The sequence below is a fragment of the Podarcis melisellensis genome, assembly GCF_964234715.1.
Source record: "Podarcis melisellensis genome assembly, chromosome: 9".
Classification (NCBI taxonomy): Eukaryota; Metazoa; Chordata; class Lepidosauria; order Squamata; family Lacertidae; genus Podarcis; species Podarcis melisellensis.
The window spans coordinates 73,013,693-73,248,278 of record NC_138541.1 but is presented as its reverse complement, the minus strand read 5'-3'; the positions used below and the strand labels follow the sequence as shown (position 1 = coordinate 73,248,278).

The 234,586-nt window shown below is 46.8% G+C and overlaps 2 protein-coding genes and 1 pseudogene across 5 annotated transcripts; 2 read left to right on the top strand and 1 right to left on the bottom strand.

Annotated features, from left to right (window-relative positions):
* Positions 1–34,278: 34,278 nt before the first annotated feature.
* CYP11A1 (cytochrome P450 family 11 subfamily A member 1) lies at positions 34,279–51,402 on the top strand. Its single transcript, XM_081925648.1, has 9 exons — positions 34,279–34,676; positions 40,072–40,227; positions 41,684–41,883; positions 44,152–44,355; positions 46,927–47,087; positions 47,931–48,097; positions 48,742–48,820; positions 49,391–49,582; positions 50,648–51,402. The coding sequence occupies exons 1-9, from the start codon at positions 34,387–34,389 to the stop codon at positions 50,768–50,770; spliced, it is 1,572 nt and encodes a 523-aa protein (XP_081781774.1). The 5' UTR covers positions 34,279–34,386; the 3' UTR covers positions 50,771–51,402.
* A 1,153-nt stretch (positions 51,403–52,555) lies between these two features.
* CCDC33 (coiled-coil domain containing 33) lies at positions 52,556–205,819 on the bottom strand. 3 transcript variants are annotated; one of them, XM_081925556.1, is made up of 24 exons: positions 205,543–205,819; positions 203,723–203,791; positions 191,618–191,775; positions 162,306–162,439; positions 152,621–152,730; positions 147,148–147,249; positions 145,048–145,139; positions 143,758–143,878; positions 135,514–135,637; positions 133,372–133,505; positions 131,926–131,997; positions 116,595–116,714; positions 83,870–83,920; positions 74,895–74,959; positions 73,094–73,121; positions 62,586–62,781; positions 61,047–61,135; positions 59,890–60,021; positions 58,947–59,037; positions 57,767–57,894; positions 56,551–56,637; positions 56,302–56,421; positions 54,367–54,426; positions 52,556–52,765 (listed from the first exon to the last, which is right to left on the bottom strand). In XM_081925556.1, exons 1-24 carry the CDS (start codon positions 205,591–205,593, stop codon positions 52,748–52,750), a joined length of 2,352 nt encoding a protein of 783 aa, XP_081781682.1. In that variant the 5' UTR covers positions 205,594–205,819; the 3' UTR covers positions 52,556–52,747. The 3 variants fall into 3 exon arrangements, with proteins under 3 accessions (XP_081781682.1, XP_081781683.1, XP_081781684.1); XM_081925557.1 differs by lacking the exon at positions 203,723–203,791; XM_081925558.1 differs by lacking the exon at positions 52,556–52,765 and having other exon boundaries at positions 54,334–54,426.
* An 8,491-nt stretch (positions 205,820–214,310) lies between these two features.
* LOC309378017 (10 kDa heat shock protein, mitochondrial pseudogene) lies at positions 214,311–214,757 on the top strand (annotated as a pseudogene). Its single transcript has one exon. The product of its transcript is annotated as a 10 kDa heat shock protein, mitochondrial pseudogene (transcript).
* Positions 214,758–234,586: the final 19,829 nt, after the last annotated feature.

The window sequence follows — 234,586 nt, the reverse complement described above, 5'->3', positions numbered from 1 at the left end:
CTTGGGCTCAAATCCTGCTTGGGGAAGCGACTTCTGGTTGGCTACTGTAAGAATAGGATGATGGACTAGAGGATCCATCCAGGGGCGTACAAAGTGGGGGGCGGAGGGAGTGGGCCGCCCCGGGTGCCACTCTGGGGTGGTGGTGATAAGATGGCCCCTGCCTCCCCCCCCCCCCAGCTATAGAGCGGCTGAGGGATCCATATGGGATGCCACTTGTACGGCAGTCCATATGGTTGCTGTGCACATGCACATGCACACTTTGTATGGATGTTGTGTGTGTGTGTCACCGAGTGGTTTGCCCCACCCCGCCCCTCCCTGGATGCTGGAGAGGGTTCCTCCGCCACTGGGGCCACCTTTGGTCTGTTCCAGCAGGCTGTTACGTTCTTGTGTTCCCCAAAAAGAAAGTGATGGGAGCAATGCGCTAGAAACTGGGGAAACACTTGCTCTGACACAATGGTCAATATCCATGCCATACGTTTGAAGCACTCAGAAACCACTTTAACGCTCATGGTCCTTCTCTCCTGCAAGAATCCTGGCCAGCTCCACCAGGCACCACCCAGCCCTATTGCGGGGGTTTCCACATACAGAGGAAGCAGAATTCTGTTGCACAGGTCATTGGACTTCCCACCCCTGGGGAGTGCAGAACATGGGTATTGTTGGAGAACAATACATTTCTGTTAAGTCTTGGGGAGTTTCCATCAGAGTGAGATGGAGGGATTTTCTCTATCCTCCTCCGGTTTCTCAAGACTGCCATCCTTTAGATTTCCTGCCTTCCTTTCTTTAAAAGCCCAAAGCTAATTCCATAGGGACTAGAAGCTTGGGAGCTGCTGCTTTGGATTTGGGTTCATTCTTGGCTGTGGGCTTGGACCACTCATTTCTCTTTGGTTAATTTTTCTTTCTCTCTGTTTCAAAGGTATTCTCTCTCTCTCTCTCTCTCTTTCTTTCTTTCTTTCTTTCTTTCTTTCTTTCTTTCTTTCTTTCTTTCTTTCTTTCTTTCTTTCTTTCTTCTTTCTTTCTTTCTTTCTTTCATCACACTTCATCTGAGAAACACAGGGCAGTTTACACTATAAAAACAGAAAAATACACAAGATAATAACAGCCAAAACAATAACCCTCCCCTGCCAGAGGGAGGCTATAGATTGTTTATTTAGCCAAAGGCCTGGTTGGAGAGAGACATTTTAACTTGGCGCCTGAATAAATGTAAGGAAGCAGCCAGGTGGGCCTCACTGGGGAGAGCATGCCAAAGGGGAGCCACTGCAGAAAAGGCCAGTTCTCATGTCGCCGCCGCCCTCCCCCCTAGACCCCTTGAAAAAGGGCCTTGGATGATGTTGTCTTGTATCATTCCCCCCGCGAAGCTTATTTTGCTCCAAGCAAATCCATGCAGATTCCCCCCAGAAGGATTAGGGCATGAAAGAGCTCCAGTGACCTCATCTTACTTCAAGGTGGAGTTTAAATGCCGATAAACGGTTTTGTGGTGGGCTTTCCCTGCATGGAAATTATCTGAAACTGTTGGGATGGAAAATGCCCCACACTTCATGTGTGCCAGACGGATGATCCCTGTCCTAATTTTCCTGGGCTCCATGTTCCAACACACAAATATATCAAGCTGCCTTGAACTCAGTCAGACCACTGAGCTGCATGGCCGGGATTGCCTCCTACTTTGACTAGCAAGCAGCTATGCATATGAAGTCTGGGCTGTGCCCCTGAGCAACAGCCATCTCCTCCCCAAATCCAGGATTCTCAGCAGCTTGGCTGGCATTCCGTCTTGCACCCTAAGCAAGAGTTGTACCCCTAACATTGACAGCAGGCGACTTGCCCTTTTGTATGTCATTTTCACTAAAATACTCATTTTTATGGACATGTTTCCCCAGTATAGGCATTTTTTAAAATGTTGACTGCCTGGAGAAACGTGGCTTTTGAAGAACTGCTGTGTTGCAGTCATCATACCTATTTGGAAGGTGCAAATTTGATAAATCAATCAATCAATATCAATCAATCAATCAATCAATCGTTACAAAGCAATGCACAATTCAGACAGCCTACATCCAGGTTAAACAAGCATTTTGTTCAGACTTAAAGATAGGGGTCATTGGTTCTTGCAACCACCGATAAAAACTTTGCCACTGCTAATATTCTAGCGTTTGTCCGGTCTTCCAATAGGAACCTGACATAGTGAGCCTCTGATTTTCCCGGGAAAGGTACCAGCAAGGATAATATCAGTTCAGCCCTGGCTTGCTCATATTTCGCACAGTGCAGCAAAATATTTTTTATGGCATCGATGTCTTGAGCACCCGAGCAAAGTCTGTCCTGGTAGGGGACTTCTCTCAAACTGCCATCCAACACTGCAGAAGGAAAGACATTTAGTCTGGCTTTGGTGAATAACCTTCGATAATTTGGTACTGTCAGGTTTTAAATGTAAGATGGTAACTTAAAGACAAGCCCATATTGTACTCCTACTGCCAGCAGACTACAGACTGCATGTGATCGAGATCGCAAGTCACTGTGTGCATTATCCCATAATCTTTGTATGTCTTTAGGGCGCCTTAAGCACCTTAAGCAAGAGTTGTACCTCTAACAATGACAGCAGGTGGGTTGTCCTTTTGTATGTCATTTTCACTAAAATACTCATTTTTATGCACATGTTTCCTCAGTATAGGCATTTTTTAAAATGTTGACTGCCTGGAGAAAGGTGGCTTTTGAAGAATTGCTGTGTTGCAGTCATCATACCTATTTAGAAGGTGCAAATTTGATAACTTTTGCTGTTAAATGTGAACTGTATTTCCCCCCCTTCCTGGAGGAAGGCTGTGTTCTGGGGAGAGTCTCATGGGTCAGTCAGAGAGGGGGTTCCCGACCACCAGATGTATCCCCTGTACCAGTGGTGCCCAAAGTGGACACTAGTGGCCCTTGGGGGGGAGCAGTGGGAATATTTTTTTTTTGGGGGGGAGCTCTAAGAGGCAAGGGGCGGCAGCAGGAGGTGCTGGAGGTAGAAATGGCTTTGAAAAGCCACTATCCCTGGATCAGATTAGTTTTGCTGGATTAATTAAACTAGATAGTTTTTTAATGGATTTTGAAGAAATATGTGATTAAATGTTGCTGTTTTGAATTGTTATCTTAGTGCAAGCTGCTTTTCTGAATAATGCTTTCTTTAAGGGAGGGGGCACTGGGGAGGAGTCTATGGAACCAAGGGGGAAGTGGCCCCCAAAGGTCCTTTGACTGTAACTCTCCAGGGATGCAGGCCGCATCCTGCCCTCAGCTCACAGCCCGCCCCCATCAGACGTGCAGGTTCCACGGGGAAATGTGCCCCAGGCTTTAAGCTCTCTGACCGTAGTTGTCAACCTTCCCCTTTTTTGCAGGGAATTCCCTTATTCCAGCGCCGTTTCCCGCTGCTTCCCGCTGCTATCCCGGATTGTTAGATATCCCGTAGACTGTATCCAGGACAGGTGAGGCTGCTGATCCCTTGTTTTCAAATCCGAAAGTTGACAGCTATGTCTCTGACTCACTTTGGGCCGTGTCCAAGGTGAGCAAGGGCATGGAAACGTGAGCTATGACACAAAGCCAGAGAGCTGCCACGCTGGAGCCGCCCAACCAGTTGGCAGGAAAAGTCATCAGACAATGAGGCCCGTGGCTGAGTGACGGAGACCAGCAAGATTCCCCGGTGACTCATTGCCAGAAGCACCTGTTGCTAATGGAGCTGCCTCACGCTGGGCTTGGCAGGGAAGCCGCTCCTCAGGCAAGTGCCACAAAGTGTTTTGCTCATCCAGTAGTTTTCTCAAGGCTAAAGTGAGTAAGAAGAGTCCCGCAGGATTGAACCACCTCATCTAGCATCCTGTTTCTCGCAGAGCCAAATAAGGGGATTGTGGGAAATCTACAGCCAAGACTGGCAGAGTGAGGCCAGTTTCAGCTCTGGACTTAGTGGCCATAAACATGCTTTTGAGCTTCCTTCAAAATGTGGAAAGCCACCACTGCCAGATTTGGGGCCCCTTTTATGATGCTGCATCCGTCATCCCTGAACAAGATGCTCTTCAGATGTTGCAGCAGTCCAGGACTGGGGCTTCTGGGCTAGATGACCCTTCGGATCCCTCCAACTCTGAGGGGTTCAGCACCCCCCATGACTGATGCCCTTTGTGCTCTGAGTCACTGGGTGCAGCTCTATAGCTTGGATGTTTCACTTTCAACTTCTGTTGGGGAAGAATTTTCATTTGAGGTGGGAGCGGGTTCCTTACTTGGAAAGAATAAACCTTCCCCAAACTATTGTTCCACAACTGGCATCTGTTGATATTGTGTTGCGGTTCCTGTTATGATAAGCGACTAAAATGGGAACTGGCAAAAATAGCCCCAGCATTGTTTGGAAAGGCTTCCTTTTTGCCCAAACACAGTAAGGAGCAAAACATGTCTCTGTCGACCCGTGGCGAGGAACGTGCTCCGGTTCAAGGGCTGTCCTTCCTCAGGGGCCGTGTGCAGGGTGGGAGTGGGAGGCAAAAGTGGGACTTCTCTTGTGCTTGACCCAGAAGCTGTAGTTGGAATTGTCTGCTGCAGCACAATTGCTGACAGGACTGAGGCCATGTCAGCACATAAGACCTCTGCTGCTCCTTTGCTACCAGGTCAAGTTCAAGGTGTTACGTAAAGGTAAAGGGACCCCTGACCTTTAGGTCCAGTCGTGGACGACTCTGGGGTTGTGGCGCTCATCTCGCTTTATTGGCCGAGGGAGCCGGCATACAGCTTCTGGGTCATGTGGCCAGCATGACTAAGCCGCTTCTGGCGAACCAGAGCAGCGCACGGAAATGCCGTTTACCTTACCACCAGAGCGGTACCTATTTATCTACTTGCACTTTGACGTGCTTTCGAGCTGCTAGGTTGGCAGGAGCAGGGACCGAGCAACGGGAGCTCACCCCGTCACGGGGATTCGAACCACCGACCTTCTGATCGGCAAGTCCTAGGCTCTGTGGTTTAACCCACAGCGCCACCAGCGTCCCCAAGGTGTTACTACTAGCATGTAAATCAGAGGTGGGCAAGGCTTACCTTGCCTGGGCTGGTTCACTGCCATGGAGCCCCCTCCGTGGGCCGGATCACAGGCGTGTGTGAGTACACGTGCCCACGATTTCCGGCATCTGCGCATGAGCAGACGCAATTTCTAGCGCTGCTCGGCGAGTCCCTGCACTGTCATGCGCCAGTTTAGTGCAGTGCGCAGGGACTCGCCGAACAGGTGGCTCAGTTTGGGGTGGCTCAGGGCCGGTAAAATGGCCCCTGTGGTCTGCTTGTTGCCCATGGTTCTTAGGTTGCTGACCCCTGATGTAAATCCCTTAACAACTTGGGACCAGTTTACCCACGAGATGACCTCACCCAACATGCACCCACTCAGCTGGTGGAACTGGCACACCTACAGATGCCACCTACGCTCTGGAACTCCCTGCCTATTGATACCAAGTGGGTGCCTTCCCTGCATTATTTTCGGCACCTGCTAATATCATTCTTGTTTAGACAAGCCCACCCAAGTTTTTAGAAAGCTGATGTGCATTTGAACCTTTTAGTATTTTAACTTTTAGTATTTTTTAAACTACTGTCATTTTTACATTATAATTTTCTTGAATCATAAAATTCTAGAGTTGGAAGGGGCCACAAGAGTAATCCAGTCTAACTGACTGCGATGCAGGAATCTTTTGCTCTACCAACTGAGCTATCCCAGTTTTCTATTTCTGTAAACTGCTTTCAGGTTTGTTTCTCACAATCAAGCAGTGTATAAATTTTATGAAATAAATAAAAATAAATAAAAGTAGATGGAGTAAAAGTTGTGTGCAGTGCAGTGGTACCTCGGGTTAAGTACTTAATTCGTTCCGGAGGTCCGTACTTAACCTGAAACTGTTCTTAACCTGAAGCACCACTTTAGCTAATGGGGCCTCCCGCTGCTGCCGTGTCATCGCCTTGCGATTTCTGTTCTCATCCTGAAGCAAAGTTCTTTTTTTTAATAATATTTATTAAAGTTTTTCAATATGCATACTGTCAGGGAACTGCCATCTAAAGCGCCGGGGGCGCAAAGGCTCACTGAGGTTGAGAGAGGAGTAGCAGCGGAAGAGGGAACCAGTAGAGGGCGAGCAAGAACTCCAAGGGAAAGTGAGTCGGAGGGATGGCTCAGAGACGCTTCCAGCGAAAACAGTGGGGAGGTCTCAGGACCTCCTATAGGGACACCCACTCCTCGCCGGAAACTGTCACGCCGAGAGGCCAGACGACGTGTTTCCGTTAAAGAGCTTTTATGTTGGAAACGATTCCGAAAGCAGCCACTTTCGGATTCTACTAGTGATTGACGCAGCCATGCTGGAGGGGCTCCGTCACAGGCAGAGGTTTGAAAACCTGATCAAACTCTGAGGGACTTGCATTTTACGCACAAGCAGCTCATCGTCCCATCACAGCAATCCGAAAGTCACCGAAAGCCAGCTTGTGCAGGGAGAAGCATCATGAGCAACCCAGCCGGAACCGGAGGAGCAGGAGCAGCTGGAGGGGGTCCAAGCCTGGAAGAAAGGTACAGGGCGTTGGAGATCCAGTTGGCGCTGCAAACGGCGAGGCTTGAGGAGAGGAGGGCTCAGGATGCAGAAAAGGGAAAGGAGAAAACCACCCCGCTCGCCAGAAAGGTGCCAGGATTGGTGCAGAAATTCGGGGGGGATCCCAGGAACTATCATGCCTTTAGAACAGAGATGCAATACGCTCTAAACTTGCAGTTTGATGACTTCCCCGACGAGGAATCGCGAGTGGCTTTTGTGATTGGCCATCTCGAATCCGGGGCGAAGGATTGGGTTAGACCCCTGATGGCAGCGAATAATGAGATCCTAAAGGACACGAGGAAGTTTTTTCGTGCCATGGACCTGATGTTTTCCAGCGATATTGAGCAGGGGGTGGTGCGAAGGCAGTTAATGGCTTGCCAGCAAGGAAGCAGATCTGTCCGTGAGTACTGGACTGAGTTTACTATGCTGATTCATAAATTGGGGTGGGACCTATCGGCGGAGCCCATCCAAATGCTTTTCGAAGAGGGGCTTTCTTCAACCGTCAAAGATGAGCTTTCCCGGGGGCCCAGGGCGGAGTCTATGGATCAGTTAACCAAATCTGCGCTGTGCATAGGAGCGCGCCAGGAGGCGAGGGCTTTGGAAAAGCGGGAAGGGAAAGGAGACCCTTGGAGGGAGTTCCGCATTCCAGACATTCCAGAGCCACCTTTCCCGCCGGCAGAGCCGATGGAAGTTGGAACAGCGCGGGCGCGCGCAGTTTCAAATCCCAGTGAAGGGCGGAAGAAGGAGGGAAGGAGCGCCAAGAGATGTTATCTCTGCCAACAGCCAGGGCACTTTGCCAGAGTCTGCCCACAAAGGAAGGAATGGCAAGGGATGGCAGGAGCTGTTGGGGGAAAGGAAGAGGAAGGCAAGGAGCAAGTAAAAGCCAACGCCTGGCTGCCACCGTCGGGGCACAGCAGCCAGGCCAAAGAGCAGTGAAAGTGCCCATGCCGGAACCTCCCAGACCCGCTTTGGTGATAGAGGTGTTACTAGAACTGCCAAACGGACACCCACTAAAGATCAAGGCGCTTTTGGATTCAGGCAGCTCCTGTAATTTCATGAGTAAGGAGTTTGCAGCTGAGCACCAGATACAGACCATCCCTTTAAGTAACCCCTTGCAGGTGACTACGATTGACGGCAGAGAGCTGTTGGGGGGAGAAGTTAGCCAACAGACTGTCCCGATGATAATGAGGGTGGCAAGGCACACCGAACAGATAGCGTTTAATGTGGCCATCCTGGGAGGAGCGCCCATCATTTTGGGGATGAGCTGGCTGGCGCTACACGATCCGCTAGTGGGCTGGCATCAGAGGGTGGTCTCCTTTGGGTCAGCGCATTGCCTAGAACACTGCAAGGAGGGGAAGGTTTCGGGAGGAGACAGAGTCACCCTAGCCGGGATGGAAGTAATGGACAAAGGGAAGGTGCCCCCGCAATACGCAGATCTGAGCAACGTATTCAGCGAAAGGGAAGCAGACAAACTGCCACCGCATAGACCCTTTGACTGTCAAATCAACCTACTCCCTGGGGCCCAACTCCCAGTAGGCAAGCTGTACGCCATGTCAGACAGGGAGATGCAGGAGCTGAGGGAGTTCATTGACAAAAACCTGAAGCGAGGTTTCATCAGAGAGTCCCGAGCGGTGGGGGGCAGCCCAGTGTTTTTTGTGGACAAAAAGAACACAGACAAACCGAGACTGGTGTGTGACTTTAGGGCCCTCAATGCAGTGTCGGAGCCCCTGGCTTTCCCTATGCCCCGAATTGATGACATTTTGACCAGAGTAAGGAAGGGAAAGATTTTTACAAAGCTGGACCTGCGGGGGGCGTACAATCTGATACGCATAAGGAAGGGAGATGAATGGAAGACCACCATGTTTACCCCTTTGGGAGCCTTTGAATACCTCGTTATGCCCTTCGGTCTACAAGGGGGCTCCGCGTGTTTTCAAGCTTTTATAAACCACGTTCTGGGACCTTTGCTCTACAAGAATTGTGTGGCCTTTTTAGACGACGTGTTGGTGTATTCGGAAGATGAGGAACAGCATGTGAGGGACGTTCGAGAAGTGTTGGGCAGGCTGCAAGCCAACCAGCTGTGGGTGAAACTGGAGAAGTGCCAGTTTCATACCAAGGAGGTGGAATTCCTGGGGTACCGCTTGTCAGACAAGGGATTGGCCATGGATCCAGGCAAGGTCCAAGCGGTACTGGAATGGAAGACACCGAAGACCAAGAAGGACGTGCAAAGATTCTTGGGGTTTGGGAACTTTTATCGGAAGTTCATCAAGAACTTTGCCCACTTGACGGCGCCCATCACCGACTGCCTCAGCAGCAAGAAGAAATTTGTTTGGACGGTAGAGGCGGATCGAGCCTTTGAAGAACTGAAAAGGGCTTTCGCCTCGGAAGAACAACTTCTGCATGTGGATTTACGAAAACCCATGAGAGTGGAAACCGATGCATCCGACCGGGCGGTAGGGGCGGTCCTTCTTCAACCGGGGAGGAGTGCGTCGGAGTGGAGACCGTGTGCCTTCTTCTCGCGGAAGCTGAATAAATCCGAGAGGAATTACACGGTGTATGACAGGGAACTACTTGCCATTCACGAAGCATTCCGGAGGTGGAGACATTTATTAATTGGGGCACAACACAAGGTGCAAGTGTGCACCGACCACAAGAATTTAGAGTATTGGAGAACAGCTCGAGTGCTCAACCAACGACAAGTGAGATGGGCACAGGAATTCTCCAAATTCAACTTTGAAATTTGTTATGTGCCAGGCCCAGAAAACGTCAGGGCGGACGCGCTCTCACGCAAACCAGAGTATTGGGAAGGGGAGGGGGTGATCGAAGAGAGACATGTCATCCCTGAGGACCGCTGGGTGTGTGGGGCGGCGCTGGTGGGGCAACGAGAACTGGTAGAGGAAACGGAAAATGATGAATATGCCCAGGATAAGCTCAGAGGTCTCAGGGGGGAGGGCGAGAGCCCCGGAGGTTTTGAGGAAAGAAATGGGGCATTGTATTACAAAGGGGCACTGTATATACCCGAAGGTGAATTGAGGGGGAGAGTACTCAAGCAGTTGCATGATAGCCCCACGGCGGGACATTTTGGACAACACAAGACCATGTGGTTGGTTACCAGGGAATTTTGGTGGCCTAAGGTGAGGGAAGATGTAAGGGAGTATGTAAGAGGGTGTGACCAATGTCAGCGAGCCAAAGGGGAAAGAAGGGCGCCGGCAGGGTTATTAGAACCATTACCCACACCAGAACGGCCTTGGGAAGCGATATCAATAGATTTTATGACGGATCTGCCAAAGTCCAAGGGGAAAACAGCCATCATGGTAGTAGTAGACCTGTTAACTAAGATGTGCCACTTTGTAGCATGCTCACATGCAGTCACAGCGGAAGAAACAGCGAAGTTGTTTGTAGAACACATCTTTAGGTTGCACGGGGCTCCCTTGAGGGTGATCTCAGATCGCGGCAAACAATTTACTTCCAGGTTCTGGAGGAAGCTCATGAGCTTGCTGCACGTGGAAGTCAATTTTTCAACTGCCCGGCACCCTGAAACCAACGGGCAGGCGGAAAGAGCAAATGGCATTCTTCAACAATATCTGAGGTGTTATGTCAATGACAGAGAGAACGATTGGGTCGAAAAGTTGGCGTTGGCAGAATTTGCCTACAATAATGCGGAGAATGTGTCCACAGGGATGAGTCCCTTTTTGGCTAATTACGGGTGTCACCCCAGGGCATTTCCAGGGGAAGGAGGGGAGAGATGGAGCGTCCCAGCGGCTGAACATTTTGTAGAAGAGATGGAAGCGATCCATCATCAGCTCCAGCTCAACTTAGAAAGGGCTAAGGCACAATATAAGAAGCAGGCAGACAAGAACAGAAGGGAAGGTGAAACCATAAGGGTGGGGGATCAAGTGTGGTTGTCAACCCAAGGGTTGCCGTTCAAAGGGGGTTGTAAGAAATTGAGGCCCAGAAGATTGGGACCCTTTGAGGTCATTCAGCAGGTCAACCCGGTAGCTTTCAAACTCCGATTACCCAACCACATGAAATTGCACCCAGTGTTCCACAGGTCGTTACTGTCACCATACAGGGGGGGACGTGAAGGGGAGTACGTCAGGGGACCAGCCTTGGAAGAGAGGGAACGCTGCAACCATGTAGCGGAAATCCTCGATTCCAGGTGGAAGGGAAATCAGGTGGAGTATTTGGTGGCGTGGGAAGGGGAACCGGAGTCAGAAAACACCTGGGTGAATGCAGAGGAAGTCAATGACGAGGTTTTAACAGAAACGTTCCACCAAAGGTTCCCGAGGAAACCTCAGCCGATAGCAAGGTTTAGGAGGGAGTATTTCGGCACCACCGATGAGGAAGAGGAAATGGAAGGGTTCGCGGAGTCGGAGTTGGAAGAGGGAGTGGACTCCGATGACAAAGATTACCGAGAGAGTAGGAACAGCAACAAGTGGAGGGAAGTGTTCGCGACGTCGGAAGACGAAGGAGGTTCTTTCAGGGGTTTTACCTCCTCACCGCCAGTAGGGGAGGAGACGGGAGGGGGTGAAGGGGGCCCTGGAGGGGAGGTGGATGTCAGGGAACTGCCATCTAAAGCGCCGGGGGCGCAAAGGCTCACTGAGGTTGAGAGAGGAGTAGCAGCGGACTTCCTCTCATCTCCCGCTCCCATTTTCATCATAAGAAAAGAAATTTTCCAGCAAATTATCCTCTTATTCACATAAGAAATCTTGAGTTTTCCAATGCTTCGCTAGGAGTATCCTTGCTGCTGTTGTTGCATACATAAAAAAGGTTTGGTCCTTCTTTACCACCCCTTGGCCGACAATGCCCAGGAGAAAGGCCTCTGGTTTCTCATCCTGAAGCAAAGTTCTTAACCGGAGGTACTATTTCTGGGTTAACAGAGTCTGTAACCTGAAAAGTCTGTAACCCGAGGTACCACTGTAGTCACACCTGAGCCACACAGAAGTCAGTGGTTTTCTATCCCACTCCCAGCTCTCTCTCTCTCTCTCTCTCTCTCTCTCTCTCTCTCTCTCTCTCTCTCTCTCTCTCTCTCTCTCTCTCTCTCTCATAAAACCTCAAAGGAAGGAGAGTCCTCAACCTACCGAGGGAGACTGGTCCACTGAGTCTCCTCTAGTCTTTTCCAGACTAAACATACCCAGCTCCTTCAACAATTCCTCATAAGGCTCAATTTCCAGACCCTTGATCATCTTGGCTGCCCTCCTCTGCACATGTTCCAGCTTGTCAACATCCTTCTTAAATTGTGGTGCCCAGAACTGGACACAGTATTCCAGGTGTGGTCTGACCAAGGCAGAATAGAGTGGGACCATTACCTCCCTTGATCTGGACACTATACTTCTGTGGATGCAGCCTAGAATAGCATTAGCTTTTTTTGCTGCTGCATCACACTGTTGGCTCATGTTAAGCTTGTGGTCCACCAAAACCCCTAGATCCTTTTCACATGTACGGCTAGTAAGCCAATTGTCCACCATCTTATATTTATGCATCTGGTTCTTCCTGCCTAAGTGCAGAACCTTTACATTTGTCCCTGCTGAAATTCATTTTGCTAGCTTGCGCCCAGTTCTCCAGTCTGTTAGGGTCAATGTAATCTGTTAATGTAAGTTTGTTACAGTTCATTTATTTTTGTTGGTATTTGACCTGCCTAAGGAACATGTCCCCAAAATGCATTCACTATGCATAAAAAATGAATATCATAGCGAGAATGAAAGTCTGAAGATGGATTCTCTTCGGGAAATGGCTCACAAAAGATTTGGCTGTGTTGCATGCAAAGGTTTGTATCAGGAGAAACCCACGCTGAAGTGCGGGTGATTTTTTAAAAAGAAAAACCACAAGCTGATATGGAACAGTGAAGCCCCCAATGTAAGACAGGGAAAAGCAAAAAAGAGAAATTGAAATTGATTCACCCACCGTTCTGTGGGACTTTGTTCTTGCAGTGCAGCTATAAAGCTGGAGATGTTGATGGCCCCTGACTCACTTAGTGATCTGGATGAATCAGCAAAGAGGTCTGGTTTCCCTAAGCAATGGCTTCCTTCTCCTTCCACAGGCCGCCTCCACACACTGAAACTCTGTGGGTGTGAGACAATGAGAATTGCAATCTGTGCAGAAGTGCTCCTTGTTCTTCACGGGATGCTCTTTGAAGTCTATCATCCTGCTATCAAGCAGAACATCATGCTGCCTCTGTCCTCCTTTTAATAGAACGAGGAGCTCAACAAACATTCAGAGTGCACCTACTTCATGAGTCTGGTGTGTCTCTGAGGGCTGGCTGGCTCCAGGCCTCAGTGGGCAATGAAGAAGAAGAAGAAGAAGAAGAAGAAGAAGAGAAGAAGAGTTTGGATTTGATACCCCGCTTTATCACTACCCGAAGTAGGCTGAGAGACTTCAAAGAAGTGTGACTAGCCCAAGGTCACTCAGCAGCTGCATGTGGAGGAGCGGGGACGCGAACCCGGTTCCCCAGATTACGAGTCCACCGCTCTTAACCACTACACCACACTGGCTCCCAAGCGCTGGTGCCAGGTTTTGGAGGCCCTTGGCTGATGGTATTGGGCCTCATCTCAGCATTGCCCCCCAACTCTACTTACAATGATCACAACAAAAAAAATTCCTTCCAGTAGCACCTTAAAGACCAACTAAGTTAGTTCTTGGTATGAGCTTTCGTGTGCATGCACACTTCTTCAGATACAATGATCACAGTGGAAGTAGAGATCTATAGAACTGTAGGGTTGGAAAGGATCCTGGGGCCATCTACTCTAACCCCTGCAATGCAGGAATCACAGTTTAATAATCCCCAACAGGGGCTCATCCAACCTCTGCTTAAAAACTCCTCCACCTTCCGATGGAGTTATTGACTGGGAGCTGCCTGTTTGTTGTTTTACGGAAGAACAATGAGTTTGAATGCCTTGATAATCTCTCTTCAAGGCATCTGATGAAGTAGACTCATCCGTGACCATTGGCCATTGATCACTGAGGGTCTGGCAACACTCTGGGGGGCACTCCATTTGCCCCCTCTGCCCCCTTACCTATTCCAATGAAAGTGCCTGTCTTTTCTCTTTGCCAAACACTGAAGTCTCTAGTGGCAAGAGAAATCAAAGACAGGTGACCTGAACACAGGGTTTCGATTACTTAACTGGGACATGAAATCCAATGACAATCTGGCATGCTAAATGCGACTCGGACCAAGCCAGGTAATGCTGATGTCTCTCGCACCGTGGTCTGCTTCCGCTTGACTGGCAGCATACAGGAAAGAAAATGCCATAATTTTTCGCCCACTCGTTCCCCATTTGCCTTTCAGTTTCACGAAAAACTCTGGCAGCTTTTGGACATTCAGGAAATGTCCCTTTTGTGGCACGTAGAGTGAGTTTCTATTTCAGGGTCTGAGGCAAGCAGGCCTCGCCCTCTGTCAACAGGAAGCGTGCAGGAATGCAAAGCAGAGGTTACCTGGGACATCCTGAAACAGGACAGCAGAAGAATGGGCTTGTACGTAATTGTACCAAGTCAGAGGTGAGTCTCCCTTTCAGGCTACAGGATCTATGACTGCGTGTGCCACACTGCAGCGTGACTTGCCAACTGTCTGACTGAGTCCATGCTCATATTTTGCCCATTGTTCTCCCTCAAAGGTCCTCATCAGGTGCAAGGATGGGCTTTATTTCATTTTGGCTATACAAACTTCACTCCAGTCCAGAAGTATGTAACCCATAACAAAGAAACAAGAGCATCAGTCTATTGGTTTATCAGTCTTGGTTTCTGTTCCTTTCTCAAGGTTTCCAATCTTAAAGTCAATTCCCAAAGAGTTTATTTGCATAGAAGTGTGGGAATTGCAGCTCTGTTGGGGACCAAGGAGTCTTCTAACAGCTCTCAGTAACGTTAACAAACTACAGTTCCCAGGATTCTTTGGGGGAAGCCATGACTGTTTAATGTGTAAAATGCAGATGGAAACTTAAAGGTAAAGGGACCCTGGACCATTAGGTCCATTCATGACCAACTCTCTGGCAAACCAGAGCAGTGCATGGAAATGCCGTTTACCTTCCTGCTGAAGTGGTACCTATTTATCTACTTGCACTTAGATGTGCTTTCAAACTGCTAGGTTGGCAGGAGCAGGGACCGAGCAACAGGGAGCTCACCTCGTCGCGGGGATTTGAACCACCGACCTTCTGATCGGCAAGTCCTAAACTCTGTGGTTTAACCCACAACGCCACCCGTGTCCCAGATGGAGACTTACTCTCCCTTTATTAATCTCTTGATTACCATATATACTGAGGGCTACAACAAAGAGACGGGGAGTCATCATTTTGTGACTCTCTAAAGCAGGAGTAGGGAATCATTTTCAGTGAGAGGGATGCATGCCCAGTTGTGGGCGGGGACCAAAAAAGGGCAGAGTTATGAATATGCAGTAGACTAGTTTCTGCGCTCTCTCTCTCTCTCTCTCTCTCTCTCTCTCTCTCTCTCTCTCTCACACACACACACACACACACACCCCTTTGTTCTCCACCCAAGTAAGGAAGAATCCCCATCAGAATTCAAACTCAAGGAGGGTGTGAAGCACAGCCAGTGGGGCCTGAGGACAGTCCCGAGGGCCACATCGAGAGGCATTCGGCCCCCCAGGCCCGACGACCCCCCATCCCTGCTGCAAAGTTCTTTGTGTATCAGTAACACTTCATGAACTCTAAAAGTTATGCACAGTAATGCATACAGTGATACCTCGAGTTACAAACGCCTCAGGTTACAAACGCTTCAGGTTACAAATTCCGGTAACCTGGAAGAGTTACCTCAAGTTGAGAACTTTGTCCAGAATGAGAACGGAAATTGTGCACCGGGGGCATAGCAGCAGGAAGAGGCCCCTTTAGCAAAAGCACACCTGTAGTTAAGAACAGTTTCAGGTTAAGAACAGACCTCCGGAACGAATTAAGTTCGTAACTAGAGGTACCACTGTATAGAATTATTTATCTCTTTGGCCACAAAAAATTGACGACCTCTGGTCTTTTGCCTGCATAGGAAATCGGCTGTTCTTGGTCTTGCACCAGAAATGCAGGAAGCTTTGTGTGGGTGGATACTTCTTGCAGTGGGTCGTCTTTGGGATAATTGGGGCAACTTGCAAAGTATGGAGGGGACTTGACCCAACTGGCCCCCATTCTTTGCCATGTTTTGCATCATTTGCATCAGGCTTTGCATCGAGTTCAAGGTGTTACTATTGGCATATGTAAAGCCTTGGGACCAGTTTACCTATGAAATTGCCTTGCCCCACTGGTGCCCACCCAATCACTTGCGCCAGTTTCCAGGGCCCACACAATCTCCGCTCCACAGTCGTTTAGTGTGGCAGCTGCACCCTTCTTTTCAGATCAAGCAGGCCCCTTACCAGTATTCTTTCCAGCAGCTCCTAAAAACATCCTTGTTTAGACAAGCCTACCCAGAAATTTAGAAAGCTGCTGTGAATTTTAACCTGTTTTAGTATTTTAACTTTCTGTATTTGTTAAAGTCTTGTAGGTTTTTCCTTGTTTTATTGTTCTAGCTTTTGAGGTTTTTCCTTCTTTATTTCAACCAGGCAGTGCATACATTTCATTTTTTTAAAAAAAGTAATATTTATTAAGAGTTTAAAAATTACAGAAAGAAAAAAGAAAAAATTAAACAAAACAAAACAATACATTACAATACATAAAAAAACAAAAAACACTACTTATCTTAACAAAACAGAAACAAAAACAGAAAAAAATAAAAACACATCCAATATTTCCATATCTTATCTTTCATTTACTTGTTTCATCGACCTCCTCACACCTCCCTTTTTTGTATTCTAGTTCAGTTAGCTATTTCAGCAAATCCTTTCCATCGTTCTCAGTTTTTGTCCTATAATTTATCTTAACACAATCTAACCTTACTTTTTCCCCCTTTGACCCATTAACAATCTATTTTTACTTAATTCTTTATAACATTTCTGCTAAAGCCATATAACTTCATTCCAGCATCCTTCTAGCATTCATTAATTTTACAATGTTTCTGTAGATAGTCTTTAAATTTTTTCCAATCTTCTTCCACCGACTCTTCTCCCTGGTCTCGGATTCTGCCAGTCATTTCCGCCAGTTCCATGTAGTCCATCAACTTCATCTGCCATTCTTCCCGGGTGGGTAAATCTTGTGTCTTCCAATGCTTTGCGATAAGTATTCTTGCTGCTGTTGTAGCATACATAAAAAAAGTTCTATCGGCACCAATTGGCCGACCATGCCCAGGAGAAAGGCCTCTGGTTTCTTCAGGAAGGTATATTTAAATATCTTTTTCATTTCATTATAGATCATCTCCCAGAAAGTCTTAATCCTTGGGCATGTCCACCAAAGGTGAAAGAATGTACCTTCATTCTCATTACATTTCCAACATTTATTATCTGGCAAATGGTAAATTTTTGCAAGCTTCACTGGTGTCATGTACCATACATTTCATGACATACATAAATACAGTGGTACCTCGAGTTACAAACCCCTCAGGTTACAAACGCTTCGGGTTACAAACTCTGCTGACCTGAAAGAGTTACCTCGAGTTGAGAACTTTGCCCCAGGGTGAGAATGGAAATTGTGTGCCGGCGGCATAGCAGCAGGAAGAGGCCCCATTAGCGAAAGCACTCCTCTAGTTAAGAATAGTTTCAGGTTCAGAATGGACCTCTGGAACGAATGAAGTTTGTAACTAGAGGTACCACTGTAGATAAACTGGAAGAGAAGGCTATTCCAGCATCTGTCCACCTCTCCACAAAACCTATTTGGCTCTTCTGCTTTCCTCTTCATCAGTCAATGATGCTCATCATTCAACATGGTTCGCTCAAGACAAAAGGTACTCACAGGCATAGCAAATGAGCGAACCATGTTGAGTGATTAGTATAATGGACTGATGAAGCTTGCTGCGAAACCTGAATAATATCCGGAGAACAGGTCTCATCTATTTGGCTTCAATTGATCATTTGGCTTTGTGCTTCTAGCTAACGACCACTTGAAGATGCTTTCAGGCAGCCGCTCCTACGTTTATTGCTTTGTGCTTCCAGTGAATGACTATTTGTTCCAGCTTTGTTGCGATATATTAATCACATACCTAACAAGTACAGCAACGAGAGAGACACTGGTACATTCTATGTTCATGAGTATCTCTGGTATTGGTTAGGCACAATGCACTTTAGTTTGTCACATGAAAGATTGTTTTTTCCTGCTCTGGAAGGTAGGACTTGAACCAGTGGCTTCAAATTACAATGGTACCTTGGGTTACAAACGCTTCAGGTTACAAATGCTTCAGGTTACAGACTCCGATAACCCAGAAATAGTACCTCGGGTTAAGAACTTTGCTTCAGGATGAGAACAGAAATTGCGCAGTGGCAGCGGAAGGCCCCATTAGCTAAAGTGGTACCTCAGGTTAAGAACGGACCTCCAGAGCGAATTAAGTTCTTAACCCAAGGTACCACTGTACTCATTGTCTAGTTGGTTTATGAGGGTATATATTTATTCCATTAAAATTGTTCTTTATATTCATAAGCCAGTTCTGGTGTTGTTAGTTTGTTGTTCAATTATTGTTATAACACCTGATACTTTTTGTGTATACTTCCTGTAACAATTTCGTGGTGAGTATCAGCACTGTTTTTTCATTTTTTAGGAAAAGCACCGGTCAGAAGCAAAGTCCCCACTTCTCATTTATTGGTTTCTTCTTCACTCCAGACAAACCAATTCAGACTCGAGTGTCTCCTTCCTGATTGAGATCACGGGGCTAAAAATAATTAAAGAAATAATCCCCGCCCCCAAAGCCCTTGGAGATACAATGCCACATTCTTTCAATTGCTTCCTCCTTTTCCCGGGGATGACGAAGGTCACTTCCCATTAGCGGAAACACATGGAAGCTTATTTACCTATTCATTTTATTCATGGTATTTATAGTCTCCTTTCATGTACCAAAAATCAAAATACAAAATCATATAAAAAAGGACCAATAAATGTCTATATTCTGGCTCCATCTGCACTACACACTAAAAACAGGATCATACCACTTTAAACAGTCATAAACTCCCCCAAAGACTCCTGGGAAATGTATCTTGTAAGGGGGCTGAGAGCTCACAAAGCTACAGTTCCCAAAGGGGTTTAACAATCAATCAACCAACCTTCCCAGGGAACTCTGGGAATTTTTGGCAGCATGGCAGCCAACTCCAGGAGGCCGTGGCTGCTTAAAGGGACTACTGACCATTAGGTCCAGTCGTGGCCGACTCTGGGGTTGCGGTGCTCATCTTGCTTTATTGGCCGAGAGAGCCGGCGTACAGCTTCCAGGTCATGTGGCCAGCATGACTAAGCCGCTTCTGGCGAACCAGAGTAGCGCACGGAAATGCAGTTTACATTCCCGCCGGAGCGGAACCTATTTATCTACTTGCACTTTGACGTGCTTTCGAACTGCTAGGTTGGCAGGAGCAGGGACCGAGCAACGGGATCTCACCCTGTCGTGGGGATTCGAACCGCTGACCTTCTGATCGGCAAGTCCTAGGACTCTGTGGACAGCTCCACCCGCATCCCTCGTGCCTGCTTAGGCACCCACAACAACATAATGATGAGGGCTGGGCACCCACAAACTCAATGAGAAAAGCCAGCAGGGGGCAGCAGTGCTCTTTTTGACAGAGAAGCAGTCAATATTCTTCTTAAATTGTGGAGTTAAAAACTGCATACTGTACTTCAGGTGTGGTCTGACCAAGAATAGAGTGGCACAATGACTTCCTTTGATTTGGACACGATATTTCTCTTGATGCACCATTAGCACTCTCTCTCTCTCTCTCTCTCTCTCTCTCTCTCTCTCTCTCTCTCTCTCTCTCTCTCTCTCTCTCTCTCTGCTGTATAACACTGTTGACTCATGTTAAGCTTGAGGTCCACTAAGACCCTCAAGATCTTTTCACATGTACTAATAGTAAGGTAGGTGTCGCCCATCCTATACTGGTGCGTCTGGTTCTTCCTGTCTAAGTGAAGAATCTTACATTTGTCTCTATAGAATTTCATTCTGTTAGTTTAGGCCCAATTCTCCAATCTGTTCAGGTCATCTTGAATCCCAATTCTGTCTTCGGCGGCAATGGCTACCCCTCCCAGTTTAGTGTCATCTGCAAATTGGATGAGCATCCCCTCAATTCCTTCACCCAAGTCATTTATAAAGACACGGAACAATGAGGAACCATTAGTGAACACTCTTTGGGTTTGGTCCGTCAGCCAGCTACTAATCCATCTCACAGTTACCTCACCGAGTCCACATTTTACCAGCTTCTCTACGAGAATACCATGGGGGACTTTGCCAAAGCCTTGGTAAAATCAAGATACATTATGTCCACAGCATTTCCCATATCTACCAAGCTCTGTCAAAAAAAGAAATTATCTGGCATTACTTGTTTTTTGGGAAGCCCATGCTGGGTCATGGTAATCACAGGGTCCTTTTCTAAGTGCTCACAGACCAACTGTTGAATTATTTGTTCCAGGATCTTCCCTGGTATCAGTGTCAAGGTCACTGGTCAGTAGCTACCTGGGTCTTCTTTCCTCCCCTTTTTGAAGATGGGGACAATATTTGCCCACTTCCAGTCTGCAGGGACCTCACCTGTTCTCCAAGAATTCTCAAAGATTATCATCAGAGGCTCTGAGATTACATCCACAAGCTCTTTCAGTACCCTTGGGTGCAGCTCACCAGGCCCTGGAGATATGAATTCATTTAAAGTAGCCGGGTGTTCCCTTACCACTCTTTTCCTATCTTGGCTCCCTCCTAACATCATTTATTCTGTCATCACCAGGTAGGGCATTGTTTTCCTTTTGGGTGAAGACAGAGACAAAGTAGGTGATGGGATACTCCCCCCAGAGAGGTTCACCTGGCGCCTTCATTGCACACCTTTAGGCTCCAGGCAAAACCATTCCTCTTTAACCAGGCCTTTGGTTCACTGACATTCAACGCCCTTTTAAAATGTCTTTTGGGGGGTGTTAAGGGTTGTTTTTATTTTATACATTTTGTGTTTTTTAATTGTGATTTTATCCTGTGAACTGCCCTGAGACCTGTGGGTATAGGGTATACAATTTAATAATAATAATAATAATAATAATAATAATAATAATAATAATAATAATGCAGTTCTGCCTTCTCTCTGTTCCCTAATAGCATTTCCCCGTCTTCTCCATGCAGAGGACCTACAACTTGCTTGTTCTTCCTCTTTTTTCAAACATACCCGAATAAACATTTTTTAAAATTTATTGTTGACCTCTCTTGCAAGCCTGAGCTGATTCTTAGTTTTAGCCCGCCTGACATTCACCCTGCAACTGTTGGCTATTTGTGTAGACTCCTCCATTGTGATTTCCACTTTCTTCCATTTCTTATACACGCCATTCTTAAATTTCAGCTCATCTGTAAGCTCCTTATGTAGCCACAACGGTTTCTTTAGATGTCTCCTACTTTTCTTTCTTGTTGAAACTGTCTGCATTTGTGCCTCCAATATTTCACCTTTAAGAAACTCCAGTCTAACTTGGATTCCTTTTTCTTTGAGTATTTCATACCATGGGATCTCAGCTCCTGAAGCTTTTTGAAGCTGGCCTTCCTAAAGTCTAGAGTGCATGTCTGACCACACTTAGCTTTCCCTTGCCATTACTTCCTCCCAAGTTTCCCATTACTTCATCAACCAGTTCCTCCCTGTTGGTGAGGACCAAGTCAAAGACAGATGATCCCTATGTTGCTTCTTCAAACTTCTGGGAAAATGAAATTGTCAGTGAGGCAACCGGTTACAAATCCACCTCACCGTTACCTCATCCAACCCACATTTTATCAGCTTCTCCACAAAAATACCATGGGGGACTTTGTCAAAAGTCTTACTGAAATCAATATACACTATGTCCATAGCATCAAACACTATCAAAAAAAGAAATGAGTTTGGCATGTGTATTATTTTCAAGGAGGGGGTAGTACCTCTGGTTGTGCTCCTTATGGGGTAATTGTCCAGCTTTGGTCCCCACCCTGCACTCAGCTCTCCCCTGCGGCTCCTAGAATAATAATAATAATAATAATAATAATAATAATAATAATAATAATAATAATAATAATATCTTTATTGTCATTGCCCCCTCTCAGGGATAACGAAATTACTTGGCTGCTCCATCCACCTAGATAGGGCACTCCACTCAAAATCAGAACAACTATAAAAACACTAATTAAAACAATATAATATAATACAGCAAGGAAGATTAGATGACTTTCAAAGTCCAGGTTTCCCATTCAGGGCCGAGATCGCTCTGGAGAAGAAGCTGTTCTTGAGACGGCTCGTTCTTGTCATCATCGTCCTGTATCTCCGTCCCGATGGCAGGAGCTCAAAGAGACAGTGACCAGGATGCGATGGATCTTTTACTATGTCCAGTGCCTTCCTATGGCACCTTGTGGCATAAATCTGCTAGAAGTTGTTAGCAGGCGACAGTGGCCACATACCAGGGAACAACTTCGACTGGCCAGCTAAACCAGGTGAGGGCCGCCAATGGGTCTCAAACCTTCAGTGAGTTAGGGACCTGCCCTGCATGTGAAGGCAGACTCTGGCGGACTGAGCAGATGAGACCAAGAGTGGGTCCAACGGTCAAGAAGGCAGTTTCTGCATGTGCTGTAGAGGAAAGTGGGGACCAGATGGGGCTCATCAACCTGGGAAGGTGGTCCATCTAGGAGAAGGAAAATTCTGGTGCTGAAATTGCGCTGCCTTGCAGAATATCTTCAGGAAAAGAAAAGGCTCAGGAGTAAACCCTACACAAATCTGGAGTGGAGTCCCTAATACGATTGGATGCCGCCTTGTAAACCTCCTTTCAGCAACTCCTGCAGCCAAGCTGGTGCCAAACATATTGGTCTGTTTCCTTTGGACCACATCAGTGAGGCCAAGAGGGAGGTCCCATCATCTGGGCAGTCCAGAACCTCTATACACACTGACCAGGCTTGCTCACTGGGGAGGTCACTTTGTTGCTGCTCACACACTGGTTTGACTTCACTTACCGTATTTTTCGCCCTATAGGGCACACCGGCCCATAGGGGGCGCACCTAGGTTTTTTTGGGGGGGGGAATAAATATTTTTTTTTTATTCCCCCCCCAGGCGTGGGGCGGGGGCAGCCCGAGCTTCCCCCGACCCCAGCCCCCAGAACAGGCTGCTATCCGCAAGCCTTGGGACCCCGGCGGGAACTCCAGGAGCCCAGCGGGTACTTAGGTGCACTCCAACGTCTATTGAGATAGACAGATGTCAACAACTCTGCTCAGCATTTACACTGGATGCAGCCCTTAGGCAGGTTTGCACTAAAATGGAAACTCAGCAAATTTCTCCTTTGTCCCTGACACTTGCCAATAATCTTTTGCCTAGGGTTGGGGCAGGAGTCAGAGCCGTCTTTCCCATAGGGCTTAGTGGTGCGTTGCGCCAGGGCGCTGGCCTCTCAGGGGCGCCCCAGGGAGTGGGAGAGCTGCATGGCTTTGCCGGCGGCCTCCCCTTTTCCTGCACACCCGCCAGCTGCGCCCCGTCAACCATATGGTTGGTGGGCATGCAGCTTCCCTCCCAAGCCTCTGTGGGGATTGCTCTCCTGCAGCGGCATGTGGAAAGTCCCCCCCTATGGCTGGCAGTGCGCAGCTTCATGCTCCCCACTATCTGTGGTAATTTGGGGGCGCTGGGCAGATATTTGCACCCCGGCGCCACATCTGCTAAAGACGGCCCTGGCAGGAGTTATGGGCTCAGCTTGAGTCCAGTGTATGATTGGGGACACAATGCCATTGCCCTCCATCACAGATCTGAATTTCAGATGGAAAGAGTGATTTGTGCAGCACGTATGATAAGGAACCCTGTGGTTCTATATTGTGTCAAGGCAGTTGCTAGATATTCCTGACTTGGTCTCCGTGGATTAAATGCACTGCTGGCGGTTTCTTATGCTGTGGGTGGAGTCTGCCATCTAGTGGTAAATTTATTTGATTTGATTTGTAGGATTTCTTCCTTGTCCTTCACCAGAAATTCTCAGGGCGGGTTACAGCAATAAAATTTAGCTGTAAAAGTAATAAAAACAGTACATTTGTGAAAACAAGTAAAAGTCTTCCAAATGTAGCAAAAAAGGTGGGACCCGCAAAACACCTCAAATGTTGGCGCAGTTTTGAAATCAGTGGTTATAATCAGGGCAGTTTTGAAAGGCCCAGTCCACCATCTCGATTCAAAATGGCACCTGATTGTACCCAAACACAGAGAGGAAACTTGCTCCTCCAACTTAGGAACCATCATGCAGAAATTGGTTACAATAGTGGTTCCCAATTACAGGTCTGGCGATTTTAGGGTATAGCTAAAATTATTTGCTTATTTGGGGCTACCCCACATTTTATTAAAAAAAAATGCAGAGGTTACTACGACAGAGTTATCAAAATTTTCAGAAGTAGGGGGTCTGTGGCTTGGCTTTTGAAAAATAGGGGGTCCTCTGTAATTAGCTAATTGGGAACCACTGGGTTATGATATATTTAGAGGTGTTCAGATGGTAGCGAACAAGCTGTTATCTAAAATATAAAGGTGCTCCCCTAGGTGGTTCTGAAACAAAGAGCCTTGCTGACAAAGCTGAGTATATCCATGAGGCAGAGCTGACCATTTTATCTCAGGGAAATCTGGGCTCCTTTGTGGAAGGCACTTCACTTCTCCACAGGCTTGTGAGGATGAAACTCACATGTAGGTAGAAGCTCACCTGTCAAAAGATTGCTATGTGTCAGACAACTGTGGAAAATTGCATTCTCTCCCTGTCTCTCTCTTGTCAAAGCATCTCTGGGCACAATTCAAAGGGCTGGTTATGACCTAGAAATAGTTGCTTTGCTTAGATCCAGGCCATGGGTAGGGAAACTAAGGCCCGGGGGCTGGATGCGGCCCAATTGCCTTCTAAATCCAGCCCGCAGACGGTCCGGGAATCAGCGTGTTTTTACATGAGTAGAATGTGTCCTTTTATTTAAAATGCATCTCTGGGTTATTTGTGGAACCTGCCTGGTGTTTTTACATGAGCAGAATGTGTGCTTTTATTTAAAATGCATCACTGGGTTATTTGTGGGCCATAGGATTAAGTTCATTCCCCCCCCCCAAAAAAAATATAGTCCGGCCACCCACAAGGTCTGAGGGACAGTGGACCGGCCCGCTGCTGAAAAAGCTATCTGAAGGATCATATTCTCCCAATATGAACCGGCTGTTTTTAAGGAAAGGGCTGGTGCTGTTTTTATTGTAATCATATGCATGTTTTAATCTATGTTTTAGCTGTTGCAATTTGAGTCCCTGTCAGGGGAAAAGGTGGGACATAAATAAATATAATTAATAATAATTTATATTCTACCCTTCAGCAAGAAAGTCCCTAGAGTGGCTCAAGAATCAATAAGAATAACACAGTTGCTGCCCCCACCTTGCAAAATAAAAAGGCACAACACAAAAGGAAATAGCGGTGCAGAGGGCAGAGGGAATTCTTAAACGTCACAAGCTGTTCTTATCAGTTATAAGAATTTAAGGTCTCAAATATATAAATTAAATGTTTGTGAATTTACAAGGCAAACACATACATAAGTATGTAAACCACATGTCTCAAATAGTACAGGAGAATAATCCTGAAACCATTTTGACTCTCCCAAATTGACCTCAAAGGTTTCTCTGCAAGGAGGAATGAAATGGGAAAACCTCTCCATTGTCTTTTGCTTACCTGTCTTTAAGGCATCTTTGTAAGAATAGGGTGACCTGGATTCAGGAATTAAAGTATTTACCATCCCAAAAGAATAGCCAGGCTGCCCAAGTAAGCAATCATTGGCCACTGTCAGGTACCCTGGCAGACAGGATTTCTGTTGTAGACCGCCTCCTTCTGTGATGTATGTATGATGTTTTTGGGGGTGGTCTTGGGCTACAGGGTGGGCAATTTCAAAAGTCTATATAAGGGCTTGCACACCATTGTTCTGGGTTCCTTCTCCCTCCTGCGTGGGGTGTGTGTGTGTGTGAGCACCCTGTTGCAACAATTTAATAAAGATCAGGCTTCCTAGCTACTTTTGGCCTCTGTTATTTTCTCCTACTGATAGGGAACCCACTTGAGGACTCACTACAGGTTCTGGGGTATCCCATAAGTGAAATGGAGCAGATTTTGTTTACATCATCACAAAGAGCACTTCTGAAAAGAAGCTTTGGCCATCCCAGGAGGAGGGGAGAACCCAGGCAGTGGCAGACTGGCCAGGATGTCAGCTTGCCCAATGGCAAGTGGGCCACCTTAAATATTAGACCATAAGTTTAAAAGGTTAATTACCTTTGAGCCTTCTTCATGGATCACTGCATTGTCGTGGCGAAGGGGCTTGAATAACTCAGAGAAGCTATGAGCTATGCCATGCAGGGCTACCCAAGACGGACAGGTCATAGTGGAGAGTTTGGACTAAACGTGATCCACATGGAGCAAGAACCGGCAAGTCACTCCAGTATCCCTGCCAAGAAAACTCCATGGACAAAAACAACAAGCATACACTTGAGAGTCCCATGGACTGCAAGAAGATCAAACCTATCCATTCTGAAGGAAATCAGCCCTGAGTGCCCACTGGAAGGACAGATCCTGAAGCTGAGACTCCAATACTTTGGCCACCTCATCAGAAGAGAAGACTCCCTGGAAAAGACCCTGATGTTGGGGAAGATGGAGGGCGCAAGGAGAAGGGGACGACAGAGGACGAGATGGTTGGACAGTGTTCTCAAAGCTACCAACATGAGTCTGACCAAACTGCGGGAGGCAGTGGAAGACAGGAGTGCCTGGCGTGCTCTGGTCCATGGGGTCATGAAGAGTTGGACACGACTAAACGACTAAACAACAACAACCTTTGAGCAGCTTGAAAATACAAATTCCAAGATAATACAATCAACTATGAAACAACTATTAACATGTTAATCCAAATTATTAAGATTATGATACAAGAAAGAATTAGTCATGAAGTTTCTCAAGCAGAATATTATTCTATTCAAGTTTATTCAAGACAAGATAATTCATCCATCCATCAGTTTAGCATTATTATCTGGTATGTACTTAAAGGGGTTATCTGTGAGCAACTGCTTTCAGTTGTGTCAAGTAATGATGGTACAGGACAGGGACTTTTGGATCTGTTGAAACACTTAAAATTGATCCCCAAAATGTTTGTCTGATAGTACAGAGGGAGCTGCAAGCTACCATGGCCAGTATAAAAGGTAAAGGGACCCCTGACCATTATGTCCAGTCGTGGCCGACTCTGCGGTTGCGGCGCTCATTTTGCTTTATTGGCCGAGGGAGCCAGCGTACAGCTTCCGGGTCATGTGGCCAGCATGACTAAGCCACTTCTGGCGAACCAGAGCAGTGCACAGAAACGCTGTTTACCTTCCGGCCAGAGCGGTACCTATTTATCTACTGGCACTTTGATGTGCTTTCGAACAGCTAGGTTGGCAGGAGCAGGGACTGAGCAATGGGAGCTCACCCCGTCGCGGGGATTCGAACCGCCGACCTTCTGATCGGCAAGCCCTAGGCTCTGTGGTTTAACCACAGCGCCACATAATGGTTGACAAAGTAAGATTATTGATGTGGCTGATCAACATGTTCCCATACGGTGCTATGCCCATGTATAGAATTTGCTGATAACTGAAACAGCAAAATGTTTCGTTTCTGCAGTTTCTTTTTTAATTTGCTCCAGAATTTAGCAACTTTTGGGAAAACACCATACAAGAGAATGGCTGTACAGATAGAAGTTGTTGGTAAACGTATAGGACAAGAAAAAAAATGAAATGATTAAAGCTAATTGGTGAGACAAAAAAATCAGGAAAATCCATTGCAGCAATAACTTTATTTGGATGTTTTGACGCTGCTGCTGTTAGTACTTTCGTAAATCTATTGACGTGCTCATAATCAATGACACAAGATTCAGACAAGTTTGTTGCACAAACAGAACAAGAAGCAAATGTTTTACGTCAAAGTCTTATAAAGTTTGAAAAAACATTGACAGCATTTATTTACTTGTTTATATTTGAAACTACAGCCCCTTTATCAAGTTATTTGCAGACAAGTCATTTAGATATGTTTACTGCATGGAGTTTAGTAAATTCAGCTACAACAAAGTTGAAGGAGAAGACAAGAACATTTGATAATGTTCGCAGCAAGGCATTGGAATTTGTAAATAAATGAAACAAGAAGATATCACAGTTGAATGTGGATGGAAATCAAACATTGGGAACTGACTCTTTGGAAATAGCATTGCCAATTAAGAGGCAGAGGCAGAGGACAAGAATGGCAGATGAGCTTATAGATCAGGGGTCAGCAACCTTTTTCAGCTGTGGGCCAGTCCACCATCCCTCAGACCTTGTGGGGGGCCGGACTATATTTTGAAGGGGGGAAAATGAATGAATTCCTATGCCCCACAAATAGCCCAGAGATGCCATTTTAAATAAAAGGACACATTCTACTCATGTAAAAACACCAGGCAGGCCCCACAAATAACCCAGAGATGCATTTTAAATAAAAGGACACATTCTACTCATGTAAAAACATGCAGGTTCCCGGACTGTCTGTGGGCTGGATTTAGAGGGTGATGGGGCCGCATCCGGCCCCTGGGCCTCAGTTTGCCTACCCATGGGTTATGCACTTTTCTAGGAATAAGTCCCATTGAACTCAGTGCTTACTCCCCAAAAACCAGGCGCAGAATTTGTGATCCCTGCATAGCAGGGGGTTGGACCAGATGACCCTTTGGGGTCCATTATGACTCTACAATTCTATGATTCGCTGGAGGTTTTTAAGGAGAGGTCAGAAGGCCACCTGCCAGGGATTCCTTAGCTGTGGTTCCTGCATTGCAGGGGTTCTTGCTTCAAGCGAGCTCTCCATTCAGGCTCCAGAGGTGCTTCAGTTTCCCCAATGGACCCCAAGGGAGACAAACAGGACTGCTGTTAACAATTGCGAGGAAAGCGTATCTCCTACTGTATCTGAATGGATTGAGAAAATGTGGTCCCTAGTAACTATTATTAAGTTCACTTATTACGAAAGAATATAGTGGTACCTCAGGTTAAGTACTTAATTCGTTCTGGAGGTCTGTTCTTAACTTGAAACTGTTCTTAACATGAGGTACCACTTCAGCTAATGGGGCCTCCTGTTGCCGCTGCGCCGCCGGAGCATGATTTCTGTTCTCATCCTGAAGCAAAGTTCTTAACCCGAGGTACTATTTCTGGGTTAGCGGAGTCTGTAACCTGAAGCGTCTGTAACCTGAAGTGTTCCGGAGCCCTGTTCGCATCCTGAAGCTAATGCAACCTGTGTCCGCGGGTTGTGATTCGCTGCTTTCCGCGCATGTGCGTGACATCATTTTGAGCGTCTGCACATGCGTGAGTGGCAAAACCCGGAAGTAACGCACTCCGTTACCTGAAAATGCTTAACCTGAAGCTACTTCAACCTGAGGTATGACTGTACATATAAACCAGGTTCGTGAGGGGAAGTGGTATTTTTTGGCAGTGCTTTGGAGCAACAAGTTCAGTGATAATGTCCAATTTTAGGCTGCTTTCAGCCTGTTGTCATAACAAAACATTTTTCTTCCAGTAGCACCTTAAAGACCAACTAAGTTAGTTCTTGGTATGAGCTTTCGTGTGCATGCACACCAAGAACTAACTTAGTTGGTCTTTAAGGTGCTACTGGAAGAAATTTTTTTTTTTTTGACTATGGCAGACCAACACGGCTACCTACCTGTTGTCATAGTATTTCTTCATGCCCTTAATTATTTTATTTCTATTGTTTGCTAATAAAATATACACAGGGATGTAATAAAAGAAAGTAAAAGTGTTAATCAAATAATTATGCACTCTGTAACGGCGGGTTTCGAAACCTGTTTTCAGTGGAAAAAGCTGACAGGAACACTTTGCTGCTGTGTCAGAACAGAATGTACACAGGGTCAGATTAAGACCTTCAGAGGCTTTTTAAGCACTGAAAAGATTATGGTGTCCCCGCTATACGCAATTCAAAATTAAAACAATACTAAACCACAAAACAACATTCTAAAATAAAAAGCCCATAGATTTATTTCAACACATGAGATTTCCTTGCATTCTTATATATGTTAATAGGCTCCCTCCCTTAGCTGGAGATAAGTAACAAAAAGACAGCAGGACAAAATGGAGTAAAAGTGCAAGGATGGAGCGAAAGAAGTCTAAACAAGTTCTGATTTCCTGCTACGACGACTGCTATAATGTCTTTTATTTTTTTAAATGTCAAATTCCCCCCTTTTTAAAAAACACCTTTCTCATATTTCGCCCCCGTACCCTAAGCACATGCTTAGCCTGTCCATTGGATGCGCCATCATTAATTGTACAGCTCAGGAAAATGTCCCATTAATAATAATAATAATACAGTAATTTTATTATTTCTACCCCGCCCATCTGACTGGGTTTCTCTAGCCACTCTGGGAGGCTTCCAACAAAATATTAAAACTGCAATAAAACACCAGACATTTAAAACTTCCCTAAACAGGGCTGCCTTCGGATGTCTTCTAAAAGTTGTGCAGCTCTTTATCTCCTTGACATCTGTGGGAGGGCGCCACTACTGAGAAGGCCCTCTGCCTGGTTCCCTGTAGCGGCTCACCTCTTGCAATGAGGAAACCCTTCAAATCTTATGATTTTTATAGACTTGAGTCTTATTTAGCAGAAAAAGCAATTGCTAAAATGGTTAGACCATTTTTTTGGGGGGGGGAGTGGGGGTTATTTATTTATTTATTTGTACCCCGCCCATCTGGTTGGGTCCGTCAAACAATAGTCCGTCAAACATTAAAAGCTTCCCTAAACAGGGCTGCCTTCAGATGTCTTCTAAAAGTCTGGTAGTTGTTTTTCTCTTTGACATCTGGTGGGAGGGCGTTCCACAGGGCAGGAGCCACCACCGAGAAGGCCCTCTGCCTGGTTCGCTGTAACTTGGCTTCTCGCAGCGAGGAAACCGCCAGAAGGCCCTTGGCACTGGACCTCAGTGTCCAGGCAGAACGATGGGGGTGGAGACGCTCCTTCAGGTATACATTTCATCTTATTAACTATCTGCTTTGGTATGTAAGTTTGGATCAAAGTGCTGCCTCAAAAAACAACCAGCTTTAACAACCAGCTTATCAATCAATATATCCATTTACATCCCCTCCTTTTTTTATCCCCCCCCCCCGAACTTCCCTCAGCTCATCTCTCCGGTTTCTTTACACATATTATCCTCTGCATATTGTAAAATTGTACACATCATTGCCTTATCTATCACATATTCAACTAATAAATTTGTGGATGTTTATTCAAAACCTGCCAAATCATTTTGTTGTCTTTTTAAATAATTTGTAAAAACTTCCCATTCTTCCTTGAAGTACGATTGTCCTTGTCACGCAGTTTATATGTCAACTTGGCCAGTTCTGCATAGCTTATCAGTTTTTCTTGCCTCTGTTCTTTCGTTGGGATTTCCTCGTTCTTCCATCTTTGTGCTAACAAGACTCTTGCCGCTGTTGTCATTTTTTATTTTTCTTGGCAGGTCTTGTCCTACAAACCCTAACAAAAATGCTTCTGGTTTTCCCCACAAATGTCATTTAAAACTTTTTTTCAATTCATTGTATATCATTTCCCCAAATTTTTTAACTTCTCTACATTCCCTACATTGTTTGAGTGTCAATGCTAAGAAGTTTCCATCAATATAAAGGAAATTGTTAATACAAGCAGGTACAGTTTGTCGGGCAAAGGTTTTCTTCCTGTGCTGGATGAATGACAACCTGTCTACCCTAAAAAGCTCCCAAGGGGGGGGGGGCTTGCCCTGTAGCCGCACAAAGTTTTTGTGTCGGTTCTTCAGAATATGCAATGTCCCAAATTACTTTTGTGCATTTAAACCCTCTCTTCTTTCTAGCTATCAAAATTCTTGCTGTCATAAATAAGCAATCAATTAAACATTTTCATAAAACCCCTTGGTTGTCTCTGCTGAATGCACCCAACAATGCTATTTGGGGAGGTGTTTTTTCACAGACTTTCCCAGCATTTTCATTATTTTTGCAAATATCTTGTCCCAAACTGGGAAACTTTGGCACAGTCCCACCACTCCATTTTGGTAACCATTCAATTTCATTTTTGTATGGTTTTCAAAGAATTTTCTTTAAATTTAGCTGAAGTTGTGTTATAAGGATTTTTTCCTACACAGATGCCCAATCCTATTATCGTTTTTATCATCATCATCATCAGTAGTAATTACCCTCCCTTCAGCCTAAGGTCCAAGGTCTTCATTATCCATAGCAGCTAAATTCCACACTCATTTCAGGGCCTCTTTTGCTCCCACATCAGTTTAGGTAACATGGTTTATAAGACAGATATAAACCCTTTCTCCTGGTCACTTGTATTAAGACATAATTTTTCAGATCGGGTTAAGCTTATGTTACCTTGCTGTATAAAATGGTCTGGCATATATACAGTAGTACCTTGGTTTATGAACTTAATCCGTTCCAGAAGTCCGTTCTTAAACCAAAGCATTCTTAAACCAAGGCGTGCTTTCACATAGTAACGGGGGTCTCAATTTACACTCAACAGGAAGCGGAACATGCTCTGCTTCCGAGGCAAAGTTCACAAGCCAAAACATCTACTTCTGGGTTTGCAGCATTCTTAACCAAAGTTGTTAATAAACTAAGCTGATCTTAAACCAAGGTACCACTGTACATAGGGAGGTGGGTGACGCTGTGGTCTAAACCACAGAGCCTAGGGCTTGCCGATCGGAAGGTCGGTGGTTTGAATCCCCGCAATGGGGTGAGCTCCCGTTGTTCAGTCCCAGCTCCTGCCAACCTAGCAGTTTGAAAGCATGTAAAAGTACAAGTAGATAAATAGGTACCGCTCCAGCGGGAAGGTAAATGGCATTTCCGTGCGCTGCTCTGGTTTCGCCAGAAGCAGCTTAGTCATGCTGGTCACATGACCCTGAAAAACTGTTTGCGGACAAAAGCTGGCTCCCTTGGCTAGTAAAGTTAGATGAGCGCCGCAACCCCAGAGTCGTTTTGAGTGGACTTAACTGGCAGGGGTCCTTTACCTTTATCTTTTTACTACTGTATATAAATCTTACAAGTTAATAAAATTAATTTCTTTTAATGCATTAATGCTTCTTTCCCTATCCTTCAGCTAAAAGCCTGGATGTACATGTGATGGGATTATTGGGGAAATGCCTGGAATAAAGACCTCACCTCTGTACTTCCAGACTTCCAAAATTGTTCTCTGTGTGCTATCCTGTGATTTCCAGCTATTAACAATTTCTATTCTAATAAATAGGACTCTGTTGCAAGGATGTTCCATTTGGACCATTGCTTGCCCTTTGGGGCTTTGATATATGAATGTAATATAATTTTAGTAACGGAATTACCCACCCAGCCCTCTGATTTTCTGTATCTGAAATGCTTTAAAAAAGGTTTCCAATGTTGCGTTCAGCCTGTATATATGTTTAAATAAACCTTGCAGCAACGAAAATGCCATCTGTCTCCAGTGACCTTCGTTTCAAGGAAACCATTCCTAAGGTCTAGATTTAAAATGCAGAAGGTTTCTGCTTCCTTTACGATTCATTCTCATCGTCATCGGTGAATCTGCTTGTCTTTAGAATTAAAAAGGTAAAGGTACCCCTGCCCATACGGGCCAGTCATGTCCGACTCTGGGGTTGCGCGCTCATCTCACTTAAGAGGCCGGGGGCCAGCGCTGTCCGAAGACACTTCCAGGTCACATGGCCAGCGTGACAAAGCTGCTCTGGCGAGCCAGCACCAGCGCAGCGCATGGAAACGCTGTTACCTTCCCGCTATAAAGTGGTACCTATTTATCTACTTGCACTTGGGGGTGCTTTCGAACTGCTAGGTGGGCAGGAGCTGGGACCGAACGACGGGAGCTCACCCCGCCGCAGGGATTTGAACCGCCGACCATGCGATCGGCAAGTCCTAGGCCCTGAGGTTTTACCCACAACGCCACCCGCGTCCCTCAAGAATTACTTTAGAATTATAGAATCATAGAATCCTAGAGTTGGAAGAGACCACAAGGGCCATTGAGTCCAACCCCCTGCCAAGCAGGAAACACCATCAGAGCACTCCTGACATATGGTTGTCAAGCCTCTGCTTAAAGACCTCCAAAGAAGGAGACTTTATGTCTTTAGAATTACTTACCCATTATTTGTTTTGGTTTATCTCGTGTGTACCTGCCTTTAAAGTTACACGTTATCTTAGCCCAGGGGTCTGCAACCCGCGGCTCCGGAGCCGCATGTGGCTCTTTTACACCTTTGCCACGGCTTCGGGGCGGATACTAGCGAGGGGAGGAGGCGCATTGTGTGCCCCGACACTCCACACTGTGGCAGGCGCTGTACTGGCTGTGATGTCGGATGGGGGCGGGGCGTGCGTTAGTCACGCACCGTCCCGACGTCACCTTCCCGCCCGCCACATTGTAAGGGGCATGTACGCTGGTCACTGTTTTGAAGGGGAGTGAAGAGCACACACACACAAAAAGGTAACTTGTTAATTTAACGTTTATTTCTATGAGGAGGAGTAATTCTGAGGGGTCAAACAAAGAAATAATAAAAAAATGACAAAAAAGTTATTTTTATAATGACGAGTTTTGCGGCTCCCAGTTTTTTTTTCTTCAGAAACGGGTCCAAGTGGCTCTTTTTGTCTTAAAGGTTGCAGACCCCTGTCTTAGCCAAAAGACTTTATTCCTTGTTCAAATGAATAATATCATAAAGGGGGTGGGCAAATGGGCTGGGATTTCAAGCCAAGAGCCACTGGGCGTTCGGCATCCTTGAGACGGCAGCCCAGCTGCTATAAGAGCCTGACCTTTGGAGAACTTGCATCACTTCCAAAGGATTTCTCCTCTGGCTGCTTTGTTCTCTCTTGGTTTTTTCTTTTATTCCCTACTGCTGCAATGCAAGCCAGGCATGCTTTCTGCCACCCTGGCTTGGGCATCCCCAGCAGCTTGAGGATCTTATACTGGTCTGAAACTACCCAGCCTCTGGGCCACCGCAGAGTTCACGCAGCTTCTGGAGAGTTGCACCCCTCTCCTCTACAGGAGAAAGTGGGCAGGCCATTTGACCAATTACCTGGCCACTGGAGGAACAGCTGGCTCAACCTGTACCACTTCTGGAAAGAAGACGGCTTCCACAATGTCCACAACATCATGGTAAAGAAGTTCCAGCAATTTGGACCAATCTACAGGTAAGGGGGTCTCTTTTGGCTGATATGTTCCACCCTCTCTCATTTTTAGCAGCTCCTTGGGCTTTCTGAAATGATTTGCTCATTGCTTTTCCCCCTAAAAAAATATGTTTAAGGGGTGCTTTCATTTTCACTCAAATGAATCACCATTTTATAGTTCAAATCGGGGGAAATAAATAAATGGACAGGACAGAGAAGGCTTATTCCAAAAGATGGCTTTTAATTTTAATTTTTATTTTTTAAAAAAGGAAACCCAGAGGGGAAAACACAAATTCTCAGACCAGAATTTGTGGTTCTGCAAAGAAAGAAAGAAAGAAAGAAAGAAAGAAAGAAAGAAAGAAAGAAAGAAAGAAAGAAAGAAAGAAAGAAAGAAAGAAAGAAAGAAAGAAAGAACTGATTATTAAGGACCACAGAAATTATTTTTTAAAAAATATATCCAGAAAAGAAGGGGAATTGAGGTCCTTCCAGAAGCCTTCCCGTATCCAAAAATAAATGGTAAAACAGAGGGGGACGACAAGCAGACATTGACAGATACTTTCAATTGGGGTGGGAAGAAGAGAGAGAAAATTAGTGAAATAAGAGAAGGAAGGGGAAGGGGCGCAGGGCGCACCGCCAAGGGGAGGGAGCTTTTTGGCGGGGGCGCCCAAGGCCAGAGGATCAGAGGACGGCGGAGCTCGCAGGTGGCCGCTTTCTTCCTGCCTCTCCCCTCCTGCCGCCGCCGCCTCTTCCTCCGCATCCTTCCCACGTGCATTTAGATTCACAAAACGTTTCGGGGTTCGCGTCGCCCGCGCGTCTCCCCAGAAAAAAAGCACTGGATTTGCTCATGGGACCACTTAAGACTAGGCTGCTGTTTAAAGGACATCAACCCTCCGGCTCCGATTCCTGGGAACTGTAGTTTGCGATGAGTGCTGGGCGCAGTGCTATGTGAGGGATAAGTTACAGTTCCCAGGCCACTTTGGTGGGGAAATGTGCTCCCATTGTCCTTTGGTTCACAAAGCAGGGGGTGGCAGCGGGATCGCCCGGGGGGACGCTGAGAGGCAAGGAGGGGGGGCGCATAGCTGTCAATTTTTCCCCTTTTCTTGCGAGGAATCCTATTCGGAATAAGGGAATTTCCCTTAAGAAAAGGGAACTGTTAACAGCTATGGGTGGGCGCTGGAGCTGTGAATGAGCTTCAGACTTTGGAAAGCTTGTCATCAGTTTTGGTCAGTTCAACTAAATAGTTTTAACTGGATTTTGAACAAATGTGCAATCAAATGTTGCCGTTTTGAATTGTATGGTGTTGTTGTCCTCTTCAGTGGGTCCCGCAAAAGGCCATTTCCTTCCCCCCCTGAGCTGTTAGCCTGGAATCTCACTGACAAAGTCTGGCCCAAACTGGCTGGCCCTCTGACAATTGTAATTATTGTGACAATTCCAATTACTGTATAACTGTGAGTTATGTTCAACTAACATTTACTCAGAGGAGATCTAAGAGCCATGGCTAATTTCAGCCAGTATTCTCTGGCTGAAATTCTGAACATGTCTTATTTTTGTTCTTTCTGTTTAACTAACATATCACTCGGCTGTTTTAATTGTTTAACTGATAATTGATTAAGCTACTCTGTGATTTTTTTGCATCTTAACTGACTTTATTTGCTGACTTTGGCATTGGATAAATCTCTTTCTGTGTGTATGTGTGTGTTTATAGCTGTACATATCAATTAGCAAACAGTATGCAAAACTGTCCTCTTTTCTGGCAATGCCATTAAGCAGGCACCCATTTACAGAGGGGAAATGTTTAAATCAGCTTGCTTAGTTTGTAGAGTTTGTTTTATTTGATTTTTTTCTAGTTTTGATTTTGTATATCAAGAAGCCCTCTTAGAAGACCAAAAAACCATTGCAGCTCCTTTCAATCTGCTTGCTATTATAAATATCTTTAAACATTGCCCGTCCTCATTCAGACCTGCTTCCTTATTTCCCCTTTGTTGGACATCTTAGATCTAGGGGAATATGAATATATATATATATATATATATATATATCCCACTCATCTGACTGGGTTGCCCAAAGTTCCCATTGTTTTGTGTATGTTTTCCTTAAGAGAGAGCACTTGCCTGCACAGCCCCTACTTTGCATAGAGCAGGAGTCAGCAAACTTTTTCAGCAGGGGGCCGGTCAACTGTCCCTCAGACCTTGTGGGGGGCCAGACTATATAGTGGTACCTCGGGTTACATACGCTTCAGGTTACATTCGCTTCAGGTTACAGACCCTGCTAACCCAGAAATAGTACCTCGGGTTAAGAACTTTGCTTCAGGATGAGAACAGAAATCGTGCTCCGGCGGCGCGGCAGCAGCAGGAGGTCCCATTAGCTAAAGTGGTGCTTCAGGTTAAGAACAGCTTCAGGTTAAGAACGGACCTCCGGAACAAATTAAGTACTTAACCCGAGGTATCACTGTATTTTGAAAAATATATATGTACGTATTCCTATGCCCCACAAATAACCCAGAGATGCATTTTAAATAAAAGGACACATTCTACTCATGTAAAAACATGCTGATTCATGGACCGTCTGCAGGCTGGATTTAGAAGGCGATTGGGCCTGATCCGGCTCCTGGGCCTTAGTTTGCCTACCCATGACATAGAGGAAGATATGGGTGGTGCTGTGTTCTAAACCACTGAACATCTTAGGTATGTTGATTGGAAGGTCGGTGGTTCGAATCTGCACAGCGGGGTGAGCTCCTGTTGCTCTGTCCCAGCTTCTGCCAACCTAGCAGTTTGAAAAGCACAACAGTGCAAGTCTGTGCACTCTGGTTTCTGTCACGGTGTCCTGTTGCGCCAGAAGCGGTTTAGTCCTGCTGGTCACATGACCCGGAAAGCTGTCTGTGGACAAACTCCGGCTCCCTTGGCCTGAAAGCGAGATGAGCACTGCAACCCTATAGTCGCCTTTGACTGGACTTAACCATCCAGGGGTCCTTTACCTTTACCTTTTTACTTTGCACGTCAAATCCTTGCTCTTTACTCTAACCCTGTCTTTAGAGATGGTGTGTGTCTTTCAGATAAGTTAATAAAAATATTTTTGGCCTGAGCAGAACAGGGTGTTTCAAAATGATCGTTCCATCAAATATAATTTACTGCTAGCAATTTTGGTGTGGTTTTTGTTTTTTGCTTTTTGCTTAAGAACATAAGAGCCTTCTGGATCAGGACAAGAGGAGCCCATCTTAGTTCCGCCCCCTGTTCTTCCAGTGGCCCATTATGTGAAACCTGAAACCAGGATTTGACCACAGGACCCCTTTCCCTCCCGTGATTTCCAGTCCCTGGTATTCAGAAACATTGTGCCTCCAACTGTAGAGTCAGAACATAGCAATCCCGACTAGTTGCCATCGATAGCCCTTTCCTTCTCCTCGAATGTGTCCAGTCCTCTTTTGCAGCCATCCTAGTTTGTGGCAATCACAACCTCTTGCAGGAGGGAGTTCCATAGGTTAACTGTGCGGCTTCAGGACAATTTCAGCACCAGAGAATGAAATAGCAGGTATCATGATGTTAACAGGAATTCATTTCAAAAGGCTGTGGCCAGAGGACCTGTTTGCCAGCTCAGTCGGTCTGCTGTCTACCTGCTAACTGAGTAATATCCAAGGCAACACGATGACCAAGTACAACAATGCAATATCAATATAAACACTTTATATAGTCTATACGGAACATTGAACAATATGAGAAACCAAATAAACTGAAATCTTATAAATCTCTTATATCGGAATCACTGTTCACTACACCTGTTGGTCGTCATAAAACAAAGCTTTAACGGCTTGTTTTCATCAGATAAGAATCTGACCCATTGCTTTTTTCAGAGACTTGATTGTCTACTAAGACTTTCAGAGACTTATAAGACTTACGTTTATTTGGTTCTGTTTTCAAGAGAATCCATCAAGAGTGCACATTTAGTGATTTTCAGAGATTAATAAGATTTTTGTTTATTAGGTTTCTCATATTGTTCAATGTTCTGTGTAGACTATATAAAGAGTTTATATTGATATTGCATTGTTGTACAGAGGTACCTTGGGTTAAGTACTTAATTCATTCCGGAGGTCCGTTCTTAACCTAAAGCACCACTTTAGCAAATGGGGCCTCCTGCTGCCTCCGCGCTGCTGAAGCACGATTTCTGTTCTCATCCTGAAGCAAAGTTCTTAACCCGAGGTACTATTTCTGGGTTAGCGGAGTCTGTAACCTGAAGTGTCTGTAACTTGAAGTGTATGTAACCCAAGGTACCGCTGTACTTGGTCATTGTGTTGCCTTGGATATTACTGAAAATTGTTTGCAACCCAGGGGTTTAATTGTTTGGTTACACCTGCTAACTGTGAACAGGTAACTTCAAGGCTTCTGCTGTCTCACTGCCTTGTCTCTCACTGGCCTTAAACCTTTTGAACAGAGGGTGCATTTGTGTGGGAACTTGCCCTCTTGACCAGGGGAAAGCAAACTTTTTCAGCAGGGGGCCAGTCCACTGTCCCTCAGCACCTTGTGATGGGCCGGACTATATTTTTTTGGGGGGGGGAATGATGCAAGAGCACCACGAGCCCTGGTGACTGCTTACCTGTGTCTTGGGAGCAGCAGGGACTGGCAGTGGCGGAGGAACGATGAGCACCACGCAAAAAGGCTCCGGAGAGGGGCTGCTTAAAATGGCGACTGTTCAAGCACTGCTGCTGCTGGCACCAACAAAGCCCAGCCCCCTTCCTCCTCTAGGCAGGGCGGGGAGAAGCCAGGAGGAGGGAGGGAGGAGACACCGATGCCGTGTGAGGGAAAGAACGTTGCACGCTGGCAATCCACGTGGCGATTCCAGGACCATACACGGGCCGGACCCAGAAGGCAATTGGGCCTGATCTGGCCCATGGGCCTTAGTTTGCCGACCCATGCTCTTGACAGTCTTTTAAACAGAGGACTGTCAAGTGAGACATAGAATTGTAGAGTTGGAAGGGAACTTTAGCGCAACCCCCTGCAGTGCAGGAATTATAGCATGTTCAGCCTGTTTGATGCTGGGTCTTCTGCTGCTACACTTTTGTGTTACTTATGCCTGGCATGGAGAAAGGCTTTTCTCTTTTCATGACGCTATGTTGGTGAAGGACGCAGCTGCCAACTGCTGCAAGCCGTGATGGCTGGCTGTGTTCTGCCTCCAGGGCTGAAGGCAGCAGCGCTTCTGAACACTAGCTGCTGGAAAACACAGGAGCAGAGCGTGATGCTCTTGTTCCCAGGTCCTACTTGTGGGTTCCCCACTGGCACAACTGGCTGGCCACTCCAAGAGCAGGATGACGGACTAGGTGGGCTGTTGGCCTGATCCAGCGGTCTCTCCTTACGTTCTTCCTCCAGAAAAGAGAAGGCCTGGGTGGTGAGTAGTTGCAATTCACCCATGTTCCTCGTTGTTCTTGCTGCAGGGAGAAGCTGGGCACCTACGAAAGTGTCAACATCATTGATCCTAAGGATGCGGCTTTGCTCTTTAAAGCGGAAGGCGTGTACCCAGAGAGGTTCATGGTACCACCCTGGACGGCCTATCGTGACTTCCGCAATAAGGCATACGGAGTGCTTCTCAAGTAAGGCTTGTGTGATGTGCTGGGGGCAAGAGGGCATTTTGTGACCAGGGAATCTACAGGGGTGGGGAATAACTGCAGAAAAGCATACATAGGGAATCTGCAGGAAATCTTAGGGGAGGACTGTTCATTTTATTTTTTATTTTTAAATAGATTTTTATTATTTTTCTCCTTAAACGGTATTTTAACAATACAATAACACACATATTTACTTTCAGCTTTGCCAAGCCTGTGACTTCCCTCCTCCCCTTCAGCAGGTTTTCCACTTTCAAATCCTATCTCGCACTTTAGCTCTTTAGCCTATTGTCCACGCTATAGGATTTATTTCAGTCCTGCTAGTGTCTTTAGATTTTTGCAATTATTATTCAAATATACAATAAATTTACTCCAGTCCCTTTGAGATTTTTGATCGTCCTGGTCTCAAATCCTGCAGGTTAGTTTGGCCAATTCTGCAAAGTCCATCATCTTCGCCTGTCACTCCTCAATCATTGGTACCTAATTCCTGTAACTTCCACTTTGCAGCCCATTTTAATGGTGACCGCCGGCCACTGGGAAGTATTATGTTTGAGTCCTACTCAGAGTAGATCTATTGAAGTTGATGGGCATCCAGCTCAGTGCTGCCTTCCCTAACCACTGCTTTGGATGCCAACTCCTGCCAGCCCTAACCAGCATGTCAAAGGGTTAGGAGTGAGGACCGTTCAACCCCGAAACCCAATTATTAATAACTTTCAGGGGGGATTTGAAAATATTCCTGTTTACCCAGGCATTTGGGTGAATCTGACCCCTTTTGACATTCAGATGAGGAGGTCACAGAGGTCAGGAGTCCCTCTCTATGCAGTCGCTGGACTTCCTATAAATGCTGTTGGCTAACACTTATTGGAAGTCCAGGTAATTACTATTAGTGTAAACTTGGGATCCGTTTATTCGCTGGGATCACCAGGCACTGTCCCCCAAGATGATCATGTGGGGTAGTACATGATGCCCTACCCCACTTGATCACTTCGATGGTCAGAACTGGCCTTGTTACAGGTGCCAAAGAACACCCGCTCCTCTTTCACAAGACCTCCACCTTTCAGCACCTACACTTTGGAACTCCCTGCCAATGGATACCAAGCAAATGCCTTTACTGGACTTTTTTTGGTGCTGGCTAAAATCATTCTTGTCTAGAAAAGCCTACCCAGATGCTTAGATAGTTGATGCAACCTTTAACCTGTTTTCAGTCTATTTTTATTTTAACATCTTGAAAGTCTTACACTTTTATTAATTCTCCTTATTGTGAATTTTATTGCTTTGTCTTCTTATTAAAAGAAACCTGTTTTGAGGGTTTTCTTTTTTACAGTGATAAATGTCATGAGATAAATAAGTAATATGAAATGATGTAAGGCCCTGCATACGTTTCTTCTGCATTTCCGTGGGATCCGTCCTCACTGATCCTTCTGTTTCTCTTTCACCCGCTTAGGAGCGGCGAGAGTTGGCGCCATGACCGCCTGGTCATCAACAGGGAGGCCCTGTCCCTCAAGATGACCGATCACTTTGTGCCTCTCCTGAACGAGGTGGGAGAAGATTTTGTCCAGAGAGTGCACACGCAGATCCAAAGAAGTGGGCAGGGGAAATGGACGGCTGACCTCAGCAACGAGCTGTTCCGGTTTGCTCTGGAGTGTGAGTAGGCAAGGGAGCTCAATGGGAGGGAATATATTGCAGGAAGGTGTGCTAGGTGACCCCCAGGGTCCCTTCCAACTCTGTCGTCCTATGATTCCAGGAATAAGCGGTGGCTTGAGAGAGGATACAGATGCCTCCACTGTCAGAGGCAGCATGGCTTCCAAACACGAGTTCCTGGAAGCCACTGGAGGGGAGTGTGTTGGTCTTCCACTGCTAATGGGTTTCTCCTTGAGTCATCTGGTCGGCCCCTGTGAGAACAGGATGCTGGACTAGACGGTCCATTGGCTGGATCCAGCAGACTCTTCTTATGTTGTTCTTCTTCTTTTCCTTTTTCCGCTTCCTATAAATCTTATTAGGCACGCAGGTGGCGCTGTGGGTTAAACCACAGAGCCTAGAACTTGCCAATCAGAAGGTTGGCGGTTCGAATCCGTGTGATGGGGTGAGCTCCCGTTGCTTGGTCCCTGCTCCTGCCAACCTAGCAGTTCGAAAGCACATCAAAGTGCAAGTAGATAAATAGGTACCACTCCGGCAGGAAGGTAAACGGCGTTTCCGTGCGCTGCTCTGGTTCGCCAGAAGCGGCTAAGTCATGCTGGCCACATGACCACATGACTCAGCCAGTAAAGCGAGATGAGCGCCGCAAGCCCAGAGTCGGCCATGACTGGACCTAATGGTCAGGGGTCCCTTTACCCTTTACCTTTATAAATCTTCTTCTTATTATTTTACATCCACACACAATCTTAGGTACATGTACAGCCTTAAATAATTATACCATTAAATATTGATTCAAACTTGTATTTGTACATGCTCTTTTCTTATAATTTCTAACTAAACAATAATAAACCAAAGTAAAAAATCCAATAAAATAAATTATATGAAAACATCATTTCCCGATGTAAGTTACATTTACGACATTGAATGTACTTATACTTCTTACCTCACTCTTACTATAGTCTCTAGTACTTTCTTACAACATATTGTACTGTTTTTCCTTGCTTAGTTGTATTTAATTTACACAAGGGTCATTCAAACGCTGCCATAGATGTTATGTCATTATATTTTTGTAGGTATTTCTTGAACATATCCCATTTTTGTGTGAATGATTGTTTTGTATTTCCCCTTAATATATCTGTCAATTGAGCCAATTCTGCATAGTCTAATAACGTATTTTGCCATTCCCTTACTGAGGGTACTTTTCCCCCTTTCCAGTTCGATGCAATTAATAACTGGGCAGCGGCTGTTGCACATATAAAAATTTCTCTTATATTTTTCGGGATATCACTGGCTAAAATTCCAAGTAGAAATGCTTCTGGCCTCTTTGCAAATGATAATTTAAAGATCTTTTTCATCTCATCATAGATGAGGTTCCAGAACTCTTTAATTTTTTGGCATGTCCACCACATATGGTACATATTTACACACCGCCAACATTTGTCTGAAATATTTTTATACATCTTGGAGAGTTTTGATGGTGTAAGGTACCACCTGAACTGCATTTTCATCATATTTTCTTCTATTGTGTAACATGCCGTAAAATTCATGTTTTCCAAAGAGTTTCCCATTCACTCATCCACCTTGCTATGGTGCTGCTGAGGCAAAAGACAAGATGGTGCCCTCCCACAGGGCACATGCAGAAGCCGTCCATAGGACATTGTCTTCCACTGCAGGCTAGCCTAGGGACTACAAGGCAAGCCCTAGCCTCTTCTGCTACCTCAGCTCTAGCCTCTTCTGCTACCTCAGCATCTGCTGCCTCACTCTGCCTCACTGGAGGACTGGCCCTGAGCTAAACTGTGGAACTCCCTCCCGCAGTAGGCAGCGATGGCTACCAACATGTGATGGCTTCAAAAGAGGATTAGAGAAACCCATGGAGGAGGAGAGGGTTGTCAGTGACTATGAGCCACCATGGCTCTACCTCCACAGTTGAAGGCAGCATTGCTTCCAGATACCGGTTGCTAGAAAGAGCAGGAGGGGAGACTTGCTGTTATGCTCAGACCCGGCCTTGTGGGGTTCCCACAGGCAACTGTTCAGCCACTGTGAGAAGAGGACCTGGGCCAAGGCTTTTCTTATGTTCCTTGAGATCTTAAAGTCCATTGTGCAACGACACCCAGCCATAGGAAATCATAGAATTGCAGGGATGGAAGGGACCCGTAGGGTCACCCGTGGGATGTGCGGCCAAAGTGCTACCCATTTGACTCCCACCCCCAAGTGGACAGAGTATGGGGCGTTTCTGTACAGCAGGGATTCATCTTCTCCTTCTGCCCTTTTGCCCAGCGGTGTGCAATGTCCTGTACGGTACACGCCTAGGACTCCTGCAGGATGTCATTGACCCAGAGAGCCAGCAGTTCATCGACGCCGTAACCCTGATGTTCAACACTACCTCGCCGATGCTGTATCTTCCGCCGAGCTTTCTGCGCAGGATCAACTCCAAGATCTGGCTGGACCATGTGAAGGCCTGGGACATCATCTTCAAGCATGGTGAGCATGTGTTTACATGGAGCCCCAAGGATGGGGCACTTTTCTAAGGCCAAGGGCCTTCTAGGTTACTTTCTAGGCAACCTAGAACCTGGGAGGTTACCTTCTAAGCAACCTCCCAGGGGATGGGGCAGAGCAGGAAATGCAAGTTTTACCTTTGCACAGTAGGCTAGTCCTTAAACACGCTCAGATTCCTCTCTCTCCTTCATTCAGGTCAGCAAGAAACACGTTGCTTTAGTTCCTTTCCTGCATTGTGGTGGGTTGGACTAAAAGAGCTCTGGGATCCCTTCCAACACTAGTTCTAAGATTCTGTGATTACCAGAGTTCAAGAACACATCCACTCTGAGGGAAATATCTACAACTAGAAAAGGGTTCTCGGATTTATTTTATCTGACTCTGATTTATTTTACAAAACAAAGCTGGTAAAACAAATGAAGTGTCACGAGATCAAGGTCTCTCAGGAAACAGATAACTTGTTAATAATTATACTAAATCTAGTGACTGTAGTCTGAACAAGGTAGTGAATGCACAGCTTCTTTTAAACTTCAGTGGCTTATTTCAGTCATTGCTCTTCCATTAGGTGTTACAGGTTCCTAGACGAGATGGTTGATGCTCTGCTTATTTCCAGACTCCTTTCTCTAGCAATAGGTGTTTTCCTCAGGGTGTATGTTACAATGACAGACCAGAGCCAACCTTCCTTAACTTTCCCTCCGGCTCCCTCTTAAACCATCTCCCTCTCCCTCAAAATGGCTCCTTTTATTCTGCCCCCCCTTGACTGGCTGTCTTGACAGCCAATCAGAGAGAAGGTCCAGCCCTCAGGTGGAATTCCAAGGCATGGCATCACCAGAAACTGGTCTGGCTCAGCTGTCCGTCACACCGGGCCAGAGATGTTCATTTCCCATTGATTGTGAAAAGGAGAGCAGGAGTGGGAAACTGCTGGCCCTCCAGTTTCTACTAGAGGCATGGGCAGTTTCCAGGGATGATGGGAGGAGTTGCTCAGGGACATCTGGAGGGCCACAGGTCCCCCAAACGTGAAAGAGCAACATGGCAAAGAGTAGCTCCAAGCGCCACCTGGGGGTGGAGGGGTGGGAAGGAAGGCCTTTGAGGTTCTTCAATGAATCACAGGAATGGTGTCTGAGCAGTTGAAGGAGGAGGCGAGGGGGGCAGAGCAAGGGAGACTCAGAGCCCCAGCTCGCCTTCAGCATCAAGGCTACATCTAGGAACGTGTAAACATCAAAAGCTGACATATGGTCATTTATCCGTTTCACCCTGTGCTATCCATGCAGCGTTCTCCAAGGTCACACAGTGAGGTCTTAATTTATTTGGAAATGCTTTTCGTTAACTGTAAAAGAACAGCAAGAACAGAAAAAGAGCCTCCTGGATAAGGCCAATGGCCCATCTACTGTAGTGAAGCATCCTGTTCTCACAATGGCCTATGAAATGCTGCTGCTGCTGCTGCTGCTGCTGCTGCTGCTGCTAATAATAATAATAATAATAATAATAATAATAATTTATTAAATATACCCCACCCATCTGGCTGGGTTTTCCCAGCCACTCTGGGCGGCTTCCAACAAAGTATTAAAATACAGTAGTCTATTAAACATTAGCATAATACCCTATTGAATTTACTCACAGTTTACCTTACTATAAATAATAATAATAATAATAGTAATAGTAATAATAATAATAATAATAATTTACTTATTTATAGCCATCTGGGAGGCTTCCAACAGAACACTAAAAACAGAATAAAACTTCAAACATTAAGAACTTCCCTAAACAGGGCTGCCTTCAGATGTCTTCTAAAAGTCTGGTAATTGTTCATCTCTTTGACATCTGATGGGAGGGCATTCCACAGGGCGGGTGCCACTACCAAGAAGGCCCTCTGCCTGGTTCCCTGTAACTTGGCTTCTCGCAGTGAGGGGACCGCCAGAAGGCCCTTGGTGCTGGACCTCAGTATCCGGGCAGAATGATGGGGGTGGAGACGCTCCTTCAGGTATACTGGACAGAGGCCGTTTAGGGCTTTTAAGGTTCAGCACCAACACTTTGAATTGTGCTCGGAAATGTACTGGGAGCCAGTCTTTCAAGACTGGTGTTATATGGTCTCAGCAGCCGCTCCCAGTCACCAGTCTAGCTGCCGCATTCTGGATTAGTTGTAGTTTCCAGGTCACCTTCAAAGGTAGCCCCACATAGAGCGCATTGCAGTAGTCCAAGCGAGAGATAACTAGAGCATGCACCACTCTGGCGAGACAGCCTTAGAATCTCATTTCTTGTAACTTGCATCCATTTGTTCGGGTCTTCCCCTCTGGAGTAGCAGAAAACAAGCTTGATCCATCTACCATGTGACAGCTCTTCAGGTATTTGAAGATGGCTCTCCTACCTCCTCTCAGTCTCCTCTTCTCCAGGCTAAACATCCCCAGCTCCTTTAAGTGTTCCTCCTAAGTCTTGGTTTCCAGGCCCTTGGTCATCTTAGTCACCCTCCTCTGCACCCCTTGCAGCTTGTTAACATCCTTCTTAAACTGTGGTGCCCAGAACTGGACACAGCGCCCACTTTCTTCCTCTCTGTCTCACCAGCTGACAAGTGTATCCAGAACATCTACCGAGACCTCCGCCTGAAACGGAGAAGTGACCAAGAGTACATGGGCATTTTGTCCAGCCTCTTGCTTCAGAACAAGCTGCCTCTCGAAGATACGAAAGCCAGCGTCACAGAGATGATGGCAGGAGGTGTAGACACGGTAAGAGATGCAGGCAGGGCTGTTGAAAACAAGTGTGAGTTGTAGAGATCTGGCTTTAAAGGGGTCCTGAACTGAATTTCTCAGCAGTGCCTGCCTCTAAACCAAACTGTTACAGGAGACACTTAGCACCTGTTTCACATTTGTAAGAACTCAGTTTTTTAGTGTGACACTCTGGAACTCCCTGCCTATTGAAATCGCTGTACTCTATTCAGCGACCGCTGGAAACATTCTTGTTCAGACAAGTCCACCAGATGTTTAGAACAGGGGTAGGAACCTAAGGCCTTGGGGTCGGATGCGGCCCAATCGCCTTCTCAATCTGGCCCACGAATCAGCGTGTTTTTACAAGAGTAGAATGTGTCCTTTTTTAAAAAATGCACCTCTGGGTTATTTGTGGAGCCTGTCTGGTATTTTTACATGAGTAGAATGTGTGCTTTTATTTAAAATGCATCTCTGGGTTATTTGTGCGGCATAGAATTTTTTTCATTCCCCCTCCCCCCCCAAATAGTCCGGCACACCACATGGTCCGAGGGACGGTGGACCAGCCCATGGTTGAAAAAGGTTGCTGACCCCTGGTTTAGAAAGTCAGTGTGAATGTTAATCTGTTTTTAGTCTATCGCTGATTTTTTTGACTGTATAAAATAATTGTTTTTACTGATAATTTTATGCTTTATTGCTGGAAACTGCTTTGAGAGGTCTATCTTACAACCAAGCAGTGTATAAATTTTATGAAACAAACTAATATGTTTGAAGAAGGCGTCGATCCAGTGTGTACAAATATTTGGGACAGAAGCCAGCCCTGTATCTCCTTCCTTCTCCCCTCATTGATTCCTGGTGTGCTTCCAGACTTCAATGACCCTCCAGTGGGCGATGTATGAATTGGCCCGGGCTCCTGGCTTGCAGGAGCAGCTGCGGTCGGAGATCCTTGCTGCCAGGTCGTCTTCCCAGGGGGATGTCCTGAAAATGTTGAAATCTGTGCCGCTGCTCAAAGCTGCTATCAAGGAGACACTGAGGTAGGGCAGCAAGCGATGGGGCGGTCCCTGTCTAGGGTGGAAGCATTGCCACATAGGGGGGAAGCACCCAGGCTCCAGAGGCTGCCTGCAGTCTAACTTTGGGTACGTGGCAAGGAGTGGGGAAAGAGGGTGGTGGTAGGAAGTCAGCAAGAACAAATGAGGTTGGCAGGAATGGGTCCCTTCCACTTCTGCAATTCTATGCTACTACCTCTGGGGTGGGGCATGGGTGGCGCTGTGGGTTAAACCACAGAGCCTAGGACTTGCCAATCAGAAGGTCGGCGGTTCGATTCCCATCGACGGGGTGAGCTCCCGTTGCTTGGTCCCTGCTCCTGCCAACCTAGCAGTTGGAAAGCATGTCAAAGTGCAAGTAGATAAATAGGTACCACTCCGGCAGGAAGGTAAACGGCGTTTCTGTGCGCTGCTCTGGTTCGCCAGAAGCAGCTTAGTCATGCTGGCCACATGACCCGGAAGCTGTACGCCGGCTCCCTCGGCCAATAAAGCAAGATGAGTGCCGCAACCCCAGAGTCGGTCACGACTGGACCTAATGGTCATGGGTCCCGACCTTTACCTTACCTCTGGGGTTAAGCTCTCCAGAGTGGATTAGGGCTGAGTCGATGAATGTCTCCCCCCGGTCTTTCTTGAAGGCTCCACCCGGTCGCAGTGACGTTACAGAGATACGTGGCGCAAGACATCATTCTTCAGAATTACTGTATTCCTGCCAAGGTGAGTAACCAGGATGGAAAGGCACCATTCTTTGATCTACCATTATATTTGTGATGCTGTATGTTGATAATGATGCCATGATCCAATTCAGTGATCAGCAAAGATTAAGATTTTCTTTGTTTTCCTGGGCCTTAGGGCGGCATCATTGGTATAACTGTACCATTAAACCCATTTTAAATATCTTAATGTGACTTGATGGCTGCGTTTTCATTATTATTACAACTTGGTTGTGACTCGCTTAGGGACTTTAATGGGAAGCAGAACATATATTTAATAAAGCGAGCCTAGCCTAGCCTAATCTAACCACCAAAGGGGAATTGGGAGGAGGGTCACATCAATGGCGGACCTTGGCATCTCAAATTTCAGTGGCATCCTGTGCAACTGCAAAATCTGGTGCTCATATCTGGGACATCATAGTTGTGACTACTATGACTATTGCGGTATCCCAAAAGCTCCATGCCTGGTGTTACTGAGCCGGTTGCGCTCTCCTAGACCTGCCATTGGGCCACATACATGAAAAATCTGAAAACCTAGGTATATGTTCACTAACTCTTTTCCTCCTATGCACAGACATTGGTCCAGGTGGGACTTTACGCGATGGGCCGGGATCCCAGGTTTTTCACCAAGCCTGAGCAGTTCAACCCGCACAGATGGCTGCAGGCGGACTCCACGTACTTCCGGGGGCTGGGCTTTGGCTTTGGCCCACGCCAGTGCCTTGGGCGCCGGATTGCTGAGCTAGAGATGCAGCTCTTCTTGATCCATGTGAGTCTGGCCCTGCCTCCCCCGTGACATGAATAACCAGGTGCACCAATATAGGAAGGGGGATGCCTGGATGGTAGCAAGACATGTGAGAAGGATCTTGGGGTCCTAGGAGACTGCATTCGCAACATGCAGGGAGGTTAGGCAGGCCTTGATCAGAGCCAGGGCTTTTTTGGCTGTGGCCCCGATCTGGTGGAACGCTCTGTCACAAGAGACTAGGGCCCTGCGGGACTTGACATCTTTCCTCAGGGCCTGCAAGACAGAGCTGTTCCACCAGGCCTTTGGCCAAGGCACAGTCTGACCCCCTCCTTTGGTAATCCTCATAGAACTCTAGCCCAATGGTTGCCATTAATTTGATTCTGAATTGGTTTTAGAATGAGTTGATTTTAGAATGCTGTGTTACTTTTATTGTTATCCGCTCTGAGCCCGGCTTCGGCTGGGGAGGGCGGGATATAAATAAAATTTTATTATTATTATTATGAGTCAACCGTGTGATGCAGCTGCAAAAACAGCTAATGCAATTCTAGGCTGCATCCACCGAAGACTTTTGTCCAGTTCAAGGGAAGTCATAGTACTGCTTTGCTTTGCTTTGGTTAGATACCAACTGGAGTCCCATGTCCAGTTCTGTGTACCAAAGCAATGGAAAAAGGCTCATCACACCCAATTCTTTTTTTTATTAGCTTAAATTTGTATCCCACCTTTCCACTGAAAGGTGTGGCAGGTGGCATCTTGATACAAAACAACAAGAGCATACTGCTGTATCCAACTTACTTGTTCAGAATAGCCCTGTTGAAATCAATCATGTACAGCCCTACGCTAATTGCATGGACTTGGGTTTACTGTCAGTAATACTGAGACACAATCTGTATTTTCCTTTTCAGTGATAGAAAAAGGAGCTATATATATACAGTATGAGTCTCTGAGATTTAAAACTTGCTGCCCTGGGTATGGACCTCCAAATCTGAGTCTCGGGGCTCCTGGCTATGCCCTCACAAGCCTACTTGTTCTCTTGGATCACACCCTGGTACTAAATGCTTCTCTTGACCCCTTTTCCTTCCATCTCTCTAGATGTTGGAGAGCTTCAAGATTGAGACCAAGAGGGGAGTGGACATCAACACCACTTTCAAACTCATCTTGGTTCCAGACAAGCCCATCCACTTGACCCTAGGGCCTCTGGACTCCCAGCTGTGAAAGGAGAAGGAGTTCCCATTAGCCTCTGGGGCAAGGCAAGACACATGGAGCCTCCTTCAAGGGGAATGGGGAGCTGCCTGACCGGTCCATTCATATCTGTGCATAAAGATCCCTGGGTGTCCAGTGGCCGTTTTTCCTAAATGCAAAAAAGGGAGACACTAGCATTGAGATAAATAATTTGGGGTGGGACTCCTTGACTCCCATGCAGTACAATTTAGACCAGGGCTGGTGGCTTCACCCACCACTGGAACGTGGCCCCAAAGCTGAGAAAGGTTCTCCACCCTGATTTAGACATTGGAAGAAAAAGCACGCTTGCTGCACAGGTCTTCCCATAGTCTTAGGGCCAAGCCAGAGGCAAGTCTAGAAGGCTTAAGAATGTTAGACAAACTCTGCTAGATCAGGGAGCTCATCGGTTCAGCACCCAGCTTCTTGCAGTGCTGTGGGAGGCTCCACAAACAGGCCTTAAAGGCATTAGGTCTCCTAAGCTGCTGCCCCCTCGTCCAGCAACAGTGGGGCACGACTGCCTCTGAAGACGGGTCTTCTACTGAGCCAGCAGCTGTTGAATGACTTCCATTCCAATAAAATTGTTGAATTCTCTATTAAAGGCACTGGTGGCAAATGTCACAAATCAACTGCATGTTGTGTGGAGAAATTTGTTCTCATAGAATCATAGAGTTGGAAGAGACCACAAGGGCCATCAAGTCCAACCCCCTGCCAAGCAGGAAGCACCACCAGAGCACTCCTGACATATGGTTGTCAAGCCTCTGCTTAAAGACCTCCAAAGAAGGAGACTCCACCACACTCCTTGGCAGCAAATTCCACTGTCAAACAGCTCTTACTGTCAGGAAGTTCTTCCTAATGTTGAGGTGGAATCTTCTTTCTCCATTGCTCCGTGTCCGCTTCTCTGGAGCAGCAGAAAACAACCTTTCTCCCTCCTCTATGTGACATCCTTTTATATATTTGAACATGGCTATCATATCACCCCTTAACCTCCTCTTCTCCAGGCTAAACATGCCCAGCCGTTCCTTCCCCTGTCTTTAATTCCCCGCCAATCAATTTCAGTGGGTGAAATGTTCACTTCCTAGGGACATCTGGTTCGGAATTCAGTCTTGACTGCCTTGGAACTCAGCCCAAACTAGCCCCAAATTTGTCCGGGAAACAGAATATGTCAAGCCAAGGCGATCTGATCTGAGTTTGGGGAAACTCGCTTGCTGCCATTAAGAGCGCCCATTATTCAGGCAGGCATTGGGGATGTAGAAACCAGACTTTGTTCTGTTACCACCATCCTTTTTTATATGATGAAGGGGATAGTGCCCCCACCCTCAGCGTCCTTCAACAAGCCCCCCCCCTGCAGGGAACAAAGAATGTGGCAGGACTCACAGGGGACGGAGATGAGAGGGCATGTTGAGGAAGCCCCCACCCCCAGGATCCTCTCTGGCAGATCCACCCACTCTTGTCAGAGCCAATCCCACCTGCCCCCCTGGTTATTGGTTAATGCTTCCTCTGCATCATCCTGACTCAGCCCGTTTATGACACTTACAGGGAGGGAGACTGGGTAGCTCTTGCGCACGGCAAATGGTCCAAGCAGGAGCAAAGGGTTGGCTTCTACCAGAGCATCTTTACAGTGCACCAACCTCCTCTCTCTCTCCTGGTAAGGAAGCGCTGCACCTCCACCACACCTGCAGGATGCTTCTGCCCTCCCTCCACCTGCATTTCCAGAAATTTTCTTCTTCCCAAGCAAATCAGCATCAGCTGGTGGGAGTCCATTGATCTTGAAAGTATCCATTTGGGGGGAATGCATGCCAAAACTTTAATAAAAGTTTATTAGGGAATGCCATGCTCCATTCGGTCTCTTGAGGAAGGGGTATGAAACTTGAGGGGTATATTTACAACAGATGATCTGCCCTGCCATCGAGCGTAGATCGCCACAGGCTGCACAAAGGACGAAGGCTCCCAATGCGTCTTGAGCTGAATTTGCTAATTTGGATGAGTCTTCTGAGAAGAGGGAAAGAGCAGGTGTCAGGAAGGTGTCTAGAATCTCCATGACCCAGTCGCCAGATCTCCTACCCACTCTGTCTAACATTCTGAGGGCCTGCACAATGTGGTTGCCGCAAGGGGTTCACCCCTGTAACACTGTGCAAAATTTCACTCAACGTTTTTGTGTGTGGAAAAAAGGCAATGATGTAGAGGTTTCCTTGCACATCCCCTGTCTGGGCAGAATGACCTCTAGACATGCTCCCAATCTGCCACGGAGCCTGTTTAGAAAGATCAGGCATCAGGTGTGTTGGTACAGAAAGTCACAAATACAGGTATGGTTGAATGACCCAGGGGGACCAGTGGCTGTTGGGGGTGGGTGGGCAGGAAGGAGAGGCTGGCACTGTGGGTGGGGGGAGGAGGACACTGTGAAAAGGCTGAGGCCTACCCTGACTACTAGCTGAGTCTTCGGGGAGAAGGTGGGAGCAGGGTCGTCTTAAGCATACCTGGCGCTGCGGTGCAAAGATCCCTCTGGTGCCCCATTCCCCGTTTCCCAATTGTCAACCTTTTCCCAAGCTACTGCAGGGATCACTTGGGAAAGAATCTGCACATCTGCCAGCCATATAGTTGGTGGGACACAGCTTCCATCCTAAGCCTCTACGGAGATCGCTCTCCTCCCGCGGAGGCTTGGGAGACAAGCTGCACGCCCGCCAGCCAGATGGTTGATGGGGCGCAGCTGGCAGCTGTGCAGGAGGGAAAGGGGAGGCTGCCGGCAAAGCCACGCAGCTCCCCCACTCACTGGGGCGCCCCTGAGAGGCCGGCGCCCTGGCACAAAGCGCCAGTATAACCAATGGGAAAGATGGCTCTGGGTGGGAACTCACCACTTGACTCATCCCTGCAGAGAAGCCTCTCGCAAAGGAGCTTCCCTCAGCACTGATAGGTTAGGTGGGATTAGGCCATGCTGATCCTTTGGAGCAGACATGTGGAATGGGTTCTCAGGCCACTCTCTGTTTGGATTTGGATTTGATATCCCACTTTATCACTGCCCTAAGGAGTCTCAAAGCGGCTAACATTCTCCTTTCCCTTCCTCCCCCACAACAAACACTCTGTGAGGTGAGTGGGGCTGAGAGACTTCAGAGAAGTGTGACTGGCCCAAGGTCACCCAGCAGCTGCATGTGGAGGAGCGGGGAAGCGAACCCGGTTCACCAGATTATGAGTCCACCACTCTTAACCACTACACCACACTGGCTCTCTGTAACACCTGTCCCCAATGACTCTGTGGATTGGTTTTGCATGAGGCAGAACCCCAGGTTTGTAGGGGATTTTGGCACCTGAGGTTCCAAAACCAAAACTTCATCTCTGGTTGTCAGATTCCTGGAGAAACCCAATGTCACCCTTGGTGCAACATGAGACTGGGTGAGTTGCTGGACTCTGGACCCCCATGAGCCTCAACAATCTTATCCAATGGTCAGGGATGATGATGGGAGCTGGAATTCAGCAACACAGGGCTCCCTCTCCCTGCCCTTGAGCCACTGGGTCAAGACACCTGCCCACCAAGGGGCATCCCTTACACTGACCTATAATGGAACCAACCCTTCACTGGGCTACTTTGGGGCACTTGCCTTCACTCCATATATCTTTGCGTTCTTCTGCTCTTCATCTCCTCTCCCTTCCTTCTCATCCTGTGAGTGGGTAAGGGAGCACTCTGATGAGCTAGAGGCATACTTAAACTTTCCAAGCTAAGTCTAGGCTGAACTTTGGGGGTGGGGGTGGTTGTGCACAGATGGAACCCTAACTCCCTCTACTTTCCCTTTTGAAGGGATGCAGTTCCCAAGGTCCAGAAGTCACCAGAGCTCCCTCATGGCTCTTATTGGCTAGATGTAGGGGTGCAAGGAGGCAGCAATTTTGGTCCCATCCTGGTTTTGTTGCAATCAGCATGGTTTCCATTCTGCTGCAGTTCAGCTTCTGCTAAAACTTAGTGCTTTTCATCTTACTCTCCACTATGGCTGAAGCTTATGCAATTAATTTCAGTGGAAAGATGACGTCAAAATAATGCAGGAAATAATATAATTATGTATCTAATGTTTGTGGACTGAAAAAAGATTGCAAATATAGCATACAGTGGTGCCCCGCAAGACGAATGCCTCGCAAGACGAAAAACCCGCTAGACGAAAGGGTTTTCCGTTTTTCGATGCGCTTCGCAAGACGAATTTCCCTATGGGCTTGCTTTGCAAGACGAAAACGTCTTGCGATTTTTTTCGCTTTCCCCCCCTTTTTATAAGTCGCTAAGCCGCTAATAGCCTTTTAGCCGCTAAGCTGCTAAACCGCTAATAGCGCTAATCCGCTAAGCCGCTAATAGGGTTGCTTCACAAGACGAAAAAAACCACTAGATGAAGAGACTCGCGGAACGGATTATTTCCGTCTTGCGAGGCACCACTGTATATACTTTCCTGACCTCAGGTGAACAAGCAGATTACAGGAATTTCTGCCCCTATTTCTGTTTCCAGTGGAATTCTTTGTGTGCTAGATAGTTGTGACAATTGATCAGGGAGAAAATCAATTCAGCTGGCATATGAAGCTGTATCTATAAAATTCCCTCTTTCCAAAATAAGTTGAGAACCAAGACACAGAAGCAGCTTTTGAAATTCACACTTATTCCAATTTTTCAATGCCCTTCTCCAACTGAACAGTTGTTTTTTTTTTTACAAAAATGCATCTATTAGGGGGAAGTCCCTATAAATATGAAAATATTGGTGAAAACAACATACAAAAATGCATTATATTAGAAGCAATTGCTTGCAAAAAATATGTATGTCAGTCAAAACTGCATACAAAGATGTGTTTGTTAGGAAAAATTGGCAGTAAAATTGCTGGTGCATTTTCATGAGGATTTATTTGTTTATTTATTTTGCAAATTAATGCAGAAATGTGGAGAACCAAATATAAGGATGGAAAAGTGAGAAACTAAGAGAATAGAAATTGACAGATGCTTCCATCCCAAGTTGTGATGGTCTGGATGTCAACCAATAAAGGTAAAGGTAAAGGGACCCCTGACCATTAGGCCCAGTCGTGACGACTTTGGGGTTGCGGCGTTCATCTCACTTTATTGGCCGAGGGAGCCGGCGTACAGCTTCCGGGTCATGTGGCCAGCTGGCGTACAGCTTCCGGGTCATGTGACTAAGCCGCTTCTGGCGAACCAGAGCAGCGCACGGAAACGCCGTTTACCTTCCCGCCAGAGTGGTACCTATTTATCTACTTGCACTTTGACATGCTTTCAAACTGCTAGGTTGGCAGGAGCAGAGACTGAGCAACGGGAGCTCACCCCGTCGTGGGGATTCGAACCACCGACTTTCTGATTGGCAAGTCCTAGGCTCTGTGGTTTAACCTACAGCGCCACCGGTGTCCTGTTGCAATTAGATCAGGAAAGAAAGGGATGAACTGCCCCATCCTTTGTGAAAATGGTTAGACATAGATGTCTCCCTAAGGCCCACTCAGAAAGCCATCATAACTTGCCCTGGGAAACTCTATTCCTGCCCACAGTTATGCTAGTTACTCACCAACAACGTGTCCCCTAGGAGTAGAGAGGTTGGTGACAGGTCCAATCCAAGATCGCGCTCCAGAAGTCGGGTGCTGTAGTCCTGCTTCTCTCGCCCCCATTTCCTGGAAGACTCCTCCAGCTGTGGCAGAGAGAACAGACAACCCCTGTGACAAACTTGTGCACTGTTCTGGTTGCCTTGTCTCAAAAAGGATACCGTAGAGCTGGAATTCATGCCAAGGGATGCGAAGGTTAAAAAGAGGCCCCTTACCTGGTACTCCAAGGCATTGATGCGAGCCTCTGCCCTCTCCAGTTTGGAAATCAAAGAGAGCTTTTCGTTGCTGTTGGAAAACGTATCCTGTAGGGTGGGGAGAGAAAGTTCTATAACATAAGAAGAGAGGAAGCAGCATGAAAAAGATAATACAGTGGTACCGCGGGTTAAGTACTTAACTTGTTGGAAAGACCCATGGAATCAGACTGCCTGAAACACCCACTTCTCCGCATACTCAATCTCCCTGCCTTTGAAAACTTTCTGCCCAACTGCATTATTTGCCACCTGTTATTTGTTTCCACCCAGCTCTGCTCACCTGGAGATCAGCCTAAAGAGGCCTCCCTCTTGCTATGTTCCCATCTCTTTTGCGGAGGACCATAGCTTTGTGGTGTCCTTGCATGCAGAAATTCTCATGTCCAAGCTCTGGGCAGTGGTGTAGCCTCACCTCCCATCCCATGCTACGCCACTACCTGGGATTTCTGATCAAAAGGATCAGGTGTCAGGGAAGAGACCCAGTCACAGTAGGTTAATTATGGGCTAGTGCCAAAGAAGGCAGACATCTCCCTCACTTTTGTCTTAGTCCAGGATTAGCTAATACCATGGAGGCTCAAGGAATTTGTTCTTTACACTTTCTGATAATAACTGCCCTAAGTCAGATTAGCCTCAACCAGAGCCAGAGCCTTTTCAACACTGGCCCCGGCCTGGTGGAACACTCTGTCTCCTAAGACCAGGATCTGATTTCTTTCCACAGGGCCTGTAAAACAGAGTTGTTCCGCCTGGCCTTTGGCTTGGAATCAATTTGATTCCCTCCCCTTCTTTCTTTTTTTCTTTCTCCTCCTGTGATGAGGCTACATTTTAATGGTTTAATGTTGCATTTTAACCTTGTTTTTAAGTTGTATTCATTCAACTTGTTTGTATTATTGGTTGTTAGCCACCCTGAGTCCGGTCTTGGCTGGGGAGTGTGGGGTATAAATAAAAATTATTATTATTATTATTACTACTACTACTATCATATACTGCATAGTAATGTAAAATGTGAGTAAATTCAAAAGGGTATTATGCACAGGACATCTGCCCTGATTTATTTCAACAGAGAATTATGCACAGGAGAACTGTCCTGATTTAATCCAGGACAAATGCCCTGTTTTATTTCTGCAAGGTATTTTTTCCAGGGAAAGTGCACAAGATGGATGGTTGCAGAACAGCAACAACTTACCGGTAGTGATTGCTGCTGCAATATGATGGGGGAACGATAGTAGGAAGACTTGCCCAGTTCGTCTCGCAGCCTCATGTTCTCCATCATCAAGGTGGAGTAGAGACCCTTGGACCAGCTGTCACCTGGAACTAGGGGTAAAGACAGCAGAAGATGCTCAACTCAAGGAAAGAGAAAGCTGTTGAAAAAAGGAGTAGGGAAAAGCCTCTTTACAAAGCCTCTTTGGAGGTCTTGAAGCAGAGGCTTGACAACCATATGTCAGGAGTGCTCTGATGGTGTTTCCTGCTTGGCAGGGGGTTGGACTCGATGGCCCTTGTGGTCTCTTCCAACTCTAGGATTCTATGATTCTATGACTCTACATTTTCAGGGGTGCAAGCTCAGCTGATTTCTACCTACGGGACTGACTCTCCTGGTATGCCCCACGGAGGACCTTAAGGTCCATAAATAGCAACACCCTAGAGGTCCCGGGCCCCAAGGAAGTCAGATTAGCCTCAAACAGAGCCAGGGCCTTTTCAACACTGGCTCCGGCTTGGTGGAACGCTCTGCCTCATGAGACCAGGGCCCTGCAGGATCTGATTTCTTTCCGCAGGGCCTGTAAGACAGAGATGTTCCACCTGGCCTTTGGCTTGGAGTCAATTTGATTCCCTCCCCCCTCTTTCTTTTTCCTTTCTCCTCCTGTGATGAGGCTGCATTTTAATGTTTTAATATTTTAATGTTGTATTTTAATCTTGTTTTTAAAGTTGCATTTCAATCAACTTGTTTTTTATTGGTTGTTAGCCGCCCTGAGTCCGGTCTTGGCTGGGGAGGGCGGGGTATAAATAAAATTTATTATTATTATTATTTATTACAAAAATATTTGTATACCACTATATCATAAAAATATATCAAAGCAGTTTGCAGTAATAAAACCATAAAATGAGAAATCAATTAGCCCTTGTGGACGGATGTAGTCTTAATTGCCTGGTGGAACAGAAAAGTTTTCAGCAGGTGTTTAAAAGATGGCACAGAAGGTGCCTGCTGAATCCCCAGTGGCAGAGTGTTCCCCAGGACTGAGCCAATGACACGAAAGGCTTGCTTTCTTGATGTTGTCAAAGGAGCCTTGCCAATGCAGGGAACCAACTTTGAATGGCAGCAAGTGCAGCAGAGATGCTGGAGATACACAAATGGCCAGCAGTCCACTCACCTGAGCCGAGGGGTGCTTCTGAAAACTGGGTGTCCTCTTTTGACCGTTCCTTCATCTTCCCTTCCAGCATCATCTCCATCCTCTCAATCACCTTTCAGTGAAAAGAAGCACCTGGTGAGTTTACAGGAGGGGACCCTTCACTCCACCCTAAGCTTCTGAGAGATGGTTGTGATGTGCTGGTCTCCAGTGCAATGCTCCCGCTCACTGCCGTAGAACAGCAGTCACATTTCATTGCAAAAGATGGAAATGGCAAGGAAGCAGCTCTGAGTGAACTACTGGGCAGGAGTGCCAGTTTGGCCCCATGACCATGGATTCCTGGGGCCGTGGCTGCCATGCAGCGTGCATGGCCCTGGCACCAAATTTTGTGGCTGCCCGGCCCCTTCATGGGGAATTTTGTGAGTGTTTGGGCACCCAGAGCCCCAGGGAGTTGGCACCTATGCTACTGGGAGAGGTTGCTTCATGGGTAAGATTTGGTATAACAGTAAGACAGACGTCCTTGGGAAACGGTGGTCTCTCCTTCAGTTGAGTTATCTAAGTAGAAGCTGAACAGGCTCAATCTCATAGGCCATTCTGTCAGCTGCCACATGATACCAGAGACCTTACGGTGACTTCCATGAGGTGGTGCCAGATTCTGGGCTTAATGTTTTTATGGGGTGAGTGCCCTATAGATGGCAAGGTGTCTTACTCTACTCAGGGCTCGTCCACACATCTTTCTGTGCCACAGTTCCAGGTCTGCGCTTTAAACCTCTGAGACTGTGTTTTTTTGCCCTGGTGATTTCCCCATAGAAGCCTGCTCTTGACCACTGAATCAGAGCAAACAGCAATCCACAGGAAACCCGAATTGCCATTTGTGCTCAGAGTCCCTCCTGAGCAGCCTCCCCAGATTCTGCCCCCAAGCCCCTACCCTGATGTCTTCACATTTCTCCCACTCGTCTTCCCTCACCTTTTCTTGTTTCTTCACCGCATCTTCCAGAGTTTGCATCTTGGCGATCTTGGCCTGGTATTTCCTTAGCACCATTTGCTGCTGCTGGTGAGCTCGTTGCAGCATCACGAGGTCTTTTTCTCGGTCGTTTTTCTGGTGGTGGGGAAGGACCAAGGCCCTTGAGATGGGATGGAACCAGTCCTGATTCCTTGGGGGGGGGGGGAGTGAGTGGTAGGGGCTTCTTTGTGGAGGACTCTGGACAGAACCAGACCCAGACCTAGTGGGGACTGACTGATCCTCTGCTGAACAGAGGTAGAAAACCTGTGATCTTCCAGAGGTTACTGGACTACAAATCCCATTATCCCCGATGGACAAATCTATCCAATTCCATTTCTTTCCATTTCTCATTTTCTCAATCTTAAATTCACTTCTCTCAATTTCTATGTTAGTTTGTGATTATTATTTTTAAGTGAACACGAAAAATCGCACACATGTGCATTTTACATATTAAGCGCATTTTTTAATACAAAATCTCCCCACATATCACCATTTTTTTCACACACACGCCCTTTTCCTTTTTTTAACTAAGAGAAGCACGTGTGTGCACTTTCTCCTTTGGGAATGCATTTTTTGGTTGGATAACTTCATTGCAAAATGCAGTGAAGTGGGAGTTTGGGAGGCTGGCAATGTTTCATTTCAAATCCTGGTTTAGGAATCTGGAAGGTTCCTATTAAAAAGCCTCAGCGCCTAGGACTTGCCGATCGAAAGGTCGGCGGTTCGAATCCCTGCGGCGGGGTGCGCTCCCGCTGCTCGGTCCCAGCGCCTGTCAACCTAGCAGTTCGAAAGCACCTCCGGGTGCAAGTAGATAACTAGGGACCGCTTACCAGCGGGAAGGTAAACGGTGTTTCCGTGTGCGGCTCTGGCTCGCCAGAGCAGCGATGTCACGCTGGCCACGTGACCCGGAAGTGTCTCCGGACAGCGCTGGCCCCTGGCCTCTTGAGTGAGATGGGCGCACAACCCCAGAGTCTGTCAAGACTGGCCCGTACGGGCAGGGGTACCTTTACCTTTACCTTAGGTTCCTATTAAAATATGGACCAAATAAATCACTGCCCCCATTCCTACCCACAATGCAGGGTCTCTCCAAAGCTGTGATGAATGGCAAACACAGAAGCGCTTACCCGAATCAGTTCATTCTGCAGCCTTTGAACCCGGTCCTTCATTCTGGCCATCTCCCGGGCCCCAGCACTTAGTTTCTGCTTGAGGGTTACTAAAAAGCAAATGGCAGAACCTGGAGAAAACCCCATCCAGGGAGGACCATGGCTCTCATACACCATAATGGATGCTCTGCCTTCTGTATTGCAGGGGATTGGACAAGATTACGCTTTGGGTCCCTTCTACCCTACAGTTCTATGGTCCCATGATATGAGAGGCTTCTTGCCTTATGTGTCCCAGTTCTCAACATGAGTGAGTGAGGCTATGGACATGAGAAGCAGCTTTATATAGAATGAGACCATTGGATTATCTCATCTGTCACTGCCCACTCTGACTGGCAGCACTGCTCAAGGGTCTCAACCAAAGGTGTTTCCCATATATATTTTTTATTTAAAAAACCTGATACAGCAGGGGTTGAATTTGGGACTTTGAGCAAATTGTGTGCTTTAGCTCTGAGCAATACAGAGGTTGACCAGGTAAGGCGAAGATGAGATGAGAACATAAGAAGAGAGTGCTGGATTTGGCCAATGGTCCACCAAGTCCAGCATCCCGTTCTCTTCTGCTTGGGTCAAGCTTGCAGGTTTCCCACAGACATCTGGTTGGCCACTGTGAGAACAAGATGCTGGACTAGATGGGCCATGGACCTCATCTAGCAGAGCTCTTCTCATGGGAGAGTGCTCTTGTCCTTGGGTTCTGCTTATGGGTTTCCCACAGGGCTCTGGTTGGTGTTCATACAGGGCTGTTCCAAAGCACCGATCCTCCTATGATCCTCCTTCTCAACTCAGAGCCTGGTGGAACGCTCTGTCTCATGAGACCAGGGCCCTGCAGGATCTGCTTTCTTTCCGCAGGGCCTGTAAGACAGAGTTGTTCCGCCTGGCCTTTGGCTTAGAATCAACTTGCTCCTCTTCCCCTCTTTACTTTTTTCCTTTTATGATGGAACTCCTATTTGGGGACTTCCCTGGCTTTTTTTCTGGTCCATGTAGGACCAGTTTGGATAGTTGGCCTTGGTGAAGATTTGACGTTGTTATCCCCAAAAAGTTTTTGATTTGAGTTTCCACTGAAATGAGGCTGCATTTTAATGTTGTAGTTTAATCTTGTTTTTAAGTTGTATTTTAATCAATTTTTTTATACCGTTGTTAGCCGCCCTGAGCCCGGTCTTGGCTGGGGAGGGCAGGGTATAAATAAATTTTTTGATTATTATTATTACTTTGTTAGGACCAAATTCCAGCTTGGCCCAAAGCAAGGATGGGCCAATCTGTCAACTGCCTGGCTACCTTTTCTGCATTTGTGATGACCACCATTTGGTACTTAGAGGTATACTGTCTCCAACAGATGAGGCAGCATGCATCAATCATGGCTAGTAGCCTTAGGTTTGGGGAGAACACCTGAGTGGCCACTCAGTCTAGCTGCCACCCAACAAGCTCTACATCCTTCCCCCATAGGGGACCTTCAACTGTCTCCTCCTGTGTCATACAGATTGGTAGAGAAGTAGGCAATCTCCTTACATATCCTGTCAATGATTTCGGCCTTTGTCATGACGTCAGGGTCTATGTCGTGAAACAGGATGCGGCCCACATCTTCATGCATGGCGAGGTTGCGTCGCAGGGCGCTGTTCTCAGACTCCAGATTAGTGACATGCTGGCGCAGGGACAGGATATCATCCGCCATCCTCTGCAAGGCTGCATGGTAATTGTCCATCTCCTGGCAGCCATTGGAAAAGAAGAAGAATCATGACCCAGTAAAGATAGTTAGAATCCACAAATTGCACCCTGTTAGATTTGACAGGGCCTGGTGATTATCAGCTAGTGGCAAGATGGAGGTGGGCTTTTTCCACCGGTGCCACCTGTGTTGTGGAATGTTCTCCTGCTGGAATATGAAAGACTCCCATCAGCATTGGCATCCCGCCAGCTCTCTAAGACACACTTGTTTAGACAAACGTTAGCCAGAGCCTCTTATTTTCATTGGTGCTGTTTGGATGGATGGGTTTTCTGGTACATTGGAAGGGGACATTTAGGAAAGGTATAAGTGCAATTTATTCTGTTTTTTTTTTAAAAAATTTTTTATTCATTTTTCAAACACATAATAAAAAACAAACACAACACAAAACAAAAACATACACAACATTAAACATATACCGACTTCCCCATACCTCCCTTTCGCTGCATCCTTATTCCACAATTCTTTAGCAACCCTTTAGTCAATTTATCTATTAGTTCCCTTTCATTAAATTTCCTTAAACTTATTAGTTACAGCTGTAATTCTCTACTTCTTACCCCTTGACACTCCTCAATTTTACAACAGTTTTTAAGATATGTTTTAAATTTCTTCCAGTCCTCTTCCACTGTCTCTTTCCCCTGGTCTCGGATTCTGCCGGTCATCTCTGCTAGTCCCATGAAGTCTGTCACCTTTGTCTGCCATTCTTCCAGAGTAGGTAGTTCTTGCATCTTCCAATACTTTGCCAGAAGAATTCTTGCTGCTGTAGTAGCATACATGAAAAAAGTCCTATCCTTCTTTGGCACCAGTTGGCCAACCATGCCCAGGAGAAAAGCCTCAGGTTTCTTAGGAAAAGTCCACTTAAGGACCTTCTTAATTTTATTATAGATCATTTCCCAAAAGGCTTTAATCTTTGGGCAGGTCCACCAAAGGTGGTAAAAGGTACCTTCAGTCTCATTACATTTCCAGCATTTATTATTGGGCAAATGGTAAAGTGCAATTTATTCTGAACAACAGGCGAACTTAACAGTAAACAATGTATTAACTGAAAAATGTATAATAACTAAGGGAGCGAGACAGGGATGCCCTCTGTCTCCATTATTGTTTATTTTAGTATTAGAAACATTGACAAGGAATATGACTGGATGAAAGCACAAGAGGAATTACATTAGGGAGTAAAGCCTATAAGTTAAAAGCATTTGCGGATGACCTGGTTATAACTGTGAAAGAACCCTTGGAAAATATACCAAGGGTAAAAAAGATAGATAAAATTGGACAAGTAGCAGGTTTCAAGCTTAATAAAAATAAAACAAAAGCGTTATTGAAGAATATGTCAGAACAAATGAAAAATGAATTTAAGCAAAAAACGGACTTAGTGGTAGTAAAGAAATAAAATATCTAGGGATATGGTTAACAAATAGAAACAAATATTTTTAAAGATAATTATGTAAAAGTGTGGAATGGAATTAAAAGAGTTATGGAGATATGGGGAAGGATGAATTTAATATCGTGGGGAAGGATCTCGGCGATAAAAATTGATTTTCTTACAATGTGGTTCAGGAATCCCTTGTGTATTTTTACTTTCTCATACCATAGATAAGCATGCCAACCATATCTGTTATCATGTCCTTCTAAATCCAGTATATCTGTATTCTTTAATTGTACCCATTCCCGCAACCAGCAAAGACAAGACGCTTCATAATATAATTTCAGGTCCTGCAGTGAGAATCCCCTTCTTTGTTTTTCATCCATTAATAATTTATATTTTATTCTGGGCTTCCCCCCCCTGCCAGACAAATTTAAAAATATATTTTTCCCATTGTTTGAAGTGTTCTGCTCCTCTGATTACGGGTCTGGTTCAAACAAAAGTAGCATTATTGGCAATACGTTCACACAAAAAATAAACATGGAAGAGAATGGGCCTATGTACAAAGATCTGTTAGCAGAGGTGGAAAATAAATTGAAGGTAAAAGAGTATGGAGAAATAAACCATTTGTTAACAGATTGGTTACAGTACCACCAACTAAATGACATATTCAGAAGTGTAATGGTTCTGGGGTTGCTCGTGCGTAAGTTGCCGCCACACCTGGCTAGGTTACCTGGGTGAACCCTTTCTGTCTGGATAGCCACCCATCCGTGGCTGTCTCAATCGCTGGCAGAATCCGTCAGTGGGCGTTTCTTGAACTTCTTCCAGCAAAGAAGCTCTTTGACACCAAGTCTCCTCCTACTCTCCCTGCGCGGAAGTCTTCTGCGCATGGAGGGCGTGGGCAGCGGAGGACCTGTGCTCTCCCCGCTGGTCTCCGGCAAGGAGTCCTGGAGCCTCCTCTCCGATTCCCCCATCTGCCCCCCTTCTCCACTGGTGCTACGCTGTTTTCCTTCCCCAGCAGATGGGCTGCCTCTCTCCCTACTGGGACCCTCTCCGGCATCCCTCTGGAGCCTTCCCTCCTCCTCTAGCTCCGATGGCAGTTCCCTGACAAGAAGTAATAAGGAAAAAGGCCTTGGGAAGGAATTCTCAAAGTATGAAAAAGAACTGAGAATAATGAAAAATTATTATCAAAAATGCATAAACTACTGTTGGAATGGGAGGCGAAAGATGAGGAGGTTAAAGATGTAATGATAAAATGGGCAAAGGATTTGGGATATAATATCCCACCTGAGTCATGGGGAAAGCTGTGGAAAGAGGATTTGAAATTTATGGTGTGGTAGTACATGGAAAGAATATTATATGCAAATGATGTATCGCTGGTGTTTAACTCCGGTAAAGATTGTAAAGATGTATAAAATTCCTCCAAAATATGTTGTAAATGTAAAGATAATGAAGGCACTTTTTTCACATGTGATGGATTTGCAAAAAGGCAAAAGACTTGTGGGAAATGATAGATAATGAATAAAAAAATATGTTTAAGATAACTTTTCATAAAAAACCAGAAGCCTTTTGATTGGAATAATGGGGGAAGAAATACCAAAGAATGTAAAGAGACTATTTATGTAGGCTACCACGGCTGCTAGATTGTTATTTGCCCCAAAGTGGAAAGAAGATGGCGTACTAACGAAGGAAGAATGGACAAACAAGATGATAGACTACGCCAAAATGGCAAAACGTACTGTGAAGATCAGGCATCAAGATGAGAAGATAAAATTTATAGATTATGTTAAAGAACACTGTAAATATGTTAAAACATTAGCAGGATTGGTGTAGCATTTATGAGATAATTGGATATCTTAGATTAAAAAAAAGAATTGAAAAGTAATTATATGCAAGGGGAAGAAATGTAAAAAAAAATGGGAACTGGGAGTCGGGGGAGTCAGACAAGATGAATTTGGTGTTAAGATGAATGGGAAAATGTTGTTATTTTAGAAATCTTGAAAAATATTTTTTTTATATAAAAAAGGGAAGGGGGGGGGTTTAGCGATGGCTACTAGCCACAGCTGGAGGCAGCAGTGCTTCTGAATACTAGCTGCTGGAAACTATGGGGCTCTTGTGCTCAGGTTCTGCTTCCAGGTTTCCCAGAAGAGGCATCTGTGTGACTACTGTGACAGCAGGTCTGGACTAGATGGGCCATTGGCCTGATCCAATAGGCTCTTCTTATGTCCCTATGGAATTGTTGTTGCTGTTGTTTAGTCATTTAGTTGTGTCCGACTCTTCGTGACCCCCTGGACCAGAGCACGCCAGGCACTCCTGTCTTCCACTGCCTCCTGCAGTTTGGTCAGACTCATGTTAGTAGCTTCAAGAACACTGTCCAACCATCTTGTCCTCTGTCGTCCCCTTCTCCTTGCACCCTCCATCTTTCCCAACATCAGGGTCTTTTCCAGGGAGTCTTCTCTTCTCATGAGGTGGCCAAAGTACTGGAGCCTCAGCTTCAGGATCTGTCCTTCCAGTGAGCACTCAGGGCTGATTTCCTTCAGAATGGATAGGTTTGATCTTCTTGCAGTCCATGGGACTCTCAAGAGTCTCTTCTAGCACCATAATTCAAAAGCATCAATTCTTCGGCGATCAGCCTTCTTTGTAGTCCAGCTCTCACTTCCATTCATCACTACTGGGAAAACCATAGCTTTAATTATATGGACCTTTGTTGGCAAGGTGATGTCTCTTCTGGGATTATGGATGTTTATTTAAACATTTTGATGAAATACTTTTTCATCATGTCTTTTCATTGTTCCAGTGGTGAGGAGGATCCATCTGTAGTAGCTCCTGCCATCAGTGGCTAACATGTGATGATTTCAGCCTGGGTCTGATTTCAGACACTTACGGTGGTTAGACAAATTCATGGAGGATCAAGCCATCAGTGGCTGCTGGTCAGAGTGACCACTTATTGCCTCCAGTATGGGAGGTGGTTTGGGACGTGGGTGGCGCTGTGGTCTAAACCACTGTGCCTAGGGTTTGCCGATCGGAAGGTAGGTGGTTTGAATCCCCACGACGGGGTGAGCTCCCTTTGCTCAGTCCCTGCTCCTGCCAACCTAGCAGTTCGAAAGCACATCAAAGTGAAAGCAGATAAATAGGTACCACTCCAGCGGGAAGGTAAATGGCGTTTCTGTGCACTGCTCTGGTTCACCAAAAGCGGCTTAGTCATGCTGGCCACATGACCCGAAAAAACTGTCTGTGGAGTGGATAAACGCCACAACCCGAGTCATTCACAACTGGACTTAACTGTCAGGGGTCCCTTTACCTTTTTATGGTGATATAAGTTGGTATGTCAGGATGTGGGTGGCACTGTGGTCTAAACCACTGAGTCCCTTGGGCTTGACGATCGGAAGGTTGGCAGTTCGAATCCCCATGACAGGGTGAGCTCTTGTTGCTCTGTCCCAGCTCCTGCCAACCTAGCAGTTCGAAAGCACGCCAGTGCAAGTAGATAAATAGGTACCGCTCTGGTGGGAAGGTAAATGGCGTTTCTGTGCTCTCTGGTTTCCATCACGGTGTCCCATTGCACCAGAAGCAGTTTAGTCATACTGGCCACATCACCCAGAAAGCTGTCTGTGGACAAACGCCGGCTCCGTCGGCCTTAAAGCAAGATGAGCACCGCAACCCCAGAGTCATCCTAGACTGGACTTAACAGTCAGGGGTCCCTTTACCTTTATGGGAGGTGGTATGCCTCTGAATGGCATTTGCTAGTAATCACAAGACTGGGGAGCATGGCTGTTGCATCCAGCTGGCCACTATGAGAACAAGACAAGCATTTGGCCTGATCAAGCTGTAGGGCTCGTCCTATGTTTTCATGAGGTAAGCAATCGAAAAAGGATTCTCCTCCCCAACCCCCTCTAACCTTGGCCAGATTGCACACGCCAACTTCCTCCTGTGTCAGATCAACAGCTGTTTTGGTTCAGCGAGATCCTGCCCCGCAGTACGAGAGTGACCTTGCCTGCTTGTTCCAAGCCACACTGCTCTCCCTCTTCCCTCCCTCCCGCTTGTCTCTCAGCAAAAAGGCAAGTGGTTTGCACACAAAAAGGTCAGCAGAATTGCAGCAGAGGGACCTTGTCCTCCTGCCCACACAGCGCAAGATGCTTTCCCAATCACCTGCAGCTTTTCTCCGAATGAAGATAGTGACCCGTCCGGCTATAGAAAGCATGTAGGCGCAAAAGCAGATATGAGAGAGGCAAAGTGCAAGCTTTGTGTTCTTACACAGATCCCAAATGTTGGTGCCGGAAATTGAGACCCTCCTGGAAGCATTTTTGCTAGGGATAACAGGGGATGAATTAAAAAAGGAAGACTACAAACTATTCAAGTACGCAACGAGCGCTGCTAGAATCTTAGTGGCTCAGAAATGGAAAACCCAAGAAATCCCAACTTCAATGGAGTGGCAGACAAAAATGTTTGAATACGTAGAATTGGCGAAATTGACTTAGAAGATTCGGAACCAAACAGAAGCAAAGTTCGAAAAGGATTGGAGTAAATTTGTTGAATATATATGGAGTAATTGTAAGAATTTAAAAACTGTAGCAGGATTAATGCAAATCTTGTGATGTGGATGGAGTGTAGATAAGAAACTGTAAGAAAAGATTTGAGACATAAAACCATTGAAGGGATGGAAGGAAGTCCGGGCGCAATAAGGAGCAGGGTAGATATGAAGACATACACATTTTTGAATGTAAGAGGGTTTTTTTATTTGTTGTTGTTACAAAAAAGCAATAAAAAGTATTTTTTTGGGGGGGGGAGATCCTCCTGGATTAGAATAAATTCCAAATTGGCCCTAAATAGGGACGGGCAAGTCTGTCAGTGTTCTAATTTTCCCAGCCTTAAGTTCAGATCTCCACATCACTTGGCAAACTCATCAGCAAATTTCTGCTAATATACAGATGTTTTTATGCAATTTTGCCATATACACACATTTAAGCAAATCATTTTTCCCTAACGTGACACATTTTTGAAGGTTTTCCCCTCACTTTAGTATATGCACTTTGGAACACATTTTGGCTGGAGAACTGCATTGCAAAATTGGGGAAGTGTGAATGTTGAAGTATGGTTGTGTTTTGATTCACATATTGTTTTGGAAAGTGTGAAGAAGAAGAAGAAGAAGAAGAAGAAGAAGAAGAAGAAGAAGAAGAAGAAGAAGAAGAAGAAGAAGAATTGCACTTATTTGTTGCTTTTCATTAATAAAAGGCAACCCAAAGCAACTTACAAAATAGCACAAAGATTAAAACCAGCATGAAACAAAAATAAAAACCTAAAACCACATTCATTCCTATCAAAGGTAGGTCTAGCACATTCTGGCCAGTGAAAGAGGGTGATAAAAAGGAGATGGTGAAGGTACGTGCCTCTCTGGGGGGCCAGCACTGAAAAGGCCCATTCTCATGTCTCCATCCTCTGCACTTGCCGTGGAGGGAGCACACAGACAAGGGCCTCAGATGCCAAATTCAAGGTCCAGGCTAGTTCATGTGGGGAGAGGCGGTCCTTAAAGTACCAGAGTCCTGAGCTATGTGAGGCCATATGGGTCAAAACCAGCCCTTTGAACTGAGCTGAGAAACTAACTGGCGGCAAGTGCAGCTGTACCAGAATTGCTTTAACATCCTCGGACTGCCCTGCCCTGGTCAGCACTCTGGCTACAGAATTCTGCACCAGCTGTAGTCTCTGAACTGTTTTCAAAGGCAGCCCTCTGCCCAATGCATTGCAGTAATTGATCCTGGCGGTCATCAGAGCACAGACAACCTAAGTTAGGCAACCCCTGTCCAAATAGGAGTGCAGCTGGGCCACCAGTCAAAGTTACGGCAATCTGTGCCACCGAGGCTACTTGAGCCTCAAGTGACAGGAGTGGTCCCAGAAGCCCCCCAAAATGACTGATTAAGCAGCTTTCCCTTGAAATGCAAATCCTTTCCCCATGCCTCACACTAAATAGCATCCAAATTTCCTGCCAGGCAAATGCTTCTGTTGGGAGAGATCAAGCAAATGGGAGGCAGTAATCCAAATGTGAGCAGCAGTTTCCCTTGGCAGTGGGGGTGAGAGGGCACTTGGGGACGGGGGTGGCCATGACAGAGTTGCCTCCATGCCAAACTGCTGACCTCACAGGCACCTGGCCTTGCCCCAGCTTTCAATGGGATGCCAAGAGATAAGCTTGGTTTGTTTGTTTGCAGAACAGGGAGATTGACTGCCTGGAATTCTGGAGAGGGGGATAATGCCTGTCCTTCTGACGGGTGACGAGGAAGCCTGCTGGAAATCACTGTGCACGGCAGTATCCTGATATGACTCACGGCCCAGGCGTCAGAGCTGAAGGCCTCAGCCCCCTGGCAGGGGAATGGATGGGTGCCCAGTAGGGTGCTTGCTTAAAAGGTAAACTATTAGGTGGGACGTGGGTGGTGCTGTGGGTTAATCCACAGAGCCTAGGACTTGCCGATCAGAAGGTTGGTGATTGAAATCCCCGCAACGGGGTGAGCTCCCGTTGCTTGGTCCCTGCGCCTGCCAACCTAGCAGTTTGAAAGCACATCAAAGTGCAAGTAGATAAATAGGTACCACTCCAGTGGGAAGGTAAACGGCATTTCCGTGTGTTGCTCTGGTTTGCCAGAAGCGGCTTAGTCCTGCTGGCCACATGACCCGGAAGCTGTACGTTGGCTCCCTCGGACAATAAAGCGAGATGAGCGCCGCAACCCCAGAGTCGGCCACGACTGGACCTAATGGTCAGGGGTCCCTTTCCCTTTACCTAAAGATACCCCTGACCGTTAGGGTCATGTGGCCGGCATGACTAAGCCGCTTCTGGCAAACCAGAGCAGTTCACGGAAATGCCATTTACCTTCCCACTGGAGTGGTACCTATTTATCTACTTGCACTTTGGCGTGCTTTCAAACTGCTAGGTTGGCAGGAGCAGGGACCGAGCAACGGGAGCTCACCCCGTCACGGGGATTCAAACCGCCAACCTTCCGATCAGCAAGCCCAAGGCTCAGTGGTTTAGACCACAGCGCCACCTGCGTCCCTAGGGTGCTTACTTACAGGCTGCCAAACGGAGAGGAAAGAGACGTAGGAAGAGCCTGCAGGATCAGGCCAGTGACCCATCTAGTCCAGCACCCTGTTCTCACAGTGGCCAACCAGATGCCTGTGGCAGACCCATAAGGAGGATCTGAGCACAAGAGCCTTCTCACTCCCTGTTGTTTCCAGAAGCATTTAGTGCCTCCGACTGTAGAGGCAGAGCAGAGCCATCAGTGCTAGTGGCCTTCGAAATCTCCTCCTCCATGAAATGGCACCTCTTCAGACAATGCAGAGTTCCTTTACAATTCCCAGCACCCTTAACAAACTACAGTTTCCAGGATTCCTGGAAGGGGATGCCATGTGCTCTAAATGTATGGTGTGCTTTAAATAGGTTTTTTAAAAAATGCATTGTTTTACAAGTTTGGTGTTTGGGAGAAGAAGTGGGATAGAAATTTAATACCAACCCTAATACCCATCAGTCCCTGACAGTATGGCCAAAGGACAGTGAGCTGTAGCATGGGAACATCGCGAAGGCTTATTTATTAGCTGGCTAGGGCGTTTCTGCAAATCTACTTCTTTGCTGCAGAGGGCAGCATCTTTCTTTTAATAGATTTGTTTTAAAAAGCTTCCAATAGCTTCACGTTCTCTCAAAGATTTCCATAGGGACATCGCACACAACACAGCACAACTCATCTAACACAATCTTCCCTGTATTCTTTTCAGCGCCTGCTAAAAACATTCTTGTTTAGACAAACCTACCCAGATGCTTAGAAAGTTGATGTGAATTTCAACCTGTTTTAGCATTTAAACTCAGGGTAGATTTTCAACTGTTGTTGTATTCCCCCCCCCCCCCCGGTTTTATTGTTTTATCTTTTCGTAAACCCCTCTTGGGGCTGGAGGTGGATGGGAACACACTGCCTTTCCTTGAAGGTAGTGCCAAGATGGAGCTATCTTCAAATATCTGAAGGGCTGCCACGTGGAGGGTGGGGCCGGCTTGTTTTCTGCTACTCTGTGCGGAGGATCCAAACCGACGGATTCAAATGATAAGAAAGGAGATTCTAGCTAAACATCAGGAAGAACTTTCTGGTGGTAGAGCCATTTAACAGTAGAATGAACTCCCTCAAAAGGTGGTGGACTCTCCTTCCTAGGAGGTTTTTAAGCAGAGGTTGGGTGGCCATCTGCCAGGGATGCTTTAGCTAAGATTCTGGCATTACAGGGGGTTAGACTAGAGGACTCGCCAGGTTCCTACCCCCTCTACAATTCTATGATTCTAGGAAGTGCCATAACTCTGTCCAAATGTTATCCTATTTATCCAAACAGAGTCTGCGCCTGTAAACAGTCTGTTCATAGGTTGTGAGTGATGTCATATCATCAATCCATTGATTAAAGGGTAATAATAATAATAATAATAATAATATAATATTTATACCCCACCCATCTGGCTGGTTTCCCCAGCTACTCTGGGCGGCTTCCAACAAAATATTAAAAATGCAATAAAACATCAGCTATTAAAAACTTCCCTAAACAGGGCTGCCTTCAGATGTCTTCTAAAAGTCAGATAGTTGTTTATTTCCTTGACATCTGACCGGAGGACGTTCCACAGGGCAGGCGTCACTACCCAGTTGGTCCAACGTCAGTACACCTGTTTCCACCCAACTTTTTCATATTACCATCTTTTTTGCAATTCTTAGCATGCGGTTCCCCCACAAAGTAAGGTTGGCATGTGAAAATGGGTCAAATTTGTTTTTATTGTTGAATCTAATGGGCCCCATCTGGCAAAATGGGTCATTTGTTCCAAAACAGATACACACCTGCTGCTTCACCTCAGCCTTCTGCATTCATTTACTGCACCTTCCCAACCCCACCCTTCCTAAAAGCATAAAATGAACAGGAATCCTTTAGATCTCTTACCGGATCTGGGACCTCCTCGACGATGGGCCTGTCAAAGGCAGAACAAGGTATAAGTCAGTACCGGGAATATCTTCCTTGGGCCTTCCAAGTGAAGGGATCATTTGTATGGCGGGAACTCTGTGACGGGGGCAGGCGGATTGTGGCCTTACACACACACACAGGCTAAGGAATTATCTGACTCCAGAACCCTGACATTTGGACCAGGAATGTGCATTTTGCAATGAAAAACACACCTGGGGGCTACTAACTGTCCTGGGGGTGGGGGTGGGGCACTCAGCAAGGAATCGGCCAATCTGGATGGGAAGAACATTCTAGATCAAGGGCCTGAGGCTTCCCCTCCTGCTTCAGAAATAAAACAACCAACTAAAGTCTTCTTCTTCCTATTCTTTTAAAGTGTGTTTATCAAACAGTTTGGCCCACAACTCTCAGTTGGGTCTGTGACAATGATACAACCCAGGTAAAGGTGAAGGGACCCCTGACCATTAGGTCCAGTCACGGACGACTCTGGGGTTGCAGCGCTCATCTCACTTTATTGGCCGAGGGGGCCGGTGTACAGCTTCTGGGTCATGTGGCCAGCATGACTAAGCCGCTTCTGGCGAACCAGAGCAGCGCACGGAAACGCTGTTTACCTTCCCGCTGGAGTGGTACCTATTTATCTACTTGCACTTTGACGTGCTTTTGAACTGCTAGGTGGGCAGGAGCAGGGACCGAGCAACAGGAGCTCACCCCGTCGCGGGGATTCAGACTGCCGACCTTCTGATTGGCAAGTCCAAGGCTCTGTGGTTTAACCCACAGTGCCACCCGCATCCCTAGAGATGGTAAAATACAAACGACTCTCCATTTACACGGGGGTTATGTTCTGAACCCCCCTGCACACCAGTGAAATGGGGAGTTGCCTGTATCAGCTCAGCTTTGCTGGTCCACAGAGCCGCATGAGTCGAAGGGACAGCATAGCTTGCCCAGCTGATGTGCAGGAAAGCAGCCGCAGCTGCGCTTCCCCGCATGTCAGCTGTTAGATGGGAAGGCCTCCTGCTTGCGAGAAGACCCCTCCCCAGAGCCCGAAGAGGATGCCCTCTTTGGGCTCTGGGGAGGGTCACATCATGAGCCAGGAGTGCTCCCCATTTCCGGGATCCACCTCTGGTTTCCCTGTAGCACACATGTGCATGGTCACATGGAAACAGAGTGCACGCCAATGGGGAGTTGCCTGTATGTCATTTTTTGTTTCTGTCAGTTTCTCATTTCCCTGCCTTTCCACACCAGTTCATAGCTGTCAGCTTTCAGATTTGAAAATAAGGGATCAGCAGCCTCGAAAAGAAGGCATCTGCAGCCTCACCTGTCCCGGGGACAGGCTACGGGATATCTAACAATCTGGGATAGCAGCGGGAAGCAGCGGGAAACGGCACTGGAATAAGGGAATTTCCCGCAAAAAAAGGAAAGTTTGGCAGCTATGCACCAGTTTGCATTTTAAAAAAAGGTCCTCATCAAACTGCATCAACATTTTAGTGCAAATTTACCCTAATTTTTGCAAAACCATTTTTACTGATATAATGCATTTTGTATGTCATTTCACTAATTTATGCATTTAAATTCTCAATTTGCCCCTGTTTTTGTACACATTACTGGGCTGGAGAATTGGGCTTCAAAATCTGAAGAATGTGCAGGTTTAGAAGGATGGCTGTGCTTTGGTTCTCCGATTCTTTGTGTGGTTTGAGTGAGTTTGCCTTTAAATGGAGATGGATTGGGTTGCCCCTCCCCCTTTTCCTAGAGGTTGCCCTCCTGTCAATTCATCGGGCCACCCTACCTGGAACGCTTCTCTGGGAGAATCTCCATCACAGCATCGTGGGGCGGCAACTCATCTGGGTTTATCTGCGAAACAGAAGACAGTCACTAAAGAAAACCGTCAGGTGAAGGCTGTAGCCGTCAGTGCGGTGCCTTCCTACTCCGCCCCCCCCAGCAGTTGTGCTTTATTTGTTTGTTTGTTTGTTTGTTTGTGTCTATATACCTCTATATCATTTTTAAAAAGTCAATCTGCTTTACAGCAACCAAAACATACAATACAGTGGTACCTCGGGTTACAGACGCTACAGGTTACAGACTCCGCTAACCCAGAAATAGTACCTCGGGTCAAGAACTTTGCTTCAGGATGAGAACAGAATTTTTTTTTTAAAAAAATACATTTTTATTGAAGTTATACACAAAAACAGACATATAAGAAAATACAGGGAAAAAATTACAGAGAGAGAGAAAAAAAAACACATCCGAAAAAAGAAAAACACACAATCTGAACTTCCTTCCATCCTTTTGATAAGTATCAAATATCTCCTTCCATTACGTATTTGATTTTCAATCTATAATCTTAAATTCACTCGCTGGTCGTATTGTTCTAACCCCGTCAGTTCACTTTAAACATTTATTCCAATATATTTCCAAAATTTGCTCCAATTTTTCAGAAATTTCTGTTCATCCTGATCTCTTATTTTACCTGTTAATTTATCAAGCTCAGCATAGTTTACCAAGAGTACAGTGGGTACCTCGGGTTACAGACGCTTCAGGTTACAGATTCCGCTAACCCAGAAATAGTACCTTGGGTTAAGAACTTTGCTTCAGGAAGAGAACAGAAATTGTGCGGCGGTGGCGCAGCAGTCGGAGGCCCCATTAGCTAAAGTGGTACCTCAGGTTAAGAACAGTTTCAGGTTAAGAACAGACCTCCAGAACGAATTAAGTTCTTAACCAGAGGTACCACTGTAATACCATAAAAAGCCAATAGAAAGTTCAAAACAAATATCAGTTAACCATGGCAGATAGTCCTAGTCTTAATTGCCTGCTCAGGCCTGTTTTCATCAAGCGTTTAAAAGTTGGCACAGAATGCACCTGCTGAATCTCTAGGGCAGGGGCAGCAACCTTTTTCAGTCGTGGGCCAGTCCACCGTCCCTCAGACCATGTGGTGGGCCGGACTATATTTTGAAAAAATAATAATATGTGAACGAATTCCTATGCCCCATAAATAACACAGAGATGCACACATTCTACTCATGTAGAAACACCAGGCAGACCCCACAAATAACCCAGAGATACATTTTAAATAAAAGCACACATTCCACTCATGTAAAAACACCAGGCAGGCCCCACAAATAACCCAGAGATGCATTTTAAATAAAAGCACACATTCTACTCATGTAAAAACACGCTGATTCCTGGACTGCGAGCCAGATTTAGAAGGTGATTGGGCCGCATCTGGCCCTCTGGCCTTAGGTTGCCTACCCCTGCTCTAGTGGCAGAGAGTTCCACAGGACCGGGCCGATGACACTAAAGGCTCTATTGCTCATTGTTGTCAAACAAGCCTCACGACGCTCCTGCAAGTGATCTGAGTGATCAAGCTGGGGGTATAAGGGTTTAGGCAGTCGCTGAGGTATCCTGGACCCAAGTTGTTAAGGGCTTTGTAAATTAATACAAGGACTCTGAACCTGGCTTGGCAGCAGGTGGCTGGCAGTTTTGCAGCACCTTAGTATGGTTGTGTGCTGGTGGCAGTTAGCAGATGGCTGCCACCCCATCACCAGAATCTCAGGGAATTGTTGTGTTTTCCTCTGAGGAATTTGAGGCAGCTTATATAGTTCTTTCCCCTCCCTCCTGCTCCCTCAACAGCCCTGTGAGGTAGATAAAACAGAGGGATTGTGGCTGCTGCAAGGTCACCTAGGCCCTTCTGCACAATACCACTAAAGCAGGATCCTACCACTTTATGAACAGGCATGGCTGGGAGCTGTAGTTTGAGGGTGCTGAGGGTTGTTTCCTGATTCCCTTCACAGAACTACAGTTCTCAAAGTGGTTTTACAGTACAGTAAATCGCTCTTCACAGGGAAGCTGCATGAGGCGGGTGGCGTGCAAGGGCAAATCCTTGCACCGACAGAGCCAGAGACTTAAGTGCCACTTTGGATACAAGCAAATAGTAATAACAATAATTAATAATGCCATTTCAACCCAGCCCTCGTAGAATTTATTTTTCCTTTCTATGCTCTGCTTATCCATCCATTTATCAATCCATCAATCAAATAGCATATAAATAAATATAAATATAAATATAAATAAATATTATTAAATAAACAAACAAACAATACTCAGTGTCATGCTAAATTAAACCAAATCCCCTTTGCTGTTACTGAAAATACAGCCCCTACAAGGAAGGGCATGTAACACTAATTCACACTAAACGAATGTGAAGGTAGACAGCAACAGACTTGCAGGGTAGGACAGGCTCTCACTATACGGTGGTACCTCAGGTTACATACGCTTCAGGCTACAGACGCATCAGGTTACAGACTCCGCTAACCCAGAAATAGTGCTTCAGGTTAAGAACTTTGCTGAAATTGTGCTCCGGCGGCACGGCGGCAGCAGGAGGCCCCATTAGCTAAAGTGGTGCTTCAGGTTAAGAACAGTTTCAGGTTAAGAACAGACCTCTGGAACGAATTAAGTACTTAACCCGAGGTACCACTGTATATGACAAATCAGAGGGAAGCAACTACAGAGCTCAGCCGGATTTCCTCTCATGGAAGTACATAGGATTGCAGCAGAAATGGTTTGTTCAGCCCCAGCCGCAAGAATCCCAAAGTCAAAGAAAGACTGTGAGGATTCTACTTCCTCCTCCTGCAGCCCCAAATACTCACTGTTGCAGAGAAGGGGCGGTAATACAGTGCCATCTGAGTGCTTTGGATGTGCCTCACGCCATCCCATGGGGGGCAGAAATAAAGGATCCTCTGGCAGAGATCAGATTAACAAGCCTCTCCACTGGTTGCCAGGTGCCTGTCACTCCAAACAACAACCTCCAGAGGTACGGCACAAACTCCGGAACCGCAAAGCAAACAGGTGTGCTCACCTGTCCTCCCGGAAGAGGCTCCAAAGGGCTTTGCATCACATCTGCCGGCTCCATCGCCAACAGAGTCAACTGCTAATGGGACGCAATGCCAGCTGGACCCTAAACTGCATGAGGGCAAGCCACAACTCTCCTGTGGGCAGGGCAGGTGTTGGCACCTGATTGCAGAGGTGACCTGCTGCCCAGCTCACTCCGGAAGCTGCTGTTGCTACAACACAGCTCCTTCTAGCAACCAGGGTGTCAAATCTCCTTTGCCACACACAGGGACACAAACGCAGCACCTGTTGAATGTTGGGGTTTTTTTGGATGGTTGTTAAACATGCAGGTGCCTTGGCAGACAGCAGAAAGGACTACAGAAAGCAGAAAGGATGTGGGTGGCACTGTGGGTTGAGCCTAGGGCTTGCCGATCAGAAGACTGGCAGATCGAATCCCCGTGACAGGGTGAGCTCCCGTTGCTTGGTCCCTGCTCCTGCCCACCTAGCAGTTTGAAAGCACGAAGTGCAAGTAGATAAATAGGTACCGCTCTGGCGGGAAGGTATACGGTGTTTGTGTGTGCTGCGCTGGTTCGCCAGAAGCGGCTTAGTCATGCTGGCCACATGACCTGTACCCTGGCTCCCTCGGCCAATAAAGCGAGATGAGCGCCACAACCCCAGAGTCATCCGCAACTGGACCTAATAGTCAGGGGTCCCTTTACCTTTACCTTTAAAGGAGCAGGTACCCTGGCAGAAAGCAGAAAGGACTACAAAGGTTGGACTACAACACCTGGAGGGCCCTGGGTCATCCGCACCAGGTGAAAGGATTGAGATGGACTGCAGGAAGGATGCACACACATATGAACACTTGCAAATCAGTAGCCCCTGGTCCCCAGTCCAACGGACGGGGACATTTGCTGCGATGCTCTTTCTGAGAAGCAGGGGTGCCAAGGGAGGTCACTTCTACACCATAAATTGAAAAGTGCACATCCAATGAAGCTGTTGGGAGATTTGGGACAGATAAAAGGAAGGACTTCTTTACGCAGCACATGGTTAATCGATGGAACTCCTTGCCACAGGAGTCAGAGATGGCTACCAACTTGAGTGGCTTTAAAGGGGGATCAGACACATTTGTGAAGGAGGAGAGGGCTGTTGGTGGCTCTGCTCTTCTTCCACAGTGGGAGGCAGCGATGCTTCCAGATACCAATAGCTCGAAAGGGCAGGAGGGGAGAGTTGCTCTTGGGCTCAAATCCTGCTTGCAGGTTTCCTTTTGGGGCATCTGCTTGGTGTGGGGTGTGAAACACAGAGCAGTCAAGTACAACATCCCTAGAGTGGACATAAAAAGGGGGTGTCTGGACCAGCCAGTCGGAACTTCCTGTTTCCTCCTAGGCTGGGACAGACTTCCTCTACATGTGACCAGAGGTGGGCGTGACCTCACCTATGCAGGTAACAAAATACCTCAGTGGAGGTCGCCATCTCTCTCTCTTTGACTACATTCGCCGAAGAAGCAACATCTGCTTAGCCTAAGATGCTTTCTTGGCTTCTAGCCAAGAGAAGACAAAGGAGCTGTCTCCTTATGGGATAGTTTCCAGGTATATTACTTTTGTAACTTAAGTCTGCCTTCTGGGATCCATCTGTGAACAGAGTGTGAGTGAGTAAATTATTTTATACTTTTATAGAAGACTGTGTTGTGTCTACAGTGATACCTTGGGTTACAGACGCTTCAGGTTACAGACTCTGCTAGCCCAGAAATAGTGCTTCAGGTTAAGAACTTTGCTTCAGGATGAGAACAGAAACCGTGCTCCAGCAGCGCAGCGGCAGTGGGAGGCCCCATTAGCTAAAGTGGTGCTTCAGGTTAAGAACAGTTTCAGGTTAAGAACGGACCTCCAGAACGAATTAAGTTCTTAACCTGAGATTTCTTTTATGAGGAACTAAAGGGGAAATGACCAGGTAACTTATTTTAGAGGCTTTAGGGAGCCTGAGCAAAGGCATCCGCTGTGGAAGTTTAAAAAGGGGAATGTTGCTCTGCTAAATTGTCGGACTTTTTAACACAAGTTGGAAAGGCTATTATCAGACAATATATCCTCTCCTGAATCCCTGAACATTCCCACACTTGGCTACTGTGAGAACAGGATGCTGGACTGGGTGGGCTCTTCTTATGTTCTTAAGTGCTTCTGGACAACTTTGAATAGTCATGGCTCCCCCCCCAAAGCATCCTGGGAGCTGTATTTGGTCCAGGGTGCTGAGAGTTGATTGGAGACTCCCTATTCCCTTCACAGAGTTACAATTCCCAGACTTCCCTGGTAAGAAGAAGGATTGACAGTTAAACCACTTCGGTGGTACAGCAGGGCTTTGAATATATGGTGGGGTCTGTGGCCCCTGACTGGCCTGGTCTCCATGGGAAGCAGAGCCCCACTGTGTTTCCCGACCCCTGCCAGCCAGAGCCCAGCCTTAACTCTCTTTGTCCTTCTCTCTGACACAGCACCAGGCTCCTCTAGAGATGACAGAGAGAGGTATCAGTCCCTCACTCCCTGCTGCTTAGATGCTGAGCACCAGAGCTTTTGCTGCCTCAGCACCTTTCTCTGCCATGCACTCCGCTTCTCATGTTTCAAAGGCTCAATTAGCTTCTGAGGCTTCTCAGCTTTTAAACGTCTCCCTCCGTGACCTTCCTGGGAACGCCTCAGATCTCCTTGGGCATCAGCTTGGTCTGTTTTGCTGCATCCCTCCTGGATCTGTCTATGGGGGGAGAGATTTGGCACCGTTTGCATCGTCCGCTGGGTCTTCTTTCAGCAGCCAAAATGACCTTGTGCTGGCGATCTGCTGCTTTCATTTCCCCTGTAAAGTTGCATGCGTCTACTTTGGGAAGGAATGTTGGGAGCTGCCTTTCACCGAATCAGGACATTTGTCTGTCTAGCTCAGTATTGGCCACACTGTCGGGCAGCGCAGCAAAGGCTCTCTGGGGTTTCAGTCTTGCAGGGGTCTTTCTCAGCCCAACCTGGAGATGCCATTACAGTGGTACCTCAGGTTATATACGCTTCAGGTTACATACGCTTCAGGTTACAGACTCCACTAAACCAGAAATAGTACCTCGGGTTAAGAACTTTGCTTCAGGATGAGAACAGAAATCGTGCTCCGGCGGCGTAGCGACAGCAGGAGGCCCCATAACAACCCTGTGAGGTAAGCTAGGTTGAGAGGCATTGGTTTGCCCAAAGTCACACCCAGTGCGCTTTATGGCTGTGATGGACAGCTGAGCCAGACCTGAGTCTGTAGAAGAAGAAGTAGTGTTTGGATTTGATATCCCGCTTTAACACTACCTGAAGGAGTCTCAAAGCGGCTAACGTTCTCCTTCCCCACAACAAACACTCTGTGAGGTGAGTGGGGCTGAGAGACTTCAGAGAAGTGTGACCAGCCCAAGGTCACCCAGCAGCTGCATGTGGAGGAGCGGGGAAGTGAACCCGGTTCACCAGATTACGAGTCTACTGCTCTTGACCACTACACTAATACTGGTGATGCAGCCCCTCAGAAGTCCCCCCAAGAGGGCTGGAGCCTCTCTCTGATTGGCTACCAAGAAAGCCAGCCGGAGGGGGGTGGGGCCACTGGCAGAGGGAGAGGAGTGCGGGGGGAGCGCATCGCCCCCAGCAGCGCGATCCCGGAAGGGTGCCATTGCGGCTGCCCCCCGCCTGCCTTTGGGCGCCATGCCCCTGCAGGTGGCGCACCCTGCCCCAGGGCGTGCACCATGCCCCCAGGACGCACGCCCCACTCCTGCGGGCGGCGTGCCCCACCCCAGGATGCTTACCAGCCCCACTCCTGCCTGCTCTCCACCCCCCGGTGCCGGAGCATAAAGCTCCGCCACTGGGTGCAGCCAGCACTTTCCTGCCACGCGCTTTAGACCAGGGGTCAGCAACCTTTTTCAGCCGTGAGCCGGTCCACCGTCCCTCAGACCATGTGGTGGGCCGGACTATATTTTGGGCGGCGGGGGCGGCGGCAGGGGGGGGGGAATGAACAAATTCCTATGCTCCACAAATAACCCAGAGATGCATTTTAAATAAAAGGACACATTCTACTCAGGTAAAAACACCAGGCAGGCCCCACAAATAACCCAGAGATGCATTTTAAATAAAAGCACACATTCTACTCAGGTAAAAACACGCTGATTCCTGGACCATCTGCCAGCCAGATTGAGAAGGCGATTGGGCCGCATCCGGCCCCCGGGCCTTAAATTGCCTACCCCTGCTTTAGACCCAACCAGTTATATTTCCTCTGCTATCTATTTCATTTAATTATTTATTGCATTTATATCCCACCTTTCCCTCCACGGAGCTCAAGGTGGCATACATGGTTCTCCCACCTCCTCATTGAACCCCCACAACATACCTGTGAGGTAGGACAGGCTGAAGGGCAAGAGTGACTGGCCCCCGAGGTTGCAGCCAGTGGAGCGGGGACTTGAACCCTGGTCTCTCTCAGCTCATAGTCCATCACTCTGTCCATGACGCCACCCCTGGCTCTCTGCTAGATTAAATAGGTCAAGTGGGACCAATTAAGGTCAAGGGGGCACACTGCTGGGTGTAGATTTGCAAGCCCCTTGCCCGGACCTTCAGAGACAGGGCACAGAGGAGAGAGACAGAGGCAGAGATATACTTTGCTGCTCCTCAACTCTCATCCTGTCAGCTGGCCCTGCTCCTTCACCCTGTCTGCGCATTGTAAGATTTCACAGAAATGTGCTTTAGTCTCACAAAGTATGGGAAGAGTACTTCACGCAGACAACAGGCCAGTAGTGGTGCTGTGGTTAGAGTGTCAGACTAGGCCCTGGGAGACCAGAGTTCGAATCCCCGCCCTTTCAGCCATTGAGCTCTTTGGGTGTGATATTGGGGGCCAGTCACTTGCTCTCATCCTAACCTACCTAGCGGATCTTCTGTGAGGGTACAATTAGGAGGAGAACCACGTAGGGCACCCCGAGTTGCTTGGAGGAAAAAGTGAGACATAAATGTAATATAAAAATAATTAGTAAGTACATTAAGCCTGTGCATATTCAGTTTTACATGCTTGGCAAAATAATTTTTAAAAGGGTGGGGCAGAAAGGGGTCGTGCATCTGGGGGGAAAGACTTTGGCAATCCCACCTGTCATTGAACCCAATGTGTTTTAACTATACAGCTGCAGTTTTGGCTTTAGGTATGATCCCTGGAACGTAACCCCTGTGTGAGTTGTGGGCTTATTGTAATAAGTCAGTAAATATTGACAAGCCAAAGTTATTATAATTTTTTAGAAAAGTAACTCCAAAAACACTCAAAAAAGAAGAAGCAGCAAATCCGTATCTTTGTTAAGGATATGCTTCACCTCAGCCAAACAGACAAGTGGGGATGTGGCCATAGATGTTTAATAATCCTAAATTATTAGCATCATTAGTGATCAGTGGCAAAGCAAGAGAGTGGCTTCCTCTTTGAAGCCTTGGAGCAGGGACCTGTCCGTCTATACTTCTATCGCTGGAATTGCCACTGCTACAGGGGCCACACAATACCCTTTCTGCAGCGCCTGTACTTTGGAACTCCCTGCCAATTGATATCAAGCAAGTTGCCTTTGCTGTGCTCTTTTTGGCGCCGGCTTAAAAACAGATGTATAGAATGTAGAGGTAACTTTAATCTGTTCCGTATTTTAACTTTTGTATGTTGTATGTTACAATGCACAATATTATTGATTTTCTTGTTTTGTCTTTTTGTAAGCTGCTTTGCTTTTTTTTTTAAACAACCAAGCTGTGTATAAATCTCATGAAATAATAAAATAAAATATATTGATGGTGCTGCGAAAACAGAGAGCAGCATTGATACCCTGAGAGGTGGCCTGGCCAAACAGCAGTGTAGACAGTCAAGGGGACACATCCCTCAAGAGCAAACGATGCTTTTGATCATGAAATCAGAAAACACGGTGGCTTGAGCCACACTCACCTCTTTTAGGTCAATCATGGAGCTCTTGTGTTCAGGAGCGATGAAGGAACTCTGGAAAACACAAGATAGTTTCCCCTATTATTTTCCTCCAAGGACAATCTTCACAGAAGAAAATGGTTATAAAATCAAATCCACTGAACGTGGTGTGGATATGAAGAATGCAGGACTGGGGCATCTGGGTTCTGAACAGATATTGCTCCTGGTTCTCCAAGAACGCCCTGCACCACAAAGATGTCAAGAGCTAGTCATGCAGGTTTAGAGACACTCGTTTTTATTTAATGAGATTTGCAAATGCAGTAAACAAAAGCAAGCAAACATAACATCAAGTAAAAAAAAAGAATAAAAACAGTCAAAAGAGCAATACAAAATAGCAGAATAAAAATAATAATGATCATAGGTAAAGGGACCCCTGATCGTTAGGTCCAGTCGCAAATGACTTTGGGGTTGCGGCGCTCATCTCGCTTTACTGGCCGAGGGAGCCAGCCAGCATGTGGCCAGCATGACTAAGCTGCTTCTGGCGAACCAGAGCAGCGCATGGAAACGCCATTTACCTTCCCGCCGGAGCAGTACCTATTTATCTACTTGCACTTTGACGTGCTTTCAAACTGCTAGGTGGGCAGGAGCTCACCCCGTTGCGGGGATTCGAACTGCCGACCTTCTGATCAGCAAGTCCTAGGCTCTGTGGTTTAACCCACAGTGCCACCCTCGTAGAAAGCTTTAAAAAAGAATGAGTAGCATAAAATATATTCCATGGTGGGGTACAAGGTTCATATTTATATGTAACTTATTAAATAATCACAAATGTTGCCAAATAAACTCTTTTAGTAGGAATGTGCCAACTATAAGAGTGTTTGGTCATATCAATCACAAATCACCCCAAGCAGAAGCTGGAGGGGCCCACCTCATCCCTGGCAACACATAGTTTATAAGTCAGTTTTTTGGAAATGGTAATAAGCAGGATTTCCTAAAACCCTCAATCCAGAGAGAAACAGGATGCGTCCTTCCTCCAGAGATCCCTAGATGAGCAGCAACCAGCAAGTATAGAATTATTTGTTGAGGTGTAAGGCCAGCATTGTGGGATGTGGGTGGCACTGTGGGTTAAACCACAGAGCCTAGGGCTTGCCGATCAGAAGGTTGGCAGTTCGAATCCCCGCGACGGGGTGAGCTCCCGTTGTTCAGTCCCTGCTCCTGCCAACCTAGCAGTTTTAAAGTACGTCAAAAGTGCAAGTGGATAAATAGGTACCACTCCGGCGGGAAGGTAAACGGTGTTTCTGTGTGCTGCTCTGGTTCGCCAGAAGTGGCTTAGTCATGCTGGTCACATGACCTGGAAGCTGTACGCCGGCTCCCTTGGCCAATAAAGCGAGATGAGCGCCGCAACCCCAGAGTCGTCTGCGACTGGACCTAACAGTCAGGGGTCCCTTTACCTTTATCTTTAAGGCTAGCTTCAGCTCCAATCAAGATGGATGAGAGACTCAATTTAGCATCCAAGGTGACCTGTTTGCCAACAATAATGTCAATCTCCATGGCAGAGAACTTTTGTTTCCATGAAACGGTGAAATCTGCTATGATTAAATGGGCACAAGATGTTGGACATAATATTATGATGGCTGACTGGGAACAGTTATGGACCACAGGTATGAAGTTTACGGCATGTAATGCCTTAAGAGAAAATATAATGAAAATGATCTACAGGTGGTACATGACACCAGTCAAGCTTGCAAAAATTTATCATTTGCCCGATAATAAATGTTGGAAATGCAAAGAGACTGAAGGTACATTCTTTCACCTTTGGTGGACGTGCCCAAGGATTAAGGCTTTCTGGGAGATGATCTATAATGAAATGAAAAAGGTATTTAAATATACCTTTCTGAAGAAGCCAGAGGCCTTTCTCCTGGGCATGATCGGCCAATTGGTGCCAAAGAAGGATAGAACTTTCTTTATGTATGCTACAACAGCAGCAAGAATACTTATTGCAAAGTATTGGAAGACACAAGATCTACCCACCCGGGAAGAATGGCAGATGAAGGTGATGGACTATATGGAACTGGCAGAAATGACTGGCAGAATCCGAGACCAGAGAGAAGAGTTGGTGGAGGAAGATTGGAAGAAATTTAAAGACTGTTTACAGAAACATTGCAAAACTAATGAATGTTAGAATGACGTTGGAATGAATTTATGTGATTTTAGCAGAAATGTTACAAAGATTTAGGAAAAAACAGACTGTTAATTGGTGAAAGGAGGGAAAGTAAAGTTATATTAATATCAAGATAAATTACAGGACAAAAATTCGAAAAGAGGGAAAGGATTTGCTGGAATGGATAATTGACCTAGAATACAAAAAAGGGAGGTGCGAGGAGGTCAGGGAAATAAGCTAATGAAAGATAAGTAATGGGAAGATTTGTTGTATTTTTCCTTGTTTTTTCTTTTTGCTTGATGGATTTTAATTCTCTGCTCTTTCTTTTTTATTTTTATTTTTTATTTTTTGTATTTTATCTTTTTTTGTTTAAAATGATGTTTTTTGTTTTCTCTTTTTGTACCTCTAAAAATTTTAATAAATATCTTATTAAAAAAAAGAGAACTTTTGCTTCCAGAACTTCTGAATATTCTTATATCCCCACCACATATGTGGATAAGTTCATTGCACTCTCATTTTTTTTAAAAAATAAGCGTATGACTTCTATCCAAAGCAGCACTAAGTCACTCATTCCATTAGTGCAATGGGTTCCTTTCCTCCCCACCCCTCCTGCAGCCCCCCTAAATCTGTTCTGGGGTTTCCCTGCAACCTGCCTGAGCAAACGGGAAGGCACAGAGTGCACATGGTGGGGGAATGTAGGAAAGGGGGAAATGTTCCATTGCACAAGCATAAATCATTACACTAGCAGAAGGAGTGCATTGGACAGCACCCAATATTCCTATGCAGCTTTTCCTGGGAGGCTTACAGCAGTAAAATTTTGAATTTGAATTTTAAAATAGAACAACCCAGAAGAATAAAGCCCATTCACAATAAACTCCTGCCTTGAATCAGCAAATGGAGACAAACATTACACAAGGTTCTGCAACCTGAATCACAACCCCTGTAGGGTTTAGATGTGTGACACCTGTGTGACATATACAGGGCAACCATTTGACCTTTGCCTTCCACCTTCATGAGTCATTACAAGCTAGATACTTACGCCTCAGCGGAGGTCTCCTTGGGAGGCGAGTGGTTCAACAGGTGTTTAACACCAAAGAGGTAAGGACCACAGCGGCTCCCACCTGATTTGGGAACTGCTGAGATACATCCCACACAGGATCGTATTTCCCTTCCTATAGGAGAAGCGAACGTTGGTACTTACCATGATAGGTTCCTTCTCTGTAGGGAGAAATATGAACCGGCCCTCCCAGGTACAGTCATACCTCAGGTTACAGATGCCTCAGGTTGCGTTTTTTCGGGTTACGGACCGCTGAAACCTGGAAGTACCGGAACAGCTTACTTCCGGGTTTCGGCGGTTGCACATGAGCAGATGTGCTGCTGCGGGTTGCGAATGCTGCGGGTTGCAAACATGCGTCCTGCACGGATCACGTTCGCAACCCGAGCGTCCACTGTCCTGCTGTGTACATGGGAGAGGTCATCAAACACAGAGCATGGAGGGTTGCCCAGGGGGCCAGACGTACCTCCCCACAATGTTCAGGGGCCTCCTATCTCCCCGTCCCTCTTGCTCTTTAGCACTCTTTAGCACATACTGGTGGCAGCGACATCGTCCCCCTTCTCCTCTTCACCAGTCCTATCTACACGGCAAGCTTGGGATGGGAGTCCAGGCAACAGAGAGGCATGTCCCACTGGGACTGCTGAATTTCCTGCTCCGAGCTATTTGGTTTCCTTCTTTTTTAAAAAAGATATTTATTAGAATTTTCAATATTAATACAATAAAAAGAAAAAAGAAAAAATAACAAAAATACAAAAATACAAAAATAAAAATAATTAAAAACACACAAATTTTCCATAACTTATTTTCCTTTAACTTATTTCCCAGACCTCCTCATACCTCCCTTTTTTGTATTCCAATTCAAATTGTTAGTTCAGCAAATCCTTATCAATAAGCTTTAACCTACTTCTAAACCTTTTTTCCATATTCTCTTAAAACATTACAGCTGGAAACCACTTAATTTCTATCCGACATCGTTCTAACATTCATTGATTTTGCAATATTTCTGTAAATAGTCTTTGAATTTCTTCCAATCTTCTTCCGCCGACTCTTCTCCCTGGTCTCGGATTCTGCAAGTCATTTCTGCCAATCCCATATAGTCCATCACCTTCATCTGTCATTCTTCCAGAGTGGGTAGATCCTGTGTCTTCCATATTTGGTTTCCTTCTTTTTTAGTCTGTCAGTTGTTTATTCCTGACTGTACAGTTACCTGCTTAAGCACAAATTGAACTGGAGATAAAGGGGTTGTCCCTTCCCCAGGTATACTCTGAAACCCCCCCACAAACAAACAACCAGTTACTTCCTGCCAGTGGTGAGATGGGCAGTGACAACCCACACAGGATCATACTTCTCCCTACAGAGAAGGAACTTATCACGGTAAGTACCAATGTTTGCCTCTCCCTACTATACATGCACAGGGACGCGGGTGGCGCTGTGGGTAAAAGCCTCAGCACCTAGGGCTTGCCGATCGAAAGGTCGGCGGTTCGAATCCCCACGGCGGGGTGCGCTCCCGTTGCTCGGTCCCAGCGCCTGCCAACCTAGCAGTTCGAAAGCACCCTCGGGTGCAAGTAGATAAATAGGGACCGCCTTCTAGCGGGAAGGTAAACAGCGTTTCCGTGTGCAGCTTTGGCTCGCCAGAGCAGCGATGTCACACTGGCCACGTGACCCGGAAGTGTCTTCGGACAGCGCTGGCCCCTGGCCTCTTGAGTGAGATGGGCGCACAACCCCAGAGTCTGGCAAGACTGGCCCGTACGGGCAGGGGTACCTTTACCTTTACCTTTTACTATACATGCACAATCTTGGGTTGTATTCAATGTGCCACTAAGTTCAAGTCATTGCAGTTGGCTCCCCTCCTCCTTCACTGGCCTTTCATCCTGTACTCCTTCTTCCACAGCAGGCTCCCAGGGAGTGGGTGAAGAAATCACTCAGAAGCAGATCCTCAGCTCCAGCCAGCTCACTTTTCTCCAAGGCGTCGTCTTCCCCCTTGCCTTCAGCTCCTGGATCTCTTCAGCCATCCCTTCTATCTGGTTGCCTTACAGCTGGGCTCTTGGATCACTTTAGGCCCCGTGTATCATCTCATCCTGGGATATGGGTGGCGCTGTGGGCTAAACCAGAGAGCCTAGGGCTTGCTGATCAGAAGGTCGGCGGTTCGAATCCCCACGACGGGGTGAGCTCCCGTTGCTCAGTCCCTGCTCCTGCCAACCTAGCAGTTCGAAAGCACATCAAAGTGCTAGTAGATAAATAGGTACTGCTCCGCCAGGAAGGTTTCTCTGCACTGCTCTGGTTCGCCAGAAGTGGCTTAGTCATGCTGGCCACATGACCTGGAAGCTTTTCGCCAGCTCCCTCGGCCAATAAAGCGAGATGAGTGCCGTAACCCCAGAGTCGTCCGCAACTGGACCTAATGGTCAGGGGTCCCTTTACCTTTACCTAGCATCTCATCAGGCAGGTCTCTGACTTTTTTCTCCAAGGAGGCTTCTCCCACACTCTGCTTGAGGCTGCTCCACTTTATCGAACCACTGTCTCTGTCTGCTGTTGATCCAGTTTGTCCATCAGTTGATCCGAGTGGCCTTGCTGCTCCATTTGTTCCTGGCTTTGCTGCTGGACCATCAATCTGAACTGCTCTAGAGGTATACCTGTTCCTCCCTTCACCTTGACTCAGGTACACAGGTCTTCCTCCAGGAAAAATGAACCCCACTTTTGACACCAGTGTTGCTTGCCACCACAATCTATGAGTGAAGTGAGATTCCTGGTGTTCCAGGCATTTACCCAGAGTTCAGTTTCCTTGGAATGAGGGACAGTGGAGACTGCTATGTCTTTAGGATATATGGTTTATTAACACACATATATACAGCCTGAGCCTATGATAGAGGGGCTCCCAGCATTAACCCCGCAAGAAGGTCTCGCTTCTCCCTAAGTCACAGTCTTGGATTTAAGCAGAGATCAAGCATGCATCTCCCACTCAGGCTTCTGTCTGCTTCTAGCTCTCTTTCACACACCTCTGGCCCTTTTCCTTCTCACCAACAGCCAGGTGAGGGAAGGGTGATGATGAGAAACTCCTTATTAATGACTACAAGAAAGTTAAAAGCTTCGCATTTCCTGCCAGCCTGAGGTTTATTTAGATTCTAAATATATATATTCCCACAGCTTCCTTTCCCTTTAGTAATTTTGTATGCCTTTCATATGCTAGCAAAGAGAAATTTCCCTGTATGATCTCCCTCTTTTCCTCTCTCTCATTCACCATATATATATATTTGTTCAGTGTTTTCTCCTGCACACTTATTTATTTATTTTACAAATTGCTTGGGGAGTCTTTGATGCCTGTGATGAGCTTCATATGTTGGAATCTATTAATCTTGCCATGTCTGCAAAGAAACTGTTTTGCATGATCTCATGGACTCAACTGCAAACCTTCCAGGGACGCGGACTTATAAAAAATATTGGGGGGGCCCGGGAAAGCTCATGAATAATAAATAAGCTCATGAATATGCAAATAAAGTGGCGCCGCCTCCTCGTGAGCGAATAGGGGAGAGCCTATTAATCAGCTCCAAAGGAAATTGGGTGGAGCTTTTGCTCGGGAGGGAGGGCAGGAGGCATGCAGCCCGCCCCTCCCTGTGCATTTTGGGCTGGGGGAGGGGCGGCGATGGCGCTCTGCTGGAGGGGCGCCGGAGATTATTGGGGGGGCGGAGCCCCCCAAACGAATTTTTGAGGGGGCTCGGGCCCCCTCAAGCCCCATGGAGTCGGCGCCTATGAAACCTTCCAACCCCCACCAAAAACCACCAGGGACTACCTGGTGCATTTCAAGGGGTAAATGCAGACAATGGGATTCAGGGGCCAGTTTGCCCCTTCAACATGCCCAAATTTTCTATTCCAGACAGGGCGAAAAGGAGGCACCTGTGTGTGGGAAGAGCCTTGGAAGAAAAAGCATAGAACCATAGAATTGTAGAGTTGGAAGGGATCCAAGGGCCATCTAGTCTAACCCCCTGAGATGCAAGAATCTCAACTGAAGCATCCCTGACAGATAACCATCCAGGAAAGAGAGTCTACCACCTTCTGAGGAAGCCAGTCCTACTGCTGAATGGCTCTCACCGTCAGAAAATTTTTCCTGTAAACAACAGATGAGAATCTCCCTTCTTCTAACTTGAATCTATTGGTTTGGGTCCAGCAGAAAACAAGCTTGCTCCATCTTCCATGTGACAGCCCTTTAGATGTGACAGCTGTCAACTCTCATAACTTCCCCGGGTTTTTTAAGACCCTCAGCTACTGGCTGCATTTCTTCACAGGCCCTCAACAAATGGGTTTTATGGAAGCCTGAGCCAGGAACCAGGCTCAGGACGGCTTATATAACATGTAAAAATTACATAATTACAAACATAACAAAAGCAGTCATAAACAATAAACAAAACATAAAAAGTACAGAATGAAATTGAACAATTTCCACATAAATAATAATAAAAGCAAAATACAAAAATAATAATATCAATAATAATATCAATAATAAAATAGTATCAATGATTACTATGAAGGACACTGACAAACTGGAACGTGTCCAGAGGAGGGCAACCAAAATGGTCAAAGGCCTGGAAACGATGCCTTATGAGGAACGGCTAAGGGAGCTGGGCATGTTTAGCCTGGAGAAGAGGAGGTTAAGGGGTGATATGATAGCCATGTTCAAATATATTAAAGGATGTCACATAGAGGAGGGAGAAAGGTTGTTTTCTGCTGCTCCAGAGAAGTGGACACAGAGCAATGGATCCAAACTACAAGAAAGAAGATTCCACCTAAACATTAGGAAGAACTTCCTGACAGTAAGAGCTGTTCGACAGTGGAATTTGCTGCCAAGGAGTGTGGTGGAGTCTCCTTCTTTGGAGGTCTTTAAGCAGAGGCTTGACAACCACATGTCAGGAGTGCTCTGATGGTGTTTCCTGCTTGGCAGGGGGTTGGACTCGATGGCCCTTGTGGTCTCTTCCAACTCTATGATTCTACCCAGCTATACAGCTGCAAATAAAGCGTTGTGTGTTGTAAAGTGCTTTATACAAATGCGACACTAGATGGCAATGGTGAGCTATGACAAATTCAATATATTTTCCAAAACTTTTTTTCAAAAAAACATATTCACAACATTTTTTATATGTGCCTAGATTCCACCTTGTCCTCCCAGCGGCCAACCAGATGCCCATTATGGGAATCCTGCAAGAAGGCTGGAGCACAAGAGCCATCTCCCTTCCTGTGGTTTCTAGCGATTGAAATAGTTTGTTTGCTTCAAGTTGGCCCTGGAATCAGGGTGAAAGAAAGGGCAGCTGGGTCAGTCTTAATGGCTGGCCCTCATTCCGAAGCAATTATGGTCTATGTCTCCCTGGAGAAGAGCAAAGAGTGTCAGTAACTAGAGGTCACGGAGACACAAGATTTACAGATGCTGCTCTGTAGCCCAAGGCCTTCCTGTGTAAATGATTCTACCAGGCTGTGCTCAGGCATTCCTGTTATCTGCCGCACACACTCATGGCTTGCAGGAGGGCTATTGCCGCTTGCCTTGCTGATGCTCTTGGCGTCCTACAAAAGCCCTTCTTTGTTGCCTCCTGTCCACAGAATCCCTGTCCCGGGTTCTCCAAGGCTGGGAACGTCATCAGAAACATCTTTGAAAACAAAGAGCATCGGACCCAGGAGAGCATCGCACCCTTTCTGGTGCCTGCTAAAAATGTTCTTCTTTTGGCAGGCCTATGCAGATGCTTAGAAATACTGATGTGAATTTTAATGTGTTTTAGTGTGTGTTTTTTGTTTTTTTGTATGTTTTAAAGTATTGATGTGATTTTTTTTTTCTTCTTCTCTTTTTGTAAACCTCTTTGAGGCTTGTTTTACAATCAAGAGGTGCATACATTTTACAAAATAAATAAAAATTAATAAAATGCCATAAAAAGAGAATATCAAAGCGGCTTACTGCAGTAACACATTGCTCAGAGCACCTTATGACAGCATTTAAAATACAACCCCGTATGATTAAGCTATGCAACAACTTCCACAATGTAAGAGAAGAACGGGGAACCTGCAGCACTCCATATATTGTTGAGGATGCTCAGTTCTCATCGGGCTTTTGGGGAGTTTTATTCTGCGCCCTGCCCCATTTCTCCCACGCCTTATGAAAGGCTTTTTTTGTGCTTCTGCAGAAGCCTGCTGTTACCTCCCTCTTGTGCATAGGTGATGCCAGTTTGGCAACACTCAGAATAAGCAACTTTGCTATCAATGCACAAGACACTGTGTGCTGAGCCTATCACCTTGTTTAGGTCCCACAGCCCAGGTTTTTTTTATGATATTTTATTAAGTTTTATCAAAGAAAGAAGTTACATAAAAAAACAACACAGAGCATATAAACAATCAAACATATAAACATTCAAACATAATACAGAAAAACAAACAATTAACATATAAGAAAAAAAACACGAGAGAAAGAAAGAAAAAATTAGAACACTAAAAAAAAATTCAAAAGGTTAAAAATAAAAATCCCTCTCTTTAATTTCTTACCGTTCATAAACTTATTTTCTTGACTTCCTCACACCCCCCTTTCTTGTATTCCAATTTAAAATTAAATAGCAAATTCCTTCTTATTAATTTTATCCTTAGTTATCTTTCTTCACATATTGTTTGTTCCTGATTTTTATCTAATATCTATCCCTTCTTTCATATTCTTATTTTACCTTTTTTACTAGAACCCATTCATTTCATTTCAATGTCATCAACATTCAAAAATTTTACAATGTTTTTGTAGGTAGATTTTAAATTTCTTCCAATCTTCTTCCACCAACTCTTCTCCCTGATCTCGGATTCTGCCCGTCATTTCTGCCATTTCCATGTAGTCCATTACTTGCATCTGCCATTCTTCCAAGGTGGGTAAGTCCTGTCCAATGCTTTGCGATGAGTCTTCCAATGCTTTGCGATGAGTATTCTTGCTGCTGCTGTAGCATACATAAAGAAAGTTCTATCCTTCTTTGGCACCAATTGGCCAACCATGCCCAGGAGAAAGGCCTCTGGTTTCTTCAGAAAGGTATATTTAAATACCTTTTTCATTTCATTATAGATCATCTCCCAGAAAGCCTTAATCCTCCCACAGCCCAGGTTTTAATCCATCAGCTGTTGGCAGGTCCAATTGATGCAGTCCTTGCCAGCAGATGAGCCACTGATAACCTTGCATCTGTGATGTCCCTGTCTGTTTTCTTATTTACCATAATCCATCCTCTGTCTGCATTGCTCTCCTGCATGCCATTGTTAAAGAGACTTCTTTGAGCCCATTTTCCTAATCCTGATACCTTAATTGTACTGAGGATCACTGATGTTTGCATTCCCCTGGGGCTCCTCTGTTTGGCTTTATCCCTTCTGATTTCCCACAGGATTGCCATAGATCTCTCAGCTAGTGGAGTCACTTGACTCTGAATCTCAATATGCCCCCACCCTCAAAGCAGACAGTAGGGAAGTTCCAGGCCAGATGTTCTAACACCATAGTGACAGAGAGCCAGTGGTGGTGTAATGGTCAGAGTGCCATAACACTGGGACTCAGGGACTTTCAATGAAGCGGAGTGTAGGAAAATTCAGGTCTGATCAAATAAAGTCCACAAAGAAAGGTTTGGAATTGCCCAAGAAAGATGTTAAATTATTTTTGTATACCACAACTGCTGCTCGAATATTACTAGCTAAGAAGTGGAAAACACAAGAACTACCAACTGTGGAAGAATGGCAGATGAAGATGATGGACTTTTCGGAGCTAGCAGACCTGACTGGAAGAGTCCGCAACCAGAATGAGGAGGAGTACCAGGAAGAATGGACGAAATTCAATGACTATTTAAATACATTAAGTTAATTTAATTGGAAAAAGCTCGCAATTACCAGTTAGGCTTAGGACTTAAATAAGTAATGTGAGGAATTATTATGTTTAATGCTGAATTGGTAAGAAAGACTGATGTTAAGTGATTAAGTTAAGATTTTAAGAACTTTGATTTGGAAAACCGTTAAAATGATATCCATTGAAATTCAACTAGGGGGATATGAGGAAGTCACTGAACAATGTTAAGAAGATTAGTTTTAATAAGGTTATGATTTATGTTTGTCTGTTTATTTGTTAGTGTGTTTCTTAATTTTGTGAAAATCAATAATTTTTTTTAAAAAAAAAAAAGTTCGGGCATGACTGTTGTGTGTCACATGCCTGTTTACATTCCAGCAGTCTGCTGGGAACTTCCGTTTGTATATTGCTTTTGCTTTCCTGCTGTTTTGCTGGACACGAAGGGAAGGAGACATGTTTTGCCTTTGTTCCTGAACTATGCTGAATAAATGCCTGTAAATAATGCTTACGCATGTCTCTGTCTGCCGCTTCCGTTGTGAGAACTTATTCACTCTGCTGATAAGAGCGTGCCGAGTCTCTAAACGTATCTGAGGCTCGTGTCGCTGATTGATGCTGTACCGGAGATCGCCCGGCTGCTGGCCGGTGGCTGGAGCCAGCTGGGGGCCTGCTAAATGCCCCCATCTCCCCGGCAGTATTCCGACAGTGTAATGGTCAGAGTGCCATAACACTAGGACTCATGGACTTCCAATGAAGCTGAGTGTAGGAAAATTCAGGACTGATCAAAGAAAGTCCACAACGCAAGAACTATGGAACTCCCTTCAGCAGGAGGCAGCAATGGCCACTAGCTTGGATGGCTTTAAAAAAGGACTGAAGAAATTCAGGAAGGAGCAGAGGACTTGTGATGGCTCCTAGCCGTGATGGCTGTGCCCTGCCTTCACCATTAAGCAGGGCTCTTCTCATGTTCTTATGTTTCTTCTCATGTTCTTCATGTTTCAGTGCTGGGCACCAGATCACACACCTGAGCATAGGCCTTCCACCGCACTGCTCCACTGACTTACTTTTAAAGCCTCCAAAGAATGAGAATCTACCACTTCTGAGGGAGTCTGTCCCACCATCAAACGGCCCTTCACAGTCAGAAAGTTCTTCCCAAGGTTGCGTTGGAACCTCCTTCCTTGTGAACGCTTGCATTCGAGAAGGAAGAGAGATCCCTTTTTGCGAAAACCAACTCAAATTACGGTTTCGGTGCCTCAAATCAAACAAAGATTTCATGGGTCAAATCCTGACCTGGAGGGTGGCCTTGCAATACCAGTGGGAGAAAGACAACATTGAGCATGTGAGACTCCACGGTGGCAGAGGGACACCCCCAGGGGGCCCGTCTGAAAGTTAAAATCAGCCACCCTTCTCCCCCCCCCTTTGCATTTATTTCCAACACACATTCCTTCCAAATGATCAATCTCATTTCCTGTCCTGCACCTGGGTGGCGTCACTGGGAATTAATTGCCCTTTATCTGGTTAAACTGGCGGTGAACTCAGAAGCTATTTGCCTTCATCTACTGTGAGGCAAGACGGCCTGCAGTCTTGTAATGGGAGCTGGAAGGAGGAAGGAGAGGAAAATTCATGCCAGGGATGAGAACGGTATATTATCCTCTGCATTGCTATTCAATTTGAGAGTTAATTGGATTGTATCGGAAAGCATTTGATCTCGGCTGAGGCTGGCTTAATAGAGACACAGCTTCACTCCGAGCTGCCCCATTCAAAACGGGTGGTTTTGAGGGAGGGCAAAGAGATGGTCATCGCTGCCACGCCACAGATCCAGCTGCCGAAGGCAGATAATATATCCAGCAACAGAATAAAAGCCACTGGATTACACTAGTAAACCCTCTGAAGAGACAAGCTCCATCTGACTGGGGTTGGCTTTGCTCAGCCTGTTCCTCTGAGATAAGGCAGGGGAGGCAGCCATCCATCCTGGGCGGTGTCACACAAACACTCCGATTTCCCCGCAAGCTCCCCACGTCCCTCCCCATTCCCTGTTCTCAAAGGGCTGGAACACTGGGAGAGATGAAAGTCATCAAGCAACTTCCCACGGCCTCCGACCAAACATCTTCAAAGACGCGTGTCGCAGGCTCAGACGTCAGGCTCAAAGACCGCGGCCCAAATAATGAGAGCAAAAGAGGTATAAAGCACAAGCAAAGATTAAAAAAGACCAAACCTTCAAAAGGATAGTTTGAGGCGCAAAATGCACTACCTAGTGCTTTTTTCCACACGACTTTGCATACTTTTGCCTAAGAACTTTCTTAGCATTGAAACAGGGTGTGGTGAGCCACTTTTAACAGTCATGGCTTCCATGGAAAACACTGTCTGGAATTAACACCTCATTATGTTGCAGTAACATATGGAAACCTGCATTACATGAACAGCTTACGGTAACTGGTGCATCTGTTTTTATGAAAGAAAGAAAAAGGCAACCTCTTTTGTGGAATTTTATTGAATACATAAAAAACAAAATTTATCTCTTCCACAAGTCGCTCAAAAAAATTGGAATAAATAACTTATAACTGGTTGAAAAAAGCTATGGTTGTAATATAGAGTCTTTTATTCTTGGTAGTCCTTGGGCCTCTGATGGTTTAAGTCATATGTTTCTGTATATCTTGTAAGTCATGTGCACCACACTTGCCCTCTTCATTTCTTACAATAGTTCTCTCCACTTGCCTGTTTTGTTGTTTAGTCATTTAGTTGTGTCCGACGCTTTGTGACCCCATGGAGCAGAGCACGCCAGGCACTCCAATCTTCCACTGCCTCCTGCAGTTTGGTCAAACTCATGCTGGTAGCTTCGAGAACACTGTCCCACCATCTCGTCCTCCGCCGTCCCCTTCTCCTTGCGCCCTCCATCTTTCCCAATATCAGGGTCTTTCCCAAGGAGTCTTCTCTTCTCATGAGGTGGCCAAAGTCTTGGAGTCTCAGCTTCAGGATCTGTCCTTCCAGTGAGAACTCAGGGCTGATTTCCTTCAGAATGGATAGGTTTTATCTTCTTGCAGTCCATGGGACTCTCAAGAGTCTTCTCCAGCACCATAATTCAAAAGCATCAATTCTTCGGCGATCAGCCTTCTTTATGGTCCAGCTCTCACTTCCATACATCTCATCTCAAACATCCCGATAGCCAACTTTATCATTTCTTCTTGTGAATGACCATCCCATTGCATCCTTGGTTCAGTTTTAAAGTCTCATGAAATTCTCTTTTGTTACTTGAGTTATATGGATAAATTTAATAAAATGCCTAAAAATAATAGTCTTGGCTTCCCAGAGTTCAGAAGGTGGCCATCGTATCACCTGTCTTCTCTTCTCCAGGCTAAAAATGGCCAACTCCTTCAACCGTTCCCCATAAGGCTTGGTTTCCAGACCATCCTGAAACTTGGTCACCCTCCTCTGTGCATGTCAATATCCTTCTTAGGCTGTGATGTCCAGAACAGAGCACAGGACTCCAGGTGGGGTCCAAACTAGGCAGAATATTACAGTACTATTACTTCCCTTGATTTTTGTTGATGCAGTCAAGAATCACATTGACTTTTTATTATTTTTATTATTATTAATTACCGGTATTTGCTGTTGCATTTGGTCAAGGCCAATCCATCACATGCAGCGTTTTAAGATATGGCACTCTCCGCCTTCTCCAAATCTCTCTCCCATGCCTCACCCTTTGGTTCACTTCTATAAAGCCAGGAATTTTCTCCCAAAGCTTCCTGTTGAGATGTAGGCTTTCAGCACCTTTTCCCTTAGGCAGGGGACTTTTGAGGATGGTCCGTCCTCTGAGGCTGATGGGTCCAATGGGTTTCCAGACAGTTGTGGGGGATTTTCTGGATGATATGGCTGGCATTCCTGCTGAAGCCCTGCCAGACCTCTGGAACATCCAAATTGCTTGGGCAGCTGCTACGATCGCTCCAGAGTGCCCTCTCTCACTTTGTGGAGCCCATTTGGCTCCCTGGTATATTCCAGAGCTTAGGGCAAGGAAACAAGTTTGGAGACAGCTCAAAGGCAGGTGAAGGAAAGTTCTGGTTGAATGCAACGGGACATCATCAAACCTACCTAGTGGCAGTGAAGGCAATAAAGTATACCTTATTTGCTACATTGCATTCTCATTTCGTTGACTGGTGGAGCTTTTTCTATTTTTTTTAATATGATTTTTATTAATTTTCCAATAAAGACAAATTTGTAACATCATTAAACATCAAAAACTCATCACATATCTTTTTTTCTTTTAGACTTCCATCAACATGTCTGATAATTTTCCGTAATTATCAGAAATCTTCACATTTCTTAATTTATATAGCACTATATATATCTTATCTTACCATGTTGCTTAAACAATATTTCTACCAAATCTTCTTACAGAGCTTCTTGAAAACTTACAAACGTTATATCATTATCACAAATATTTTTAATATATTCTGTAAATTTACTCCAGTCCTCAGTGAATCTTTGGTCTCGTCGGTTGCGAATCCTCCCTGTCAATCTGTCCAGTTCCGCGTAATCCATTAATTTCGATCTCCATTCTTCAATCGTAGGCACTTCTTCTTGTTTCCATTTCTGGGCCAAAAGAGTTCTGGTGGAGTTCTTCCTAGGCAGTGCTGGGTTTTTTACAGGCTGGCCCAAAGGAGGTGACCAAACAGCTGGTAGCTCACTGTGACTTGTTTGCAAAGCATTTTGAGCATAAAATCCCTTGCACCCACATAGATCTTGACTCTGCTGTTATAGCAGATTAATCTCATGGGGTGTCCAAAGCACTTTCTTGTCCTGTTGTGTTGGATGAATTTCAGTTCACCCAAGACTCAAGAATGAGGACAAGGTGCTTGGATTGGTCAGGGCACTACGGACCCTTGTCCCTCTCGGCTGATAAAAACTAGCAAGAAGGGGACAGCTGGCTGGACCAGGGAAGTGGTTTATGCCTCCTTGCGAGAGATGGCGGTCCCTGCCTGCTTGGAGGAGGCAGCGGTGAAACCACTTCTCAAGAAACCATCCCTGGACTCAGAAAAGTAGCTCCTAGTCAGTTGCTTTTCTCTCCCTGGGCAAGGTTCTTGAGTCGGTGGTCATGGACCAGATCCCGGCACTCTTGGAGGAAACTGATTTTCTAGATCCATTTCAATCAGTGTTTAGGCCCAGTTTTGGCACACAAGCTGCTTTGGTTGTCCTGAATGATGGCATTTGTCACTGAGGCACTGGGTGGGCAGTTCACTAGACTAGATGACTGGGAGGTTGCCTGCTCTTAATGGGGTTACACTCCCTCTGAAGGAGTGGGTGTGCAGCTGGATCTTCTGGATCCTTTGCCGTCACTTGAGGCTTAGGTGGCCTCAGAGTGCCTTTCATCAGCTTCGATTGGTGGCCCAGACGCCCCCCTATCTAAACGGGGTTAGCCTAACGTCTGGTGTCTATGCTCTGGTAACCGATAGGTTGGATTACTGCAATACGTTATATGTATGGCTGCCTCTGAAGAAGCTTCAGCTGGTGCAGAATTTGGCGGCCAGGTTGCTCACCGGGACAAGACGGTTTGAGTATAATGCACCAATCCTGGTCCAACTGCACTGGCTGCCAGTTAGCTTCTGGGCCCAATTCAAAGTGCTGCTTTTGACCTATAAAGCCTTAAATGGCTCAGGTCCACAATCCTTCAAGGACCGCCTCTTCCCATATAAACCAAACCGGACTCTGCAATCATCATCTAAGGCCCTTCTTTATGTGCTTTCTCAACAAGAGGTGAGGGTGGCAACTCAAAAATGGGTCTTTTCTGCAGTGGCTCTCTGTTTGTGGAATGCTCTCCCCGCAGGGCTGTTCATTATATACATTTAGGCACCAGGAAAAAACGTTCCTTTTCAACCAGGCCTTTGGTTGATTGACATCTGATGCCCTTTTCAATGTGTTATGGGATTATTGGCTTGTTGTTCTTACTTTTACTATGTATTTTGTGGTTTTTATACTGTTATTTAATGTCGTGAACCGCCCTGGCATCTGCGGATGAAGGGCGGAATACAAATTTAATCAATAATAATAATAACAACAACAATCTTTTCTCTCATCCTTGAAAGTTGTTTACTGAGCCGACATATTTTAATGACAGTGACTTTGCGGGTTTTATTTACTGGCCCAAGGTGGGCAGTACATCCATTTACTCATGGAGCATAAGGTCAGCTTGTACTACAAGGTTGGGATATGCTTCATTCAACACTGATAATGCCGATATGCCATTGGGGGTTAATGACGCATAAAGAAAATAAAGACATATCTCTCTCTCTCTCTCTCTCTCTCTCTCTCTCTCTCTCTCTCTCTCTCTCTCTCTCTCCCTCACCATTCAATATGCCAAGATATGACATTTCTCACATACACCATATTCTGCTCATATTCTGTCTGCTTCAGTTTGGCTGGCAGACCCTGCTTGGCTCAGAATTCTAATTAGCACAAAATAATTTGGGCTTGTTAGCGAGCTAGCTACAACAACGTCTAATGAGCTCCTTTCGTTTGGGCTGTTAATTAGCACTTAAAAAGGTCTGTTTGGCTTACAGAATTAGCAGTAAATCAGGCACCAATCAACTGTTCCACGACAAGTGCAACAACGAGGTTTTGCAGCGCTCTGCTGCCTAGGCAGGACTCAGCCAGTTTCTAATCCATGCTGCACAACAGCTCAGTTACATCTACCAGAAGGGGTCTGGACCCGTTCTCTCCTGCTCCCTTCAATTTCCAAGGCAGGCTCTTGAAGAATGAGAGCATATGCAACAAAGTTCATAGGAATACATGGGGAATCTGCAAAATCCAAGTCTCGTCTGGATTATTGTAACTCGCTCTACGTGGGGCTGCCCTTGAGACTGACCCAGAAACTCCAGCGGGTGCAGAATGCCACGGCGAGGCTCCTTACGGGGTCCTTGCTGCGGGATCACATTCACCCAGAGCTATACCAGCTGCACTGGCTCCTGGTGGAGTACAGGATCAGGTTAAGGTGCTGGTTTTAACCTTTAAAGCCCTATACTGCCTAGGACCCTCGTACCTACGGGACCACCTCTCCTGGTATGTCCCACAGAGAAATTTACGGTCTGCAAATAAAAACATCCTAAAGATCCCAGGCCACAGCTTTTTCAGATGTGGCCCCGACTTGGTGGAACGCTCTGTCACAAGAGACTAGGGCCCTGCGGGACCTGACATCTTTCCTCAGGGCCTGCAAGACAGAGCTGTTCCGCCAGGCCTTTGGCCAGGGCACAGCCTGACCCCCTCCTTTGGTAATCCTCACAGAACTCTAGCCCAATGGTTGCCATTAATTCAATTTGAACAATTTATAATGAATTGATTTTAGACTGCTGTATTACTTTACTGTTGTTAGCCGCCCTGAGCCCGGCTTCGGCTGGGGAGGGCAGGATATAAATATTTTTTTATTTTTTATTTTTAATCATCATCTTTGTTGCCAAATAGGTATAAAGTGCTTGAAAAGAAAAGAAAAGACATCATGCCCAAGAGCAAGCATTAGCCCCATCCTCCATGAATTTGTGAAACCTGTTTTAAAGCCATGTGAAGGAGCGTCTCCACCCCCATCATTCTGCCCGGACACTGAGGTCCAGTGCTGAGGGCCTTCTGGCAGTTCCCTCACTGTGAGAAGCCAAGTTACAGGGAACCAGGCAGAGGGCCTTCTCGGTGGTGGCTCCTGCCCTGTGGAATACCCTCCCACCAGATGTCAAAGAGAACAACTACCAGACGTTTAGAAGCCATCTGAAGGCAGCCCTGTTTAATAATAATAATAATAATAATAATAATAATAATAATAATAATAATAATAAATTTTATTTATACCCCGCCCTCCCCAGCCAAGACCGGGCTCAGGGCGGCTAACAACCAACAATAAAAACAAGTTGATTAAAATGCAGTTTAAAAAACAAGATTAAAATACAACATTAAAACATTAGGATGCAGCCTCTTCACAGGAGGAGAAAGGAAAAAGAAAGAGGGGGAGGGGATCAAGTTGATTCCAAGCCAAAGGCCAGGCGGAACAACTCTGTCTTACAGGCCCTGCGGAAAGAAATCAGATCCTGCAGGGCCCTGGTCTCATGAGACAGAGCGTTCCACCAGGCCGGAGCCAGTGTTGAGAAGGCCCTGGCTCTGGCTGAGGCTAATCTGACTTCCTTAGGGCCCAGGACCTCTAGGGTGTTGCTATTTATGGACCTTAAGGTCCTCCATGGGGCATACCGGGAGAGGCGGTCCTGTAAGTACAAGGGGAAAAAAGTTTAGGGAAGCTTTTAATGTCTGATGCATTAAGGTATTTTAATATTTTGTTGGAAGCCGCCCAGAGTGGCTGGGGAAGCCCAGCCAGATGGGCAGGGTATAAATAATAAAATAATAATAATTATTATTATTATTATTATTATTATTATTATTATTATTATTATTATTATTATTTAGTTTGTGAACATCACTGCCTCCTGTGGGAGCAAGTTCCATAGTTTAAGCATGCACTGTGTGAAGAAGGGCTTTCTTTTGTCTGCCCTGATACTTTCAATGTTCAGCTTCACTGGGTGTCCACATTGAGTTCTAGTGTTGAGAGGGAGGGAGAGGGAGGAAAAACTGTGTACAACAGCACCCCCACCTATGGGGCACCCAACACCTGGCACCCAGAAGTTTATTGTCTCCTGTTGTGCATCAAGGTTAGTAGAAATCTTGCCCTCAAAGGATAAAACTGGGTCCTCTGCTTGTCATCTCAGGATGGCGGATGAATCCAGCAAGCTTGGTTTATAAAGCAGATACTGTTGATGTCCCAGCACTACTTCTCTTTCACATTAGAACCAATGGAGGCGGTGAAGGTCCTGTGTGAGTGTCTGGAGGCGGTTGGAGGATGGATGGCTGCTAACAGATTGAGGCTGAATCCTGACAAGACAGAAGTACAGGGGCAGGCGGGTGTAGAGGAATCCCTGTTCCTGAATGGGGTAACTGTGCCCCTGAAGGACCAGGTGCACAGCCTGGGAGTCATTTTGGACTCACAGCTGTCCATGGAGTTGCAGGTCAAGTCTGTGTCCAGGGCAGCTGTCTCCCAGCTCCATCTGGTACACAGGCTGAGACCCTACCTGCCCGCATACTGTCTCACAAGAGTGGTGCATGCTATGGTTATCTTCCACTTGAACTACTGCAACGCGCTCTACGTGGGGCTACCTTTGAAGGTGACTGGAAACTACAACTAATCCAGAATGTGGCAGCTAGACTGGTGACTGGGGGCGGCCGCCGAGACCACATAACACCAGTCTTGAAAGACCTACATTGGCTCTCAGTACGTTTCCGAGCACAATTCAAAGTGTTGGTGCTGACCTTTAAATCCCTAAACGGCCTCGGTCCTGTATACCTAAAGGAGCGTCTCCACCCCCATCATTCTGCCCAGAAACTGAGGTCCAGCGCCAAGGGCCTTCTGGCAGTTCCATCGCTGCTAGAAGCCAAGTTATAGGGAACCAGGCAGAGGGCCTTCTCGGTAGTGGCACCCGCCCTGTGGAACACCCTCCCACCAGATGTCAAAGAGAAAAACAATTACCAGACTTCTAGAAGACATCTGAAGGCAGCCCTGTTTAGGGAAACTTTTAATGTTTAATAGGTTATTGTATTTTAGTGTTCTGTTGGAAGCCGCCCAGAGTGGCTGGGGAAACCCAGCCAGATGGACAGGGTATAAATAATAAATTATTATTATTATTATTATTATTATTATTATTATGCTTCTCTGGTTCAGCAGGGAAGATCCCTGCCTGAAATCCTAGACAGCAGCTGCCAGTCAGTGTGGGCAATACTGAGCTAGAAGAACCTAGAGCATAACTGGGCATGAAGCAGCTTCTGGTGCTCCTATACTTTGTATGCAGAAGGTTCCAGGTTCAATCTCTGGAATCTCTAGGAAGGGCAAATAAATACCTCTGTGTGAAACCCTAGCAAGTCACTTTGCCTGTAGACAATGTTGAGTTAGGCGATTGTGTCTTTCCATGAGAACATGTACGGCACTGTCCAATATGATGATTCATCCTCAGACACCTTCCCTATGAAGAGCAGCATGAAACAGGGCCGTGTTCTCGCTTCAACACCCATTGGTATGTTCTTCTCCCCGTTGCTCTCCTATTCGTTCAACTCAACTGAAGATGGTGTGTACTTTCCTTTGAGGAGTGATGGGGGTCTGTTCAACCTGGCATGTCTCTGTGCCAAGATAAAAGTGTGGCAGATCCGTATCCAAGAGATGTTGTTTGCAGATGACGCAGCCTTGACAGCACACTCCAAGATTCATCACTGCGGAGACTCATCAGCTGTTTTGCTAAGCCTACGGGGAGTTTGGCCTTACCATCAGCCTGACAATGGCCAACATTTTGGGTCAAGACGTCGCCAGCACTCCATGCATCAGTGCATGGTGACTACATGTTTGAGGTGGTAGACAATTCTCTCTACCTGGGTCCCAGCATAACCAGCAATCTCTCCACCATCGCTGAGTTGGACAAGCATATTGGTAAGGCAGTTTTGGCAATCACCTCTCCAAAAAGGTATGGGAAAATGTGATGCCAACAGCCAATACCAAGATGAAGGTCTACTAGGCTTACGCATTGAACACGCTGCTCTATGGGAGTGAGTCATGGGCAACGTACAACCGTCATGAGCGATGCCTCAACGCCTTCCACATGCAGTGTGTCAGGAGGATTTCGGGTATCACATGGCAGGAAAGAAGTCAAAACAAAGATGTGCTCTTCTAAACCAGGGGTAGGCAACCTAAGGCCCAGGAGCCAGATGCGGCCAAATCGCCTTCTCAATCCAGCCCGCGGACTATCCAGGAATCAGTGTGTTTTTACATGAGTAGAATGTGTCCTTTTATTGAAAATGCATCTCTGGGTTATTTGTGGGGCCTGCCTGGTGTTTTTACATGAGAAGAATGTGTGCTTTTATTTAAAATGCATCTCTGGGTTATTTGTGGGGCATAGGAATTCGTTCATTATTATTTTCTCCAAAATATAGGTTGGCCCCCCACGAGGTCTGAGGGACAGTGGACGGGCCCCCTGCTGAAAAAGGTTGCTGACCCCTGTTCTAAACCCACATTCCCAGGGTCTTTGCACTCCTGTCTCAGCGACTTCTACGCTGGCTTGGTCACGTCCACAGAATGGAAGATGGCAGGATTCCCAATAAAGTTCTCCACAGGGCAAATTGGCAGGCCAACTCTGTGCTACAAAGATGTCTGCAACCACGACATGAAGGCTGGCAACATCAACCCTGCAATGTGGGAACCCATTGCAGATGACCACAGTGCCTAGAGATAGGCAGTCATGTATCCCTAGCAGTGGCCAGAGGAGAAATGGAAGGAGCACAGAGCTCTGCAACCATGGCAGGTACTGCAAACTTCCAACAGCCTGACCTCACTCCAAAAGATGCACTCCTCTGTTGTCTCCCAAGACAAATGGAAGCCAGTCAATGGTCTGACTCAGCAAAGATGCATAGAAGCATAGATAGAAGAGCTGGAAAGAACCCTGAGGTGACCCTGCCCTGTCCAAGCCCTGCAACACAGATGTCCACAGAATGACAGCCTTAGTGACACGTACCCCTCAGTCTGAGGGGTTTGCAGCCTTCCCCCATCCCCCTTTCTCTGACTCTCCTCCCAGATCGTCTTACTCAGGCATCCCTCTTCAAAGTGCCATTTATCGAAAGCCAGCAAAAAGGGATCAGCCTCAAAATTCTACCTTGGTAATAACAAGCCTTGCGGCAGGTGGCAGCTAATCGCAGAGGATTAAGGGCTGTAGCGCAGAGAAGCTTGGAACAAGATTGGTGCAATCCAGCACCACGAAATGCATTAGCTTCCATTGTCCTCCTCGCCAAATGGGCTTTGCTCAGTTGCTCTGGCCTTGAAACAGGAGCCAATTCCAGCTCAGAGCGACAATAGGAATGATTAGAGCTGGAAGGGGGTCAAAATCCCCAGTAACAAGCCTCTTCAATCACACATAAAAGCACAGAACTGAAGCATGACAAATGCGTTTTGTCAGGAAAATACAGGGAGGATAAGAAGAGCCTGGCTGGGCTGGATCAGGTCAGTGGCTCACCTAGTCCAACCTCCTGTTCTCACAGCGGCCAACCACTGTGGGAGGCCATGGAAAGCCGGTAGACCGGAGATGAAGGCAGCAGCAACGCTCCTTGCTCCCTCCTGCACATGGCGAGCATTGCATGTCAGAACAAATGCCTGAATGGAGCAGGGAGGTGCATGCTTTTTGCTGAATGCATGTGCATTGATTCTAAATGGCACTAGATGGCACTGTAACAACTGCAGATGGATGTCAAGCAGAAAAGATCCTGCCTCCCGAATCTTGGAGCCACCCGGACTTTCACAACCTCTTGCCTGGACCGCTCTTGACAATCTCTAGTTTGGCAGAGTGGCGGCACCAGTGGCATGCAAGGCCAGCAGGAGACTTGCAGGATCTTGAAATACCGCCTTCCAAATTGGAAAAGCCCCCAGTAGGTTACTAAGGAGCATGCGAGACGAGCCAGGAATACTGATGCCTGTGAATGGTGAGTCTGCTCCAGTTGTAGAATACATGTGCGACTTGAGCAAGGAGGGAAACTCCCAAAGTGCCTAATGGCCTGCCCTGAAAGCAGGCCAAAGGCAGAAACTCAAGGCAGGAAAAGTGGGGAATGTCTCAGGAAACTGGGATAAAAGAGCTCTACACCTCCCTGCTCACCCAGGCTGGCCTGGCCATGTCACCTGTCAAATGTTTTCAGTTTCCGCCTGACAGTGCACCCGTGCAGAACAGAACCATGTGTGTGTGGCATCCAGGGACGCCGCAAAGACCGGGCACTGCGGCAACGTCCTGTTGAGGGTGAAGGCAGAGCTGTGGGGAAAGGATGGGATCCCAGCCCTAGAGCAGGACAGCTCGAGTGACTTCAACACTGCATGGAAACATGGCAAAGGTGTTCCGCCCTGCAGGGCGGGGATTGGAGAGGCCTTCTGGGCCCCCAGTAATTCCTCCGTTTGCCTTGGGGAGGCCACCTGGCACCCTGGCTGGGCAAGCCCCTTCTCCCTCGCCTGAAGAAAGCAACAAGAGGAAGGGTCAGAAGGTGCGACACCACTAGCAGGGTCCGAGAGCCCACCTGCCTCCTTCCCAATACTGCCACCCCAGAAGCTGCCACCACAGCCCCTGTCTGCTGGCCAGGGGAAATTGAGGCTGCCTAGGATCAAGTCAGGGGGCGCGGGTGGCACCGTGGGTTAAACCACAGAGCCTAGGACTTGCCGATCAGAAGGTCAGCGGTTCGAATCCCCGCAACGGGGTGAGCTCCCATTGCTCGGTCCCTGCTCCTGCCAACCTACCAGTTCCAAAGCACGAAGTGCAAGTAGATAAAGAGGTACTGCTCCGGTGGGAAGGTAAACAGTGTTTCTGTGCACTGCTCTGGTTCGCCAGAAGCGGCTTAGTCATACTGGCCACATGACCGGGAAGCTGTACGCCGGCTCCCTCGGCCAATAAAGCGAGATGAGCGCCGCAACCCCAGAGTGGGTCACGACTGGACCTAATGGTCAGGGGACCTTTACCTAAGATCAAGTCAGAAGCCATGATTTAGGAATTTTGTGACAGTCTCAGAAAAATCAGGACACTTGGAGGGTATGGATACACATCTGAATTAGGGAGAAAGCCGATTCAGTGTGTACTGAAAGGTGAATTTGCCTAATCCACACTTCCCGAAACAACATGCAAACTGAAACATAGAAACGTCCTTCTAAATTGGCCCTTCTCTGAATTTTACAGTGGATTCTTCTAGCCATGTAATGCGTACAAAAGAGCCTATGCTGTAGCTAAGTGTGAATAAAGAGGCATTATTAGTGAAGCTCACAAAGAAAAGGTAACATAGGAAAAAAGGCATTAAATTGGGGGAACCTGCTTTGCAAAACGTGTATATTAGGCAAAATGTGCCTATTAGGAGAAATTTGCATGAAAATGCTGATGAATTTTCATGAGGACTTTTTTAAAAAAGTGCAAATGGATGTGGGGAAGTGTGCGAGTGGGAAAATGAGAAATTGAGAGGAAGTGGAACTACTAGTATTCTCCCATCCCTCATCCATATGAGGAAGATGTTGAAACCCTTCAGTATGCAGACTGACAGGTTAAAATGACATAGTCTGGGAATGAGGACGTCCCACACTCTAGCCATGTTTACCCCATTGCTGCATATGTTTATGGTTTTCTCTTTCTTTCTTTCTTTCTTTCTTTCTTTCTTTCTTTCTTTCTTTCTTTCTTTCTTTCTTTCTGATAGCTTAAACATGCATTTTTGCACACATTTGATGCTAATATATGTTTCCTTTGCCATAAATCCCCCCCTTTCCAGCTGATAGTCATCATTCCGTGGCTGTTGAGTAGGCTTAGTCCTCATTGACTTTTGGGGGGAGGAATGAATTTGCTTTCCCCCCTCCTTACTTGTGGTTCTTAAGCTTCTGGGTCCCCCCAAAGAATATCGGTACCGCCTCCTCCCCCCGCTTTTTTCCCTCTATAGAGACTCCAACCCACCAGTACGCACCAGCTGAATTTGCTACTGGAAGCAGTGACGGCCATAAGAACCTCAGGCCCTGGGCCTTGGTAGCTGCTGCTGTGTGTTGAATGCATTTTATAATAAAACCTACACTGACTAAAATGCACCTTCATCAAAGGCTCATTCCACTTTCTCTCTCGCGATGCCAGCATTCACACATACAAACAGACAAGTGTGAGTGCAGCTGAAAGGTGCTTGGAGTGACATGTGTGAAAACTCTCCCCAGAGCCAGATTCGCACACCAGCTGCTTTTCTCCTTCTGCCTCTTGTCTCTTGCTCCTAACAGCAGGCAAGATCATCAACGTTTTCTATCACAAATGCAAACTGCGATCTGGGACTCTCGTGTCATTCAACTCACAAGAGGAAAGTTGGAAGAGTCAGGAAAGATTGCAGCTCATGATGAACCTCATTTGCCATGCCCAGAGTTCAAGGCCTTTCTCTAAAAAAGGAAAAAGCAATGGGCATTTGCAAAAGGTCTGTGGCTGAGGCCTTGCAAAGCATCCTACGTCTCTGCAATGTTGAGATTTGTGTCGGCTAGGACACAGCCGCCAAGAGCAGGTCTGGACCCAGTGAAAAATGTTTCAGGCCCCCCAGCAAGGACAGATCAGCTAAAAATATTTACGTGGGATACAAAATAAATGTGCAATATTGTGTTCTTGTTAATAATAAATATGGAAATATGCATACCTGTTGAAAATATTAAGATCCTAATGACCAATATGTAAAATATAAGCTGAACTAACCATACACTTTAAACATTAAAGTTGTATGTGTAATACCACACAGTGTATCACATGACGACTTTGCCTACAGAAACATACAAATGCGACTGTGCACCACCACACTGTTTGTGTGGAAGCAAACATTTGTACAGAATTGGGAATTTGTACAGAATAACCAACTGTTATTCAGAACAGTGTGTGCACTGAACAAGAAATACGTATTTTGTCTCCACCCCCATCGTTCTGCCTGGACACTGAGGTCCAGCGCTGAGGGCCTTCTGGCGGTTCCCTCACTGCGAGAAGCAAAGTTACAGGGAATCAGGCAGAGGGCCTTCTCAGTAGTGGCACCCGCCCTGTGGAACACCCTCCCACCAGATATCAAGGAGAAAAATAACTACCAAACTTTTAGAAGACATTTGAAGGCAGCCCTGTTTAGGGAAGCTTTAAATGTCTGATGAATTACCGTATTTTAGTATTTTGTTGGAAGCCGCCCAGAGTAGCTGGGGAAGCCCAGCCAGATGGGTGGGGTATAAATAATTTTATTGTTGTTGTTGTTGTTGTTATTTTATTATATGCAAGATACATGGACCTCTTTTGGACCTTTGTAGTGGTTCCCACCCCGCTCCCTGGCTGCCTGGTCCTGGGCTGGGATACCATTTACAGCCCATGATAACAATGGAGACCCAGCAATGGAGGCTTCCTCTGGAAAACCCTCACATTATTCTTTCTTTTCAGATGCCCTAAGTCAGTTCTGATGAGTTTGGCTAAAGCGGGGATGGGGAGCCTGCCGTCCTCTCAATGCTCCCGTCAGCCTCAGCCATCATGGCCAATGGGCAGGGATGGCCGTTGGAGTCCAGCACAGGCTCCCCACCCCAGACCTAAGGGATGCAGCAGGGGTGAAGGAGCTTTTCCAGACTGAGGGTGGCATTCTTAACATAAGAAGAGCCAGTGCTATTTTTCTAGAAAAAGAGGAGCCGGAACGCAACATTCTCTTGGAATGGCAATGGCGCCCACCTGAGAGGGGCCAGAACTGAGTTCCAGAGAGTTCTGGCTGAGAAAAAGCCCTGAGGTATTGGGCCAATGGCCCATCCAGTCCAGAATCCTGTTCTTGAAGGAGCTACCCAGATGCCTCAAGCACAACCTGAGGACCAGAGACCTCTCCCCTTCTGCCTTTCCCACCAACTGGTATTCAGAGGCACTGCTGCCTCCGGCATCATCAGAGATCAAGGACACAGCCAACCGCAACCCCCTGTACTGCTTTAGATGAGCATTTTCCTTCAACGAACCCTAGGGCACAAAACCATCTCTTTCACCCCGACTTTCCACTTGCTCTGAACTACTCAGAAGGCAGGGATGCGGGGGGCGCTGTAGGTTAAACCACAGAGCCTAGGGCTTGCCGATTGGAAGGTCGGCGGTTTGAATCCCCACCATGGGGTGAGCTCCTGTTGTTTGGTCCCTGCTCCTGCCCACCTAGCAGTTCGAAAGCACGTCAAAGTGTAAGTAGATAAATAGGTACCGCTCCGGCGGGAAGGTAAACGGCGTTTCCGTGTGCTGCTCTGGTTTGCCAGAAGCTGCTTAGTCATGCTGGTCACATGACCCAGAAGCTGTACACCGGCTCCCTTGGCCAGTAAAGCGAGATGAGGGCCGCAACCCCAGAGTCGGCCACGACCGGACCTAATGGTCAGGGGTCCCTTTACCTTTACCTTTTACTCAGAAGGCAGGGACGCAGGTGGCACTGTGGTCTAAACCATTGAGCCTAGAGCTTGCCGATCAGAAGGTCGGCGGTTTGAATCCCCACGATTGTTCGGTCCCAGCTCCTGCCAACCTAGCAGTTCAAAAGCACGTCAAAGTGCAAGTAGATAAATAGGTACCGCTCCGGTGGGAAGGTAAACGGTGGGAAGGTAAACGTGGGCTGCTCTGGTTTTTGCCAGAAGCGGCTTAGTCATGCTGGCCACATGACCCGGAAAACCTGTCTGTGGACAAACGCCAGCTCCCTCGGCCAGTAAAGCGAGATGAGCGCCGCAACCCCAGAGTCGTCCACAACTGGACTTAACGGTCAGGGGTCCTTTACCTTTACTCAGAAGGCTTCCTCACCCACTAGGCTGCAGGCCCCCTGCCGGAGTGCCACTCGCTCACGTAGCATTTGCTGAGCTGGTTCATGTCCAGCCGTGATGCATCGAGTCGTTTATTGTGTTTTTTTCATATTAAGCTGTGGTCAAAATTAACTGCATACAGCAATGAGTGGCAAAGCAAAAAAGTTCAGTAGATTGAGTGAGTGGGGTTTGGATATCTGTATGCTGGGGGCAGGGGGAGCAAAAAATAGCTTCTTGCATTTTATTGCCAGCTTTGTTCTGGCATGTGGAATGAGAACCCAAAGCCAGGGATGTGCTTGTTGCATGAGCTGAGAGAGAGCCAGCCGTTAGCAAGCAGGTGGCAGCATCACAATGAAGGTAGCAGGATGCACTAAACCCATACAAATTCCTCTGCAGCATTAAAAAATACGTTGCTTTGTGAAGAGGAAACAGTGCTGTTGCGGTTTTGCATTACAATAAATCCATTGCTTAAATCAACACGTTGCGGATGCAAGCATTAGTTTCTGCATTATAGAGAAACTGTGGTTTTTGGGAGGAGGGGCGGAAAGAAGAGCACACAAAACCAGATATAATGGGGGAAACCCACCGAAAGAATCTCTCTATTCACACCTACCACCCTGAAGCTTCACAGTTGCATAACTTAATGCAGATATCCAAAATTGTTCTAGAAACAAGCTCCATTGACGCACAGCTTACTAAGGAATCTTCTGCATGGTTTTATAAGATTTTAAAGTCTTCAATCAAAGCAGCGGGAGGAAAAAGTCAGTAAGTAACAGCCTCACACTGCTCCCTTAAATATGGGGAAGGGGCTCTGAAGGAGGGGTGCTTAACAACCTCTAGACCTGCTGTTAACTTTGTGGAGCCACTGGGGCAGGAGGCTCCAATTTAGCTGCATTGTTTTTCCTGATTTAAATACTGTACACACACATACACACACACACACACACACACACGTCGCTAATAGCCATTTGGGGAGGGATGCAAATAGCTGTTTGATCCCTTTATTTCTTGTGCTTGCAGGTGGCAGGGAGGCTAGCAAAAGCTTTGGAGGATAAATTTATAGTCGGAAAACCAAACCATGTGAATGCTCTCTCTCTCACACACAACCACACAACCACACCCCTGTGCATCCAATACCCATGCTATCACCATCCTTATCCTGAAGTTTTATAATGCAGAAAGACTGAAAACCTAAATACAAGCTATTGTATGAACCGTTCCTTTTCATTAGACATTATTGTTATTTTTATTCGGTGTTATTAACTTGAAATTATTGCAGCCTGCCCTGGGACCTTAGGATGAAAGGGGTGTGATAAATTAAAATAATCACCATAATAATAATATTTCATTCTCTCTCCTCACAAACACATTTATTAGGGCAACGCTTGCAGAGCTCTGTGATTACCACTCTCTGGTTCAGACAGCAACTGTAGCAAATCCAGATCTGTGGCTGCTCTGGAACATCTGGGCCAAGGATGCAAAAAATGTCAAATTCTGCTGTGTGTAAATTCTCCATTTTTAAAGTGCTTTTAAAAATGCAGCTCTTGCCATTGCACCCTTTGTTCCTCTTCCTCGGCATTTAATAACCAGATTTTAATGGCATGCTATTTTATTTTTATTTTTTAAAAATCCAGACGGATGAAGTGTGCGAGACCTTCACTTAGTGACTGAGGCACTAGTAACGATTTTATCAATCCCCCAGGTTTGATGAAGTCAGCCATATATTCACAGCCCTGAAAGATACGAGTTCTGGGGAAAGCCTGGGGTCTAAAGACTAATGCAGCTGTAATAGCAAAGAATTAGCTAAATGGATTCAGAACTGAAGCCTCTTTATTGTGCCGGAAGCCTTGAAACTCATACAGCCAGACATAGGCTGCTGTTCCTTTTTAATGGGGTCAGAGTAGAATACCTGCTACCAGTTGTCAATTCCAGGTTTTTTTTTTGGGGGGGGGACCTTGAGCAGGTCCCTCCTCCCGAGAAAGACCCCCCCTCCTCCCTCTCCCTTTGCGTTTTCCATTTGTTTGCCCGCCGCTCCCCATGAACCAAAATACACAGTTCCCCCCACCCCACCAAGGCAGATTGGCCAGCAAGTTAGATGAACCTGCTTCCTCTCCTCTCAAATTATATTATCAGGAGAGAGAAAACCAAGTCCTTCTTCATGCAGCGCAGAGTTAAACTGTGGAACTCGTCACCAACCTAGAAGGCTTTAATAAATAACAATAATAATTTTTTTTTACTTCCGGGTCAGCGCCAACGATTAATGGCGGATTCCCTCTGAGGGTTCAGAAAACCGGGGTCAGGGCGGCTAACAACAAATTTAAAACAATTGATGCAACAAAAAAACAGCATAAAATACAGTATAAAACGTGAATAGCAATAAATTCAGAATTCAAAAATCAATTTAGGTGGGAAATCCATCCAATAAACATTAGATGATCACCAGGGCTAGCTGGCTAAATAAGTCCTACTTGGGCCAGCGGGGAAGGGGAATAAAAGATCAGGCTAAGTTCGAATTGAAATCCAGGTGGAATAGCTCTGTCTCACAGGCCCCGCAGAAGGAAGTTAAATCCTGCAGGGCCTGGTCTCATGGGGCAGAGCATTCCGCCAGGTCGGAGCCATCACTGAGAAGGCCCTGGCCCTGGTGGAGGATAATCTGACTTCCTTAGGGCCCGGGACTTCTAAACTGTGATTATTCATGGACCTTAAGGTCCTCTGCAGGGCAGACCAGGAGAGGTGGTCCCATAAATACGAGGGCCCTAAGCCACAAAGGATTAGAAGAGGATTGGACAAATTCATGGAGGGGGCTGTTGAAGGTGGCAGTGGACTCTCCTTCCCTCGAGGTTTTGATGCAGTTTGGAGGGCCACCTGTCACAGAGTCTTTCCCTGTTCCCTATTTTGCGGTGGAGTTGGGCTAGGTGAGCCTTGGCAGGCGACCTTCCAGCTTTAGAGTTCTGTAATTCTGTGATTCTTGTGTTCTGTGACCAACGCCTATCAGTCACGATAGCTCTGCTGTGTCTCGTGGTCACAGGTAGCAGTGCTTCCGAATACCACTTGCTGGAAGAGAAGAAGGCTCTTGTGCTCCTGTTTTACTTGCTGGTTTCCCACAATGGGCATCTGGTTGGCCCCTGTGAGAACAAGAGGCTGGACTAGGTGGACCATGGGCCTGATCCAGCAGGGCTCTGCTTTTGCTCTTATGCTTTGAAAGGGCAGGTGAGGAAATGAGGAGGAAGAGTGCTGGGAGGTGCACAGTGTCAACAGTAGGCCCCACAGAGGAATGTGGACCTTGGCACATGCCAAGTGATTGTTAAGTTGTGGGTGAACATATCAGACGACACAGCGATTCTTCAAACAGCTCTTGTTTATACACAGGCCAGAACAGAACTGAACTGAAGGGTTCAGCCAGCCTGCTTATATAAAGCTCAACTACAAAGCTACAGTAACAACTTTCTGTAACTATCCAATCACTGAACGTCACTTTCGATCCCTTATTTGCATAACTATCTACAGTATTCCCCCTGCTGGCCCAGGGTGAGAACTTCAGTACATAACACCGATGTAGACCTGTGACTGTACTCCCAGTGCTTGGCCTGCAATGGAGATCTGAGTTTCTACAAACAAGATAGACCTTGTTTAGGCAGTTGGTGGAGGAGCATGTATGTGCTGCCCCTGCCCCTGAAAAGAGCTCTGCATTCACTCTTCATCCAACTCTTTTTTGGGGGGGTAGTGGGAACATTTGGAATTCTGAGAAAGTGCCATGGGTGTCAGTCATAAAATGGCTGCTGTGAGGTTCATGGCACGAGAGAAAATTGCCGCCAAATCCAAAGAGGCAAAGGAAAGAGGCAGGGCCACAAAACAGTGCTGGTCTTCCCACCCCACGTCCACCCATCTGACCACACACACACACACAAACACACACACACACTCACGAGGAAAAAAAGGCACCTGCATCAGTTGCCACCACGCTCAATTGCAGAAATAAGGTCTTGTCACCTCTCCTGGAATATATATTTTCCAGATGAGCCCACTGCCTCAGATATATCTACTTAATCCTCTACCTGCTGTTTGTTTGCTTCTTTTACCCCTCTTTTAGTATCTGTTTCCTTTTTTCATGTTGTATTGCAGGACTGAACACCTTAATAAATATTATTGCAAAAATAAAAAAATATAAATTGATGCAGTTCTAGCAGTCGAGCTGCTTGCTTCAGGAGTGTGCTTACTTTCCATGTGCTCTGCTTTTGTACTTGCAAATCGCCAGATGTTACAAAGGCACCGTAAGTTCCCAGTGATTTCTAACTTCAAGGGAAATACAGCTCTGTAGCCCTGCTGCTAGACCTTCCCATATCTCACGTAGCTCAAGGAAAGGGAGTCACTCACCTCTTTTCGGGGCACTATACTTGTCCAGGGCTCCTTGATGGTCCCCAGCTGCCCCACCAGTTCTGGATCCAGGACAGGAAGGTCATCTGTTGTAGATGATGTCAAAAACAGGTCTGGCCTCTGTGCAATAAGAAATGTAGAACATTACAATGCTAATTATTGCATGAGTGGTGGTTAAGGGACATGGGTAGCGCTGTGGGTTAAACCACAGAGCCTAGGACTTGCCGATCAGAAGGTTGGCGGTTCGAATCCCCGCAACAGGGTGAGCTCCTGTTGCTCGGTCCCTGCTCCTGCCAACCTAGCAGTTCGAAAGCACGTCAAAGTGCAAGTAGATAAATAGGTACCGCTCTGGCGGGAAGGTAAACAGTGTTTCCGTGCGCTGCTCTGGTTCGCCAGAAGTGGCTTAGTCATGCTGGCCACACGACCCGGAAGCTGTACACTGGCTCCCTTGGCCAGTAAAGCGAGATGAGCGGCGCAACCCCAGAGTCGGCCATGACTGGACCTAATGGTCAGGGGTCCCTTTACCTTTAATGGTTAATATTTTGTATCAATATTACAGTAGTACCTTGGTTTACAAACTTAATCCATTCCGGAAGTCCGTTCTTCAACCAAAGTGTTCTTAAACCAAGGCGTGCTTTCCCATAGCAGCGGGGGACTCAGTTTACAAATGGAACACACTCAACAGGAAGCGAAACATGTTCTTATTCCAAGGCTAAGTTCACAAACCAAAACACCTACTTCTGGGTTTGCAGCATTCTTAATCCATGTTGTTCATAAACTAAGCTGTTCTTAAACCAAGGTACCACTATATAGGACTAGTTGCATTTTTTTACGTACAGAGCCGTGAAACCCGTGTATGGATGAAGATTGCCAACTGATTTTCCTAGCTGGACTGCTGGGTCTTTAACAGTTAGCAGAAAAAGCATCAATTGGTGAACAATGGCTTGTCATACAACTATTAAAAGGTGTGCACGTCCGACTTGGGAAACTCTAGTACACATGTATGTACTTGCGCAGACCCCTTTCTTGCAAAGAATTAGGCAGGGGTCAGCAAACTTTTTCAGCAGTGGGCCACTCCACTGTCCCTCAGACCTTGTGGGGGGCCGGAGTATATTTTGAAGGAAAAAAACAAAAAAATTCCTATGCCCCACAAATAACCCAGAGATGCATTTTAAATAAAAGGACACATGCCACTCATGTAAAAATACGCTGATTCCCAGACCGTCCATGGTCCAGATTTAGAAGGCGATTGGGCCGCATCCGGCCTCCGGGCCTTAGTTTGCCTACCCATGGAATAAGCCATCACATCCTCCTATCACTGTGGGTCCCAGATCAGCGACAAGGTTGGACATCTTGCTTTTCGCTTGGGAGTGACTGCCTCTCCTCCCTTGGCAGGGACCTACAGATCAATTAGAAGCTGCTGTCTGAAGCTCATCAACGGTGCAAACAAACGACACTCGGCAGATGGTCCTTAAGCAAACAGGGGTGGCTCTCTAATTGGAGCGGATTCAGCGAGCGCAGAAACTTCAATCATTCCCGAAAGGAGCCAATCTCCACCAGCTCCCTCGGCATTCGTTGACGTGCCCAGCAAATGCGTCCGACTCATTTCCTTGTAATGCATCCCTAACTCGCCAAATTGGCCGCTGCGGGTGGCTGGCGGCAAAGTGGCCCTCGGAGCCTCCTGCCTCCGTGACTAGAGGCCGCAATGCTTCATTAGGGCTGCCTCAGACTGTAGAGGCATAGTCATTGTGGATAGTAGCCAATGATAGCCCTCTTGTCCAATAATTCGTCCAATCCTCTTTCAAAGTCTTCCAAGTTGGCGGTCCCCATGGGCGTAGCCAGATTGGGGGGGCAGCTGCCCCCCTAAATCAAGGAAATAAATAAAAACACTTAACTGACCAATTGTGTTGCAGATAGCTAGGTTCTGCCCCCCCAAATATATCCATCTCTTTCTTATTGCAATTTCCTTAAACCTTTGGGGTGTTTGTTTTTGCTCCTAACAAACTCTTCGTGGGGTATTATAACAGGAGTTGTCTGTGCTGTGTTGCGACCCCCTCTTTATTTCAAGCCAAACTCTGTGTCTAAAAAAAGCTTTTTATCTCGTCTCTCCCTTGCCGCCCACCTTCACTAGTGGGGAGTTGTTAAAGATTTTAAGTTCTCTACCGCCGTTTTTGGGAGTAAAACGTCTTGTTTTTAACAGTCTCTCTCTTTTGGGAGAGTTTGGCACTGCTTCGCCAGGTTTTGGGGTGTTTGTGTCGGAGAGGGAATTAACCCTTTTGTGCGGAGGTCCTCCCTGCTTCTTCTTGGCTATATACTTTGTTTTCTCGCTTTGGGAGAGCCCTTATCGCGCTGCCATGGGCTCTGCCCTCAGGATCCCCCCCTGAGGTCGGGTGACGTACGCCTTGTCGCCCGTTTCTGCCTCTTTCCAACACTGGGTCTGCCTCGAGACAGCAGGAGCACAGATCCCCACCCGACTGTAGGCGTGCTGCTACAGAAGTCCCTCTACATCCTTTGTGAAGAAGGGCTGCCTTTTACTTCTGCTTCTTCTCTCACTCAGATCCTCTTCCATCCCTGGAGTCTGTGCTCGCGAGAAGGATGTGTAGAGTGAGCAACTACCCAAATGGTGGTAGGGGGTGCCCTGCTGATGCCCTTGTTGACCAGCGCCTTATTAACTCCATCTTCTGGGCCTTCATATTTCATTCGGCTGGGAGGCCTTTGACCTTGGCTGAGCGCCCTTGGCATTCAAAGCAGTGGGCCCCAGTTTGTGCAGACCCTCGTGGGGAAGAAGCGCCTCATGCAAAATGCAACAGTTTACCAGGCTCCTTGCAAATGACACCAAGCGCACAGATGGCGCCCAAGGTGGGCTGGAAGGATACAGATGACTCCAGTCCCACACCCCACCCCACTTTTTGCCTGACAAAGACAGGGCAGGTTGGCTAGCAGTGCTGCACATGCTCCTAATTCAATTAGCTCTCTCCTAAACCCTCCTCTGGGAGAAGTGAGTGGGAACGGACAAATGTTCTTCCACAAAGACGTTCATTTCAATGTCTCTGTGTGTGCATGTTCTGCTCCGCTTTGCTTTGGCCCTGCTGTCTTCCACTCATTAGCTGCCTAACAAAGCGAGGCTGGCTCAGTCCGTTTCCATTCGGCAGTCATTCTATCACTCCTCTGTAATTTCTGCAGCAATCAAGATTTTCTAAGGATGCTGAGCCAAAGAGGAGGGGGATTAGGGCAGGAAGGAACCTGGCAGAGAATAATGGAGAGCCCACAACCCACCTCCATTCAGGCACTAGCCTTTCATTTCCTTCTGTAATAATCTCCCCCCTCCGCCTTACTGTAATCACAACGGCTCTTATATGTGCAAGCTAACACAGCTGCAGGATTGCTGGAGTTGCTTGCTGCTTGCTCGCTCACTCGCTTGTTTGCATGCTCACTTACTTGCTTCTAACCCCACAAATTTCTGTGCTGGTCCGTCCCCTGGCCTAGAAGCAGTGGATGGCAGGATGCTGCCTTAATTTGGGCCCATCTCACTCAGTAGCAGTGGGCAACATTCAAGTAAGCTTTCCTCAGAGTAAAAATGGGAGTGGCAGTGGGAAGACAATGAGTGGTCAGAAGGAGAGGACAAGGAAGGCGTGTCGGAAGCTTAAGAGATAACAGGGCTTAGTCAGTGGGGAGAGTCTGTGGCAGAAAGAAGTCAGGAATCGGGGGCAGGAGCTGAAGCTGAAGCTGAAGCTGAATCAGGGAGGCCAAGAGGCAGAGATGAGTCAGGCTGGTGAAGAGGCACGAGTGTCGCCCCCTCCTGCTGCAATGAGTGTTGGGATACTGCTGGGGAGACAGGGGCATCAGGCAGGCCCCCAGCTGGCTCCAGCCACTGGCCGGCAGCCGGACGATCACCGGTCTCCCTTGGAACAGCATCAGTCAGTGACACGAGCCTCAGATACATTTAGAGACCTGTGCACGCTCTATCAGCAGAGTGAATAAATCTTCTCACAGTAGAAGAGGCGGACAGAGCCTTGTGTAAGCAGTACAGTGGTAACTCGGGATGTGAACAGGATCCGTTCCAGAGCCCCGTTCGCATCCTGAAGCGAACGTAACAGGTGACAGCGCGTCTGTGCGTGCGTGAGTCGCTTTTTGCCGCTTCCGCGCATGCGCGTGATGTCATTTTGAGCGTCTGCGCATGTGTGAGTGGTGAAACCCGGAAGTAACACGCTCCGTTACGTCCGGGTTGCCGCGGAGCGCAACTCGAACACGCTCAACCCAAAGCACATTCAACCCAAAGTATGACTGTATATTACAGCATTTTATTCAGCAGCAGGAACAAAGGGAAAAACATGTCTGCTTCCCTTCATGTCCAGCAAAACAGCAGCAATGCATATACAAACGGAAGTTCCCAGCAGATCTGTGCTGGAAGTAAGCAGGCATGTGACACACAACAGTCATGGCTGTACCCTTTTAAGTTGGAACGGAACTATATCCTAACAATGAGATCCCTTCCCCCTTGATGTCCCAGAAGGGGGCAGAGGCAAGAAGAGGGCAGAGGAGAGGTTAGCTTCACAGAGGCACAGTCTCAGATTACTTGGGCGAAACCCCTGGAAAAGAGGAGACTGAAGACAGCTGTGGGGAGGCAGGGACTTTCGGTCTTAGCAACTGATCCATAGGGCAGGACCCACCAGGGATGAGCTGCTGTGCTCATTAGGCCTGACATTGTGTCATGTCTGTGCAGATCCTGGTCTTGCTAATAAAGAGTTAACTCCAACATGCACAATGTGATTTACTCACTGGCTCATCAATGTATTATGAATAAATAAATTATAACTTGGCAACAGTACCTAAGGAAACCATTTCAGCTGGACGAAGACTAAACACACACACACCTCCACTGAGGATGAAGATGTTTGTGAATAACAGCACTTGTTGAGAATGAGCGTGTGAGGTGAATGGCAGATGAAATTAATGGACTATGCAGAATTGGACAAAATGAAGGAAGGATTCGAAACCTGCGGGACCAGAGATTCACAGAAGATTGGAAGAAGTATATGAACTATTTGAAGAGCAACTGTAATCAACAAATTACGCTGGTAGGACCACAATAAGTTTTGTAAGGAGAAATATATGAAACGTCACAAAGTAGAAAAAGAATAGAGATACCAGCTATGAGACGTAAATGTAATAGGGAAAGTAAGAAATGTATACTAAGAGATCAGACTGGAAAATTTTCAGACGAGATTGATGGAAGTCAAAAAATTGTATAAGATGTAAAAGTATGTTTAATTACTGTTGAGTATGTTAAAAATTAAGGGACGCAGGTGGCGCTGTGGGTTAAAGCCTCAGTGCCTAGGACTTGCCGATCGAAAGGTCGGCGGTTCGAATCCCTGCGGCGGGGTGCGCTCCCGCTGCTCGGTCCCAGCGCCTGCCAACCTAGCAGTTCGAAAGCACCTCCGGGTGCAAGTAGATAAATAGGGACCGCTTACCAGCGGGAAGGTAAACGGCGTTTCCGTGTGCGGCTCTGGCTCGCCAGAGCAGCGATGTCACGCTGGCCACATGACCCGGAAGTGTCTCCGGACAGCGCTGGCCCCTGGCCTCTTAAGTGAGATGGGCGCACAACCCCAGAGTCTGTCAAGACTGGCCCGTACGGGCAGGGGTGCCTTTACCTTTTACCTTATGTTAAAAATTTAATAAAAAATAATATATAAAAAAAGAGAATGAGTGCGTGAGAGAAAGATCTGGTTTGCCAGGATGTAAAGAGGCGTACAAGTGGGAGCCCTGCAGTCACTCGTCAGATAAAGCCAGACGTCTGTGTCCCATCATCCCTGGGCCATGCAGGGCAGATGGGCTTGAAGAGGTCCAAGGCTCTCCATCCCTGTTGCAGCCTCTCAATCCCTAGGGAGCTCAACATAGAGAAGGGCAAACACTTCCTTGCAAGGGTGCCTCTTTGCTCTCACGTAGGCTCAGATATATTTTAGGGCTGAGCTGAAAATTCTCCAAAATATTGGCGTACCAGTGGCCTGGTCACCTGCTTTCCTGGTAACAGCAACAACAATTGGTTTGTGTAGCGTTGTTCTGATGGGAGTGGGAAGGTTCTGGGGGAAGCTACTGCCTATCAGTGCCAGACCCTATATTATGCCCCTTTGACTTCACCCCAAACCCTGAAATCTCCAAAATCTTGTAAGAGAGCTGGACAGCAGCAAAACATAAGAGGAAGCTCATATCATCCTAGCCCTCTTTTATTTCATAGAAACACAGTTATAGATTGTAAGGGGTACCCAAGGGTCATCTAGTCCAACCCCCTGCTATGCAGGAGTCACAACTAAAAAGTCCCTGACAGATGACCATCCAACCTCTGCTTAAATCCTCCAAGGAAGGAGAGTCCACAACCTCCCAAGGGAGTCCCTTCCACTGTTGAATGGCTCTTGCCACCAGAAAGGTCTTCCTAGGATATAGGCAGAATCTCACTTCTTGTCATCTATTGAATCTATCGGTCCAGGTCCTCCCATCTGTAGCAGCAAAAAAGAAGCTTGCTCCATTTTTTGCGTGACATCCTTTCAGATATTTGAAGATGACTACCATATCACCTTTCCCCCAATATTTCCCCCCTCCGCACACATTCCAGCTTTTCCATATCCTTAAATTGTGGCACCCAGAACTGGACACAGGGCTCCAAGGCAGGATAGAGCAGAACTATTTGTATTCAAAGCAAATATCGCACACAAGCCACAGGATTCCCATGCCCTTTCGTTCTGCGGAAATGAAAGCCAGGTAGCACTACCCCCGGGAATGTCCCAGTGCCTCAGTGAAGCATGGAAAACACAAAGGTAAACTAGAAAGGATGCCAGATCAGGTCCTTCCAGATGAGACAATAGTATGCTAGCAACAAGGAAACAGACAGGAGCAGTTTTCAGATGCAGTGGTACCTCAGGTTACATATGCTTCAGGTTACATACGCTTCAGGTCACAGACTCCGCTAACCCAGAAATAGTGCTTCAGGTTAAGAACTTTGCTTCAGGATGAGAACAGAAATCGTGCTCGAGCGGCGTGGCGGCAGCAGCAGGAAGCCTTATTAGCTGAAGTGGTGCTTCAGGTTAAGAACAGCTTCAGGTTAAGTATGGACCTCCGGAACGAATTAAGTACTTAACCCGAGGTACCACTGTAACTCCCTGCATTAGGTACCAGTACAAAGCCATATATGTGGGGTGTGAAACACAAAGCAGGCAAATACAACATTCCTAGAGTGGACATAAAAAGGGGATGTCTCTAGATTAGCCAGTCGGAACTTCCTGTTTCCTCCTGGGCTGGGACAAACTTCCTCTACATGTGACCAGAGGTGGGCGTGACCTCACCTGTGCAGGTAACAAAATAGCACAGGGGAGGCAGCCATCTCTCTCTTCTCCATTTTGCTTTTGTTGAAGAAGCATCAGCCTGATAGATTCCAAGTGTATATATTTTGTAACTTAAGTCTGCCTGCTGGGATCCATCTGTGAACAGGATGTGTGAGTAAACTATTTTATACTTTTATACAAGACTGTGTTGTATCTATTCTTTTTATGAGGGAATAAATGGGAATTACCAGGAAACTTATTTTAGAGGCTTATACAAGCCTGGCAAACCTATCTGCTATGAAAGTTTAAAAGGGGAATGTTACTCTGCTAAATTATAGAACTTGTGTTAACAAGTTGGGAAGGATATAATTAAACAATATATCCTCTCCTGCCTCCCTGAACATTCCCAAAATATACATGTTGTAACCAGAACACCTAAAATATTGGCTCACTTCATATTAGGAATGGGGGAGAAATTTGGTCCATTCTGCATTAAAAGATGACACTCAAAGTGACGTCACACGCATGCGTGGAAGCGGCAAAACGCGACTCATGCACACGCAGATGCGCCATTGCGTCTTACGTTCCATTCAGGATGCAAACGGGGCTCCGGAACGGATCCCGTTTGCATCCCGAGGTACCACTGTATATGAAATGGTTCTAATTCATTTTAACATAGGATATTTTTAATACACATTTTTATTGTGGGGTTTTTTTTTTTATTGCTACATGGCTTTGAGATGCTACCTGGGAAGTGATTCATAAATAAAACAAGATCAACAAATGTCCCACTCTGCAGGCAAAGTGACAAAAAAACAACAACAGTCATTGTTGTCAGAGAGTAGATGCCCAGATGCCCCGGCAAAAGACTGCTTTCCTCCACCCCAAGGGAAAGAGCGTCTCTCTTTCCATCGTCAAACATTATCAGTTTAATTTATGTTCTCTCCCCACCTTTCTACAGCCCACTGGGCACTAAGGGACTTGTCAGTAGCTGACACTTTAAAGCAAGTCACATCGCATGATGGGGTTTTTAATTCTACTGTTATCAGCCGGGATTGCCTTTTGTGTGTTTTTCTTCTTCTAAAGACCACCCGAAAACCCCAATTTGTTACTTGGTTAAAACAGTTTAAAGTGACAGCGAGCAAGGAAAAGAAATATAGGATCAAAAGTGCTGTTTCTATTAGATTTAATTAAATCCCCCCAAATGGTAGCTCATACCATGTAAATGCAGATTATGTGTCAGGTTTTTTTTGGGGGGGGGGGTCTGGTTGTGGAAATGTTGACAGTGCCTCATAGGAACATAAGGTGCTGCCGTATGACTCGTTCGGTCCATGTGTCAGCTACTCTCGAGGGTGAAAAATGTAACACAAGAAATGCCTGTTGGATCCGGCCAGTCGCCCATCTAGTCCAGCATTGTGCTCTCACAGTGGCTGGACAGTTGTCTGTGGGAAACCAGTGTGGGGTGTGAAACACAGAGCAGTCAAATACAACATTCCTAGAGTGGACATGTTTAGACATGACGAGGGATGTTTGTCCAGGCAGTAGATAAACTTCCTGTTTCCTCCTGTGCTGGGACAAACTTCTTCTACATGTAACCAGAGGTGGGCATGACCTCACCTGTGCAGGTAACAAAAGCACAGGACTTGCCACCACATCTCTTCTCTATTTTGCTTTCATAGAAGAAGCATCAGCCTGAGATGCTCTCTTGGCCAAGAGAGGACAAAGGAACTATCTCCCTATGGGATAGATTCCAGGTGTATATAATTTCTGTAACTTATGTCTGCCTTCTGGGATCCATCTGTGAACAGAATGAGTGAGTAAACTATTTTATACTTTTATACAAGACTGTGTTGTGTCTATTCTTTTTAGGTGGGAATAAAAGGGGAATTACCAGGAAACTTATTTTAGAGGCTTATACAAGCCTGGCAAACCTATCTGCTGTGTAAGTTTAAAAAGGGGAATGTTGCTCTGCTAAATTATAGAACTTGCTAGCGCAGGTTGGAAAGGATATAATTAAACAATATATCCTCTCCTGCCTCCCTGAACATTCCCAGAACCAGCAAGCAGGATTCAAACTCAAGAGCCACTCTCTCTCCTCTGGCATTCAGAAGGATTGCTCCCTCCAGCTGTGGAGGCAGAGCGTAGCCTTCATGGCTACTAACCATCAATAGCCCTCTTTTGCATGAATTTGACTAATCCTCTTTTAAAGCCATCCAAGTCTGTGGCCATCCCTGGTTTAAGGCAGGGGACATTCCCAGCCTCACCTGGAAATGCTAGACGTTGAACCCAGGACCTGTTGCATGCAAAGCAGATTCACTTACAAACTCAGCCATGGCCCTTCTGCACGAGGAAAAAGAATGAAAGGGTGATGGAGGCAGCGGGCACAGCAACTCAGGAGATTTGTGGCCTGGTACATGAGAATGTGTCTCAGTTAGGCTCAATTCCTGGCATGTCCTGGTTTTCAGGTGTAAAAATGGCTTTGGGAACGTGATGGAAAAACCAGCAGAAACAGCTCAAAAAGCTTAAAAATCACAATTTTGGAGGGAGGTTTCCTCCAGAAAGCTCAATAATAAAAGCTCACAAATTTGGCAACCCTAGTCTCAGTGGAATGGGGAGGCATGAAGAGGAGGCTGGAACCTACAGAGCTCATCTTTTTCTCATGCTTAACCAAACCAGCATGTTCCTCCTTTTTTTGGGGGGGGGGTCTGGTTGTGGAAATGTTGACAGTTGTCAACATTCTGAATTGTTGTCACTCTGAATTGCTAGGCAAACCAATGCTGCTAACATACGCAATTGCTCCCACTAGCTCCCAAGTTCGGCGAGTGAGTGCCAATCACTATGCCACCACCTACATAGCACCACCTACAAAGAAGAGGAAGGACTCTGTTTGCTTGGGGGATCGCTGGGGTATCTAGAAGTAGGGGGGAAACGCGAGGAAACCTCCTAAAAGGGGGCAACCCTCCCTCCAAATGGCTGAAACACAACTGTACGTTCACAGGCCTCTTGCCTTATTCACTCTAGCCTGTTGCCATACCAAGGCTTGGTTCTCTCTCTCTCTCTGTGTGTGTATGTATGTATGTATGAAAAACATAAGAGCAGCTGGATCATGGCCCGTCTAGGGTGGCCGACTAGATGCCTCTGGGTAGCCCATAAGCAGGACCCGTGTGCAAGGGCGCTCTCCCCAACTAAAAATCCAAGGGCGCAGAAAGGATCTACAGGTGACTCCAACTGCCTCTTGGATACCAGTGATTTTGGCACATTTTAAACCTTTCCAAAGCCTGCACTCTTTACACCGACCGCCTGCCAGGTTGCTCATAAAAAAATCTGATGGATTCTGGGAGGTTAGCGCTTAAAACGGTCCAGTTCATCGCAAAGCTGTGATTGCTTGAACCCGCGGCGCCGCTTCCCACCGCCCTCCTCCCTTTCCTTTGTGCTGCTAGCAACAAATCCATTTTTTTCTCCATTGTTGCTAGGGCCGATTTGCTGAAACAAGCTTTAAGGGCAGGATTGAGAAGCTGAGCTTGTCACCTGATATTTCCCCCCCCTCCCTCGCTTGTACATACATTAGTTGGGGAGGGGGAGAAAGAGGAGGAGGAGGAGGAGGAGAACTGGGGAAGGGGGATAAAAAAGAACACAACAGCCCTTAGATCAAAACAATAATCAGCTAAATGAATTCCGCAGCATTTTCCCGCATGACTAGGAGTGATAATTTAGTGCAGCAGCCAGCTGGAAGGAAGGGGATTAATTCTGCACTTACCAGCACCTCTGTGAATAATTCATCACACGCGGCCCCCCTCCGCTGACCCCCTGGGCCATTACTCCAAAGTAGCTCGCCAGACAGCCCTGCCCCAGCCAGGGGGCCCGGCGCTTTGTGGGGGGAGAGCAATGGAATTAACCTGCCGGCTTGAAGTTCGGTCCCAAATTAACTTTGCGGATGGGGAGAGGTGGTGGTGGGGAGAAGGCAAAGGCACAGCTGTTTTCTGCAATTGTAGCACCAGTCCCAGAATGCCCCACCCATCCCCTGTAAAAATAATGTTTCTACAATGTAGGTATACTTAGGAGGTTCAGCCCTGGGCAATGAAAGAGTCTCTACTCTGTGCATTCTGTATCTGCTGTTATTAATTGCAATACAGTGGTACCTCAGGTTACATACACTTTAGGTTACAGGCTAACCCAGAAATAGTACCTCGGGTCAAGAACTTTGCTTCAGGATGAGAACAGAAATTGTGCTCCAGCGGCACGGCAACAGCGGGAGGCCCCATTAGCTAAAATGGTGCTTCAGATTAAGAGCAGTTTCAGGTTAAGAATGGACCTCCGGAATGAATTAAGTTCTTAACCCGAGGTACCTCTGTATTACTGAAGAATTTTATACCTTATTTTTCACCAAATGTCTCAAAGCAGCTTCTGGAAAAATAAAAAAGCACTATCCAGAGGGTTGCATCCAAGGTTAGCCCTGCTCAGAGCAAACCCACTGAAATTAATGTACCTAAATGAGTCCCAGTAGGGAGTGACAGTGTGGGTAGCAGAGGCCAGGCACCCACATAAAATTTTTTATGGGTGCCCAGGCCCCCAGGACCCCCTGTATATGGTTCCATTGTCTAGCAATAGCAAGCAAACAAGCAAACAAATATTGCAGCTAATGTTCTGGAGTCCAGTAAAGCTTAGCATTTGCAATGAGTGCAGATGAGGCTGAATGCCTGACCTCCAAAGCCTATGGGAAGGCAGTGTCACCAAACGAGCCAGTTAGTAAATTACACAGTTAAAAGCTGGCGTTAACTCTTCATTTGCGGAACACAATCCTCACAGACATGGTGGGGTTTCAGGCCTAATGAACACAGCAGCTCATGCCTTCTAGGTCTTACTCCATGAAATCATTGCTGAGACTCAAAGTCCCTGCCTCCCCAGAGCCTTCTAGGTCTCCTCCTCACCAGGGCTTCTTGCAAGCAATCGGAGACTGCGCCTGCATGCAGCCTGTCCTTGCTGCGTCCATTCCATGCCTCTCCTGGTTCTAGGAGACCAGGCAGGAGGGGAGATTACTTTAGCAGGAGGGGGAGACACTCATGACTCTTCACTAGCCTGACACATCTCTGCCTCTTGACCTCCCTCCTTTCACTTATCTGCTTCAGCTTCTGCCCTGATTCTGGATTTCTTTCCGCCACAGACTCTCTCAACTCACTGAGCCTGTTACCCCTTCATCTTCTGACACCTCCTCATCCCAGTCTTCTCCCCCTGACTACTGTGATAGGAATTTTGAGGTCTTAGATATATGGTAATGTTCATAAGTGTAGCAACCAAGCACATACATAGATCAGCACAGGAAGACCGACCTGAAACCATTTTGATTCCCCAACTGACCAAATGTTTTCCCTGCAAGGAGGGAGGGGGGTCAGGGAGCCTTCCCATGGTCTCAGGAATTGAGTAATCAGCATTTTAATGGGTGAAAGACTATCAGGAAAGACAATCAGATAACCTGGCAACCAGGAAAAACAACATTCAAATTTCTGTTTTAGACCGCCTTTTCTGTGATGTAGGTGTGATGTATCTGAGGGGTGGTCTTAGGTTACACCCCTTCTGTGATGTATGTATGATGTTTCTGGGGGTGGTCTTGATCTACAGGGTGGCAATTTCAAAAGTCTTTATAAGGCCTTGTGTGCCATTGTTCTGGGTTCCTCCTCCTTTTCTGCGTGTGAGGGGAGCACTCTGTTGCAACAGATCAATAAAGATCAGGCTTACTAGCTGCTTTGCTTCTCAATATTCTTTGGTTGGCCTCTGTTATTTTCTCCTACCAATACCCCAATACTATGGATACCCCATAAGGGAAAAGGCCAGTTTTTGTTTACAACACTACTCATCATTGTCCGACCATCATTCCCTGGGATCTGAGCCTTCTTCCCTTGATGGTTCCTTCCACCATTCCTCTGTGTCCAAACAGTCCATGATGAGCAGTAACCTGAGAGAGGCCATGAACTCTGAGCACTGGGAACAGCAGGTTAGATTTGCATATGTGACTCAGTGCAACAGTCGATTCCTGTTATTTGTGGGCCAGCTGCTGGCAGACAGAAGAGAACCTCTTGGTATTTTAATCAGCCTCCCTCCCCCACATTTTCTCCCCCTTTTTCGCTGCAGAGCACAGGGGCGGGCACATTCCCTCCATCCTTTACAACCTAATTTGGACTGACAGGCTAGAGTTGGTGCTTAGCAAGGCTGAGCCTCTCGGCTTCGCTGTTATTTTAACACAGACTCCTTTGCAAGCGCTTGAGGCAGAGGAGGGAGGGCAGAGGGCTTTACAAGAGAATGCAAGCCATCATCTATATTCATGAACTGCCTCCAGGGGCACTCTCTCTTTCCAGAGGAGCTGGCTGCCCGGTTGCCTGCTGTCTGCAGTGATTTTTGCACCTCTCGGGCACAATCACATGATCACATGAGGGCTGGTGGAGGGGAGCTCCATTCAAGGCAGCAGCCCAAGAACAGGATCGCCGGCCCAGGTTCAAATAGCAGCATGGTTAGAGTCAGGAGTGTGCAGTCTGGTGCCAAACATGCAAAGGTCTGGAACATTTAGCATTCTCAAGACAAGTGTCACACCCATGCTCTACCCAGAACATTTGGAATCCGAGTGCTTTTGATGTGTTGGCATCTCCGGCTTGTTTTGATTCTGACAAAGCATCACATTTGAAGGATAGTATCCAAAGTATCACAGAGACAGGCGTTCAAAGAATTATAGAATTGCAGAATTGGGGTCCCTTGCAGTGGCATAGCGTGGGGGGGTGCAGGGGGGGGCCCGGCCGCACCGGCCGCAACATCTGGGGGGGCGTGCTCGCACTTGCAGCTCTCTGCCCCTACTAAAATCCACGGGTTAGGGGGCGCAAATTACTTGCCTTGCCCCGGGTGCTGACAACCCACGCTACGCCACTGGTCCCTTCCAACTCTACCATTCTATGCTTCTATGAAAGGAGATTCCAACTAAACATCATGAGGCACTAGTCCATGGGTAGGCAAACTAAGGCCTAGAGGCTGGATCCGGCCCAATCGCCTTCTAAATCCAGCCCACGGACGGTCCGGGAATCAGTGTGTTTTTACACAAGTAGAATGTGTCCTTTTATTTAAAATGCATCTCTGGGTTACTTGTGGGGCATAGGAATTCGTTCATTCCCCCCCCCCCCTAAATATAGTCTGGTGTGTGGGGCTGGAGTCAAAAGTGGGTGGGATCAGAGCCTGAAATGGAAGGGGCCAGACTCAACAGTGTCAGAAAAATGCTGATGTGTTAACCAAACTGAACCTGTAGACACACCAATGACAACAGGTTATCAGGTAGATGATACTGAAGAAGCCTTTTCTGACACTGCACTGTACAGAAGTGTGCTAGGCAAACTAAACTTCATTGCCAGATGTTGAAGTCCTGACACTGCAGTTAGCACGAATTTGCTAAGCAGACATGTCAACAATCCTACAGGTGGGGGCACTCATTTCTCACTCTTTCATTGCTACCTTCATATTTCCCCTCCTCTCCAGCAGGGAAGCCAGCATGCCCCCCCCCACATTGAGCGGGTGCTGTCACACGACACGTGACGCTGCCTGGGGTGCCCCAGGTGGGGCAGGATGTACAGAGGGAATTCTCCATGCCTGCTCATCCCAGCCGCTGATTGGCTTCTGGGCTGCCGGGCGGAGGCTGGGGCTGGAGAGTATGGAGGGCAGCGGCAGTGTGTGTGTGTGGGGGGGTCCTCTCAATATTGGTGGGGTGCTGCCACCTGCCAAAAAATATTGGGGGATTTGAAGCCCCTTCTGCCCCCTATACCTGACGCCACTGCTCCCCAACCACATGAATCAAGCCAAGGGCCACCTGAAACTGGGCTGAGGACTGCATGCAGCTCTCAGGGTACAGCTTGTTCACCAATGTCCTTCATGGACCATCTGAGCTGTCCAGTCCCACCCCCTTTTTTTAACGAAGGCAAGATTCTCGGGTATCTCCTATCTGGAGCTCCCCAAGCTGATCTTGCTGGCATTTCCATGTGTCTCACCTCTGAATTTATCAACTGAACACCAAGCTGGACAGTTGGGACTTCTCCACTTCTGGTGCGCAGGTTTGTATCCTGAGAAATCAACAAAGACAAACGGTTGATTAAGAATTGTCAACACACAGAGTTGTGAACTGCATGGCTGGATCAGATCACAAGTCCATCGAGCCTAGGGCCCAGTTAGCGCACAGTCAGCTATGGGTCTATTTGGAAAGCCCACCAGCAAGGGGATGTTGGGTAGCTCAGTTTGTACAAGCATGAGACTCTTAAACTTAGAAAAGAGGGAGGGATTTGCTGTATAAGCTTAATGGGAGTTAGCATGGTGGATTCCTTTTCCTTGGTGTCTGGATTGATCCTGCAATGACTGAGTGAGAGGAAACAAGAAGTAATAGGGCTCTGTCTGGAAAGACTGAATCATTCAAATTGGATGGTTCAGTCTGTAAAGCAGGCATAGGCAAACTCGGCCCTCCATATGTTTTTGGACTACAACTCCCATCATCCCTAGCTAACAGGACCAGTGGTCAGGGATGATGGGAATTGTAGTCTCAAAACATCTGGAGGGCAGAGTTTGCCTATGCCTGCTGTAGAGCATGAGACTCTTCATCTCATGGGTCATGGGTTTGAGCCCCATGCTGGGCAAAAGGTTCCTGCATTGCAGGGGGTTGGACTTGATGACCCTCATGGTCCCAACATGGTCCCAATTCTATGATTCTATATAAGGTGAAGGGACGGGCCCAGGGCTGAGTGTATCTGTAGGTTCCTCTCCATGTCTCATTTTTCCAGTCTTATGTTGAGTTCTCCATTCCACTTCGCCAAACAGAGCAGCTGTCCAGCAGTGTGTGAGGCACATTACCAAGCAGAAGAGGGAATGTCCACAGGATCCACAAGGACTAAGGGCAGGTCTGTGGAGGTTGTGGCATCAGCAACGCCCAGGTGGTCTAATTCAGGGCTGGGGAATTTGTGGCCCTCAGCGATGAGGAGTGTCTTGAGGATCAGTCATGACCAGAAACGGAGTAGGTCACCAGAGGAAGAGTGGATGGAACCCTGAACAGGAGTACCAAGGTGGTCCACAAACAAACAATTATGAAAATACAGCTACCTGTAATTAAAATGCATAGTAATACAACCATACACCCATAATTTAAATATATGACATATAAGTCCATTAAATCAGCATAACACTTGAAACAGCAATAAAAAACAGGAGACCCATGTCAGAAGCTGTGTTTTCAAGAGCCGGCAGAATGCCAGTACTGATGGGACCCCCAGTATTTCAGCAAGAAGAGAATTCCATAGCAATGAAAAAGACCGTTGATGTGTTACCACAAGTTGATAACCATTAGGCCATAGCCAAAACTAGCCAGGTCGCATTTGTTGATCTTAATGCCCTTTACAGTGGAGGGGCAAGGAGATTTTGCAGCAGGTCCTGTTGCCTATGGTCACCATTACCTGGATGGGAAGGTTTTCTACAAGAACTCCATTCCTGCTACTGTCTGCCGCAAGCTTCCGATAGACACGATTACTTAGTGGCAGCACAGAGAAGCCCAAAGACTTTGGTGGAAATTCCAGGTCTCCATCCGGATCTGGTGGGCAAGCAGGGATAAAACATCTTGATTAGTCCTCCATTGAAACATGGCAGAGGGATGCTTTCAAAATCCTCCTCGTCCAAAATTTCACCCCAGGCTCCTGAGTTGGAAACCAGCCGATCGTGTCTCAAGAGGAATTGATGTTTGGGGCTGCTGGTCAAGATGGACCTTGCAGCCCCAAACATCAGGACATAGAAAGAGCCTGCTGGATCCAGCCCATGGACCATCTAGTCCAGCATCCTGTTCTCACAGGGGCCAACCACAGTGGTCTATATGCAGTATATAGTACCAGAGTGCTACATACATTCTTAACCAAAACTGACCATCAGGCCACTTCTGACAGTCCACAATCCAAAAATGAATCAAATGCCTTACCCCAGATATAATAATAATAGTAATAATAACAATAATAACAACAATAATATTTATTTATACCCCGCCCATCTGGCTGAGTTTCCCCAGCCATTCTGGGTGGCTCCCAATTGAGTGTTGCAAACAATAACGCATTAAATATTAAAAACTTCCCTAAACAGGGCTGCCTTCAGATGTCTTTTAAAGATAGGATAGCTGCTTATTTCCTTGACATCTGATGAGAGGGCGTTCCACAGGGCGGGCGCCACTACCGAGAAGGCCCTCTGTCTGGTTTCCTGTAACCTCAGTTCTCACAGCGGGGGAACTGCCAGAAGGCCCTCGGCACTGGATCTCAGTATCCTGGCTGAACTATGGGGGTGGAGACGCTCCTTCAGGTGTACAAGACGGAGGCCATTTAGGGTTTTAAAGGTCAGCACCAACAGTTTGAATTGTGCTCGGAAACATATTGGGAGCCAATGTAGATCTCTCAGGACCAGTATTATGTGGTCTTGGCGGCCACTCCCAGTCACCAGTCTAGGTGCCGCATTCTGGATTAATTACAGTTTCCGGGTCACCTTCAAAGGTAGCCCCACGTAGAGCACATTGCAGTAGTCCAAGTGGGAGATAACTAGAGCATGCACCACTCTGGCAAGACAGGGAGGTAGGTTCTCAGCGTACGTACCATGTGGAGCTGGTAGACAGCCGCCCTGGACACAGAATTAACCTGTGCCTCCATGGACAGCTGTGAGTCCAAAATGACTGCGCACCTGGTCCTTCAGGGGCACAGTTACCCCATTCAGGACCAGGGAGTCCCCCACACCCGCCTGCCCCCTGTCCCCCCCAAAAAAGTACTTCTGTCTTGTCAGGATTCAACCTCAATCTGTTAGCCGCCATCCATCCTCCAACCACCTCCAGACACTCACACAGGACCTTCACAGCCTTCACTGGTTCTGATGTGAAAGAGAGGCAGAGCTGGGTGTCATCTGCATACTGATGTGCTGCTAAGCGCCACATCTCATCTTGACAATCCCCCACCAATCATTTCACACTCCCAAATGGTCTTATCTCACTGGGGGGCTGGTCCAGAGGGGCAGGTTAGGCACTGCCCCACCAGGTCAGTCTGCCTTCCTACTTACAGCCAAGCGGGGGGGGGGGGGGTTGCGCTGCCTCTCAGCTTGCTCCTCCTTAGCCTAGCTGCTGCTATAATAGAACTCATCAAGGGGGAGGCTGGGGTCAAAACTTTGTTAAGAACATCGCTAGAGCCTGCTGGATCAGGCGCATCTTGTCTGGCATCTTGTTTTCCCAGGGGCCAACCAGATGCCTATTATTGGAAACCTGCAAGCAGGATCTGAGCCCAAGAGCACTCTCCCCTCTTGCAATTTCTAGCATCACTGCTTCTGACTGTGGAGGCAGAATACAGCCCTCATGCTTAATAGCCCTCTCCTCCATAAATTTGTCCAATCCTCTTTTAAAGCCATCTGAGTTCGTGGCCAGCTATGCACTGTGTGAAGAAAGACTTATGAATCCTCCAGCGTTCAGTTTCATTGTGCATCTGCCAATTTTCGCGCTACAAGGGTGAGAGAAACACTCATCTTTCCAAGCCAGGCATAATTTTATCAATTTCCACCCTTGCTTCCCAGAGATAAAGACTTGCTTTTTTTGAAGTATTCAATCACCAGGGCGGTATCATCCGAGAAAGCTGTTGCTCCATCCCGTCCTTGGAACAGGTAGGACATGTTCCACGTTGGCTGCTCAGGAGGTCCAGCAGCTGGAGAAACCTGGTGATCAGTGAAAAGTAGAGGAAGCCCGGTCAGGGTATCAGAAGAGAGAACAAATGGCTTGTTCCTGTTGTGTATGCTCCATTCTATTCCCTCTCCCATCTGGTTTCCCACCTAATTTCTCCACCCTCAACAGCGGGGAGAAAAGAACCCAGTGCTCTCCTCTGAAGGGACAGCGGAAAGGAATGATCTTCAATTTTAAAATTTATTTACAGAAACAACGTAAAATTTTTGAATGTTGATGACATTGAAATGAAGTGAAGGGGTTCTAGTGATAAGGCAAAATAAGAATATGCAAGAATAGATTGGTATTAGATGAAAATTTGAAACTATAATATGTGAGGAAAAATAATTAAGGATAAACAAATAAGATATGAATTTGCTGAACCAATTTCTAAATGGAATACAAAAAAGGGAGGTGTGAGGAAGTCAGAAAATAAGTTAATGAATGGAGAGGAATTAAAAAGAGGGATTTCTATTTTTTATTCCCCCCCCCCCGTATATGTTAAATGATTGTACTTTTGTATTTTTGTGTTTTTATATTTTTCTTGTGTTTTTTATCTATTGTCTAAAAAATTTTCTTTTTGTTAAAACCTAATAAAATATTATTTTTTTAAAAAAGGAATGATCTTCAATATCCCACAAAGAGAAAAAAAGTCCCAGGCAATCTGGACCTTTGATGGAACCTGCTTCCACATTCCTCTGAAAACATTATGCAAGTGGTCAATTCCTGTCTCTGAGAGTAAAAAAGAAATCAGGACTAAAGAGGCTGAAATATTTTGCTGCCTGGGCATGTGAGGAGCCCTTTCCCAGAGGTGTTTGTGTGTGTGTGTGTCAGCAGACAGAGGGCTGGTCCTCAGCAACTGTTTCTGATACTCTACATCACCATGAGTTTGTATTGAATTATAATAAATGCTTGATGAATCTGTTTCCTTCTGTTGTGCTTTTGATAGGATTATAAAGATGGCGACGTTACAACGTGTGCAGAGGAGGGAGGCCAAGAGGACCAGCCTTGGAAAGTGGAGCAGTGGGTGCTGGGATGTGTCCAAGGGAATGGGGGGCAATTTGCAGGCCCCCAGCTGGCTCCAGCCCACTGGCTGGCAGCCGGGCAAACTTTGGTCCTTGGAACAGCATCAAAACAGCGGCACACAGCTTCAAAAGCCTTCAGAAGGTTGAGCACACCTCAGTCAGCAGAGTGAATAACACACAACAGAAGTGGCGGACAGAGGCATATGTAAAACATATTTACAAGCATTTTGTTCAGCATAGTTCGGGACAAAGAAAAACATGTCTGCTCTCTTTCATGTCCAAGAGTAAGAAGCATAAGAAAAAGCTATACACAACGGAAGTTCCCAGCAAGCTGTGCTGGAAGTAAACAGACATGTGACATACAACAACTCCACATGCCTGTTCTTAAGGTGGAACGGAATATCAATATCCTAACAGCGGGTACATGGCAAGCTATCGGCAATCTGGTGGTACACTCAACGAGTGCCTTTGCAACTCTGGGGCAGATAAAAGACAGCCCCTCTTCATGCAGCACATAGTTAATCTCACTCCTGTAAGAGGCAGGGATGGTCACCAAACTAGATGGCTTCAAAAGAGGACCAGACAAATTCATGGAGGATGAGAGGGCTATAGATGGTGACCATCGATGGTGACCTGTTGGAGACAACAGTGCTTCTGAAGACCAGTTGCTAGAGTCCAGAGGAGGGGAAGGGAGCTCTTGTGCACGGATCCTGCTTGTGGGTTTCCCATAAGCATTTGGTTTGCCACTGTGAAAAGAGGATGCTGGACTAGATAGCTCACTGACCTGATCCAGCAGTAGGCTGTTCTGGCTTCCTTACAATTCTATAACACATCATCAAGGCTGAGAGCTATTTATTTCATTTATACAAAGAAAAAAGCACACCAAGAAGTCAGTTATGGATTAGAAACCAGGACAGGGCCCTGTTTCGATGTATTCACCTTCATCAGCTAATTTTTAAAGGGTCATGTCAGTTTGAAAACTTTCAATTTCAATATTTCCAAATTGAAAATGCACAGAAAAGCTCAAGATAGACGTTGATCTACCCACACTTGTTATGCTTGAGAAACGTAGAAAATAACAGGATATATTTATCTGAAAGTCATCAAACTTAATTGACTTCTGACTTCTGCTCAGTGATTGAAACTAAGACCTCCACGACGAATCTAGACTAACGTGAACTTATCTCTACTTATCAACTCTTATCCCTAATTCTGTAATGAATAATTGTGTTATACCTATTTTTATGAGTTTGAGCTTGTAATCTCTGTTAGAGTTTGTAATCTCTATTTGTAGTCCTTGTCAGAATACATACTTTTGAATGGATTAGTTTTTGTTACTATTGATTTGCGAGTAGGGACCACTCCCACTATGGAAACTTACACTGGCCTGAGTTCTTGGTGTGCTTTTTTCTTGGTATATGTAATAACAAGAACTCCAATTAATTTTATTTAGGCAGAAGCATTCTCAGAAGGGGTTAACCTGGGCAATGGCTGCTCTCACCTCAGCACCCTGAGAGGAGAGATGCCCATGTCAGCTTGACCACAGAGTCAACAGAGTGACAGTGGGGGGGGGGGGACACCGCTGGGGTGGCAGAAGGATCGAAGCTGATTAGCCGCCACATAAGATTCGCCCGTGGAAAGCCATTAACCTCCCTAAGCAGAGCTCGGCCTTCCCTCAGAGATCCAGAGAGCTAAGTGCATCGATCAACCTTTTGTACACAGGGGAAACCATGGAAGCCTCTCTCTCTCTCTCTCTCTCTCTCTCTCTCTCTCTCTCTCTCTCTCTCTCTCTCTCTCCTCTCCCCTCCGGCTTTCAACTGGGAGCAGATCAAAGGTGGGGCAGTTATTATTGCTGTTATTTTGCCTTTCCCCCAGACAGGGGCTCAAGGCACCTTGCAGCTAAAACAGAAACAGCTAAAAACCTAGGAGGCGGGGAATCATTAAAACACAATTAAACACTAACACAAATTAAATCCATTTCACTTTTGATTTGTATACTGCTTTCCTGCATTGCTAGGCACAAGGCGGTTTACAAGATCTCCATGGCTCTTTCTCTTACCACTTGCTTCTGTTGTTCTTACAAAGCCTTGGCATACCGATAATGACAATAAAAAGCATAACAGCACCATCTCTTTCATTAAAAGCAGCCAGTTCCCAAAAGCCTGTTGGAAAAGGGATTTCACCTGCCGGCAGAAGGACAGCAAGGAGGAAGCCAAGTCTAGCTTCTCTAGGGAGGGAGTTCCAAAGTTGCCTGGGGGCAGCCCTCTCTGTGTCCCCACCAGGAGTCCCTGGGGGGGGGGGCCAAGAGCAGCCCCCCACAAAAAAGTTCTCAGAGCCCAGGCAGGTAAGTATGAGGGAATGTGGTCTTTCCAATAGCCTGGGCCTGTGCCATGTAGGGCTTTACAGGTCAAAACCAGCGCTTTGAATTGTGCCTGGAAACAGGCTGGCAGCCAGTGGAGATGTTGTAACAAGGGAGCCATCTGCTCCCTGTAACCAAATGCTAACTCTACCTATTTCACACTTTGTGAAATACTTTGTTATGACGATGATTCATTGCATTTCTATCCCACCTTTTCCTCTAAAGAGCTCAATGGTACATGGTTATTCCACTCATTTAATCCCCATTGCACCACACTGTGAGCTCCACTCTGACTGAACTTAACTACAGGGATACCTTGGTTTACAACCATAATCCGTTCCGGAGGTCCGGTTGTACAGTGGTACCTCTGGTTGCAAACGGGATCCGTTCCAGAGGCCCGTTCACAACATGAAAAGCCCACAACCTGAAGCGCTGTATCTGTGCAGGTGAGCGACGCAATTTGGTCTTGTGCGCATGTGTGAGCGGCGAAACCCGGAAGTAACCCTTTGCGGTACTTCCAGGTTGCCGCGGGAACGCAACCTGAAAAAACGTAACATGAAGCAAATGTAACATGAGGTATGACTGTAAACCAAAAGAGTTTGTAACCCAAGGCGCACTTTCGCTAATGGGGCCTCCCAAAAAAATAAAAATTGATAGTAATCCGAAAGAAGGGACATACACTTCAGGGTTTGTCGGGGATGTAATCCAAAATGGTTGCAAACCAAGGTACCACTGTATATGCAAATCTGCCCCAGTGAACATATGTCCAGGTTGGGGGGCCCCTGAATGTGCTGGAGGAGGGCACTGGGAGCACATGCAGTCTCAACCCCAAGACACCCCCCCATGCACTGAATAAAAAATGCAGAGATGGCAAAGGTGGGTTGGGCTTGCCATTAAACAGTGGCGTAGCATGGCAGGTGCAGGGGGGGCCGGCCGCACTGGGCGCAACATCTGGGGGTTAGGGTTAGGGGGCGCAAATCCACGGGTTAGGGGGCGCAAATTATTTGCCTTGCCCCAGGTGCTGACAACCCACGCTACGCCACTGCCATTAAAGAATGCAAGAGGCGTAACAACAGTCTTTAGAAATGGACTTTCAGCTCCCCTGGAGCAATGCTTAGAGTAAAACTGGCCACTATTTCCAAAACTCATGCAAGGAGTGCAATGTCTGGACAGCTAATTGTGCCCCATACTCTATTTCTAAGGGACACCACTGTATGCCCTCTAGCCATAAGCATGCTCAGCCCATGTTGTGCACCAAGGAGTTAAATGGCTTGCCAAAAAGCACATAGGGAAGGGAGGGGGGAAGAAGGGCGAGGAAATACCATGACAGTTCAATTCCCTCCGCGGATTAATTTGTAATTCAATTGCTAAATGCAACCCTGTGTGCGGCAAGCATGATTTATGGTATGTAAAGCAAACCACACTGGGTTGGGGGTGGAGGTGTTGCGTTCTTGTTTTTTGCTTCTCTAAATCCTCCTCTTGCTTCTGAGGCTAAATAAGAGATATCAGCTTTCAGAAGTTGCCCCTTAAGAAGAAAATACCCTAACCTCCCATTACGGATCAGTCAGATCCCAAGGCTAAAATGAAGACATCGCCCTGCCTGCCCTGGGAAAAGGAACAAAATCACTGGCTTTCCTGTAAGGAAAGTGTGGCTTTCAAAGGGTAGGAGGAAACCTCATACAGAGTCAGACCCTTGGTCCATTGAGCTCAGTATGGTTTACACTGCCTGGCAGCAGCTCTCCAGGGTTTCAGGCTGAGCAGAGTCGCAGCCCCACCTGGAGGTGGTGAGGATTGGAACCCAGAACCTGGCAATATCCTTCCAGCACTGTTGCACATATTCATTGCATTTTTCATTTCACATTCAGATTGTTCAGGACCTTTCTGTGTTGCTACGCATGAGACCGTTTGCGAGCTGATGCAACAACAAAAAGGTAAAGGTACCCCTGACCAGAGTTGTCCAGTCGTGGACGACTCTGGGGTTGTGGTGCTCATCTCGCTTTACTGGCCGAGGGGTCGGCGTTTGTCTGCAGACAGCTTCTGGGTCATGTGGCCAGCATGACTAAGCCACTTCTGGCGAACCAGAGCAGTGCCTGGAAACGCCGTTTACCTTCCCACGGAGCGGTACCTATTTATCTACTTGCACTTTGACATGTTTTCGAACTGCTAGGTTGGCAGGAGCAGGGACCGATCAATGGGAGCTCACCCCGTCGCGGGGATTTGAACCGCCAACCTTCTGTGGCTCTGTGGGTTAGACCACAGGGCCACCCTGACGCAACAACAAAATATACAGCAAAGACCAGGCATCTTATAACAATCCAATCCCAAAAGTCATAGCAAAAAAATATGATTGGAGGCTAAACAACCTATAAAAGTAATACTCAATGATCCATGAGAATATAATAGTACACAATAAAATTAACTCTCACAGTATCATCAAATAATAACTAAACAGAAATTCATTCTCAACAGTTACAGTAAATCATTACTAAACTATAATCAATAAAAACAACAGCAAGTCACAATGCATAAAATATCACAATACATTAAAAAAAGGTAAAAGTCTCTAATTCGGAAACAAAGTCACATAACTTATAATGTTTTTTTTAAAAAAATTCCTCTTCTCCCTTCCCAGCTGTTTCTCCTGTTCTTAAAGTCATGGCCTGGCAGAAGCTTCCATGATATGCCAACTGAATTCAAAGTATACCCCTCTGAAGATGGAGGAGCATGGTGTATAAGAATGTAGAAGGCTGACTTATACTGAGTTAAGCTCAGCATTGTCCACACTGTGTGTGTTTGGAGCACCACAGTTTAAGAAGGACATGTTGACAAGCTGGAAGTTGTGCAGAGGAGGGCGACCAAGATGATCGAGGGTCTGGAAATCAAGTCTTATGAGGAATGGTTGAAGGAACTGGGTATGTTTAGCCTAGAAAAGAGGGGCTGAGAGGAGATATGATAGTCAGATTCAAATATTTGTCACATGGAGGATGGAGCAAGCTTGTTTTCTCCTGCTCTAGAGGGTAAGACCTGACCCAATGAAGAACTGCACTCAGAGCTGTGAATTTTAAAGGATGTTTATATGTGTCCACCTGTGCATTATTTCTGAAAGGGTGGCTTAGATGAGCTTGCTTTCTAATGCAAACTGAACAGAATTTCTCCTCTATTCCCACTCAGCGACAGAGCGCACTACATGCAGAAGGGACTGAGGTGCAATCCCTGGTATCTCTGGCTTAGGCAGGAGAAGGGCTGTCTCCCAGGATAAAAAAGAAAGGTAAAGACCCCTGGATGAATAAGTCCAGTCAAAGGTGACTATGGGATGCGCCACTCATCCACAGACAGCATTCCAGGTCATGTGGCCAGCAGGACTAAACTGCTTCTGGTGCAACGAAAACCAGAGCGCACGGAAACACTGTTTACCTTCCTGCCGCAGCAGTACCTATTTATCCACTTGCACTTTTCGGCGTGCTTTTGAACTGCTAGGTTGGCAGAAGCTGGGACTGAGCAACGGGAACTCACCCCATCACGGGGATTCGAACTGCCGACCTTCTCATCAGCAAGCCCAAGGCTCTGTGGTTTAGACCACAGCACCTCCCAGGATAGCTGCTGCCAATCAGTGCAAAGGTAGCTTTTTTTAATACTACACAACAAATCTGCAAAAGAGCTGAGAAGGGAGACTGGCCAGTTCCACTGGGCCATTTAATTGAAAAGCCTTCTTTAAAACCAACATTCAACCAGGGCTTTTAAAGAAAATTAACAGGGTGTGTGACGAAAGGAATAAATTTTCTCAGCCCAGATGGCTCTACTAAATCATTTATGCCGCCAAACCTGCCTCCTTTTTGCCAGCTTTGTTTGGCACCAGGCCTCATCAAAGAGGCTGTCAGCTGAATCAGGATGAACCCCCTTTTGATGGGACTTGGCTGCAAATGTCTTCCTCTTTAGGCTAATTTCCCCCCTCCCCACTGGTTCATCCCCTGAGGGATTGTTTCTTAAGTTGTAGGAGCCAAAAGGAATCTGTTTTGGATGGCAGCTTCCTTCATCTTGGCAGGAAGGGATGCAAGAGGTAAGGTAGATGTGGTCCACGAAGAGGCTTTGGAGGAACTGAAAAGGGGGATAGGTACTGTGTGAGCAAGCCTGAAATCCTCCCTCCAATTACAAATTGGATGAAGAGCAAAACAAACAAACAAAGCAAGCAAGCACACTCAGGGCCCTCCAGCAGCATTTCTTCCTGCTGTGCCTGAGTCATGCTGGGGAGAGCAGTTCAAGCCTCTCCAATGCAACTGTGCAACCCACTAGCCATGGGCCTCAGGTAGGGGCCTCCACCTCTTTCTGTGCAGCCCTGAGCTCAGAGAGCAAGAGAGAAGGAAGGGAGGAAGGGAGGAAGGGAGGGAGGGAGGGATGGAGGATATGGACATGGATGAATGGACAGATGGGCCATGCACAGGGGTGTGTTTGGCCTTTTAAATTTCAGTGGTGCCCTGTGTGAGGCCAAAATCCAGCTCCCTCCACTTCTGGCCTTGCATTCTGTGTGATGCTCTGCCGTGTCCTCCTTTGCTCAGCGCCCAGTGAGGGGGAACTGGTTGTGCTGCCCTAAATCCACCTCTGGATACTTTGGGCTGGCCACTGTGGGAACACGATGCTGGCCTGGATTGGCCATTGGCCTGATCCAGCAGGCTCCCTATCTCTCCTTATGTCCTTCCCCAAGGCAGAAAACTTTCAAGCGACACTTGGCTAGTACCTGCGGGTGTCCTTGGTTGGTGACTTGTGGGACCTCAAAAGCCTCCGTTGGAGGATCTGGGAAGGTGATGTCCTTCTCTGGGACCGGGTGATCATAAAGCGGCCGGGCCTTCATCTCTTTCCTTCAGAGGGAGGAAGGGAGGGGGAGAATGGAATTATAGGGGTTGTTTGCAGCTACACCTTCAGAAATGTATTGCCAGATGTCTAAGAATGACAACACAACTCTAGGCCCATTTCCTCAGAAGCAAGGGTGGGAAAGTCTGTCCATTGCTCCTTCCATCTTAAATTCACTTCTCCACATTTCCACATCAATTTGCTTTTTAAAAATAGTCTTCATAAAAATTCACCAGCATTTTAGTGCTAATTTCTCCTAACACACAACTTTTTGGATGCACATCTAATATGCACATTTGGCAAAGTAATTTCCCCCAATACAATGAATTTTTGTGTGCTACAGTCACGATACGTCCATTCATATGAACACGTTATCTCTGTATATGCATTTTTGCCAATACTACTAGGCTGGAGAACTGCACTGCGATATTTGGGAGAGCGTGACTTCTGACGAATGGCTGCATTTTGGTTTGTTTTTCATTTCTGGACAGCTGCAGTTCAGAAAGTTCAAGTTAGCTAGTTGCCTACATTGACCGAGAGTGGCTCTCTTTCACTCACCAGGGATGTTTGGTAGGATCTGCACTAAGGCAGAATCTATGTCCTCTTGGGCAAAGATGCTTAGGATTATGATTAAGACATGTATAGAACTGCCCTGTCCCATCCTGTCCCCCCTCATGTGCCTTTAGCTGGAATTCCTGCATTGCAGGGGATTGGGCTAAATCAGGGGTCGGAAATTTTTTTCAGCAGGGGCCCGGTCCACTGTCCCTCAGACCTTGTGGGGGGTCAGACTATATTTTTGGGGGGGAAATGAATGAGTGATGAAGAGCGGTGCGTGAAAGGGCTCTGGAGAGGGGCTGCTTAAAATGGTGGCCACTCAAGCTGCTGCTGGCACCAACAAAGCCCAGCCTCCTTCCTTCTCTAGGCAGGGCAGGGAGAAGCCAGGAGGAGGGAGGGAGGAGGCGCCACTGTGGTGTGTGAGGGAGAGGGGAGAATGGTGCAGCCCGAATGATCAGAATCAGATCCATGTAGCGATTCCCGGACTGTCCGTGGGCTGGATCCAGAAGGCAATTGGGCCGGATTCAGCCTTAGTTTGCTAGATGACCCTTTTGGGTACCTTCCAACTTTACAGTTCTTTGATTCTATTCTTAGCAGCCTGTTGTGATTTCTCCCCACTTACATGTAAGCTTTGACGTTGTTCACTATCCGCCCAACGGCTAAGACAGTGCCGTCGGGTTGTTCCAGAGGCTCATTGATCCCCTTGAGGAATACCTGAAATCAGAGAGAACGATGATTACCAAAGACCTGGTTCTGCTCTTAACACATGTTCACAATCATCAACCCTTCCCCTCACTTCTGCCCTAAATGTTACTTCTTAGCATCTTTGACTTCTCATAACTTCTTATTTCTTCCATTTATTATGTGTTCCCTTCTTACATCTCATCTGTAAGCTCCTTATGCAGCCACTGGTTTCTTTAGATGCCTCCCACTTTTCTTTCTTGCTAGAATTGTCTGCCTTGTGCCTTCAATATTTCACCTTTAAGAAACTCCCATCCATCTTGTACTCCCATCTTTTGAGTTTTTCTAGCTATGTTCCTTAAGTTTTCCCAGCAGTTCCTTAAGCTTTTTGAAACCAGCCTTTTTCAAGTCTAGAGTGCATGTCCAACCACACTCAGCTTTCCCTTGCCTCTGGGTCATGAAACCCAAGAGGACCTGATCATCATTTCCTCCCAAGGTGTACAGTACTTCCACTTTATTAATCAGTTCTTCCCTGTAGGTAAGGACCAGGTCCAAGATAGTCAATCCCCTTGTAGCTTCTTCTGGAAAAATGAAATTGTCAGCAAGGCAAGGGAGAAATTTGTTGGACCTTATATTCTTGGCAGAGTTTAACAGATATTGGGGTAGTTGAAGTTTCCTTTAACTACTATATCTCACCTTTTTGAATGTTTGGCAATCTGCTCCAGGAAGGCATCACCCAAGTCTTCAGTCTGGCTTGGCGGTCTATAGCTGACACCACTGTAAGGTCCTTGTTGCTTCCCTCTCCTACAATTTTTACCCATATGCCCTCAATCTGTTTTCCATGGTATTCCATGCTCCAGGTCATGAATTTCATCACAAGTGTACATATTCTTTATGTATAATGCTGCTACTCCCTACCTGCTTGGTCTATTCCTTTTGAACAGGTTATACCCCTCAATTTCTACATTCCAATTATTAGTTTCATCCCACCAGGTTTCAGTAGTGCCTATTAGGGTCATATTAGCCACTTTGCATCAAGAGTTCAAATTCATCTTGCTTGTTTCCCATACTCTGAGTATTAGTATAGAGACAACCGAAACCATGAGTCATTCCCTTCCTTCTTGCAGTTTCCTGCCCTTTATCAGGTTTCTGGGGCACCTGCTCAGTTTCCTATGCATCAATCAAGCTACTATCACCAGTACCAGTATTATCCTCTGTCATCTGTAATATTGTCTCCCTCCCCGTTAAGCTCTCCTGATCAGGTGGCATCCTCCAAATATTGTTGGGGATCAGCTCCCATCAGCCCCAGCCATCATGGCCAACTGCAACTAATGGAGGAGCAGAATGGGGGGGGGGATTCATGCTGTGAGCCCCTCCATGTTATGCTCAGGTTGTATATATTTGCAAATAAAACAATCTATCCTAAAGACACCACAGTCTCCACCGACCTTCCTTCCAAGGAGACAAAAGCTAGAGTGAGTGCTGGAACCCCTGGAAATTCTCACTGCTCAGAGACTGGGGTGCTATGTAACAAAATTGTTTGGTTTTTTAAAAAAGGTACCTTAAAGGGGGGAGGAGCCCGCAATCATTCCTGATGGAGGAGAGTTTCCTCCTATTCCTTCACTTTCTCATTTCCACCAATACAACAAAATTAATGTAGACAGGATCTCTAGCAAGCAGGGATAGAAACTGGGAGAGGAAAGGAGGAAGGAAGGGAAAGGATCCATCCATTCCAGACCCTTGATCATCTCAGTCACTGTCCCCTGCACATATTCCAGCAAGTCAACACCTTTCTTAATTAATTAGTTTCCATTCATTTAAAGTCACCACATGCTGTGTGAAAATTCCCCACCTTTCTATGTTCTGAAATTGTCGCCAATCTATTTGGTCAGCAGAAATAGGATTGCAGCTGCAGGCACTTTCAGGGCATATGACCCCAAAGGTCTTGGCACTGGCCTGGTGCCACTCATCTCCTTAGAGGTCCCAAAGAACGCCAATTCCACCTCGCCCACCATTTTGGATTTGCCGGCCTGAGCCTTACCTCCAAGCCTGTGTAATTCATTCCAGGGTAGCGGGGGATGAGAGTGCCTTTACGGATTATGGTGACATGCAGCTTGGTCCCCGCTGGGTCCTTCTTCCTAGGCTGTTCGGGAAAGAACGAAATGCTTAAGGTGAAATGGGAATGGAGAGAGAGCAAGCAAATGAGGCAGCAAACCAAGAGTTTCTCAACAGTCCAGATTACTCTGCGTTGACCCTGAGCAGCCATAACAGCAGGCACTGATAATTAAAGCCCATTGTCCTCTGGAGTGCCCTGTCTAGAAAGATCAATGCCATCAATCTTTCCCCTTTGGCATTTAAACATTTCGCAGCCCAGGAAGACCTGCCACCAACCTCTGTGGGAAAAGTAAATAATGTTTGGATCAGCAGAGAAAAGAGGCGAGGGCTGAGAACATGTTATACATTTAAAACACACTGTTTCTCCCAAAGGGTCCTGGGAACTGTAGCCTGCCTCTCACAGAGCTATGATTCCCAGTGCCACTACAATTCCTAGCACCAACACCGAACTGAGGGCTGTGAGGGGCTGCCCTTTCTTCCCAAACCCATAAGCAGACTTGCCACAAAATGGTGACCCCCTACAGATTTCTTCAATGTGAGTAAAGCAGCCATGCTTGGGCCGCCAGCAGCTTTGGATGACCATTTGGGATCATGAATAAATCAGCCGGAGAAACACAAAGAACCGCATGGAAAGCTAATCTTGGGGCCACTGGAGTCTGCAAATGGACTTTGGAGCAATCACACCACAAGACAGCTAATCATTATTACCTCATCAATACAAGCACTCTCCTTAAAAATCACTGCTCAAATGAGGGGAAATGGCGTATGGAATAAAGGTCAGGTTTTTAATGCAGAGAGGGAGGAAATTAACAGGCGTTACATTCTGCCCTGCGTGAAACCTTCACAAAAATGCAGAATTCCTCTCCCCCATACCCGCCCAGGATGCAGCGGCTCCTTCTGAAGCAGAGGAAGACAAGCCCATCTTGCCCAGAGCTGATGTTTTAGGTTTGTCCCCCTCCTCCTCCCTACAAGGACAGCAATTGAGTCTGGGGGAGAGGAAGAAGCTGACAGCCACTGCTATCCCCTGGACCAGATGTACAGTAAGTAGGCAGCAGGCAGGTGGGGGCTGGCTGAGGGCAGATGGGCAAGGCAGGGCCCCATCCTCCCCAATCGAGCAGTTCCAAAGGTCCCAGGTTCAGGGGTGCTGTGAGGGAAGGACTTTGGGGCCCATATGGATTTTCATCTGGAAGCACATAAAGCGGGAAAGAGTCCTAAACTTGCACTATATTCCACAATGGTTCCAGAAGGGGCTTCACTGTGTTCCGTTCCAGTTGTTTCACCTAAAAGAGGATACTGCATTACAGAGTTGGGAGAGGTTCAGGACAGTTCCAAGAAAGAGCTTCTTCCTAGAGTACAAACACAGAACTCCCTCCCAGAGGAGGCAGCAAGGGCAACCAACCTAGATGGCTTTAAAAGAGGGTTAGACAAGTTCATGGAGGATAAAGCTATTGTTGGCTGCTGGCCAACATGGCTCTGCTCTGCCCTCCACAGAAGGAGGCAGCAACACTTCTGAGTGCCAGTTGATGGAAGCCCCAGGAGGGAAGAGGGCTGCTCTTGTGACTGGGTCCTGCTTGCTAGATTCTCATAGTGGGCATGTGGCTGGTCCCTGTGAGAAGAGGGTGCTGGACTCAATGGGCCCTTGGCCTGAACCAGCAGGCTGATATGATGTTCTTATGCTTAGTTAGGGGAAAGTCATGAAAACAGAATATGATACGAAACGATACAATAATCTTTATTGTCATTGTCCCATACAGAACAACGAAATTGAAAAAATATACATCAGACATTCAAAAACCAACAATACAATATACTCCCACAGAGACTACCTTACACTACATTTAAAACCGAAATCACATTTGGATAGAAACTGTTTCTCAGGTGGCTAGTCCCAGTCTTTATAACCCTGTACCTTCTTCCAGAAGGGGATGTGGGTGGCGCTGTGGGTTACCGTAAACCACAGATCCTAGGACTTGCCGATCAGAAGGTCGGCGGTTCGAATCCCTGCGACGGGGTGAGCTCCTGTTGCTCGGTCCCTGCTCCTGCCAACCTAGCAGTTCGAAAGCACTTCAAAGTGAAAGTAAATAAATAGGTACCACCCCACAGGAAGGTAAACGGTGTTTCCGGGTGCTGCTCTGGTTCACCAGAAGCAGCTTAGTCATGCTGGCCACATGACCTGGAAGCTGTACACCGGCTCCCTCAGCCAATAAAGCGAGATGAGCGCCACAACCCCAGAGTCGGCCACAACTGGACCTAATGGTCAGGGGTCCCTTTACCTTTACCTTCTTCCAGAAGGCATAAGCTGAAAGAGATCATTTCCAGGGTGCACACTATCCTGCACTATCTCTGCAGCTTTCTTGTGACACCTGGAAGCATAGATTTGATCCAAGGTGGGAAGAGTGCACCCAATTATTCTGTCCGCAGTCTTTACAACCCTGGAAAGCATTGTTTTTCCCCTGACTGTAAACTGCCATGTGAATGCAGCCTGGCTCAGACCAACTTGATCTATGTTGCCTGGAAATGGCTCTCCAGGGTTTCAGACAAGAGGTCTCACTCCATCCTGCCTGGAGATGTCAGAGCTCAAACCCAGGCAAAGCAGATGATGGCCCTTCCCCTCTCTTAAAGGGACCCCTGGGCTCTGGCTTACCACATTTACTCAAGCACATGCTTCTGACTTCTCAGGCTTTGAAAACCTGAAACATTTTCCCATCACGGATTATTGCCTTTGCATAAAGATTTCCTGGGCCTGACCCCAGTGAACTTCAACAAAACGCTTTTTTGTGAGTGAGGCTGCTGCAGAATGTAGTGTGTAAGCCTGGAATTAGGAGGTTGCCAACAAAGGTCCGTATAGTTAAAGCTATGGTTTTCCCAGTAGTGATGTATGGAAGTGAGAGCTGGACCATAAAGAAGGCTGATCGCCAAAGAATGGATGCTTTTGAATTATGGTGCTGGAGGAGACTCTTGAGAGTCCCATGGACTGCAAGAAGATCAAACCTATCCATTGTGAAGGAAATCAGCCCTGAGTGCTCACTGGAAGGACAGATCCTGAAGCTGAGGCTCCAATACTTTGGCCACCTCATGAGAACAGAAGACTCCCTGGAAAAGACCCTGATGTTGGGAAAGATGGAGGGCACAAGGAGAAGGGGACGACAGAGGATGAGATGGTTGGACAATGTTCTCGAAGCTACCAGCATGAGTTTGACCAAACTGCAGGAGGCAGGGGAAGACAGGAGTGCCTGGCGTGCTCTGGTCCACGACGAGTCGGGCACGACTAAACAACTAAACAACAACAACAACAGGAGGTTGGATCCCAACATGCGGGGAAAGTAAAGAGGCCTCCTCTGGAGGTGAGAAGAGGACTGTCTCGGAAGACAGATGGTGCATTCGAAATAGTCCTCTGCGTCAGAAAAATTCCCAACAAATGGGAGCACAACAAATCAAGAAAGAGGCTAGGTGAGAACTCCCTGCAGCAACATCTTCTCTTCTCCATGCAGTAGAATGAGGGCTCATCCACACGTCCCTTATCCACAGTGGTGTGTGGATCCACAAGCAAAAGTGGGTGGAGCAACATATGCTAATATTCTCACACAGCCCTCCCTGTTCTCCATCTGGGCAAGGAAGAGACACTATCAGAGCTCGAGGCCAGGCAGAAATAGTCAAGGAGGGTGCAAAGCATAGAATGATAGAATCATAGACTCATAGAATCATAGAGTTGGAAGAGACCACAAGGGCCATCGAGTCCAACCCCCTGCCAAGCAGGAAACACCACCAGAGCACTCCTGACATATGGTTGTCAAGCCTCTGCTTAAAGACCTCCAAAGAAGGAGACTCCACCACACTCCTTGGCAGCAAATTCCACTGTCGAACAGCTCTTACTGTCAGGAAGTTCTTCCTAATGTTTAGGTGGAATCTTCTTTCTTGTAGTTTGGATCCATTGCTCCGTGTCCACTTCTCTGGAGCAGCAGAAAACAACCTTTCTCCCTCCTCTATGTGACATCCTTTTATATATTTGAACATGGCTATCATATCACCCCTTAACCTCCTCTTCTCCAGGCTAAATATACCCCGCTCCTTCAACCACTCCTCATAAGGCATCATTTCCAGGCCTTTGACCATTTTGGTTGCCCTCCTCTGGACATGTTCCAGTTTGTCAGTGTCCTTCTTGAACTGTGGTGCCCAGAACTGGACACAGTACTCCAGGTGATGTCTGACCAGAGCAGAATACAGTGGCACTATTACTTCCAGGTGAGAAACAGCAGGTGAGAGGCTGGAAACTTGGAGAGAGCCCTGAGAGCCACACAGACATGCCTAAAGGTAAAGGTAAAGGACCCCGACAGTTAAGTCTAGTCGCGAATGGTTTTTCCGGGTCATGTGGCCAGCATGACTAAGCCGCTTCTGGTGAAACCAGAGCAGTGCATGGAAACGCTGTTTACCTTCTTGCCAGAGCAGCACCTATTTATCTACTTGCATTTTGACGTGCTTTCGAACTGCTAGGTTGTCAGCAGCAGGGATGAGCAACGTGAGCTCACCCCGTAGTAGGGATTCGAACTGCTGAACTTCTGATTGGCAAGCCCGAGGCTCAGACCACAGCGCCACCCGCGTCCCAGTTTCCCCCTCTGTACAGTAAAGCGCTTGTTTATTCATGACAATCCATCTTTGAAGATGGATAGCAACCTATTAGGGCACATACAGGCCAGGCCTTTAGATTGCTTGCATAGATCATCCAAGCCTGGGGTGGGGACCTTCTCCACCTTCTTCGCCACATTCCTGCCTGGGCAACTGTCTGAGGGCCACAGGCCAGTCATGGATGAGGCCACAGGCAGAAGTGGGCACTGCAACTCATGCCACATTTAACTTGGCCTGGCAGGCAACTGTGTGCACACACTCCCACTCCCCTCTCTAACCTCCATCCAAAAAAGAAGAGGCATTAGCAGACATGTTCTAAAAAACGCTCAGGGAGGGGTGTGTGTGTGTGCAAAGCACAGTAATTGAGCTTTGGCCTGGGGAGAGCTCCAAGGGTCAGATAGAGGGGCCTGAAGGGTCACATTTGAGGCTCTGCACCCCAGTCTGCCTCCCCCAACCACCAAAGCATGTGGGCAGCTTCCCAGAGGAGGAGGCAGCTCTCCGAACAGAGGTGGGGAACCTGCAGCCTTCCAGACATGGCTTAACTTCAATTCCCATTGCCTCCAGTCAGCTTGGTTAATGGTCAGAGAGAATGGAACCCAGCAAGCAAACATGTGAGCAACCATCTATGTCTTCCACAATGGTCCAGGCCTATGGTGATGGCACAACTTGCCCTTTCTGAACCTTAAGTTAGGTGTGGGCTGAGAAGCCAATAGTACATATGCCCAAGGTTGGACAGCCAGGCAGATAACGGGAGCAGATTGTAGAATATGGCTTACCAGCACTAGGGCACAGTGGTAGTGGTGAAAGGGTTGCAGGTGCTTCACAGGGAGGCTGTATTTGGCCAAGATCTCTTTGGTGTCTTTGTCGGCCACGATCAGGGAAATGCCTGGGAAAGAAAGAAAAGGAGGCAGACTCATTAGCACATGTAATTAAAATCCCTCAGGGCCAATGTGCACCAAGCAGGAGGGGATTTTCAATTATTTTTATCAGAACAGTGAAGCAGAACACTGCATTGCATTGCTTTTGCATCTCACCTTCTCTCCAAAGAGCACATGGTTCTCCTCTTCCTCATTTAATCCCTACAACAACCCTGTGAGGTAGGTTAGGCTGGGAGAGGCAGTGACTGACTCCCAAGGTCACGCATGAGCTTCATGACAGAGTGAGGATTTGAACCCTGGATTCCCAGGTCCTAACCAGACTCTTAACCATCACACTGCACTGACTCCTTATAGGTTGACTGTAGGAAAGGTAGGAGGACAATTTATGCCATATCCTCACCATGCATTTAAAACTAATGAACCCCTTGCCCCAAGACTTTATTAAAATTATCTGTGGGATGCAGCTCAGTGGTGGAGTCCTTCCTTTGCATGGAAAGGGCCCCTGCTTCCATCTCTGGAATCACCAAGGTAGACTGTGAAGAGCCTCTCTCTGAAATCATGAAGCACTGCTGTCTTCCATAGAGGAAAATGCTGTCAGACAGACCCCTGGCCTGACATGGCACCCGCCAACTTCCTATGTTCCTATACCACCAGCATCCAAATTGAAAGCGCCCACATGGGATCTTCAACTTGATTAACTAATCTAATGTACATTCATAGCTTTTATCAAGGCTGATGAGTTTCTCAAGCAGATGAGGCAAAAATCAATGTTACCAATTAAGGGCAGTAGCTCACTTGAGCATTGCTCCTAATCAGATTTGGTATAGGAATCTCCTAATCACCATCACCATCATCTCATGTGAAGAATAGAGAAGGTTTTATTATTAATTTCCATTGTTTTATAGTTCACAAAACCTGACCCTGCGAGGTTGGACGAGGCTATTCCACAAACATCCTTGCAAAGAATGGGGGTAGATCTGCATCTTCAGCATTCAGAGATCCAACATATGCTATGAAAAAAAGCCTGGAAAGTTTTCCCAGGGAGGGGCAGTCACAGTCTCATAGCCTAAACTACCTCACAGGGTTGTTCTGAGGATACAGTGGAGAGGGAGACATGTATGCCACCTTGAGTTCCTTGGAGAAAAGATAGGATATAAATATTGTTACAAAAGTTGGGCACCATCCCCACTCACTATTGAGCAGTAGCAAGATCCCAGGGTGGGGGGCTGGGATGCCAGGCACTCATATGTGGTCTGTGTTGCTCTGGAGAATTGAGATACGGTGAAGACTGCCATAGTTTTAAGGAATATGGTTTAGTCATCTATTCATACCTTCTGTCTGCATGGAGGGAGTCCGGATCTTACAGAAGGGTCATTTCCAGAGGGACTTGTTCCCCACAGCAGTGCAGCCCTGTAGTCCAAGGCCTCTCTCCTAGCCTCCCTTCAGCCAGCCTGCCCAAGATGGAGCCCAGTCTTTCTTCTCCCCTTTCTTCCTCCCAGCACACCTTGCTCTAAAGACTCTCTCTTCCTGTCACTTCTAACCCACACCCCATCACCATGGCAACCTCTTTCTGTCCAGGCCCAAGATTCCTCTTAGATGGGCCATCAACACCTTTTGTCTGGTCAGTGCCTCTATCCCAGGTGAGGCCCTGGCTTGGAAAGGAAACTGAGTCTGTATTTTTCCACTGGCCTCCAATCTGTCATGGACCAGGAGTCAGCTTCACCTGCTGAGCAGCAGCCTGAAGGAGCAGAAGGTGAAGTGACTCTACCTGCTGATGATCAGCCTTCTTGCTCCTGATGAGAACCAGCTGGCTCCAGCTTTCTTAAGCAGGATTTCCAACCTCAGTCAGTTGCTGGAAACAACATTCTTCGTCCTGAGCAGACCTTGCAGCTTCTTGCTACCTTGGACCCTCAGCTTTCTTGACCCCCGAATCGTCTGACTATGTGAACCGAGATAGTCCTGACCTTAGGACTGGACTGGACCTTGTATACAGCCTCTGCCTCCAGGCAAGTACCCCCTTGAGACTCAACTGGCTGGCTGGCTTCTCCTTCCACTAAGCTCTGCCATGGCTGGCAGCACAGAACTATGACACAATCTCCCTTTCAGTACTCCATATAATCAAAATCCTACCTTTTATTAATTTCTAGGGTTTAGTGGGAGGGGTGTCTCCCCTAATCTAAAATGAATGAATGGATGAATGTTGAACTTAGTGGTCCTTGAGGCTTCTTGCACCCAGGATGCTGCTATGACAGCTTTCTCCTAGGCATCCAAGCAGTGCAAGGGAGAAATGGGGTGGGGGAGAGAGAACTGGCTGGTGCCCCCACTCCTATTCCTGTTTCACCACCAGATGAAATTGGGAGAAGGGGGAGGTGAGAAGATTTTCACCTGAAGAAGTGTCTCCACCTCCATCGTTCCGCCCGGACACTGAGGTCTAGTGCCAAGGTTCCCTCACTACGAGAAACCAAGTTACAGGTGGCACCCACCCTGTGGAACACCCTCCCACCAGATGTCAAAGAGAAAAATAACTACCAAACTTTTAGAAGACATCTGAAGGCAGTCCTGTTTAGGGAAGCTTTTAATGTTTAATAGGTTATTTTTAATGTTCTTTTGGAAGCCACCCAGAGTGGCTGTGGAAACCCAGCCAGATGGGCGAGGTATAAATTAATTATTATTATTATTATTATTATTATTATTATTATTATTATTATTATTATTATTATTATTCTAGGTGTTCAAAGTGATGAAGGACTAAGGTGTGAGGGTGGGCAATGGGAGGCCGTTCACTTAATTCTTTTCATGAGCACACAACAAGGCTTGCTGCAAAATATGGCAAAAAGAGTGTGTAAATTGAGGCGAGTCATTTGTTTACACAACCCTGCTCTGATTTGCAACCCTCGCCTCCCACAAAATGTTGGCATTACTTTCCCACATTTCTAAACTGAAATCAACAAGCATCAAGGCAAAAGGCTCATGTGATTAAAAATAGCCCTCTTCCACTGGCATGTTATTCTTTGCGTTACTTGTGAAAATGCCCTAAAATCCCCAGGGGCACCCAGTTGTCACTGCTGCTGTCCTTGGTGCTGAACTGTAGCCTATTGCTCTTTGGCAGTGCTGTAAATGTTGGTGCCTTGCTGCTTAAGATACACATAGCTCATCAGTACAGCAAAGTGTGGCCCTATTGCAATTAGATCGACTGACCCCACCATGAAACCTTATCTGTTTTCTCCTCCATCTACCCCACAATTCACACTTTTTGTTGTTGGGGGAAGGAGGGGAACCTTGACAATGTGCTAATCTTGCTCTGCCAAAGCAGAACATGAAATCCACAAACAGAGAAGGAACCTTCTAAATAAAGGGCACATAGAATAGAAATAACCAATGCTGACCACCAAAAATAGAACAACAGGAGAATAAGCAGGCTATAGGGATCCGGGTGGCGCTGTGGGTTAAACCACAGAGCCTAGGACTTGCCAATCAGAAGGTTGGCAGTTCGAATCCCCGCAACGGGGTGCGCTCCCATTGCTCGGTCCCTGCTCCTGCCAACCTAGCAGTTCGAAAGCATGTCAAAATGCAAGTAGATAAATAAGTACCGCTCCAGCGGGAAGGTAAACGGTGCGCTCTGGTTCACCAGAAGTGGCTTAGTCATGCTGGCCACATGACCCGGAAGCTGTATGCCAGCTCCCTCAGCCAATAAAGCGAGATGAGCGCCACAACCCCAGAGTTGGCCACGACTGGACCTAATGGTCAAGAACAGAGCCAGCCTGGCTAGGAGCCATCAACAGACCTCTCCCCAGGAATGTGTCTAATCCTCTTTTAAAGTCATCCATAGGTGGCCAACCCTGCCTCCTCTGGGAGCCAGTTCCATGGTTTAAGAAAAGTTATCTCTTTTATCTGTCCTGAATTTTCCAACATACAGCCTCCTTGGCTGTCCATGAGTTCTAGAGATAGGAGAGAGGGACAACTTTTCTCTATCCACTTTCTCCATGCTCTGGATTTTAAAAAATAATAATTTTATAAACCTCTATCATGTTGCCTCTTATTCGCCTTTTCTCTGAACTAAAAAGTCCCAAACTCTGCAACCCATTTTTTTCATAGGGGAGTCACTCCATCCCCTTGGTTGCCCTATTCTGAAAGTTCTCCAATTCTGCAGTATTCTTTTTAGGTGAGGCAACCAAAACTGTACACAGTAATCCAAAATCACAGGTTATCCCAATTTTTGTGTGGTTTTTTTTGGGGGGGAGGGGCAAGAACAGGAAGTGAAATTTGGGGAGATTCTGATTTATTTATTTTTTAGGGAGGAAGAGGAGCTTGCTGCGTTGGGGCAGCAACTTCCTGTCTGTTTTAAATGACAATTTAGAAGTCACCGGCTCTGCTGTTGGTCTGAAGCTGTTGCTCTGGTGCCTCCCTCAATATGGTCTCCATGAGGCAAACATGTCTCATCCCCATCCCTCTTCATTATCTCTTGTACCTCAAGTCACTCTGCTCGCAAAAGGCTTGACAAAAGAAGATTCCAGCTGCAGGTCCTTCTTCAATAACAGCAGCTTGCTTTCGGTGTGACCCCATCAGTGAAGGGAGGGTGCGGGGGAATCACCAAAGCAACAACACCTGAATAGACCTCTGATCAGCCGCGATGAGCTGCCAACAAACCTGCCCACCACACTCTCCCCCCTCTCTTTCACATCACTCCCTCCTCTGTTCTTCTCATCTTGATGCACAGCAGACTCAAGCTGCTCCCTGACTTCAGCCACACTCCAGAAAATTGCGGGGATGTTGGCTGCCCACTATGGTTATTACACTTGTGTCAAAGGGCACGGGGCGGGGGATTATTGTGACTCTGCTGGGCCACTCATCCACTCTTTCCCTTGGCCCAGGGACAGAGCCTCTCTGTACCGCAGAATAATTCCACTTCTGCTTTGCCAAGGTCGCCTTTGCAAAAGAATACAATGAATCCCACACAGCCTGCATTGCTGTAAAGGCCCAATCAAGCAAATGAGGCAGCCACCTCAGCCTACTGATTTCAGGCATCATAAAAGGTCACCCAATGGCTTTTAAATTCATCATAATTGCTGCTGCTTTTCCAGCTACAGAGGGGGTGGGAGGTGCTTGTGGAATTTTCTGCATCAGGCGGCAAAAGTCACTTGACTAGCCTTGGATGCTGTGTGTCAGGGGTCACTAGTGCGCTCCCCAGGACCTCCCAGGGCACCTGCTGCAAATAGTCTACATAAATATCCCCCATGCACAAGAGATGTTTGCTCTTCAAGCTCTTGGTCTTGTTGGCAGAGGATCAGCCTCTCCTGTATTGAACACCCCGGCCCCACTTAAACACCCCCTGGATGCCAAGATTGCACACCCATCATCCCATCCATTCTGGACAGAGAAGAGGTGCAAAATGCTTCTTTATATGAGCAAGAAGAGAGCAGGAGCACAGCACATAGGTGCCTTCCTCCCACTGACAGGCAAGCATGCTCACACTGTTTCACAGTCCTGTCCCCCTTTCCTGTGCTTTTAGATGCTTGCAGGCATTCGGTGTAATGCTGTGTCCATGTGGCAGACATGTTTTTGACTGGTGCCCAGAGCACACTCTCAAGATTACAAATGTGGCAACTGGCCCCAAAACATTGGTGGCTCCTGGGGTGGGTGGGTGGGCTCACCATTTGCACCTCTGCCTCAGAGAGCAAAAGGCTTTCAGGTTACCCTGAAAGAGAAACAAGCCTTTGGGGAGTTTGTTTGTTTTGAGATGGCTTGGTTTAGGGCAGGCATGGCCAAACTTGGCCCTCCAGATGTTTTGGGACTACAACTCCCATCATCCCTAGCTAGCAGGACCAGTGGTCAGGGATGATGGGAATTGTACAGTGGTACCTTGGGTTACAGATGCTTCAGGTTACAGACTCCGCTAACCCAGAAATAGTACCTCGGGTTAAGAAGTTTGCTTCAGGATGAGAACAGAAATCGTGCTCTGGTGGTGCGGCGGCAGCAGGAGGCTCCATTAGCTAAAGTGGTACCTCAGGTTAAGAACAGTTTCATGTTAAGAACTGACCTCCAGAACAAATGAAGTTCTTAACCTGAGGTACCACTGTAGTCCCAAAACATCTGGAGGGCCAAGTTTGGCCATGCCTGGTTTAGGGCTAAACTGAAATCTCTCTCTCTCTCTCTCTCTCTCTCTCTCTCTCTCTCTCTCTCTCTCTCTCTCTCTCTCTCTCTCTCTCACACACACACACACACACACACACCTTCACCAGGGGCTTGCTATTTTCAGAGAAGAGGGTGAGCCACTGCTAGGATTTCCACATACACCTCAAGTAAGTCATCCCCTTTGTTACAAATACTGTACTCTCTCTTGTTAGGAAGAAATTTCTGAATGTAAAAGCAGGTAGGCTCTCCTTCCTTGGAGGTTTCTAAGTAGAGGCTGGATGGCCATCTGTCAGGGATTATTTAGCTGTGATTCCTGCATTGCATGGAGTTAGGCTAGATGACCCTCAGGGTCCCTTCCAACTCTGTAGATTCTGTGGTTCTAAGTATAAGCCTCTTGCTAAAACACTCACCAACAAGAGCAAGGTTCCAATAGTAGTGCTGTCCATATAAGCCCAGGTTACTCGCAAATCATCAGTCTAGGTCCAAAACATGATCCACCGGCAAAGTCCAGCAACAGTCCACAGCTAATAGTTCAGACAAGTTGCACCATCTTGGTCCAGAACGCCCAACAAGACTGACAGCACCATCTACAGTACTTCAATTAATGCACTCCTTCAGTTTGGTCATAGACTGACTGGTTACCTGGCTACATGATGGAGTCATCAAGTGCCCTTCATCACACAGTCAGTTCCAACCAACATTGTTTCGCCCTTTAAAAGCATCGTCTGAATCAGTGCTCAATCAATGGACTGAACTGACTTACTTATGCCAGTGGACAGATGGAGACTGAGGCTGCAAGACAAAAAGTATGCACACAGCCAGCTTCTCCCCCCCCCATCCATATGCATACATACATACATACATACATACATACATACATATATATATGGTAAAGGTACCCCTGCCCGTACGGGCCAGTCTTGACAGACTCTAGGGTTGCGTGCTCATCTCACTCTATAGGCCGGGAGCCAGCGCTGTCCGCAGACACTTCTGGGTCATGTGGCTAGCGTGACAAGCTGCATCTGGCGAGCCAGCGCAGCACACGGAACGTTGTTTACCTTCCTGCTGGTAAGCGGTCCCTATTTATCTACTTGCACCCGGGGGTGCTTTTGAACTGCTAGGTTGGCAGGCGCTGGGACCGAACGACGGGAGCGCACCCCGCCACGGGGATTTGAACCGCCAACCATGCGATTGGCAAGTCCTAGGCACTGAGGTTTTACCCACAGCGCCACCCGCGCCCTATATATATATATAAATAAAATCCGGCTTGTGTAAATGAACTGCTCATCTGAATTTGATTTGCACCATTTAAGGGTCTGACCCTGAAAGAATACAGACTCTTGTCTCTCTCAATCGTTCCAGGCTAGGTTAGGTAGAGGAGTACATCAAGCGCTGCTTTATTTCACTTAAGCAACAGCTGTAATGGAATTACGAGGAGTGGGTTGTCTGGCTGCCACTGGCTTTGTTTCGCCAGAGTCTGGCATTAATCTAATTGCGGGCGCTAATGCCATTAGCATTGCTACAATTACCCACATAACATTGCTCAGCTTGGAACGATCAAGATAAAGTCACCAGGGCACATGGCCACTGCCTTGGAAAAATGTAAAAATTATCAACAATCATTTCCCCATCAGATAGATAATTGAGCTGGGAGATGACTGTGTCTGTCTTCCTCTCTGTGTGTGAGTGTGTGTAGGTGTGTGCAATTCTGTGTCAGCTGAAGGATTCAATACTCAAAAGATCTCCACTTTCCTTTTTGAAAAAGCAGGGTTTTAGCCCTATGGGACTCCAGTACCCATCATCCATAACCACTAGTCATGGTAGCTGGGGGCCAGCGGGAGTCTGGCAATATCTGGAAGGTCACAGACTCTCCATCCCCACATGCTCATTTTTGTCAAACAAGCTCAGCTGGCTTTTAAGGTGCCACATTTTCACCCGTGCTTACAGCCAGAGTGCCTCTAGCACAATGCTCATGCCGCCATCTTTCTCCAGTGTAAAACAACAACATTTGATACCAGGGAAATCCCAGAAGCTGGTGTTAATAGGAAGTGGGGCCTGTAGAGACTGAAGGTGAGGCTTCTGCGTTCAGTGCAATTCTTACTGTAGTGTCTACAGAGAATTGAGTTTGCATTCAACAACACACTTTGAATAGAAACTGCTTCCTTCTAAGAGTGAGTGCTTTTTGCACCTGTTAATTTGTTTTGCTCTTGAGAAAGGAAGAAATGGGACACAGACACCATATTTTTTCTGGAGAGATTGCTTTCTGTCTGAACCTCTGCTTGGGTAATATTGACAATGTCATCGTACTGAATGTCTTTTCTCAGAGCCTATGGATACCCTTTTATTGTTCGCTGTTTTTATTTCAAAATTTGTAATAAGAGAGATTGCAAAAAAAGTGGAACCTTTTCTTTCTTTCCAAAGTAACTCAGAATCATAGACTCCACCCACTGCAATGCAGGCACCAGAGCTGATTTGTGCCTGGTGGTTGGGAAGTGCTGGGCAAGGGGCTTTGCAGACCCAGCCAATGTGTCGCGCCTGCAAAGCCCCTTTCAGCCCTGCCTTTGCCTGGCTTCATATACCTGGCTTGGCTGAAATGGCCTCATGGACCAAACTGGGGAGGCCTGAGGGGCTGAACAGCCTGTGGGCCAGAGGTCTGTTGCCTCTGCTCTGGTGTGTGCTGCTAGGAGCAGCAGGGTGTGTTTTGGCATGCAACAGCTTTTCTGTTAGCCATGCACAGCCCTGTGTGGTAGAATATGCATCAACGTCCACATTGATAGAAGATCAATGATGAATCAGCAGTAAAAAGTGTGGGATGTGAAACACAAGAGCAGTCAAGTACAACATTCCTAGAGTGAACATGTTTACACATGGGGAGGAATGTTTGTCCAGCCAGCAGGTAAACTTTCTGTTTTCTTCTGGGCTGGGACAGACTTCCTCTGCATGTGACTAGAGGTGGGCATGGCCTCACCTGTGCAGGTAATGACAAAAGTACAGGGCAGGGCAGCCATCTCTCTCTTTTTGACTACATGCATCAAAGAAGCAACATCTGCTTAGCCAAAGATGCCCTCTTGGCTTCCAGCCAAGAGAGGACAAAGGGACTGTCTCCTTATGAGATAGTTTCCAGGTGCATGTTACTTTTCTAAGCTAAGTCTGCCTTCTGGGATCTGATTGTGAACAGAATGATATGTGAGTAAACCTTTTTATACATTTGTAGAAGACTGTGTCGTGTCTTATCTTTTATGAGCGAATAGAGGGAAAATACCAGAACAGTTATTATAGAGGCTTTAGCAAGCCTGAGCAAACGCATCCGCTGCAAGTTTAAAAAGGGGGAATGTTACTCTGCTAAATTGTAGCAGAGGGCCTAATTGTAGCCTGGGCCTAAGGTACCACGTTAGAGGGCCTCCCACCCCCAAGAGGAGAGTGCCTCGTGGCCCTTTCCTGCACTGCACACCTTCTTCTCCTGCCTTCTCCTTGTTCATTTCCACAGTCACTGTCTCCTCCCAGATCGGTCTGTGGGTTGGCTGGGCAGCCACGTGAGTCACGCCCCGGGCTGGCTGCTTGCTGTCTTCATCCGAGGTGGTTTTTCTAGGAGAAACAGAAGAGAAGGAGTCATGACTTCAAAGCTGGGTTTGTTCACTTATTGCATTGACCACCTTTTTTCTCAAAGGAGCTTGATGTGGTGTGCATGGATCTGCCCCGCCCCACAGGCAATCCTGTGAGGTAGGTGAGATTGAGAGAAGGTAGTGGATGACTCAAGGTCACCCATTGAGCACTATTCAAAGCCTCATCTGCAAGGTCATAGTCCAAGACTCTACCCATTACACCACACTGGCCCCAACAACTGGGTGGCTGATGCTAAGCAAACCATCACAGATCAAGGTGGACTTTGGCTTTCAGAGAAAGAATGCTGTGCAGTGGCCCCAAGACTGCATTACAGATAAGTATACAGTGGTACCTCAGGTTATATATGCTTCAGGTTACAGACTCTGCTAACCCAGAAATAGTGCTTCAGGTTACAAACTTTGCTTCAGGATGAGAACAGAAATCGTGCTCCGGCGGCACAGTGGCAGCAGGAGGTCCCATTAGCTAAAGTGGTGCTTCAGGTTAAGAACAGTTTCAGGTTAAGAACAGACCTCCGGAACGAATTAAGTACTTAACCCGAGGTACCACTGTATTCCCAGGTTCAGACCTTCACTCTGAGCTGCAGGCCTCCATCTGCAAAGTGCTCTGTTGTCAGGACTGAAAGCGGGGCTGCCTTTGGTTCACGCATTTCAAGCTGTAAGACTAGCATTGACTACAACTTTATATGCTTTCAAACACCTTCCACTAGTCATGGCACAAATCTAGGTACCACACTGGATCTTATACAACCCATTGCAAAGCGGCAACATAATCCTTTTAATCACAAATACCAGGCCACTAAATCTGGGGGGCCTTGGAACAGCAAACAGAGGCTCTTTTCTGACTCAGGACGCATAAGCCTTCTTAATGAAATCAGAACTGAAAGGGTGTTTGAAAGTCTGCTTTATTCGCTTCCTCCTGCCATGCACTCTCCGGAGGGCCTGGCTTGATAATCCATTTCGTTGCTACGTGACCAAACTGGCCAGCCTGGGAACTGGGACAAGGTCTTAAAGGTCATATATGCCAAGAGGGTCACCTCTCAACCATAGATTCCTTCCAGCCATCCAGACAAATTCACCCTCACCTTCGTAATGACACCAACGTACCCTCCCACATTTCTCTGATGAAAATAGGGATGGCCCAATCCATAATGATAATTTTACTATTTATACATCTTACTGGGGTTGCCCCAGCTACTCTGAGCGGCTTCCAGCATATATAAAAACATAATAAAACATTAAACATTTTTTTAAAAAACTTTCGTATACAGGATTGCCTTCAGATGGCTCAGGGGTTGGATAACTCCATACCCTCCAATGTTTCTCCAATGAAAATAGGGACATCCTAAGGAAAAGTGGGACACTCCAGGATCAAATCAGATCGGCTTCTCTAAATTAGGCTTCTCTAAATTAGGGACACCCCTGGAAAATAGGGACACTGGGAGGGTCTGCACCAAACTGGAAGGGGTAGCTAATGTCACAGAAGACAGAATCGAGATTCAATATGATCTTAACAGACTGGAGAACTGGGCCCAATGTAACAACATGAATTTCAACAGGGACAAATTTCAGGTTCTACACTTATGCAGGAAAAGCAAGTTACACCAGTGTAAGATGGAGGACACCTGGCTTGTCAGCAGTGGCGTAGCGTGGGGGTTCAGGGGGGGCCAGCCGTACCGGGTGCAACATCGGGGGGGGGGCGCTCGCACTCGCAGCTCTCTGGCCCTACTAAAATCCATGGGTTAGGGGGCGCAAATTACTTGCCTTGCCCCGGGTGCTGACAACCCACGCTATGCCACTGCTTGTCAGTAGTACATGTGCAGAGGATCTAGAGTCAGTGTGATGCAGCAAAGGTTCGATGGCCATCTGTCATGGATTCTTTAGTTGAGATTCTTCCTTTGCAGGATGTTGGACTAGATGATTCCATGATTCTATGCCTATTGGCTTCCTCCTCTTAGTCTCAGTGCTTAGAGCTCAGCAAGGAGGGAGAGGAGGGGGACTAAACTAGGCTGAGTTTGCTCTGTCCATGTACTGTTGGCCTCCTTGCCTTGCTCCCTAGCACTCCCACTTAGTACCAGCCACCTCTGCTCATGGTTCAACTCTGGCTTCCCACAAACAGCTAAGTAGCAGGCGGCTCTGGGGTTTCCAGGGAAACCAGATTGAAACTGGAGAGCAGCCACATTTTCAAGTGTCAAGGCTAAAGACTTGCCTGGTGCATGGAAGCTGCTCTAAACTTGAAGAAAAGGCCAAATGAGAATGAGAGAAAGAGGAAATGTGACTTATTTAAGCTGTGTGTGTGTGTGTGTGTGTGTGTGTGTGTGATATTTTTTAAAGGGAAAACTACCTTCTCACAAAAGCTACCTGCCATCCTGAACACAGTTATAAGTAGCAAGCCCAATTCAATATGACGGGGCTTCTTTCTGAAAAAAACATGTAAAACTGGAAACAGGAAAACTGGCCGGAACAGTTGGAGAATTTGACACACACAAACATGAGAGAGAGAGAGAGAGAGAGAGAGAGAGAGAGAGAGAGAGAGAGAGAGAGAGAGAGAGAGAGAGAGAGAACATAGCAAAATGACCCCTCCCCAAGTAAGCTTCAAAGCATTTTACAAAAGCCATTTCTGCCACATTGTCGAAATGCACAAATAATTATAAATACACCTTAGTTAAAACCACCACCAAGAAAACAATCCTGTTCTATGACGTGGCATGTTCCTTCTCTATCTTACAATGCCATCACTGCTAGTATGTTCATAATGGGGAATCTATCACTCTGTCCCTTCTGGGAAACAGACATGTTTTACCTGCTTTCAGAGGCTTCCCGTGACCGCGTTTTAATTTTGGGCTTGTATTGATCCAGCTAATCAACACCATTATTTACACTTCCCTCTTGCCGCAGTGTTCCTTGGAAACAGCCGTCATTACCAAGGTCTTTGCTATCTATTTATATGAGCACCTATTATCACACACCAAAGAACTAATTCCCTGAAGGAATGATGAAGAGGGGAAGAAGGTACTTGGGGAGAGAGAGGCGGGGAAGGGAGAGGAAGGGTTAAGAACCCCCATCAAGGAGCATTCACAGACGGCACCATGAGCAGGAACCAGAGTGCTAATTAGCAAGTTCTCAGCATTTATATAGCGTTCCATAATTATCCGTTTATGCTGTTTATTCTGTGCAAAATCTAAGGCAATCTCTTTCTTCTTCTTTTTTAAAAAGTGGCAAATACTGCCAGAGCAGATGAGAAATTATAAGAACATAGGAAGAGCCCTGCTGGATCAGGCCGATGGCCCAGCTAGTTCGGCATCCTGTTGCGCGGCGAGTCCCGTCCCCCTGCCCCCCGTGGAAATAAAGATACATAACACAATTATTAAGGTTAATGGGCTAAATAAGGCCACAACTTTATTGGTTACAGGTGATGAGCGGTATTGGCTTAGGCATTGGTCCTAACCGACTATATCCAGTTCAGCCTGTCCGCTTGAAGTCCGGGAAGGGTTAACCACCAGTAGGGGGAGTCCTGCTGATGCACATCAACTAGGAACTCCCCCGGGGTCACCAATAGGGGGCATGCCTTAGGCCCTCACCTCCCTAGGCTTCGGACAGGGCCATGCCCCCCAGAATCCTTTACGGACTACCCTTCAATATGTGGGGCAGGTGATGGCGCTTCCTCCCCTCTTCCATCTACAAAACAATACCAATACCAGTGTCTAATCGCCAATACCAAGAAAGTTGTGACGATTTGCTACGAGGTAGGCGAAAACCAAGTGGCTGGTGCCAATTTGCCAAGTGGGAAAACTTCCGACCAGGCCCCTTAACAGCGACCAACCAAGGTCAAAGACGAAAACCTTAAAGGGCAGGAGTGTGGGAAGCAGGAACAGCTGGTAGGCAGGAAAAGAGGGAGATCCCCGGCCACGCCTGCATTAAATAGGGCAGGCCACGCCCCCAGAGCCAGCCGATTGGCTGGCCAGGGGGAGACGCAGCTGGGGATTCCCCCAATCGCATGGGGGCGTGAAGCCCGCAACCCCTCCTCCTCTGCAGGGTGGAAGTGGCTTTCTCACAGTGGCCAGCCAGCTGGACCAAAAGGAAGTCAGCAAGCAGGATCTGAGCACAAGAGCAAAATTCCTTTCCTGTGGTTCCCAGCAGCTGGGATTCAGAAACATGACTGCCTCCAGCTGGGGAGAGAGAGCAGAGCCACCATGGCCAGCAGCCATTGATAGCCCTTGGCTGCATGAAATTATATATCCATGAATTTTAGCTTTCCTTGAAGCAGTGCAGAGAAAGAAGTCCAATACAGAAAGGTCATGCTGTACCCCACCCACCACAAGCACGGAATGAACCAGACTCCCATAATTCCTAGGGGTGTGTCTGATTGGTTTTGCACTGAACTGCTAAATTAGTGGGGTGCGCACCTGGGAATATATTGAACCTGCCCTGCATAGGGTGTGGCTCCGGTCCTGCCTCCTGAGCCTGAGAGCCTGAGTCTAGGAACCAGGGAAGAATTGGTACAGTTCACTGTTTTAATGCCAACGTACTTAATTTTCATTTCCCAAACCAACAGCTGAATTGAAATGCAGCCGATTGGTTGGACTTAAATTCATGTGTTTTCTATCTGCTGATCAAATGAAGGCCTTGGCATTTTCACCCCCTTCTGAATCTCAAGCAAAGACCACAGTGGATGTAACCATTTCTTCTTCTTTTTTCAAAAATTTTTATTCATTTTATAACACAAATAAAAACAAACAAACAGAAAAGGCAAACAATACAAACAAATTCCTGTCATATCCTTATTTTTCTAAACATTGGTAAGTGGGCTTCCCAAAGTCCCACCTATCTGATTTTCATTTTACTTCATCTTTAGCAGTTTACATATACCATAATTTCTAACCATCTCCCCCCCTTACTTTAACCATAAAAAACTTCATATTTTATCACTTATAAAATACACTATCTTCTACTTCTAACCCTACCACCTATATCCACTTCCAAAGCTATTCTAAGATTTAAATATTAACATATTTTTTCAAATATTCCTTAAACTTCTTCCAATCTTCTTCTATCATCTTCTCTCTGGTCTCGGAGTCTCCCGGTCAGTTCGGCAAGTTCCATATAGTCCATCATCTTCATCTGCCATTCTTCGATAGTTGGTAAATCTTGTTTCTTCCAATTCTTCGCTAGCAATATTCTCGCAGCTGTTGTGGCATAAAGGTAACCATTTCTTGAAAGGGTTGCAAGACGGCAAACACACACACACACACACACACACACACACACAGACACAACCCCAACCCCTTCAGAGTCAGAAGCTCTTTCTGAGCCCCTCCAGACAAAGCGAGAAGGACTCATCTGGCAGCCTTGGAGCTGGGCTGCCTTCGACACCAGATGGATGAGTGGCTTTGCCCCTTGTCCCTGGGATGTTCCTGTGCATCTCCCCAGCTGTTGCTCTGGGCTACTCTGCCTTTAAAATCCCCCCCCCCACCAAGCTCCCCTCTCCTCCAAGCAATGAAAAATTAATGACCATTTCTTCACAAGCCATTTGATATCGCCCATCGCTGGGGAGGCCATCTTAATGGAGTCACAGTCCCCCACAATGTGTTAATGGGATGCCTGCTTTAGGGGGGAAATGCTGCCCTGCAACCACCCTGGGTCCCCCCCCTCCTCCTCCTCGTTTTTTTCCCAACCGCTTTCGCCTCTTAAGTGTAGCTGCTGGCATTTCATCCAGTAATTGGTCCTCTCTTAGCTTAGGCGGATATCTGGGCCTCTAGGAAAATTGCACGCTGCCTGATCACATGACCCTTTTAATCTCGCTCCCCTCCCCTCCCACTCTCCATCCCCAAAAGATCTGGTTGGACCACCAAGGCATCAATAATGGATGAAAGGATGCACTTCCCCCCTCCGCTTTTCATGGCAAGGGGGGGGGGCAGGTAGAGACAGCTCAGCAGACAGACAGACAGACAGAGCTCTCACTGTAGAGATCCTAGAAGCCAAACAGCACACAGAAATCTTTACACACCCACACACCCCACCTTGGGTGAGCTGGAGGCAAAGATCAATAGGGGCTGCTCAGAAATTCTGCTCTCTGCATACTCACACCCAAATCAAAGGAGCAGTCTTGATGCGAAGACCCAGAAGGAGCCAAAGGCTTCGGGCACATTGACTTGGCTTTTCTGATCACTGGCCTCGCCATGCAGGGAAGAAACTTGTCTTTTTGTTTTTAATCAGCTGCTCAGGAGAGCACTACATTTGGCCACAGATGCCGGCAGACCCACAAAGCCAAATCATGGTCTGCCTGACCCATTGGCTCACAGAGAACCATTGGCGTGTGTGTTGGGGGGGAGAGATGCCATTGCAAGGGGGCAGAGCGCAGCACTTCAAGGTTGGGGGACGTTTTTCAGCCTGAGGGCCCCCTTCCCTTCTGTGGTCACGTGCCACTGATGGGCGGAGCAACACACACATCTGTGAAATAAGCTAGGGGCTGTTCGCGTACTCACACCTTCTCCATCCTCTGCCCAGGAAGGTCCTGATCCCTAGCCTTGGTCCCTTGGTCCCTCTTTCAGACTCTACCGTCTCACACGATCAATGCATCAAATGAGCAAGTCTGCTTTAGCAAAGTTCACAGCATTGGTTCAAAAATCCCCAAGAAGGATTTCCATAATTGGCAGGTGAACTGAACGTGAATTAAGTTCGTTTGGTGACAGAACTTCCTGCAATTTCTACTTCATCTTCAAGTTCGTTCTCTTACGTTTTAAAAAAACTCTTCAGATTCTTTGGGCCTTTAAGCTTAAAAAACATAATTGCTAGGGAAACAAACTACAGTGGTACCTCAGGTTAAGAACTTAATTCGTTCTGGAGGTCCATTCTTAACCTGAAACTGTTCTTAACCTGAAGCACCACTTTAGCTAATGGGGCCTCTCGAGGTACTATTTCTGGGTTAGCGGAGTCTGTAACCTGAAGCGTATGTAACCCGAGGTACCACTATAACCATGTCACATCCCACTGATTTGATGTTTTCTTTGCCTCCACTTGGTTATTTTATACTTTGGCACAGCAGCTTGTAACATTCTGAATCCTTAAAACAAAACTTTTTTTTTTACTGAGGATCATTTGGATTACCTTGAAGTGAACTGTGGGCACTGGACATGAACCGAACTAGTTTGGTTTGGAAAGGGACAACTGTGAACTGGAAACTGTCCTTTTGGGAGCATCTTGAACTCAAATTTATTCCTTTTTAAAAATGAACTTTCCAGCTCTGCACAGTCCCAAGCTGGAAGGGAAAAGAAGAGGGGAAACCCACAGCTGGGAAACGGTAGTTGACGTTATCCAGGAAGAGGCGAGCATTAAGCTCGTGGCATTCCAACGCAACTAGCGGAGGGAATCCAGCCTCTGGTAATGAGCTCCACAGGGGCTTTCTGCGCTGATCATAACGTGCTTAGAGTCCCAATTAAGACTGAAGGGGAACGTGGTGTGTGTTCCTGGGCAAATGGGGAGGAGAGACTGAGGTGGGTGCTCAGTCCCACAGACCCACAACAGGCCAACCTAAGAAACAATGGAACTGGCGGAAGGATGGAGGTATTGATGGCTACTAGCCTTGATGGCTATGCTCTGCCTCTATGGCTGGAAGCTGTAATGTTTCTGACTATGACAAGGCTATATATTGTCTCCCTGCTTACTTAACTTATATGCAGAATTCATCATGCGAAAGGCTGGGCTGGATGAATCCCAAGCCGGAATTAAGATTGACGGAAGAAATATCAACAACCTCAGATATGCAGATGACACAACCTTGATGGCAGAAAGTGAGGAGGAATTAAAGAACCTTTTAATGAGGGTGAAAGAGGAGAGTGCAAAATATGGTCTGAAGCTCAGCATCAAAAAAAGGAAGATCATGGCCACTGGGCCCAGCACCTCCTGGCAAATAGAAGGGAAAGAAATGGAGGCAGTGAGAGATTTTACTTTCTTGGCCTCCATGATCACTGCAGATGGTGACAGCAGTCACGAAATTAAAAGACGCCTGGGAGAAAGGTGATGGCAAACCTAGACAGTATCTTAAAAAGCAGAGACATCATCTTGCCAACAAAGGTCCGTATAGTTAAAGCTATGGTTTTCCCAGTAGTGATGTATGGAAGTGAGAGCTGGACCATAAAGAAGGCTAATCACCGAAGAATGGATGCTTTTGAATTATGGTGCTGGAGGAGACTCTGGAGAGTCCCATGGACTGCAAGAAGATCAAACCTCTCCATTCTGAAGGAAATCAGCCCTGAGTGCTCACTGGAAGGACAGATCGTGAAGCTGAGGCTCCAATACTTTGGCCACCTCATGAGAAGAGAAGATTCCCTGGAAAAGACCCTGATGTTGGGAAAGATGGAGGGCACAAGGAGAAGGGGATGACAGAGGACGAGATGGTGGGACAGTGTTCTTGAAGCTACCAGCATGAGTTTGACCAAACTGCAGGAGGAAGTGGAAGACAGGAGTGCCTGGCTGGTCTGGTCCAGGGGGTCACGAAGAGTCGGACACGACTAAACGACTAAACAACAACCACAACAACCAGTTGCTAGGAACGGCAGGAGGGCAGAGTTTCTCTGGCAAGCTATTGGGAAAGCAGGATGCTGGACTAGGTGGGCCCCCTGTGACCTGATCCAGCAGTCTCCCCTGCTCTTTATATGGGAGAGTGCTCTTTGTGGCTGGGTCCTGCTTGCAGGTTTCCCGTTGAGGTATCTGCCTGGCCACAGGGAGAACAGGATGCCGAACTAGATGTCCCCACTGGTGACTGAAATAATACAGTGTCTGTGACTTCTAGAGAGGTGAAGCTAGCATCAAACTCAGCTCCTGCAACTGCAACCAGAGCTAGGTACAGAAGGGTATGGATAGTGTTGTAAACAAAAATCTGCCCTTTTCCCCTTATGGGGTATCCAAGAGCCCATATAGAGTCCTTACATAGGTTCCCTATTGGTAGTAGAAAATAACAGAGGCCAACCAGAGAATATTGAGAAGCAAAGCAGCTAGTAAGCTTCATCTTTATTGATCTGTTGCAACAGGGTCCCCACTCACCACACGCAGGAGGGAGGAGGAGCCAAGAACAATGGCGCGAAAGGCCTTATATAGATAGACATTTTAAATTCCCTGCCCTCGAGCTCAAGACCACCCCTCCATACATCATACCTACATCACAGAAGGGGTGTAACCTAAGACCACCTCCCAGATACATCATACCTACATCACAGAAAAGGCGGTCTACTAACAGGTTACCTGTTTAATGGTCACTTGATTGGATTGCCTGGGGAGCCTGGCCAGTCTTTTGTAATGATAAATACTTAGTTCCGGAGCCAAGTCACAGGCTCACACCCTATTCTTAAATGTGCTCTTAAGACAGGATTTGTGAAGGAAAAGGCAATGGGGAGGCTTTTCCATTTTCCTTTGACCTTGTAGAGAAAACATTTGCTCAGTTCGGGAATCAAAATGGTTTCAGGTCGGTCTTCCTGTGCTGATCTATGTACGTGCTTGGTTGGTACACTTATGAACATTTAACATATATCTAAGACCTCAAAATTCCTATCACAATAGGTAGAAGTGGGCAGTGCCCACCCAGGGGCAGCTGTGGGCAGGAGTCCTGCATTGCAGAGAGTGAACTAGATGACCCTTGGCTGTCCCTTCTAACTCTACAATTCCACAATTCCATGAAGACATGCACTTCCTCATCCTTCCCATTTTTACTCTGCACATCATTTGGCATGGGTCAGTACTGAACCAAAGAGATCTCCTTCGGTTCTGCATTGCTTCCAAGGCAAATGCAAATCCCTTCCAAAGCCACATATTCTTCCTGAACTGGTCTAGTCCATTTGGCCACTCAGCAGTCTCTTGCCTCGTTCTGCTGTGCGGGTCAAGTGAGGCACAGAGGAAAAAGAAGAAGAAGAGTTTGGATTTGATATCCCACCCTAAGGAGTCTCAAAGCGGCTAACATTCTCCTTTCCCTTCCTTCCCCACAACAAACACTCTGTGAGGTGAGTGGGGCTGAGAGACTTCAGAGAAGTGTGACTGGCCCTAGGTCACCCAGCAGCTGCATGTGGAGGAGCGGAGACGCGAACCCGGTTCACCAGATTACGAGTCCACTGCTCTTAACCACTACACCACACTGGCTACCCCACTCTCTGCAGGAGCCCAGCATATTAAGCTGAGAAATTGGCATGCCAAGTTTGTTGTTGTTATTTGTGATATTTATTCACCCCCTTTTCCAAAAAGGTGAACTCAGAGAAACTTGCAAAAGCAAGTGTGAAAATAAGAGAAATCACAAAGAGGGCTGCTCCTTGATGGAAGTCGAACAGAGCCTGTACTTGCTACAAGTCTTTTAAAGAAAAAGCTTCAATGCATTTTAGTGCTGTTGATTTAACCATAATGCAGTTACTGGGTGATGTACAAATGGATATGATGAGTGAGCAGATTATCCTTAAAAGGTTCTTAATGGTTGAGGCAAAGGCACTGACATGGGAAAAAGGACGGAAAGCTAGAGCAGGCTGCCAGAGTCTGACCTGGTCCAGGCTTAGGTTGAATTCAGAGGGATGAAGCAAAGTGGATATGATCCGCCTGCAAGATACCAAGATTATCCATGTCTTTCTGCAGACGGGCGGGGGTGGGGGTGGAGAGAGAGCTTATGAATTTTATTGAGCAATAAATGTTTAATAGCTGTGTGATTTGCATGACAGGATAAGTAGAAAGTATGGATGAGAAATCCAATCTATTGGTGTCGTTTAAGCACATCATTACTCCACCAGTATGAGCAGTTTCTGCTTGTATTAACACACACTTCAGCACTGAGTAATAATGTTCACAGTGGGTGACAGATGCTGTGGAATGACAATACCCAGGGCTCCTGGATCAAGTGGGTTGAAACTCTTGGGAGGGATTGATGTCCAAGCAACATCATTGGGAATAGGAGGAGAGGAATACCGGTTGAAAACTAGGTGCTGGAAAAGGCAGGAAGGGAGTGTCCTGTTTGCTGGTTTCCCACGAGCATCTTGTTGGCCATTGTAAGAAGAGGGTGCTGGACTATAGGGGCCATTGGCCGGATCCAACAGGCTCTTCTTGTGGGATGTAAGAATCAGGTGCAGTCAAACACAACATGGCTAGAGTAGACATGAAGGTTATCTCAGTCCTCCAGCCAGAAATTCCTGCTTTCTAGGACTGAGACGAAACTTCCTATAGGCAACTTGAGATGGACATGGCCTCTCAAGAAGTAGAAAGAACCAAGAACCACAGGCTGGCGACCATCTTGTCTCTATTGATGCCATCTTAACAACAGCACTACTAAGATGCACCCTTGGCTCCGGGCCGAGAGAAGAGAAGGGGGGGCTTCTCCCATAAGGAGATAGTCACTACATTTAAACTATGTTCTAACCTTTTAAGTCTGCCTTCTGGGAACCTTGGTGTGAACAGATGATTACTTGTGAGTAAACGTTTTATACTTTACAGAAGACTGCGTAGAGTCTCATTTTAGGAGGGATGAAAATACCAGGAAATATTTACAGAGACTCTAACGAGTCTGAGCAAGCTATCTGCTGTGCATGTGTTTAAAAGGGGAATGTTAACTCTGCTGATTTTGTTGAACTTGTACAGACAAGTTGGGATAGGATATCTTGGACAATATACTCCCCCCCCCCCCGCATCCCTAAACATCCCCACATTTCTTAGGTTCTTAATACTGTTATAAGACATCCCAATCTCTGAGCGGTGTGAGATTCCAGGAGGTTCCAGTCACTTATCCTTGGAATGAGGGGCTGTGGAGACTGTGTTGTCTATATGTGTAAATAAATCATATGTCCTGAACAAACTGAGTCTAAGATGGAGGGGTTCACACCTCCAAAAGGTGGTATTGGGCATAGGGAGGGGGAAAGAGTGATTTTCTCAGTGGGGAAGGGACAGGATAATTTCCAAGTCTGACTGCAAATGAAGCCCATGGAGTGGAAGTCAGGAGCTCTTAATTTGCTGAAAACACTAAGCGCAGCGACATGGCTGCAGTAGCTCTTCACAGACTGGAAGCAAGCAGACTTTGACCCAAACAAGAAACTCACTTCAGTCTCTTAGCAGAACCCAGATGCACATGGCAGCAAATCACCTGTGGGTCACTGAGCTAGACAAGTGCTTTCTCCTGGCAGCCACAACAAGTCCAAACCTCTCTAGCTCTCCTGCCACAGTGACCTACTTTTGCCTGCCACTTCGCGGCTGGATATTGAACGGCGCATTTTGACGTCACGCAGCTACACATGCATGACTGAGCAAGGAGTAGCATTCGGTTAGCATCAAACTGCACTCCAGAGAGATACTGAGACAGACAGACAAACAGCAAGTATGTTTTCTGTGTCTCAAGACTTGAAATCTTCTTGTGGTGGAAGGAAAAAGTAAAATGATGCATTTTGCTTTTTATTTTATTTTTAAAGCAAAAATAAAAACCCAAGTGATTTAATCCATACTTGAAACTGTGGCTCCGTGGTTAGAGCACCTGCTTTGCATGCTGAATATCCCAAATTCAATTTCCAGTATCTCCAGGTCGGGCTGGGAGCCTGTCTCATTTGGAACCCTGGATAATTGTTGCCAGTCAGTGTAGAAAATACTGAACTAGATGGACCAATGGTTTGGCTCAGTGCCAAGCAGTTTCCTGTGCTGAAGACTTCTGACAGGATAATAAATCTTTTGAGGAAATGAAGGTGGGGTTAGACGCATCACTACAGTGGTACCTCGGGTTAAGAACTTAATTCGTTTTGGAGGTCTGTTCTTAACCTGAAGCACCACTTTAGCTAATGGGGCTTCCTGCTGCCGCTGCTGCGCGAATTCTGTTCTCATCCTGAAGCAAAGTTCTTAAACTGAGGTACTATTTCTGGGTTAGCAGAGTCTGTAATCTGAAGTGTCTGTAACCCAAGGTACCACTGTGCTGGGTGCCTCATCAGAACTTTCTGACATTCGTTTGACAGAGTTGTTTGACAGTGGAACGGATACCCTTGGAAGTTGGAGGTTTTTAAGCAGAGATGGCCACCGTCAGAGATGCTTTAGCTGTGATTTGTGCATTGCAGGAGATGGACTAGATGATCCTAGTATTGCAGAACTCTACAATTCTATGATTCATCAAGCACGCCAAGGTTGAAGCCATCAAAAGAAGGCTGCCTTTGTGTGAATAATGAATGCCTTCCGAGACCAGCAGAACCTCTGAGCAGAAAAGCAACCCAGCTGCTGCGTAAATTTGAACCCTATTCTTCTGCAGCAGATTTTGAGACGCTCCTGGCGTTTCAAAAGCTCATTGTTCCCCAGATGCCCCAATTCCTCACAAACTCTGCTCCTCACTTCCAGGAGCACAACGGATGGCCATGACAAATGGGAGATTTCATGGCAATCTGGCTCCTCAAGGAGAGAGAGGAAAACAATCATTAAGGGGTCCTTGAATTTCTTTCATCTGCTCTGAAGTGGCTGAACTAAAGTATTAGAACAAGGTCTGGAGGGGGACCTTTCATTTGCCCCTCCCCACCTCGGTCTTGCATGCCTCACCTCCAGGAGGAAGCAAGGGGGGTCTTGCTATTCCATTCTCACTGATCAGTTGCACTGACATCAACATTTCTCCATGTCCTTGCAACATGCACAAGCAGCATTCGATGGCTGCATATCTAAGCAATAGAAATCGTTCGTATGGAAATCAAGATGTGTAAGATGGTGTAAAAAAAAACGGGAAACGCACTCAGGGTGGTACATTTTGAGATGACAAAGGCTCTCTCAGCTGCAAGCTTTGTTAGAAAGGATGTCAGGGAATTTAGGAGTAGAAATTGCCGACACGCTCTTATTCATCTCACGTCTGGAGTGGAAATCAATTCAGCGAATACGATTGGTATTTACTGTTGTTGTGGTTGTCAGTCTGCAAATGGCAAACAATGGATTATGGCCACGTCCCCTACATTGGCATCCCATTTCCTTTGCACTGTAATGAAAGGGGTAGGATAAAATAATGGCAACATCATAATTACTTAAACAAGTTGCATAGTTTTGCCCCAACGGACAGCAAGATGAATAAAGTACTTTTCGGCGGACGATGAATGGCATTGGAACAAAAACAGGGCTGCAGTGCAGAATGGAAAGCAATGATAGAGAGCAATGCCTCCTTACACCCCTAATTGTTTTGACCAGTGACCAGAGAGCAGGACCTTTGAAGTGGAGCTCTTGGAGTGGGCACAGCAGACAACAAGAGGCTGCCCTTTAGATAACTTTAGTCCCAAGCCATTAAGGGCTTTAAAGATCAGTACCAGCATTTTCGCAAGGGACGCGGGTGGCGCTGTGGGTAAAACCTCAGTGCCTAGGACTTGCCGATCGTATGGTCGGCGGTTCGAATCCCCGCGGCGGGGTGAGCTCCTGTTGCTCGGTCCCAGCTCCTGCCCACCTAGCAGTTCGAAAGCACATCAAAGTGCAAGTAGATAAATAGGGACCGCTTTATAGCGGGAAGGTAAACGGCGTTTCCGTGTGCTGCGCTGGTGCAGGCTCGCCAGAGCAGCTTCGTCATGCTGGCCACATGACCCGGAAGTGTCTTCGGACGGCGCCGGCTCCCGGCCTCTTAAGCGAGATGAGCGCACAACCCTAGAGTTGGTCACGACTGGCCCGTACAGGCAGGGGTACCTTTACCTTTACCTTTACCAGCATTTTCAGCTGGGCCCAGAAGCCAATATAAATGGTGTAGAATTGGTGTTACATGTCCTGATTCCTCCCCCCCATTTTGTAAACCACTTTGAGGTTGGTTGGTTTTGTTATAAGAATTTTATGGTCATATATAAAAAATTTAAATGTTCATAACTGTATATATACCACATGTCCGAAACTCCACAGATTAGGTCCTGAACAAATTGACCTCAAATATTTCTCTGCAAGGTCAAAGTGGGAAACCTCCCCTTGTCTCTTTCCTCACAAATCCTGTCTTAAGGGCACATTCAAGATATGAACAGGGTGTGAGCCTATGACCTGTGACCTAGATTCAGGAATTAAGTTGTTATAATAACAAAAGAGTGACCGAAGCCCAGATAATGCAATCAGGTAACTTGCCAGACAGGAGATAAACAACGCAATCAGATTTCTGTTGTAGACCGCCTTTTCTGTGATGTAGGTATGATGTTTCTGGGGGGCGGTCTTGGACTCCAGGGTGGGCAATTTAAAATGTCTATATAAGGGCTTGCGCACATGGCTCTGGGTCTCCTCCCCTCTCCTGCATGTGGGGGAGCACCCTGTTGCAACTGTTAATAAAGATCAGGCTTCCTAGCTGCCTTGCTTCTCAATATTCTCTGGTTGGCCTCTGTTATTTTCTCCTACCAATAGGGAACCTACGTAAGGACTCTATAGGGGCTCTTGAGTACCCCATAAGGGAAAAAGAGTAGTTTCCGCCCCTTATATCAGTTTTAAAACAAACAAGCAGTATATAAATTTTATGAAATAAAATAAATAAATAAATAATAAACACCAGGGTGGCCACATTCTGCCCCATTTGAAGATTTCAAACCATCTTCAGAGGCAGCTGCACACAAAGAGCATTACAGAAATCCTGCTTGGAGAACAATATTATATAAATATAGTAAATAAATATTTTAATGGCAAAGAAGAAGAGTTTGGATTTGATATCCTGCTTTATCACTCCCCTTCAGGAGTCTCAAAGCGGCTAACCTTCTCCTTTCCCTTCCTCCCCCACAACAAACACTCTGTGAGGGGAGTGGGGCTGAGAGACTTCAGAGAAGTGTGACTGGCCCAAGGTCACCCAGCAGCTGCATGTGGAGGAGCGGGGAAGCGAACCCGGTTCACCAGATTACGAGACTACTGCTCTTAACCACTACACCACACCCAATGCATCATGTTCCCCACTCTTTATATGTGTATTCCCCCTTTCTTATGTCACCCAAGCAGACACTGACCACGCCTACACCTGATTAGACAGGTTCAGCAAGGCATGTTTTCACTCCAGGCCCTGTGTCGGAAGTGATGGTGCACTGTAACCCCACAGAGCTGTAAAGGGGGAGTTCCTGCCCCCCACAGTTCCTTGCACACTCCCCAACTTGCGTTCCTCAACTAATAATTACCCTCCTCCACTGGCTACTACAAACATTTTGATAGGATGTCATTAGGGCATTCCTCAGACGCTGCAGTCCCCCAGACCCGGCAAAAGGAACAGAACTCATTTCTCATCTCAGCGAGCCATGAACAGATGCACAGAGCTGGCTTTTACAACCCACCAAATGCTGTTGAGACCGCTTGCATCAGCGATGAATAAAATTAGAGAGGAGCAGGAATTAAAAGGGACATAATGTAATTGAAAACCAGGAGCCTGTGGGGGACAATATGTGGGCTTCAATTGTTACGGCTTTCACTTCTTCAGCACTTCCATGGGGGGCAGGAGGGGAGGAATGCATTGGATTGACCCTGACATCTCTTTCGCATCACCTCTGAAAGTCCTAAAAGAGTGGCTGGACCAGTGTCCATGCTCAGAAATTTAGCTTTGACAAATTAAGCCCTTGCCCAAGGCTAGAGAGGGACGCGGGTGGCTCTGTGGGTTAAACCACAGAGCCTAGGACTTGCCGATCAGAAGGTCAGTGGTTCAAATCCCTGCAACGGGGTGAGCTCCCATTGTTCGGTCCCTGCTCCTGCCAACCTAGCAGTTCAAAAGGACGTCAAAGTGCAAGTAGATAAATAGGTACCACTCAGGCGGGAAGGTAAACGGTGTTTCTGTGCGCTGTTCTGGTTCGCCAGAAGCAGCTTAGTCATGCTGGCCACATGACCCGGAAGCTGTACGCCAGCTCCCTCGGCCATTAAAGCGAGATGAGCGCTGCAACCCAGAGTCGGCCACGACTGGACCTAATGGTCAGGGGTTTGTTTACCTTTTTAAAGCTAGAGACACCACAGCAGTAAGAGCCATCCTGAGAAATTGCCCTGAAAATGTTACCTCTGTGCACACATATTCACATGTTTATGTGTCTTTTTGTTTGATAGTAGAACAATTGGAGAATTCTGATCCAAACAGAAACAGGAGTGGAAATTGCCCATGTTCATTGATAACGTCCCATGCTTGAAACAGAAATCAATCCAGCTGCTACTGTTCAATATTCACTGTTGCTGTCGCTTTCAGTTCACAAATGGTACATAATTGATTACACCCACACCCACACACACCATTTGCACTGGGTTTCCTTTGCAGTGAAATTAATGGGGTGGAATAATATAACTCCTGACATAACATACATAATCTTGCCACAGTGGACAGCAAGACCAAGTGTTTGGCAGAAGGCAGATTGCAGCAGAATGGAAACAGTGCTGTATGAATATATGATGAATTAAAAAAACTATTTAAACTTAACATCAAAAAAAGACTGGAGATTTTCCTTCTAGGAATGTTACCAACAGAAATAAAGCAAAACACAAGACCACTGTTTATGTACTCAATCATGGCTGCAAGAATACTCATAGCCAGAAGTTGGAAATGTGAAACAATACCAACAATAATAGATTGGCAAACACTCATGGTAGAGTATTTTCACTTAGCAAAGCTGACTGGAAAAGTTAGGGGAGCCCTAAATCAAAAAGTATGGGACGCAGGTGGCGCTGTGGGTTAAAGCCTCAGCGCCTAGGACTTGCCGATCGAAAGGTCGGCAGTTCGAATCCCTGCGGCGGGGTGCGCTCCCGCTGCTCGGTCCCAGCGCCTGCCAACCTAGCAGTTCGAAAGCACCTCCGGGTGCAAGTAGATAAATAGGGACCGCTTACCAGCGGGAAGGTAAACGGCGTTTCCGTGTGCGGCTCTGGCTCGCCAGATGCAGCTTTGTCACGCTGGCCACATGACCCGGAAGTGTCTCCGGACAGCGCTGGCCCCTGGCCTCTTGAGTGAGATGGGCGCACAACCCCAGAGTCTGTCAAGACTGGCCCGTACGGGCAGGGGTACCTTTACCTTTACCTTTTAAATCAAAAAGTATATAGAGAATGGATATTATTCAAGGAGTATATAAGATCACACTGTAAAAATGAAACGATCCTGGCAGAATTGAATGATACTTGTGTATAATAAATAATTGGAATAATAGCTTAGAAGAATATGCAGAAAAAGCTATAAAATAAACTGTGCGATAAAATCAAGATATTAGGAAAAAGTACAACAAGAATGATTGGAAGTTTTTGTTCTAGAAGACTTTATTGGTCAAGATATGATAATACAACCAATATTCTTTTATTTTAATGTTAATTCTTCTTTGCTTTTAATTTTTATTCTTGTTATTCCTTTTTCATTTTCGTGTCAAATTCTGTTGTAACTATTTGTAATGTATTTGTATGCTAGTATTTTAAATCAATCGCTGAAGAATGGATGCTTTTGAATTATGGTGCTGGAGGAGACTCTTGAGAGTCCCATGGACTGCAAGAAGATCAAACGTATCCATTCTTATGGAAATCAGCCTTGAGTGCTCACTGGAAGGACAGATCATGAAGCTGAGGCTCCAATACTTTGGCCACCTCATGAGAAGAGAAGACTCCCTGGAAAAGACCCTGATGTTGGGAAAGATGGAGGGCACAAGGAGAAGGGGACAACAGAGGACGAGATGGTTGGACAGTCTGACCAAACTGCAGGAGGCAGTGGAAGACAGGAATGCCTGGCATGCTCTGGTCCATGGGGTCACAAAGAGTCGGACACGACTAAACGACTAAACAACAACAACAAATACAAGATGGGTGACACCTGGCTTGAGAGCAGTACATGTGAAAAGGATCTAGGAGTCTTGGTTGACCACAAACTTGACATGAGCCAACAGTGTGACGTGGCAGCTAAAAAAGCCAATGCAATTCTGGGCTGCATCAATAGGAGTATAGCATCTAGATCAAGGGAAGTAATAGTGCCACTGTATTCTGCTCTGGTCAGACCTCACCTGGAGTACTGTGTCCAGTTCTGGGCACCACAGTTCAAGAAGGACACTGACAAACTGGAACGTGTCCAGAGGAGGGCAACCAAAATGGTCAAAGGCCTGGAAACGATGCCTTATGAAGGAACGGCTAAGGGAGCTGGGCATGTTTAGCCTGGAGAAGAGGAGGTTAAGGGGTGATATGATAGCCATGTTCAAATATATAAAAGGATGTCACATAGAGGAGGGAGAAAGGTTGTTTTCTGCTGCTCCAGAGAAGCGGACACGGAGCAATGGATCCAAACTACAAGAAAGAAGATTCCACCTAAACATTAGGAAGAACTTCCTGACAGTAAGAGCTGTTTGACAGTGGAATTTGCTGCCAAGGAGTGTGGCTTGACAACCATATGTCAGGATTGCTCTGATGGTGTTTCCTGCTTGGCAGGGGGTTGGACTCGATGGCCCTTGTGGTCTCTTCCAACTCTATGATTCTAACAATTTTAAATCAATAAAGATATATTTTAAAAATTAAAAAAAAGGAAACAGTGCTGTATGCAACAAATACCAGACGGAATGTAAAATCAGAAGAGCCTGCTGAATCAGGCCAGTGCCCCACCTAGGGCTGCATCCTGTTCTCACAGTGGCCAACCAGATGCCCATTATGGGAAACCTGCAAGCAGGACCTCAGCACAAAAGCCCTCCCTGCCTCCTGTGGGAGTGAGTTCCATAGTTCAACTCTATGCTGTGTGAAGAAGGACTTCTTTTTATCTGTCTTGAATCTTCCGACATTCAGCTTCATGGGATACCCAGATTTCCTAGTGTAATGGGGGGGGGGCGGACTTTTCTCTGTCCACTTTCTCCACATCAGGCATAATCTTATAAATATCTATCATGTTGCCTCTTCCTTGCCTTTCTCTAAACAAAACAGCCCCAAATGCTGCAACCTTCTTTCACAGAGTCGTCACTCCAGCCCTGGATCATTTTGTCTGCTCTTTTCTGAACTTTCTCCAACTCTACAATATGCTTTTTGATATTCGAATGGTTTCTATTGGCTCTTTAATTGCGCTCATCTGCTGTGTCCATTCCTTTAACATTAAGGTTTTGTTTTTGTTTTTTGAACAAATGCTTTTAAGGATTCACAGTTAGTGTTTTACTGGGGGTTCCCAACCCCAATAAAGGTGGTATTTGTTTTGTTTGTTTTAAAAAAACCAAACACCTCACATTTCAAAAGGAGCTATTTCGATACAAGGGGGAAAGTGCCATTCATGTGCAAATTAGCCTTTGATTGACAACGTGCCCAAGCCTCCCTCTCATTTGTATCTTTTGCTAATTCACATTGCATAATGGATGCAGCTTTCCCTCTGCCTAGCAACAGCCTCATTAGGAGCTCCTCTTAGGCCAAGGTCTGCCTGGATCTCAAAACTGCCCACCTCTCTTTATGCCACTCTCAGAAATCAAGGCGGCATTCCTGCAAACAATGGCCTATATATCTTTCTGCCTCAGTTCTCCTCACCATGGCTACTCAGACACCTGGTGCACGTGGCAGGTCTAATTTGTGAGATGTGCAAATATCGTCCACCCACAATTGCTCCTGTTTGTCAGTTTGTCAATATTGGTCAAAAACTGCCATTGTTATTGCCAATATGCCAATTTAGGAACCGAATGGACTTGATCTCCTGGCCATCCATTGGACTTTAAATTCTCTTGATATGTTCTGTTTGCATGATACGTTGGTCTATGGAATTACACTTTGTGAGGTATTATATGTTGAATTGTGTTTGAAATAGAAGTTACATAGTCAAAAACAGCCTGTTACATTGTGTGTGTTGTAACCAGGATTGTGTTTACGTAACCTAAGGTTTAGTAGTGTTTTGCGTGTCATAGCATCAGAACACCAAAAGGGTCTGCTGGATCAGGCCATTCCATTGATCTGGTACAGCAGGACTTTAACCATCTGACTTCCTAACCAGGGTATTGTGGGGGGGGGTTGGGGGGGCAGTCTAGATGATGCTCTGGGTCCTTTCCAATCTTTGTGGGTCCTATACACTGTGAGGATTAGAATCTGAAGTAGGATTCTACTGCTAAACCGGTTGGGCAAGTCTCTTTGTAGGCCAATGACCATAGGTGGTCCTCATCAGTTAAGTGTCCTCCTCAGCACCTCAAAAGAAGGAGCCAGGCTGCAAGAGCTGCAACTAAGTGATGGGGCCCTCCAGGCTAATGATGGGCCTTTCCTCCACCTAGCTGCTAGGTAGGAGAATGAAAGCCAGTGTGGTGTGTGAGGGCTGAGCTGGAAGCCAGACAAGGAGAAGCTGCAACTAATGGAGAAGCAAGATCTATTGGGGTGTTAATGCTGTGGTCCCTTCACCTTATGCTTGGGTTGTATAGATGTGTGAAATAATAATAATAATAATAATAATAATAATAATAATAATAATAATAATTTATATATACCCTGCCCATCTGGCTGGATTTCCCCAGCCACTCTGGGCAGCTTCCAACAGAATATTAAAATACAATAGTCTAAAACCATGTACTAAACACAGTCTAAAAAGTTAAAGCTATGGTTTTCCCTGTCGTGATGTATGGAAGTGAGAGCTGGACCATAAAGAAGACTGATCACCAAAGAATTGATGCTTTTGAATTATGGTGCTGGAGGAGACTCTTGAGAGTCCCATGGACTGCAAGAAGATCAAACCTATCCATTCTGAAGGAAATCAGCCCTGAGTGCTCACTGGAAAGACAGATCCTGAAGCTGAGGCTCCAATAGTTTGGCTACCTCATGAGAAGAGAAGACTCCCTGGAAAAGACCCTGATGTTGGGAAAGATTGAGGGCACAAGGAGAAGGGGACAACAGAGGATGAGATGGTTGAACAGTGTTCTCGAAGCTACCAGCATGAGTTTGACCAAACTGCGGGAGGCAGGGGAAGACAGGAGTGCCTGGTGTGCTCTGGTCCATGTGGTCATGAAGAGTGGTACCTTGGGTTACAGACGCTTCAGGTTACAGACTCTGCTAACCCAGAAATAGTACCTTGGGTTAAGAACTTTGCTTCAGGATGAGAACAGAAATCGTGCTCCGGCAGTGCAGTGGCAGCAGGAGGCCCCATTAGCTAAAGTGGTGCTTCAGGTTAAGAACAGTTTCAGGTTAAGAATGAACCTCTGAGGTGGTACTTGACCCCAGTCAAGCTTGCAAAAATTTATCATTTGCCCAATAATAAATGTTGGAAATGCAAAGAAAATGAAGGTACATTCTTTCACCTTTGGTGGACGTGCCCAAGGATTAAGGCTTTCTGGGAAATGATTTATGATGAAATGGAAAAGGTATTTAAATATACCTTCCTGAAGAAACTAGAGGCCTTTCTCCTGGGCATGGTCGGCCAATTGGTGTCAAAGAAGGATAGAACTTTCTTTATGTATGCTACAACAGCAGCAAGAATACTCATTGCAAAGTATTGGAAGACACAGGATTTACCCACTCTGGAAGAATGGCAGACGAAGGTGATGGACTATATGGGATTGGCAGAAATGACTGGCAAGGTCCGAGACCAGGGAGAAGAGTTGGCGGAAGAAGATTGGAAGAAATTTAAAGACTATCTACGGAAATATTGCAAAATTAATGAATGTTAGAATGATGTCGGATAGAAATTAAGTGGTTTCCAGCTGTAATGCTTTAAGAGAATATGGAAAAAAAAGATTTAGAAATAGGTTAAAATTTATTAATAAGGATTTGCTGAACTAATAATTTGAATTGGAATACAAAAAAGGGAGGTATGAGGATGTCTGGGAAATAAGTTAATGAAAAATAAGTAATGGAAACTTTATGTGTTTTTTAATGATTTTTATTTTTGTATTTTTGTTATTATTTTTGTATTTTTACTTTTTGATTTTTATTGTATTATTATTGAAAACCTTAATAAATATTCTTGGAAAAAAAAGAAAAGAATGGACCCCTGGAACGAATTAAGTACTTAACCCGAGGTACCACTGTATCCTAAATACACCACATTCTGACCTTCATTCCAAGGATACCGAACCCTGCATAAGTGCTGGAACCACTGGAATTGCTCACCACTCAGAGGTTGGGGTGCATGAAACACTGGTGTTAGAGGTGGGATCGCATTTCCCGTGGGAGGAAATGTGAGCCCCTATATCCTCTGAGAAATCCATCCAACCCGAAGAGACTCCACTGTCCTTCATTCCAAACTGAACTCTGGGCAAGCGCAGGAACCCGTAGACTCTCTCCCCACTTGGAGATTGGGGTGGCATGTAACACAGGCATGCCTTGTAGCCACATGAGGGATCTTGGTTTGGTGCGGAAGACGCTGGACTAGATCAGCCTCTTGCGGATTCTGATCTAACAGCGCTGACCTCTTAAGTCCACGGCAGGCAGCAGCCTGAATCACAGCAATTTCATCTCACTTTCATCTGGGTCTTTGGCACAGCAAATGCACGGACAGCTCCTCCTAGACTGTCTGTGTTGTTGAAGCTTGGAGAGGGGAGGGTCAATAATGGGGGGAAGGGGGGAAGAGAATGAGCTCTGAAGCATTCTTGGTTTTAATCTCACACATTGTTGCTTTCTCGCTGCTTTGAATGTCACTCCTGCCTCCAGGCGGGTCCAGGGTTGAGAAAGACTCCCTGCCTTTTCACCCAGGCATTTCCTGTGATTCTTGTTCAAATGTTTTTCCAGTACGGCTTCAGACAGAAATGCCATAACAATATAAATGGTAAAATACAGAGATGCAAAGGGTGTGGAAAAGATGGAGTCATGGCCCATATACGCCACCCCCACCCACAGCTCAGTAGCAGAGCATTTGTCTTGCAAGCAGCAGGTCCCAGGTTACACCTCCAGCATCTCCAGGTATCGTCCACACTGAGCAACATGGACCAGTGGCCTGACTCAGTATAAGGCAGCTTCCAGTTGTTGTTGTTGTTTAGTCATTTAGTCGTGTCCGACTCTTCGTGACCCCATGGACCAGAGCACGCCAGGCACGCCTGTCTTCCACTGCCTCCCGCAGTTTGGTCAAACTCATGTTGGTAGTTTCGAGAACACTGTCCAACCATCTCATCCTCTGTCGTCCCCTTCTCCTTGTGCCCTCCATCTTTCCCAACATCAGGGTCTTTTCCAGGGAGTCTTCTCTTCTCATGAGGTGGCCAAAGTATTGGAGCCTCAGCTTCAGGATCTGTCCTTCCAGTGAGCACTCAGGCCTGATTTCCTTGATACGTTTGATCTTCTTGAAGTCCATGGGACTCTCAAGAGTCTCCTCCAGCACCATAATTCAACTGTGACTGTGGAAGCCAATTCTGGACCCACACGTCCTTCCACAACGGGGACATTGGTGCCCGGGTGGGAGTTGATCACGCTGTGGATTTACCTTCCTCTTAGCACATTTCTCCCTTGCGTTCTGAGTTCGAGTGTCTTCAAAGTCCACAACGCCTTTGGTAAAGGCTGTTCTCCAACTAGAGCGCTCGCAGGCCAGTGTTTCCCAGTTGTTGGTGTTTATACTACATATTTTTAGATTTGCCTTGAGACAGTCTTTAAACCTCTTTTGTTGACCACCAGCATTACGCTTTCCATTTTTAAGTTTGGAATAGAGTAGTTGCTTTGGAAGACGATCATCAGGCATCCACACAACATGACCAGTCCAACGAAGTTGATGTTGAAGAATCATTGCTTCAATACTGGTGATCTTTGCTTCATCCAGTACACTGATATTAGTTTGCCTGTCTTCCCAAGTGATGTATGAGTAGTTGGAGTGGGCCACATATAACAGATTTGTCAGCTGCATTTCCTGCCTTGCAGAGGATTGGACTAGATGACCCTTGGCATCCCTTCCAACTCTATGATTTTATGATTCTATACTCAGAAGATAACAGGGGTCCTCCTTTTGCTCTTCCTTCTGTACTTGCCTTTCATAGGCATCTTGTTCTTTTCAGCTATGCTTCAATTTGCATGGGTGGGATTTGTGTGGTGGAGTGTGGTATACTTGTAAACATTTTATCAACACTGTTTAATAAATACATTTTAAAAATTGTCCAGCTTTCCAATCTTCTTATAATCCAGGGAGGGCGATGTATCCACAAGCATGCCTTCCAGCTTTTTTGCATGGAGTTCTATTATGCAGGGGAAAGCCTTATAAACAGCTCTGGGTGGGCAGGGGCTTGTAGGGCGAGCTTGGCGTGCGCACAGAGAAAACCCTGCCAATCAACAATGGGCACCTGTGACTGGCAGCCCCTTCCCTTCCCCCAACATGGCTTGGCAGCTTGATCCTGCCCTGGAGAAACATGCTGTTCTTGGGGTCCTCTCCCTCCCATCAGAACTAATTTATAGAAAACCTCAGCAGAAATGAGCAGCAAATCAGCAAGCAGATCTATATCTGGAAATGGGCCAACCTTTGCTTAGAATAATCCATGCACATTATCAAGTTGAAGGGGTACGATTTGGACATTTTAGACTACGGATTAGGGAGAGGGAAAAGAATTTGATTGGGTTTGCCTTCAGAATTCACCCTTTCCAAAACAATACTCAAAGCAAAGCACAGCCAGACCGGCACTCTTCCAGATTTTGCAAGGCAAAAGTAAAGTCTACAAATGATATGCTTGTGCGAGGGCAAAGGGTACATCAAAAGCAGATAGCTGTGAAAGCAGCATACATTCAAAAATGCATTCTATTGGGAGAAATTGCTTTGCAGGAAAACAACTCTGTATGTTAAGGGGAAATTGCACCCAGAATGTGTATATTAGTAGAAATGCACTGTAAATTCCTGATGACTTCCCACAAAGTCTGATGTGGAGAACTGTAAAAATGAAGAACCAAGAGAAACAAAAGCTGACAGATTTGCCTATCCCTGCTCTGGGTTTAATGCATTTTAGAAAGCAAAGTCTGTCTTGCTCCATTCATTTAAATATGCAGTAAGACAGCCCTGCTGTGTTTGGGGCTCTTTTGCCCTGCTGTGTTTGGGGCTCTGGACATAGGCCCAAAAGTCCGACTCTAGTGCTGCCACAAATCTTTTTCCCAGAGAGGAGAAACGCAGTTACTGCACTGTTCAGTATCCATTGGGTTATAACCTACGAGAATGCCTTATGCCATATATGCCCATTTGATCGCTTCAAACAGTAGAACTGGCACAGTTAACAGGTGCCACTTAATACCCCCACCACATTTGTAAGAAATATCTAGTGTGGCAGCTCCTACACTTTGGAACTCCCTGCCGATTGACACCAGCTAAGACACCTGCTAAAAACATTTCTTTTTAGATAAGCCTATCCAGATAGCAGGGGACGTGGGTGGCACTGTGGGTTAAACCACAGAGCCTAGGACTTGCTGATCAAAAGGTTGGCGGTTCGAATCTCTGCGATGGAGTGAGCTCCCGTTGCTCAGTCCCAGATCCTGCCAACCTAGCAGTTTGAAAGCACGTCAAAGTGCAAGTTGATAAATACCATAGGTACCGCTCCGGCGGGAAGGTAAATGGCGTTTCTGTGCGCTGCTCTGGTTCGCCAGAAGCGGCTTAGTCATGCTGGCCACATGACCCGGAAGCTGGCCAATAAAGCGAGATGAGTGCCGCAACCCCAGAGTCAGACACGACTGGACCTAATGGTCAAGGGTCCCTTTACCTTTACCTTTACCCAGATGCTTAGAAAGTTGATGCAAGTTTTACTTGTGACAGCGGCAAGAATGATCATAGCTAGGAGATGGGAAAAGCAAGGAGGATTTCAAATAGAAGAATGGTATAAAGAAGTGTGGGACATAGCAATGAATGATAAATTAACGTGAGCTATCGAAGTAAGAAGGGAAATATGGAAGAGAAATGACTTTAAGGAAATATGGACGGTATTTGTGGTAATTGTATTGTTAAAACAGAAAGGGGTCATGCTATCTGAAGAAGGATAATTTTTTTGGAAAGTTAGATAATTATGATAAATAATGGTCTTGGGGTGGGTGCAAATTTCTATTTGTATTATTATTACTCTGTTAAAAAAGAAAATTTATTTTAAAAAGGAAAGTTGATGCAAGTTTTAATCTGTTTTTAGTTTGTAAAACTTTCTGTAAGTCTAAAATTATTGTTAATTTTTCTTATTAGTGATTTTATTGCTTTCTCTTTTTTTGTAAACCACTTTGAGGGCTTTTTCTTTTTTTACAATCAAGCGGTTTATAAATTTTATGAAATAGAAATGTAAGTACATTGAGTGAGTAGGGCTAGCAGATATCCTGCTGTTGACACCTCTTGTTAGGCCAGCTCTTATTTATTCCCACCCCATTCATTCAGAAAAGGGTTAAGAACTCTGGTGCAGATGATCAACTGAGCGGGGGATTGCAACTTGTGGATTATTTTATTTAAACAAACAAATAAATAAAATAATACGATCCCAGCTTTATTTTAAAGCTGACATGTTCATAGAGCACATAGAGCCGCATAGTTGTTGGCCTTTAATTCTTAATAGCCTCTTTTAAACGCAGGGTTAAGGTCCAGAAATGCAAACTGCAACTGTCAGGAGCTCAGCACAAAATGCAAAATTCTGTGTTTGCAAGGTTTGGTGTTGGAATTATGGAATATGCACAGCTGTGCCTCCCAGTGCCGAGACCTGGGACTCAGGGATGCTGAACCAACGTTCCTCCCCCAAACATCAAATCTTGTTTGCCAAAACACTAAGCACACCGGGAGCACCTTTGCTTCTCTTGGAGAAGGGGGGTTCTATATTCCAGGCCTCTTTTTTAATAATAATAATAAAAACCCCTGCTCATGATTCAGACACTCAGAATTCAAAACAACTCAGTGATGCCCTTTCAATTAGTCTGCCATACCAAAGCCAGAGGCCTTTAATTGAGTCCCAGGAAGCATCTATTATACACAAGGCTGGATAACTCAGGGCGTCAAGATGCCGCTCTGTTTTATTTATTCCATTCAAAGTTTAAAATGCTGGGAGTGCTGCCTTGGTCTCTCACCCACCAACTGTAGAAGATATCACAAGCCTGTGGTGAAGGATGCAATCAGCTACAGAAGTAAGTATTTGAATTCAAAGAGTAGAGCGGGTGGAGTGGTTTGTGTGTCACAATTGTCTCTATTCCTTCCGTCTTCTTCATCAGTTTATTTACAAGTGGGAACTGCAGCAAAATGTTGCAGCCATGCCCTTTTCCAAGGTACTCCATTTCATTTCCCCTCTCACTCAGACACCTTTCCCTCCCCTTCAGCCTGCTGTTGCCTCACTCTTGTACTCAGGTGGTGCCATTGAGGCTACATAAGCAACGACATTTATACAAAGGTTCTCCACTCCTGACATAGGTCTTCTGTGAAGAAGTACACTCCTCACCCAGGGACCTTTCCTGCGACCAGTGCTTTTTTCTGGGCGGGGGGGGGGGACGGAAGCAGGAGCATGCGTACCACCTAAACATTTTGCGTTGCCCCTGTCAGGAGCTCGTCCTACACTTAAGTAGGACCCTGGCAGAGACACATGCCCGACTGGCATGTTCTCTCCCTCCTGGTCGTTCATTTGGGAGCTTCAAAAGCTTTCTTCTGCCCGAACATCACAGCGACCGATGCCAACAGACACCGGCACACATAGGGATCCGCAGAGCCTTCGCAGCTCATGCGTGACAGACCTCAGCAACTCAGCATTTTGGCTAATCTACTTTATTTACATATAAACACACACGGAGCACTGCAACATGGCTCCCTCTCTCTCTAGCATCAGACAGCAAAGAGAAAGAACAAAGGACAATAGTCCCACTTCAAGGAACACAGTTACACAAACATCCTGTCTCCGTCACTTCCCACTCTGTGGAGTCAAAACATATACCGTCATGTGAAAGACAACAATCCCATGACTGCAATCACGGAGCAGGAATTCTAACAGCTCCAACCGACCGACCGATGGACCGACATGCCAGCTGTCTCCACAGTAGCAGTACAGACTGGAGCTCTATCATTCTCCACGCCAGTGCCCAGAGAGGGGAGCCTGGGGCAGCCACAGTGGAGGTGACAGTGCTGCTCCTCTTCCTCCTCTTGCTGGGCTAGAGAAAGCTGGTGAGCACTTGCCCCTCCTTGCTCAAGCTGACCCCGCTGCCGCCACTGCCGGGGGCCTACCCATCCTCTCAGTGCTGCCTCAAGTCCCTCGTCTGGGGGTTGGGAGGGGGCAAGGAGCAGCCAAAATGAGAGTACCCCTAAACATTTTCTTTAGAAAAAAAGCACTGCCTGTGACCGTGACACGTCTCCCCAAATTGACACAATCTCCTTGCACTCAAGAAAACAGCAAAAGATAGAGTCAGAAAAGATACTCACACGATGACATAGGGATTGGGTACGTTGCCCTTCTTGGTGGAGGGAAGATTGCTGGCCCCATGCAGCGTGACCTCAATGGATTCCATTTCAGGATTAGCCAAGTGCAAGGCGTTGGGTCTGGAAGTCAGTGTTCCTGGCTCTGCGGGATCCTCCTTCACCTGCCCAGGGGAAGCAGAAGAAACACCAACTCAGCAGAACTGAGGTTTGTCCAATGACAGAATGAATTTCAATAGGAACAAATGTAAGGTTCTGTACTTAAAGAGGAATAACCAGCTGCACAAATATAAGATGGGGGACACCTGGCTTGCCAGCGGTATGTGTGAAAAGCATCTAGGGGTCTTAGTGGACCACAAGCTTAACATGAGTCCAGTGGTGGAGCAAGCCGATTGGGTGTCTGGGGTAGCCTGTGCCCGGGGGAGGGGGCAAGCCAGGGCAGGATGCTCTGCCTGCCTCCTCCCACTCAGCCACCCTACAGCTGAGGGGAGGCAACGGGCAGACTGTTTGGGGCAGTGCGGAGGCTGCGGGCACTCAAGCCACTGTGTCACCCCCAGGAGAGACGTGTGGCTTGGGCGTGCTGCAGGCTCGTGGTGAGTGCCGCACACCATTTTGTCACCCCCCTCAGGGCGGACCACACCCACCGCACCCCCCTCGCTATGCCCCTGCATGACTCAAAAGTGTGATGCAGCAACAAAAAAAAGTGAATGCCGCATCAACAGAAGTATAGATCAAGGGAGGTAAAATAACCACTCTATTCTGCCTCGGTCAGACCACGCTTGGAATACTGTGTCCAGTTTTGGGCACCAAAATTTAAAAAAGATGTTGACAAGTTGGAACATGTGCACAGGAGGGCAACCAAGGTGTTCAAGGGCCTGGAAACAAAGCCTGATGAGGAATGGAAAAGATAAAAAGTCTCCTCTTTACCAGGCTCCACATACCCAATGCCCTCATGCACCACTCGGACAGAAAAAAGGTTTGCCATCCAGGCTTTTGACTGCTACTAACATGTGGCTTTTGGAGCCAATTCTGCTTGGAAATTAGGGTAGAGAAGATGTGTTGAAGGCATTAATGGCTCAATCTCGCTTCATCTTAAGACCTGCTTTGGCAACAAAACCCCTAAAGGGCCTCTGTGCAAATATACCAGAGGACGGCAGAAGCAAGAGTTAAATCTCTGGCCTCCTTGACTTGCAAATGAAAGGCAGCAGAAGACCCTTTCAATCATCTTTTCATTAGCACCTCATCTGGCTTCATCGACAAGCAACATCCCAAGAGCCTTGCAAAGCCTTCCTCCTCTAATTCAAAGAGCCAGAAGTTCTTTGGAGCACGCAGAGATGCCACCTGCACCCCCACCAATCAAAACCTTGCAGGTCGGAGGGGGAGGAGGAGGAGAGAGAGAAAGGTTGTTACACACCTCAGCGGATGCAAGGCGCAAGTGATAATAAGGGCAAAGAAATCTGGGGAGAGGTCCTTTTGGTGGAGGCGTTTTAAGAACATAATAAAGGTCTTCTGGATCAGGCCAAGGACCCATCCAGCCCAGCATCATGTTCTCATTGTCTGCCTGAACACTTGCCTGTGGGAAACCCACAAGCAAGACACAAGGACAAGAGTTCTCTCTGCTCCTGTGGTTTCCAGCAACTAGTATTCAGAAACATTCCTGCCTCCAACTGTGGAAACTGTGGAAGCAGTGGAAGACTCCCTGGTCCTGAAGGACCAGGTGCACAGCCTGGGAGTCATTCTGGACTCACAGCTGTCCGTGGAGGCACAGGTCAATTCTGTGTCCAGGGCAGCTGTCTACCAGCTCCATCTGGTACACAGGCTGAAACCTTATCTGCCCACAGACTGTCTAGCCAGAGTGGCACATTGCTTGGACTAGTGCAAGGCGCTCTATGTGGGGCTACCTTTGAAGGTGACCTGGAAACTACAACTAATCCAGAATGCGGCAGCTAGACTGGAGACTGGGAGTGGCCGCCGAGACCACATAACACCGGTCTTGAAAGACCTACACTGGCTTCCAGTACGTTTCCGAGCACAATTCAAAGTGTTGGTGCTGACCTTTAAACTCCAAGGGCCCAAGGGGTCTTTGGCCCCTCCCAATAAAATATCTGGACACGGGTGGCACTGTGGGTTAAACCACAGAGCCTAGGACTTGCTGATCAGACAGTCGGCGGTTCAAATCCCTACGACGGGGTGAGCTCCCGTTGCTCGGTCCCTGCTCCTGCCAACCTAGCAGTTCGAAAGCACGTCAAAGTGCAAGTAGATAAATAGGTACCGCTCCAGCAGGAAGGTAAACAGCGTTTCCGTGCGCTGCTCTGGTTCGCCGGAAGCGGCTTAGTCATGCTGGCCACACGACCCAGAAGCTGTACGCCGGCTCCCTCGGCCAATAAAGCAAGATGAGCACTGCAACCCCAGAGTCAGCCACGACTGGACCTAATGGTCAGGGGTCCCTTTACCCTTTACTTTTAATAAAATATCTGACGGTGCCACTGCCCCCCCTCCCCCAGTTGATGGGCATTGCCATTCAAATGGTGATTGTGCAACATGCAATGTGTTTGATTATGCAGGGTAGGGCTTACCTGACCCCACGTCCCCAAATTTTATTGAAGTTGGCACCTCTGCCCCCCTCTGCTTGCATTTGAGCCTTGGTAGCTGCCCAGTGGGGACACAGGTGGTGCTGTGGGTTAAAGCCTCAGTGCCTAGGACTTGCTGATCGAAAGGTCGGCGGTTCGAATCCCTGCTGCGGGGTGCGCTCCCGCTGCTCGGTCCCAGCGCCTGCCAACCTAGCAGTTCGAAAGCACCTCCGGGTGCAAGTAGATAAATAGGGACCGCTTACCAGCGGGAAGGTAAACGGCATTTCCGTGTGCGGCTCTGGCTCTCCAGAGCAGCGATGTCACACTGGCCATGTGACCCGGAAGTGTCTCCGGACAGCGCTGGCCCCTGGCCTCTTAAGTGAGATGGGCGCACAACCCCAGAGTCTGTCAAGACTGGCCCGTACGGGCAGGGGTACCTTTACCTTTACCTTTAGCTGCCCAGTGATGCAGTGATGCAGATCCCTAATGTCTGCTCTGCTGCTTGACTTCACCAAGGAAAAACTCAAATACTTGCCTAAGATCCAGGACAAAGCGCTGCTTTGTCTGGTGCTACAGTGCGGGTGATAAGCAGGCTAGTCCACGGAGGGCATTCTCGACTCTACAGAAAGAGCCCTTTAGGTTCTGCTTTATTTCATTTGACCAGTTCAGCAATGTCTTAATGCAATTAACTCTGCCCTCCGGGACACAAGAAAGAGGGCTGCTCTCTTTTACAATGAGCCTGGAATGTCCCCCCCCCCCCCCCCGCTCTGTTAAGAAAGAAAAGCACATGTCACATATCACAAACGTGATCTCACCAATGGATGAACCCCGAGGCTGCACTGCCGGTGCCAGCCCGGCTTAGGAAAACAACTTGGTGCATCTGCCTGCCCATCTGCAAGTAGCATGCAAAGATTGTGGCGCCAGAACAACCGAACCGTGACAGCTCAGAAAGCGGGGCGGCTACCTTTGCCAGGCAAAACAGGGACAGGCCCTGAACCTCCAACCCACTGTGCAAAAGCAAGTGTCCTGAACCTCAGGACATACCCAGAGGTAAGTCCTAATAGTGCCCTAAAAGGGCAACCCTAGAGAGTAGTCAGACAGTCCAAATGGTCAAATGTCAGTCCAGGTGTAATAATAATAATAATAATAATAATAATAATAATAATAATAATAATAATAATTTATACCCCGCCCATCTGGCTGGGTTTCCCCAGCCACTCTGGCTGACTTCCAACCGAACATTAAAAACAATACAGCATCAGACATTAAAAACTTCCCTAAACAGGGAATCCTGTTGTCTTCAGCTGTCTTTTAAAAGTAAAATAGTTGTGTATTGCCTTGACATCTGCTGGGAGGGCATTCCACCGGGCAGGCGCCACTACTGAGAAGACCCTCTGCCTGGTTCCCTGTAATTAGGCTTCTCACAGTGAGGGAACCGCCAGAAGGCCCTCAAAGCTGGACCTCAGTGTCCAGGCTGGACGATGGGGGCAGTGGCGTAGCGTGGGGGGTGCAGGGGGGGCCGGCCGTACCGGGCTCAACATCGGGGGGTTAGGGTTAGGGGGCACAAATCCACGGGTTAGGGGGCGCAAATCCACGGGTTAGGGGGCGCAAATTACTTGCCTTGCCCCGGGTGCTGACAACCCATGCTACGCCACTGTCTGGGGGTGGAAACGCTCCTATTTTCAATGGAGAAATGTTGGAGGGTATGGATTTATCTAACTCCTGAGCCACCTGAAAGCAATCCTGTATAGGGAAGGTTTTTTTAAATGTTTAATGTTTTATTATGTTTTTATATATGTTGGAAGCTACCCAGAGTGGCTGGGGCAACCCAGTCAGATGTGTGGGGTATAAATAGTAAAATGATCATTATGGAATGGGACGTCCCTATTTTCATCGAATGAATGTTGGAGGGTATGCAAGGTGAGGTTCCTGCCTCTCGTTGGAACACCTGGACTTTGCGGATTCGCTTCCACCTGGAGCTGGATTGGGTGGCTCCTGTGGACCAATCAGACAGTCCCAATCAGACAGGACCCTCCAGTAGTCCAGTGGCTGACCAGATGCCTGTGGGAAGCCCAGAAGCAGGATTTGAGCACAAGAGCAACTCACCACTCCTGAGGTTTCAAGCAACTGAGATTCAGAAGCATTTCTGTCTCAGACCGTAGAGGCAGGACATGGGTAGTAGCCATCCATATCCCTCTCTTCCAAGAATTTGTCTAATCCTCTTTAAAAGCCACCCAAGTAGGTGGCCATCACTGCCTCCGGTTGGAGTGACTTCCACAGTTTAACTGTGTGTCCTTTGTTTAAAGGTAAAGGACCCCTGACAGTTAAGTCCAGTCGCAAACGACTCTGGGGTTGCGGCACTCATCTTGCTTTACTGGCCGAGGGAGCCGATGTTTGTCCACAGACAGTTTTTCTGGGTCACGTGGCAGCATGACTAAGATGCTTCTGGCAAAACCGGAGCAGCACACAGAAACGCCGTTTACCTTCCCACTAGAGTGGTACCTGTTTATCTACTTGCACTTTGACGTGCTTTCGAACTGCTAGGTTGGCAGGAGCAGGGACCGAGCAACGGTAGCTCACCCCGTCGTAGGGATTCAAACCACTGACCTTCTGATCAGCAAGCCCTAGGCTCGGTGGCTTAGTCCTGAATCTTCCAACATTCAGCTTCATTGACTGTCTATGAGTTTTAGTGTTATGAGTATATAGTGCCCTGATATTTTATGAGATGGTGGCTTATGTCTATATTATCCATCCACCCATCCACCCTTTTATAAATGAATAAAATGCAAAATGACTTGAATTTCTTGCCCAATCCCTACAGCCTGAGTAGGCATGTATGAGATTGCAAGCCCTGGCCTCACTGCTCTCCTCCTTGGTGCTTGTTCCTTATTCCTTTGTAAATTCTTACCAGTTACTTCATTCTTGAACAAAGCTTGCTGAGAACTCCAGTGAATCACTAGGGGAGGCCGTCGGTTTCCAGGATGTTGGATCATCCGCACCAGCTGTCCCGTAACAACCATTATTCCAAGTTCTGTGATTAATAGCTATGTGGTTTTTAAAAAAATGTCTGAGATTCTATTTGTGTTGTGAGGTGGGGAATAAATAAAAGATAAAAAGAAAAATAGCAATTCCCAAAATTGAAATGTGCAGAGGAGTGCTATTGGGTAAGGAACGCAGAAATATTAAAGGTGGACCAGTGGGGAGGGAGAGAGACCTAAAATGGACAATTAACATTGCGACACTGTGGGCTCACCGACACGTCCCACTGCTTTCCCAAGGGAAAACTCACCATTTACCACTGAATCGGACCAAACGTCAATCGGTTTTTCTGCGGATTGATGTCTCTTTTGATTCAGTGGTAAACAGTGTGCTTCCCCAGGGAAATCTGCAAGCCAAATGAAAAACTGCTCAGACTTGTGCCTGAAAAGCATGGAAGAAGCGGAAAATCTCCCGGAGCCAAGGACAAGTGGAAGTCTGGATGAGCCCTCGGCGAGAGCTGGTAAAGTCAGCGCTCTTTTTCACAGAAGTCTGCAAAAGGAGGCTTTGCTACATTTCCTCCTAAGTCAGTGGTTCCCAAAGTGTGGGGCAGAATAATCTGCGAGAGGGGCACTAAGAGGCAAGGGGGCAGCAGTGGAGCACTGGAGGTGTAAGCGACTATCAGGTTTTGAAAAGCTGGCATCGCTGGATCATGCTCATCTGCCTTCGTGAATTAGTTAAACTAAACCATTTGAAGTGGGTTTTAGAAAAATGTCCGAATTGGCAATATGTCAGGGAAAACCCAGATGTATGGCAAAGCAATGGAAAAAGCAGCAGAAACAGCTCCAAAAGCTTAAAATCACTATTTTTGGGGAGTGGGTTAAACCACAGAGCCTAGGGCCTGCTGATCAAAAGGTCGGCGGTTCGAATCCCCGCAATGGGGTGAGCTCCCGTTGCTCAGTCCCAGCTCCTGCCCACCTAGCAGTTTGAAAGCATGAAGTGCAAGTAGATAAATAGGTACCACTCCGGCAGGAAGGTAAACGGCATTTCCGTGCGCTGCTCTAGTTCGCCAGAAGCGGCTTAGTCATGCTGGCCACATGACCCGGAAGTTGTACGCCGGCTCCCTCGGCCAGTAAAGCGAGATGAGTGCTGCAACCCCAGAGTCGTCCGCCACTGGACCTAATGATCAGGGGTCCCTTTACCTCTACCTTTACCTCCCAAGTCACAGTCTTAACACTCTAGCACTGCCTAGCACTGATTCTCCAAAAGCCAGTAGGCATCTAATTGAAGCCGAAGGTTAGAAGGTTCAAGGCAGACAAAAGAAAATACTTTTTCACACAACACATAGTTCAGCTAGGGAACTCCCTCCCACAGGGGGAAGCAATGACCACCGACCGAGATGGCTTTAAAAGAGGGTTAAAAAAAAGTAGAGACATCACCTTGCCAACAAACGTCCGTATAGTAAAAGCTATGGTTTTCCCAGTAGTGATGTATGGAAGTGAGAGCTGGACCATAAAGAAGGCTGATCGCCGAAGAATTGATGCTTTTGAATTATGGTGCTGGAGGAGACTCTTGAGAGTCCCATGGACTGCAAGAAGATCAAACCTATCCATTCTGAAGGAAATCAGCCCTGAGTGCTCACTGGAAGGACAGATCCTGAAGCTGAGGCTCCAAGACTTTGGCCACCTCATGAGAAGAGAAGACTCCCTGGAAAAGACCCTGATGCTGGGAAAGATGGAGGGCACAAGGAGAAGGGGATGACAGAGGACGAGATGGTGGGATAGTGTTCTCGAAGCTACAAACATGAGTCTGACCAAACTGCGGGAGGCAGTGGAAGACAGGAGGGCCTGGCGTGCTCTGGTCCATGGGGTCACGAAGAGTCGGACACGACTAAACGACTAAACAACAACAACAGAAAGATTCAGGGAGGAGGAGAGGTTTCTCAGCGGCTACTGGCCAGGCTGGCTCTCCTCTGCCTCCACAGTCGAGGGCAGCAATGCTTCTGAATGTCAGTTGGTGGAAGGGATGGAAAGGGCAGCTCTTGTGCTTATGTTCTGCATGTAGGTTCCCCAAAGGCACTGGTGGAGGAAGAGGGGGCAGGGAGAACACACTGCCACCGGCAGCGCGATCCCAGTGGGGTGCCATCGCGACTGTTCCCCCGCCTGCACCGGGCACCACGCCCCCACAGGCAGCGCGGCATGCCCCAGCGGGCGGCGCGCCATACCCCCAGGATGCGCACCAGCCATGCCCTGCCCACTCACCACCCCCGGGTGCCGGAGCATGAAGCTCTGCCACTGCCCAAAAGGGCACCTGCTCAGCTACTGTGAGAACAGGATGTTGACCTAGATGGGCCATTGGTCTGATCCAGCAGGCTGTTGTTATGTCCTTATGCTCTAGATAGTGCACATCATCATCATCATCATCATAAATTTTTATTTATATCCCGCCCTCCCCAGCCGAAGCTGGGCTCAGAGAGGCTAACAACAGTAAAAGTAACACAGTTTACATAAAATCACAATCAGTTAATTAAAATACATTCTAAAATCAATTCAGAATCAAATTAATGGCAACCATTGGGCTAGAGTTCTATGAGGATTACCGAAGGAGAAGGTCAGACTGTGCCCTGGCCAAAGGCCTGGTGGAACAGCTCTGTCTTGCAGGTCCTGCGGAAAGATGTCAAGTCCTGCAGGGCCATAGTCTCTTGTGACAGAGCATTACACCAGATTGGGGCCACAGCTGAAAAGGCCATGGCTCTGGTTGAGGCCAGCCTAACCTCCCTGTGGCCCGGGACCTCCAAGATGTTTTTGTTTGAAGACCGTAAGGTCCTCCGTGGGACATACCAGGAGAGACGGTCCTGTAGGTACGAGGGTCCTAGGATGTATACAAGGGCTTCCAACCGCCACAACAATTACAGAATTTGCACACCGATTGGCGAAGGCCCTAGCCTAAGCTGGCTTGACATGGAGTATCCTGCTCCTTCTGCCATGTGCTGCTGTCTGAGCTCACTCTCCTCTTCCACATGCTGACATTATCCAGCGCCCCCCACCCCTCACCTTGTCAGCCTTGCTTCCCGCACCTCCCCTCCCTCTCCCTCTCCCATGTCATCCTGGCAGCCAGTCTGGGCCTGTGCTATTCCCACCGGGCCTCTTGAGGGCTGAGCAAAGAAAACGAGAGGTTAAGTGCAAAGCTCCCCTCTCCCAAATGCCGTAATCATCCTGTGATGGGAATCACAGTGAAAGTAATCACAAGAGGCAACAGCCTGTGACGAACGGCTTTTTGGCTACAGATCTGGGCAAGCAGAGAAATCTCCCAGGGATGAATAGGGGCGTCAGGGCTATTGGCGGCTGCTAGCCACAGTGGCTCTGTTCTGGCTCCAGAGCTGGAGGCAGCAATGGTTTCAAATGCCAGTCGCTGGGGAGTGCAGGTGTTCAGGTCCTTCACCTGCCTAGTCTCAGGTGACATACCTCAGGTGCAAATACAGTGGTACCTCGGGTTAAGTACTTAATTTGTTCCGGAGGCCTGTTCTTAACCTGAAACTGTTCTTAACCTAAAGCACCATATTAGCTAATGGGGCCTCCTGCTGCTGCTGCGCCACCAAAGCACGATTTCTGTTCTCATCCTGAAGCAAAGTTCTTAACCTGAAGCACTATTTCTGGGTTAGCGGAGTCTGTAACCTGAAGCGTATGTAACCTGAAGCGTATGTAACCCAAGGTACCACTGTAGGGACATTCTATTCCACATCAGTATCACTGCTTGAGCATTTCCTCCTGCTCAAGTACAAAAGTTATTAGAGGAAACATGGGGAAACTACAGTATTTTAAGCACAGAAATCTTTGAATTCATGTATTGCATTTAAGGAAGGCTGGCGAGGGGGAGAAAACCCCAAATCAATAAATACAACTAATTATATATGTGTGTTTGTGTGTGGAGACTATGCAAGGTCATCATGCATTTAGAAGTATTTTGGAAGCACGTTAACTTTGAACAACGTCTATCATTGAGATTGTACAGGTGTGTGGTATTCCAATGTTTATTTAGGGATGCGGGTGGTGCTGTGGGTTAAACCACAGAGCCTAGGACTTGCTGATCAGAAGGTCAGCGGTTCAAATCCCGGCGACGGGGTGAGCTCCTGTTGCTTGGTCCCAGCTCCTCCCAACCTAGCAGTTCGAAAGCACATCAGAGTGCAAGTAGATAAATAGGTACCACTCCGGCGGGAAGGTAAACGGCGTTTCCGTGCGCTGCTCTGGTGCGCCAGAAGTGGCTTAGTCATGCTGGCCGCAACCTCAGAGTCGTTCGTGACTGGACCGAACGGTCAGGGGTCCTTTAAAAAGGTAAAGGTACCCCTGCCCGTACGGGCCAGTCTTGACAGACTCTGGGGTTGTGCGCCCATCTCACTTAAGAGGCCAGGGGCCAGCGCTGTCCGGAGACACTTCCGGGTCACGTGGCCAGCGTGACATCGCTGCTCTGGCGAGCCAGAGCTGCACACGGAAACGCCGTTTACCTTCCCGCTAGAAAGCGGTCCCTATTTATCTACTTGCACCCGGAGGTGCTTTCGAACTGCTAGGTTGGCAGGCGCTGGGACCGAGCAGCGGGAGCGCACCCCGCCGCAGGGATTCGAACCGCCGACCTTTCGATCGGCAAGTCCTAGGCGCTGAGGCTTTAACCTACAGTGCCACCTGCGTCCCCAGGGGTCCTTTACCTTTACCTTAATGTTTATTTTGGGGTCCAGGGTCTTTTGAGTTCTGGAATACATAAACTCCCCCACTTTTTAAGTATTTCAAACTTCAGAGAAAATCAGGAACGTGTAAGCAACTTCAGGATCCTGGTGCTGTGGTGAATTCTGGATGGATTAGTTACAAAGATCCCGCCCCCTCACACAAGCCCCCCCTTCCCTAGCTGCCCCAGGACTCCCCTTCTTGGAATAGATCAATGCCTTTTTCTCATTCATGTGAGAAGCCAGGCAGGAAAGGGCTCTGGAGGACTTTTGCTCAGGAGGACTCCTCCCCCATCTCCCTGAATCCCCTTCCTCTCTAGGAATCTATTCCCGTTCATTTTAAGCCATAGAAAGAGCCAAGCTGCAGGATCAGATCTCTCTGCATCTCTCTCAAAGCAGGAGCCAAATACAAAACGCCCAACCACCCCACACACTAAGGAACAACAGTTCAGTAACACTTCAGGTTTCCAAACGAAACTGGCAATGAAAGACAAGACAGGTATGCGAAGAAACCAGGCAGGGACCTAAGATGTCTGGGGGCAAAGCAGACCCTCCCTGTTGTGCACAATGTTGCTGAGTGGCTTATAAGAGCATGCAAATGAGAACCCAAAGTAGATTTGAGGGTGGTTTGGGGGGGAGCAGCGGCTGGCATTTGGGAACTGGGACTCTGCATGATAAAGGGCTCCAATACTTGGGACACCTCATGAGAAGAGAAGACTCCCCGGAAAAGACCCTGATGTTGGTAAAGATGGAGGGCACAAGGAGAAGGGGACAATAGAGGACAAGATGGTTGGACAATGTTCTCAAAGCTACCAACATGAGTTAGACCAAACTGCGGGAGGCAATGGAAGACAGGAGTGCCTGGCATGCTCTGGTCCATGGGGTCACAAAGAGTCGGACACGACTAAACGACTAAACAACAACAAGGGTTTTTGTGACGGTCCCGGCATCTTCAGGACAGTTGGAGCCTATGCATCTGGTTGGCTACTGTGAGAACATGAGGCTAGATTGATGAGCCCTTGACCTGATCCAGCGGGCTGCTTCGATGGCAGAGGGCTTTTCTGTTCAAATGCTACTTGTGGGCTTCCCACAGGCATCTGGTCAGTTACTTTGGGAGCAGGGTGCTGGATTAGATGGGCCACTGGCCTGATCCAGCAGTTCCTCTGATGTTCTTAGCTTCAACGCAGCAGTGCCATGACAGCCCTCCACTCCTAGGGCTCTTCCAGAAGACCAGCTTATTGAGTGCCCGTCCTCATTTGCTTACGCAGAGGTTAGACTGTGCTCGGTCTTTACAGAGCATTTGTTCTGGTCTCTTTACAAGGATGCAACAGTGTTTAAAACCCTCAGTGACCCAGGCCCCAAATGCATACCTGAAAGCAGGCATGGTTGCAGTTCAAGAAGAAGAGTTTGGATTTGATATCCCGCTTTATCACTACCCAAAGGAGTCTCAAAGCGGCTAACATTCTCTTTTCCCTTCCTTCCCCACAACGAACACTCTGTGAGGTGAGTGGGGCTGAGAGACTTCAGAGAAGTGTGACTGGCCCAAGGTCACCCAGCAGCTGCATGTGGAAGAGCGGGGAATCGAACCCAGTTCACCAGATTACGAGTCCACCGCTCTTAACCACTACACCACACTGGCTCACAAGCACAAATTCCAGCTGATAAAAAGCACTCGAGGAAGTCAGAGAGCAGGGACAGAATGTGGTTTGGTCAGGGGAGAGGGACACCTGTCTCGGGAAAAGCCAAAGATAGAGAGGCTGGCAGGGGGGGCTTACCATAGACTACTATAAGCTTTGCCAGGGGGTACTCAACACTTCATTTCTAAGCTTGCATCAGGCAACTTGCACCTACCTTCTTTGTTCCCCAGGAAAGGAAACTGAATGGGTTTCGTATGCGGGATTTGCTGCTCTCTCCTTTTTTCTAAAGGCCCAAAATTCAAAAACCAAGAGAAACAGAAAGAAATTCTCAGTTTCACAAATGGGTACTGGCCTTACTCTGCCCAGTTCACACCAAGCAGTGAATGAAGGGGGAGGGGCTGTGGTCCTCCAAATATCCATTGGACTCCAACTCCCCTCAACTCCAGTCAACGAGACCAGTGGTCAGAGATGATGGGAGAAGAAGGGCCAGAAGCAAATTTGTGCATCCCTGTAGGGAGAAATACTGCTTTGAGATTTCCACCTGGAAACACCAAAGGAGACCAGAACTTCTTTCTAGTCTGCCTGGGCCCCACAGGCCCTCTGAGTGTTGCTGGACTGCCACTCTCACAGTCTCTGGCCATGCAGGATGGGACTGATGGGGTTTGGAGTCCAACAACTTCTGAAAGGTCAGAGGTTCCCCATCCTGGGTCTAGCCAATATAACTGTGAGGGAAGTTCCTGGCCTGGGCTTGGGGTGTAGAAGGCTTACTGAGCGTTAAGCACCTGGAGACATCACCAAGAGAGTTACTCAATGCAACAAGACAGGGGCCAGCTATATAGTTGCATATAGCTACCATTAGAAAAGTGTGGTTCAGCAAAGGTTGTCAATCCAGTGATTGGGCAATCCAGTGATTGGGCAAGGATATAAAATTCCTTTTCTCTGCCGTGTCTTCCTCAACCTGATGCCCCCCAGATGTTTTGGTCTACTACAGGAGTAGGCAACCTAAGGCCCGTGGGCCAGATGTGGTCCAATCACCTTCTCAGTCCGGCCCGTGGACGGTCCGGGAATCAGCGTGAATGCCCTAATAATAGCCCAATTTCATGCTGTAAATCTCTTTGAGAGCTTTTTCAAGTGCATAAATCAGCGTGAATCTACATGAGTAGAATGTGTCCTTTTGTTTAAAATGCATCTCTGGGTTATTTGTGGAGCCTGCCTGGTGTTTTTACATGAGTAGAATGTGTGCTTTTATTTAAAATGCATCCCTGAGTTATTTGTGGGGCATAGGAATTCGTTCATTTTTTTCTTCAAAATATAGTCTGGCCCACCACATGGTCTGTGGACGGTGGACAGGCCCATGGCTGAAAAAGGTTGCTGACCCCCGGTCTGCTACTTCCATCATCCCAAATGTTTGCCCATGGTGACTGGAGCTATTTGGGAGTTGTAGTTCAGCAAGCAAGCTGAGAAAAGCTGCTTTGAGGCTAAAACGAGGCAGTGAATGCAATCTAGTAGCTGCTTCTGGGCTTTTAGCCAGGGCAGGGGGTCACCCAAAAGAAGACAGAGGCCTTCTATTGTGGGAGAAGATGTGATAGCCTTCCCTAACCTGATACCCTGCAGATGTCTCATCACACTTAACTCTGCAGCTATTACAGAGACCATTTTTAGCTACCTGAAAAGTGATGCTCTTTTTGTTGTTGGGGAAAATAAGCCAAACAATTGTTCACATTTTAATGTGTATATTTTGAACTTTGAATTCTGGAGGTTTGGGGCGGGGATGCAGCAGACCACATAATTAGATTGTAAATTGAGCAGTGAATTGAAGTGGAACAGAAATAGTTCTTTTTTTGGAGGGGTGAACTGGAACTAGAGCTTAGTCCTTTTCAAAATGAACTATTCAAGCAGTGCATCAGTAATAATGCTGACTTTGTGGGTTTTTTAACCTACACTTTTATTTTTATTTTTTTGCATACTAGAGATGTTATCCCGGGTATGTTTTTCTGTGTTTGGGGAGAGGGCAGTGAATGTTCAGCAACTCACCTCCTGAGCAGGAGGTTCCTCTTCAGGATCATCATTCTTTACTTGAGACATTTTTTGTTTCCTGTTTAGGAGTTCTTTATCTACATTCTTAGGGCACTGCTATGCCAGAATGAAGCCTGACTCCAGTGATCATTACTGTTGCTTTCCTTTCTTTAAAACAGAAGACATACTCCATCCTAGCTTCAAAGGAGCCTCTGCAAAGGTAAGTCCAAGGAGAACTTTGCTGAAAGTCATCAGTGAGGCCACCCCCAGAACTGCATCTTCCTGGCGTGGATTCCACCACAACTGTCTGCTTATGACATCAGCAGTATCACAGTTCTGCAGCCAGCATTACCTTCTTTTTTTTAAGGATATAGATCGATTCGGAATTTTTTAAGGATATAGATCGATTCAGAATATTTCATCTTCGAAGGCTGCTCCTGCTCTCCCACTTTGCCCCTACAAAGGGCAGGGGATAAGTTTAGCTCCAAAATAGGTTGGGTCTAAACTGAGCTGGTTGTACATTGTTCCCATTGAAACCAATGGGACTCAATACAGCAGCAGCAAGAATACTCATCGCAAAGTATTGGAAGACACAAGATTTACCCACCAAAGAAGAATGGCAGATGAAGGTGATGGACTATATGGAACTGGCGAAAATGACTGGCAGAATCCGAGACCAGGGAGAAGAATCGGTAGAAGAAGGTTGGAATAAATTTAAAGACTATCTACAGAAACATTGTAAAATCAAGGAATGTTAGAAGGATGCTGGAATGAAGTTATGTGGTTTTAGAAGTAACGCTATAAAGGAGTATGTAAAAATGGGTTGTCAACAGGTGAGAATGTAAAGGTACAATATATTAAGATAAATGATTAAGATAAAAACAAAAATGGAAAGGATTTGCTGAATTAACTAACAGAACTAGAATACAAAAAAGGGAGGTGTGAGGAGTTCAAGGAAACAAGTCAATGAAAGATAACTTATGGAAAAATTGATTTGTTTTTAATTGTTTTTATTTTTCAGTTTTTTTGTAATTTTTTGTTTTATTATCTTTTTCTTACTTTTGTAACTTTTTGAAATTTTAATAAATATTACTTTTTTAAAAAATGAAACGAATGGGACTCAAGTCACAGCTAACATTGCTCAATGATTCCTTTGGGACCTGACCTGACTTGGTATGGATTCAATTTGCTGCCTTCAAACACAGCGCTTTGCTCGATTAAGTTGAAAGTCCTTCTTGGATAATTTTTGGTTGATTTTGTGTGTGTGTGTGTGTTTCTGGCCAGGGCTGTGCATGGGCCTGCCAATCTGATTCGGGGCCCGATCCAACCAGATGCAGCTCTCCTCCTCCCCTGCCTTCCCACCCACACCTGTATGTTTAAGCAAGGTAGGGGAGAGGGGAAGGCTACCTGTGCCCACTCTCCTTGCCCCGCTTTTGACCCAGAACACTCTGGGTGGACCCAATCTGATCCAAGGCAATCTAAACCTCTCTCAACCCAATGCAGCTGAATCCTGGATCAACCCAAGTCAGGATCTGGGATTTGGACAGATTCCTGCATCAATTTGGGATGTATAATTCTGATAGGGTACCAAAACTCCCTAGTTCAACATAGTGCAAGGGTCAGCAAACTAAGGCCCACAGGCTGGATCAGGCCCAATTGCCTTCTAAATCCGGCGCACGGATGGTCCAGGAATTGCTGCATGGATTGCCAGCGCGCATGTTCTTTCCCTCTCCCTCACACGGCAGTGGCGCCGGCGCCTCCTCCCTCCCTCCTCCTGGCTTCTCCCTGCCCTGCCTAGAGGTGGAAGGGGGCTGGCTTTGTTGCTGCCAGCCCTTCTCCAGAGCCCTTTCATGTGCCACTCATGGTCCTGCCGCCTCCAGCCCCTGCCGCTTGCAAGGCACAGGAGCTGCGGTTGGCTGAGCGTCCTTCTCGAGCAGCCGTCATTTAAAGCAGCCTCTCTCCGGAGCCCTTTCGTGGGCTGCTCATCATCCCTCCACCATCGTTCTTTTTTCTCTCTCCCCAAAATATAGTCCTCCCCGCCACAAGGTCTGAGGGACAGTGGACCAGCCCCCTGTTGAAAAAGTTTGAGGACCCCTGACATAGTGGATTTCTAGGTGAACATACAAATATCATAAATGTTTTTAGAATGCTTTCTTGCCACCCAGGGCTACTTTGGGATGCCAGATAATGGTAGGAATCCTGCTGGATCAGGCCCAAAGCCTTGTCCATTTCCTCCCATGATCAACCAGATGCCTGCCAGAAGCTCACTAGCATAAAGGCGACAGATCTCTCTTGCTGTCGCTCACCACAAACTGGGATTCAGAGCCTAGTGGCACCATCAGATCAGGACTCTGAAGCAGACGTTCATCAGAGGGCCCCAAATGAAGTAGCACTGGTTTATCACATTGCGAGGTGTTACTACCTAAACCACAATGGGAGGTGCCACCCACTGGTGTGGGGAGGTGGGACTACCTGGGGGTTTGCTAAGAGGCAAGGGGGCGACAGGAGGCACTGGAGGTGTTGGTGACTATCAAGCTTTGAAAAGCAAGTATCACCCATTTTGCTGAATTTGTTAAACTTAATAGTTTTAATGAAGAAATGTCCAATTAATTGCCACTGTTTTGAAATTTAAGGCCTTATTGTTATCTTCCTTATTGGGCCATGCACTGCTGTTCTGAATACTGCCTTTCATAGGGTAAGGTAGGGGGTACTGCGGATGAGTTCGTGGGACCAAGGAGGCAGTCACCCCCCCCCCCAATATTGGGAAACCACTGAGTGCCAGTCCTCATAAGACCATGAAGACCAGACTCTAAAATGAGACCGTCAGGTGTCCTTCTGGCTTGCTGAATTAAAACTTCTGAAACTGGTGCACTAAAGCCACTTCCACCTTCAGAGGAGGTGGTGTTGCGGGCTGCACGCCCCCACCATGCGCACGGTGGCTGGCTCTCAGCCTCCGCGCGATTAAGGGAATCCCTGGCGTCATCCCCTGGACAGCCAATCAGCTGGCTCGGGGGGCAGGTCCTGCCCTATTTAGTGCAGGCGCGGCTGGGGATCTCCCTCTTTTCCTGCCTACAAGCTGCTCCGGTTTCCCACCCTCCCGCCCTTTAAGGTTTTCGTCTTTGACCTTGCTATGGACCTCGGTTGGTTGTCATTAAGGGACCTGGTAGGATTTTTTTCCACTTGGCAAATTGGCACCAGCCACTTGGTTTTCTGCCTACCTCGTAGCAAATCGTCACAACTTTCTTGGTATTGGCGATTAGGCATTGGTATTGGTATTGTTTTGTAGATGGAAGAGGGGAGGTAGCGCCTTCACCTGCCCCACAATTTGTAGGGTAGTCTGATAAAGGATTCCGGGGGGCGTGGCCCTGTCCGAAGCCTATGAAGGTGAGGGCCTAAGGCACGCCCCCTATTGGTGACCCTGGGGGAGTTCCTAGTTGATGTGCATCAGCAGGACTCCCCTACTGGTGGTTAACCCTTCCCGGACTTCAAGCAGACGGGCTGACGCCGGATAGTCTGTTAGGACCAATGCCTAAGCCAATACCACTCATCACCTGTAACCAATAAAGTTGTGACCATATTTAGCCCATTAACCTTAAATAATTGTGTCATGTGTCTTTATGTTCACTGGGGGGGGGGGGCGGGAACTCGCCACACAACAGTGTTCAACGATGAATCCCTCCTATTTACCTTCCTCCCCCAACACGCACGCACGCATGTATGGGCTTCTTCAAATGGGTGATTCTCCCTCCCCTCCCCTGATCATTCCACCGTCAACCCCTTTGCTTAACATACTCAAAGCAGGGAGCTGTTACACTTCCCAGAGCCCCACAGTGACATCGAAGATTTCCCCGCAAGAGATTTATGAGCAGTTGTTGGAACATGCCATCTTTATCCCTCTCCTGAGATCTCATAAAATAATAGTGGGCTCGGTGGTATGAAGATGAACTGATCACCGACGTAAGCTTTCCCTAACTCAATAGTTCCCTGGGTGCCCTTAAAACCAGATGGAGACCTCAGGATGCAGGCTAACGATGGCAGAGTAAATGAGGAAAGAGCCCGTTTGTGACAGGGAAGGATGAGAGCAGCCCCAGAAAATGGAGCAATATTGCTTTACACTTTCTTTGTCTGCCAGCGAAATACACGTGAGCCACAGGGAAAGGGAGTGAGGCTTCCAGGCTGGGAGAGGAGCAAACTGGACGTCCGACGAAGCTGAATGCTGGAAGATTCAGGACAGAAGAAAGGGCTCCTTCACACACTGCATGGCTAAACTGTGGAACTCCCTCCCACAGGAGGCAGTGATGGCTACCAAGAGGATTTTAAAAGAGGATTAGACAAATTCCTGGAGCAGATGGTTGTCAGTGAGTACTGACAACAACAGCTCGGCTCTGCCTCCAGAGTTGCCTCTGAATACCAGTTTCTGGAAATGACAGGAGGAAAGAGGGCTCTGGGGCTTGGATCCTGCTTCCTTTGAGAACAGGATACTGGACTAGATGGACCATGGGCCCGATCCATCAGGCTCTTCTCATGCTCCTACTGAAGAGGATTATTGTGCTTGAATCCTGCTTGCAGTTTTCCCACTGAGGCAGCTGGTTGGCCACTGTAAGAATAGGAAGCTGGACTAGATTAGCCATTGGCCTGATCCAGGCCACCTCAGGCTACCTTCTTCTGATCCTCAGAAGTTGCCACATTCAAGGCTGACCAAGGCTTTGCTTCTTTGGCTGTTTGTGAATGTTGTGGAATACAAAGGTCAGTTCCACAGTTCCCCGGAAGACACCTTGCCTTTCTCCTCCTTTGCCCCATCCGGTTAATGATTGATGCATCTGATAATGAGCAGCGATAAGAAGAGAACAGGGATGGGCAACTTGGGATCTGGCTTCACAACCCATTAGGCAGAGGGACAAGGGTTAAACAGCATCATTACGGACCATAACAGCAGTGTAACAAGAGAGTGCAAGGATTTCATTAGCAAATGGTACAGTCCTGAGAGCAGAGAGAAGATATGGAAGGCTGATAACAATTTCTAAGAACTTGTGTGCTGAGGAAAACAGGGATGGATGATAGGATAGCCACCTCAACACTTACTATTTTGCATTTACCAAGAAACTACATGATAGAGAACATTACAGTGCAGTATATTTGCTGGCTGCCATTAACAGGCTGTGATGGCCTGGGAGTCTGATTCAGAGGCTGAACCGGAGGAATCCCAGCCTGCACAGGAGTCCCCACCTCCAGGGCCGGCTGAGCTGGGGCAGGGCCTTGAACCGGAAGCGCCTGCACCTGTGCTCTGTCCTCAGGAGCAGACACCAGATGAATCCACTCTGTCTCTGGAGGTCATTGAGGACCCGTTGCCTACAGGTGCGCCTCTCCCAGCCCTGTCAGGGGAAGGTGAGTCTCCCCCTGGGTCCAGTAACCCTCCAGCCTCTCCGGAGCTGCAGAGGCTCAGGGCAGAGAGGCGGAGGGAACTGGGTTCTCTCATAAGGAGTGCTCACCTTAAGGCCAGGAGAGGCGGGTCACCTGTGGGCCGGGACCGCCCCTGGCCTCAGAGGAGATAAAGGCCAGTCAGCCCAGTCCCAGGTTGCGGGAGCAACGTCGCTGGAAACCTGCTTCTGCCAGCACCCAGTCCTGTTCTTTTGGAGTTCCCGACCACCCCCGGCTTCTTGCTTCGGATCCCGCTTCCCCCTTGGTGGACTGTCTCTAGACCCTTGACCCAGGACCGGACTCTGACCACGCCTCACGGTAACCTCCCCCCGGGACCAGCACACAGGCTTAAACACAAAGAAGTGAAACAAACAGCCAAAGCAAAAACAGATTGGGGACTTTTGTATCATAATCAGGAAGTACAGTGGTGCCCCGCAAGACGAAATTAATTCGTTCCGCAATTTTTGTCGTCTAGCGAATTTTTCGTCTTGCGAAGCACGAAATCCCATAGGAATGCATTGAAAATCAATTAATGCGTTCCTATGGTCAAAAAAGGTCTAAACAAAGCCAAATTTGGTACAACAACAGTTTATTAACTGCTCTTTAAAGTCACACATACTGTAAAGAGCAGTTCAAAAACTGAAGGGAAAATAAATTAACTTTATAAACAAAACATGTCTTTGTTTTTAGACGTCGCGAGACGTTTTCGTCTTGCGAAGCAAGCCCATAGGGGAAATTCGTCTTGCGAGGCAAATCGAAAACGGAAAAACCTTTCGTCTAGCGGGTTTTTTGTCTTGCGAGGCATTCGTCTTGCGAGGTACCACTGTAGTATTAATTTCACTTAGTGTTCCTGTTTGTCATTTACTGATAATAATGACTCATGTATAAAGCACTTAATCTCCCCGCGCCCAGAGGTCATACAAACCAGAAGATCCCTCTAAGCATCTTTGTCAATGTCAAGATGAGCGACTCCAAAACAGGCTCAGGACTCCTTGAGAGCAAGAGTTCCAGGACCATGGACAGCTGAGAGCAAGAGGGAGTGTGTTGCCTCAGCACTGGCCTGTTCTACCTGCTGCAGCATTGCAGTCTGGCCTTGAGAACCTTGTGGTTTCCAGCAACCAATAGAAACATTGGTGCCTCCAACTGTGGAAGCAGAGCTGAGCCATCATGGTGGGTAGTCATGACTAGGATAAGGCAGCTTCCTGTGTTCCCATGTACATTCCTGGGATCTCAGAGACTTGGGCTGAAATCTGGTGCCAGTGGTGGTACTGGATGTGGAGACATGGGGGTGGCAGAAGGGGCATGAACACAAGCTTCTTTCCAACATCCTCATGTGTACCTCACAATCCCCAATGTTGGTAGCAAAATATTGTACCACCATTTCGCTACAGTAAAAGGTAAAGGTAATGGACCCCTGACAATTAAGTCCAGTTGCGAACGACTCTGGGGTTGTGGTGCTCATCTCGCTTTACTGGTCGAGGCAGCCGACATGTGTCTGCACACAGTTTTCCCGGGTCATGTGTCCAGCACGACTAAGCCGCCTCTGGTGAACTAGAGCAGCGCACAAAGACGCTGTTTACCTTCCTGCAGGATTGGTACCTATTTATCTACTTGCACTTTGATGTGCTTTTGAACTGCTAGGTTGGCAGAAGCTGGGACCGAGCAATGGGAGCTCACCCCATCGGGGGGATTCGAACCACAAACCTTCTGATTGGCAAGCCCTAGGCTCTGTGGTTTAGACCACAGTGGCTCCTGCATCCCTTTTGCTACAGTAGCTGATTTTAATATGCTCAACAAGGATGCTTATCCCAGATTTCTCACAGTCTCCTATTTGTTTGTTCCCGACAATCTCCACATCAGCAAAATTAGCATTTGCCTCACATTTCCCACTAAAAAAAAAAAAGCAACTTTGGTCTACAGGGATATTTGGTTCGATTTTGCAAAGCTCTCCTTTGCGGTGACCCTCCTTTTCCTCCTCCTTCTCCTCCACCTCCTCCTCCTTTCCATTTCCATGATCCGTCCATCTTTGCTCTCTGGAGTAACCCAAGCCATATAAATAATCTGATTTGAAGCTATGAAATCTTATTTGAAGGTCTATTAATGCATAGCTGGAATGACACAGGCCCCAGCCTGTCTCCGCTGACTGAAACATGGGAAGCAATTTCACCTGGGAAAATCCATCTCCCAGAACAGGCCAAGGAAGGAGGTGTGGAAGAATCAGGAAGCAATTATATTTAGGATGGAGATTAAGACAATGCCTGGGCTATCCTTTGTTCCCTGACCTCCATTTCCCATCTTCAGGGAGCGGGGCTGGACCACTGAGCTAAGAAAACAGACGCCAAGGATTAGGCCCTTAAAATATGACTGCAAGGCACTTCCTCAAAGAAAATAATTAGCAGGCTGACATGCTCATTCCCCCTTTTCTGTTGCCTGACCCAAGGAAACGAAATTTTAATCAATGTTGTTTTAAATAACACATAAATAAAACATCCATGCCTCCTATCCATGCAGGCTCAGAAAAGAGAAGTGACAGTAGAATGATGATTAACGCCATATAATTGGGCCCCGTGTCGGTGAAGACCTTGAGGCGAGGAGCCAGGACTATTTAACGCAGATTAGTTACCCTTAATGGACTTTAACCATATTTTTTGTACTGGAGATCAAGGTGGTTAAAGACTGATACAAAGATGCCCATCTTTAGCGAACATCCAAAGCTGTGCTGCAGTTTAGATATTTATCATTTGCACTTTTATAAAGTATATCAAGATGGCTTGCAACATACAAAATATAACAAAATCAGTATTTAAAATATCCAGAATGCAAAGCAGCAATAGAACATCAGTGGATACTGGTTGGTTAAAAAGAGAGCTGTTCATATTGTGAAGGCCTGTGTAAAGAGTATAGCTTAAAAGAAGATCCAAGAACTGTACAAGTGGTAGGGATCCTGAGGGTCATTTAGTCCAACCCCTTGCAATGCAGGAATCCCAGCTGAAGATTCCCTGACCATCCAACCTCTGTTTAAAAACCTCCAAGGAAGGAGAGTCCACCACCTACTGAGGGAGACTGTTCCACTGTCAAACAGTTCTTCCTTTCAGAAAATTCTTCCTGATATTTAGACAGAATCTCCTTTCTCGCAACTTGAAGCCGTTGGTTCAGGTCCTACCCTCCAGAGCAGGAGAAAACAAGCTTGCTCCATCTTCTGTGTGACAGCCCTTTAGATATTTGAAGGCAGCTATCGTAACTCCTCTCAGTCTCCTCCTATCCAGGTTAAACATACCCAGCTCCCTCTCACTTTTCTTTCTTTGGGAATCCTCTGCATTTGTGCCTTCAACATTTCACCTTTAGGAAATTCCCATCTGGAGGGGGTGCAAGGAGTCCTCGCAGCGGGAGCAGGAGCCCTTGTAAAGCGCGCGCCATGGCAGGACAGGCATTTTAAAAATTTATTCCCCTCTTCGACCGCGTATTGGTGGAAAGGTGTGCAGCTGAGACAGTAACTAAAGGAGGCCTTATGATTCCAGAAAAATCACAAAGAAAAGTGTAACAAGCTATTGTTGTGGCAGCCTAAGAGCAAGGAAGGAGAAACTCATCCAGTTAGTGTAAAGGTTGGTGAGAAGGTTCTGCTACCGGAGTATGGTGGAACAAAAGTTGTACTATTTCATATTTAGAGATGGTGATATTCTTGGAAAATACGTGGACTGAACAGTTCATCTTGCCGTGTTATCATTAAGTTTTCCTTCCACAAAAAGTGCTCAAATGGTTCTGTTCCATCATGTAGATAATTTCTTTATTTTCTAATAAATGCAAATTCTCCCAAATTACCAAGTATCATTGTGACTTCAAAATAAAACAACATGTACAGCCAAAAAGAAAAAAAAGGAAGAAATTCCCATCTGTTATGTACTAAGCTTGGATCCTAGAACAATAGACAGGTAGGATCCTAGAATGCATCAGCAGCAATGGAACCCCCTTAGGGACCAACATTTGCTGAATTCATTCCATTCCGCTTATGCAATAAAATAAAATAAACCCAGTTCACCTGGTGAATAATTAAAGCAGCAGGCTGGCTGGTGCCGTCATTGTGAGCTCCATTAAAGTGAGTTTTTGCAGTTTCTGCATTTGTCAGTCGCACTGGCACACACTCCTCTCTTTTCAGTACGTATAAAAGAAAAGCAATTTCCCCCTTTTAAGCCAATTTACTTGTCTTGTAAAGGCAGACACTTGACACGCGCTGAGCGATTATTACAGAGGGAAGGAGCTGGCAGTGGTGAATACCTAATAATTACCTTATCCTAATGTCAGATTTGTTTCTCGCCACTGATTCCTTAGTATTTTTTTGCTGGAGTCTTAAATCAATCAAGAGGAGCATTCGTTTCCCTGGGAAGCCTATGCTGGCTTAGCATGACCCCATATTAGCAATTCTTATTTATTTTCTGTATATCTCATTGCATTTATAGCCCGTCTTTCTCCCAAGGAATTCAAGGCAGCATGCAAGATTCCCTCCCCCTCCTCACAACAACCCTGCGAGGTTGAGCAATGCTGTGTTTGGCAACCTTCAAAACATTCATTGTGAGGCTACGCGAGTGCATTGTGGACATTTTTATATGTTTTAAACAGGGTTTTTAAATTCTGTTTTTTAAAATTATTTTTTAATTATTCTTTATTAAAAATTTGCATATCTATACAAACATTGTATGCTATCTCTATAGATATGAAGAAAAACAGAATTATGTAGGGAATAGAAAATTTATAAAGGAACAAAAAAGAGGAAAGGAAAAAAAATACAGAAATGACAAGGATACGAAGTAAAAAAATCAAAAGAGGAAAAGACAAGACAATATTATTTACACAATAAAAGTGTTCGTCAACACAATTCTGGTTTTCATGGTACTGTTTCAGTCTTGGGCATTTTTCACCCTGGGCTCCTCTGAGAGGAAGGCGGCACAAAAATGTATAAATAGTAATAAGGCTTAGCGGCTTTAGAAATAATAATACAGTCAAACCTCGGGTTGAATACGCTTCGAGTTGAGCGTGTTCGAGTTGCGCTCCGTGGCAACCCGGAAATAATGGAGCGCGTTACTTCCGGGTTTCGCCGCTTGCGCATGCGCAGACACTCAAAATGATGTCGTGCGCATGCGCAGAAGCAGCGAAAAGCGACGTGTGCGTGCGCAGACATGCCGTCGCTAGTTACGTTTGTTTCTAGATGCGAACGGGGCTCCGGAATGGATCCCGTTCGTATCTAGAGGTACCACTGTAATAATAAGACTTTGAGACAATGACTGGCCCAAAGTCACGCAGGAACTGCTAGGAGCAACTCAACACCTTCCATGTGTGTTTTATCAGGAAGATTTTGGGCATCACATAGCAGGACAGAGTCTCAAACAGAGGTGTTTTCTCCCAAGACCACATTCCCAGCTTGCTCATGTCCACAGAATGCAAGATGGCAGGATTACCAAATGCTCTATGGGGAGCTGGCTACAAGCACCAGGGCCGTTGGCAGACCAACGCTGTGTTACAAAGATGTCTGCAAACAGGACATAAAGGCTGGCAACGTGTGGGAATCCCTTGCAGATGACCACAATGCCTGGAGACAGACAGTCAGGTCGTATATCCACAGCCATGACCAGAGGGAGGAATGACTGCTGGGAGGAGTGCAGAAAGAAGAAACACAACCAGACGCCTTCATCTGTCCCAGAAGATCTGAGATTACAACCGCAAGCTCCTTTAGCACCCTTGAGTGCAGCTCATCAGTGCCTTGGCATTTGATTTCATTTACAGTAACCTGGTGTTCCCTTACCACCTCTTGTTATAATTTGGGCTGCAGCTCCCTCCTAACATCGTTTATTCTGTTATCACCAGGTTGGGCACTGCTTTCTTTTTGGGTGAAGACAAAGGCAAAGTAGTTAAGAGCAGTTCCGCCTTCTCTCTGTCACCCAACAGCATTTCTCCGTCATCTCCACACAGAGGACCTACCATTTGCTTGGTCTTCCTCTTGCTTCAAACATGGCCGGAGAAACCTTTTATTATTATTTTTAACCTCTCTTGCAAGTTTTGGCTCACCTGACCCTCTACCTGAAACTGGTGGCTTCTCGTGTATACTCCCCCTTTGTGATTTCTACTTTCTTCCTTTTCTTATACTTGCCCTTCTTACTGTAAATCTCAGCACACCTGTAAGCTCCTTATGCAACCACAATGGGGTTTTTTTAGACATCTCACACTTTTCTATCTTGTTGGAATTGTCTGCCTTTTGCGTTCAGTATTTCACCTTTCAGAAACTCCAATCCGTCTTGGACTCCCTTCCTTTTGAGTATTTCTTACAGTAGAACTCTCACCCAGTAGCTCCTTAACCTTTTTTGAAAGTGGTCTTCTTAAAGTCCAGAGGGCATGTCTGACTACCATTCAGCTTTCCCTTGCCTCTGTATTCTCTCTATTCTGCTTTGGTCAGACCACACCTGGAGTCCTGCTGGAAAAGAGACTGAGAGGAGTTATGATAGCCATCTTCACACGGCTGTCACACGGAAGATGGACCAAGCTTGTTTTCTCCTGTTCTGGAGTGTATGGCCCTAAACAATGGATTCAAGTTATAAGAAAGGAGATTCCGTCTGAACATCAGGAAGAACTTTCTGATTGCAAGAGATGTTCAGCTGTGGAGCAGATGATCTCAGAAGGTGGTGGACTCTCCTTCCATGGAGTTTTTTAAGCAGAGGTTGGATGGCCATCTGTCAGGGATGCTTTTACCTCTGCAGCTGCTTCTGATAAATCCATCAGGGCAGGGCCTCCCTCCCCCTAACCCAGTTGACAGTCGTTCAAAAGCTCTACAAATTGCAAGCCCACGCTCTGGTGAGCAGCATTTATATGCCTCCATGGCTTGGAGAGGGGGGCTCCTGCCTACTTTGACAACAGAGTTTGTTTTTCAGCCTCATTGGGTTTCTCAGTGAATTGACAGGGTCCTCCATTGCTCCCCCGCCCAGACCGCCAAGCCCCGAAACCAACACCCCATCACAACCGAGACCCTGACGGGCAGGGCACAGAGAAAGGGCCAGCCTTCCCGCAAGGCCAGCCGTGTTGCCGGCCCAACGACAATCCTGATGAACACCGAGTGCAGCCTGGAGAGATCCATCAACAGGCCGACTCTGGCTGGGGAAGGAGGGAGACGGGTAACCATCCATCACAGGCCTAATGGGGATTTCTCTCTGGCTAATGGTTCCATCACAAGCTCAGCCACAGAACTGTCCAGAAAGATCCTTGGTGCACTAAAAATTCCCCTCCAGCTTTAAGCATCTCGGAGGTGCCATGAATCAATCACACCATCTGTCATTGTCTTGCAGCTTTTATCCCATCAATCTGCCGGTTAGCTAGTAATATCTGGCATTAATTCCAGCTCCCTTTATGGTCCCTCTTTAAACCCAAGTGTGCCCTAAACTGAAACATTCACTTAACCAACTCGGGACCCATTTGAAACCTGTTACTATTAGTATATAAAACCCTTAACAATTTGGGATCTGTTTACACCCACTCTACCAGTAACTGGCCCTGTTACAGGAGCCACATAATACTCGTTTCACATTTATAAGAACTGGATCTTATAGTGTGGCGGAACCAACACTTTGGAACTCTGCCTCTTGGCATCAGGCAGATGTCTGCACTGCACACTTTTTCCGTGCCTGCAAAGAACGTTCATGTTTAGACAAGACCATCCAGGACCTTGGGATGTGGGTGGCGCTGTGGGTTAAACCACAGAGCCTAGGACTTGCTGATCAGAAGGTTGGCTGTTCAAATCCCAGCGACGGGATGAGCTCCTGTTGCTCGGTCCCTGCTCCTGCCAACCTAGCAGCTCAAAAGCACAAAGTGCAAGTAGATAAATAGGTACCGCTCCAGCGGGAAGGTAAATGACGTTTCCGTGCGCTGCTCTGGTTTGCCAGAAGTGGCTTGGTCATGCTGGCCACATGACCCGGAAGCTGTACGGCGGCTCCCTCGACCAGTAAAGCGCGATGAGCGCCGCAACCCCAGAGTCGGCCACGACTGGGCCTAATGGTCAGGGGTCCCTTAGAAAATTGATGTGAGTCTTAATCTGTTTTTAGTTTACTGTTTTAACTTTTGAAATGTCTTGAATTCTTGTTAATTTTTCGTTGTGATAATTCTATTATTTTTTTGTAGAATACTTTGAGGTATTATTATTTTTTAACAAACAGTGCATGACTTGTATTACCTTATCCTAATGCCTTTCACCATAAAGGGGATCCCACAGCCACTACGGTGGGTGGGGTACACGTTGGGAGATAGAATTGTTTTCCATCTTGACAGTGGCTACTTTCAAGATGTAGATGGCTGGTGGGGCACCATCATAGAAAAGAGGAATCAGGAAAATAGCACTGATGTTAGGGTTGGGGGAAGCATTTCAGCCCAAGGGCCACATTCCCTTCTGAGCAAACCTTCAGAGGGCCGCGTCCAGTGCTGGGGTGGGGGGGGGCTGAGCAACAGAGGCAGATTTCCCCTTTGTATAGCCGGTCAGTTTCTGCCCACACTTACACACCCCTCTATGCCCTCCATCCAGGGGAGCAAGAGACGTTGTCAAGACTTGCTTTCCAACGTTGACGTTGTCAACGATGCTTTCCAGCCAGGCAAAACGTCTCCAGGAGGGGTTGGCATAGGGGAGATCAAGAAGCCTGGATGGGGTGCACCAATCCCTTGTTCTTGGACAAGGCCACCTCAGTGGCTGCTCCCAGACTTTGGATCTCCTTAGAGGAGCCAGACAGGCTCCCTCCTTGCTATCCTTCTGCCGGCAGGTGAAGGCAGTGGTGTCGCAACTGGGGGGCAGTGCGCCCCGTGTGCCATGTCTGCGGGGGTGACAAGAAGGCACCCTGCAGGGGCTCGTGGCGGCACGAGCAGCCATTGCACCGCCACAGCCACATGTGGAGGATTCTCCTTTCGCAGCTGCAGCCGCAAGCAGAGGATTCTTACATCATTTTTTCTTTTAAATGGCAACACCAAATGCAGCCATGACAAAGTTCAGCATAAGATTTAATTTCTGGTGTCTTGGTCCCACCCCCTTGTCTGCACCTGTGTTGGCTCAATATTATTTCAAAGGCTTTTCAGAGAATCAGGAATCCAGTCTCCACAAAAAGCTTCTTTCCCCAATTGGGTGATTATTTTAAAACTGCCTATGAAACATCTTCTGCCTTGATGGGCCCTTAGAGGAGCACAGACATTTATATCACTTGCAAGGGTTTATTATTATTATTATTGCCTTCTGCTGAAAAGAAAATGCTGTTGATTTTAATCTCCCTCTCCCTCTCCCTTCAGGTTAATACAATGAATTCCACCTTACTCTGTGAATCATTTCCCAGTGTTCACACTACTATTTATTTATTTCATAAAATTTATACACCACTTGATTGTAAAAAAAAACAAAACCCACCTCAATGCAGTTTACAAAAGTGATAAAACTATAAAATCATCACCAAGAAAAATTAACAACAATAATTTAAGACTTTCAGAAAGTTAACATAACGGTAGACTAAAAAAAACAAATTAAAACTTGTATCAACTTTCTAAACATCTGGGAAGGCTTTTCTAAACAAGAATGTTTTAGCAGGCATCGAAAAGTGTACAGTAAAGGCACCTGCTTGAGATCAATAGGCAGGGAGTTCCAAAGTGCACACAATAAAATGAGGAACAGGTTTTATGTGGCACCTGTACTAGTGCCAGTTGCACCAATCCAAATGGTCAAGGGGGTGTGGAAGGGGGAGGTAAGGTGATCTCATAGGTAAACTGGACCCAAGTACAACAAGGAATGGTGGTACATCAGAATCGCCCTTGGAGGCAGGTAACACAGGTGTGCAGCTGTATGCAGAAACCTGTCCAACCAGCCAACACAGGCAGAAACGTATTTGCTTGGGTGTAGCTGTGATGGGAAACCTACCTAATTTGCACTTCTTCAACCAATACACAAACAGAAACACAGCTATCCTTCGAAAATTTTGTGATGCCGTTATTTGACCAAGCAATATGTACAAAATGCATTCTACTAAGGGGAAACATGTGGGACATGGGTGGCGCTGTGGTCTAAACCTCTGAGCCTCTCGGGCTTGCCGATCAGGAGGTCGGCAGTTCGAATCCCCATGATGGGGTGAGCTCCCGTTGCTCGGTCCCAGATCCTGCCAACCTAGCAGTTTGAAAGCACACCAAGTGCAAGTAGATAAATAGGTACCACTCTGGCAGTATGTAAATGGTGTTTCCGTGCGCTGCTCTGGTTTTGGTGTTCCATTGTGCCAGAAGCGGCTTAGTCATGCTGGCCACATGACCTGGAAAAACTCTCTGCAGAGCGGACAAATGCCAGCTCCCTTGGCCTTTAAAGCGAGATAAGCACTGCAACCCCAGAGTCGTTTGTGACTGGACTTAACTGTCAGGGGTCCTTTAACTTTCAGGGGAAACATACATACAAATGCATGCATTCATGAAAATAGTGTGCAAAAATGCATGGGGAAATTGCTTGCAATAGAATGTGTATATTAGTCAAAACTGTACACAAAAGTACGTTTATTTGCAGTAAAATGCTGGTGGGCTTTCAAAATGATTAAAAATTAATAATATCTGTATATTACTGAAGAAATGTGGAGAGCTAAATTTAGAAGTGGAAGAATGAGAAAATGAGAGAAACTAAAATGGCTTGGACTGAAGGACATCAGGTTGGGGAAACTTTTAGCTGGGTTGGTGCAGCATAGAAATTAAAAGGAAGCATTTTTAATTCAGTACACTTTCTTCAATGCTGGCCTTCCATTCATTCTATAAGCCTTTTAGCTTTTTGAAGGTCCATTAATTGCACTAATGCTAAACTGAACTTGCAGGGAGAGAGAGAGGTAGGAGAGAAAGTAGCAGGCAAACTTGTGTGATTCACATATCTCAAACCAAAGCACAAATGGAAACATCCTTTGAAATTTGCACCTTGCTGAATTTTGCAATGCAGTTCTCCAAGCAATAAAAATGAGTGTTTAAAGGGAGAAGTGGAAACAAAACTGTATATATCTATAGAGAGAGAGATAGAAAAATAATACACCAAAGCAACAATTATATTGCAGGAAATTGCTTGCAGAAATGCATACTTTAGGAAAGGTTGTGTGCAAAAATGTTAATAAATGTGTTGAAAATCAGTACAGATTTTCATATGAACTGGGGGCGGGGGAGTATACTGATGCAGAAATTGGATGCCCTTTACTTAGGGTTGGAAAAATGGATAGATTTGTCTGTTCCTAGTTAGGGAATATGGGTGGCTACTGAAACTGTCTCCATGGGTGTATCTGAGTGAAAAATGCTCAAGTGTTTATTTTGACACACTTACACACATAGGGGAGCTGAGGGGGTGAGCAATGAGCAGGGAGAAGTTATTGATATTGTCAGACATCCTGATTCTACACGTCAACAGGATCCAAGCTGCAACCTGTCACTCTAAATCTTTAACCATGTGGACTAATACATTCATTCATTAGCACATATTAGCAATAAACCCATCATATGCCATTTTAAAAACAAAAACAGGAACTAATCATTCAAATGCTCATCCACCATAACATTGTTTAAGGTAGCCCAAGAATATAAATGGGGGGTTGGGGTTGGGCTGGAATAAAATCATTTGAGAATATTCTAATTAAAACTGCTAGAGAAATTCTCTCTCTTTCTCTCTCTCTCTTATTCACCAGATCAGAAAGTTGGGGGGGGGGGGAGGACACCATTCAAAACCAGGAATATCAGGGTGCTAATTATTCGCCATAAATTACATGTACAAAATAAGACAAATTTGATTCATGTGTTTGCTGTTTTAAAAAAACACATGGGAAATATCAAGAACATCCCCCCAAATGATAAAGAAATGTAGTCAGCAGGTAAGATCATTTCTGCTTCAATTTTCTTTCTTGCTCTGTCCTCAATTACTTGAGTACTTCTCTGTCACATAATAGGAATCCCGATTTTTGCCAGATGGATAAAGATAACCTCATTCTAGCTAAAAGCAATTTGGACTTTGCAGCTGAGTATAAGAGACACTTAAGAAGATAATGCAGGAAAACTCAAGCACCTAAAATAGTGGCATTCATAATGACTCCATCCAGGGCCCAGAATTCAGCATCCTAAGAACCTCGGTTTTCCTTTCACATTTTAACAAATGGGACTGAAACTGCCTTGGTCACTCTAGTCGATGATCTCCGGTGGGCTAGGGACAAAGGTGAAAGCTGTCTCACCAGAGGGGTGCATGCTCTGGTTATCTCCTGCTTGGACTACCGCAATGCGCTCTCCGTGGAGCTACCTTTGAAGGTGACCCAGAAACTGCAATTAATCCAGAATGCGGCAGCTAGACTGGTGACTGGGAGTGGCTGCTGAGACCATATAACATCAGTTCTGAAAGACCTACATTGGCTCCTAGTACATTGCTGAGCACAATTCAAATTGTTGGTACTGAGTACACGGCCTCGGCCCAGTATACCTGAAGGAGGATCCCCACTCCCATTGTTCTGTGCGATTTTCAGCATCTGGGCATGCGAAGACGTGATCTGCGCCAGTCTAGCCCACAGAGGATCTCCAAGGGAGTGATCCGGCCCATGCCCAGTAAGCCTTGCTGACCCCTGGGCTGGGGGAACCCAACCAGATGGGTGGGGTAGCGGGGTATTAATAATAATAATAATAATAATAATAATAATAATAATAATAATAATTAGACTTGGGTGCTTCAGGTATTCAATTTCTACAAATTCTAATGGTAACTGATCTGATCTGCACCTCTAATGTGTGAATCAGAAAGGAATTATACTTTATATTCCACACTTCTCCAAACAGTAATACAGCTTTCAGCTCAAAAAAAACACAAATCTCTCTCTTTTTCCTTTTTTGTGTGTGTGGTGATGGTAGCTTTTGCTTTAACTTCATTCTGTAAATTCTGACCCACTGCGCCATATTTATTTCCTAATGTTGAAGATGATGTAAACAACTTCTGTACTTCACTTGGTCACAGTTACGCTTGCAGTTATGGCTTTTTGTTTTCCTTTGCTTGTTTTGTGCATCTGTTGATTTTGTGCATCTGTTGTAAATATCTATCATCTACACACACACACACAGAGAGAGAGAGAGAGAACCACCCAAAGGCACTACTAAAATTTTGTTTTATATAAATAGAAATACTGCCGATGTGCGGATTTTTAAGGAAACCAGATAAATTCAGAAACAGGATGGAATAAACTTATGAATCAACATGAACCAGAAACAGACAGATTCATTAATTCCTCGCTGTGAAAATTAGGTTGAATAAATGAGGCCTGAGAAAAGACAGAGGAGGATGTCCTGTGTGCATGGAGGGAGCGGGGAACCCAATGCCCTGCATAGCTCTTTCCCTTCCCCATAATTCTGAAGTGATCTCAGCTGCATACACTGAAGCTGTTGAAGCTTCGTGCTCATGAAATGCAGACAGCTGAGCCGCTCCACCCGTGCCTGGGAATACATTATGTAGCCGAGATGGATAAAGAAGTCAAAAATTGTTAACAATGTCTAGCTGTCCTAGCGGACCTGCATAATCCACCTCTAATTCCTTTCTGCACGTGCTTGCATAAGCACCTGGCTCTTTCGCACCTGCAGCCACGTTCTCAGCAAAAGGAGGAAACAGGAAGGTCTCTTGGGTAAACACACGCATGCACACACCCTCTACAGTTGCACCGTGTCTCAGGAGCATGACAGAGTGCAGCTAAGGGGGTTCTATGCCTCATGTTTGCTCAAGCAAAAGGCATACAAAGATGCTAGGAGAGATTGCGGTCCCTGAAGGTGCATTTACTGCTAACTGGGCCCAGAGCCAATGTTCTATTACATATGGCCGGGTGCTTTTGAAATGCAACAAGAGCATCACTCCGATCAATTGATTTGCTCACCCCTAGGCGGACTTCCACCACCTGCTTAGGAATGCTGATCAATTCAGCATCAATCACTCCCTCCCCTTTTCAGCCCAGTTCTCCCAGACCCCCTTATGTCTCATAAACACCTCCCCTCACCCACAACATGCAGAATTTAACCCTGTCCAACCCATAGGCCATGCAGCAAACGAGGTCTTTCTATAGAAGAAGTCAAGGCGGAAGAAAGCCCATTTTGCTCAACATTTAAGGACTGCAATCCTCAAAGCTTCATTGACATTACTACACAAAGGAAGGATTGGCACAAAACCTATCTTGGGGGCCTGCCCAGGTCTTGTCGCTCCCCTGCTCCCAGTAGCACTGAGAACATTAAGAAGAACGCCGCTGGATCAGACCAGAGGGTCATCTAACGCAGCCCCTCCTTCCCAGAGCTTCGCCAGATGCCTCCAGCAAGCTCACCTTGAGGACATGAAGGCTCGTCTTAGAAAGCACAGGCCCAAGCGGTTCTCCTCATGCCCCACACCTTTCCCAGAGAAAACCCACTTGTTAGCTTTAAGTCAGGACAAACAGCAATCTAAAGAAAACCTGATTGCCATTTGCTCCAACTGAGTGCTAAAGAGGGATTTTCTCTGGGGGGAAGCAGCGGAACAAGAGGAAATGAAGTTGAAAGCCCTCGGCCATTGCTGCTCCCTGGCAAATGGTATCTAAGGGAACCAGAGCTAGAGTCCCTGACAGAGATGGCCACCCAAACTCTGTTTTAATGTAATGGAAGGCTGTTCTTTGTAGCCCACACCCACTCGTACGCACTACCGTATTTTTCGCTCTATAAGATGCACTTTTCCCCTCCTGATAAGTAAGGGGAAATGTGTGTGCGTCTTATGGAGCGAATGCAGGCTGGAGGCTCTGCTCAGCGCTCCCTTTAAAGAGCCGCGTGGAGTGCGTGTGCGGCTCTTGGGGGCTTTTCCCCAAGGAAGGAGAAGATCTACCCTTCTCCCTCCTTGGGGAAAAACCCCCAAGAGCCGCACACACGCTCCGCGTGCTCTTTAAAGGGAGCACGGCTCTTGGGGGAGCCTTCATCCGGCTGCCTGGGAGAGGCTGCGCGTGGCTATCTTATAAGCCAGGACAGCAAGAGGCTATCCCAGAAGCCAGATCCCTCTTGCTGTTCAGGCTTCTGGGATTCAGAATATTATTATTTTTTCCTCTTCCAAAAATTAGGTGCATCTTATGGTCTGGTATAGAGTGAAAAATTCACAAGCAAGCAAAGCCTGGTGATTGTAACTTAAAAGGCACCACGCCAGCAGCAGTGAACATCTTCCGTAGCGGGGATGGGGAACCTGTGACTCTCTGGGAGGAGTTGTTGGACTGCAGCTGCCTTCCTCCTTGACCACTGGCCACACTGGCTGGAACTGGTGGGTGTTGGTGCCCAACCAGATCTGGATGGGCCCCTGTCCCCCATCCCTGTACTAAGTTAACTTGTCCTCTTCACTAACACAATTGCTAACTCCAGCTCCATGAATGACACTACAGATTGATTATGTGTGCAATTAGTAAATGTGCATTTTGGAAAGGAGTTGGCACAACAGAGTGGCTAACCTAAGAGTGAGTTGAAGTCCAACAACATCTGGAGGGCCATCAGTTCCCTATCCCTTGGAGCAGAAATGCCTTGCAGACAGGGGTAGAGGAGAGATTCGATTCTGCTTGCATTTTAGTGAGAAACTAATTCACACTTCTTGGACCAATGTGGAAACACAGAAATGCTTCAAAGTTTGGACTTCTCTGGATTTTGTGGTGCCATTCTCCAACCAGAGCGTACAAAAATGGGTGTTTGGGAGAAAATGTTCCTGAAATACACATATTGGTGAAAGTAACACACAAAAATGCATTGCACTGGGGACACAGCTTGCAAAAATGTGCATCTTAGTCCAAACTGCATGCAAAAAATTGTATTTTTTCGGAGAAATTCACACGAAAGCTCTAACAATTTTTTAATGATAATGTTGGCAATGCTCTTGCCTCCATGGTCAGAGGCAACGATGCTTCTGAATTCTAATGGCTAGAAAACATGGGAGGGGAGAACGCTCTTGTCTCAGGTTTCCCAAAAGGGACATCTTATTGGTCACTGTGAGAAGAGGATGCTGTTCTTGATGGGCCATTGCCTGATCCAGCAGGCTCTTCTTAGATAAATTGCAGATTGCAGGAGAAATGTGGGAGACTGGAATTAAGACTGGAAAAATGAGAAGCTGGGAGAACTGAAACTGACAGATTCTACTTGCATCACACACACACGAGCTGCACTTAATGCCCGCCGAGCGTTGCATTAAATAGCTCTTCAGGCGGAAGCCCACGGCACTGCTTGGATAGCCTTTCAGAGAACCTTTGCACAGCGGCCTCTCCCTTACAGCAAAATCCGCAGAGCTAACCCATGGCATTTCATCCTTCAATCTAGTTGTCTTGGCGGCTGCTTCCAGAGTGACATCAGGATGGGTGCAGTTTTATCACCACTTTAGGCAGCTGTGCTCACCCTCAAACCCCAAGACTTGTTATAAATAGCATTGGCTAATGTCTCCCCACCCCTCAGCTGCTGCTCTGCCTTGACGCTTTAACTGCCCTTTACAATAACTACAGCTCACGGCTGATTAATATCGATCGCCATTTCCTTTGCGTCGAGACGTTTGCCAGGCAAACTCAATCAAGGCCTCTGCAATTATCGTCGTCATCTGCAGACAGAGGCATGCACATGTTCTAGCGACACAAAGGGGGGAGGGAGGGAGCCCCTCCCTCCAGCACACATCTTCCCTGTCAAATGCTACAGGATAAGAACACAGGGATCTTGGAAATAAGTGCTTTTGAATAAAATATGGTCGGTCCTTCCTCTGAGACAAATGGGTCAGGTTTTTATTTCTGCAATGCAGGAATCACAGCTGATGGATCCTTGGCAGATAGTCCCCCAACCTCTGCTTAGAAACCTCCAAGGAAGGAGGGTCCACCATCATCCAAGGGAGGATGTTCCACTGTCAAACAGCTCATACAGTCAGAAAACTACTGTATTTTTCGCTCTATAAGATGCGAGTGTTCCTGGCTGTCCTGCGAGTTGCAGGGTGCTCCTTTGCAAGGAGCAACTAACAGGACTGAGCCTTCCTGCTGTCAGTCGGGGGGGAGGGAGATGCAGTTTCTCCTTCTTCCTCTCTGCCAACTGGACGGATAATTAGAGGTTCCTAAAAACTAATTAAACATCACCCCAACCCACCAACTGATTTGGGGCCAGATCTGGATCTGGGTGTTTGTGCTATACAGAGTCCTATCTGCCAGGATGCTTTCCTACATATGTACCCCCCATGGGGGGGCGTCTGCCTTTTCCCCCCCAGAGGAGAACTAACAATATATTTTCAGAGAAGCCCCTGGATATAGCAAACACAAGTTTAATGTGCTTTGTTTAAAAATCTACACTAAAATAGTATTGCATTGAGTCACACAAGCATGGATATGTCAATATGTTCAAAGGTGGGGGCGGTGAGCATTAAAAGCTTACTTTTTAAAGGAAGTGTGGCACTACTACTAAGAAGGCCCTGCTCCTAGAAGGTCCCCTGGCTTTACTTGGCAGTGGTACCTGGAGCAAAGCCTCTGGTATTGAATTGAGCCTCCTTAAGGTCGCTGTGGGACGCGGGTGGCGCTCTGGGTTAAACCACAGAGCCTAGGACTTGCCGATCAGAAGGTCGGCGGTTCGAATCCCCATGACGGGGTGAGCTCCCGTTGCTCGGTCCCAGCTCCTGCCAACCTAGTAGTTCAAAAGCACATCAAAATGCAAGTAGATAAATAGGTACTGCTCCAGTGGGAAGGTAAACGGCGTTTCCGTGCGCTGCTCTGGTTTGCCAGAAGTGGCTTAGTCATGCTGGCCACATGACCCAGAAACTGTACGCCGGCTCCCTTGGCCAATAAAGTGAGATGAGCGCTGCAACCCCAGAGTCAGTCACGACTGGACCTAATGGTCAGGGGTCCCTTTACCTTTACCTTTAATTTATGTATTGCCCACCACATTGACCAGGAACAGAGACCTGCGCCCCACCCCCGATGCTGCTGGGCTCCATATCCCATCATCCCTGACTGTGGGCCATGATGGCTGGGGGCTGATGGTAGCTGGAGTTCAGCAGCATCTGGAGGGCCGCAGGTCCTCCATTCCCGGCACAGACCAAAAGTCACTGACTTACCAGCACCCCTGAAAATATATTCTCAAAAAGCAGCTCAGGGCTGTATCCTGGCGAAGGGAGGCGGAGTCTGGCATCACTTGGCAATCGCCTTGGCGAGGCTGGTGAGGAGGAGGTGGAAGAGGATGGCAGAGATGATGACAGCTGTTCATCAGGCAACTCTTGAATGGCTCTAGGAGATGCTTCCTGTTGAGGCTCAGGTAGGCTGGGCAGCAACTGAGGGGAAGGGAAAGCATAGGAGTCATGCTTCCTGGATGGATGGATGGATGGATTACATTTCTACCCTGCATCTTCTATTCTCCAAAGGGGCACAAACCCCGGGGGAGCACCTGGAACCCCGTGGAATTTTGCTACCACTCGGCAGAGACTAGGGGTGGCGGCCAACTTCTGTAACAGACACACACGTCACATCTGTGGGATGTGAAACACAAGAGCAATCAAGTACAACATTCCTAGAGTGAACATGTTTAGACATTGGGAGGAATGTTTGTCCAGCCAGCAGGTAAACTTCCTGTTTCCTTCTGGGCTGGGACAGACTTCCTCTGCATGTGACTAGAGGTGAGCGTGGCCTCACCTGTGCAGGTAACTACAAAAGCACAGGGAAGGGCAGCCATCTCTCTCTTTTTTGACCACATGCATCGAAGAAGCAACATCTGCTTAGCCAAAGATGCCCTCTTGGCTTCCAGCTAAGAGAGGACCAAGGGACTGTCTTCTTATGAAATAGTTTCTAGATATATGTTACTTTTCTAAGCTAAGTCTGCCTTCTGGGATCCTATTGTGAACAGAATGATATGTGAGTAAACTCTTTTTATACTTTTATAGAAGACTGTGTCGTGTCTTATCTTTTATGAGGGAATAAGGGGGAAATACCAGAACTTCAGCGAGCCTGAGCAAACGCATCCGCTGCAAGTTTGAAAAGGGGAATGTTAGGGTTTATTCACGAGGATTCGAACCGCCAACCTTCTGATCGGCAAGTCCTAGGCTCTGTACAAATTTATTAGCCCTGCAGGAGCCACTAAGACTCTTCTATTGGTTTCAAGATAAACAATTGCAATATACAAATAACACACTAGAAAGCGTGATGGCAAGCTGTGGGTCATTATTTTCTTTTCACATGATTGCTCCCTCCGTCGCAACAAATTGCAGCACAGAAGCAGACCTGGCCCTTGCTCTTACCCCTGGTGTGCAGGACTCCTCAGTGGGCCAAGGGTGTGGCTCAGGTGCAGAGTGAATCTGCTGTGGGACCGGCAGCGACTGGGAAGGTGTTGGGGAGCTGGTCCCAGCCGGCAGGCTCCTCTCCTTCAGCCTGGGGGGTGGCAGAGGACTGGTGGGTGCCTGTTTCTTGGCCACAGGCCGGTGCTCATGGAACGACACCTCGTAGGCCAGCCTCCCACAATGCATGGCCAGGTCATCGCTGCCCACCCGAAGCAGCACCATGATGTCACCATAGCGGTACAGGTCCTCGTCTCTGCTGGCAAAGAGATTCATCCGGGGCTGGTTGGTGCGGGGGTAGATGGCAAAGAAAGCTTCCCCGGCCCGGACACTGGTCCTCAGCGAGGAACCGCGAAGGCGCAGGGCTTCTATTCGCAGCCGGGCGTCGTGGTTTTTGTCATTTTTGCAGAAGCCTGGGTGGGTGGAGAGGGGAGAGCCCAGCGCAAACAGCTGTTAAATTGAGGTAACATACAAGCCATCCGTAGCGAATCCAACCCCTTACCTCCAATAAATAGTGCGGCAGACTCACCCCACTCACTGCCCCTATCAAATATAACAACAACAACAACAACAACAACAACAACAACAACAACAACAACAACTCTGGACGGCTTCCAACCAAATATTAAAATACAGTGGTCCGTCAAACATTAAAAGCTTCCCTAAACAGGGCTGCCTTCAGATGTCTTCTAAAAGTCTGGTACTTATTTTTCTCTTTGACATCTGGTGGGAAGGTGTTCCACAGGGCAGGCACCACCACCGAGAAGGCCCTCTGCCTGGTTCCCTGTAACTTGCCTTCTCACAGCGAGGGAACCGCCAGAAGGCCCTCGGAGCTGGACCTCAGTGTCTGGGTGGAACGATGGAGGTGGAGACAGACAGGGTTTTTTTCCTGGGGGCACGCAGGGGGACACATACCCCTAAACATTTTGTGAATCTAAGCTTGGCCTCATTGAGGGGCAGTACCTCAATATGAGTAAGAAAATGAGATTACCCCTGAACATTTTTTTTTAGAAAAAAAGCACTGCCTACAGATATCAGGCAGGCGCCTCCTAAAAACATTTTTTATCCAGGCAAGGCTGCTCAGATGTTTAGAAAGTTGACACGAGTCTTAAGACTCAGCAATACAGCTGAAATAAAACGTTTGAAGTGTGTTGTAAAGCGCATTGTGTAAATATGACACTAGATGGCAATGGTGAGCTATGGCAAATTCAATATATATATTTTTTCGAAAACTTTTTTTTAAAAAAAGCAATTTTGCAACATTTTTATGTGTCTAGATTCCACCCAAATCTGTTTCTAGTCTATTTTAACTTTTCAATCATGTTAAACCATCGTTACATTTTCTTAGTGATAATACCAGTGCTTTATCTTTTTTGTAAACTGCTTTGTATAAATTTTACTAAATGAGTAAATGTTTTAAAAGGGACATCAAAGGTCGTCTAGTCCACCCCCTGCCCATGCAGGAATCTCACTACTGTGACAGTGGGTTAGGGCGAGATCTGATCCTCCAGATCTCTCCTAGGTGGCGAAGGACTCATCCATGTTCTTTGCAGATGACACCAAACTGGGAGGGGTGGCTAACACCCCAGAGGACAGGATCACACTTCAAAACGACCTTGACAGATTAGAGAACTGGGCCAAAACAAACAAGATGAATTTTAACAGGGAGAAATGTAAAGTACTGCACTTGGGCAAAAAAAATGAGAGGCACAAATACAAGATGGGTGACAGCTGGCTTGAGAGCAGTACATGTGAAAAGGATCTAGGAGTCTTGGTTGACCACAAACTTGACATGAGCCAACAGTGTGACGCGGCAGCTAAAAAAGCCAATGCAATTCTGGGCTGCATCAATAGGAGTATAGCATCTAGATCAAGGGAAGTAATAGTGCCACTGTATTCTGCTCTGGTCAGACCTCACCTGGAGTACTGTGTCCAGTTCTGGGCACCACAGTTCAAGAAGGACACTGACAAACTGGATCGTGTCCAGAGGAGGGCAACCAAAATGGTCAAAGGCCTGGAAACGATGCCTTATGAGGAAGGGCTAAGGGAGCTGGGCATGTTTAGCCTGGAGAAGAGGAGGTTAAGGGGTGATATGATAGCCATGTTCAAATATATAAAAGGATGTCACATAGAGGAGGGAGAAAGGTTGTTTTCTGCTGCTCCAGAGAAGCGGACACGGAGCAATGGATCCAAACTACAAGAAAGAAGATTCCACCTAAACATTAGGAAGAACTTCCTGACAGTAAGAGCTGTTCGACAGTGGAATTTGCTGCCAAGGAGTGTGGTGGAGTCTCCTTCTTTGGAGGTCTTTAAGCAGAGGCTTGACAACCATATGTCAGGAGTGCTCTGATGGTGTTTCCTGCTTGGCAGGGGGTTGGACTCCATGGCCCTTGTGGTCTCTTCCAACTCTATGATTCTATTCTATGATTCTATGATTCCTGCTTCCCATCCACCCTGACTTCTTACCTCTGGGCAAGGTGAAAAGGAACTGCCTCTTCTCAAACGCATAGACTTCATTCAGGTTGCTTTGCTCGACAATGTCGGTCGTGGCCGTGTTGGTGTAAAGGGGGTCCCCCTCGTTCACCCGCAGCTGCACCCCAGCGCCAGATCCCTCCAGCAGTGGATTCTCCACCGTGAGCCTCAGAGCATACCTCCCGGCCTCATTGAACTGCACGCTCACCAGCTCAAAGTCCAAGTCTAGGACCTTCTCCTCGGCCTTCAGCCGTGACTTCTGCAAAGTCAGAGGGACGCGGGGCTCCGCTGCCTTGCCAGCCATGGCTCGCCAAAGCCGCAGGATGAAAAATGTCAGCGTAGCCGTGAGGAATCCAGAGACTGCTAGCAGTCGCTTGGATGTGGCCCACTAGTAACACTGCCTCTGTGCTCCTCCATGGATCAGTCCTTCCTTTGACCATGTAGATGGCACCATCATTGAAAAGCTGCTATTGTCTCATGTGGGGCAGGTACCATCAGCAAGGTCTGCCACAGCTCAGCGAAAGGGGCTTTCTCCAAAGCAGATTTCCTCTATTGCCCCAAACGGGCCCTAAAATTTCCTCCGGTTTCCTTCTTCATGTGCTTCATGCTCCATGCTGTATTCACAGCCCATTCGCTGAAAACTTGTGCGTTCAAGGAAAAGAAAAACCACAATGTCAACCCTGGCTGGGGAGCAGTTTAAGAAAGCTGTTGCTCCTTCAGCAGCCGTGAAAAGCTCTCTGCAATTGGAGCCGCTGAAAAGAAGAAACCTGTCCAACCAATTTCACAGGTGGGAGATGGCAGAGAGAAGTTTGTTTGGATGGAGCCGTGGCAACTCAGTGCAGAAGTGTTGCTTGCCTTCAGGTAAACAATGGTTGTCGTGCGTAGCAAGCGAGGGTGAGGTCAGCGAGATATCAAAGATTTAAAAAATCAGTGTGCACACAGAGCAGCTACTAAATCTACTACGGCTCATAACTTTATTTCATTCTTACATTATGTAGAAAGACAGAGAACCCACTCAGTGTTAAAGCTTAACACTATTGTAGCTGTTTTTAATTTGCATGGGTATTTTGCTGCTGTCGTTTTTTATTGAGGGAGGGGATATGTGTTTGGGAGGAGAGGAGTTGAGGAGAGGAGGGGGGTCCCAATTGCAGCGGTTCAGGGTAGGGGGAGTTAAGGTGTGGGAGGTGGGCAGGTCAGATAAGGGGCACACAGCTCTGGGTCGTGTGACAGCCCCTCCTCCAACCTGGAGAGTCCTCTTTGTATCCTTCTGAAATTGTGGCACCCAATTAGTAGGACTCAAGGATGTGGACAAGGTGCTCAGATCAGTCAGGGTGACCACTTGTATTCTGGACCCTTGTCCCTCTTGGCTGATAAAAACCAGCAGGGAGGGGACAGCCAGCTGGGCCAGGGAGGTGGTTAATGCCTGCCTGCGAGAGAGGGTGGTCCCTGTCTGTTTGAGGCAGTGGTAAGAAACCACCCATGGATTTGGAAAAATCTAAACAATTACCAGCCAATTGCCCATCTCCCCTTCTTGGCGCAGGGCCTTAAATGGGTAGTCATAGACCAAATCCAGGTGCCTTTGAAGTTACGGTACTATGTTAAAGGTGCTACTAAAGGTAAAGGACCCCTGACAATTAAGTCCAGTCGCGAATGACTCTGGGGTTGCGCGCTCACCTTGCTTTACTCGCCGAGGGAGCTGACGTTTGTCCGCAGGTGGTTTTTCCGGGTCATGTGGCCAGCATGACTAAGCCGCTTCTGGTGAACCAGAGCGCACGGAAATGCCGTTTACCTTCCCGCCACAGTGGTACCTATTTATCTACTTGCACTTTGACGTGTTTTCGGACTGCTAGGTTGGCAGGAGCAGGGACCGAGCAACAG

Coding starts and splice junctions, on each gene's coding strand:
- CCDC33 (XM_081925556.1), bottom strand. CDS start 205,593: ATGTCTCAAGTAAAGAATGATGATCCTGAAGAGGAACCTCCTGCTCAG. Junction 152,731..162,305: donor GGAGAAGGCAGGAGAAGAAG/GTGTGCAGTGCA, acceptor TTTCTTTCCCAG/GCATTTCCCTGATCGTGGCC. Junction 60,022..61,046: donor TGCAGAATGAACTGATTCGG/GTAAGCGCTTCT, acceptor CCCCACCACCAG/AAAAACGACCGAGAAAAAGA.
- CYP11A1 (XM_081925648.1), top strand. CDS start 34,387: ATGCAAGCCAGGCATGCTTTCTGCCACCCTGGCTTGGGCATCCCCAGC. Junction 44,356..46,926: donor GGACATCATCTTCAAGCATG/GTGAGCATGTGT, acceptor CTGTCTCACCAG/CTGACAAGTGTATCCAGAAC. Junction 48,098..48,741: donor GCTATCAAGGAGACACTGAG/GTAGGGCAGCAA, acceptor TCTTTCTTGAAG/GCTCCACCCGGTCGCAGTGA.